The following is a 260,135-nucleotide window of genomic DNA, read 5'->3' as shown; positions in this document are numbered from 1 at the left end:
TGTTGGTTTTGGTATTGGCTCTTAATAAAAGAGTTTTTTTAAAAAAAAAACATTGTTTCTTGGAATTTGCAAATGGTTTCCCGTGGTGAAGGCTGATTTGATTTCATTGCCTCAATTTCCAATATTCCATGCAATTTTAGTGCACGTACGTACTTACGTGTCATTTGTGCTCCAGCTCCTTCTTCTTTTGATGCAATGAAATCAATTTATTCCATGAGAATAGCATAATAATACTATAATTTTAATATTAAATTGCTATTTATAATTAAAAAATATACAATATATAATTTTTAGATATTTAATAAGGCACTTAGCTCCCTGTTCTAACATTTTAGAAAACTAGAAACCCTAGAGCACGTGGAATTTTGTGGAGGTCGAGAATGGAAGCAATATCAAGACTGAGAAATTGAGATATGTGATTGGGAAAAAAAAAAGAAGAAGAATTGGGGGAGCAAGAGTGAAAAAGTGTAAGAAGGTGGGAGGTTGACAAATTCAGAGGATCCAGGAGAGGATCAAAGGAGGACCCACATCTCATAACCAATAGGATTGATTCTGTACATGTCATCTACTATGCCTAGACTACTACAAAGCATCATAAGGTTTGATTCTATTTTGTAATAATGAACTCCTTTTCCATTTGTTGACCAAAAAAACAAAAACAGATCTTTTTTTTTTTTTGTGCAAAATGTCAAAAGCATACCATGCCTTGGGAAGCTAGCGTTCATTTTATTATTTTTTAAATTTACAATAAATCAAATTAATAAAAAAAAATTTTGATAAGGAAATTGGTATTTTAATTTTTTTTAATAAGAAAACAAAGAATTGAAATTGAATTTTTTTTAGTTGTTTCATGAGAAGCATGTAATTAAATCACAAAGAAAATAAATAAATAAATATAGTCAATAATTTAGGATGTTATGTTCTCTCAATATAAATATAAGTTTATGGGTATATTTTCTTTGACTATCTTCGATTATTCATCAAATTATAATGTTTTGAAATTTAAAAAAATAAGATTTAAAGTGATTGTGTAAACTTAAATGGAGAATAAAACGTTTCTCCCTTTTTATCTCTTTTCCTTTTATCCGTTAATAACGTTTAATTATTTTTTTATTATCGTACTATTTATCTTTATTATTTAGATTCGTACATACGGATCCGTTAGAGCCCTTCTCTACGCTAAATATCTATTTAATTTTCACGGCGTGCATGCGTGCAGAGATACAAAGTGATCGGATCTACTCTCTTTTCTCTGGTCACATCACCAAACTAGACTTCTTTCGGAAGAGCTCGCATGTGAGGTCTGTCTGACCTGATTCTCTAACTGGACTGAGACACGCAATCTAGACTGATTCACTTTAAAAAGGGCTTGGTGGGATTTGGACTGGCCTGATTTCCCGAGGAGGCTAAGACGTGCAATTTGGATTGATTCACTTTAAGAAGGGTTTGGTGGGATTTGGGCTTACCGGCGGCCATTAAATTATAAGCTCGTCTAATTACCCAATTGATCCATTAATTATTCAATACAAAGCTGTTGAATTTTGAATTAAAAACAAAGATAATTATATATATATTTTGATATTTGGACGAGGGGTACCAGCCAAAACAGCTGATCCATGGCGAGACCAAACTGTACTTAAAACCATTATTTTGCATTCTTTTTTAGCAGCTTTACATTTTTCCATTTATCTCTTTAATTCCAAAATCATAGCTCATGCATATATCCACTATCCATCTTATCTATATGTCCTTATGAACACATTCACATCAACTTTAAAGCAGATACTGCTATCTAATCCCATTCCTATATGCCTCACCAAATTCAGTATAATTTCATTCTATTTAAAAAAATTCCACTGCTTTACCAAATGGATACTGCAGCTGGGTAGAGTTATTTCCATTGATATTCCGATACTAATTTATATTTGTACATAGAAATAATAATATTGATAAATAATATTAATATCTCTAATATTAATTTATTAAGTATTTTTTTAAAAAGACAAGTACAAGGTGGGGACAAAATGTCCTACATAGGATAAAAAGACAAAGATTTAGGGCATGATAGAAAGCAGTCAAAAAGCATGCAAAGAAGGCAGAGTCAGTAGCCAGAGATTATGAGGAGGAAGAGAGACGATAGTGGAAGCCCAGAGGGATCATATCAATGAAAATGGGAGATCTTCTTTAACTCTTTCTTCCGCTGCTTGATCTTCCACAATCCTACCCTTTCACATCAACTGCTTAATTCACCTTTTCATCACTTGTTGTTTATTTACACGTACAGATCCTTTAGTCTCTTCATGGATGATTTTCTTTGCCCTCTCTACATACGTTGTTTCATAGATCTCTGCAAAAGAAATAAAAAAAAAAAAAAAAAAAAACACTCTTTTCTACTTGTGTTCAAACACTTGATTCAATTATCATAAGTTAGTTTTGTTACCATAAATAAAAATTTTTAGGTAGGAGTAAGCAGAGATCTCAGTCAGGTCAGTAATCCATGTGCCAGGGAGGTAACACATAGCCAGGTGGAATGTGGGAGAGGGGGGCGCTGGCTGTCTACTGAGCAAAGTTCGCTGATGAAAATTTCATGGCCAAGGATCTTCTCAATGGCTAATGCAGGACCGTGCACGAACAAACACCATGCGAGAATGAGAGAAGACCCAGGTAGAAGGAGGGTTTGATAGAATTATGGTTCGAAATTTTTTTTCGATATTTCTTCGCAACGTCATCTTCCACACGAAGGAACGAGCGTGCCAGTTGTAACATAGGGTTGAAGAGAGAGGAATGGAGAGAGGGATATAGTTTGGAATTTGATAACTAGTAGGTCAAATATTTTTATATATATTTACTTATATATATATATATATATATAAAATTAAATATACAAATACCATGTTTATTAAACTCTTTATATATATAGTAATATATTATAATTAATTAAATTTGAAAAAAAAATAAAGGGCATATAATTCTGTTTCACATCACAATTATAATTAAATCACTTAAAATGGGTGAAAAGGCAATATTAAGTAATTTTTTTTTTAATTTTAAAGATATTTAATATATTTTTTAAAATTAAAAAATTAACTAATAATTTTTTTTATAACACAAAAATTAAAATACTAAATTTTTTAAAAGAAAATTACATGCATTAAAAGGGCCAAGCCCAAGCAAGAGTTATAAACGGTCCAGCCACTATTGTGAGCAGAATTGGGTTTACGGATTGAATCGGACATTTTATATTGGTACCATCTTTTTAAAAAAAAAATGATTTTGTCACCTAGTACATATATGCTTATCAATATCGTCAGCCGTTGTGCGTCTACGCCTCCTCGCTTCAAAATTCTTTCTCTATGAGCTTGATTTCAATTGTCAATTATTATCTGTTGCTTGTAAGGTTAATTGTAGATTATTGTTGACCCATTATTGTAAATTGTGATTTATTTGTTGAATATTAGAAGAGAAAATTGAATTTTTTATGTTGAGAGAGGAAGAATATAATTAAACTGTATTTGTGGTTTACCCACCTTTAGGCAAATAAATAAATGACAAAAGAATAGATATGCTACTAAAAAGAGGATTAAAAATTTTATGCACGGATTTCCTCGTGGTCCAGCTTTGCAAATTTAAAACCTTCCTTTGAAGTGGCGAAATCGCAAGCACTTGATATAGAATCTACGTAGAAGAATTCTTCCTTGCATTGTAAGCACGAAAAGCTGCCACCCCAACGACAGTGAAAGCAGCCCCAACTGTAAATTTAAAATAGAAATCAGTCAATGCAATTCACAAAAATTTAATTCAGTTAATTTCTTTTCTATAAATTTTTTATTTTATATAAAAGAATTTAATCCTTATTTAACATCAAATGTTTTCATTTTAAAAGAAATTGAAATCTTGCATGCTTTTTTCTTGCAAAATTAATCATACCAAATGAAGACTGGGAGAGAAAGGATGAACCTGACACAAACAGAAGAGAGTGATTGACAAGTTGGCGAAAGTATTTGCGTCTCCTACCAGCCTCAGTTTCAGGAATGCTCAAATGAGGGCGTTCTGCTGCACTTAGAATTCTACAGAACACATTATTTGTTTCCCCTAATTTTACGCTGACAGGAATAGGAGCCTCTATTCCCAACTCCTCACAAACCTAAAATGGAAATTGAAATTAAAAATAAGAAAGATGCGCAATGATGAACTTATGCAAAAAGGGTACATCATATATCTATGTCTATGCAAATCTTAGGTTTTTATTTTTATTTGCTTTGCAGGCGAATCATGATTAGGAAATTGAATAGGCAAATATGAGGTTGACAACAGCAGAAGTGTATACAGCTAGTGAATCTTGTAGTGCCATTGGATATGGATCCAAATCGTCCTTGGCTGCAATAAGAAGGCAAGGCACCCCGTAGCCACTTTCTTCACCTCGTCTAGCTACCTCCACAAGCACTTCACAAGATCTTTTCCATGAATATTCGTTTGAACTGAAAATAGAAATGTTACGTCAAGTCGTGATGTCTATATTTTCACCAAAGCACTCGAAAATAAGAAGTTAACCTAATGCCAAACAAATATTGACACCTTTCCAGGAAACCTGTAATTGAAAATTTGAGAGAAGAAGCATTGCAGTCTCAGCCATAGCGAGTGTCCTCATGGACAAAAGCAGAGATAATGGGATAGCGATTAAAGAATGTGGGAGAAAGATGATATTAACAAGCAGTATCATACTACATTTAGCTGTAAATGTAAATGTATTATACATGAATAAATGGCTACCTCCTAATAAATGACAGATTCATAAACAAATATGAGAGTCAAAATTACCTATCATAGACGAAAATAGCAACATCATATGCTGCCAGAGATTCTCTATGTGACAAAACTTTCATCGCTCCATCTTCTGGAATCTCTTGCAAAACAAGAGTCTTCTTGTTGCCCTAGACAAATAACGACATTAAGAAACACGACCATAGAGCTCAAATCTGCAATCAATGAGAAGATGAGAGATATTTGTCTCCTAAATATCAAATTACAGATATACAATAAAACATATTCTTGTGATTCATTTATGACAGAAAGCTGCTGAGAAATTAGAATAGTATATGTACAACAACCCATATTCACCACTTCTGCTTCTACTAACCCCGTGCTGGTCAACAACATTTGCTGCATAACACTGAGCCCTTGATGGATTATGAACTGCTGAGAATGGCCTGTGGTTGAAGTTAGCAGCACAAATTCAGTATTGCTTATAGGAAACAAATGTAAAAAAAGAAAAAAATGAAAAGCCAATGAAGATGGAAAGAAAACTAGCTACACCTACGATGACTCAGAAAATAGACAATAAATAAAACTACCAAAGAACATATCAACAGATTGAGCCATATCAGCCATGTAAAGATTCAAAACCTTTCTAAAAAAGAACTCAACAGAGCAGACTTTCCAGCATCTTTTGGGCCAAAAACTAAGCAATGAAAAACATTTCTTTCTGTTTGTTGCTTCTTGCGATCCACTGTTCTTCTTCGAGTAACTCGTAATGCTGAAGCAGGATTTCCACCATAACCAACATATATAAGATTAGCCAAGCTACCCTTTGGATTAAGCAACGTCATAAGGTCCCACTGCAGCCACATATTCAAAACTGACAAATAGTTCAAGAAGATTACAAAGTAATGGATTTAAAACTTAAACTCATAAAAGAAAACAATGCATGCTTTTTAAAAGGAATACCGAGTTGTGGCATATCTTAAACAAATTGACAAAAAACCATCTTCTGCAGTGTTATAACATAAGAGCAAACACAGATAAATGTCCTATCAAGATCCAAAATAAATTTGATATTTCACGAGCATCTTCCTTCAAGAATATGTTCTTTAACTCAATTAAAAATATTATTACCAAATAACATTCACCAATAATAAGAAATTCATAAGCCATTCAGTCTAATTTTCAAATATTGGTACAATATTCAAATTGTGAACATTGGTTGCAATTTTTATCCAATATCGAGATTCAGTTTGGGAGAAGTTTGTATAATCCTACATGGCAATACAATTGGGGTAGCAATTGAAAGAAAAGAGATATTTTAATAATCTCGATATAACTCAAAAAGCATTAAGAGACCCTTCTAGCCCCACCTTAGACACTCTAAGATCCTTTCTAAAACCTACTCCTTTTCGAGCCAAGATATGGATTAATAGACACATCCGAAATAGTGTCAAAAATGAAATATGTACTTATAATTTAACTAGAACGCATCTGATTTATAGGCTCTGTTATAAGTTATAGGAAGTAAATATATTAATATAGGAAGTAAATATTGATAGATGGGTCAGTCCCTTAATCTTAGGGATTATATAATCATAAGTTTGATTTCCTTCCTGTTTAGATACCGTCTCTCATGTATAAATAGATTATAATCTTTATTGTGAATAACAACAAATATTATCCTTCTACATCGTATCAGAGTCATTCTCATAAAGATTTAATTTTTTTCTCTCTCTCATCAAGTTTAAAATTTTTTTTTTTTGGAGACTTAGGACTCTGTTCATTTGGATTACCCATAAAGGGTAATATTTGGATCTCACCATCGCTGGAGTCGCCACACCATCTCCTTGTCAGATCTGAGGTTTGTTTGCCGTTCGGTCGTTGGGTAGAGGTTTTTTTTTGTACGGTTCATATTCGGTACTGTTCATTGATATTGTTCGCGGGTACTGTTTACGGGTACTGTTCTTCTGATCCTTTGTTACTTAAAGGGCCTCAGTGGCCTATTCTATGGTAATCATGGGCACTCAAATATTGAATGCTTTTCTGATACTGATTGGACATGCTCGAAGGTTGATAGGAGGTCAACTATTGAGTATTGTGTTCATGTGGGAGGTAACTTGGTCTCATGGAAAAGTAAGAAGCAAAATGTGGTCTCCCGTTCTAGTGCTGAATCTGAATATCGAGTCATGGCACAAGCCGTTTGTGAAGTCTTGTGGGTACATCAACTATTGGAAGAAGTTGGGTTCACAAATTCGGTGCCTGCTAAGTTGTAGTGTGATAATCAAGCAGCTATCCACATTGCCTCCAATCCAGTATTTCATGAGAGGACTAAACACATCGAGATTGATTGTTATTTTGTTCGTGAAAAGGTCCAACAAAAGATAATATCAACAGGACATATCCGAACTGGAGAACAATTAGGAGATATTTTCACTAAAACTCTAAATGGAACTCGAGTTGATTATATATGTAACAAGTTGGGCATGATTAACATTTATGCTCCAACTTGAGGGAGAGTGTTATAAGTTATAGGAAGTAAATATGTTAATATAGAAAATAAATATTGATAGATGGGTCAGTCCCTTAATCTTAGGGATTGTATAATCATAAGTTTAATTTTCCTTCCTGTTTAGATACCGTCTCATATGTATAAATATGTTGTAATATTTATTGTGAATAACAACAAATATTATCCTTTTACAGGCTCCAAAACAAAAATTTGAATGAACTTGACATTTTTTCTTTTATTCTTGATACGTGTGTCCCATGTAACAAATAGGCTTATTTCTTAAAAAAATGAATCCATGCGTAAAACTAATTAACTAAATGTTACTGTAAATTCACAAAAGAAAATCTCTAAATTTACCATGGAATCATTAAGAACAAGCTTATGTGTCATGTGGAAATCTGTATAAAATTTTTTTAAAAAAAAAGGCTGGTTGTATTGACATGTGGGATTATACACACTTTCCCTAAATTGAATTTGAAAATTGGATAAAATAGTAACCAAGTTTGAAAAATCTAGACTATTACAGAGATTTAAAAAATTGGATTAAGTTGCCACAATACACGAACATTTGGCTTTTTAACGTCAATAGGCCTAAAGAAAAACATTTTCACATTTCAAAGATTAAGGAAATGGCTAGTACAACATACTTGGAGGCCCTAAGACACCTAGGCAGAGAAAGAATTAAAAAAAAACACACCTCAGCCAGGAAACCCTTAAGAGTTAAATTCCTCTGTGTTGTTCTTTCTGCAGCATCCCTGTAAGGTGCCTCACACCAAGGACTGAATATAGGAAGGAATTGCACATATGAGAAACTATATATTGAGCAATCATAAGAAACCATTCCAAGATCATAGTACAGACGTTGAAAATAATAAATTGGATGTTTAAAACAAGAAGTCAATAGTTCCAGTAGAGAACAGAAAGGCATGTAAAGTCCCACTCCAAATAACTCCAAAAGCATGATTGTTAGCATATACAAGTTCAAGTCATCTTGATGAGTGATGACTTCTTCTAAAAAAGAGTTCCACAGCTTCAGCATAAAAAAGGTTGGGCAGAAGATAAAGTTGGGATAGTACTATGAAATTGCTAGGCCAGTACTAAGGGCAACAGACATTTGCATGTTCTAACAATTAAAGACACTGTATGACCACTTGCAGCAAATTCACTACCTATATGAAAAATAAGCAACTATATTCAACACTTTGTACCCAGCAGAGACCAGCATTGTTATTTTCCCCCCTGCAAGTGGCTGACTAAAACTTGCATGAAACGTTGATCCATTGTCAACTGTAAGCAAGTTACAAAGATGCACTAAATCAACTCAGCGGAAAAGAGAATATGTTTGACCGAAAAAAAATCAACAATTGCAATGCATTAAATCAATAAATAAAACCAAATAACTAAACTTACTTTTCTGGAGCAGTTGAAAATAGCTCGTCAAGATCAGCAGGTCGTAGTGCTCCATGCTAGTAAATGTCAAGATAAAATGTTAGGACTTCTAGATGCTGGGATAAAACAAACAAACAAACAACCTATCATGGAGCAAAATGATAATATAAGAATTTAGCATAGATTAGTACATACATTATTAATGTCAAACAATCGGAAGATACCACGAAGAAACTCCACAGCTTCAATTGTCATCTCTATACTCTACAAAATGAAAATATAAAAGAGGTGAGTACATAACACTCCAAAACAACTAAAAGAGAAATTATCAATGAAAGAAACATATTTTAAATTATCAAAGGTAAGTGTTTAACACCATGTATCATAAAATTCTTTTAGCAACCATGCACTTAACATGACATTTTAAATGACAAATATCCAGTGGTAGAACAAAAAACTTATCAAATTCAAATGCAAGTATTCTTTATTCAACCATTATGAGCTACAAATAGGTACCTTGATTGTCAACTACTCAGGATCTTGAAACCAATGAAAACATGTGCAAGTTAATGACTGTAAATATGGGAGGAATAGAAAGTAATGTACTGATGCTAAGTCTTAGACCATCCCTTTTTTACCCAGTACACACACACACATGCACACCCCCACACATGCAAAATATGTTTCAAAGGACAACTGTCCATGAAATTCAGAAACTTTCAAAACCAAGTAATGATTTTTGTATCTGCAGAAACAAGAAAATAGTAGAGCATAATTAAATTTCCAACTTGCCAACACCAAAAATAAAATCTATGGTAAGTTGAGTATAACTAAGTGATACCTGGTCAGGAGCATGCTTTGATGAAACAGGAAGAAGATCATCTCTGATTTTTAATTCATCATCATAGCCAAATTTTCTCAACACAGACCATGTTGTTTCAAGTCGCCCTTTTTCTATAAAAAGGGTGTGGAGAAAAAGGAACCCTTCAAGGGTAAGACCCAGGTCATTTACACCTTCTTTCTTCTTTTCCTGTACAACTCTTCGCACACCCACTATTTCAGCAGGCTGCAGTGGAGCATTAAAACACTTGACCTGTTTACAGTTACTTGAATGTGTCAGATTCCCCAAACAATCATTGAAAAAACAATGTGAAGAGTACAAAAGTAGAAAAAGAAATACCTGAAAGTCATTCAACTCTGTATCATTGAGTGCACCATCCATGTCACGGTCACAAAGAAGAAATATCCTTCTCAATGCCCTCTCACATCGAGGTCTTAAAGTTTGATTTTCTTGGTCAAATAATGGGGTTGCTGGATGAAGTACAGCTTTTTGAGCATAATAGAAAACGTCTGGGACCTACAAACAATTTAGTTCAATTCTAAAATTTTAAACTTAGTGCTTCTAAATACTCATGCAGAAGCTTTAAAAAGAAAGAAGAGTAAGCTTCACAGAAAATTCACATTCTCCAACTATTCTAGGTAGATGGCTCCTTAATCTCATAATTGTTATGAGCAGTGTCTATCTGTTATGTACTCTGCTCTCTCTGATGCTTTTACTCCAGCATTGGATCTCATCACATCTTGCCTGTCTTGAGGCGGCCATTCTGTTCCCTTCTAATATTTTTATTTCATTTTATTTTATAAAGCAGTACTTAAGAAAACAGTATAAAAACAGTTGTTCATAGCTAAAAATGATGCAGATACTGCTTAAATCCTAGAGTGTAACGTGAGCTAGCATAAGATACTTTGCACATAGACTAAATATGTAATTTTTGGGAGAAAAAAAAATTGAGGCAAACATACCAGTGTTAGGGTAACTGCAGAGCATTCTATACAAGTCTCAATTTCCCTATACCGTTTCATGATTGGCCCCATGAACAGCTCCAGGGCAACAGGCTGAGTCTCATCTCGCAAATCTACCTTGCAACCAACTACAACAATCGGTGCCTTGATCTTTATGGTCGAATAAATAGGAGAAAAAAGATTTTCAGTTATCAGTAAAGATAAAAGAGCAAATAACTTCACATGAATAAAGGAGATAATGCTAATAAAAGTACCTCTAATCGCCGGAGTTCCTCAAGCCAAAAACTACTCAGATGATTGAGTGTCAGAGGTTGATCACAAGCATAAGTTAACACCACCACATCTGCCCGCTTCAATTCTTCAAAGAGCTTGCCTCTATTCTCCAAACTGTAAGAAAAAAGAGAACATTGTTCATAAACAAAGCCTAGTTCAAAATTTAAAATTTAAGTGAACAACTACAATATTTTTGCCATATTAGAAAGCAGTCACTGAAAACAGATGAATGCACCGTTTTCAAACTTTTCCAGGAGATTTTAAGCCACATTCTGAATCAAACAGGATCCTAAAAGCGCAGATTCCCAGTACTGCAATACATTTATTTATTTACATAGAAAGAGAGATTATGTGCATACGCGGAAGAAGTGTCGATGATGGTGATGGGTACGCGATCGGGGAAGAAATCGGAGGGAAGGCGAGTAGGAGGAAGCACGCGAGGGACATTGTCAGGGAAAGACTCGGTGGCAGCGGCCGCAATCAAGCTAGATTTCCCGGTTACACGGTCCCCTGCAACTACGACTCTCACGCTGGTCCTGGTGTGAGAGGCAGGGCCTGGCATCGAAGCTTCGAAGAGAGAGGAATGGAAATTATTAAAAAAAAGAGTAAGGAAAAGCTGCAAAGGAAGTGAAAGTGAACGAATTAACGAAAAAAAATAAAAGAGTACGTTCGCATCTGTGAACGTGGCTCCAGCCGTTGGATTGAAATGTTTTGTGACACTTGGGTCAGGCGAGAAAGTTGGATTCAGTTCTTGTTTTTTTTTTAATAAACTGTCTTCAAATGTATTTATTTTAAATAGAATACTACATTTTTAGTAAATTAGTATTATTAATTTGTTATATTTTATGAACTAATTATTTAGTATCTCAAAAAATCTACTAAATATTCGATTTTTATAATATTAAAGAATAATAAAATGTTAACTAATTCTGACAAAAAATATTTTTCAGTAAAGTCATTTTTTTAAAGAAAAAGAAAAAAGAATTGATCCAATTTTCTCATCCACCCAAGTGTTATAAAACATTTTAATCAAACGGCTGGAGGCATATTGGAGGATTTTCATTGATTTAGTGGAAAATACAAGGTTGAAGGCATGAAGCAACAACCATACAAAAAACTCCATAAACAATCCTTAAAATAATTTGTCCATAAAACATAAATCCTAGAAAAATAGTGGTTCCCACAAAAAGCAAGGCAAACAACTCTTCGGCACTATTGGAGGCGACCAAACGAGAAATGGAATAGTAAGGGGTTTTGAACATTGGAGAGAGTATAAAAAGGTTCATTCTTCCACGATACCACAAAAACACGAAAAGAACTCTAGAGGAACTCATATCAAGGTAGTTAGCAAGTCCTCTCTCCATTTGCCCCAATCTTCTGGACAATTTAAATCCCTTACACTCAACCGCCATAATCCATTCACCTCCATTTCCAGAGCTCAGGAAGTTGGGAAGAGCACTCCTGCCAAAGCTAGAGAGAGTGTTGAGAATGAAAGAGGCAAGATTATCTATGTTGGCACATATGAAGGCACGTATGAAGAATGACCTATTTCTGTGTACAAGCCGTATGGATGGAATGCAATGGTGCTAGTATCTGTATTACTCCACGGTCGAGCATTGATGAAGGAATCTCAGTCTCCCTTGAAAGTATGTTACTTTGGCGACAATGTATTCAAGAATTCTTAAAGGCCCGAGGTGCATCATCTACGTCATTTGGAATTGGTTGGGAAGATGGTGCCAGCTATGGAGGTGACACTTGGAAAATACGATCAAACATTTTTAGTGTATAAAACATTGAATTAATTGCACCTCCAATCTTATCTATTATTGTTGGGTGTCGCGCTTCACTCGTTCATAAGCGACAGTTCTCCAGACCATCATTTTGTACATTATATTTATTAAAAATGAAATTAAAAAAATTAGAGTTGTAATTAATTTGATAATAAATACAGAAATAAAAGTTATCATTGCTCCAATGGATACCCCTTTTGAGACACCACCGACTTGCAATCCGTCTGTATCATTTCATGTATTGTGAATGTAAATGTAATGGTTGAGTAAAGGAAATATTGCCAGTTATTTGTTGGTGCTTGGATTTCCATATCGCAATTCAATGTTCATGTTCGACCATTTAATTTGTAGCAGAAAATGTTAATTTTATGTCATGTAGATCATCTGTTTTACGTAATGGCGGAATGGGTTGAGCTAACTTAAACTGTTGCAACACACTGTTAGGTTGATGTCACTCAACAACATAGAAATAAATTAATGGCATAACTAATCATCATATTTATTTTCTTTGTAGACAAAAATTTAGCAGACCACTCAACAACATGAAAATAAATTAATGGCATAACTAGTAGTCATATTTGTTTTCCTTGTAGACAAAAATTTAGCAGAGCATACACCACATTCAGAGAAGGGCTTCCATATAAACTGCATAGTTAAAATATTACCAGTACTTTAAAAATAAAAAATTGAATTGGCATGCTTTAAAAATAAAAATAAGGATGATAAAAGTAATTACCTCTTCGGCTTCCATTCAGTCAAGTTGGTACCAAAATTATACTAACACATGCGTTGTTACTTCGATAATTATTCTAGCATTACTATACGGTAAATTATGTACAATTAATGACATGATTTTTATTATAATAATAGTTGTATGTTGCCAAAGGCGTATCAAATTAAGGTAGAACACTAACCGACTGTATATCGTTATATCTGACATTGAATTTATTGGGACAATACTTGGTGATATTATTATTATTCTGTCTCAGATCCAAATCTGCAATATAAGCAGTGCGCCGCTCATTTACGAGACCCATGGGCTTTGCATAGCTTCTTATATAGCCAAACAAGGCATGCTGCACCCAACGGTATTGATTACATCTATTTAAATTTGCTAGGAATGACAAAACTATTAAATTGATCCTACGTGCATATCATAAAAATGTTCTTCCCCTTCTTTGCTTCAAATAATCCAAAATATTCGGTCCATAACTTTTACAGTCTCCTCCTAAAAATCAATATTGCAATCATTTATACTATTACGATTATATAGTAAACAATTCAACATTAAATTCAAATTTTTTGAAACTGTGTAAGTATCTCTTAATTTTCTATTTTCACTCTTATAATATTTTTTTTACAAAATAGGAAAACTATTTTGTAAGTACATTCAAGATGCAAGATACAAATTTTTATAAATACAAAAATAAGTATTTACTAAATCAGAGTAATTTTTTATTTCAGATTTTGTCCAAATAATACCTAAAATTTTAAAATAACAAAGAGAAACTATTTGTATATCCCAGATGTTATAACCACAACAAATAATTTGTTGTAGACAATAATTGAACCATATTGAAATAAATTATTTCAATAGTCTATTCTTAGTTTGTAGATTTTTTTTCACATTTTCTTCACTCTCTCTTTAGTAAACTTTCCTCTTAATACTTTTAAAACAATGTAAATAGGCGTCATCTGTTAATATATTTTAAAAAAATATTACTAACAATCAATATTTTTCTAATAAACACCGGCAAAAATCCCTTGAATGTGAGGAGATATTAGGATTAAAAAAAAGGGATATTTTCATTATTTCACCCTTACATGAGCGAGTTTTTGAATGGTGGGACTTGAATTTAGATGGTTATAAAATTTAAAAATTTAAATATTTAATTTTAAAAATAAAAAAATTAATGTATTAATTACGAAAAAAAAGTGTAATTTATCTAAAAAAACTGCATGAAATTAATTTTTGCTTTTAATGCTTCTAAGCACTAAACTTATAAAATTGATTTGACCAAATAAATTACTATATTATTCTCATTTGATTTTAAAATTTTATACTATATCTTATTTAATATCAATTTTAATAATTTTAAGAGTAAATTAAAATTTAGTTTCTGAATTATATCATAATTAATAGATCAATACCTGTATTTTTAAAATTAAACACTTAAACCCCTGTATTTTTATTTCATCCAAATACACAGTTTCTCCGTACATTTATTTGTTAGTTCAAAAGTAAATGACTGATCAAATTTAACAAAATATATTTTTCTTCCCATAATACTTTTACTATACCCTACTATATTTTCATTCCATCCAAATACACACAGTTTCTCCGTGCATTTATCCGTTAATTCAAAAGTAAATGGTTGATCAAATCTAATAAAATATATTTTTCTTCCCATAATACCTTTACTATACCCTACAACATATTTAAAGGAAACTTCTATATTTGAAAACACAATTCTCCCTTCGTCTTTCATATCTTCTCTAAATAATAATTACAAGCAGATAAATTTTTATTTTAAATGATTATGGAGCATTTTCTGATATTAAAAAGGTTCTAAAATTATTTTACAAAAATCTTCTTTCTCGCTTTCTCCCATAATATAAGCCTTTTTATCTTCTATTTTATTTGTTCTTGATTTTGAATTTTCAAAATGAAAAAGAAGTGGCCATCTTTTGTTTATATATTAGTTCCTTATTTACAAGGTTCTTTTTTTTTTTTTTTTCTCGCAATATGGTTTGTCAGGCTGTCTCGTTTTTACTGTTATCTATTTTTACGCTTCTTCCTCGCGCTTCATTGTGTCGTGCTTGCCTTATTAGTAGTTAGAAGAGCCCTTTTATGTTTTTTTTTCTTTATTTTGGAAGGATTGAATATATATTAGGAAATTTAAAAATTTTATTTTAAAAGTATTAATTTTTTAATAGTAGTTGTAGTTGTAAAAGTTAAAAAAAATTAAAAATAATAAAACTGTAAATTTTATTAGTAAAGACCGATATGTTTTAATATATAAAATATAAAAGATTAAAATACTTAAAATTAGTTGCATTTCATACTTATAAAACTGAGAAATGGCAGCAAACTGAAAAATTTTAAATTATTTTGAATAAAAATGTGCTTTTTAGTGTATAAAAAAAAGAGTTAATTGTTATATGATTAGTTTAATTTTATACTAAGAAAATAGAAAAATGATAAGAAATTTAAGAAGAATGTAAATTTTATTTTCAGAAATGGATGTGATTTAACCTATAAAAATAAAAAATTTAAATATTTAAAATTACATAAATTTTAGAGTAAATAAAATTAAAAATTATAGCAAATTTAAAAAAGAAAAAAGAGAATTTGGATATATGATGCAATAAAATACTGTAAAAAAAATAATTTTTAGAGGTTTATGAAAAAATAAATGGAAAGATTTCATATATGAAATAGTTGAAAATAAAAAAATTTAAGTGATCGATTTTAAAATATAAAAATTGATCCGTTAATTATAATATATCTTAGAAATTAAAGTATAATTTATTATAATTATAATTATAATTATAATTATAAATTAATTATTATTAAAATATTTATTACTTATATTTATAAATATTTTAATTAAATATATAATTATTTAAAATTTTAAATAATTTATAAACACTTGAAATTTATAAAACAATTTTCATAACATAAACCAAATTCGGTGAAAGACGCGATTATTGAATCTTATTTCGTGGATGTGTGGTGGGCCCTGAGATTTGGGAATTTTCCGTTTTCTTGTCGTCCCCGCGAATGTAAAAATTTGATAATCGGAGTGTTTATTTTGAGGTTTTTTCCTGTGGGGTAGTCCACGTTTATACCGCCAAGCCCAAAGTTTAACGCTCTTGTGCGGAGGAAATGTGGTTCCGGTCCATTCGATTTCAGGCAACCTTTGCGGCCGCCGCGCGCTACTTCTCGGTGACTGCGAATGCAGAGAAGGCTGTTGGGAGCGGATTCGCAACTACGAGAACAGGTGGCGGGACAGACACACTGGGAAGAAGACTATTTAGTCTGGTGTACGCCGAACGCAGTGCAGTAATTGCAATAGAGAAGTGGAAAGCAGAGGGCCAAAAGGTACAAAAGTATCAGCTTAATCGAATTGTTAGAGAGCTCCGAAAGCTCAAGCGGTATAAGCACGCACTCGAGGTCTGGTTGACCGTTCTCTTTCTTTTAAATTGTCTTGCTGTCACTTTTTTAATACTTGTAAGCCTGATTCCCCCTCAAAAACGTCAGCAATAATTTTTCACTGATTTAGATATGGGATTTGATTAGATCATGTTCATGACAAATAATAACTGGTGCATTTGCTGCAAGACTTTCAAATTTTAGGTACCTTTGCTGGCTTTTTGATCTATTCTGTGTATGAGTTTTAAGTGTTTTTGAACCTCGATCAGAGGACTTTAGTTTTAGTATGTTTTATTGAATTTATATTATTTATGCAGATTTGTGAATGGATGACACAACAGCAAGGTATCAAGCTCATGCCAGGTGACTATGCTGTGCATTTGGACTTGATTGCAAAGGTTCGAGGTCTAAGTAGTGCAGAGAAGTTTTTTGAGGATCTCCCAGATAAAATGAGAGGCTGGCAGACCTGTACTGCTCTTCTTCATACTTACGTCAACAATAAGTTGCTTGAAAAGGCTGAGGCTTTAATGGAGAAAATGTCTGAATGTGATTTCTTGAAGAATCACCTTCCTTACAACCGCATGCTATGTCTTTATGTGGCAAATGGGCAATTGGAGAAGGTTCCTGAAGTCATTAAGGAGTTGAAGAAAAAAACTTCACCAGATGTTGTTACTTACAATGTGTGGCTGAGTGCATGTGCCTCACAAAATGATGTTGAAACTGCAAAAGAAGTCTTTATGGAGATGAAGAAAGCAAAAGTTGATCCGGATTGGATGACTTTTAGCACATTAACTAACTTATATGTAAAAAACCAACTCCTTCAAGATGCAGCATCTACTTTGAAAGAGATGGAGAAGATGGCTTCACGGAAAAATAGACCTGCTTATTCTTCCCTCCTCAGTTTGCATGCAAACATGAGAGATAGGAATGGTGTATGCCGAATCTGGAATAAAATGAAATCATGCTTTTGTAAAATGAATGATGCTGAATACATTTGTATGATGTGTTCCCTTGTGAAACTTGAGGAGATTGAGGAAGCAGAGAATATTTACTCTGAGTGGGAGTCAGTTTCTGGACATGGTGATCCCCAGATCCCAAACATACTGCTTGCAGCTTATATTAATAGAAACCAGATGGAACAAGCTCAAAGCCTACACCATCGCATGGTACAGAAGGGTATTCGTCCTTGTTACACTACTTGGAAGCTTCTTACATGGGGCCATTTGAAATCAAAGCAGATGGAAAAAGTTTTAGATTGCTTTAAAAAAGTCATAGGCAGTGCTAAAAAATGGAGTCCTGACGAAAAGTTGATTTCAGAAATATTTAGGAATCTTGAGGAGAAAGGGAATGTTGAAGGAGCAGGGGAATTTTTTGTGTTGCTTCGAAACGCTGGCCATGAAAGTACAGAGGTATATAATTCCCTCCTACGAACTTATGCTAAAGCAGGTAAAATGCCTTTATTAGTTGCAGAGCATATGAAGAAAGATAATGTTGAGTTAAATGAAGAAACACACAGGCTTCTACAAATTACTAGCAACATGTGTATAAGTGAAGTCTCAAGTCCTGTGTTTTGATGAAACAGAAAAACTTTGTCAGATAACTGGAACATTTGGAAGCTTGTTTTTAATATTATATTTTCTAGTTTGATTGCTTCTGTTGGCAATGGATGACAATTTGAGAAATCAAATGACAAAAAGGAGTTATACTGCGGGTTGAGCACTTAAAGTTCAATTGCAGAAAGAAGAGAGACTCTTGTACGCATTAGGAGATTTATTGTTAAGAAGAAGAAGAAGGAGAAGAGTTAGCAGACTTGACATGCTGTTTTGAATTTGTACATCAGGAAGCCAGGAGATGACATTGAGCTAAAGTCTTCAAGCTGCATTGGTTGTCCGTTATAAATTTCCAGGATCCTAGCGCCCTATGAAGCCCTTCTATTTGTGGACCATCCTTATTAGGGGTAATTAGTTATCTGATCATCTTATTCTGAACCTTATCACTTAATCTGATTGAACAACTATTTTACATGGTGGATTCTTGTACTGTTGTTTCAATATTCAACCAGATTATACCCAATCAGATATACATATATATATATTTTTCTTGCCTAAATTCCATGCTATGCCTATATATGATATCTTTGAGGGAAAATAACATCATACATACAACTGAAACAATAGCACCAGAAATCTCCTCAACCTAGTCTATGGGAGCAGACTTATTTTCTCACCTTTTAATATCATAAACGGAAGAAAAGGGGAGTTCCATACGAAAGGCATATTGAAACTAGATATATGTTCAGTTTGTTATTCAAATTTAAATTTAAAAGAAAATTATTTTATTAGATAATCACAATCTCTTTTAAATTTAATTCTTAAGCAAACAGGAGCACAAAAATAAAATTAATAAAAATATATATTATAATAAAAACCTTTACTACCTAATAAATTTTTTATTATAATAAATTATAAATTATTCCACTAAAAATATAGTATGACTCCTTATTAATTTTACAATTCCATACATTAATGTTTATATGCTCTCAATGTTAAGATTACAAATACATTAAATTATTATTGAATATAAAGGTGATTTTAAAATAGATTGATGAGAGATTTTCAAGTGGTATAATTATATTTACATATTTATATAATGCCATTTATATATTTATATATTTTTTTTACATTTTTAGCTTTATTTCTATATATATTAATTATAAATTTAAATTTATTATTTTTATTATCATTATAAATATATAACCTTTTGATTTTTTATTAATTTTTAATATAATAAATATAATTTATTATTTTTATTATTACTATTAATATATGGTTATTTGATTTACTACTACTTTTTAATGATATAATATATTAGTGATATTGCAATAAAAGTTTTATTTTCTTTTGTTACTAGGAAAATTTTCTTGTACTTTTTTATTTTCTTAAAAATATATTTATGAAAATTACGTAAAACCATAAAAGTACAATAAAATTTTACAGTCGTAATTATTATCATACATAAATTATTAAATGCAAATTTCATATTCGATAAGATACTAATTCTTCTAAAATAATTATTACTATATAATTATTAAAATAATATATTATTATCCGTTGTTTTAATTTTTTTATTAAAATTAAATTAAATCGAAATAATTGAAAATTTTAAAATTAAAAATTAAACTGAATCGAAATAAATAAAAAATTAAATTAAAATTTTAAATTAATTTAATTTAGTAAATTTTTCTCTATTAATAACTATATCCTTTGCGTTGTATATAGGGTCAATGAAGACTAGAATGCTTAGCAAGTGGAAAGAAGAAAGAAGCAAGCTACCACTTAAAAGAAGAATGGTAAACTTATCCTTAACTTATTATATTGATATTTTCATGTTAGATTGATTTGTTTTAGAAAGAAATTAGTTATAGAAGAAAAGTGGTTGTGCAGAGTCACTCCAAAAGTTGAGCAGCAGCATTTGACACAAGTTACAGTGAAGATCTATAGAAGTTGTCGACCAATATCTCTACTTCTCTATTATTATAATCCTCAAAAATATTCTGCTTGACACATGTATTCATGTATCCTTGAATAATCTCTTGCGTTGGTTTCTGCCTTTGTTTGAGAAACTTGATTTCCTTTGGTTGGTGCGGGTGGTTAAGAAGAACAGGGCACAAGCTCTGCTTTGGGATATCTTATGCATGCATATCCGGATTAGGCAAGCTCTACTTCTCAGTCATCACCTGCAACAAGCTCAACTAATCAACAATATTGCTTCTTGGGTTTACTAAAAAAACTGCAATACCTTTATTTTGAAGAAGAGGGTTTGTTAATGTGCATGTGATTACGTAGAAAGAGGGGTTTACCCAACCCACACGGTGCATCTCTAATTTAATCTCTGAATGCTGTGTTTAATGACTAAAATGCCCTTTTTGTTTTTATCATATCTCCTTAGATCTCCTTTTTTTTTTTTTTTATAGTTTTTAAATTTCTTCACTAACCTTAAGAGAAGGTTGATTTACCCTGGTGAAAAGAATCTTGAAAAATTTCTTAATTTTGGGGCAAAAATGAAAAATTGACAAGGTTAGTGAAATAATAAGAGAGGTCAAATTGCTAAATTAGAAAAATGAAACTGATAAATACAGAATTGCCAATGTAATTTGGGTGGAAAACCACGTAGCTTTGTCAGTAGAATAAAGGAAGATGTTAGAGGTCATCTAATCTGACAGCCCAAAATCTATCATAATTTCTCTCTCTACAACTCCAGGTAACTATTTAGTTAAGTAGCAGGTTAGAAGTTGGAGCCAAGGCTAAGCTTCCCAATTCTCTGCTGCTGTGCCACTTCTAAACAACAAGGGAACTGAGGCAATCTCTCCATCTCTGCTAAATGGCTGGTTATGAAGATGAAGAGGTTGGGTTCGAAGAAGGAATGGCATGGCTTCCTTCTCAGATTAAACATGAAGCAATATGGGAAACCAAGGTATCTCTTGATGATCAGAAGCACTTTGATCATCATCGTGATCATCACATTTTCACCATCATTATCTCTGTTTTAGGGTCCATTCATTAATGGGCATTTGGCATTTGCTTTGAACTTTACATTCCTTCTTTCTTTTCTCCAGGAAGACCACCACCACCACCACCACCACTGTCATCAGTATCGTAATCTTGCTAAATTGCCTCTGCAGCCGCAACAGCTGGTACCTCTGCATTTCTTTCTTCCTCTTCTTTTTCCTTGTTTGTTCTTTTATTCTTAGAGCTTTCTTCTTCCTTTTTGGAGAAGCAAAATTTTTTTTAGATAAATTCATTAATTTTAGACCACTTTTGTCGATCTGGTCCTAATAGGAAAAGTAAACTTCTAGTTTTGAATAGAAATTGAAATTAGAACCGAATTAAAATATAATTTTTTTTAAAAAAACAAATCCCACTATTCGATTTAAAATGCTCGGTTTCAGGAACCGATCCCTGCCTGAAGCTGGGACTATGTCGGCTGGTAAAATTTGAACTTTACTCTCCCATGATATTGCTAATTTTCCAACCCATCGATGCCCGTTCAATTATTGAAACATGAAAAGCCTTTTTCTAACCATAAAACATGAAAAATCCTTAGTTTGCAAGAAACCTGAAACCATTATTTGCTATTTCCTATATGAATGTGTATTGTCAGTCCTTTTTATTGATAATGAATCCTACATGGGCTCACAGAGTTAAAATCGTTGTGGTTGATGCAGACTTTAAGTTAAAGTTGATCATTAGGATCTCGAAACAATTTGACATTTCACATTTTGCTGTTATGTTTCTTCCTCTAAGATGGGCATTAGCTGTGACATGGAAAAGTATTGCTAGGGAAACGACGGCGTACAATGCTATTGATGGAAGGAAAAATTACTCAAACAGTGCCAAGTCTAGTTTTGCTGATTATTTAATATCTCTCATAATTTCGTTGTATTTAAATTCGAGTTTTTACTTTTTAATTTTCTTATTTAAAAAATTAATATATCCATAAACTATTTAAATAAAAATTACGATATATATATAATCCAAAAGCATTACTTAAAAAAATATTAGATTCAGATATCTTTGTAGTTGACTTGAGGGGGTTAACGAAGGATTTTCTGCATGGTAGATAGTTTCTGTCAGATTACTATATACCTAACTAAAAGATTTTCTTTTCTGATCAAGAAACTTTGAACTTTATTTATTTATTTAGAAACCAGTTTTTGGTAGAAGGTGGAAGGGAAACATTTGCTAATCCTAATCTGTATGTTTCCACAGCGCTCAAAATCTAGCCCAAAGCCTCATGGTAGAACAAAATACCCCATTAATTGGGCATCAGGAGGACATGGAATGCAAGCTATTTTTCTAGATACGGGTGAAAATTCATGTGGGACTGGAGTTTTTCTTCCAAGAAGAGCAGGCACAAACTTGCAATCCAGCAAGAGGCCAGGTACCATCCATTTCTTAAATTCACAGATATATAATCATCTGTCTTTTATCAACTCAAAACAAACATGACTTTGCAGCTTGTGCTCCTGTTCTTCTACCTGCGCGAGTAGTTCAAGCTCTTAATCTCAATGCCCATGAAATTGGCCTGCAGATATCTCGCCGCCAAGGTTATTCTTCATAATTTTGCATCCCTGTCTTTTTTTTTTTAAACTTGTTGCTGCTTTATGCTCTTTGTTATAACAGTGATTATCATCTGCAGATGCAAAGAATAAATCAAAAGGTGGAGACTGTGTTTCAATGAAAAATAAAAATAGCAAGGATGCATCAACAGAATGTTGTGTGGTATCGCAGAATGAGAATTCTTCGCCGGAGATATTTCTTCCCAAAGAATGGACTTACTAGTACTCAAACAGCCTGCTGGCGGCTGCACCAAAAATCCATAAAAGTGAAGCTCATTCCAAGTTGTGCTTATTAAAAACCAAGATCAGTTGTACAGTGTAATTAAATAATGACGGCATAATTATTTCTTCATTGTGAATTTGTTTGTGTGATCTAATTATATCTTGTACACCAGATGCTCGTAACTTTATAAGGTTAATTCAAATTCTTTCCAGGGTCTAATTATAGGTTCAAGATGTGAACCTGGCTTCCATATGCTATGAAGAAATTTACTTATATATATATATAATTGACTTCCAAGTTTAAATGAACAACTCCAGTATCAAACAGAGCTAAAACCTATACCAATCAAAATAACCTATATATCAATACTTTGGACCCATATACATTATTTGTATCCCTCTAGGTTGCTAGAGAGAGAAGAAACTTTCGTTTTTTCTCCATTTCATCTGTGGTTCCAGGTTGCATCTTTTTGCTGTTTTAGTATGGTCGTCCTCTGCCCCTTCTGTATAGGGACGACCAACTGCTTCTCCCCTGCTCAGAGATGTGGGTTGTTTATCTCCACCTCTAGATTGACTTATGAATAAATAATTTGTTTTGTTGATGTTTTTATTGACTTAAAAACAACCATATACAACCCAAAACACAAGAAATATTTAAAACTAACCTAAACTTAAACATGCATTCAAACAACTCATCCAACATGCTCAAGATTTCCTTTAAACTAAAAACTCATCCCTTGCATACATAATCAAACCATATAAACAACTAATTATCATTTAAAAACTCAAATAACAGAAGAGATACAAGGATGACTTACCTTCTTGAGACAAACATACAGTTGCAGCAAGAATTTGAAAGGGGAAAAAGAGGTTTGAATGTTTTTGACTTTTAACTCTTAACCCATAACTTTAATCTTCAAAACTCAGAGGAAGAATTTGGAATCCTTTAAAAAAAGAAGAAGAAACAATTCAAAATCATCAAAGAGGGTGCGTGGACATACCTCTGCCCGGAAAATGGAGAAAGAGTCCTCTTCTTTTTGGGCTGGAGCCCTTTTATAGATGGTTGGAGGAGCCACCTTCCATTGCTGAACCTTAAAACTTTTCTAATTTTTTTTAAACACGTTTTTAAAATGTTTCAAATTCATTTTATAAAAAACCCATTTTACTCATTTTTAAAGATTTCGGTTTCGAGATTTCGAATTTCACTAGTGATTCCGTCGGAAAGTTGAAATTTCGACACTGGAGTTTAACCGAGTATTATATTATTTCCCTCTTAAGAGCATTCATCATCAAATGTTCAACCATATAAGCAAACATAGCATAGCATACATGAAACAGCCGGGCCCAAACTGGCCCAAATAACTTTTGGGCCCACTTTCCACTCGGTCAAATGGTTAACCCAAATTATTTAGTAGTTTCGTGCTAGTTATTATATACAATTCTAATTTCTCATCATCTGCCGATGTAGGACGGATTTGCGCCGCAAATCCACAAGCAAGCAGGTGACCGTTACACTCGGTCCCGCTAAATTTGCGACGTTCTCGTCGCAACTGAATGGATACAATTGCTGACTAGGACTAGACCCTTGGGTATTGTGGTTCGCTAGTACCTCGGGCGGCTCCACCTCGTCTCTCACGGGTAGCCCTTTCCTCGCAGGCCCACTAGCTTCGCACAATTTGTCTGACTCAGGGTGGCTCTGATACCAATTAAAACAGCCGGGGCCAAACTAGCCCAAATAACTTTTGGGCCCACTTTCCACTCGGCCCAAAATGATTAACCCAAGTTATTTAGTAGTTTCGTACTAGCTATTATACACAATTCCAATTTCTCATCATTTGCCGATGTGGGACGGATCTGCGCCGCAAATCCGCAAGCAAACAGGTGACTGTTACAATACACATCAAGAAAACACATAAAATCATTTTAACTTACTTCAAAAGAGATGAGAGTACTGCCTCAACATCGACTCTCTAGTCTCTTAGATACACTCTTTCATATTATGGTAATTCCATAAAACTTTTACCATCATGATTTCTTTGTTTCTCAGCTTTCTAATCTGCGTATCTATGATTTATACTGGCTGCTTAATATAGGTGAAATCTCCTAGGATCTCTACATTAGGCTCACTAAGGACCTTGCCCAAGTCTGACATGAGTTTTCGTAATATAGAAATATGAAAAACCAAATGGATTCTCTCCATGGAAGTAGGTAAATCTAATTTGTAAGATACATTCCCAATCTTTTGTAAGATTTTAAAGGTTCGATGTACCTTGGAGCTAATTTACCTTTTTTTTTCTCAAAATAAATCACCTCTTTCATAAGAGACACCTTAAGTAATACCATATCTCCCTCCTGAAAGATAACTTGTTTTCTACGGATGTCTGTATAGCTCTTCTGCCCTCACAACTGTTCTGATTCTTTCTCTTATGATGGGCACCACCCTATTAGCGATCTCTACCAATTTTGGCCTTGCTAAAATACTTTCTCCTACTTCTTCTCAACAAATAAGCGATCTGCACTTCCTCCCATATAAAGCTTCATAGGAAGTCATCTCAATACTAGTATGGTAACTGTTATTGTAGGCAAAGTCCACCAATGGAAGATGTTGCCTCCAAGAACCACCAAAGTCTAGCACACACATCCTTAGCACATCCTCTATGGTTTGGATGGTCCTTTCTGACTATCCATCAGTATGTGGATGAAAAGTAGTGCTAAAGTCTAACCTTATGCCTATAGAATTCTGCAGACTCTACTAAAACCTAGAGGTAAACTGGGGTCCCCTATCTGACACGATAGAAACTGGAGCCCCATGCAGCCTGATGATTTCTTCCATGTAGATATGTGTCAATTTGTCCATAGAGTAACCACTCCTGACAGGAATAAAGTGAGTAGATTTGATCAATCTATCCACTATTATCCATATAGAGTCGTGTCTATTAGACGTTACTAGTAACCCCACTATAAAATCTATTGCCACATTTTCTTATTTCCACTCTGAAATTGCTAGCGGCTTGAGCATTCCAGCTGGCTTCTAATGTTCTAACTTTACCCTCTAATACACTTCACATGCATCCATAAACTGAGCCACTTCTCTCTTCATAGAAGGCCACCAATGCACTTTCTTTAGATCCTGATACATCTTGGTGGCACCAAGGTGGACACTATACCTGGCATTATGAGCCTCTCTCATAATGTCTCCTTTCAAGTCTATGTCATCTGGTACACATAATCTATTTCTATAGTGGAAGATCCCTCTGTTGTCAAACCTGAAATCACCATTCTTACCTTGCGGAACTGCTTCAGTTATTTTCACCAACTCTAGATCCTCGTGCTGTTTCTGTGTAACTTGTTCTAGAAACACAAGTGTTACTTTCATTTGTGCCACCAAAGACTTGTACCAGACAACTCCAACTATAAGCTTTCATTAACAAGTCTATAAAACTCTTTCACCACTGGTCTCCTTTCTACTGAGATATGAGATAAACTGCCAAGGGATTTTCGGCTAAGAGCATCTGCCACTATATTTGCTTTACCCAAATGATACTGAATTTTGCAATCATAATCACTAAGCAGTTCTACTCATCTCCTCTACCTCAAGTTTAACTCTCTCTGACTCAAGATGTATTGCAAACTCTTATGATTTATAAAGATCTCACACTTCACCCCATATAGGTAGTGCCTCCCCATATAGGTAGTGCCTCCACATCTTGAGTGTAAAGATCACAACTGCCATCTCTATATCGTGTATAGGATAATTTAACTCATACTTCTTTAACTGTCTAAAAGCATAAGTGATTACCCTATCATTTTGCATCAACACACAATCTAATCCCACTCGGAATGCATAACAGAACACTGTAAAATTTTCATTACTCATAGGCAGAGCTAACACTGGTGCTGATGTCAACCTTCTCTTTAACTTTTAGAAACTTTCCTCACACTGATCTGACCAGATGAATTTCTAGTTCTTCTGGGTCAACCTAGTCATAGTAGTAGCTGTTTTGGAGAAATCCTGAATGAACCTCCTGTAGTAACTAGCTAAACCCAAAAAGCTTTTGATTTGTGTTACTGTAGTGAGTCTGGACCAGTTAGCTACTGCTTCTACTTTCTTAGGGTCTACCTCGATTCTATTTTCTGACACTACATGCCCTAAGAGAGAGATACTCCTCAACTAGAACTCACATTTAGAGAACTTGGCATACAACCTGTGTTCTCTTAAGGTCTACAACATTTTTCTCAGATGATGGACATGCTCCTCTATATTTCTGAAATACACTAAGATATCGTCAATTAAAACAATAAAAAAGTGATCCAAAAACTATCTGAAAATTTTATTGATAAGATCTATGAATGCTGCAGGGGCATTGATTAGCCCGAACGACATCACTAGGAACTCATAATACGCATATCTGGTCCTGAAAGTTGTTTTAGGCATATCTTCTTTTCTGATTCTCAGCTAATGATATCCGAATCTTAAATCTATCTTGAAGAAACAACTGGCTCCTACTAGCTGGTCAAACAAATCATCAATCCTGGATAAAAGGTATTTGTTCTTGGTAGTGACTTTGTTCAACTATTTGTAGTCAATACAAAGTCGTAGGGATCTATTCTTCTTTTTCACAAACAACATTGGAGTATTCCAAGGTGAGGTACTAGGTCGGATGAAACCATTATCTACCAACTCTTGTAACTATTTCTTTAATTCTTTCCACTCGGCAAGTGCCATCCTGTAGAGAGGAATAGAGATGGGTCTGGTTCCTGGCAACACTTCAATTCCGAACTCTATTTTCCTATCAAGTTGTAAACCTAATAGATCATCTGAAAAAATATCGAAAGGCTCTCTAATCATGGGCAATGAAGCTGGTTCCCTCACCTGACTGTCAAATTCTCTGACATGAGTAAGAAATCCCTGACAACCCTTCCTAAGCAACCTGTGAGTCTGCAGGACAAATATCAAACCTCTAGGCATACCTGACTTGTTCGCTCGAAAGACAACCTTTGATCCATCTTGTTCTCTAAATCTAACTATCTTATCTCTGTAGTCCAAGGTAGCACCATGAATAAAGAGCCAATCTATCCCTATAATGATGTCAAAATTAGTCAAATCTAAAACGACAAGGTCGACTAGAAGGCACATGTCCTCAATTATAATTGGACTAAACCGACAGACTGACTCTACCACAAACGGATCACACTTGGGCCATTGACTCAAAGAGGACACTCTAGCCTAGAAGTTATCAAACTCAAACTGTCTACGGCTCTTGGAGAAACAAAAGAATGAGAGGCACTAGAGTTCATAAGAGCATCACATCAGAACACCCAATAGTGAGTTTACCTGACACCACTGTGTTTGATGTGTTGGCTTCCTACTGTGTCATGATGAAGATCCATGCTGGAGTTGAAGGACCTTTTCCTTGAAAACCTATTGAAGAAGATGTCGTCATTTTTCCTCTGCCTCGCCCTTTTCCTTGAGAAGTGGCCAAAGCTACTGGCTGAGCCACACTACCAGAAGCTGTTTGCTGGGATTGTGTCATTCTAGCTGCATTGGGACACTCACATGCAATGTGTCCCTCTTATCCACATCTATAATAAGTTGTAGTCCTAAATCAATAAAGCCCTTTGTGCGGCTTTCTACATCTTACACATCTAGAGCTATCTGAACCAGAACTTGAACCACTGCCCATTCCTGGACCAGACTTCAACTTGATCCACTTTCTACTTCTTCTTGGTTTTTTTAGCAGACCTATTCCACTTTCTACTTCTTGTGGCGGTTGTACTCAGAGAAGAAAGATCAAACTTTTCTGTACTCTAGGTTTTGGAACCCAATGACTGTGCCACCTGCTGCTTCACTATTCCTTGAATGATGGCACTAACCTCCATCTTTTTAGCTGCATCCACTATAGTGTGAAAACTCTCTCTCTCTACTGCTAAGATCAGGAAAGAATACCTAGAGTGGAGTCTCATAGTATACCTCATACTCTTTTTCTAGTTAGTATCATAAGCCTGACCAACATACTGGAGCAACTCTAGAAACTTGTCCGTATATTTATCTACATTCATCTCTTCAGTCTGCCTTAACTGCTCAAACTCTATCACCTTCAACACCTTGAACTGTCTGGAAAAGCTTATCCTGCAAACTCATTTGTAAACTATTCCCAAGATAAGCTATCCAGGTTTGGTTCAACATAATTCTTTTTGCTTTTTTGTACTTCAGAGTAAACCTCGCCATCTGAATGGCTCTGCTATCGCTGACTCCTAACTCATCAGCTATTATTTTCACTGTTTTGATGTACTCAAATGGGCTATCACCCTCCTTATACTTAGGAGCATCCAACTTTAGGTAATCCTTCATCTTTACCTTGCTATCTGCTGATGGGTTAGGTTTGGGTGGTTAGATTTTAGAAATTACTGGCTCTACTGGAGGAGGAGGTGGTGGTGTAGCACTCCCTGGATTAGGGTTTATCATATTCTAGTAGTAGGGTGAAGGGAAAAATATAAGGTAGGGTGGGCATATTGGGTAGTAGGGAGGATAGGGCATATATGAGGGGTAGGGGTGGTAGCTAGAGTAGTCCGATAAACCTCCCATCAGACACCTAAGTCCCTGTGGGTAAGGCTGGTATTGAGGTGGATAAGCAGATTCCGAGGCTGGAGCGCCTCCTGTTTCTCCTTCAGACTCTCCCATACTCTCTCTTCTAAAGCTCATATTCAAACTTCCATCTCTCCTTTGATCATTGCCGATTGCTTCTCTGACATTTGCAGACATCCTACCCAGATCTGTTCTTCTTTTGCTTATATCAAAAGACCTTCTAGGGTGCAGCAGGCGAAAGGGCATCCATACCCTCATTTTCAGGTGTGGGACTCTGATCAATCCTGCGGATTGACGTGAGCCACACATCCTGTCTTTTGAAAAACAATATTAAACATATAAACATTAGTATCATATGGTTCATGTGGATATGCATGAACCCACAACATATATATCATATCATCAATGCACATGCATACAGTCATGGCATTATACATCATCATACATACATCAAGAAATGACTCAACATCCCATCTTAGTGGGCATGACTTTTCCTAATTATGCTTACCCTCTATAACATCTATAAGCCCAACACTCTAGGTCCGACCATATGAACCTTGGGCTCTAATACCACTTTGTAATGATCGAAAATCGGACCGCTACTGGCACTAGGGTTCAGATCGACTTAAGGTCGCCGAAGCCCATAGCAAGCCTACTATATATCCTGTTACACTTGATATAATCTCATATATGATCACACCAGCATATAAAACATTTCCATTTTACTAACCAAAACTCGACATGTGCATGCATCATAACTGAAAAATATAAAATTCATACTAGATCCCTCATCAAATGCTCCAGTATGATCAACATTACATGCCTCAAGCTTGGTTCAAACTTAGCTTATACTTTAAAAATTTTACATAAAAATATCATAAACTAGATATTATAGAAGGAAACGCGAGCAAAGCACAATTATAAACTACAATTTTATACATGTCCACAGCTATACTATTACAATTTTGATCCTACAAACCTGGGGTTACGGGAAACAGATAAGTTACAAGAGCCTAGTGAGCAGAAACATAAATCAAAGCAGTCTAATAAAATATGTGTTCGTATGAATGTATTACAACACAGACAATTCACATCAAGATAAATTTGTTACCAGCAACCCTCCATAATTTCAATAGTGTCCGGCCCACAACAGGTTCTCCTCAGGACTTCCTCTTGAACATAACATAACATATCCATAGTGTTAGGGATGTAGAATGGGCAACTCTGGTTTTTTCCTTATATAGTGTCAAGGGCAAAGAATAGGTAAGCTCTGACTTTTCCATATTCGTTAAACATATCATAACATAGTCGAGGGTTGTTGGATCATCCAACATCCATCCATAATAATAATTAACTGTGCAATGTATCATATTCGTGAATTCTAATGCAAAACAACCTAATCATATTATATGGCATTCGATATGCATTAGCATACTTAAAACATTTGATTTCTTTAAAATAATAGTTTAGTTTAGTTCTACTCACTTCTACTTAACGCAAGCCTAGCTCTGAAGTAGCTATCTCATTGTTGACCTCTACAGTCTCCTAAGTCCGTCCTACATAGATGGACTTAAATGAAACGCCAAATATAACTTTTACAACACTCAAAACTATCCCAAAAAACCCCTAAAAACATATAAGAAAACGTGCAGGAAAACGAGCTGAAAATGACTGGGTAGGGGACTTTCGGCGGTAAGTTTGGCAGTCTAAAGTCCCCCCTACAGATTCGAAGTTCAAATCTTCGAAAGCAGGTTAGGCGGCCAAAAGGTAGTCTTTACAGGTAGGTTCGGCGGCCGAATCTGGATTATTCTGTAATGCAGAATCTGATTATGCTTTGACTCACAGCCACCAAAACACGATAAAACTCACATGCAGAAACTTAAAAACAACTATACACAACCCAAAACACAAGAAACATAAACTAACCTAAACTTAAACATGCATTCAACAAAACATCCAATCAAGCAACTCATCCAACATGTTCAAGTTTCCTTTAAACTAAAAGCTCAACTCTTGCATACATCATCAAACCATAGAAATAACTAATGAATCCTTTAAAAGCTCAAATAACAGGAGAGAAACAAGAATGGCTTACCTCCTTGAGAGGAACCTATAATAACATACTCAAGATTTCCTTTAAACTAAAAACTTAACCCTTACATTATCAAACCATAAAAGTAACTAATGAATCCTTTAAAAGCTCAAATAACAGGAGAGAAGCAAGAATGCTTACCTCCTTGAAACGAACCTACAATTGCAGTAAGGATTTGAGAGAGGAGAGAGGAGAAAGAGGTTTAACTTTTAATCCAAAACTTTAATTTTCAAAACTCAAAGGAAGAATTTAGAATTCTTTAAAAAGAAAAAAGAAAAAACAATTTAAAATCATCAAAAACGTATGTGAACTTGCATCTGCACGAAAAATAGAGAAAGAGCCCTCTCCTTTTTGGATTGGAGCCCTTTTATAGGTGGCGGAGGAGTCACTTTCAACAATCGAATCTTAAAACTTTTTAAACCTTTTTTTTTAAACACGTTTTAAAAATATTTTAAACTCATCGTATAAAAATCTATTTTACTTCTTTTTAAAAATTTCAATTTCGAAATTCTAGATTTCAATAGAAATTCTATCAAAAAGTTGAAATTCCGACATCAGAATTTAGCCTGATATTGTAAATAATTAGTTTTTATAATATAGAGTGATTAAATTATAAATAAGATTGAAATATTTTAATTTAATTTTAAAATATTAAAAATAAATATAAAAAATAAAAACTCTAATAAAAAATTCAATCAAACAAACCGAACTGAATTATATCAATTTGATTTAAATTAATTTCTATCTAAAATCAATTAGATTTTTATAAAATTAAAATTAAAATTTTTTATCTATTTAGTTTGATTTAATTTTGAATCCAACGGTCTTAGATGAGATTCTCAAAATCCTTCCCAGCCTCCTCTCTATGAACTGCGAATCGACGCAATGATGGCTGGTGAGCACTTCTCAATATCCTCTTCCATGGCTGTGATGAAGGAAGGCTGGTCTTCCTTGTTATGTGATTTCTGTGGTCGTCAATTCTTCTAGGAAGCTATTTTCTTAGGTTGTGCTTCAAAGTTGTTTCCTTTTTCCTCCGACAATGTCTTGGCATTTTGTTGGTGGCTTTCGTCCCAGGCAGCATGGTACCAGAAGCTTCCCGGACAGCAAACTAGGATTTTAGTTGGATTGGGCTTGTTTATCTATGAGCTTGGACATGCATTATGAGCCTTGTATATTTTTTACTTGCTTTGTTTGAACCTGAAAGCCTATATTTTTAGTCTTGGATAATGTATTTAAGCCTTGGACCTCTTTTAATGTACTGATCCCTTGACCCAAAAAAAAAAAACATATTCTCGTCAAGCTAGAAAACTTCGACCAAAAAAAAGCTAGAAAACTATTCCAATTATATCAGAAAAGACAATGCAGTCACGCTCGAGTCATTTCTGAATCTCGCTTGGAAGAGTATAATGAAAAGGCTGTACGCTACCCTATAATGAATAGCTCAAATAATATATACCTGTATGCTACATTTTGTATGATCTCTAGTCATATATACTTAACACTCTTTTGCTATTGTGATATAAAAGAAGAACAGGACTTCAGCAATCAACACACCTCATTTAAATTCACATGTGCACATCAATCTGGGAACCCAAAATTGTAAATGAAATCTGTATAAATCATGCTTGCATAGTTGCTGCGCCTTCATCCACTCAACCAATTATGACACCCCTTAAACCTAAAATATGACCTTCTTTTAAGGCTTGAAAGCCATGTGCAACAAAAAGGAAGCTTTAGAATCTTCTCTTTGCATAATTCCTAACTGAATTATCAAAGGCATAGTTTACTTGGAAAGCAGCCGCTCTCACATAGTTCACAACCACAAGTTCGTATCCTGAAAGAATTGCATCAACCATCAATTTATCCAAACAATAACAATTTGAAAAAGTAATTTCTCTTTTTATGAACAGAAATTACCTGCACAGCCTCTTTATCAGATGTTATACCCCATACCGCCTCAGAGCTTTGCTTAAACTTGGCATTACATTATAAGCCTGATAAGATCTTCTTAGGTCGATAATGGAACCCACCTGGACCAAAAAATGTTTGGGCTCAGACTCGGTACCAATGAACATTCTAGATAATAATGAATAGTAGTAATACTTACAATAATAAGAACTGATGTAAACCCAATTGAAAATCCCTCGTTGATATGACGCAAGTAATGATCAAGCATGGTTGACGTAGTTGCCAAAATACTCAACAACAAGCCTCCTGCAAGATCCGACCCCACCAAAGGAAAAGAAGAAGATGAGATAAGCTTAAAGCTACACATTATGTTTGTACAAATACTTCCAGATGCAAATGTACCCCAGAAACGTGTTGATGCCTGAATCTTTGTGAGGTACTCGATGGTAGCTTTCCCAGGTTTTATGTTTGGTATCCTGGCACCCATCTTATTCAAGTAATCCGCAATCTCCTTTGGCAAGTTGGCCTGGATAGAAATTTGATTAAATGACATCTACAAATATATCATACATGCATAACTTATAAAATTGTTACAGCCGATACATCATAAACTGCAACTTATAAAACAGTCATCTCCATCATTACAAAGATTTTTCATCCTAATATTCACAGAAAATTAGTACCATACTTTTGACAGGTTTATTTTAGTCAATAAGCATTAAAGGTTGGTTTAGACGCATATGCCAATGACATTAAACTTCCAAGTGTTACAGATAGAACATAAGAAGGCAGTGACCAGGAAGATTCTATCAGAAAAGTGCTATATGTTTGCTAGGAAAAGCTTCAGCTCTATACTGATGCTGTGATGCATGACAAATGAACAAATGGCGGCTCTATGTAGGATAATGTTTGGTGTCTTAAGGAGACGTGATATAATGATGTTGCCTCATTGGTGCACCTTTTTTTTTTCGCACCCACAGGCTACTTTACCCAAAAGACAGTTGAGAGGGATCTCAAGTGTGGAAAGGGATATTTCTCAACAAGGTTTGCATCAGGGCACCAGCTAAACTAGGACCATTATAATCAATATACAGCGACATGATAAACTATGTATACACGAACCAAAATAACCCCTCCCCCTCCCCCCCCAATAACAATATAAAAAAACAAACCAGTTCATCTACCTTCACAAACTTTACAGTTCTATCATATAGCAGAACATATTCACAAAGGAACTTTACAGTTCTATCACACTGCATTACTGGAATGGAATCATCCAAACAACTTCAGTAAGATACTTACAATGTCAAATATATTGAAAAGGAAGACAAAAAGTCCATATATTGAATAGTAAACCCATGGCTCTGCACCAAGAGAAGTTTCAGGGTTCAATGTCTCCTTAACATGCACCCAGAAAGGTGAACCAAGAATGCTGCCATCAATACTTCGTGTTAGAAAGTTAAAGCAAACTTTTCACAAGACAGATCAGCAGCAGTAGTAATATTATTATGCAATAGTCAGCACAAAAACCAATGAATGAATTTGAAGATTTAATGAAATTACCCTGCCAGAATACTGGGAATTGCCAAGAGATAAGTTGTAGTAAGAATTGGCTGCATTCCTGATGGATTAATGTTAAAAGGGATATAAGGCTCCACTTCAGTAATTGGGGAATCATCCCTAGCCAAAAAAAAAACCACTAATGTGTCATTTTTTACCCATATGGTTATTTAATAAATGAACAATAAAAGCTCAAATATACAGCTGTCTAAATTCCATTGATGGCACTTTGTCAAATAACTAGTCATTGCAGCCATCCTTTAGCTATCACATAAGTTCAGAATAGATTAACCATATCCAGAATCAATCACTTCAAACAACATTGTGGAAAACATTAACTTGAAAAGCAACAAGGACAACATTATTACCTTGCAGCAGAAGCCAGTTTAAAACCATAATACTGCAGCTTTATTTTCCTGCAGCCTTCAGTCACAACAACTGCCCCCATAGTGACCACAGTAAAAACGCCCAACACTGCGAAAATATATGGCCACCAACTAACAGCACTTCCTGAAACATACAGAAAAACACAATGTAAATATTTCTACCTAATAATACTTATAATGACAAGATAAGGAAATTTATAGAGCAGCTAGAAAAGTATAGCTGCAGATAATTATGTGCTGGAAGAGAGTGCCAGCTATTCACATACCTGAGAGATGACACAACATCTTGTATAGTGTATCTGTGTAACCCGTCAAAATTCCCACGCATATAATTAATGATGAACCTTGACCTGAGATATAAATGAGCCATCAACGTCAAGAAAGTAGAAAATACACAAGTGGACAACAGAAAAGAAGTTTGTATTCCTTTTGGTACATCTAACATAACCAGTCATCATTAGTTTGTTTCAAATTTGTTTCCAATTTGTTTCTTCTTGTCATTTTAAGAGAGAAGTAAACATGGAAGATAACTGAAAATCAAAATCCTTAAGACCAATTGAATGATAAACAACCACCAAAAAAAAGACAAAATTAAAACACAATGCCCAAAATAGTACCAAATCCAGATTCTGATATTGTATCACAAATCCATGTTGTAGCCATTGCACCGCATACCAATAAAAAAGCAGTTACCATTACATGCTTGGCCCTGCAGGAGTAGTAAAAATTTTATAAACAAACAAACAAACTTGTAAGCATCATCTGGATAATGTTGTCAGTGGATCATTCACCAATTACTAACATCAATAAAGGAGGCCAGAGTATGCATATGTTGACCACAACACATAAAATCAATGCTAACGCGACTAGTAATACATGACAAGACACAATCGAGCAATCTTTGGGCAGAAGCAACAATTACAAGCACCAAATATCACATCTGGCAGTATGAATAATATTTAGTAGTGCGAATTTCATTTCAACTGTTCACAGAAACTAGAATTTCTATTCCCATACCTTTGCAGGGACATTGATGGTCAAACAAAAGGTAATTCTGCTCTCTATATTACCTGTGACTGGCTGCATAAATTGAATATGGAAGCGAATAACAAGCAACTATCAGAGCTTCTAATATTGCAAAGCCAAGAGACATCCACCATCTGAAATAGAAAGAAAAACATATTAGATATGTAACACACAACATTATTGGTTGATTGAAATAATTTCCGATGCGAGGTTAAGAAGTAAGGACTCGTCTCACTGCTTGAGATGAATAACTAGACACACATATAACTCTTAATCTTCTCATGTCCATCTAAGCCTTCTTTTCGTAGCTTTACCAGGGATGGAATCACATGACATAGTACCTGTGGATTAAGTTCGATGATATTAAACCAAAAATAGTAAAAACACTGCTCATAGTGCAGAAAAGAAATAACACATCATGGATTTAAGTATTTTTCTAATGCGTGAGAGAGGAGGAGGAGGAAAAGAAAAGACTCCCCTGTTAAACTCTACAAATAAAGTGGATAAACTCGAGAGGAAAAAAACATTGCTTATTTATTTATTTTAACTTGATGTAATAGACAATAGAAAGGGAAGCAAGAGTGGAATGTAAAGAGCAAATGGCAGAATGACAAACATCTTCAATACAAAAATCACACAGCAGTCAATCAAAATCATACAAGCGTGCTACAAAGCAAACTCGGATCATGAATTAGACACCACACATACCCAGAAAATTCTCTCAACTTGTTTATTATACAGCAAAAAGTTACGATTCATCTACAGAAGCTATTACATATTAGTTGCTAAGTTTTAAATAAAAAATGAGATGGTTATTTAATCATTAAATAGTAAAATGACGAATTTCATGCCATAAAATTACACTCAAATAGATACCTAGCTGCTTCATTCATATTTGCCCAATCAACAGAGTAGTATTCAACTTAGTAGCAAGCCAACATTTAGTGACTCCAGATTAACACAAACCTAAAACAGTCACAAAGTTCTAACATCAAGGCCAAAAGAAAAAACTGTAATCATGCCATTAACACAAGCATGTCCTACTTATATTTGATGCAATCACGAGCGTGTACTACTATATCTGATGGTTCGTACAATTTTGCTACTATGCTACTACCATAACCACAAGAATGTTTTGCATGTTACAGTGAGATGGCAATTAAAAAATGGGACCAAGTATACATAATGACATACAATCTTGCAACTAAAATATATGAAAATTGTAAACTAGCTAAACAAAGCAACAAACCTGCATAAGTATCGATGCTAATATCTGAGGGCTGATACCAAGCTGAAAAAATGACAGTTTAAGCTCTGCTGTGAAGTCACCAAGTTCATCTGCCAAAAGCAGAATGGATGACTAGTAAAATATAGACAACAGCATAGATAATTAAAAAGATTTGAGCAGAAAGAAAAAGAAATAGAAAATCCAGTGTGCTATTAGATGTGCTGTGTGTTTGTTGCTGGGATAAGTGTCTGTTTGCTTAGCATAACTCACCAACAGATCCTGAGATAAAGCTAAGGTAATCTTGGGGTATCAACCGTCTGTCAAAACCAGGCAGAGGAATATAATATCCAATACGACTGATTACAATTAGTACAGCTGTCACAAATAACCTCCGACGTATCTCACTCTTAAAAAATGATTCAGCAGCATTATTCAGGACAGAATTTATGCGTACAAAATTCAGAAATCTGTTCTGGAACATTTTAGGTTTGTACTGCAAAGTATTAAAGTTACTGGTATCATGAAAACTGAGAAGAGCAGCCCCATCACTAGCTTTTAGCGGCACAGCTTCTTGTGTAGAAATTGGCTCACTATTCAAATAATCACTCTGGAGTTGATCTGATGAATTAATAGTGAATTGCCTGATTTTCCTTGCCGGAAAAGGCCTCTTGTGCAACCAAAAACTGCTTTTGCGTGATTCTACTACAGCTTTCGTGAAAGAAAAACAGGTTTTTGCACATAGGGGATGACACAGTTGAACATTATTCTGTCTGCATTTACCTATACGACATTTACAAGGGTTGTAAATAATACCAAACATGCTAGTTTAGAATCAAATGTAAATATTGCTTTCAACACACCAAGAAGAATGGAACAAAAAATCAATCACATTTACAGTTTCTAGATGACATATAAGGATAGCTACTCAAGATAAACTTTTTCTAGGGTGGCATCTAGGCAGATGTTGGATGTTGCTTTTTACATGACGAATATGTGTATTCAGTCAAATTTAGCTCCCATTCCACAAAATTTTACTGACCAAACTTTTAAATAATAATAATAACAATAACAACAACAACAATAACAACAAAAATTTATGATCGCTTATCGTCTAAATCACTTGAAAATGATGCTTATCCATACTCATCAATAACTGCAGATTTTAACCAACAACCTCTTGGTCTAGATCAACTTTTAGTGATCATTATTGATACTACATAATAAATTTTGTTTGTTTTGGAACACCAAAAAGGGAAATATGGAGATCAATGCAGTGAAAAAAAAAAAGATAAATTAAAAATATCATATGACACATGAATTGAAATGAGAAGTTGAGTGAAGGAAAGAGGAAGGCATTTCATGCATGACTTCCCTATGAAATTAGTAGTAAATTCACCCGACTCAATGGTCAATTAATTTCACAACTAGGAATCTGAAATACGTCAAATGCGGATTAACCTAATCCAGAGATCATTTTCCTCTTCCTTGAAGTGGTTAGGAACTTCCAATTTGTGCCTATTTTACTTACCTAGCAGTAACCCTATGATTATGAACCAGAGCGTCCCACAGAAAATAAAAATTAAGTAAAAATCACAAAGCAATCACGAGCAAACTCAACTTCACAACAGCAAATCATAAAGCTACAATAAATAAGCTGCAATGATAGCGCGTTCAAAAGTGCAGCTGGACGAACTGGTAATAGAGAAACCCTAGTATCTATCCACAACGAAACTGTTAACATTTACCCTGATCGCTACATCTCGATTTCATATCCTCATTCGAGTTATTGTTCCTAAGGTATCAAAACGAAATAATAAAGCACCCAGATATTACTGAATTTCGTAACTTATCGTAAACTTGCTCACTATTTCCCTTTTTTCTCGGTAGCCAAACAGGGAATCTTACCACTAATTTTACAAGGTCTGGTTCCAAACGGCAGGGGAGTGAAGCGAAGAGTTGCTTCCATGAGCTGCAATTGCGGCGCTAGTCTACCACGTATCCTGTCCCAGTTTCACTCCAAATTATCTCATCCGAAAACATGAAGCGCGCAATTGCCAGTGTCGTCTCTTATTTATATAGAGGGTCCACAAAGCGGCTAATCTAAACCCGCAGTGCTGACGTGTTAAACGGTAATAAGCCCTAACCCCTACTCCTTAAAACCCATCCGCTTAGCTGGGAACTCCGCTCCTCCGCCTCGACCACCGCGTTCTCTTCCTCTGTAAATTAATTAATATCTCTATTTTGATACATATATCCGATATCGAAAAACGCCGAATCACCGCCATGAAGTTCCAAATCGAGGACGTGACCGTCTACTTCCCTTACGATAACATTTACCCGGAGCAGTACTCATATATGATCGAATTAAAACGTGCCCTGGACGCCAAGGGCCACTGCCTCCTGGAAATGCCAACAGGAACTGGAAAGACCATAGCGCTTCTATCTTTGATCACCAGCTACTCTCTCTCCAAGCCCCAGAGCCAAGTGAAGCTAATCTACTGCACGCGAACTGTGCACGAGATGGAGAAAACCCTTGCCGAGCTCAAACTGTTGCACAATTACCAAATCAAGCATTTGGGACCTGCCGCGAGAATTTTGGCTATTGGATTGTCCTCCAGGAAGAATCTCTGCGTGAATCCGACGGTTTTGGCCGCGGAGAATCGGGATTCAGTGGATGCCGCTTGTAGGAAGTTGACGGCGAGCTGGGTTAGGGCTATGGCCGCAGAGAATCCTAATGTACCGACTTGTGAGTTTTTTGAAAACTATGAAAGGGCGGCGTCCGCAGCAGTATTGCCACCGGGAGTTTACACGCTTCAGGTACTAAATTCGGGTCTCACGTGATTAATTGGACTTAGAATTATTTGATTGTTTTTGGACAATTATGTGTTTATGAAATTATTCGTTAGTGCGTTTGTAATTGCAGTGTGGCGGGTGCTTTTGGGAAGTGGATTTTAGATATTTTTGGTTGATTATTGCTAAATCTTCTTCTGCTTTTCACTGGATTGATGACATTTCCATTTGAATCCCACATTCCAAGTTATTCAAAGGTCAAAATAACCTTTCCTTAATAAACTTTGCTGTGTTTCTACGTCTTCAGGATCTGAGAGCATATGGGAAGGAGACAGGGTGGTGTCCATACTTCTTAGCACGGCATATGGTGCAATTTGCAAATGTGGTGGTTTATAGTTACCAATACCTGCTTGATCCCAAGGTAGCTGGAATTATATCTAAGGAAATGCAAAAGGAGTCTGTAGTGGTGTTCGATGAGGCACATAATATTGATAATGTGTGTATTGAAGCACTTAGTGTTAGTGTGAGAACCAAGACACTTGATGGAGCTTCCAGAAATCTGTCAAGGATAACTCAGGAGATTGAGAGGTACAACTACCTTAATATTGGATTATTGTTTCCAATACAACATCTGACTGAAAGCATGGCGTTTCCAGCCACTATATGGCTACATATTTACTAGTGTATATTATGTCTTCATATCATCTGAAATATTTGTGCATTTTATTAGTTTGCTTTACTGTTTGATGACTGACCCAAGTGCATTAACTTGATCTTATCTGAGAAATTGGATGATGAATGTATAACTTCGGAACTCACACCAGCCAATATTTTGTTTCTGATGGATCTTCATTTCCTCCCTTGAGATATGTGTATAAATATTTGGAATTCTTCTTGATTTTTTTTTCACTTGGAGGATTTCAAATTAATTAGTTGAACTGAACTTTGTTTTTATTTTTCTTCAATTTGTTTGACATGGTAGGAAGGTTCAAGGCCACCGATGCTGGTAGATTGCGTGCTGAATACAACCGGCTTGTTGAGGGTTTGGCACATCGAGGAAACCTAGGTGGTATGGAAGCTTTATACTGAGTCTTTACGGAATACCTGTCTCTTTTTCTTACAAAATCCTCTGTTTTCTTATGTCTTGCTCCCCCTTCCCCCTGTGTGCAGCCACAGATACCTGGCTTGCAAACCCTGCCTTACCTGATGACATTCTGAAGGAGGCAGTTCCTGGCAATATTCGTCGAGCGGAGCATTTTCTGCATGTCTTGCGAAGATTAGTTCAATACCTAAGAGGACGTTTGGATACGGAGAACGTTGAGAAGGAAAGTCCTATTAACTTTGTCGCCTCTTTAAATACCCATGCAGGAATTGACCAGAAAACATTGAAGTTCTGCTATGATCGCCTACACTCACTTATGCTGACACTGGAAATAACGGACACAGATGAGTTCTTACATATCCAAACAATATGCGACTTTGCAACGCTTGTGGGAACATATAGTCGTGGATTTTCCATCATAATTGAACCTTTTGATGAGAGAATGCCACATATTCCTGACCCTGTATTGCAGGTTAGTCATCTTCCTTTCCTGATGTTTGTAAGTTCCTTTTTCACCTTGAAGAACATTCTGCTGTTTTTCATTATTCTGTTTGGGGTGGGGGGTGTGTTTTCTTTTCCCCAAAATGTTAAAAAAAAAAAAAAAGGTAAAGAAAAATAGAAGAGGGAAAAAAAGGGAAATAAGAGAAATTCCTTGATACAAACACAGTGTATCAAGGGTAATTGAGCTGCTTGTCATCTAGTTTTATAAATTTGGCAGTTGAATGGTAGCATATGCACTCTTCTTCTCTGTTTATTTGAGAATATCTTTGACTAATGTCTTTTACTTATATCTAGTATTTATTGGTTTTCTTCATTCCAGCTTAGCTGCCATGACGCATCTCTTGCCATAAAGCCAGTATTTGATAGGTTCCAGTCAGTTGTGATTACTTCTGGAACTCTGAGCCCAATTGACCTCTACCCTCGTCTTCTTAACTTCCATCCTGTTGTCAGTCGAAGCTTTACAATGTCGTTGACAAGAGATTGCATATGCCCTATGGTTCTTACTCGTGGAAGGTAAAGTTGAAGTGGAATCTTTTGCTTTTTAGAATCCCCTAGTTGAATCTAGATATATATTACTGCAATTTTTTTTTTTATCATTTCTTAGTTTTTTGATCTAGCAAGCTGTTATCTTGTGTTCAACAGTGACCAACTTCCAGTAAGTACCAAATTTGATATGAGAAGTGATCCGGGTGTTGCAAGAAACTATGGGAAGCTGTTGGTGGAGATGGTATCTGTTGTTCCAGATGGAATTGTATGCTTTTTTGTCAGTTACTCTTACATGGATGGAATTATCAACAGCTGGAATGAAACTGGAGTTCTTAAGGTGAAAATACTGTTTGCTTTATGTTCTAACCGTTTGAACAACTAAATTTTTTCCCCCCCTCTTTTTCCTGTTCAATATGGCAAAGTTTAATCTGGGTTGAACGGATAATATACTTTTGTGAGCAGGACTCTTGTTTCTATGTCATTAGACTACTTATCTCAAGTTCTTGTCACCGTAGGATATAATGCAACATAAACTTGTCTTTATTGAGACGCAAGATGTGGTAGAAACTACGTTGGCTCTTGACAACTATCGCAGGGCTTGTGATTGTGGGAGAGGTGCAGTGTTTTTCTCTGTTGCCAGGTATGAGCATATATTAGAGCTAACTTTTTTTGTTAAAGGAGAAATTGTATTTCCTGATGAGAGAGGGAGAGTATGATGATGCAGCATATTCACTTGTATGCTCTGGTTTAACGACGAGGTATTATTGTTCTGTACATTGCAGGGGAAAGGTAGCTGAAGGAATAGACTTTGATCGACACTATGGTAGACTAGTGATCATGTTTGGTATTCCTTTCCAGTACACCTTAAGCAAGTAAGCGTCCCTTTGCTCCTTTTAAGCACAGATTGTTGGTCAACTATTCCTTTTTGAACCGTCCCAACTTGCCATTTCTGCTTACTTTCTATTTATGTTCCTTTATAGATATATATTATGTGACACCCTAGTAATTTTTCTTCCCGTTAGCATAATTTGTGTTCAAATTTTACTTAGACGAGTCTTTTGTAGGATATTAATTGCACGGTTGGAGTATCTGCGGGACACATTTCAAATAAAGGAGGGTGATTTCCTAACATTTGATGCCTTGGTATGATTCTTCTTCTATTTTTAGTAATGTATGGTACTTGGGTCAAAAATAAAATTTGAGTTTTACTGTAAGGCTTCAGGTTTTAGTTTTGCTTTTAAAGATTATGACCATATTTGTGGGATTCTGTTGAAATAGAGACAAGCTGCTCAATGTGTGGGACGAGTGATCAGGTCAAAGGCTGATTATGGAATGATGATATTTGCTGATAAAAGGTATGGATTTACAATGCATCAACTCATTGGTGTTCTCCGTTTCCACCTGCTGTTGCACTTAAAAATATTATTGTTGGACGCTACCTCTTTGTGAAGTGGGGGCTGGGGGGGGAAGTAAGCGAGAAGGGCGGGTGTTATCCAGGTTTCACATTGACATATAAGATGTCTTGGTATGATATTTGATCGGCAGAGGGCAATATTCTCAACTCTGTATAGTTTTCTGAATAATCCCTTCAGTACAGATAATCCATTAATATTTGGAATTTGTGCAGATATAGCCGTCATGACAAGCGGTCAAAATTGCCTGGTTGGATACTGTCGCATTTGCGTGATGCAAACTTGAATTTGAGCACCGACATGGCTTTGCATATTGCACGCGAGGTTTGTAGTTGCGTTTCGTTTTTGCTACTTATACTTTCTAGGGACCCACAGAAACAAAAGCAAAACTCATGGATGAAAAATGTATTACTTTTAAACATATTTTCCTCCTGGAATACAGTTTCTCCGAAAGATGGCTCAACCCTATGATAAAACGGGCAGCGGTGGTAGGAAAACCCTGTTGTCACAAGAAGACCTCGAGAAGATGGCTGAAAATGGAGTACAGGAGATGTTGTACTAAGGATGTATTCTGACACATTTTCATTTAGATGTTTGGTCCGCTTTTCATTCCATCTTCTTGGAGCACGAAGAGTTGGTTTTAGCAGTGGCTGTTGACGTTATGAGATGTTTTGTTGGACATCATAATATGTTTACTGTTGCTTAGGTACCCGTCCACTCCAGGAGCCATCAATTCCTAAAGCTTCTTAAAGTCTGAGCACTCGACCCTGCTCTGCAAGATGAGGATCTAATCAATAGAACTTGATTCACTCCGACCAAATTCCTAATGAAGTTCTTAGCCTTATGGTGCTCAGTGCTCACTGTTGCGGTGCATAGTTGGAAAATACTCGTATATCCATCCTTCTGATCAATTCAAATGTTCTTCTGCACACATGAATCTCAGTTATGCAGTCATCCGCAATACCCATTTTTGGTTGCTTGCTTTATTAATTATCTACCCAAATTAAGCAACATATAATTGTATTTCTAGGTGTTAGAAATCATACATTGTGTGTCACAAGTACTTGGAGATTACATCTGAGGGATGACCACCCGGTCTCAACTCTGTCAATAACATGTTTCTACAATTATACACAGCTAAGTAAGATAATCATCATCTGTACGAGGGAGAGAAAAGGGGGAAAAGTAGATATTTCCCTTTGCTAATCTACAACTATCAAATAAAGAAAAATCAGTCATTAGGGGTTGGGAATTATCTGATGGATTGCCCTCTTAACCTCCATAATGCTTACCTTCTTTGCAGCAACATTGTCTTTTACCGTGGCCCTCAGTTCAGCCACAAACACTCCATTATTCAAGGAAGACTGAACCGTCGTGGTTTCTATTCGAAGTTCCCGAAGCTTTTGCATTATATCAAGCAACAGCCCTTCTCTGTATCCACATTGCATCTCAAGCAACGCATCGCACTCTATTATCGACACCTCTACGTTGGTCTCTGTTTCCAACAAAGGTAGCGCTGGGGATGTCTCCACCGTCTTAGGCTTCGTGCACCCAGCGCTCCCCTCCACTGACCTTAAATTCCTCGTATCTAATGCTCTCCTTTGGTCCTTCAAACTAGATATTGTTTGCGGTAGGTGTGCGAATCTTGATTGTTGCTCAATCTCCATCTGTTGATTACGAGCTTCCAACTCTTGAATCTTTTCACGGAGCTGCTTGACATACTCAATGGTGTCCCCTAATATCGAGGCCTTATCCATTTTTGTGACGAACGGTACTAGCGACCTTAGTATTATAAATCTCTCGTTGAGCTTCTCCCGACGTCGGCGCTCGGCGAGGACGTGATTGGCACTGAGCTCATCCTGAGCGGCACCGTCTTTGCGAAAGCGATTAGCAGTGTTGCCGTCACGTAACCTGGGTGAATTTTCTTCGCGGTATTTGTAATGGAGGTAGGGTACGTTGAAGAGAATGTACTTGAGGAACCACTGGGAAGGGCCTTCGATGGGCAAGTGAAGGACGTGATCAGGGCATCGATTTGTGTATTTAGTGAAAGCTGATTGGTTGGAGTATGAGAGGTAAGCAACGGAGGATGGCTCGGCCCACTGAATAGGCTGCCTGTGAAGGATGCCGGAGACCGTTTGGGAATAGTGAGTGTCTTCTTGCACCATCGTTTCCAGTGGAGGTGGTCCTGCCAATAATAATAATAATTATTATATTCCATTATATTAATAATTAAACTAAAACTTGCATGTACTGGTAGATTTTGAAGGCCCAGGCAATATCAACCTAAAAATTAATTAACGAATGAACAGAAAAATTGGAAATTGAACCTGTCTGAGGAGGAAGAAAAAGTAAAAATGGCAGTTGTCGTATTAAGAAGAAAAAAAAAATTCCGAAGACCCAGATGGAAATTCCAGAGAATTGGATCATAAATTGTACAAGTTTGTCAAAGAACTAAACTTCGGGAGAAAATATAACATAAGAGTAATAAGTAAATAAAAAAGATATTAAAAAAAACTGTTTTTAATATATAAAAAATTACTGCTTTATGAGAAAAACTAATGTAGATATTGTTTTGTTGAAAAAACAAAAACTATTGTAAATATATTATCGCATAAAATCTCTGATTTTAGAGACGGTAAAAGAGCGGTCCTGTCACATGTCCATAGGGACCCACACTAGTAGAATCTAGTGAACAGAAGGACCTTTTTAACTAACTAATCTCCCATGAGATGTGCACGAAGTGTACGGCAGGCGGGCCCACTGACCGATATTCTGGTCATAGATGCATGGAAGTGCAGCTCAGAAGTTTCTTAAACAGAACCCTAACTACCCGTCCATTACCTGCTGCAGCTGATGGTTGAAGACTACTACTCAAAGGAGTCGACTCCGCTCTAAACGAGTCTTCTCGACTCTGATGAACCGCCGGAATATTCCCTGATCTGATCAACTGGAAATCTAACTCCAAATTATTAGACCCATCATCCGGCGAGCCAAGCCGAATATCCTCCGACATCTCCAATTGCATCAGTTCGCTTGGCTCTGCACCTGCTGTTATTACTGTTTCAGCGTTTTGTGCTCGAGTACGTACTGAGGGAGTTTCTCGACCTGTTTCTCCTTCTGAGTCAGACCTTTCTTCCTCTTTGCCATCGTCATCTTCCTCCTCCTCCTCCTCCTCCTCCTCCTCCTCCTCCTCACCGTCATCGTCTTGGTCGTCACTGGTGCGAGGATCTGTGATCCCATATATGAAAGGCATGGAAGACTGGAAGTGAGGTTGATCTAATAAGTAAGTCTCGGGGTTAGAAGTTGAGTGTTCGGAGAGAGCTGGTTTTGACGGTGGAGGAAGAGGAAGATGGTGGTCAGTAAAGAAGCTCTTCACTCGTTGGACAAATCCAATGTCCTCTTGAACCTACAGTTCATGGCATCAGAGTAAATCAACATCCGCTCAACGATTCCATACACGTGCAAAACAAAATCAAGAAAATGAACAACTTCTCTTTTTTAGCATTACCTTCTGAGTCGTTCCTAGCTCCAAAACACCGTCAAGAAGAGGGATGCATACTACAGTCTGCCACCATTACAGCAGCAAAATGATATATATACATGTCCAAGTTAGGCAAACAATGATATAGAATGAAGAAGAAAGAAATTAATAAATGGCCTAAGCCAAGTATATATATAAGCAGATATACCTGTATACATGCACTCTAGTGCGTTAATCATTTCGCCGACGTATATTGGTGTCCAGAAACAAGAGAAAATATAATCGAAAAGCTGTTAGCTGTATATATTAAATAACATATTAGAATATATTGGAGTGTAGATATATATACCTTGGCAAGAATAGCCCTTGAAAAAATTTTGCTGTCAATCTCGTTTGCACCGGTGAGCCATACATGCTGCTGCCGTGCATATGCCTTTCCCGGTAACCTACATATATCAGATATAAAATATTATTCTCCTTGATAGAAATTATTAATTAATCTAATATAACAATAAAAATAATCATAATAACGAATTAGTTAGCAATATTGTTACGTAGCATATATAAAATATTGCATTCTATTAGCCAATTCTCTGTCCAAATCACCAATACTTCTACACACTTAGTTAAATTAATCTATCAATTAGATCACGTGATTTAGTTTAACGATTAGCTACATACATGTACGAATGCTCTCTGCAACCAGTCTCCCTCCCTGCATGGATACTAATTATTTATTAAATAACACTAATCCCACCCATTGCTGCTCTTCAACCATGTGATCTCTTCAATTCTTTGTATCAAGAAAGGGAAAATTAATGGCCCTGAGTATTGTTAATGCCATTAATGGGAGACTGGGGAAGAGAAAGCATGAGAGTGTGGAATGGAATCATGGAGGAGAAAGACTCAGAAAGAGATGTCAATTATTGACATATAGCATCATCATCTGCTTTAGCTTTCTCTGTAATTTGAAAGGCACTGATCGAGTTTGTCTCTTATTCCCAACAAGTAGCATTCTTGGCAGGATGAAGAAAAAGAAAAGCTACAGAGACCACAGATGGTCTATATAACCAATCTGGAGAATATATTCCCTACGAGTGTAAAAGTGATTTTCATTGTCAAACAACAACTCTAAGCAAAGTGGACTTTGCTCAACTTCTTTACGTGAATATCAGATGCTCTTCATACGAACAAGCTGACAAGAAACCCTCACCTAACGTGTTGTAAAGGCAAAGAATCAATGACACAGAATTGTTTTTCTTCTCATAAAAAAACATTTAGATAAAACCATAATTTTCTTTTTCTAAAAAGAAAAAAACTTGACGAACGTTGTGGTGATTACTCCAGCGTGGGGTGGAGAAGATACTTCACTGTTAATATTTCTTTCCCCAAGCAAACTCTGAATTGATTTCCCACTGGAATAAATATTCGACTTTCCTTCAAAGCAAATCTTGGAGTTATTTATAACTGATTGTTTTCAGAGAGACTCGGTCTATAATTCTGTATGACAAAGTGTGTAAGACAAAAGAGAGATCAATCACCCATATGTCTTTCCATTCTACTTGTAGAATGAAAATAGAACTGAGCTTTCGCTAGAATGAGAAATTTATATCAAAGCAAAGGAAAGAGAATCATGGAAAAGAAAATTAAACAATCATGCAGAATAACTTACCCTACACCAGAGGGAAATGAGAAGGACAAAGACATCAAATAGAACCACTCGGACTCCGTTAAGTCCTCCGGAGACAAAGCTGCACAAGGTCTCTTTGTTGGCTGGTTGGTCTCTCCTGCAGACAATGACTCATAAAGATCTTTAAGGTGCTGGCTCCTTTGCAAAGAGGCCTCCTCGGCACTAACCTCCATTGGTTGCACTGTCTTTCGAGTCTTGATAGCTCCATTGTAATACCCATCTCCCCATACTAAGATCCTGAACCAAAGTCCACACTTATTCAGAGAGATTTCTCCAAGCAAATAGCAATACATGATAATATATGAAGATAAATTATAAATTTAAGAACAAGAAATCACCGTTGCTGTGGACATATTTTCCAAAAGAGACTGTAAGCCCACTGAACCGACTGCACCGCTGCCTGCAGCATACTCTGCAGGTGGCTACTAGGCGGGGCAGCCATATTATATTCTTGAAAAACTAAGCTACCTATAGCTACGTTGAAAAATCAAGGCTGCTAAAAAGGAATACAAAGAGAGATGAAATGTGGATGAATTTGATGAGAGACACCCAGAAAAAAGTTCCCCAATAAATGCTAATGATTTGTAATGCAGATGAAAATTTGAAGAGGGATGGAGAAGTAAGCCAGGGTTTAATTTGAGAAGAAGAGAATTTTAAAGGGAAAGAGGGATGGGGGGGGTTTGACTGGTTGGTCTACCTGACATTTTAATAGAGAGAAGAGTTGTTAGTTTAGTTGGCGTAGAAGAGTGAGTTTAGTTACAGAGGAAGTGCAAAGATTTAGGTGAGATTAAGCATTTAGAATAGTTTCTAAAAAAAGATTACAAGAGCGTCCACTCATCAATTGCCTTTCTTCTTTTTGCAGGACCCAATTGCTTATTTCTAAGCTTTTATATGGCATAATGAAGCAGCCTATCAACTTTTGTCATCATTATATGATTATTTTATAAAAAAAAATACCGCAATTATTGAATATTGGATGAAATGGTAAATTCGTCACACTTTCAAATGAGAATTTAAGTTTGAGTTTTAAAGACCACAGTATTGAGAGTGACAACTTTAAATCTTAAAAACGGTAAAGAATGTGGTCGGATATTTAGTCTAAAACATTAAAAAAAATAAAAAAATTCAATTTTTATTTAAAATTGATTCAATTTTTATGAATATTAAATTTTAAATTTAAATTTAACTGAGCGAATGACCAACACAGTTTTAATTTGAAAATTTATAGAGTTAAAACTTGTAATATTTGAAATTTAAAAACATGTAGGTAAAAAATTAATATTAATTTAATGTGGTAAAATATTTTTTTAATAAAAATTAACATAGAAAAGATTTTTATTTTAATCAAGAAATTTCGTTCAAAAAATAATAAATTGGATATTCTAAAGTTTTGGACTAAACTAACAAACTCAAGTTTAAAATTTTTTATTTTTAAGTTTAACTAAACTTATATGAACTTTTAGATTGATTTAGGTCAAAAAAAATTAAAAAAAAAGAAGTAAATCATGACTTCAAAAAAAAAAAAGAAAAAGTAAATCAAATATCTCTGACGTGAAATTTAATATTTAATTAATTTTCGTAATTGCCGTCCATTCGCCGCCAACAAGCTGTAATATAAAAATCAAAATTTTAAAGCTGTTATAAAAACACGTAACTCTTTTTATATTATCAATATTAACTCCAAAAGAGGAGGACTGTGGAGATAAAGACGAGTATTTTTATTTTATTTTATTTTATTTTATTTTATTTTATTTTATTTTTTATACGTATTAAAATAAATAATTTTTTAATTATATTTATTTTAAGAATATTAAATATTAAAAAATATTTTAAAATAAAATTAAAAGGTAAAATTAATATATTATTACAGTGTAATGAAAATGCAGGAATTCTGATTTGTTTAGCTGCTACTCAAACTGAAACCGAGGGTTTCACTTGGAATGGAAGATAGTATAGTCAGTTGAGGAAATTGCCATGCTTCTAACAAACCACTATCCGACACCGTTTCTTCTTCCATATTTGGATTTGTTTCTTCTTCTTGGAAATTTGGAATCTCCCAAAATATGCCCCCATTACTAAAAGGACTGAATTATTTTAGAGTGAAAACATGGGAAATACTTTATGAATTTTGACATAACGACTTGACAATTAATGTTTTATAATTTACCTTATTTCTTATTCAAAAGCAAAGGCTTAGAATTAAATTATTGAAAGTTAAATTAAATTTAAGTATGTAAGAGAACTGAGAATATAGGGGAAAAAATTGTCTAGCAAGCAAGAATGTTTTGAAATATAAGGATGTTTTAAGAAACAAGGAGACAAAAGCCGTCCTTGTTTCTAGAATAAAAGACCATGTCAATCTGGACCATTCTCCTTATCCTTGCTCTAATTCACAAGGTCAAATTTTCTCTTTGGGAAATTGCAATTTATACTATGTTAGGAAAGTTTTTTTAAGGAGGAAAGAAAATAAAGAGAGGAAAGTAATGAGAGAAAATAAAAAATTATTTTCCATCCTTTCTTTGGATGATAAGAAGGAAAATAAAGGTAGAAAGTTTTTTTTTTTAAAGAAATATTAAAATACCTATTTTGTTATTTATTTTGATAATTAAATAAATTATTATAAAAATAAAAAATATACTCTCTCTATTTTATAATTTTTTTTATTGTTGTTCCCACATTACTAAATTATTTTTAAAATTAGTAGATTTTATATAAATTATCTATCTCAGAAATAAAACTGACCTGTAATTTGAGATAGACAAAATATTTTTTCTTAAAAAAAAAAGCCAGCCTATTTTAAGCGGAGAGAGAAACAAAATAGACAATGTACTGGTAAACACATAGTGGAGTTGGTGGAGAAACCAAAGAGAACCCACCGGGCCTCCGCCATTAAAAGTCAAAGAAAGCTTCATTAAATCAAAGCAAAAAACCAAAGAGAGCAAGGGAGACAGAGAGATGGGTCTTTCTCCAAAATTGGCAACAACAATCATATTATCTTTCCTTGGCTTCTTTCTATGCTCCATTAATGTTTCAAGCCTTCCCAATACAGCAGTGCAGACAGTTCTCTGCAACTCTGGAGTTTACTCAAAGGGTGACCCATTTGGCGTAAGTCTAAGCTATGTTGTTGAAGAATTAGAGACTGCGACGCCAAGAAGCAAGAATTATGACTACTACAACATCTCTCCTTATCCAAATGCTTTTGCCTATGGCCATGCTGCATGCAGCCAAAATCTCACTTCTTCGGATTGTACAACTTGTCTAGATGCAGCTAAAACAACCATGTTTTCCACTTGTCAAAGCCGGATTGGGGCTCGTTCTGTGCTCCATGATTGTACAATTAGGTATGAGCAATATCCATTCACTGATTAAGCAGCATCCATCTGGGAAATTAACCTTATCTGCTTAAATGTCTCGTTCATATTGTATTAAGGCTTTATTCCTTCATTATAGCCTTCTTTTGTCTGATTTGGGACTCTCGTAGAGAGAGAGATCTGTCTGTCCATTAAGTAAAGATGAATAAATTATTAATAATAAGGCTAATCTGTGATGGCTCAGGAGACACACTGCAGAAATGTTTTCGTTGGACCTGAATCTGAAGCTTCTGCCAATATGAAAAGATCATTATGCATATAATCTTTTTTTGTTTTTTTTGGCTTGTATTTTAGTTGCATCCACTAATGAATCAGACCAGAACTCCTGCTTGCCCATTTAACAGTGGAGCAGTAGTGAGAACGCCTTGTGCTTCACTGCTTTAGTTTCAAATTCTGATAGGTTTTCTAACTGTGAGATGGCTATGTCAAATCAACAGAAGTCTTTACAAACATGAGGCAATGTTCTCCGGGGTTGTTCAAGTCCACAGCATGCAGAATATATCTTTTTAACCATAAATGATCCAACTCATTACAGATGAAGCCACTAAGCGCTTGGATCAAGTCCTTGCACAAAATAGGCAGCTAGCTTCATAGGCGCTCTGTTTGGAATGATACTAATGGCAGAACTGGGCTTTTACTGTTGGAAATGTGAGATTTTGAACAAGGTCTGGAGACCAAGTTTGTTCGGACATGGTTTCCAATTTTCTAATAGAAGAGGAAAATTGGAAACACAGAAAACAAGAACTACATCAAATCGTAGCCGCGCTCATTAACCAACATAACATATACAGCTAACCATTCAATTTCATGGCAATACTTATTGGGATATTCAATTTAACCCATTTTTAACTTTTTGTCCATATTAGTTTAGAAATTTCAATTCAACCTTAAATTTAGCCAAAACTCAAAATTTCTAAGTTACATTTCTTGATTCAGCACAAAATCAACAAACTTATTTTCCTTTATTTTGGTAAATTTCTTGATTTTTTTAGTTTAACACAAAACTCTAAAAGTTCATGGAACATTAGGCCTAACTTATGTGCTTGCCATCCTCGTAAACATCGCCTAGTGCACTCCCTGCTTCATGTGCTTCCGACAATTTGATCTTATCATCAGTTTGAGATGAGCTTTACGGTTCAAATTTTCTCAAATATGAGCCTAAAGGCCTGCTTTACTGTCAAAACAACGTTAAATTTCTCATCTCTTTCTCTATTATTGAGGATGCAAAATAAAAAACTAAAAAGAGAGAAGAAAAGAAGCATATTTACTTCTAAAAACTTCACTATTTGCACTACCACGAATGGGCAAAGTATCATAAAACCATATTTCTGTTTCTCCATTCCATTGAAATAAACCATGCAACAAGAATAAACATGCTTGTGTATACCTCTGCTTGACTATCAACTTTGCTTCATCAACCTGCCTATGCTAAAAATCTGCTACCAAGATTCCCTCACTGCTCTTACTGCCAATTAGGCTGAGCATGATCTGCTGTTCAAACACCATCACCAAAATAGTATACTTTGATTGTTTGCCAGAGGTGTTATGGCAAAATATGATTGATCAAATAGAAACCAACTTTAGAAAGTGATGATTTTTTGCTGGTTGGTGCAAGAAACCTGCTCCCTTTTGTCTACAAATTGCAGTCCTTTAATCATGTTGGAAAAATCAAAATATTATCTGTGCCGATCACAATGGAGCTTGAGAAGATTCTGTTGAACTTTGTGCATGAACAGAATCCCGCTTAAGAAGAAATGCATAAAGAAGTTCATTCCAGGAATCAGGGACACCAGGCAAGCACCAATGACTGCAGTCTTGACGGTTTAGAGAAGCTGGACCAATTCCTGGCTCTAGATAGTACAGAGATGCATGGCCATCCTTTCTCTGTGCTGTCATGTGTGTCACATTCAATAAATCCAAGTTCATCACATGTGATTCGTTAGAGTGCTCCAATAACACATCGAAAAATATTTTGACACGATAGTCTGATGAACTCAGCAATGAACCCAAGTCAGGGAGCTTTTCCATGTGACAGCTACCCCCAGTCTTCCAATCACCACCTCTGTTACATAACAGATTAGTTGCATGATGACAGTGGAACTACTTCTACAACATCTTGTGAGAAGTAAAGGATGAGTATATGTAAAGGGATTGCAGTACTTTGGACTGAATAAACTATCTTCAAGTAACCATGACTTGAAAAGTCTTAGTCAACATCTTACTAATTCTTCAATGTGAAATATGGAAGCAAGGAATGAACTCAGGTCCACCCCCATGATCAGAAATTGCACAATTAACTTATTCTTTTCAGAGAACTTGATTAAAACAGAACATTGTGATAATGCAAGCATGCAGAAAATATGGCAGTTGAAATATTTTGGCAGCCAACTAATTATGAAAAAATCTTGAATCTCAGAGGATATAATCGTCTTTGTCTATAAAAACCAAAAGAAAAACTGAACATCGTGAGAGGAAGATTTAAAACAAAAGAAAAAAAAATCAGATACCAATAGAGTGAAAGAATTAATTGATAGTGATTCAAACCTGAAATGAACAGGAGCATAGGTTCGAAAGAAGACTCGAGTCTTGCTCATATTTATTTTGCTATGCATCCAAGCAATCAAAGTTTCAAGTGATCTTCGATATGCAATTTCAACACTCATATCCATCTTTACCTCATCTCCCTCTTGAAAGTAGCAAGCACTAACAAGTACCAAAGATAAATGTCATTACTAATCATAAAAGTGCAAACTGATAATAATTTCCTTCAGCATTCAAACAGTATTACTTGTACAGAAGTGAGCTAAAACCTCTACATTTGATACTCATTGTTTCTAAATCTCAATATTGTGTTATCCTTAAGACTTCTACCAGGATCTTATAAAGATAATAAAGGGCATAGAAAAAATGGAGAAGTTAAGCAGACAGCAGGAAAACAGAGTTCAGCCTTTCCCCTTCTAAAGAATGATAACAAATCATCATCAGCCAACTTCCTGTTAGTTTCACCTACCATGGTAACTCAAATCTGACTTCACATTATCAAGGTTGCCAACTATTTCTGCAGTGACCTTCATTCAGCGGAGTTCAGAGAGAGAGGTAGATAGGTCAAGGTCCTATTCAATTCAATTCCAAATTTTTTGAGAAGCCAAGAATGCATAAAGGAAATGGCATGTGGAGAATGGTCAGGTATGGATGATGAAAATGTAGGAAATATTTGTGTAACTGTTCCCAGTGGCAACCATAAGAAGGTGGAAATATTATTGTGGGGAAGCGGTGCCAACTGGTTGGTAATACATCACAATAGTGAAAAAGAGATATACAGATTGTCTTTTCATTTTTTTTCTTCTAACATACATCAGAACTGGGACAAAATCCAATGTGTACTACAGCAAGGAGGAGGAACTAAGAGGATCCAACTACACTAACAAGGAAGGTGAAATAGATGAAGCTTCAGGGAACATGCAAAAAGGAGGCTGGGGTAGAAATCTCATACCATTGGAGGAAGATGTGGGCATAATGTTGCCTGGAGATTCTAACAGAAAAGGGAAGCTCTACAAGTCTTTAAATAGGAAGCAATAATGGAGGAAGAGAGTAAATTTATTGTAATACGCAGCGTTTTTGCTTGGGGAAGCGTAGTTATCTTGCTGGATAATTCAGCATTGTTTTTCTGTTTCTTCTATTTCCTTTAAGTAAACCAGAGGGCTTCATAGAGTTGTGTCACTGTTATTAAAAATTTCAATATAAATTCCTCCTTATATCTTGATTGAGATCCATTCCAATTCCTAACTCTGTCAAATTCTGCTGTCTAAGAGGTATAAACCTAGGAGAATTTAATACAGTTAATGTCATCAACTCAATGAATATTATGGATACTGTAAGGATATAGACAACATAAGCCCTAGGGCTTTGGCTTCAGTGATAAAAGGGTTAAATGGGATTTTGGGTAGATTCCTTAGTTCCCAACCTGAACAAGCAAAAAAATGAAGGCAATATTTTTTCATGCTTCTCTCCCTGCACACATCAAGAAATAAACACAACTTCGGCCACCTTATAAGGCCTAAATTTCTATCATGAGAAGGTGCATATGCCACCTAAACATCATATTCATCTCTTTTATCTTTTTTAGTGAAAACACACATTCATTAGATATATTGCACAATATTCTCACGAAATGTGAGGATGAGATAAAAAGAACCACAAAGAAAAGAGGGTAGTAGGTATGGTGTATTTACCTTCTTATAGTCTTCTCATAATTCCACCAATGACCAGAGTTGAAAATCAACACATCCGCATTTCTCCACTGCGGGGAAGTCCAATCCAATGTATCAACTCTTATAGTCATCTTCACCTTTTCTGGAGCACCAACTGGAGGCCGGCCCTGGTACATTAGAAATGGAGCTCTGTAATATTCGATGGTGCAATTAAAGTCCTTGAACATGAATGCTAGAAACCCTCTATGCTTTGTGATTGGCCTCCCATTCACCTCGTAGATTGAAGAATTGTCACGAACAGCAGTAGCAAGCATACAGAGGAGGGACTCCCATTGGTTTCTTCCAACAGAATCTCCAACAAATACAAGCCGCCGGTTCCTCAGCTTTTCCAACATCACCTTGGCATCAAATCTAATCTTGAGGAAGAATATCAAAATTAAATTGACAAAACCAAGCAGAAAGCTGTAGGAGGACTTGTCTAAATAAAAAATACAGTGACTAAGAGGTCATCAATTTCCCTTTGAGCAAACTTTTTCACTGATTGAAACTTTAAGATTAAGCCAAAAATCCCCGATGAAGCATATCTAACAGAAGAGGAACACCAATGATCAAGAACATAAAGCTTGAACAAGGACAACAACTAATCCACAATTATCATTAGCGAAAGCCAAAATAAACTCTCATGATAGGCAAAGAATCCGTGATTAGAAGCCATACAGGCAGAAAGATCGTTAATTAAAAATAAATAAATAAGTAGAAATTAACTAATCCTCCTTTTTGTAAATGGAAGAAATTAAGAAAAAGCTTCAGTTAACAGCCTGTTATCTGTACAAAACCAAATACATCAATTAGAAGTGATAATATAAAATTTTCATCTTCTTGAATTCAGAGTTCCTGAGCTGCAGAACCGAACTAAAAAGCGAAAGCATTACAATCAAATAGATGGATCAAATTCAAAGGAAAAGACGGTACCTCGGCAAGTCACAATGACTGGGTTGCCAACGCCACTTGGTGTAGAAACTATCAGGCCTTCCATTCTCCAAACACCTAAACCCACTATCTATAAAGGGGCAATGTTTACTCTGATACAATGGATAGCTATCGTCCCAAATCCAGTTCCCATAAAATATGTCACACCCATCACCGCGCTTATCAAGAAATCCCGGCCGTCCAGTATCAGCATTCAGTTGTGATGAGGAAGATGGAGTAAGCAGTCCCCGCCAAGAGGCCCCATGGTACCTCAGACCACGAGTGACAGACCGGTAATCTAAGTAGAAGAAGCAGCCAATGAGAAGGAGAGTAACTAGAAAGAAACCAAGAATGCCAATAGAGGGCTCAAGAGGATTCAAGCGTTTGAATTTCTTGAAAAAATCCGAGTGGGTCATTGTGTCTTGGTTGTCTTGTGAAGATGCGGTGTTGCTGCTCCTGTTATTCAAGGATATTATTGTGTTCCAAGATGGTAAAAAAGGGCATTCGTTCTTTAAAAATGGTGGGGTATCAAAGTGAGAAAGAAAGTAATGGCAGAAACCAGTTTTGCATTATATGGGGCAGTTTCGTTTTGTTTTGTTTGTCTTCACGAGGAAGAAAATGAAATAACAGCATTTAAAACATTTTTCACAGAAAGACAGACATGGAAGTTAGGCAGAACCTGGGGGGCGAAGAACATAAAGATGAAAACAACCCAGAGCTCTTTATTAAGCATTCAATGCGTTTAAGGCTGAGAAAATTAGAATTGAAGAGAGCACAGGCCAGTACTTGGTGGTAGGAGAGGTGATAATTGAGAAGCAGAGAAGTAATTTCAAGCAAAAGAAACACTCCCTGGCACTTGAACATGAGAAGAATGAAACAAGATTTGTGATTGTGGAGAGAAAAGGTTGAAGAGATCAAATGAAGCAGAAAATGGCATAGAGTTCTAGTTCAGTAAATAGTAAACACATCGAGCAGATGACAGACAGAGAAAGAAGGAAAAAGTGGAGGTAATGTGAATGTGATGCGAACGTGATCGCAGTTGAAGGAAGTGGCCCTAAGTTAAGCCCCGACAAAAGCACACACAGCTAAGTGGACAATTTTCACTGACGAAATTGCCCTTTTGTCGAATTCTTATAAGTAGGGTATGTTTGGATTGATGAAAAATAAAAGATAAAAAAATTTTGATGTAAAATATAATTATTTTTCTATTTTATTATGTTAAAAAAAAAGAAAGAAAATTTTAAAAATAAAAGAAAACAACATAAATAATAAATAAATCAAAATTTATTTACCCTATAACTTTGAGAGAAAGTGTAAAGAACATTAATAACATTAAATTTTAACCTTAAAGATTTTCATAAGCATTTCTTTTTTCTCACCTAAATCAACTGTCATGTTTAATTTATTTACTTTAAAACTTTTAACTCAAATGAGAAATTTAGCTAGCCAAACTCAAAATTCAATTAGTCCTAGTCTCCCTGAAACAATGAACCGAAACCAGGCTTATATCAAAGACGATGTGAAGAGGCAATTCACATTTTATCATATTCTATCATGCCACATCAAAAGATAATCACTCGGTTTTCATCAAGAGTTAAGGCTAACAGTTGCTTTCAAAAAAGCAAATAAGAAAATTCACCAGACGCTTGTGAAAAGCAATAAATCAAAAAATTTTCAAACGCCTTCTATCAGAAGCAACAGAGTGGACAAAGAAATAAAATTACAATCTATCAAGCCAGATAACAATATAAAATTGCAAAACATACCTTAAGTTTGTGCCTTTTTTTTTTCTATATATACCTAGGATGAGATAGGCCCAAGAGACTTTCGCAGTCGTGCTGCTTCCAGAACCGTCATTGGCCAATGCCTTTGCCCACCAAGAGGGCTCCAGGTAGCATGATTCACAGCTTGCTTTATTTTTTTGTTTACAACAATCCAACTAAGTCCAAGTCTTCCATCCTTTCTTGCTTTCTACATGGATAAAATTGGCTGCAGACCATCTGAAACTTAAAAGGAAAACTGCAACTTCACTGTCATCAGCCCTGGCTGCATATGTAAGAAGATCAATCCGAAATGGGCAGTTGTAAAACCAACCATTGAATCCGTTGGCATTAGGATTGCCCCACAGGACTTTTGAACAGATTGTTGTATCCTTGCACCTGATATCTACAATAGAGACAAAATCTGATGGTCTAATACTCTCAAATTCATTTATGTCAACATAGTATTCAGCCTCAGTCTAGACATCGCTCACCATCACATAACTAATTAAATTAAAAATTTACTAATTCAATTCTGAAACTTTAAATAATTTATAATTGTACACTACTGTCAATTATGTACTTTTTAAAATTATCATATATTTTGACCATATAAAAATAATTAAAAATATTATTGCTCATAAAAATACGATTATACATATATATTAATTAATTAAATATTAGTAAAATTGATTTGAGTTGAAAGTATTAATATTAAATATATTTCTGTTAAAGTTGACAGTAAATTCACTTAATTTTAGAGTATAATTACAAATTTTCCAAAGGTCCAGAAATTTACCCCGTAATTTTAAAGTTTCAAGGCAGAATTGAACACTTAAAATTCAGCTATTTTTGGATCATTTACCCTTAAATTAGCATTTACGATTAAGTTGAATCTGAGGTTCAAATCAAAGGACTCTCGATCAAAAACACGGTAATTTAATTGAAATTCGCTGCAATTACATCACACATGATCTCAAATATCAACTGAAAATAACATTCCGGGACAATTCTGGAGCATCTTAAAGATACCCGGGATGCAGACATTAGATCCATATGCTGCTAGACACAACATGCTGGGCAATGCTGATTCAAAGTCAGATGCTCTATTAATTATAATCATTGCAACATAATTGAGAACAAAAGACAACGAGCAATAATATGTCATGAACTCATCATTTTCCAACTTGCTGCTAACGCTAGATAGAAATTCAACCAAGGAGAAAAGCCTCAAATCCGCAAATTAGCCTCTAAGGCAAACAGAGCAACAAAATAGAAATAACACTCTCTTCATGTTTCTTTCTCTACCAACAAATTATCCTTACAACATAGGTGTTTACATAACTAGATGCCCAAAAATTAGAATAATTGCAACCCTACTAACGGCCCCGACCACGTCCACGACCGCGTCCACGGCCCCGACCACGTCCCAAAGGCCTCCCTGCATTTCAAGAAGCATTTAAGCCATTAGTATTCCACAATATACATGGCTTCGTGGTTTTTTCCCCCCAGTGAGTGGGTGGGTGGTGGAGAGGAATTTTGTAGAAAGACACATCAATATAGATCAAGTTGAAGCTCAAGAGCAGATAGCCATACCAGCAGTTGGTTTCTTAGGTTTGACCCGAGGTGTATCTTCAACCAACAAAGTTTCAAGATTCAAGCTGTCAGGAAGGATATAATATCGAATATTGTTACCCCTCACACTGAGATGATCTAAGTTTACTGGATTTTTCCCCTTCAGTGTTAGTTTCACAGTCTTCAGATGAGTATTCATACTGATATCCACACCTATAACCAGCAAATTAACGAGTTATATAATTAAATGTTCCCCTCCTATTTGAGCCTATATCCAGTCAGTATTTAATTGCAGGAAATGTTAAAGTTATCTGTTAAAAAAAAATCCTCAACTTCAAACACTCACGTCAAACAGGGAAGAAGGAAAAAGTATTCTGTCAAAAAACATAAATATTCCATCAAACAGGGTGAAAATTTGAAATAATTGTTAGGACGTTCTCAACTTGGCCAAAACATCCACTAGGCGAGCAAAATTGAATGACAAGGTAATAGACGTAAAATGAATACTTCTCAAAAGATTGTGGCCAATGTGTTAATCTTCAAGGGAAACTTGGTTATAATCACATTTCAGAGGAGAAATACATTCCCAAAAGAGCCTATTCTGGAATATGGAATAAAAACATTAGAAAAATATATTAAGTGAATTGATTAATTTTTCACTGACAAACAATAGAGGCAAAAGGCCAGCATCTCCATACCAGTAGACAGGAAACACTTATTAAGGATAATTTAATAATTAACATTGATCTCAACTGATAGATCTAATAATCAACTTTTACAAGAATATGTAATAAAAGTAATTTGAAACAAGAGAAAATTTCAAGGAAAAGGCAGCGGAATGTTCTAAACATATATACAAGTAATAGAATTAAGACTAACATCCATTATCCATTAGACAAAGTTCTGCACATCCACACAATGGAGGCGACGTCCCTAGTCTTGTAATTGTCTATTTCATGAACAATGTATTAGAACTGTAAACAACTCCACTGATAGTTTTTTTACATAGTTCATATGGATCAAAGTCTCAAACATGTTGTCCTAGCTAACCTTGATTCATTTTGACGTTAGTCTAGAAGAACCTAGAACAAACAATGGTAGCAAAAGAAGGCATATATATATATATATATATATATATATATCAAACCATCTGCAAAAGATGCATCAGAACATTACTCTGAAAATGTTGAAAAGACAGTACATCCATGCAAAACTTGCTAAATATATGAAAAGGGAGAAAATACATAGGAATATCTAAGAAATAAATCTATAACCAAAGACATAGTAACCTTATCTATTAGTTTCCATCTTCGTCAATGAAATGCTACATGCATTATCCATATAACAGTAACCAAAGAGTTTACACTGTCACAAGATAATGACTGATGAAATTCACAGCTCTGTGAAATCTAGGCAAATTATTCAACTTAAATTTGAGAAGGGTTATTTTACTATAAGTTCTTGTATTTTACCATTATTAAACTTTCATTCCTCTATTGTTCCTCAGTTGCTTCCATCAAACACTTGCATTCCTTCATCCATTTTTCTCAGTATATTCTAGCATATTTCACTAGTCAAAACAAATCAAATGAGATATTTTTTTCCTACTACACACATGACCCTCTCTCCCTTGTTTCCCTCACCCCCCTACTTCTCTCTCATTCTCCATTAGCTCATAAAAGAAATAATAATAATAAAAAAGACAACCACCTTGTTGCTTTTACTTCTCTACCCATCACTCACAAGCCCATCTAACATTCTCATCACCAGTGCTCTCAAACAACGTATCCTCAACAAGAGTCTCAACAAAGGTCCACAACATCATGCCCAGCTGCTTATCATAGTTGTTAAAGGCTCAAGATGTACCAAGGCGCCAAAAGGTCCTGGAGACTAGTGCAAGGCGCAAAAATAATAAATAAATAAAAATAAGAATAATTATTAAAATTAAAGAAATACAAGATACTTATTTAAGTTTATCTACTTTTATAATTATAGAATTTTCAACTTTGATGATATGATAAAATTTGCAATTACAAATTATATTTATTTACCTATTGATTTACCTTTAATATTTGTAAATAGTATAATAATTAATTTAATGGCAACAAGAAATTATAATATTGTACAATAGTACGTAATTTTCTTTGATACAAAAAGGAATTTTTGTTATAAAAGTAAATCAAAATACCTAAAATTTTTTATCACATTAAAAATATATTATACTTAACTTTTAACATTAAAGAAAAGCATGAAATAAAAACATGCATAGAAAAGGGAGACTAGAGAATCCAGAAGAAGAATCTAAAAGAAGAAAGAGATGAGGAGGAGGAGGACAAGGAGAATCCAAAAGAAAAAATAAAGAAAGGAGGAGTAGAAGAAGAAGACGAAGAAGAAGAATAAAAAGCAATTGGTTTGTAAGAGCACACAAAGGTAAGTACATGTTCTTTTTCATCCTCCTCCATTGTTCTTCATGTCTGCTCCTTCTCTTCTTCTTCTTCTTCTTCTTCCTTATTTACTGGGAGTGGTTGTATCTGTGTTTGGAGTGGGGAAAAAGACAGCCATCTCTGAACAGGGTGCCAGGATTGCCGAGGAGAGCCTACGCGCAAGACAGGCCTGAGTGCGCCTTGGCTCGCTTGGGTGCACCTTTGAATCATCAACCGCTTGGGAAGTGTCAAGGCGATGACCTCTGAGACTCGTGCGCCTGGAGCCCTTTAATAACACCATGCTGCTTATTAGAGGCCTCCTCTCCAGCACATACCACCAGCCTCATCAACATGTACACTAAATACAACCAAATGAACCAAGCCCTTCTAGTCTTTAAAAGCACTGCAGATTGCAATAGTAATTTCTTTTTTGCATAAAATGTAACCATTTATCGGTTTGTTCTTTGAATTCTATAAACAAATGAGAAGGCTAGATGTTTCCCAGGGTAATGCTACATTGACATGTCTGATTAAGAGCTTTGTGAAACTATAGAGGTTTACAAGGTGAATAAGACTCATGGATTGACATTTGAACTTGGATTGGAGTTGGAGGTGCTTGTGGGTATTGTTTTGGTCCGTTAACAGATGAGGCGCATGAGGTATTTGATAAAATGTGGCAAAAAGGGATGTCATGTTATGCAGAAGTCACAAGGCTTTTCTTCATCAATTCTTCCAATATCAACACTTGACTCATTGGAACAGGTTTGCTATTCTGCAGGTATTTGGATATTTATTTTCAACCTTGATTAAAGTAAAAGTTGCAAAAAATAAGCAGAGAGACAAGAATTTTTTTATAGAAGCAAAATTGAGGCACTTTTCAATCTATTCTTTAAAATAGAGGGATGGGGGTGTTAATGGCAAAAGAAACAGACTATATACTTACATAAGTAATGTATACTTTTGAAAATCACCCCTAACAACTTCAAGGAATCTTATATTCAGTTTCAATCATGTGACCCAAATACACGTAGTCAAGAAAATTAACATACAGCATCAAATCCATGTTCAATACTCAAATTGACTCTTTGCCTCTGGGCATAATAATTATATTTTCCAACCTACGAAGTAGAAAAGCTTCTAGTGGGTTCAACACAAATGAGCCATTCCATAGATTAACAAGCTTGTATTTCCCAAAGCACAGATAATTTTAGAAGAAGATTGAAGCATAGGGATGCCAAGCATGGATAATTAGTGGAAAAGGCATAGTAAAACACTTAGTGACTTACTCTAAACTATCACAACTATTTATTAGGGTTTAACAAAAAACCGAGGCCAAAAAGACAAAAAAAAAATCAAATGGTATGAGAGAGCAAGAAACCTGTAATGGTGCCGTGAACAACGGTTCCATTCTTGAGCTCAATTGACACGGTCTCGTTGTTCAACTTCATCAAAAACCTGAAAAATAGAAAACGAGCAAAAAGAGATCATATAATTAGACAATCGTTCACGCAAAAGCAAGCATGATAGATTTATAAACAAAAAAGCAAAAATGGAAGAACTGACCTGACAAGCTTCATTTTGGACGAGGAATGTGAAATCTAGGGTTTGAAGAAGCACAGTAAAGGCTAATCAAAGAAAGCGGGAGGGAGGGGACGGGACCTTTGAAGTGAAGTCTGCACGAGGTCACGCGTTAGGGCAGAGGCCTGTTCTAAAATTGCTTTCGAGTTTGTCTAAACGGCAACGTATATAGACATCGCCAATTCACTTGAGACCCCTCGTAGTCCTCTATGGAACGCAACCATAGAGGTCGTAGATGCGATGGATATTTTAAATTTTATTTGAGATGCCGGTTTTGTATTGATTATTTTATGCTTAACAATCCACTCGTTCACAAAAAATAATAATAATAATAATAATTGGAAAACAAATGTCTAACGTTATGCGTTTTTATGTTTTGTTCGAACGTTTTAATTTAAACTTGTCCCTGCAATTTTTAGTTATGTGCAATACTACAGTATTAATTTAAAATTAAGATTTGTAAATCTTGAATGTTATGTCTTAATTTAAAAATATCATATATACGTAACATCAATCTAGACATCTAATTGTATGTCACATATATAAGCTTTCAAATATATATTTCGTAATGGTGAGATTTGATAAGGTGTTCAAATAAGAACACTTAGACAGATACCTGATTTGTTGGGTTGATTATTTATCTGAAATTCAATAGAATTAAGAGAAGTAAAATAGATAAAAGAAGAGAATAGTGATTTCGAGTTTTTTTATAGAAAGATATGTCCTTTTCAAAATATGAGTGATTTATTTTTCTTAATTAGTTCGGTGTATAAATATTTTTAAATAAAATATAATGTCTATAATGTTATGTTTATTTTTTATTGGATAAGAATGTTTTTGTACAGGTGTGTCAAAACAGTATATTAATGATGAACTATAGAATAACAAATGTGAAATTGGCTAATTTGTACTCTCTACATGCGCACTTATGATTCATGTGTTGTATTAAAAAGACAACCAGTTCATAAAAAATTAGTATCTTTATCCTGACTTCATTAAGTGAGATCGTGTTAGTCTCATCCGATCTATATATATATAAATGAGTTTTTTTTTTATTATTATTAAGATCGGATATGTTGATATTCAAAATTTTATCAAGAAAGTCTATTTATATATTTTTTATGATTTTTTAAAAAATTAGTTTATCCGTTCTGGATTTTAATAAATTCAAGATATTGCTGATTTAATTATTAGTACTCAATATATTATATGTTCCGAATTTTAATAAACTCAATGATATTGTTGGTTTAATTTTTTATATTACTGTCCGGTTCATATACTTATCACAATTTTGAATCATATTTTTTCATACGATATCGGTATATTATATATAAATTTTAATTTTAGATATTCTTTTTCTTAGATATTATGTTTTAACTTGAAGCTGCAATTATATATATTAAAATTTTCAAATGCAAAAGCTCACGAACATTTTTTTTATTCAATTTGAAAAAAGAAATGTTACTTAAAAAAAAAGTAATATATAATTGTTGTCTGGCTAATTGGGATCAGAATCTTTGACCTTTCGTTTTAATGGTCATTGACCACTCATTCAAATCACAGCAATCAGTGTGCCAAAAAAAACTAATGTCCTAACTAAACTTAATTTATATTAAATTTTAAATCACTCAAAATCATTATTTTTTGCCAAAAAAAGAAGGGAAATCGCAATACTAAATCTCGATGGAATATTGATTGATTTAGTTTTTTTGTGAAATAAGGTGTGTTTGTTTTACTTAAATAATCTTTTATTAATTATGCAAATATAACAAAAGGGAATTACTGCGAATAATTATTATTCCCATATTTGCTTTGCAATCTATATATCAAGTCAAAAACCCTTATCGTTTAATTAAAATTAATTAAGGGAAAAGAATATTTCTGTCCTGTCAAAATCATGAACTAACAATATCTTATTTAATCATTATAACATACACGAGTACATATAGAAACAAATCTTTCCATCCTCAGTCATGCCTCCTTATTTTTTCAGGGAAATTAAAATTTAAAAAGAAAAGATACATTACGCATAAAATACTCAAGATTCATGAACTACAATCTAGGCAATGGAGGTGAAGTTGAAGTTGGCGCAAGTGGTCCGCCTGCCAAAGAGAAGAGAGCTAAACCCGAGCCTTGAAGTGGCCAAATCAAACTGCAAAAGATTATTCTCCAACTGATACCCACCAATAACAATTGAAGTTCTTGGATTTGATCCACCATTAACCAACCCAAGGCACAGCACATCATCGCTAACCTGGACTATTGAATTCGCACCATAAATATCCCAAATCACGTTCTCATTCTGCAGCACCAGAGAAATGGTCGGCACACCATAACCCAAACGTGTGCTTAACACGTTCTCTGTGCTAAAGCACACATCAAATGGTGCCACAGAACCCACCCTGGTGATATTCCATGCTGCAGCCTCACTGATAAATGTCTCGGTGACTGCCTTGAAAATTGAAGACTCTAATACAGTGTATGGGTTTACTGTGCTTATTTTTGTGCCACCGTTTCCCTTGCTGTCAATGGTGAGAAGGGTTGAGTTCAATGGAACAGTTTTGTCGACGATCTTAATAGACGTTACCCCAATGAAATATTCAGCTGAGGGCTCGCCTTGGCTGAAAGCTGCAGCGGTGCTTACTGGATTGATGAAGAGAGGAGTGAAGGTGAGTGATTGAGATGTGTACTGCAAATTTGGGAAGAAGTTATAGGGACCATCGCCAAAGAATATGACTCCATTGGATGCTAAGCAAATGGCAAATTTTCTATGGAAGCTAAAGGCAGCGGCAAATTGAGATGGAAATGCAGCTCTAGTCCTGCCAAGTCCAGCCATGCCCACGACGCCATTAGCAAGACCCTCCAGTAAAGAGGTGGGTGCACACGAGAATAAGAACCGTGGCACTGTCACTGCTCGACCAGGGTTCGACCCATTGGTGGAATTCACAGAAACAACATCTGTAGCGAGTTCACCACCCGTGGCAGTTCGTATCACAGGGTTGTCAGGAGAAACGCCACAAGTGTTGTTGTTGCACCCTGGCCGAGGTCCTGAGAAACAGTCACCGCAGCCATCAGCTCCACCCAGTGAGCATAGAGCGGAACCACAACGGGCAGGGCGATAGGTGGAAGAGACATAACCTTGGTCGCAGTCAACCCAGAGGAATCTGCCACCAAGGTGAACAACAAGGTTAATGGGAACTAGAGGGGTCCTCTGTTCGATTTGGGTAACATATTGGAGAGTTGCAGCATCTTTTGAGACTGGAACGACAAGGGCCTTGGGGCGGAAAGATTGTTGAGCAAAAGACGGGGAGAAGAAGAAGAAGAAGAAGAGGAGAGAAGAGAATAGATAGTACTGAGCAGTGGAAGCCATTGTTATAGAATTTAGAGATGAATGAACTAGCTGAATTCTCACATATTTATAGTTGCGAGTCTCATAGGCTAGTATAAAATAAACAACTACGCCAATTTTTTTTATTTATTATTTTTTAATAGAGAGATTAGCTACTGGGACAAGCCACCACGTAACAAGTCATGTCAAATGAGGCAGTTTCAAGCAAGGCAACTTGATTTTGGCTTTTGACCATATAATCATATCTTAATCCCTTAAAACAATGTGCAGAACGTCAAAGAGATCTGCTTCTCTATATATCTATATATATAGATAAGATTGCATTTTTACATCAATATTTTTTTTGTAGTAGTCAAACTTCGATTAATAATGAGAAAAATAAATTATCAACTAAACTAATGTTGTTTTAAGTGAAGGCTAAGATTACATGCATCATCTAACCTATATTCTGTTTTTTTTTATTTTGAATAGATTGAGAAATAAGAGTCGCTTCTTGATTTTACTATGATCATTTTCGAAAGTCTTATTCACCGACTACGTGAAGATAGATATGTTGTCATTATGTGAAGTAACTCTTTTGAGAGTTATTAAATTTTAGTTTAAATTATAAAAGTAAAATGAAATTGAATGAATATAAGCATAAATTTCGAAAACAAAATCCATTGAAACAAATGGTGAGAAAAGTGCAAGAGAATGAGTTTACATCCAATTAACATGAGTAGCATATTAAATTATAATGATGAGCATAATTAGCTATTATGTGAATTTCCCTCTCTTTATTATAATAATAATAAAAAGAGGCCAAGATAACCAGCCAATAGTTCTGACTATATTTTGCATGCTGCTAACCATAGTTATATTAGAATAATGACGAATTATAAATACCGCTAATGCAATTAATAGAAAAAAAAAAACAAAAAGAAAACACATAATGACAAGATTTTGTGGCCATGGACTTGTTTGGGTCCGGGGCCGAATGCCTCTAGAAAATGGCATACACGAAGGCGATAGCCTGGCATCAATATATAGTCAAACAAATTAATTATTTAATCCAATGGAAAAATTATTAATCAATAATTAGATATGGTTTGAAAGTCAAGCCAACGTATGTTCACTGGATAAGGTGAGAAGAAACGTCGTTAGCTGTGTCGGCAAGGTTTCTCTTTATTCACATCAAAACATCTCAACGTATCGATCCATAGCCATGGCCTAACAGCTGACAGGCCCACTCAAGAGTGAGATTTTTGTTTAAGCCCTGTACTGTTCATGGAAATACACTTTGCATTCCTTCAAAATCAGAAGGCCTGCTATGTAAATGGATCAGACCCAGTTCCATGGCCCTAATATTACCCGTTCCAGAAAAAAAGGCCGACTTGTACTTGCAGTTCGTTAACGTCATCGTCACGCCCGCAAAATGCAATATGTCGTCGAAATCATTCCCATCTCTTTCCCTCGTAGTCGTTGAACATACTGTACATTCAGAAGTGAAGAAACCCAATGTCACCCCAATTCTTCTTATGCTTCTTCTCTTTTTTCGGTATTCTTTCTCCAGTTCTTGCTCAAACAGCAATTCTAGCGCCCATCCACAAAGATCCTGATGCGCTTCTCTACACTGTCTCTGTTTACTTAAAAACTCCCCTCCAACCCACCAAATTACACCTCGACCTTGGCGCATCCTTCACTTGGGTCGACTGCTCCAAAGATTACAACTCCACCACTTACCAGCACATCCCCTGCGGTTCTTCTCTCTGCAATTCATTCCACACCTTCTCATGCGCCAACTGTTACGAACCACCGGGTCCCGCCTGCTCCAATAACAGCTGCTCTATTTACCCCGAGAATCCAGTCACTCGCCAGGCCACTCTCGCTACCGCACTCATTGACTCTCTCGCATTGCCGACTACAAACGGATCAGGTCCGGGTCAAATGGGTCTTATACCCGAATTTGTGTTCTCTTGTTCGAGAACTTTTCTTCTTAATGGACTCGCTAAGGAGGTTGTTGGACTAGCCGCACTCGGCAGGTCCAACCATTCACTCCCAGCGCAGATTAGCAACGCCTTTTCTTCTCCACGCTGTTTTGCACTGTGTCTGTCAGGCTCAATTTCAGCCCCTGGCGTGGCATTCTTTGGAACGAGCGGGCCCTACATATTTTCACCCGGAGTTGATCTCTCGAAATCGCTAGTATACACCGAGCTAATATTGAATCCGGTGGGGAGCACCGTAATATCCTACAACCAGCAACCGTCAGATGAGTATTACATAAACTTGACCAGCATTAAAGTCAACGGAAAACCAATTGAAATCAACATCTCGCAGCTGTCTATCGATGAGAACGGGTACGGAGGAACGAAGCTCAGCACCGACACTTCATATTCCACTTTAGAAAGCTCGATTTACAAGGCTTTTGTCGAGGCATTTGTAAATGAATCAGCTGGGTTGAACCTGACGGGAACAAGTAGAATCAAACCATTTGATGTATGCTATCAAGCGAGTGATATTGTGAACACGCTTGTGGGACCGGGTGTCCCGACCGTCGATCTGGTGATGGGGAACGAAGATGTATTTTGGAGGATATTTGGATCGAATTCAATGGTGAGGATTGAGAGGGACGGCGTGGATGCATGGTGCCTGGGATTTTTGGATGGTGGGGTCAATGCGAGGACGTCGATAGTGATAGGTGGGCATCAGATGGAGGATAATTTATTGCAGTTTGATTTGGAGGCGAAGAAATTAGGGTTCAGCTCCTCCGTACTGCTCAAACGGACCACCTGTGCTAGCTTCAACTTAGGTTCGAAATTTATATAGGTAACGGGCTGACTGGTACTTTCATACCGCCGGCATCTCACTTGATAAACAATTGCATCCTTTTGAAGTCGTAGTTTTATTGTTGAACTGCTTTTAAATATCATAAACAAAAATAGCATAGGAAAAGTTAGTTTTTGTTATTGTTAGCGATTTAGTAACTAATAACAAAGCATTTAAATGTTAATTAGGGGGGTGGCGAAGGACCTGAAGGATCATAATTATATGGCAAAATCTTGCCGACAAGAATGGGTGGCTTGTCATCGCAAGGCATTTCCACCCCAACCATCACCATTATTAATACATGTATCTGGCCCACTGCAGCTGAGCTTACAGCTTGCCACCGCCACCACCAGCATTGACAAGTACTGCGTCTGTCAGCCTTTTAGGCACCTGAATGTTATCCATAACAGTGGCGGAATTCCAAGATTTCTATCTTTTACTTTTTTATCTGTAAATAGTAAATTTTATTTTTTAATTAATTTTTCCTTTAAATATTCTATTGCCCCTCTAAAAATTTATAAAAAATTTCTATAACTATATTAAGTTTTAAAATTTCATTGATTGATCCTACAAATTTTTAATTACTTCTTAAATAATTCTAAATACATATACTAAAACTGAAATTAGGGCATCAAAATTAATCAGTTATTATTAAACGAACACAAAAGTTTATCTAAATGTAATTTTTAAATTTGAATAGGAAAAATTAGTATAAAGTTATATGATATATAGCTAATAGATTGAGTTTCATTTAATTTTAAAAAATAAATTGTCAATTAAAATTTAATTTATAAATATAACAATTTTAAAAATTATTTTATTTATATATGTATATACAGAACAAGTTATTTTATTTTTCTTACAAATTTTAGATTTATTAACTTAGATATGTATTTATTCTTGTCTGATATATTTATTTTATATTTTATTAGTTTTTTATTTTTTATGTCTTCTTTTCGTTATTATTATTATTTTTAAATTGTATATTATTATTTCATATATTTAAGTTTTATATCATTTTTTATTTTTATCTCTATGAATTTTATACAAGAATTAATATACTACTTTCATACAATATAATATATATTGATGACCGTCGGGTTTTTAATAGTATAAAGTGAGGATGACCGTCGAATTTTTTATACTATGAAGTGAGGTCGGGCTTTAGAGAAGAATACGGATCCAAAACTCATTAGGCCACATGTAAATAGATCGGTCCAACATTACGCGAATTAGCTCTATGATGTGAAGTAGACCGGACTGACCATCACCTCATGCCTATTCAAGGAAAGTCTAATATAGTGTCGTGAAAGTAAGCCCAATTACCTTGCAGCTCTACCAGCATACGCACCGGGAGAAATTAAATGGTCACTTAACATGAAGGGATGTTCTGACTCATCCGTACGAATCTGAATGATAAAAATAGATGGTACTGTAGTAAATTAGTATTTATGCATCACTAGAGTATAAAAGAAAAAGGGATAAAAAAGATATAAGGGAGAAACGTGATTAAAGTTAAACACACTTTATAAATTCTATTTTTCGAACATCCAAATATTATATATAATAATTATAATTATATAGTATTTATTTTATTATAAAATTTTTACAATTATTATTCAATAAAAATTTTATAGTTTACTTTTATGTTTTAACGTATAATTACTAAATATATTAAATTCGATTGAATAAATATTTTAAAATTGATTAAAAATTTGAATAAATTATATTTTTAATTTCATTTATTAACTAAACACATTTTGTTTGCTTGGGCAACCCAAAATACTTTTTAGTTCCGCCCCCAGTCCATAATGATCTTCACAGTGTGGTCATCCCTATCTTAGAATTCATCCTTGTGTTCCTAGATGGGGTTAGTTCCAACTGGTTTCAGTCTTGAATTCTTGGCCAATTCTTGCAGTTGCGCTTGTTGATCTCTTTGAGGATGATGAAATCCATTATACTGAGCATTGCTTTGGGTTGCTCAAAGGAGGATCTTTTCCCCACAAGATTTCTGCATTTTTCCCTGCCTTGGCAAACTCATGTTTAATAGACAATCACCTTCTTCATGCTCGATGTAGTTTAATCCAGATAATTTGACTAATGAAGAAAAATGCTTTTTGTTTCAGGAGGCTCTTAGAGATTACTTGAGAAATCAAGACGGGCAGAATGATTCTACATGCAAGAAAGTGATCTTTTCTTGAACAGAGAATATATATATATTCCTGATTCAGTATCACTTAAAGATAATTAAGCTTTTTTGCATGACAAATTTAATGCAGCTATCTGAATTCTGCATGCTCGAAAAACCTTTGATTCTTTTGATTGATGAAAACTTCAGAGAGTGCAAGAAGAATGACAAAATTTGAACCAAGGAATCCAAACTACAAACTCAAACCAGATTCCTGAAAGAAAACAAAATATAGCAAGAGAATATCAAATTCAGTTCTTGCCATTTATTTCACAGTCAAACAAGCACAAGCTGAAGGAAGTAACTCCAAATCTAAACTAGAATAGAGCCTTCCATAACATTAACAGCTTTCCCTCGCAGCAGCACTCTATCGTTCTGCACATCCAAATGAATGTTCAACTTTCCACTTCTACTTGATGCCTGGTCAAAACATAAACAATTCATTTATTTTCAAACACTATTTATTGTGAATGTATGTGTGTGTGAGAAAGAAGAAGTACTTGATATGCCATAAGGTCATGCTTCCCCAGATTTTTACTCCAATAGGGAACTAAAGAACAATGTGCACTCCCACAGACAGGATCCTGAAGAACACAAACATGTGAATATGAGGAACTTGTTTCAGTGCTTCATTGAATTATGAAAATCTTTCCATTTCAATGAAAGGCATTAAAGTAACAGAGACCCAAAAAAATGAAGGTACGTGTTACCTCATTGACTGTGAGTTTCGGGCAGAAGAATCGACTATAAATATCGAAACCAGACTCTGGTGGTGCAACTCCAGAAACAATCATCCCCCTCCCAGGACATTTCAGAACCTCATCAAAACGTGGCTGCAATTCTGCAACATCTTTACCAGATGCCAGCACAACCTACAAGAATATCACAGGCTTTTGCTCAACGGCTCACACCATAGAAGACTTCAAAACATATTGATATAGATATCAAGAAGGAAGTACAGAAGTAGAGTATAGGGGATAGTGTTACGAAGAGATCATCTGCAGTAGTAGTCTTCTTGATATCAATTATATTAGCGCCACTCAGAGCTCTAGAAACAAAGGCAACATCAGCAGAGTTGAATTCTGCTAGTGGGACTGTTGGGAAATTTAATTCAATGGCAAAGCTCTCTTCTGCTTCACCATTTTGAGTAGTAGTAAAGATATCAGGAATCTTCTTAGCTATTAAAATCCCCGAAAGCGTCTCAAACTCAATTATGCTGGATTTCACCAACCCTTTACTAAACAGAGCATGTGAAGCCGCCAATGTTACGTGACCACAAAGGTTGACCTGCAAAAGAGATCAGCATTGTTATTTTCATTTTTTGAAATGACTCTTAAAGAAAGGGAAGGGGAAAGTAGTGAACCTCAGACACAGGACCGAACCACCTGAGACGGAACCTGGGATTTGAAGAAACATCGTCGGCGTCGGTTAACAGAGTCAAGAATCCGGTAGCGGAGATATTGAACTCTGCGGCCACAGCTTGCATCCATTTCTCATCTCTCTCATCCTCTAATATGCATGCAACTCCTGGGTTTCCCTTGAAGGCCGAGTCTGTGAACGCGTCCACCTGCTCAAAACTCATAGCCGATTTATACAAACACAGAACAGTAGTAAATATGAATGTGTTCAAAGAGAGAAAGAGAGTACCACAAAGTATTTGACGGCCGTTTTTCCCATTTTCTAGTCGCCGAGGGAGAGAGATGAAGTTGGGCAGAGATGATTGTATTACTTTTTAGATATACAATGAATAACATGAGCAAGAGTGCACCAACGCAACGGGCCAAAAATGCAGAGTTAAGATTTCATTGATCGAAAAAGACAGGAAGGACCTGGAGTCTCAAATCTGTCCGCCAAATAATTAAGGCCAAAGCAGGAAAGCATAGACAAAAAATTTGTCGCCCTTATCTGAAAAAAAGAGGAATAGTTTCTATTTTCAGCAAAACTTAAAGCATGTGTAATATTAAATGCTCATTATTTACATCTGGAATATTATTAATAAATAATTAAAAAATTTATAATTATCTTCTAAGTTCACATTAACACTAAAAGCTAATGCTAATATGAAAATTAAATTAATCTTAAATTTTAGATAAAAGTTCAAATAAACCCTTTGTACTATTCTCCACAGGTCAAACAAGTTCAAATTGATATTTTTGTAGAAGACAAAATTAATCTTCCATCTGACGATATTTAAAAAATTGAATAAATTTTTTTATATTTATTTAGAGATTGATGAATATTATAGAGATTTATTTAAATTTTTTAAAATTTTAAAATTTTTTTAATGACAGATGATAAGTGAATATGATCAGGGGCGGAGGGAAGGTACGGTAAGGGGCACGTGCCGTACCCGCGATCGGAAAATATTTTAAAGAGGGATGAAAGTAACGCAACGTAACGGAGCAAAATTAATTTTTAAAATCACTGTTCAAGTGGGACTCACTTTTATTCCATTCATACATACTGCGGGCCAATTTAAATTAAGGGTAATTATTACTTCATCATCGATGAACTCCATACTGATGAAAAAGACGAAAAAAAAAACTATTGCAGTGCATCCACAAATCGGAAAAAGATAAAAAAAAAAAAAATGAAAGAAAGTGAAATATATATTTACATATCTTATTAAAAAATTTGTACAACTTCAAATTTTATTTGGAGTTTAACCAATTGAAAGTGTAATTAAAATAATATAAATTATAATCGCATTATTCATAATATTAATGTGTTATATAATTTTATTATGGAAAAATTATTTTTTAATTTTTAAAATATAAATAATTTAATACTTAAAGTTTAATTTCATCAAAATTAAAAGTTTTTTCATAAAAAATATGACAGAAAAAATGATAAAATTATCGTTTTTAGAACCCAATATTTTAGTGTCTGAAATTTAATTTTTACAAATTTATAGATTTTTTTTTCAAAAAATTGAAGAAAAAAGTATGTTTTTTTCCTAAATTATTATATAATTAACAGATTTATCTCTCTATTTTTTAAATTCAACACATTAGTTTCTAAAATTTAATTTTATTAAAATTTAAAGAGAAAATAAAAATTTCAATAAATTTAAAATTTAAATTTCAGCAAAAATAATAAAAATTAAAATATATAAAATTTAAATTATTAAAAATAAAAAGTTAAAATTTAATAGAAATTACTGATACCATTCGTCATCGTCGATTACTGCTCGCCATTTAAAAAATTTATTAAAATATCTCTCACATTTTAAAAAGTCTACTAATTAGTTTTTTTGTTAATTTTAGTCGTTAGGTATTATAAAAAAAATCTAAAATACCCTTGATATATAGAAACTAATTAGTAAACTTTTTAATAATTTGAGAAACCAACTAATAATTTTTTCTAAATTATAGGGACTAAATAATAAATTTCTTAGTGATAAAATTAATAGAGAAATTATCCAGTAGACTTCTTAAAATATCAAAGATGTTTTAATATATTTTTCAAAATTAAAGAATTAAATAGCGAGTTTTTTCATATTATAGGGATTAAATAATAATTTTTTCATTTTATTATTGATAAGAGTATTTTTAGAATTATATTTATTCCCTTTTCTTTAACAAGCGGAAATCATTGACTTAACAGAAATTTTTTACACATTAGATTTTGATAGAATTAAATTTTAAGAACAAAAGTATTGGTTCTAAAAATGAAGGTATAAATTCGTTAATTATACTATACTTTAGAGATTAAAAAGTAATTTTTTTTATTATTAATAATTAATAATTTAATAATAATTATTATGTATAATCTATAAATTTTAGAATTGAAAATTACATATAGGAAATTTAAAAAATCTTCTTTTTTGAATTCAAATTGATTTAAAAATAGGGAAAATTACTTTGTAGTCCCTGAGGTTTAACGTAATTAACACTTCTGTCCCTCTATTTTGGCAACCCAACACTTAAGTCCCTCACTTTCTCTTCCGTCCAAATTCGCAGTCCTTCCGTCTAAAATAGCCGTTTGGGACACGTGAATTGACAAAATTAACCCTTTTCTTCTTCTTCTTCTTCTTCTTCTTCTTCTTCTTCTTCTTCTTCCTACCCAGCAACTTTTTCTTCTTCTTCTTCTTCTTCTTCCTACTCAGCAACTTTTTCTTCTTCTTCTTCTTCTTTCTTCTTTTTCTTCTTCTTCTTCTTCTTCTTCTTCTTCTTCTTTCTACCCAGCAACTTTTTCTTCTTCTTCTTCTTCTTTCTTCTTCTTCTTCTTCTTCTTCTTCTTCCTACCCAGCAACTTTTTCTTCTTTCTTCTTCTTTCTTCTTCTTCTTCTTCTTCTTCTTCTTTCTTCTTCTTCTTCTTCTTCTTCTTCTTCTTTCTTCTTCTTCTTCTTCTTCTTCTTCTTTCTTCTTCTTCTTCTTCTTCTTCTTCTTTCTTCTTCTTCTTCTTCTTCTTCTTCTTCTTTCTTCTTCTTCTTCTTCTTCTTCTTCTTCTTCTTCCTACCCAGCAACTTCTTTTTCTTCTTCTTCCTACCCAGCAACTTCTTCTTCTTCTTCTTCTTCTTCTTCTTCTTCTTCTTCTTCTTCTTCTTCTTCTTTTTCTTCTTCTTCTTCTTCTTCTTCTGGAATTTCACATTGAAAGAAGGGTATTTTTGGAAAAAATCATCACATCTCACTTTTGACTCTTTGACCAAACGGTTTAAATGGACGGAAGGACTACGAGTTTGGACGGAAGAGAAAGTGAGGGACTTAAGTGTTGGGTTACCAAAATAGAGGGACAGAAGTGTTAATTACGTTAAACCTCAGGGACTAAAAAGTAATTTTCCCTTAAAAATATTATAAAAAAATCATGGTCTACTTATTGAAATTTACCGTCACCTCAATTCTTCTTTTTAATAGTTTAGATGTATAATTAAATATTTTTAAAGTTTAAAGTGTCACAAAATTTTTTAAAATTTAAGAGTGTAAATATATATTCTTTTTACATTATACAAAAGTACATTAAGGGCAAAATTACAAACTCACGTAGCTAATTCAATTAAAAATTTTTTTTTTCTCAAAGATAAAATGCATTGAAGTCCTTAGGAGGCAAACCAGAAGATAAATCATATTGTTCTTGCTAAGAGACAAATAAAAGAAAAATCTCTAATGGCCTTAGCGGCAATGGCCTGGGCTGCCTTATTACCCTGTCTTTTAACAAAGAAAAAGGAGACTCTAGAACAATTTGAAGCAACTACCTGAATGTCTTTAGTAATATTGGCCATGGATATAGGGACAATCTTCCCATTCAAAGCATTGATAATCATAATTGAATTTCCTTTTAGAATTACATTTTGGAAGCCGTTTCTCTTGGCTAACAGAATTGCATCCCTACAAGTCAAACTCTCAAGAATAAAGGGGTCTGAATTAAATGCAATCCCCTTCCATGACCAACCATAAACTAGACCTGAATGATTCCGGGCAATAGCAGCCACTGTGCCTCTGAGTTCTTTTGAAACAGAAGCAGCAGCAGCATCAAAGTTAATTTTAAAGCAGCCGTCAAGATGGGGAGCATAGGTGGATGCAAATGGCTAGTCTAATATCCTGTGTTGAGCTTCTATAGAGTTGGCTACAACATAATCTTCATGATGATTTGCTACTAACTTCATCACCTCAGAAAAATGCAGTGTTTGATTATGCTGCTACTATATCCTGAGTGATCTAGGAATTCAGTTGTCTACCTTACACAATAATTTTCCACTCGGTTATTATTCTTATTTGTTAACTTGTAGATCTTTTCTAGGTTTATCATAACTTTATTTTTAATTTTCTACTAACAAATTAAATTTATTTGCGAGTCAATAATTCATCACTGAATATTTCAATTAGAAAATTAAATTAAATTTATCCACTAAAAGGTAAAAATACACATGCATGCATTTATATGATACTGAATCAAGCCCACGCATAGTTTCCCACTTGTGCAGATTCCTTCAGTTTTGATACTCATGGCCTAGGATATTTAGCAAAGAAGCAAACACTAGCTGGTCATTGAATTTAAGGGTGCTAAATGCAAAATGCAGGAAAATGAACAACTTCTGGGGAAAGGCTGTTCAGAATTGAGAATTGAAAAGAGAATCTTCAATTCAATGGTTCAGAATATTTCAATTTAGTAATACATGCCTGGTGGAAATCTAAACTAAAAGAGAACCTTGCATCACTGTAACAGCTTTCCCTTGCAGCAGCACTCTTTGATTCTGCTCATCCAGATGAATGTTTAATATTCCACCTATGCCTGACCAAACTATGCAACATGAGTTTTATGTGCTAAAACTCCATTGCAAGTCCCTGAATGTGTTCGGAAATCTCCATTCTAAGAGAGAAAATGGGAAATGGCGGAGGCATGGAGGAGGGTTGGCGGCGAGGAAGTACCTGATAGGCCATAAAATCACACTCCCCCAGCTTCTTGCTCCAATAGGGAGGTAAAGCACAATGTGCACTCCCTGTAACAGGATCCTGAAGCATTCAAACATGTAACTTGAGAAAATGTTTGTTGATTCAATTTCATATATTAATTTCCTTATTGATTTGAGCGTTGTCACAAATCACAGTGCCTAGACCAACAATGATTCAGTAACGAACATCTGCACAAAGAGTTACTGACACACCTAACTATCCAGGTGCAAGGGTTATTGATTTAATTGCTCCCATTCCACCCGATTTGCAAGACTTGATGCTAATCAGAATTTGGCACTAGATAGCTAATTTCAAGCATTTCTTAGAATCACTTCTTTGAATTAGCAAAAAATCTAAAATTGCAGTGGAGGGCATGTAACAAATCAATTAGCATTTGAAGTAAGGAAACCATTACAATAACCAATACCAAAATGCCAGCACATTTACCTCATCGATCCTAAATTGGGACAGAAGTATCCACTGCAAAAGTCAAGTGCAGACTCTAATGGAGCAGCCCCAGAAACACGTATCCCTCCCCTTCCAGGACATTTCATTATCAAGGGATGACAAAATTAATGAAATTTTTCCTTACTTTGATTAATGAAATTTGGGATAGTGCAAGCGGTGACAAATTTGAACCAAGGAATTCAAAGACAAACGACAAACTCAAACCAGATTTCTAAAAGAAAACAATATATATTAAGAGAATATTCAATTCATTGTCATTTCTTTAATAGTCAAACAAGCACAGTGTAAAAGGAAGTAACTCCAAATCTAAACAAGAAGAGAGCCTTCCATAACATTAACAGCTTTCCCTCGCAGCAGCACTCTATCGTTCTGCACATCCAAATGAACGCTCAACTTTCCACTTCTACGTGATGCCTGTTCAAAACATAAACAATGGGAGAGAAGCATTATTTTCAAACACTAGTTATTATGTATGTGTGTGTGTGTGAAGGAGAGAGGGAGCGTGTGAGAAAGAAGTACTGCATATGCCATAAGGTCATGCTTCCCCAGCTTTTTACTCCAATATGGTGCTAAAGCACAATGTGCACTCCCACAAACAGGATCCTGAAGAATACAAACATGTAATATGAGGGAGAATATTTGCTCCTTGGTTGACTGGAATTCAGTGTTGAGTATTGTATCGTCTAAATCAACAGAACCAGAGTGAAGGGTTGCACATCCATTATTTGTGGGTTCTTAAGAAAACAATAAAAATTCATTGGAAACTAGTGCGCCTTGCAATCATAAAAGATTAGTTATCTTTGAAATGGAGAAGATGGTCCCATGTAATTACGAGTGAAGCAGCATATTAAAAACACCCAATAATTCCTTATGTTCTCATGTCTGCCAAATATCGCACCATACTTATCTTTGTTATGTGTTCTAAATATTCTTGAGAACTCGGTGACAAGACAAAGTCAGTGCTTTGTGTCAGGAACTTGTTTCGGTGCTTCATTGAATTAGGAAAAAAAATCTTTCCATGTTAATGAAAAGCATTGAAATAACTCAAACTGAAAAAATGAAGACACATACTACCTCATTGACTGTGTATTTCGGGCAGAAGAATCGACTGTAAATATCGAAACCAGACTCTGGCGGGGCAACTCCAGAAACAATAATCCCCCTCCCAGGAAATTTCAGAACCTCATCGAACCGTGGCTGCAATTCTGCAACATCTTTACCAGATCCCAGCACAACCTACAATAATATGACGGCCTTTTGCTCAACGGCTCACACCATAGAAGACTTCAAAACCTATGAAGTACAGAAGTAGAGGATAAGAGATAATATTACGAAGAGGTCGTCTGCAGTAGTAGTCCTCTTGATATCAATTATGGTAGCGCCATTCAGAGCTCTAGAAACCAAGGCAACATCAGCAGAGTTGAATTCTGCAATTGGGACAGTTGGTAAATTTAATTCAATGGCAAAGCTCTCTTCTGTTTCGTCATTTCGAGTAGCAGTAAAGATATCAGGAATCTTCTTAGCTGTTAGAATCCCTGAAAGCGTCTCAAAATCAATTACGCTGGAATTCACCAATCCATTACTAAACAGAGCATGTGAAGCTGCCAATGTTACATGACCACAAAGCTTGACCTGCAAAAAGATTGGAATTGGTATTTTTTCCTAATTTTAAATGACTCGAAAGAAAGGAAAGTTGAAAGGAGTGTACCTCAGCCACAGGAGTGAACCACCTGAGGCGGAACCTGGGATTCGAAGAAACATCATCGGAGTCGGTGACCAGAGTCAAGAATCCGGTAGTGGGGATGTTGAACTCGGCGGCAACTGCTTGCATCCATTTCTCATCTCTCTCGTCCTCTAGTATGCACACAACTCCGGGGTTTCCCTTGAAGGCCGAGTCAGCGAACGCGTCCGCCTACTCAAAAGTCAAAACTCATTGCCGATTTTACAAACACGGGAGCGAGTTGTAAATATGAATGCGTTCAGAGAGAGAGAGAGAGTACCACAAAGTATTTGACTAAAGTTTTTCCCATTTTCTAACCGCCGAGGGAGAGAGATGAATCCGGGCGCAGAAACGCCAGTCACCGGGATAAATTCATAAAACAGAACAGAAGAACAGCCATTATTTCATATGTAGAATTTTTTACTTGGTGTATTAATAAAATAGCGATTAATTATTATTTTTTTCAAATGGAACGGGGAGCAGTATAAGAGCTCCCAAATTTAATTTAATTAAATGAATTTAGAAAATAATATAATATATATTTTATATAGTATTTAAAAGTTTTTAATATTATACTTTAAATAAATAAACTTAAAATTAACTTTAGATATAAGTACATTTTTATATAAATTATTAAACAAAAAATAATATTATCTTCAACATGAATACGGATAATTTAAATTGAATTTGAATTATTAATTATTTTTTCCCTTATTAATTAAAATTTTGAGTAAAATAGTTTTTGCTCACCAACCGAAAGATATCTATTGACTCGGGTCAATAATTCAAAAAAATATAAATTGTCCAGAAAAGGGTACAGAGTTTGTGATAATGAATCAAGCCCACGCATGGTTTCGCACTTCTGCAGATCCCTTCAGTTTTGAAACTCATGGGCAGATACTAGCTGATCATTGCATTTAAGCCTACCAAATGCAAAATGCAGGGGAAGAATACAAGTTTTCAGAATTGAGATTGAAGAGGGAATCTCCAATTCAATTATTGCCATCAAAATCTAAACTAAAAGAGAGCCTTCCATCACTGTAACAGCTTTCCCTCGCAGCAGCACTCTTTGATTCTGCTCATCCAGATGAATGTTTAATATTCCACCTCTCTTTGATGCCTGATCAAAGTATGCAACATGATTTTTATTTACTAAAACTGCATTGCAATTCTCTTGCTAGTGTGTTCGGAGATCTCCATGAATCAAGAATGTGTGCATGTGTAAGCAAGAGAGAAAACTGTAAATGGCAGAGGCATGGAGGAGCCAAAGTACCTGATAGGCCATAAAATCACACTTCCCCAGCTTCTTGCTCCAATAGGGGGCTAAAGCACAATGTGCACTACCAGTAACAGGATCCTGAAACATTCAAACATGCAACTTTGAGAAAATGTTCGTTGATTCAGTTTCGTATATTAATTTCCTTATCGACTAGAGCCTTGTCATAAATCACACTGCATAGACCAACAATGATTCAGTCATAAACATCTGCACAAAGACTTACTGACACAGATAACTAGCCAGGTAGAAAGGAGCAGTCTTTATTTAATTTATCACATTCTACTCAGATTTGCAAGACATGATGCTAATCAGAATTTGACACTAGACAGCCAACTTCAAGAATTTCTTAGGATTGCTTCGCTGAATTAGCTAAAATTTTTATATTGCAGTGAATGGCATGTGAGATATCAATAAGCATTCGGGGCAAGGAAAACATTACAAGAACCTATACCAAATGCTAACATGTTTACCTCATAGATCCCAAATTTGGGACAGAAATATCGACTGTAAAAGTCAAATGCAGACTCTGATGGAGCAGCCCCAGAAACAAGTATCCCGTCCTTTCCAGGACATTTTAGCATCTCATCAAACTGTGGCTGTAATTCTGTGACAGCTTTTGCAGACGGCAGCACAACCTACAAGAATTTAAAGCTTCATTAAGTTACTTATAAAAAAGAACTCCACATACATCCTACAATAATTCTTTAAATTCAAAGGCTACCATGTCCAGAACTCTGTCCCCAGATCATGAAACATAAAAAAGAAAAATCATGGTTAACGCAGTACATGATAATAGGAAATGTGATGTAAGATATTTGAGAGGAAATGGAGGAGAGGATTACAAAGAGGTCATCTGCAGAACCCTTGATGTCAATTATTGAAGCACCATTCAGGGCTTTGGAAATTGGTGCAAGATCAATGGAGTTGAATTCAGTAATTGGGATAGCAGGGAAATTCAACTCGATGAGAAAGGCTTCGCCATCAGGAACCTTCTTAGCAGTTAAGATTCCAGATAGTGTGACAAACTCAATTATGTTAGAATTTACCAAACCATTAGAAAAGAGGGCGTGTGAAGCCGCGAGCGTTGCATGACCACAAAGCTTAACCTGCAAAAAAAATGAATTGCTCTTTGGAAATTTAGAAACAGAACCCATCAATTAGAGCCAACAGCAAAAACCCAAAATCAAACCAATAGATCTACTCTAAAGGATGAAGCGATTGCTATTCCAAAATAGTTTATGCAAAGAGGAAATCAATTAAGGTACCTCAGCAACAGGAGTAAACCACCTGAGACGAAACCTGGGATTTGAATTAGAAGCATCGGAGTCAATGATGATGGGAGTCAAATAGCAGGTCTCGGAGATGTTGAACTCGGTAGCCACAGCTTGCAACCAATTATCATCTTTTTCTTCCTCGAGTAAGCATACTGCTGCTGGGTTCCCCTTGAAGGCGGAATCAGTGAACGCATCTACCTGATCAAAACTCAAAACTGATTCATACCCACCTAAGATGGAGTTAAGGAAAAGTCCGAATAACTTGAGAAAGAGAGTACCAGAAAGTATTTAACGAGTTTTTTCGCCATGCTCTACGCTCCCAGAGAGAGAGACAGATCAGTAATGAACCAGAAAGAACGTAACTTTCTTTGGAGGAGGATCTGTAATAAAACGACAGAACAAAACTATAGCATCAGACAGTCAAACGGCGGCCGCTATGGCTTTTTTGTATGTATATTTCCTTAGTATTATTATTGTTAATAAGTTCATCTTAATATTTTCATAATTTTTTTTGGACAACAAAATATTCACTTCATTTATTTTATTATTAAAAATATAACGAAAAATTAAATTATCTTCTGTTTTTCTCCACCTCTCCTTCTTCGATTTTTTTTTTAAACTATTTTTTTTATTCTTTTAAAAAATAGGAGAATAAGAGATTATTTTATTGATAAAAAAATAATAAAAATATTTTAATAAATTTAAAAAATATAAAAATATTTTAATAAATTTTTAAAAATATAAAAATTCAATGATAATATCTATAAATTAAATAAAAAATTATATTTAAAGATAAAATTAAATTTTAAAAATTTTCTCTTTTATTTTATTAACACAGAAAAAATTTTTAATATATTTTTAAAAATATAAAATCTGATTTATTAATAATAATAATACAAATTAAATAGTAAATCTCTTAAAAAATTATTCATTAATCCCCTCCTTGTTTGTAGCTCTCTCCTCAATCTCTTTTCTTTGTGTTGGAAGTCTCTTCCTCTCCCTTATAGCCATACACTCATCACGCCGTCCATCAACACCATTAGCAAATCAGCAGAGAAAGAGGGGATTCTGGTATGAGCTAAAGATAACCACAATATTGCTTATGTTTAGTTTATTTTCGCATTGAGTTTTACCCAAGAAAAAAAAAATTAAACAAGAAGTCATTTTATGAGAAAAAAAAAAATCCTGCTTTTCACCTAGCATACCCCATTTCGTGCAAAATTAAGGATGAAAATTTTGTGTATTTTACGATTGTTAATTAGTTAGTTTCTAGTTTAGAATTAATATATTAATAATTTTTTATTTTCTATAATCAAACTTTTTAATTTTTATTAAATAAAATATTTATTAATTAATTTTAATTATAATTAAAATGGCTAAATATTATAAATATTTTACACCTCTGACTTTTAGTAAAAAAATCAATTGGTATCCTTATTTTTCTATTGTTAATTTTTTACTTTAACTTTTATAAAATATATTTATTATAAATTTGAAACTCACTGCATGTTGGACTTCTTAACTCCCACATTGTTTATTCCTCTTTTAATCGAAGCACAACTAAAGATGTCTTCTATGGTTACTTGCTTCATAAATATAAATCACATTGTTATTAAAAAAATAATAATAATAATTTTATAATTCATCATGATATCTTTGTAGAAAAATATTCTCTTTAAAATAATTAATTTCAAAAAAAAATAATTTAATAAATAAAAATTTTCATTTAAAAATTAGAATAATTTTATTAATATTATAAAATATTAATTACAGATGGCAACGAATAAATTATAATCATTTAATATTTATATTTAAAATTTATGATCGTAATTAAAATTAAATAATTTGAAAAATTGCAACAATAAATTTTCACAATTTTACAACTTACCTCACAATACTTTCATAAAATGATATTATTTTCTATAAAATAACTAATTATGAAAAATTGTCAAATTGGTAAAATAAAAAAATCCACGAAGATGAAAACACATACTATTTTATTATAATACTATAAAGCATTAGTTAAAATAATACTCAAACAGTATACAACATATTACACTTAAAAATTTATAATTTTAATTTAAATTATAAAATTTAATCGAAAAATTTAAGATATTAATACTATTTTAATGTTTTCTATTATTTATGTAATCTTTTAAAATAAAATTTTGCCCTGATTTTTTCCAATAAAAGTTGATTCGATTTTATTGAACTACAAGTTTAGAGGTCTGTCACATTTCATACTAATCCTCGGCAAGCAGCAGAGGCAATAGAAAATGCAACTTCAAATCCATCCATTACATAGAAGTGAATCAAATGAATTAACCCACTAAGACCTACAATCAACCTCTGGTTGATCGGAAACATATTTGTACATTCAGACGATCCAGCATCACAGAAGCCAGACGTCTATAAACTACATGTTATAAATGGTACAGAGGGATAAAATGCTACATTCACATTTCAGAGTCCAGCATGGATCACCGAGACTTTTATTTATATACCGAACATGGCGCTCCAGTTGCCAAATTAGATCACCAAACACCTTCCTTCGACATTTTCAGAAAATGAGACAACGTGATATTTGGAACATCAACCACACCCATTTTCTTCTTCTTTATCCTAGTTGTCTTCAATGAATCTGTGTCCTTGGTCTCGGACACTGTCACTGATACCAAGTTGTAGAACTGCTCAGGACAGAAATCTCAGTAAGTCTGCATAGTCTTTGATGTATATGGTAAAAACACCACACACACAAAAAAAAAAAAAAAAAATTCAAGTGACCTACATTCTCCCACATTGGTATATCATGCAATCATTAACTTTCTTTTTCTAAACTTGCATTGTTGTCTGCAGAACAGAAGCTGCCCTTTTTCATTTTGTCTATATTCAAGGTAAATATCAAATAACAAAATTCACCTCACAGACACCATGCAGCAACAATCTATGAAAGGGATCTTGAACTTGCAATGCTAGAACATCTTCATCTCCACTCTCCTGGATGAAGGCTCGTATGCATGCCTGAAAAAGTTACCATGCAACAAGAATAAACAATTGCTGATTCTACAACAGTAGAAAGAAACATGCACAGGAGTCCACCTGATTTTTCTATGCATATGCTGACATAAAAAAACAAACAAGAAATGCAAGTAAAAGCCATTAGAATGGTATTTGTCACTGTGACAAACAAGGAACTAATCAAAGATCTATGGGAAACAGATATAGAAGCTTTTAATTTTCAGAATAAAGTGAGAGTAACCTTAACAATTCCAAACACACACAAGGCAAATGTGTACCTCATAGCCTTCAATGAGATCTGTAAGAAAGCTACGGCGAAGCGCCTCTCTTGTTCGGCAATCTATTCTTCGCCATGCTTTTAAGACAGCTAACTTGTTAGCATCAACATGACCCCTCCTCTTTGTCGATGAGCTATTTAAGGAATCAATAATATGAGCCTACAAGGAATAGAAAACTAAACTTAGAACATATTGCCTCTACATTTCAATTATAAAATCATTGCTTTTGGCATGTAATCAGTATCTTCAGTATCATTTGCTATCAAAACAGAATCCACTAACTAAAACACATATTAAGACATAATTCACAAGTAACAATCTGAAATTATAGCAGAAAGTATTATGAAATCCTCATAATGTCTTTCAAGTTCCCATTAACTTAATTGCCACTCCAAAAAATAAGCAATGATAAACGAGAAAATATATGCTTCAAGAACAGAGCATTTCACAAAGATTAAGACTGATGAACAAAAATCAAAGAGACCTCTTTGTCCATGTCTATGTTCCTAAATTTCTCCCACTCTCCCACGTTAGTCATGCTAAAGGGTGACGGTGGTACATCATCACCTGTAAAAGGAACCCAAAAATCAGTGCTAATATGGCACATGATGAAAGTAATAATCTGAAGAGATCATTGCAAAGGAGTCACTGAGACAAATGTTGACGAAAAGTAAGTATATACTGCAGTCATTAAAGTACAATAAAACAACATATTGCCAGTTGTCTTGAGCATCATCAACATTCTTTTATTGTGGGGGTGGGGGTGGTTCCTTTGTCCTCATGATGCTTGGCCTATAAAAACGGGATAACGCTTGCTTTTTCACAGATGAGAACTAGGTTTCACCTAAGCAATAAGTGGAATCACTTTGAAGTTCAACTACAAGAAAAACAATTGACATTTCAACCTCAGTTTCAGGTGGCATAATCTGCTAGCTATCAATTCAACCACCAATTTAATTACCAAATAGCTCTTTAGATTGCTTTATGAGCCTTGCTCCAAGAACTATGTATCCTGAGCTGCTAACAAGCTGAAAGTTCCGCCATTTAGGCTTAGATATAATTACCCCAAGGTGGTGGAGCAAACAAGCCTCTAATTTCTTCCGCATTCAAGCGAGGAACAAGTTCCATCAACAATCGATCGTTTATCCATCTCCGAGATCTTCTGTTGCTGACCTGAAACAAATAGGAAATGACCCACAAATGAGATTAGTTCGTCGATATCATGAAAGAATGTATTTAGAATAACGATCCAAGTTCTCTCAAACACCATTAAAAAGGGGCAAAAAAAAGGAAGGAAAATTACTTTGCCAGTCAAGCTCTCAAGGAACTCGATCTTCTTCTCAATTGAGAGACCTCGGGACTTTGCAGTCTCAGCTGACATCAATCAAATGGAAAAAAAAAATTTAAAAAAAGGACCCATCTTTAAGAAGGTTTAAAGAGCCATAACTACCAGAAAAATCTGGATACGGCAATTAGAATGAAAAATAGCAAATTATTACAATATATAAGGAAATCCCTAATTTCTAATTCGATTCTTCATAGTAATCCTATTTCTCTTTCCCATAAAAATCGCAACTTCACACTCAGAGATAGATGGTGTACCTTTTGAAGAAGCAAGGAGATGAGATGAAAGAAAACCTTCTTCAACGAGCTGCAGGACCTCAGGAGTGGCCATGATTGAATGTGCAGTAGTCAGATCTGAATCCTTGCGATATCGATTTGGGAGTTTGAGGAGCAGAAAGCGAGACGAAAAGAGGATGTGGTAACCCTGTTTGAGGTAAAAGAAGACAAGAACGAACCGAAACAGAGGGAATATGCCGCGCCTGATGCAGTGAGGATGCGCCTGTATGAGATTTCCGCTTGGAAAGCTGGTTGCACGTTATGTACCACAATACCCTTCCTTTTTCTGTGGGCTTTTCGTTAATGTACAACTGCTCCAAGAAGGAATTTTATATCAGGCTTCCTTGGCGGCCACGTATGTTGGACCTTGTAGAAGATGCGTGGACGACGAGGGAAACTCCAACTCTCTTGAACGAGGAGGGGTAACTAATGTCAATTTAAATATAAGGATGGCATTAGCTGCATGTGTGCATGCTTGAAACTCTTCGTCTTCGATTAGTTTTTATTTGAGCTTCACTATTAATTATTTGTGTTATTTTACTCAAAAAATTTATTTATAATTTTAATTAATATAAATTTTTTTATTATCTTTTAATATTATAGTCATTATTGCAGCTATTTAATTTTTAAATTTTTCATTAAATTATTTTTTAAATTTATATATTAAAAGAATAATAGAATTATTGATGTAGTTATTAAATTTTATTTAAAAATTTTTTATTATTTGTTTAGTTTATGGCTAGCTTTCTGAAATTAGTTTCAATTTTATAAATTTTATTATATTTGTAATCGTATAATATATTGCTGTGCAAATTAAAAAAAAGAAATATAAGAATGAATAGATTTAAAAAAAAGTTATAATGAAAGAGTTTATATGTTCAGAAAGAGGTTTTATTTTTTGGACTAAATTCAGGAAGAGGTTAATTAGTGAAAGTTAAAAGGCTGCTCTTTGAAAAAAAAAATCTGAAGAGATGGAAACAAGAGTGAATATCATCTTTTACTACTTTTATCCAATTTGAATATAAAAAATTTTGAGTTTTGATAGACTTGAGAAGGTATGAATTATCCGATAGTTATTGGTATATGATGATAAATGTATTTCAGAACGCTTTGATCATGATGTATGAGTTTATTCCATATATAAGCCTTAAGTTTATTTTGATGAGTTGGACTAGGTGTGGATCTGTATATAGAGAATCTGCTTTCGAATCGTGATATTTAGGATTATGTTCAGATGACACTGAATATAATTAAATAGTTGATAGAAAATGACACGGTACTTTTATACGTACGATCAATATAAATGTGACAAGAGAAATGATGATTATATATCACTAGATAATAAAAAAAAATAAAAGAAAATAAAAGAGAATGAAACAAATCAAAATTATCAAAATATATTCAGAATTTATCTTTATTGAATTTTAGGCATCAATATAGTTACTCAAGTTTGGTATTTGTTAGTATTAACAGAAACAGTACGAGTAATGTTGAAAGATATTAAATTAGCTTATGCTTTTAAATTATTGGCCATTATGCGAAAAATAAATCTATAAATCTTATATAAAGCTATTTAGTATTCTACAAATTCTTCATCATGAAAAATTAGAACAGTAACAGTTGTATTGTATATTAACTCATATTTACAATAAATTTCTTCTAGATATAACCCACGCTATTATAAAATATTTGGACGGATATTGTAAATAAATTTTTTTTAAATATATTATTATGGCATGATTGATTTTTATATGATTTGTTTTTTCTGTAATTTTGATTATAATATTTTATTATATTTATAGTCTTATAATGTAAGTTTTTTGCTGATAAAAAAACATTATTTAATATTTGTCTTTTTCTTCTGTACTTTTATTTATATATAAATTCTTAACCTCTAACTCAGCACAGTAAAATAAAAATATAATTAAGGAAAATAAACAATAACAAAAAGTCAATTGATTTTAAAAAAATAAAAAAACAATTATAATTTTTAAAAAATAAAAAATAAAATTTTTACTAAACTTAAACGAGAAGAGCAAATTGAATTTATAAAAAATAAAATACTAAAAATACAATATAAAAAAGAAATAAATAATAATAATAAACGAAATTCACTTATTCTAAGGCTACGTTTCTCTGTTCGAGATCAACTTTATTATTAAATTTTCTTTGACTTAAAATTTATTATAATTTTAGAATAAAACTCTTATTTTTTATATATTTTTTTATAAAAAATAATTATTTATTTAAAATTACATTTAATATAATAAATTTATTCAATAATTTTAACTCAATTTTAAAATATCAATCAATTACAATTTAACGTTAACTTTTCATAAATTAATGTTATGATTCAAGATTTAAAGAAAAAACATGAGTGCGAAAAATTTAATTTCAATAAATATAGACTAATTATTATAATTTTTTTATATACAATATATAATATATTTATAATTTTAATATAAATATAATCATTAAAAATATATTAAATAAAAATAAAATTATTTGTATATTAAAATAACCGTTATTTCATATTAAAAAATACAGATTTGACTATCATTACAAGGAAAAAAATCCTAATATTTGACTGCGGAACGTTGAAAGTCCTGCATCTACTTTGATTTTCCTCCTCCACATAAAATTCACTTTAAGAGCATAAAATCATTTATTAAATATTTAAAAAATCATAATTTATACTATAAAATTCTGATTCTCAATCTATTTGAATATTATAATTTATATTTTAATATTATTTATTTTTTTTTATTTTTGAAAAGAAAAAATAGAACTCTTTAATTTATTATACGATCATGAAAAATATTCATACAGTCAGCATCCAAGAGAAGCTTAATACTAGATGAAGGCAAATCAATAAAACTCATACCAAAAACTCCACCATGCGCACTATTCGCAAGATAATCAGCTACCATATTAGCTTCCTTATATATTTGCACAACCTTAACCTCTCATTCCCGCCGGATAAGAGCTCTGCAATTAATAACTAAAGACTGCAGTCTATAAACACCACTGTCTTGATCTTGAAGAAGCTGAACAGCAATTTGAGAATCAGTTTGAATAACAATTTTCCGCCATCCCCTACTCCAAGCCACATTCAAAGCATGATATATGGCCCATAATTCTGCCTCAACCACACCACAAACTCCCAACACACAACGAAAACCAAGTAGCCATTTATCAAAACTGTATCGAAAAGAACCCGCACAGGTTGCAGTTCCTGAATTTTGACGCACACTACCATCTGTGTTGATTGTAATCCACCCTATAGCTGCTGGTGTCCAGGCCACTCTAATCACTCGACATTGACGTTGAATAGAAAAAGGAAAATAACCATTCCATACTGAACTTTAAAATTATTTCATTTATAAAATTTTATTTTGGTTCATAAAAAATTAGAGAAAAACTTGAATTATAAATTATAAATTTTTATTCTATTTAAAATTTTTTATTCTATAATTTAAAATATTTTATTTGATAAAAAAATATTTTCAAAAATACTCTATATATCAAATTTCATTTTGATCCTTAAAAATAATTTTTTAAAAAATTGACCATATTTACAACTTTTAGAATTTAAAATATAAACTTCAGCTAACACAATTAATTAATTGAAAATTCACTATACATAAATTAAAATTATATTTTTATCTCTTTCTTATAATATGCTTTTAATTTTGACATTTTTCAATTTTAAAAATAAAATAATTTTATTTATTTAAATTAAACACCTATAAATATAGGTAAATATTTCTAAAAATAATTAGTAGTAATTAGTTATTAATCATCAAAATAATAATGGAACATTTAAGTCCAACAAAATACATATAACTAGCATGATATATTCATTTCTGAATCTCCCCTCCTTCATTTTTCTATTAACAGTTTTAATTTATATATTTATTTTTTTATTTTTAATACAAACTAATATGCCCAATCCATCCAATAAAGATAAATTTTTTATTATTTATTTCTTAATTAATGACAATATTTTTTATACTATTTTATATATTAATTATTTTATTAAAAAAACTATTTTAATAATAACTAAGTAATGAATCAATATAAGTACAGAGTTATTAGGAAAGACAATATAAAATTTATTATCTCATGCACTCACATTTTAGCCAATTCAATTTATTATATTATATAGTTACAGTTCTAAATAATATAATTGCATTTGAGTAGATTTGAGAGATTTTAGTTATTTTACTTTTTTGAATTTCAATTTTCATTTCAAACAAAAAAAAATTATATCATTAAATACTATTTTATTTATTAATTTTTTATTGAAATGATTTATTTTAATAATAATTTAGTGATAAAAAATGTAAGTAGATAGTTATTAGAAAAGACTATATAAAATTTATTATATTTTGAGATACTATTTATTAATTAATTTTTTATTAAAAGAATTTATAATAATAATAATTTAGTGATAAATCAATATAAATAGAGATTTATTAGAAAATAAAATATAAAATATATTATTTTTACGATATTAACCGCATATTTTTAATTGATGTAAGATTAACATTCGGTCAGTTCGATTTAAAATTGAATCAAACTGAATAAATTAAAAATTAAGTATTTATGAAAATCAAATCAAATCGATTTTGATCAAAAATTAAATCGAACTGAATCGGTCTAATTCGATTCGATTCGGTTTGGATCAATTTGATAGGTTTGAATTTTTAATAAATTTTTTATTTTTCACACTGTATTTTTAATATTTTAAAATTTAATTGAAATATTTTAATTTTAATATAATTTAATTTTTTTATATTATTAAAAATAATATATTATTATTATTAATCAGTTTGATTAAATTTTTTTATTTTTTATAATTAAAATCAAATTAAATAAAAATAATTAAAATTTTTAAAATTAAAAATTAAATTAAATTAAAATAAATAAAAAATTAAATTAAATTTTCAAATTAATTCAATTACGTTCCGTTGATATTCCTCGTCCGTCACTGTAACTCTATTTTTAAGAGCAAATGCAGTAATATTATTACTTTTATCAATTTTACATAGACTAAATGTTATTTTACTCTGTATTGTTTTCCACAGCATTGTTACGAGGCCATAAGTTTATTGGGTCCACCTAAGTAAGCCCCCAGGCATTCAAATCAATGGCGTCTTAACGGATCCAGGAAAGACCAGACAATCTATATGAGAACAAGCCGTTGGGCCAAAGCCTTTTATAGGGTGCCGTGCTACTTCAATATGTCGTCGTTTTATTTATTTATTTTTTAATAAATCATCGTTTTATTTTAGACCCTGTTTATTTTCTTGCCAAATGCTCAATTTTATACCAGAATTTTATAGAATAAGTTTTATTTAGTTTATATTTAAATTACTTTTTTCTATTTAATTTTATTTTAAGCTAAAAATAAAATTTTTGAGCTAAACTTTTTAATTTATTGATTTGGATTAAAAAAAAATCAAGAAATTCAATTTATTGCTCGTTAGGATAAATTTCTTAATTTTTTGATTTACTCAGAAAAACAAGAAGCTAAAATTTTTTAAATTTATTATTATTTTTTAAATAATTTGATATTTGAACAAAAATTAATAAAAAATTAAATTAGATTTTTAACAATAAATATATAAATAAAATTAAATTTTTTTTAAATTTTTTTCTCTTGTCTTATACGTAGGAGAGTTGCACCGACTTAAAAAAAAGGGAAATTTCACCATTTTTTGTTTTTTAGTATGCTAGTACTTAAATTTTTATATTATCCATAAATTGATTGTTAATTTTAAATAAAATGAAAGGACAAGTTGCGATATTCTCAAATTAAAAAAAATTGGAAAGCTGCACTCACAAATTCAGTCTGGTGGTAAGTGCTTTCAAGTAAATCTGAGAGATCTCAAAATCAATTTCACTTCCCATTTCAACCACTCCCCATTTTAAAAGAAAAAAAAAAAAAGTTGGGAAGCTTAAAAGCAAAGTCTTATAATGACGTTGAATGTGGCGATAAGTTGTCGTGGGACTGCTCCCATTCCCCCTCACGATTCTCTCAAGTGGCCTACCAATCAGATTTATATCAATACCCTTTTCATGGTTATAATTTTAAAAAATTTATTAATTGATTTCTTAAATTTTTCATATTATAAATATTTTAATTTTTTTATAATATTTAAATAGTGAAATTAATTAAAAAACTAATTAATAAATTTTTTAAAATATTAAAAATATTTTAATATATTTTTTTATAATAGAAGAATTAATTAATAAATTTTTAAATTTTTTTAATTAATTTATCATTTTATAGAACATTAGTACATAAATGACTATCCTATATTGAATGCACCAGCTTAAAATAAGGAAAAAAATGTACAACCTTGCAAATCAAGCTTCCCCACCACAAAGCCAGACTAAAAAAGGCCTCTTAACTCGGAGATCATAGGACAAACAGATACCAAAATAAAAATGAAACCCAATAAAGTCCTGTAGTTCAATAGTTAAAGTACTTCTCTTTTTAATTTACAAACCAAATCTTAGTAGAATAATTTCTGTAATTTCGCAGAAAGAAAAGTAGAAAAAAAAATCAACAATGCTTTTGAAAATTTTCCAATTTATCCAACTCCGCTGTTGACTTCTCATGTTTCTAAATCCTCATCGATTATGTCCACTTTGTTACATTATTATTCAACAAGTAGGCAGAGCATTGCTGCACATTTTTCAAGCCATAAACAGAGCATAACATTAACTTAGTGGCTGCAACTTCTCTACCAGAAGGAATTGCCGGTCCATTTCCCAAATAGACTACACCTTACTTCCACTACTCCTCCCCTGACCTATCTTTCGGTTCAAGTTAATGATCAATTGCATCTAATATAACCATCATAATTAATTAAAAATGTATTCATGAAAATATAAATTTTCATGCAAATATTTAAAATTTATACTATATTAAAATTCTCAAAATGAGAAATAACTTGAGATTAAAAAAAAAAATTCTTTAAATCAGCAGTTATGGTAGGAAGGAGATAGTCTTTTAGTTCTGCCATTTGGCTCAAGACCTGAAATTTCTTCATGAGGAGGCCAAACTATTATTCCATTCATTGTTTTTCACTTTTCGTTGAACTTAGCTAACATCTCATCACTCCGTTGATTGTTTTCACTTTCATTGAACTTAGCTAACACCGACTCTTTACCTTTAATGCAAAACTAGCAAAGCTCATTGGTAATTTGATGCAAATTTTCCTAATATCACATAAAAGGTTTCAAAGAAATATGGATGAGTGGACCATTTCGGCATTTCCATATTCAAGGGTGATGCTTAGTGGACTAGGCAAACCACGTTCACAGCAATGGTGGCCTGGTAGGCCAAATGCTTTCCCTCAAAACTAATTTCTGGACATTTTAATTAAACCAATAAATTACTAAACTGAACCAATGAGTTAAGATAGGTAGTTCGACACTTTTCTATTGAATTAAGAGTTAAGATAGGTAGTTCGACACTTTTCTATTGAATTAAGATAAGTAATTCGATATTTTTCTATTTTAAGTGGAGTTGAAAATTTAATTCTCATAAATGAAATAAATACTCACAATAATAAGTCATCTTAGCAAGCGGATTCGATATATTTAGAATTTTTTGGCTATCTTAGCAAGCGGATTCGATATATTTAGAATTTTTTTGCTTGGGTTGGAGAGTTAAATACTTATAAAAGAAACAGATACTCACGAAAATACTTTACCCAAAATACTTTACCCGTTAGTAGGCGGACTTAGTGCGAACATGATTTGGCCAATAGTTAGTCGACAGGTTACTTGCAAAAGTCCAAAAGATATAGCATCACCAGTTAATGCCAACAAAACAATGGTTTCAGCCATCCCCGGCCCACTTGGTTGATGGGAAGGAATCAGATGTTTTTGGCAAGAGCGAAAGCTTCGTCTATGGTCGAGTCCAACCAGGCTTGACATTCCCTTGTCGCTATAACGAATCTTGACGAGACCCTGCAACTCCCTCAGACCACCTTTAAGGTTGAAGTACCCTGCCCTTGCACTTCGTTCAAAAGCATGGCATCTTCATTTGACTAATTAATCTTATAACATAAAACTCTGTCCGAATGTGCTCCTGTTTGTTAAGTCTCCTGCTGCTAATTAATGGCGACTGATGACATCATTTTCTCTTTGAAAATTATCAAACCAGAGAAGATATTGTGATCCCGATCCCACCATTATATATAAATACACGTACATGGGATATATAATGATATCTAGTTCAATGGCTTGCGTGGAAAGGAGATTAAGCTGGAAGAATGCAACAAATACCAATGAAATATCAAATCTTCATCATATTTAAGAGATTCTTTTTCTGCCCATAACCTTTCCACATCTCTTAATGGTCCATATATTTTTCTTTCTTTTTGGCTTTTGGGAATAAGAACGTCAACGGAAACCTGGCCTTGCCCTCAAAAACCCACTTGCCAAATCCCTATATATACCACTCTTACCATGGCTTCTTGCAACAACTATTGAGTAAGAAGATCAGTGTATGCTGACACCGGGAAGAAAATTAATGATACCAATCATTACAATCATCTAATCTCAACCTTTTTTTTTCAATTCTCACTGTTTTAAATTTCATTAATCAAGATCGATTCGATTTACCATTATCTTTAAGTGTTAAAAGCAGTTTGGATTTAATACTACTCGCTAAGAGAGAAAGGAGTCGGTGCCATCCTATTTCACTCGTAGGTATTACTCTTTGCATCTTTTATTTCACCTATTCTCATTGCATGGTATTGACATTAAAGATATAAGCATTTCCTTCCTTTTTTTTTCAAGTTGCGTCTTCCTTTATACCAATAAGGTGAGGTTCCCAAAAGGAATATTTATATATAAATTGTAATATGTGCGTCTTCTGTTGCTTGACTGTGCAAAATTATCCTTGTATTATCTTTCATTAATCAAATTAAATTAACCTTTTCTTCTGTTTTGACATCTTTCTATATATAGGGGGAGATTAAAATCATATTAACATAACCCTTTTTCATCTTTGATTAAACAGGTTCATCATGAAACTTTCCATGTCTATCTGCCACCAAACACATAGTCACGTGCTTGACATTCCCACCAATAGGCTCAAAATGGACATTGTAAGGTGGCAGAAAACAAAGGTGGTGATTTTAATGGGCGCAACTGGCACTGGCAAGTCCAGACTCTCCATAGACCTGGCAACCCAATTCCCAGCAGAAATCATCAACTCTGATAAAATGCAAATCTACAAGGGCCTTGAAATAACAACCAACAAAATCACTGAAGAAGAGAGATCCGGTATACCACACCACCTGCTTGGAGAAGTAAATCCTAATGCAGACTTCACAGCTAAAGATTTCTGCAACATGGCTTCACTTGCTGTTGAATCAATTTCGACTAGGGGCTTACTTCCAATCATCGTTGGAGGCTCCAATTCATACATTGAGGCCTTGGTGGATGATGCAGATTATAGATTCCGATCAAAATACGATTGCTGCTTCCTGTGGGTGGATGTCTCAATGCCTGTGCTGAACGATTTCCTTTGCAAGCGAGTCGATGAAATGGTTTTCAAAGGAATGGTTGATGAGGTGAGGAACATCTTCGATCCCTTGGCAGATTACTCCAGAGGGATCAGGAGATCGATCGGAGTCCCGGAGCTGGACAAGTACTTGAGAGCTGAAGCTTTTTCCGATGGAGAAAACTGCGAGAGACTATTTCTTGAAGCAATACGTGAGGTTAAAAATAACAACTGTAAGTTAGCTCATCGGCAACTGGAGAAAATCCGGCGGCTGAAAAATGTCAAGGGGTGGAACATTCATCGGATTGATGCCACTCAAGTTTTTCGTAAACGAGGAAGCATGGAAGCCGAGGAGATGTGGAAGAAGCTTGTGGCCAAACCCAGCAGCGCCATTGTTAGAGAGTTTCTTCACAGAGTCACAGCTGCCACTTCAGGAATAACCAAAGACTTTATTGCGCAATATGTTTTCTAAATTCAATATATGAAAATATTATACAATAAATTTGGAGAATAACCTGAAATGAAAGTAATAATTTCGGCTATTTAAATTAGAACACATTAATAAATGAATGGGTATTTATTTTTTTTAATTGACTCATTTATTATATTCTATTTTCACTTTGAATTAATAAATTGTAATTTCTAATAAATTAAAGTCAATTGATTTATAAAAAAAATTAACTTAAAATATTTTTTTTAAAAAACATCGAAATCATAATTGTATAAAAATTTAATTGAATTATTTTTTACAAATAAATTTTGCCAAAAAGACCCTAGATGTTTTTTTAAAATTACATTTATATATATAATTGGAGGTGTTGAATCCGAATTTTCCATATGACAGAATATATTTTGACAAAAGGAAGAATTTTTCTTTATGAATATGTATAGTAATCCACTGAAATTAAAGATTCAAAAATTAGGAAAAAGAAATTCCTTTGTAAAACCCTTTACAGAATAGATTCCTTTTACTTGGTTGTTTGGTCCAAATCCTCATTAGCCAATCTTTTGTTAGCTAATGATTCTCCAGTTAATTTTATGCAATAAAAAAAATAAACTTTAGGATGAAAAGAGACTTAATTCATTTTTTATATATATTATGATTGTGGTTTTGCAGAAAATCTAGTTCTAGGTTATACAAAACTTAAATTTAGCATCTGTTTGTTTTTTATAAAATATTTTTTTACATTTAAGAAATATACTTAAAAAAAAATTAAATTTTGAGCTATTACTTATTCCAGTTATATAGATTATTCGATCTTTGATTCAGTTATTTATAACTGTAAGTCTCTACTTGATGAGACGAATAGTGTTAGTGTTCGTTATATTTCTATTCTTTGATCTGCTAATGGCATACCACATGTATTAAGTAGAGCTGCCCATTATTTGACAGGACTGATAAAATGGATCTATTTCACTTCCTACTTATATTTTGTTTCTATTGAGACTTTACGATGCTTAATAAAATTTATCTATATTCCAGTTATATAGATTATTCGATTTTTGATTCAATTATTTATAACCGTAACTCTCTACTTGATGAGACGAATAGTATTAGTATTTGTTATATCTCTATTCCTTGATTTGCTAATGGCATACCACATGTATTAAGTAGAGCTGCCCATTATTTACAGGATTGATAAAATGGATCCGTTTCAATTCCTACTTATAATATTTTATTTCTATTGAGACTTTACAATGCTTAATTAAATTTCTCAATTTTTCTTTAAAAAATTAAATATATATATTTTTTATAAAAATTACTCCCTTTTAAAAGAAAAAAAAAATCATTTTCCAGGTGTATTGAATAATTTGTTTGGTATTAAATCTAAACATCATTTATTTTGAAGTTGAAAAAAAACTAAATTTGCCTTGCAAATTGATATATTAGGGGAATGCCTTATAAAGAAGACTTATCAAAAGGCAGCAGGAAATAAAAAGCGTCATGGTCTCACTCGTCCACTGCATGAAAAAGTAACTCTACAATACTCGCCAATAACGACAGTAAGCTGATGCGCAGGCTTCGAAAGAAATGCTGGCAACTGAATCAGCAAATCACAGACGCATTCATTTTCCACATTGTTCAGCCACCGACAACAGCTCTCTGTAGGTGTTTCATGGGTTAAGCTCCCATGTCTATTATGCCTATGCCCGTGCCCATGATGATGGTGGTGGAAAATGTCGGATATCGGCGACGGATCCAGCCCTCCACAAGCATAATTGGCCAGTGAAATTTGGGAGATGCACACACTGCGTGCTGGATGTGGGACGCCATCAACTTCAGCCGGCATAAGCAATAAGAAACCTGTCAAACATGTTAATACAAGAATCTTGATTCTCCCCATTTGATCTGATGCTAATGCTACTTCACTAGCTGCCGTGTTTGATTATATAGTTTCTAGCATTGTATTCATAATCCTTTTGCTTCTTGTTAGGTTTTTCATGCTTTAGGATGAGCAGACAAAGAGGGCGTGAGGCTGATCTTTTGATATATTTTGGAATTTTTGCAGGCTTCTGAATTGTTAATGGAAGAAGTAAGCAACATTCATTTTCTGTGATGAAAACTAGTGATTAGGTGACTAACTGTGCAACCACCTAATTAATTATGGGTGTTAATATGCTATCTATCAATCCAGCAGCCTTGCTCCTACTCATGGAAATCTTGTTCTTCTTCTTTATGCTGAAACTATATATATATTCAAGCATGGCCAACCGATTTCACTGTTGACATATGCTGCAGAATGCATGATGAAGTTTATTTTTCTCTCTTTTGTTACATATATGTATTTACTATAAGCTCCATTTTTGTCATAGCTGGACATGAACTTCGCCTTTCTTTGAGATTATTGCTGTTTAATTGAAATCCTTGTTCCAAGAAGTCTTATAGATTATTGCTGGTGCACTTTTAATGGTTCTCATCTTTTGGTCCACTTCTCACCGTGAGAAAAAGAGTTTATATTCTTGTTGTGATCTTCTGGCTTTTTCTAGTAATAAAGTTTATGTTTCCATCTTCATTCTTAAGCTTGTTTTTGCTCTAATATTCATGTTTACAATTTCTGTTTTGGTTGAAGAAAAGAAAATAGCTATATTTATAGCTGATGCAAGTGCAAAATTTTCCTTCAGAAAGGGAGAAGTTGCTGCTGGAAATAAGGAGAGAACTAAGAGGGAGAGAGATGGAAAAAAGAAGAAAAAGAGTTCATGTTCTGTTGTTGTAATAATCTGTCTTTAGTAATGAATTTAGATTTTCTTTGTTTTTGCTCTATTTTTATTTATAATTCTTGGTAAATATGTTTTTGAAAAAGTAAAATGAAACTATTTCATTATTCATAATCCAACATCAATATTGAAAAACTAGAGTAAATGGTTTTCGAACACAGATTTCATTGATCCTCAAATCTGCAAAGGAAAATTCTCCAGTGCTCCTAGAGATTGGACCAAGTGAAATTTGAGAGCCAAAGCCAATAATACTAAAATAAAAAGGAAACAAGCTCTATACTTACAATAATTCATGCTAATTTTCCCATCTCCTTCCAAAGTTTGTCGCATTGCGGTAGGAATGGCAACGAAAAGGGCAAGTTATCCCTGTGTTTTTATTCCTGCCTTAGCAAGAATAACAGATAGTTATTTAGGTAGCGCTTAGTCAAGTATTGTAAAAAATAGTTTTTCACAATTTATTTTTTTTAATCACTACATACTGACTTAACTAAAATATTAAACATTATTTTTAAAATTATTGATAAATCGAGCTAAATTTAATTATTATTTTTAAAAAAATTTATTATATATATTTGTTAATTCAATGAGAAATTACTTAAGAGAAAGTAGCATTTGATTTGATTTTTTTAAATATTTCAGTATATGATTTATTTATGTATTTTCTCTTTGCAATAATCTAATTTTATTGGTTTGAAATTTAATTAACCAATCAATTGAACACCCACTTTCTAATTTCCAATTTGTTGATTTCATCAATCGTTGTCACAGAGAGGAGAAAATGAGAACGTTGCTATTCCTAATGTTGTCAGCCACTGAAATTGTTGTTTCATAAAGTCGACTTCAATTTTAAGCATACAACTTCTGGTGAATTAATGTAAGAACCTGCTATGTTAATCAGCTTGGACAGTGTTGCATTTAATTTTTCAAGCACGTACACAACAGATTGAAATTTGAACCGAGTAATAAAGACAGATAACTCCATAAAAGAGGGCTTCGGCTTGAAGAATGGTCTATTTTTCATACAATAATCATGGAAAAGATAGCAGCTTCCAAGACAGTGGCTGCAGAGAAAAATGCCTTTCCTATTTTATTTTTTTCATATTAAAAGAAGTAGCAGCATGCCCATGCTCGGCTTGCATAAAATGATGAACAGATTACAGAACAAACATAAAACCTTATAAAACTGATGACCGCCCCATTTAAGACAAGCTGAGCACAAGCTATCCTATTACAGAATTTATGGAGTGTACCTTAACCATATAAATGGTAGACAAGAGAAATATCACAATTAACATTATGTTATGATCTTAGCAGTCGCCCTTCACATGCATAAGTTACATTGCATGTCTCATCAAGATAGACATTAAATGTATGTAAAGGTCTTGAGAGGAAGGGCGGCAACCGAACCAACAGGTCACAGACACACTCATCATCTAATTCATTTAGCCACCTGCAACATTTCTCTTTTACAGCCGATTCATGTCTATGCTTATGCTTGTGCCTGTGTGCATGTCTGTGTTCTTGACCATGTCCATGTCCTTGACCTTGACCTTGACCTTGACCATGCCCATGACTATAATTGTGCCCATGCTCAAGCTCGTGCCCGAGGTCATCCCCATGTCCCTGACCAGGCCATTCTTCATGCCCATGACCATGATTATCACTGGAACTATGATCGTGGCCATGATTATCACTGGGACTATGATCGTGGCCATGCCTATTCACTTCATCAAGGGAAGGAGCTAGCGGCAAGGGAGGGAAAGGAGGTATCAGTAGTGGCAATGGGATGTATGGCAGCATTGCACAGGCAGAGTTCACAAGCGCAAACTGGGAGACACAAAGTGGGTGTGTATATGGTTGTGCCTCCATCTTGGGCAGAAATACTAAAGTGGATGCAAAAAGCATTAATGCAAGAGTATTGACCATTTCCATTTGCACCTTTTGGGAATACGCATGAGAATAGTGGTAAAATGAATGGTTCAAGGAATCTCACACAGGTCCTTCATTCCTTTTATACGTGCCTCCTCATGAATTTCTTGTGTCTTCCGATTAGGTTTTCTTGCAAGGCAATAAAGAAACAATTAACCAAGAGGGTGACACTGCTTTGTTAGTTGACGTTGTGGAAGAGTACTGGCTCTGAATTGTTATTGTGATTCATTCCTCTTGTGTGACCAGGAGTTGGGTGACCTACTGATCCTAATGGAGACGATTAAGTTTCCTGTAAGTAAATTCGTCACTTTATTACAAATATAGTAAAATTGGCTACATCACTAAAATTTTGAAAATTTTCATGTACAACTATGATAACAGAAGTACTTACAATGAAAATGTAAATATGTCGATTAACTGCTAAGAATAGTGAAATAGTGATCTCTGCTCTGGACATGAAAATGTAAATATGTCAATTAACAACTAATTTTCCCTCAATTAGTAGAAAGGTGTGCAGCAATTAATAAAAAATTAAAAATCATAATCAAATAAGAAATAGCACCATCTTTATGCTCAATGGCTCATGCAGTATACAGCTTGCAGCTTCCATACATGTGCTGCTGTGACATGTTTTGACCAAGATGCCAGTGCACAGTAGCTCTACACGCAAACTACTTAGCTGTTCTCCAGAATTTTGAACAAAACAAGTGGTCCAAGTAAAATTTAAAAAATATTTCAGAGGGAGAAAAGTCGATAAACCTGAAAGATACAGACTTGACTATTGTGCTACGCTTTCTAACCATCAACAGTGAAGAACTAGAGAATGAAACATAAAGAACAACATAGAATTTCTTCCTAAATTTTCAAAAGAAACAAATAATTAGATAGATGAACATTGTAGTTTCTACCTCAAATCTAAAACTGAATCTAAACCTAGTAAAATAAACATGAAAAAGTTGCACCAAGTTAAAAAAATTTATAATAATAATAAAGGAATGTTCACAGATGCATAAGCTATTAAGGCAGTTTTAAGTCTCAACCACATTTTAGATAAATTTGATTACATCTACTATTCAACACTTCAGCTATCTATTTTACTGTATAAAGAATCAAACTTCAGAATCTAAAACATGAACATGAGGCCAGAGAAAATAAATCAAATTGATTGCATCTTATTATTTACAAAGCGACTCAAGAATTACAGTGACAAAGTCATATTCCTTCAACATCCGGAAACTTATTACCATCACAGAAGTATGTCCTGCAAGCAAAGAAATAGTTCTGTGCAGGTTCTAATATCAACAATAGTAAAGAGTTAATCTAGTAACAAAATGCTTTTAGAAGCAAAAGATTTAGAAATATTACATTGCATTAAATTGCACATAACCAAATAAAAAAAAATGAAGACAATGAACATATATTAATTTGTTATCATTGAGTAAACAGTGACATTCCACCCACACCCTACATCCAAATATCTTCTTTGAAAATAAATTCAAATGGTGACTGGAAAGCCAAATCTTATTGCTTCTGATTACCAAACATGAAATATAAATCTTGAAAAACATCATACAGAATATGCAGATCCTACAAAACCACCAATCTTAGACAGATTGGAATGTTCTTTTATCATTAAAGTATTAATTTCCCATGTCCCAGTAACCTGCAAATTTGCAGCTGTTACTAGACCGTTTGACTTCTCACTGCTCTCTTAGCCATCCGCATTCCATTTCCTCATCACATCATTCCCAGTTATTCCTGTAAATCTTTTCTGTCAGCTTGCTCATTGCTCTCTTGTCCATCCAGGTCCCATTCCTCCAGTTCCAACATTTCCATGTTCTTTACCATCACTTTCCTTTTTGACTTGAGCTGCTCTGCTCTATCTTCCCACCCCTTCTCCAACAACCCAACAAACCTATCCTTGATTTCAAGTAATGGATCCCTATCAATTAATTCACTATCCTTATAAGCTTCCCTTAGCATTGCAGTCTTTATCCCCCCTTTCAATGACATGTAAAATATTCCAGAATGCCTAGTGAATGCGCTTGAAAAATTATTCGAAAACCTATACTCTTCATTAAACTTCCCCAGTATTGGGACTGGAATCCTCTTAAAGAGTGAGAGTGACAGCAACTCATGGAAAACCCCAACAGTCCTCTTTTCCATTTCCGGTGAGGCTTGATCCAAGTGTGATGCGTCCACATATGGTGAAATGTAATCAAGTTCTAACCAATCCCTAACCCACTCCCGCATCTCCTTTCTGAGAAAAAACCCTGGTGGAAGCTTATAATTGAAATTAGGCCTAACTCGAATCCCTGTAAACCGAGACTCCTCTTCAGCCCTTTGCACAATAACTGATTTAGCCAAATCAGGGTTCCACTCAACCAACTCCAGAAAGGACTTCCCCTCTCCTGGAAACCCTACAAGCCTAAAATAATGTGGATACTTGGGCACCAAATTAACCAAAAAATCATTAGGGAAACCAAATTCTCTCTTCACATGAACCAATTTATCCACACTAAGTACCTTATCTTTGGCCATCATCAGCAATTTACACAGTTTAGAAACAATAAACCCCTCATTTTCCAATTGAATCCTCTTCTCTTCTTCAAGGAAATTCCTTAAACGATCACTTACCCGCAAAAACAGGACAGGTTCAGATTTAGGTTTGATTTTATCATAATAAGTATCGAAGAGGCCCGGGTTTTGATCGATAAAGGTTTTAACTCTGACATTGAGGCGTAACCTCTCGCGCCTTTTCTCGAGATATCGGAGCGGTATAACTTGACCGGGTTCGTTTAGAACCTCCTTGACGACTCTTGCGCAGACTTTGTATCGCTTATCTTTCTCTATAGCAAAGTCTAGTTTTTGGTCTTTGCGCCACACCACTTTGAGGCTCGAAATGGATTTGATTTGGATGTTGATTTTAGGGTTTACAAGAGAATTATGCAAATGTGAATAGATGGGGTGGGGTTTGAGAAGCATACCTGGAATTAAACAAGCAACCGAACCAGAGCCCCAGAAGCACGGTGACGGATGAACATCGTCCGAATGTGGGACTAGGGTTTTAGCCTTAACCTCGTAGCGATAAACAGAATGTTAGCAAACGGTAGCGTTTTGTTAAACCCTAATAACGATTTTTTTTTGTGGATATTAAAAGAGAAACTTATTATTTAAATAAAAATATATATTATTTAATTTTCATATTATATATAAATTTATTAATTAATATCTTAATTTTTAAAACTATATTAAAACCTACATAAAATATTTAAAAATTTATTAATTAATTTTTTATTAATTTTAATTATTAATTATTTGATTATTTAATTTATATAATATTAATTAATTAATTAATTTCTTTATTTTATAAAAATACCTATTAATTAATTCATTTGTAAACAAAAATTGATTAAAAATTAACAAATAGATTTTTTAAAATTATAATATTTTAATAATAAAATTAAATAATAATTTTTTTTAAAAAATAATAATATTTTTAAAAAAATATTCGATTTCAAATCAATTATACTATTTCCGTATTATAAATTTTTTTATCTTAAAATTATTTTTCACTATCTATTTTATATTATTATAATAATATATAAATCAATTATTATAATTTTATTTAAATTTATTTTATTTTTAAAAAATTCTCTTTTTAATCTTTATAAAATTTAATATTTTTAATATGAATATAATTAAAAAAATTATTTTTGTTAATATATATAAAAAATAAAATAAAATTATGGAACCTGAGTATACGTACTAATTATAAAAATACATTAATGGCTCTTAAAAAAAGTTTTTCATTTTTTTCATGTTAAAAAAGTTTTATTAATTTGTGACTTTTTTCATTTGATATCTTTTGGATTGGCCTTCTGTTATGGGTTTAGACACTTCCACAATCTTTATTCATTCGGTACTCTACATGTTCCATAAACTTCACTACTCATCAACCTTAATCTTCATGTCTTCACAACCATCCTTCACTTCCGCAACATTCTCTTAAATCCTGTTTTTAATCTATCACCAATCCGCAAGCTGTCAGCTCAAATTCCAACCCATCTCTCCTGAAGGACTCCAACACTTGAAGCCTCTGTTTTCTCTCAACACACTTCTGAGATTCCTCAATTCAGAGATTCATTATGTTTTCAAGTTGATTTTGTTCAATTCTTCTTCATCATCTTTATGTTTCCGAGATACTTCCTTAACTCTTCTTCCCCACATAGATAATTCAAGTTATTGGTCTCATTTCAGAGAGAGAAGTTCTTCTGCGATTTCCCAAAGGAGGCTTCATCTGATCTCCATCTTCTCAATTTCTTAGAACTAATTACTATGTAATTGTAGTGATAATTTATAAAATGATTTCAAAAACTTGTATATTTCCTTGAGTTTCAAGTTCATGATGATTCAAACTCAAAGAAACTTTAAAAAATTGCAAGAGCTCTGTTTGCAGATTTGAGAAGAACAGAGAAAAATCATCCATCAGATTAGTTTTCTATATTACATGTATTTCACACACAACAGGACATTCTCTACTCCTAAACCCTAATTTCTCTACCTTTGTATAAACAAATCAAGCGACTCTTTATTTATTTAACTATACAATTATCCACCCTTCAATTTCAGCATCTCCAGGCTTTCAAATCCCTGTAATGAAGCCAGTGACTTGATCAACTCTTCCTCGCCTGGCCTGGCCTGATGCTTGAGCTTGAGCTTGACCCATCAAGAAAAGGGCAGGGCTATGGCTACTCATGCCAACACAGAAGCATCACAGTACATCTCCAGATGATATAAAGCCTTGTTCTTTGCTCTCTAATTTGCTTTGAACACCTCTGCCATGACCGTACCTTCATGCTCCTCATTGAGATTGTGCTTGTGCTTGCTGCCATGTTGAAGCTTTTGGTTAGTAAAATTAAGTTGAATTGTGGCTTGAAAGGCTCCTAGAACTTGCAGGAGGTTTATATAGGAGAGGGATTTGAGTTGAAGATATGTGAGAAAAAATTATGTGGTGGGTGACAAAAGCTGGCCCCCAAGGTTGTGCCAATGGGTGAAGGATTATAAAGATGACAAGGCAGATATATTAGTTTGTCTCCTTGCCAAGGCAGCTTGATAAGGACAAGTCATCTTCTTCTTCCCATTGAGGGTCATCCTTTTGTGTGGCATTTGATTACTTTCATTCATGCATATGGAAATCAGTATAAATGTATGGAGAAATAAAAATACTAATTTTGTTCTGTTTGTGGATACAACTAAAATATATTCCTGCCAAACCAGTCCCAATTCATACCCACAAAATCATCTTGATTTTTCAGACAAAATCAGAGATTGGGAATGAGACAACAGTTTGGGGAGTGGGTATGCATGGTGTCCTAAAAGTAAATTTGATAATGGGAAAAATGAAAATCCATGACCTCTAATCCATTTTATTGTTGTCCCCAAAATTTCTTTCAAGAAATCTGAATTAAATGAAAAAAAAAAATTAATTCTTAGAATAGGAAATAATCATTATGTAATCTTATTATATATTTGACTTTATCATTAGTTGTTAAAGGGAAGTATGAAAATGCTAATTTAACATTAAAGATAAGCTTCTTTATTAAGCAATTAGCGTCCTTTCACACATGGAAAAAATTCTAATCCAAAGAAATGTTAAAATAAACTGTAATCAAACCCTTTAATCATTAGGCAATTCACAAATGATGGAATGTTGGAATTATTAAGTTAAAAAAATAATAAAAAAATATTTTTAATATAAAGTATTAGGTACTCTCAACAATCAAATGCTTAGTATAAGTAATACAGAAACAAAAGGGTCGGTTACACGTGCCATTTAGTGAGAGGTTTAGAAAGAAAAATACCATTTAATTATTAAATTTATATTAAATCAAAATCTAAAATATTGAATTACTCATTCATTCTCCAACCTATACCGATAAAAAAAAATTAAGGCAAATAAATTAACGAACTTTTTTTAATAGTTAATGAAATCCTTTTTAAATTCTTAAATTCAAGTTTACTCGAAGGTAATAGTATTTAAGAAAATTTTTTGATAAGGGTTAGAGTTTTATTTTAATAGATAATATTAAAATTTTAATTTTTGATTTACTCAATTTGTTTATATTATATGAAAATTAAAATTATATGAATAATTAAAATTATCGATACTAAAAATATATATATATATATAATTAAAAATTTTTTAAATACTAATATATATAAACATGAAAAGGGACCCAGAAATAAGCGAGAAAAAGGGTAGCCTTGGAAAGTAGAGTCCAAGATCACGTGCAGTAGCTAAGTTAAACCCATGCACATAGTCATAGTCAATCCGACATGCCGGCCACTCATCATTGCCGGCCGTGACAAACCAGATTTAAAGTCATTTATGATTAACATATTGTTCCTAAACTTTGTGGGAGCATAGAGAGCGACATGTCGTTTTCTAAAAACGACACATGGGAGCCACACCCCTGGTTGGAGTTTGAAATTTGAAGGTTGTGGGTATGGAGATAACTGAGACGTGCATTCATGGGTCATTCTCTAGCCAATGAGATCCCAAGAGTGAGCCCATGCCCACGTGAATGTTGAGCTAAAGTTTGACAACAGGAAGGTTCTGCGCCTTATCTGAATGGCGAGAAACAGGACTAAGAGAGAAATATTTAGTGTTCATAATGAAGGAAGAGATTCATGGATTCATGTGGTTGCTTGATGGATGCAAGTGGTACCCATCTCTCTTGATAATGTGCACTCCTAAGTCACGTGTGGAGAATAAATACTTTTTTTGTTGTAACAGTGTTCAAGAAGTTTATAAAATAACTCTTCTTTTGCCATTTTCACTAATTAAATTTTTTGGATGTCTTTAAATATTAAAAAATGGAGAAATTTTTCGTAAAATAAATAAAACCTAAATATTTAGGTAAGATCATTATATATATAACAGAAAAATTGTTGTAAATACTATGGTTATATGATAAAATATCTGTCATTTAAGTCTATAAAGATGTGTTCATCATGGGAAAACTCAGCCTCGTCTTACGAGAATACAACAATTACAGTCCTGCCTTTCAAGGGTATAAGGACCGGTTTCTTCTGCCTTGGGAGAGAGAGAAGGAACCGGTTTGTATCAGAAACAAATCCATGGTTCCAACTTCACAAGGACCCAAAAACAAATCAATGGTTCCAACTTCCAGGGCTCGAAATCATTTGGTATCACAAAGGGAGAGCCGAGTTCAGATTCCTCCCTTCACTGATCCAATCCGAAACGTGAACTTGAAAAGAAATTTAGAAAAACCATTTATAGATTACTTCAATTAGGACTAGTTGAAACCATCATTGAATTAAGAACTCTTTACTTTGACGGTCAGATAATGCTAATAAAATAACTAATTTATTTATTATTAAAGTACACATAAAATTAATAATTTATCTCATATATATATAAGATTAATAACATGATTATTAATAAAATAAATTTTATTTTTTATATTTATATTTTTATTATATAAAAATAAGAACCATTAACAGGATTACCAAACATCTAAATGGTAAACCAATCACCGTCTTAGTCTAGAAACAATAAAAACCGTTAAGGAACTAGGCGCTGCTTCATTTCCCGTCCCTTTTAGGCGACTAACCGAAGCAGGCCTGCAACGGTCTCTAATGCAACCAACCATAACTAATACCTCAGTACAGAAAAGATGGCGTTCACATTGCTGGAAAATCTCAACCAGACGAATACAAGTGCATTGAAAAAATCGATAGGAACAGCAAATAAGCAAAACTATCTATCTACAACAATCTCTTACAGTTATTCTCTAACGTGCAAAACTGAATATCATAAATAAGAGATACCAATTGATAATATACAGTAACTAAGTCGGGGAATAGCATACGCATAGCCATTTCTCACTTTGCTTCCAATGCTTTCTGGATATCAGCCTGCACTCAGAAAACAAAAGATGAAACAGAGAAGCTTAGGTGTAACATTGACAACTATACACAAATGGATTGATCTCATGTGCACACTGAGACATATAGAGCAGTATAGAGAAAGGAGAGACCTCAAGGGACAAAGGATTGGTGGTTGTGTTGTAGCGATTGATGACATGCCCTTCCTTATTGACTAAGAACTTGGTAAAATTCCATTTTATGCTAGACCCAAAAACTCCAGATCTACTCGCCTTGAGGAATCTGTAGACAGGAGCTGTAGTCGGCCCATTGACGCGAACCTAATTATTGGAGAGTTTAGCATATTCTTGAGTATGTTCACTCTGTGCAAAATAGCTACATCTAGTTGAAGATGAGCATGTTGGTGAACGTTATGGAGAGAACGATGAGACATCAATCATAAGTGGAGTTATTGACAAGCACTCAAACAAATGCAAACGTACAAGATCTTATCTTTAGAAAATGAATTTCTAATCACGTAAAAATATAAGAAAAGGTTTCCCCGTCTTATCTGCTATTGTGCATCCTGCACACTCAAGTAAATGTTCTTCAAGAAGATTGGCAAGCCAAATGACCAACAACAAACTTATAGAGTAACAAGATGCTCTTAATTACTTAAAATGCTTCATTTTTTCCAAAGATTATTACTTGAACAAAATCTAAAGTGAATATATTAATCCAGTCTAAATACTTCCTGAAACCTGAACTGTCTAAAATCAGTATCTTACATTTATTTTGAATTCAACTTTCAGCCACTCGATAGAAGTAACTTAAAAACATTGAAATTTCCTTATTTATCTCTTATCAAAACATGGCACACATATTCAGCAACTGCTTCAAACTTCAAACATCTTTCAATCCTTCACATTTCCATACATCTTAAACAAAGATTAGGCATGCACAAATCTGACTGATGCTCTATACTCGATTTATATTGCAACTTTAATGGTTTCCAAGCCCTACTCTATGTAATCAATGTGACAGTCTGGCGACCATGCGAAGGGCAGAGTTTCCCTGAAGAAAAGTAGGAAGACACCCATCACTCATCAGCACATGCTGAGGGCATCCAACCTAGATAAATGTAACTAGGAGCTCCAGATAACCAGGGACCACTCTATGTTATCAAATACAAGGTTATAAAAGTACTCCACTTACAGATATGATGATCCAATATTGCCATAGACTTAACATGCTACACATTTATCATAAATGCTTAGAAAAATTTTGGTGATGAAAATAAAATTGATTCCAACCATCTAATCAATAACAAGCGCTCAATTTCAACTTTATTAGCTAACTTCCACCAATTTACAGACACCTTTACAACTTTTACATCTAAAATATAGCATTCAACCAACTATGATTCCATGATAATAACATGCATGACACACAAAAGAGACAATCTGGTTCGGAGTTGGAGTTGGATCTTCCCAACCCAGAACTGAGGTCGCTAAAAAATGAATAAACCTAAACCAGTTTTGAACCAAAAATGAAGATAAATTCAACCTTTATTCCTTTTTTTTTCCTACAAAGGAAAAGAAGATTGGTTTTGACCAGACCAAATCAAATCAGAACAAAAATCAAACCAGGGCTGGAATTGGAACTGAGGGGGACACTGTGATCTGGCCCTAGTTTCCCTGAACCGTGAACCAAAATTGCTGGTTCCAGCCTAGACTGGACCAATGGCCACTCCTATAACATTGCCTTGTTAAGTTTCTTTGGTAAAGGCAAAACAATCTTTGGACATGAGGGAGTCACAATCACTACTACTCAAATTAAACTTACTCATATTCAATTATATTGCAAATCATTAATTAAATTAAGCTGTCATACTCAATTATATTGTGAACATTATCAAAAAAGTGAACTCCAATACCTTATGAAAAATTGGATATTCTGCCTTATATCTGGTACAAGCAAACTCTTGTGCATCCTTACTTGTCCCTGGCTCTTGTTTCAGAAATTGATTACATGGAAACGCCAGGACTTCAAAACCTGATATTTCAGCCATAGATCTAAGGAAACTGTAAATAGTTTACCTTTTTTTTTAAAAAAAAAAGGAAAAAAGAAAAAAGAAAGGCATTCAATTGTCATCCTTGAATAAGGTCAAAGTTCATTTCATCCACCAAGTTTGGGTCCTACAAGAGAGAATCTGGAGACCACCCAATCTTCAACATTTTGAATGGAGTGGCAGCATTACTCGAACCTGCACCCTTGTGGTTGCAAGCTCAAAAAGTTATCAATGCACTAAACAGTGGGCCCTTCAATGAAGACTAGTTGATTACCTAGAAGGAATATGAAGGAAATACAGATTCCTTATCTCAAAATACTTTTAAAAATGACGGTAAGCTGGGGGATTTATAGTTTTCCGGACAAAGGCTCCACTGATTCCAACTGGCACTAGGAATTCATCCAGCAGCCTGTTAATGCTCATGCACTCCTCAATTCAAACAGAGATCAGCTTAGATATGTTATTAGAAGCTATTTAAAATGTGCAACAAGACAAAAACAAATTCCAAGAGAGATCGTTTGATACACATATTTCAATAATTTCTCCTTTAACTTCCCAACAAAATATCAACAGCAATCAAAATTTAGAGTTTCTATCCTACTCAAAAGTACACAGAAAAAAGGGGGAAGAAAAGGGGAAAAGGAAGCGAGAAAACCTTGGTCCTTATACTTGTTATAAAGATCAGTCAACTGGGTGTAATTCGAATCTGTAAATCCACTGCTCGAAAGAAACAAAAGTTCAGAAGAGTGAAATTCCTAAGATATCATCTTTAAAAATTAGAGAAAACCCAGAAAATTAACGTTGGAAAAGAGAAAAACCATTTGGAGGCGACATTAACCACGAGAAGAACCTTGCCTTTGTAGATGCTAAGGTCGACATCCTGACCCCGTGCGTCCTGATCCCAGGCCCACAAAAATGAGACAGAGGCATGCAAAGGTTCTAAATTGAAAAGAAGAAGAAGAAGTTTCACCTTGACACAGAATTGATGGATTGATTTCTCTGGGACAGATGGAGAAGCTCCCATTCCCGATCGAACTAAGTGGAAATGGAATCACCTAAAGGCTCAAACATCTTCTCGCTCGCAATTTTTCAACGGATTTATTTCCACCTCAACTGCCAAAATCATTGCTGCTTCGTTGATGCAATTTCTGTGGATCCCAATTTGTCCGCTGGCTCATACTTGCAATTTTTAGGAGTCGATGAAAATAACCATGAAATTTCTTTTCTTTTTTTTTAAAGGAAAATTCATATTGAAACTGAGAAGCAAATTACAAAAATATCAGATCTTTTCTATATACAACTTATTAAAAGAAACAATTTACATGATTAGTAAATGATGTTATATATTTCAAAAGGTTATTTAATCCAACTAATAATAAATAATGATTTCATCTCAAAATAAAATAATAAATGATTTAAATAGATTTTTTTAAAATTGCCAACTTGTCATTGACACATGGAATTTAAATAGATTTTTTTTAAAAATAAAAAATTCCATCTCATCCAAAAGAACTAACCATGGTTATTTAAAATTCCCTTAAAGAAATCTGAATCCCTTTTCATTTGAAATCCCTAGGTTATTTGAATCCCTTCCTCTTCCCTTTTCAAACTTGGTGGTTATTTTGGTGGTGCGAGGCTTACTGGTCCGTGGAAATTGTGACAGCAGGTATATTTGGACGGCATGGCAGCAACAATGGCTGGTATTTTAAAATCGACGGAAGTTTAGACGGAGTTTAGGAACAAAAATGGCACGTCGTTTGTTGTGTTTTATTGGCAGAGGATGGTGAGCACATCGGCGAAGGCTATAGCTGATAAGAAGACGACGGAGAAGCTGGTGAAAGAAGTGGAATTCTGAAGACGAGTGATGATACAATAATTTTTTGTGTAAAATTTTATGGGTTATAGCAAATTTGCAATGAATTTATCAAATTTATTGCTGAAACGATGTGGGTGCCATGCCCATGATGTTGGAGACTGTGATTGTTGTCCCTAGAGGGATACTGCTGCACTTGAGGTCTCTGTGCAGGTTCCAACAAAGTGGTGGTTGGATTAAACCCTAGTTGAGAAAGTAGAGAACGAGCAGATGCATCTGATAACAATGGGAGAGCTTGTGCAACCAAAGGGGAGAGAAGGGGATTCAGATAACTTAGGGATTTCAAAAGAAAAGGGGACTCTCATTGAACATATTTAAGTTTTAATTATGGTTAGTTCTTTTAGATGAGTTGGAATTTTTTATTTTAAAAAATATATTTAAATTCTGTGTGTCATGACAAATAAACAATTTTAAAAATAGTAAAAATTAATTTTATAAAAGAGAAATATCATGTAAGAATGTAGAATATTGTCAATATTTTAAGCATATTTTTTTACTTTAGTGACACGTATTAATTCTATCCAATAAATAATTATCAAAATAATTATTATCTGATATTATAAAGATAACAACTTTTTATATAATATAATATAATATTTTAAAAGATGAGCAATTTTTAATAATTTATTTTAAATTATAAATTTTAATAAAATTTATTATTTAATTTTTATGTTATGTGGAAATTTAATTTTTAAAAATATATTAAAATATTTTTTAAATTTTAAAAATTTATTTATTTATTTTAACTATTAAATATTTTATCATGTAATTTCTGTAGTTTAAAAAATTAATTAATATCTCAATTTTACTAAAAATATAATAATTAATTTTTTGTATTGAATGTATTTTTAATTTTTTTTAACAATTTATGCAATAACTAATTAATAAAATTTTAAAACTTTAATTTGAATATATTTTTTAAAATAAAAAATTAATTAATAAAGTTTCTTATAAGACAAAAGTTAAATAATAATTTTCTCCTAAATTTGATAATAAATATCAAAACCTCTAAAATAGAAAAATAACTAATATAAATAAGGATAATTTACACAACGATATTGAAGTTTTACTAAATCCACAAATTAATTTCTCATTAAATTTTTTTTAACAATTTAATTCATGACTTTCATCTAAATTTTTTGTAATAATTTAATTCATTACTTTCATTTTCATTTTCGTATAATAAAATGTCCTTTCCGCAAAAAAAAAAATAAATTATAGAGATTTAAATGCATATTTGTAATTGTCGATACGAGCGATTTATTAAAAACTTAATATCTAAATTAAATTAATAGATTTAATCAATACAATCGATGATTTATTAAGAACTTAATACCTAAACGAAATCAATAGATTTATATAAATTTTATCTGTTCAGTCGATAAACCTCACTGTTTAATCGGTACAATCGATAAACCTTACAATAAATTTTTTACTCAAAAGGCTCAATAGAAAAGCTGCTTTGAGAATACTCAATAAAGTATCAAAATCAAATTTATTCGATGAAAAATCTGCTCAATAGAGTGCCGGTCGATGATATTTACAATGAATTTTCTGCTCAAACAATAGAAGGATCAATAAGGAGCTGTTTCGAAAATGCTCAATAGAGCATCAAATTTGAGTATGCTCAAAGAAGGATCTACCTAAGAACAACGATGGAAATTCAAAACAAAAAAGCTGAGAAGTTTTCGGTGTTTGGATTATTTAATTGTTTATTGAATAGTTTTAATAGTTTTTTTTATTAAAGGGCAATTCAATTATTTTGTTTCATATTAAAAATAATTTAACCACTTATTTAACTTAGAAAAAAAATTTATAATTTAACAGAATAACGAATTAATTATATTATTTCTAAATTAATTATATTATTTCTAAATATTGAATTAAGTTGTTACAATATAATTACTTTATGAATTTGATCAAATCACAAGAGGTCTCTGTAAGTTACCCTGTAAATAACTACCGTTAATCATTTCCAAGATTGAGAATAAGCTACCCAGTAATTTATGCATTTTCTCAACTATTTCTATTTGCAGCGAGAAAGCCACAACCTATCCCCGAAGCAGTTATAGGGTTCTTCGACCATGCAACGCATTATTCACAAGTATACTCAAAACCATTGAGGGCTTCACACGGGAGACCCCTCCAATTATACCCTTTTAATGGAAGTACAACATTGTATAATCCTCTCCGAACATAGCTTCCTATTCCTCCTTAAAAATCATCATTCCCAACAGAACCTGTAACTGGTATGTACCAGACCTGCATCTGTTGAAGCTCATCATCAGTTTGTCTTGTATGCATATGTATGTATGGTTGAAACATGCTCTGGCCTTCCACAGTTTTTAACCGGTGGCACTCATTGAGTCATACCAAGGTACACAGCAACTAACCACCCAAACTAAATTAAACTAAATTTCACTAAATGTGTCTAATGCAACCTACCTCATAAGCAATGCTGAAAGGGAAGTGAAATACAAACGTTTCAGCAATTCACAATTGTCATTTCATAGCATAACCAAAACACCAACAGAATATTTACCCCAGAAAACTACAATTGAAGTTCCTGAAATTAAAATTTTCTGTTCCAATGAGTTGTAATATATACAACCAATCTACAATGTGCAAATTCAGTAGCTAGACACTTGGCTTCTATCACACCAAATGATTTTCACAGATTCAAGTGAACATATTTGGTTTCTAGCTCTTGCTAACAGCCAGCACTATGAATCAGTTGATAAAAATGATAGTTGATTGTCTTACCCTGAATTCTGAATTTCTGATCCAGCTGGGCCAGGAAAATTCTTCCACTGCAGACCGGAGAAAAAGAAAGAAAAAAAAAAATTACAGCTGACGGAGCAACTATTTGAAGAGGCTAAAAAGCTGTTTCAAATGGCCCAGCAAAAATTTTGATAGAATTCCTATAAGGCTTTCCAACAAATAAATTATGCTAAGATACAAGAAAATAAAAATTGATACAAGAAAGTCTAGGATATGGTTACAGCTCTCCAAATCTCCATGATGACTGTCTAACAGCCCTCTGCATTCCGCAAAGAGTTGATAAAATACATATATACAACCAATGAAGCATGTCAAACTCGCACCGATCTTCTGAGCCAAATTCTCAAACAATCCCTTATATGTAGAACACTGCACAATGAGCATTGACCCAAACAGACTCGCTCTCCTTAACAAGCCGAGAAGCCAGGCAAAAAAATGGATTCTGACAAATACAAAGCAGAATACAAATCAACAAGGGAAATTTTTGAGAAACACAAACTCCTAAAAAAAAGAACAAATGCAATATATATAGGCTAAATGCATACTTGCATGCCTATACTAACACTTTTAGCTATCAGACACCTCAACTTTAATCGTGACCTATTAAACTCCTAAACTCTATAAAAATATTACTTTTAAACACAATTCGGGCAAATCCATGGTTTTAAAGTTGTGTTTAAAAGTAAATTTTTTTAAAAAAATAAGTTTAGGTGTTTCAAAGTAAATTTTTTAAAAGTTTAGGCGTTTATTAGGTCACAAGTAAAGTTGTCTGTGTCTAATAGACAAAAATACTAAAGTACAAGTACACAATTATGTTTTCAGCCTATATATATATATTAATCTCAGCTGAGCAGCGGAAATTTTACCAGTCTCAGCTGAGCAAGGATGTTGCTCATCTTGGTCGCCAAATACTTGAAGCTGAACAAAAGAAAGATATGAGATTTTCCCAGTTACTGAAGATCTAGTACATAAAGAACAGTTAAAAAGGGGGGGGGGGGGGGAAGAAGATTCCATTTTGCTCTCAAATTAACACAATGAGACAGAAAATAACACACCTCTATTTGACACTGGAATTGCCCTTTCAGGTGGAGGTCTAAAAGGCATGAAGTTCCTATGATGTGTCCCCCGGGGAGGAAATGACCATTCCTGATGAGGAATTCTATTCGGTTCTCTAGGGGGGCCACCATAAGGACCAGGTGGGTGAGATGCTCTACTTTTATCAGGATGCCGTGGACCTATGTGGGGAAAATGGTATTGACAATAAGATAAAAACACGAAATACCATACAATGAATTAACATGTGCATAAATCTCTATAAACTTTCAGATAAATTAAAATTACCAGGAAAAGGAGGTGCAGGGTATCTCCAGCCGTCATTCATTTCATATGGGACTGGTCTCATTCTGTCGTGGTTATTATAGAAGTTTCCACCATCTGCACTATGTGATGAGTGGAATCTGTGGTGGTAAGGAGGTGGGGTCTCTCTCCGAGACTTCACATGCTGGCCAGCCTGAACATAAGAGAAGTGATTTGAAGTTGGTGGGTGTGGAGGCCTTGGAGGATAAGCCTTGTGGTGGAAGTTTGGTCCATCTGTGTGCACTGGAGGTACAGAGTAACTGTTGAAAGAGTTCGAGTCAAACTGCTGCATCTGCATCTGATCCCTGCATTCAGGACCATGGTAATGCACCCCATTGGAGATTGATGGATTCATTCTTGGTGCTTCTGGCTGCTGATCCACAGATTCTCTAGCATCATCATGCATATTCTGCAAATTTAGTTCAATCAGAAGAATGTCTCTGAATATCTGATATATGCCATCCTAGGGCAATATGGTAAGAGAGTAATCAAGTATAAATGCTCACATGTGAATTTGCATAAAACTTTGAATCCACATATGGATCAGGCATTCCACATGACTGTGGGGCAGCAAGAGGTGGTGGTGGAGGTGGAGGCGGAGGGGGTGATGTTGGCAATGGTGGTGATGATGGTGGCACATCCTGAGGCAGAGGAGGGGCAAAAGGCAGTGGAAAATGCTGTTCTAATTGATTTTGCAAATGCCCTGAAGAATTGACCACAGCAGTACCACCGGTAGAACTAGTTTCAACTTCACAAGAGGGAGCCACATCCTCCATTTCAAGCTCCCCATCAACATCTTCCAAGATGTGTGTGTGCTTCTCTGCTGCTGGAGTGGTCTCAAGCTCTTCAGGGGTTTCATAATTATGTTCAGGAGTGACAGCCTCAAAACTCTCTCCATCAGAATCACTTCCTTCATCTTCATCCTTAAGCATGCGAGGCATACAAAATCCTGGAAGCTGAAAACTTGAATTGCTGATGCAACAAGAAATAACTTGGTCAAATATGTTATACAACTTCAATGATATTAAATGCCACAGAAATAAAAATAAAAAAAAATTCAAACCTTCCATATTCATCGACAAGCATACCCTCCATGTCCCTAACAGGATCATCTAAAGCCCTTTCTGTTCTAGCTGATCGACGAGAATAAGCACCAGCAGAAGATGAACCACCTAATGCATCAAGTTCCCGCATATGATGGCGAATAACAGACTCCGGAAGGATCTTTCTTTCCAGCCAAAGCCTTAAAACCTATAAAGAAACACAAATGCAACACATCAACCAAGATATAAAACAAATGACGCAAGAAAAAACCATGCAATAGAAAATCCAAAACTCGCCTTCAAACACTGCCTCCGATTTTCCAGTGCGAAACTTCCAGGAGGAGCAGCCGCTGAAAGTAAGCGTGTTAAAACTGATTGAATAGCTGAAGGGTATATGCCACCAACATCACCTGGAAATTCAAGCACAACATGAACAATACTTATCAGGTTTCTACATATCAAAATTAATGACACAAATAATCAATTTACCTTTCAAAGCTCGAGAGCATTGAGTGATAGAATCCACAAGGAAGAATAAATCCACCCTCCTATGTAAACTTGACTCATTTTCCAAGTTGTGGGTTAAAATCTCCACTACCTAAGTTTTAAAGACAGCATCAGTAAAGAATTTATGGTATGAGTATGCTTTCAATGCAAGTTATGCAACTAAATCATTGTTATAAGGATAAAGCAAATAAACTTCAAGCAGACTTGTCAAAACATTCTCACTCCCATGTGAATATACATAAAAAAAAGTGTAACCTCAATGTACATACTAAGAACAGGAATATTGCAAACTAACTCTCTAGGTAAGTTAGCAAAGCAAGACAAATAAGAATTCCACCAATGATCCATAAAATCTTTCTAGAAAAAAATTAATAAAGAAAGCAAGACTCTAACCTTATAAGATAAAGAGTATAGCCCTATTCTCTTCTTCCTAATCATTTTTTTTATAAAAAAATGGGATAATATACCTAAATATATACCAACTATTCTCTCATATTAGCATCACTATCTCACCTTAGTAGAAAGGCCAAACTTTGCACAGTCAATGGCTATGCGAGTTGCTCGACCAATGCTCTCTTTCGTCCTTGTTAATGAACCAAGCATTCTTTCGAAGGATGATAGAACAGCCTGTGCTTCTGCATAATTACTCCATTTGCCAACGGATTTTGTGTGTTGCAGCACTGCCACTGATTCCATTTTTTCTTCGTTAATCGATGTGCACACAGTTTTCTGGTGACAACGATTAGGGCTGGAGCATTGACTATTTTGAATAAAATTAGCACTTTCTGAAGTAGATACATGGCATGTTGAGGTTGTGGGTGGCGATGTTTGAGCAAGCAATTCTACTCCATCAGCTGGCATTGGACTTGAGTGCGACGCCCTTTCATTCAAATGATCATTAGAAATAGAAGCATAATTAGTTTTCTCTTGTTTTTTCTCATATTCGACTTTTGCCTCCTCACACCTAAGATAGAAACTGGAACAAATAAATATATTTGATTTTAAGGGATGAAAGAAAATCTCAGATAAACATATAATGTTAATTTTTCAATCCCACAATGGCTGCTGTTAGATATATTCAGATTTTTAAGGAGACTAAAGTAAATTATAAATTTAGATAACTGTATGCTCATGCCTTAACTCAAAAAGGAATACTCTAAAGGAATGAACATTATGAAACAATATGAGTTCTCCATAAAAACTATTAGCAATTTAGCATATACTTGCAACCATAGCAGGGAACAAAGCCAGAAAAAAATGGACACTTACACGCCATTGACTTGGTTGTCGCCATCAGCTAGAGATCTCAATGACTCGGTATTCTCACAGCCAGTATCCTCAGCACTGTATGGAAACACATTAGAACCGTTCTCAGAAGAACCTTTAGCAGTTTCATCAACCTGTGTGATGAGACTTGGACTCATTTGAGAATGCTCCAAAACATCTTTATTGTGATTTTCATCTCCAACATCCCTTGACTCGATGTTTTCAGAACCTATTTCATCCTTGAGAAGGAACAACTGATCAAATGAACCATGATTGGATTGCAGAGTGCCTTCTCTTCTGTCAAAATTTGGCATGGAGTCTTTTGCATTTTGTTGAATGGTGATAGAAATAGTGTCACCCTCAACACATGATCTGCCAAGGTCATGATCCAAGGCCTCTGTCAAGACACCTTCATAATGCTCTTGGCTATCAGAACTTTCAGTTGGTTGATTGCAGATGTCCGCTTTTAATGGTGCTTTTATAGCTTCCTCTAAGACTCTGTTTGAGCTGGAGCATAGTGCAGAGGCCCTACAGCCAGGAGACTCTATGCTTTGCTCTCTAGCACAATTACTCCGTTTTCTGTTAATAGACTTGCACAAGGAGTCATTTATTGATGTTTTCAGGGTTGATATATCAGCACATGCCTGACCTTCTTCAGCAGCATTTGCAGACATGGCTTCTAGAGCACGATGAAGACGTTTGGATGGAGGTAAAGCAGCTTCACCATCTGCTGAACAGCCAAGAGATTGATGCTCCTTAGCAATTGAAAGCAGAGGCCTGTTCCCTAGAGTTTGAGCACAGCCCTTCTGAGGTGATGCATGATCTAAAGCTTCCTTTACTGAAAATGAACCTTTATCAGCTGAACAATCATCTTGGAACTTACAAGGAGGGCCAATATGCTCCAACGTAGTGACTGCAACTTCCCCAGAGGTTCTTTCTTCAACTTGACATAAGCCATTGTGTGCCTCAGCAAAATTGACTGCAAATTCATCGGATGTCTTTTCTTCCCCATGAGAAAAAACACTGTGATCTTCCAGTGATGATAATTTGCCCATTCTAACTCTAGCTCGTTTCACTAGTGGCAAGTGCTCATCTCCATCATCTTTGTTATGCCTCTCACTCAAGTTTTCGCAAGCCCACTGTGAATTTTGGCTGCTACCAGGCACTCCAGCATCCAAATCTGCCTCTGTTTCCAACCTGGCAGGTCGCTCATTTGCTTCATTAGTCACCCGCTTTCTGTTTGGTTTCCGTTTCTTCTTGATAAAAACAGCCTTTATTTGAAAATCAAGCCCTTTGCTCAACTCAATATCTGCTTCCAAACCATCAACATCAGTTTCGGAGTGCTCAGGTTTACAAGCACTGTCTACAGTGCTGCCTTCATTCAGACTCAGAGAATCAGAATCAACTGTTACAATTTCAGAGCCATCATCTTCAACACTTCCATTTGAAACAAAAGCAGATGAATCCACATCATCCAATTCAGAGGCACATGGTGATTTTCTAAATCGCTTGTTCCTTCGCAGGGACCTGTTTAGGATTACTTCAGTTGATGCATCAACTGCACTCTGTTTACAATCATTCGATGGCATTATGAAGTTCTGGAATCTAGAGGATACCAACCTTATAGACCTTTCAACTGATGAATCCTTTTTCTGTGTGGCACGTTTTCTAGACCGTAAGCCTCCAGATCTTTTCCTTGAAGTGTAAGTAGTTATAACAGGTTTTGCTGTGGCCGCCAAATTATCATCAGGCTGCTGCAATGAGGCCTCTTCATCATGCAAAGAACCAACTTTTGCCACATCCGGAGCAACACTGCTTGCAAGGCTAGTGTCACGTCTCACTGTAACAGTTACTTCGGAAGTTTCAGTCTGATCCTTCAATTCAAAGTTTGCTGATGACTCCATTGAATTCCCACCATTTACAAGTGTAACTTCATTACCAGAATTGAGATCATCAAATTGGTCTGGTTTCTTAGACTTTTCATAACTGTCGATAATCTCCTGCACTGCACGAACAAAATCTGCACCCTTTCCTTGACGTTTAACCAAAAGAGATTGCTTCTTCTCTTCAGTAAATGCTTCAACATCAGCAGGGTTGCAGAAAGCTCTGCATGATAACATATCCATCAAAATAAAGCAAAACTTCAATAAACAGGAAATTTCTCAATACTCACATGATAATGATAGCATCAAATATTCCCGTAGCAAAGATACTCTAGTTGCATGCCTAATCATAGTCATAAAACATGCTACATCTATGCACAAGATTGACCAATGAAAATCAAATTAACAAATTAGCCATATAACCTGCAAAAATTTCTAGAAAGATAAATGAGCCCTGCCACCCCCACCCTCCACCCCAAAAAAAAAAGCAGAAAAAAACCACCCACCAAAAGAAAATAAATGAATAGAATAACTACTTTTCATGGCCATTTCACCATTGATCACTCCAATCTCAAGACCAGCATACAAATTACAAACTGCAATGTATCTTAATCTCACTAATGCAGGAAACCACACTAATTCCATAATCAACCCCCCCCCCCAAAAAAAAAAACCAAAAAACAAATAAATAAATAAAAGAGCAAAAATGTCTACTTCATGAACTGATCATAATTACCTTTACCTAATTAACTCCCCCCCCCCGTACCACAATATGAGACACACATCCCAGAACGAGGTAGGCCAGCTTTCCAAAATGCTTCATTAAACATCCATGTTCAGTGATATAGGGGTTCAGGTTATTGATTTTGCTTCTCTTTCCATGGGAGCAAAAAGCCTAAAGGTAAAGAATAAAAAGGAATAACATAAAAGAAACAGACAAGCAGCCATACCATAGAGAAGAAGATGAAACGTCCTGGTATATGGTAATGATTAACTATCAATTTTGAGCAGCTAGCAGTTAGTGGCCAACTATTTACAAAAAGTATTGTAACTAATTACAAAACCTTAGGTAATTTTGCAGTTGAAGCAGTGGTCAGGCTAAAAAATAAAAAAATAAAAAAATAAATAAGAACCTTTTTGTTTTATTATATATCACACAACAAATTGTATTTATTATGTATGAATGAATTTCTTCCTATAAATTAACTTTTAGCAATACATAAATATGCAAGTATAGATTTACTATCTAATATTCCTATATTTTAGTTAATTATTTCCATAATTTTAATAAGTTAATATGTATTCAGCCATATGAATATGAATACATATTAAAAACTGAAAAATACAAATAAATACTGTTTTACTGAAACTATTTTTCTTATTTTTAATTACAAGTCAATATGATTACAAAAAAAAGGGCTAATTTAGGTTTAAAATAATTCATTCTAGCCTTTCGTTTCTAAAGGCTGAGATTTTCAGTTTTAATGAAGAACTAGCATTCTGTTATAAATTCAAAAGCTGGCATTCGCAAATACAAAAGCCAGGTTTTAGATTTACCATATCAGAAACTTGTTTTCAAAGATTGATCCATCAACAGCTCATCACTAGAGAGCAAAAGCTAAACCAAATGGGCACATAGAATCCATGGTAGAGACAAGATGATGAATCCATCACACTACCAGACTTAATCTTTTTATGGTTAGATGGCATTAATGCTCACTTTGGAAGAATAAATATAATTTGGGGGGGGGGGGGGGGGAAGGGCAGAAAGCAATTACATTTAGTAAAAATTAAAAGAAATCAATTTCAAGTTGGCTAATTATTAGCTCTATATCCAATAGTCTAATAAAGATTTTAGGAGCCTTTTTACAGTAAATATTGTAAAAATATTCTTATCAAAACAAAATTGTAAAATATTTGCATTATAAAAGATGAAGAAAATAAATAAATAAAATTGAGTTATGAAACCAGATATAAAAATTTATGCAATAAATGACCCACAAACAGTACAAGTGTATTTCATGTACTGTTTACTTAAGTGGCATACCCATAGTTGTCAAATCAAGAATCAAGATCTTCATTTTGTAAACAAATAAATCACAAAGTTCAATAGAAATTTTCAAAATTAATTAAATTGATGTCTTAAAAGTTTATGTAGAAAAATGTCAGTGACATACTTTGATAAACATAGAATTATTGTTTAATTTAATTATTTAAATGTTTTTAATAGAACAATATACTCTTATATGGTAGATGTGTACTAAAACTCTCATTTAAATTTGATCAAATAATTAAAAAAATAGTGGATTAAAATAAAAGGTCAAAATATACTGGTACAAATGTGGTAATTTGCAAACTATAGTTGGATAAGTAAATTAACAAAAATATATATATATATATATATATAAAACGAAAGAAGAGGGAGAGGGAAAAGAATGGCTGGTGGAAGAAAAAATAGCCAACAGAAGATTTCATATGCACTTCTTATAATAAAAATAAAGTGAAAGGGGAGGATTTCATTTGCACTTATAATAAAAACAAAATGAAGCCTTAACTTTTGAAGCTACAGGTCTAACAATCATCTAGAAAATGAATAGACTAAATCAACCCTCTAGAAAACGAATAGACTAAACCAGTGGATTCATATTGATTTGCCAATCCACTATCAACTCTTCCTATTTGGACACAAATCAAATACATATATAATTCACCCTATAAATTTGAATCGCTTGGATGGGGATCAAATCGAATTATTCTCATAACAATGGACTTACAATGGTACAACATTTACAAAAATTTATTATAAAAAAAGAAAGCAAGCAAATCAACAAAAGACCATCTTAAAAGAATATAAAGATCTAAACACAACTAGAAGAAATGTTACCAACTAGTCAAACACAAAAACATAAAATATATTATTTTTCACACACAGTATCAAATTTATATCCCACACTCAATTAGATTAAATATTTCACTTTCAACGACTTCAAGATGATAACACTGATGCAATAATACCAAAAAAAGGATTAAAAAAAAATGAGTGCATTCATAGGTAGTAAAAGAAGCATCTAAAAAATGAACTGAGGATGAGTCAAGCGAGGGATGATTGAAATGTTGTTGCCACATCTAGAATTTTATATCCCACATTCAATTAGATCAAATATTTCACTTTCAAAACCTTCAAGTTGGTAACACTAATGCAATGATACCATAAAAAGGATAAAAAAAACGAAGTACAGTCATGACTAAGTAGAAGTAACATCTAAAAAGTAATTGAGGATGAATTAAGCAAGGGGCGATTCCAATGCTTGGCAACATCTAGCACATCTTGGCATGCATAGGGGCGCAATGGATTGAAATGTCATCATTCAATCACTCCTCTTAGTAACCACAATCTAAAACCATGATGGGGAATCCAAGATCAAAACTGAGCATTATTCAACAATCCACCATAAGCACTCCTTAACAACTATCTATATTGAAGAAAAATCCCTTTCATTTCTCATTCAATTTCCAACAACAAACATTTTAAACTTAGAGCAAACTCAAAGGGATTATCTCAGCAAAAATAACTGGAAATCAATGCATCAAACTATAAACATTGATAAAAAGCTTACATTTGCTGCGTGCCAAAGAAGTAGACAAGTACTTTCTTCCAATCAGCTGGATATCCCCACTTCTCCGGCTCACTTACCTGGCATCAGCAACCAAATAAATAAACTTGATGGTCGACATGCAGATGGAGAATAGAAACAGAATGCTCATTTTTGTTAGAATTAGTATACAAAGATTATGTGAGTGGCTACTTCCAGCAAATAAATGCATTCAGTTAACCAAAAAATTCAAATTTCCCACAAAATCTTAGGCTTCTCTTGGAACTTTAGTTTTGAAAAAGCACTACTTCAAGTATTCTAGTTAGATGGTATTAAAAACTATTTTTATTGAATTTGAGAACGTTTTAGTTTTAAACTTATTATTTTTAGCCTAAAACTCATTATAATGAACTGAGTCAAAGTGCTAGCGATGTGATAGTTGGCTCAATAAAAACTCTTCTCATCTTAGCTCATTTTCAAAAGAAACCAAGCTTGAGCGTATAGATATTGGGGCAAGTTTGAAACAAGTCAAGCAAGAGTTCAGCTGGAGCTTGAAAAATTTTTTATGCATCAAACTTGAGCTGTTCAAAATCAACTAGGTGCAATTACATATCCGAATAAAAGAGTACAGTTCCAACAAATGAGAAATAAAATAAAAATAAAGTAGTTCTTAATCTCAATGCAACACGGGCGTTTTTTTATGGCAGCAGAACTAATTAAGAGGATTTGAATATAAAGTCTCCAAGGAAGTTACTCTGCCAAAGGCGACTAAATTAAACTAGTAAACATCAATAAAGCTAGCAGAAAATCCGCAATTAACGTCCTAAAAGAACCTAAACATTCTGTTGAGATTCCACAAGACGAAGACAACTGGTAGTAGTATGCAACCTAAAAGCCTTACTAAATCAGAGATTCAAAAGAAAAACAAGAACCAAAGGTATAGACAAACGTACATGAACACTTGGAATACCATAAGCATACCCATATGTAAAGATAGAGCCAATATAAATAGATATATGTGTAGGGCATACCGTGGCTGGCCAAGCTGGAAATCCTTTCACTTTCGCGAGGACAAGATCACCCACCTTCCATTGGCGACGGGCAGCCGCAGCGGCAGCAGCTTTACCGGCGCCCCTTCTGCGATTCGGCCCCATCTGAGAAACACGGTGCTGGAATCAAATTCTGGCACACGATTCCAACAGAAGTGAAGACTCAAATCCACTGATGAGCCAAAATAGCCCACAAAATGGAGCAGTTCGGCACAGTCTAGGGTTTTGAAGACGCGATTTAGGTAAGCAATTAGCAGGCATTGAAACGCATAAACCACAAGGATAGAGCGAGTAGTAAGGCAGTAAAAACCCTAATTCCCCGAGAGAGACAAAGAAGAGAGAGAGTAGGAAGAGTCCAATTGGGAGTTCTGTTTGTGTTTTGTGGAAGACAGAGTGATATGAGGAGGCTGCTAAAGTGCGCAGATTGAGTGTAGGTTAAAACTTGGAAGACGGCTAACGTGAACAGGATGTGGAAGGGAAGGATGAGCTGGTGAGTGTTTTGCAATAACACGTGACCTAACGGCTGCAGCCAGACCCGTTTGTAATGGGCTTCAACCCGCCCACAGTCAAATGAGTACTGGCCCATGATCATAAAACCACAAAATGGGCCGAATCGCAAGGCTTTATTGGCCCATGTTGTGATTTGGACTAATTGAAATTGATTGGAGATGTAAGGGCTTTGATGAGAGATTTTATTTTCTAGCAACCCTAGTTTTCATCAAATAATTAATAATTTTAACAAAAGTTTGCTGCAATTTAACTCTCTTGAAAATTGAAATTGCCATGTTAAGTCTGTGAATGCTTATTTATTCTATCTGTATAGTTATTTTTTAATTTCAGTAGCAAAACATACTCTTTTTTTTCGTCTATTTTTTTTAAGAGGGATTTCGTTAATAATGTAATAGTTGAGGAGGTTTCTAATATTTGCATGTTTGGTGTAAGAGAGTCTGTTGTCCTTCCTAGAGGTTGGGCCTTTAGTTCAAAGTTGAATTTCTTTGGTTCAAACCGATTTCTTTGTGTTTTATGAGTTTCATGTTCAATTTTATCATGAATATTTTCTGTGGTGCCTTGATTCTCCAGATGCAGTGGTGCTCCTACTTAAAAGTGGTGGGGATTTCTATGATTTTATAGATATTTTAGTTTGATTTATTTAGATTTGATTTGGTTTGATCTGATTTAAAAGGGTAGAATTGAATTTTATTTTCTATGCTTTATAATGGATTTTCTAGTTATACCTTTAGCCCACTTGAATTTTTTTTTAAACGGTAAATATTGTAATATAAGACTGCTAAGTAAGCGCCAGAACTATCAAAAGTGTGAAAACATGAATTTTCTTTTACTCTCTTTTCTTAACTTTAATTATTAATATTTAATTTAAAATTTTTAAGAAATGACACAGAGTTCCATCAATGTATTAGCATTAATATCTAGGGCTAGCATAAGTACCCATTAACACATAACCAATTGAGGGGAGAGAATTTTCTCGGAATGAGCAGTGATAAATGAAAGGAGAAAAGAAAACTTTGCATTTTAAGGTTTGATTTTGCTGTTTTGTTTTTAGTTGTTCCCGCTTTTGCTTGCTTTTCTCCGATTTAGGTGGCGTTTATTCATTTTATTTGCCTTAAGATGAGGGGAGGAAGCTTTCTTTTTAGAGTCGTCATCCTTCCCAAATCTTTTTTACCCTTAATGTTTTTTAAGATTTTGACTTTAGTTTTCAATAAAAAATATATTCTATACATAATATCATCATTTCAGATCACACTCATGTATCTAGTGATCATCAGTCATTTGAGATCACACTGATATATCTGGTGGTTATTTCTCATATTGATCTTTTTTATTGGACTCTATAACAATTATTTTCTTAGTTTTACTTATGTTGATGAATAACACTCATTAACGACTTATTTCTTTTTATTTCTCTATTTTGTACATCTGTATAATAGTGTTTTATTTTTTTATTTTTTGTATTTATTATTTTTATTTTTTTGAGATTTTGTTTAATTATTTATTTTAATTATGGCGTGGGATATAAATGGTGTGTAACGGTTTTTTTGCTTGGGTTATCTAGTTTAGTTGATGGTCTAATTTATTATTTTAATTGAGTTTGTTTAGATGATTTGATTTTTTTAATCTTTTTAAATTTTAGACTGAATTAACTTATTTTTTTTGTAATTATCCATTGTTTGAAACAAACGTAATTTATTCGCATGATAAAAAAAATCATTAATATTTTTTTAGGAATATGAAAAAAAAATCATTATAACACTCCATTAATAATTATAAATTATTATCTTTTTTGAGGAATATAAAAAAAATATGAGAAAATATAAAGACAGATAAAAATGTGAGTGATAAATTTTATTTAATGAGTAAGATAATTAAAATAAAAGAAACTTTTAAAATAAGTTTATTTAAACCCTGTATTTTTGCTAAGAGTTACTTAAATCTAATTTAATTTTTTTTTATCAATTTAGCCTACATATTTTTATTTAAAAGCTAAATAAATCCTTACTTGATATAATATTTTTTAATAAAAAAATATTATTTATTTTATTTGAATTTATTATTTTAATTAACATGAAAATATTTGAAAAATATATAAAGATGGTAAATAATTTAAAAATTATAAAAATGAAATTTTATTAATAAAAATAATATTTTGATATCAAAAATAGTATTTTATTATTAAAAAATATTATTATTTTATAATTGAATTTATTTTATTTTTAAATAAAAAAATATATATTTAATTTATTAAAAAAATAATAAATTAAACTTATATAGCTTTTGAATAAAAGTATAAATATTTAATTAAATTTATATTCAAAAAATTTTATTTTTACAAATAAATTAAAGATAAAATAAATAAAAATTAATAAATATTCTTTTTAATTAATATAATAAAAATATAAATTATTTTAATGTAATTTTAATTATTTAAAATAAATTTAATAATAGAAATAAATAAAAATTAACATATATTTTTTTAATTAATAGAATAAAAGTATAAAAGTATTTGAATGTAATTTTAAAGTTATAAAAATATTTTAATTAATTAAAATAAATTATAACGCACGACAGTAATTAATATTACAAAAGCGACAAAAAGCCTCTGCTAGCCCGCAGAAAAATTATCTCATACATATACATCACAAAAGATGGTCTGCAATTATCCAAATCGCTCCACGTGTCCAGACACAATTGTAACAATTTTCTTCACCATTCACCACGTGTCTTCTTATAGAACATATATTGTGACACAAAGAGAAGATACTAGAGGGTGCCACGTTTGTAAGTTTCTTCTGAAAGAGGGACACGCGGCTTGAAATAAGAGGCCAAGAATATATTATTGGCCGTAGGATAATACCGGTCTAACTGATTGGCATCGTGTTCGGTACGCATTCGTGTGCTACACCATATACTAATCATTGACACTTGACATTTGACAACCAAAGTTGTTTCTCCCCTCTATCTGACAGTCCAGCTCCTACCCCACTCTGTCTTGTAACGCGTTTTCATTGTAAGACGAAACATTAATGCTTTTCCTTTTTTTTTTTTTTTAAAAAAAATCACCTTTCATTTCACTTTATCTTATTATTTTTCGCATTTTAATAGGATTAAATTTTATTTACATTAAAAAAAAATCATCAACCATACAAATACTTTTTTACGGATTAATTTCAAAAATTTATATATGATCTATAAGAGTTTAATTTGATAAAAGGAAAATTAGTAATCCCAGAGTACTGTAAATGCACTAGACACATGTCCCTTGTTTCCAGCATGAAAATATATTTTTTAAAATAAATTAATCTCCATATAATTTATTATTGAGAAATTAGTATTTATATTAATATGCATTTTTCTGATCCTAGACTCTACTAAGACCACGTGCTTGCACAAAGGAGGATGAATTCTGAAAAGGGAGAGAGCGAGAGAGCGAGAGAGCGAGAGAGAGATTGATATTTATGGTGTACCGGTCTATGCACACCTCACGAGGATGCCACATAAAACCGGAGATATTTTTGAGCCACGAAATAGATATTTCTCAATTTAATGGGGCAAGGCCATGTGTTCTAAGGGTGCTCTCAATTTCAATCTCTGACGTTATTCCTCGAATCTCTATCATAGGAATTCAGCAATTGCATGGCACCACGCGTACCATCTCGACAGCCTATGGCCACGTGTTTGTCACCACAAGCGTGTCTGATAAATCTTTTATGACACGCGTCCAGCACTTTAGCTACAGTAACCGGGAGGGATATAATGATATAAACAAACAACCGCGTCGAGAACATTTCATTCCGGGAGCTCAAGCTTTGTCCCAATGAACGCGAGCAAGAGATTGAGAACAAGCCCGCCGATTCAGGGATCCGATGCGGGTGAATCGGGGATACTTAACGAGCGGATACTACTGCTAGTCTTCGAGTCCATAAAATGGGACCTCCACACTCTCTGCGCCATGGCCTCGGTGAACCACAAGCTCCATGCCATAGCCAAACGGTTGCTATGGAGGGAGTTGTGTGTGTATCGCGCCCCGCGCATGTTAGCAGCATTGACAAATGGTGCGCCTAATGCTCCCTTCGGAGACAGTTGGTGGACGCTTGCGAAGCTCATGTTCTATTGTTGCGGCTGTGAGTCAACTGGAAACTTCAAAGTGAGGCGACCCTCCCCAGGTCATTTCGTCAAAACTTCTCGTTTTTCTAAAACATCGGGTCAGAGCTTTCTAAGCAAGAAATGTCGGGGCGATTTGTTGTACGTGAGCGATCCGTGCGAGCATCCGACGGGAGAAAATGAAGATGATTTGGGGATTTACAGAGGGGTTTTTCGGGGATTCATGAAATCAAGAACGAGAGCGTGTTTAATTAGACGGCAAGTAGAGCTAGAAAAGAGAGTGAGGTGCCCTTACTGTGGGTTCCGCGTGTGGAGTATGACTTCAGCTCAGCTGGTGCCTAAAAGCGCGGCTAGGCGGCTTGGATCACGCGAGGGTGGGTTAGAGTATTTTGTTTGTTTAAATGGGCACTTGTACGGGACTTGCTGGCTTGTGCCGTTGTCATCCGATGAAGACAATGGTGCTGGCGAAGGTGCAGATGACGAGGACGAAGACAATTGCAGCGATGACGATGAAGATGGGGATGGTGATGATTATGATAATCGAACGGTAGCTGAAGGCAGTTTGAGCTCTGTGGGCGAAGAGGTTGCAGAGCAATGGTCCACGAATTGATCTAAGGCATGGCTGAGGCCCATATCGGTTTTGTAATATAGGAGGGCCTGAGAGCATTAACGGTAATGATTAAGGTTGTGATTATGCTGACGTGGAACTTTTGATCTTTCTGTTGGGGATATTTATCTAATTTAATTGAGATGACAAGTTAGTGTGATAGGAATCGAATCTGTTTAGTTTGCTTGACTTTCTGACTTTTTATTCAGGGAGTGTCCCGTCCCTGTGAAATTCTTTTCCTTTAGGTAGACATGCAGATGCAACGTTGAGTTCTCTAATTTTGTTTTGAATTCTAATTTTATAATTAATCAGGAAATGCAATTACATGTATACAGTTTTACTATTACAATAAAATTATACTATACAATAATGCTGACCTCCCGAGCTAACTCTAGTCCTACAAATTTGGGTTTAAGAAAAATGGATAAACTATAAGAGTTTAGTGAATAGAAACATAAATAAAAACAGTTTAATAAAATTTATGATCGTATGAATACGTCACAATATAGACAATTCACATCAAGATGGACTTGTTATCAGTAACCTTCCATAATTTCAGTAGTGTCCAACCCACAGCGGATGCTTTTCAGAACTTCCTCTTAAATATAACATAACATATCCATAATATCAGGAGCGTAGAATGAGCAACTCTGGACTTTTCTTTACATAGTGCTATGGGTGTAGAATGGTAAAATCTTAGTCTTTCCATATCCATCATAACATATCATAGCATGTTCGATGGCTAGTGGGTCATCCAACATCTATTCACAACAACAAAACATCCATCCACAACAACAATTAACTATGTAATGCATTATATTCATGAATTCTAATATAAAATAACCTAATCATATATACATGATCTTCGTTACTCATGAGCATGCTTAAAACGTTCGATTTTTTAAAAATAATAATTCAATTTAATTCTACTCACCTCTAGCTGACGCACGCCTAGTTCTAAAACAGTTATCTCACTATAAGTCTTTACAGTTTCTCAAGTCTGATCCTACATAGATTGACTTAATGAGGGACCAAACATAATATTTACAGCACTTGACACTACTCCAAGAAACCCCTAAAAATATATAAGAGAGGATGTAGAAAACAAGCTGAAAAAAGTTGGACAAGAGTCTTTCGACGGCAGGTTTAGTGGCCTAAAGTCTCCTTACAAATCCGAAAGTTTGCGGAAGCAGGTTAGACGATCAAAAAGCAGCCTTCACAGGCAGGTTCGGCGGCCGAACTTGAGTTCTTCAGAAGGCAAAATCCGATTCTGCCTCAACCAATAGCCACCAAAACACCTCCAACTTACATGCAATAGTCCATAAATAACCATACAGACTCAACACATATAAGGGACACTTAAAGCTAACCTAATCTTTGTCATACATCAACAACACAGAAAGAATCATCCATTAACCAAAAATTAGAAACTTAAACCCCAAAACATATAAAAGGTCTTGCATGCAACATCAAGCTATAGAAAATAACTATTGTTTCTTTTAAGAACTCCAACAGAAGAAGAGAAGCAAGGATTAAACTTACTTTTGGCTGGAAACACTAATACAGCAACCAAAGGAGAAATTTGGAGGAAAAGAAGAAATGAGCTCTGAAAATCCCAAAAGCTAAAATTTCAATATCCAACTTGATTCTTTTAAAAACAATAGTAAAACTTTTGAGAAAACAATTTAGACACTACCAAAAATCCAGTTTATGGAGGCAAAATTATAGTGGTAGTTTTTTAATCTGCCATTATGCTAAATTGAAAGTTTCAATAAACATAATTTTTAAGGCATTTTGTTAATTCGCTGCTAACTAGAGGCGACAATTATGAGCACTTTTAAGGTAGCCTATGAAACCACCTCCATTATGCCAACTGAATCATTATAATAATTTAGAAAATTTTAGGGTAAATTTCATTTGGAGATAAGAAAACCTAATATCTTGAAGCCTCTTCTTACCTGATCTCTGAAAAAAACCTAATATCTTGAAACCTCTTCTTGCCTGATCTCATAGCTGTTCTCCCTTTATTTATGTTTCATATGTTGCCTCCATATTATAAAATTGCATCCTAGGTTTTGCATGGGGAAATGAATCAATCCTGGAATTTTCTTCTCTTATGGTTTCTCAATTCGCAAGAGGTAATCAATCATAAAATCACATTTGATTCTTTCATAATGATTTATTGTTTAGTTCAGGTTGGATTATGAATAATTATGTCTAGTTGTTATCTTTCAAATCTCTTTTGCTCTGTTCTAGTACTGATGGGTTTTATTTTTATGTTGGTTTTTTGCTATAGTATATTTTCTATTGCTGATGTTGATTTTTGCTTTGGATATTTATTTGTTTATCTAATCACAATACCCAATATAAGGACTACTAACGTCATGCGATTTAGTTAATAAACTTGTATCTTAATAAAACTTAGTTAATTAATGAATCTGCCATCTTAAAAGCTTTCTTACAAATTTATTTTTAAAGGGTTGTCCAAAAGTCTGAATTTTCTTTTTTAAGTTGGAATAAGATTCATGGGTTGGAGTTATGGGCTCACATGTGTTTTATTTTTATTAGTAGTAGTTGCACATATTATGCTTGATAGAATGTCTGAATATATATATATATATATATTTCTCTTAGTTTCATTAGCTTGTTTCTTGTTGCTGCTATGGCAGATTGGTTGGCACTTGCTCAGTGGATTGTTATTTATGAGTTTGTAATTGGATATGATGAATATTGTTATGTAATAAATTTATTTTTTAAGTTAATATCCAATGGATGGCAGGCGGGCGGGTTTTCGCGGGTATCCGATCCGTCCAAACCCTATTAGGACGGATTTGGGTATTTACAAAACGGATTTGGGCGGATTCGGATTTGAAAAATTTTACCCGCCTCGGATTCGGGTAGGGTTCGGGGTTAGGTGATCGGATACCCGTTACCCGAACCCGATTAGCTATACTTCAAAACTAACCCTAAATTCCCTTATCCCTAATTCATTTTCTTATTTTACTCGACCTTCTCTTTGCGCCTCTCTCCCCCCTTCCCTTCCCATAATTTCCAATCGACACCTCTCCCCCACTTCACTGACGACTGCCGGCAGCCCAGTCGGCACCGGCGACATCTCCTTCTCTCTCTCCAGTCGGCGATATCTCCCACTTCCCAGTCAACGCCTCCCTCCCCCACTTCCGGTCAGCGATATCTCCTTCTCTCTCTAGTGTGGCGACATCTCCCACTTCCCAGTCGGAGACAACTCTTCCCGGTTGGCATCGGCGACATCTCCTTCTCTCTCCACAGTCAGTGACATCTACTCGTTCCTCTCTCCCCCACTTCACTAACGACTGGAGACAACCCGTGCCTCTCCCCAATCGGCGTCAGTGACATCTTCTTTTACTGAAATCTCTTCGGGTATGTTAACTTCATTTTTTTATACTGCATAAACACATCAAAGATACATAAAAATAGTTTTTTAGAATTTATAGACTATTAATCTGATTATTTAGATATTGTTAAAAAATCTAACTATTTGCTATTTGGTTACGGTTGATTGTTAGAATTTATGGACTATTAATCTGATTTATAGACTAAAAGTTGCTATTAAAGATTTTTTAGAATTTATAGACTATTAACCTGATTATTTAGATATTGTTAAAAAATCTAACTATTTGCTATTTGGTTACTGTTGATTGTTAGAATTTATGTACTATTAATCTGATTTATGGACTAAAAGTTGCTATTAAAGATTTTTAGAATTTATAGACTATTAATCTGATTATTTAGATATTGTTAAAAAATCTAACTATTTACTATTTGGTTACTGTTGATTGTTAGAATTTATGGACTATTAATTTGATTTATGGACTAAAAGTTACTATTAAAGATTTTTAAAATTTATAGACTATTAATCTGATTATTTAGATATTGTTAAAAAATCTAACTATATGCTATTTGGTTACTGTTGATTGTTAGAATTTATGGACTATTAATCTGATTTATGGACTAAAAGTTGCTATTAAAAAATTTTAGAATTTATGTACTATTAATCTGATGATCTGATTATTTGCTATTTGATCACTGTTAATCTGATTGTTAACTAAGTGAACTTTAGTGGTTATTTTAGTTTGTGGTTATGTATTGATTTGAATATTATATGTTGATTAAGTTACTATATTTGTTCTTATGGTTATGTATTGTTTGCTAATACATGTTATTGTTATTCATATTTAGGATATTTAAAATGTCAACGTTTAATAGTTTCGAAGATGTAGCGAGTTGTAAAGCTACTACTGTTTCTCAACCTTCTTCAACCACTCAGCCCGCTAATAGTTTCACCCATTCTCAATTGGAGCCATCTACACCAATCTATCCCTCTCATTCATTGCCAGCCGCTTCAGAAATTGAAGGTAATTACAACAATAAACTCTTATTTTTATTTTTATTTTATTTTATTTTAATGTAAAACTAATAAATGTTAATAATTTTTTCTATATTACTATGTAGCTGGTTGTTCAAATGAGAGTAAATCTTGTTTATGGGATGCTGAGGATGATATGAATTAAATCATGCATTTCACAATTTTAATATGTAAGTTTGATTTTTATTTCTTTTTTATTTCATTATTTTTTATGATTATTTTGCAACTGTGGTATTCTAATTTTTCTGTATTTGTTTTTTTGAAGCTTTTCAAGCACAATTTGATATTAGAGATTGAAATGACCAATTAAATATATTTTATATTCAATCAATGTAATTTAATGAACTTTTGGAACATTTCATTTGTTCAAAATGTTATGTTGGATAGATAATTGATTAATGGTTGTGTTATGATGAATTTGTAATATATTTATTTACTTTTAGTATATTTAAATTTCCTAATTCAAGCTTGTTATTTGGGTTATAATATGTGAATTTTTAATTTTTTATCATTGAATTGAATTATAAAAATAGGGAGCTTGTTATTTGGGTTATAATATGTAAATTTTTAATTTTTTATCATTGAATTGAATTATAAAAATCGGGTTCGGTCGGGTTCGGGTAGTGTGCGGGTATTGCTAAACGGATTTGGAACGGGTACGGGTAGTAAAATTAAAACACTAAACGGGTTTGGGACGGGTTTGGAAATTTTATATATAATCGGGTTCGGATTTGGGTACTCCCAATTTCGCGGGTACCCTACCCGTTGCCATCCCTAATATTCATATCTTCAATTTACTTATTGTTTACATATATATTATATCATATCAAGTTACAAAATAAAGAATCAGAAATGAATTTTTAGACAACTAAAATGGCTACTAAACATCAATAAAAGAAAAAAATTATGAAAGTAAATAAAATTGCCAAACTATCATTTAATGCACAATTATGGAAAAATTAAAATTAAATATTTTAGCAATAGTTTAAATCACCTATAAATGCATTAATAATCACCCATAGTAATTAATTATAAGATAGTGAAGAAATAAAATCACCTCTATTTTAAGTGTAAAGGCGATTCAAATTGCCTTTATTTCATATGCAGAGGTTAAAATCGCCTTTATTAACCGCCCCTATACTATGGTATACCGCGGAAGTTATTATAAATGCCATTATATTATAGAAACGGTATATATGGAAGCGATTTTGGAGCGATTTGTAAAACCACCATTAGCCTGTGTAGGGCAGTTTAGCTTCAAAAGCAACGCCGAGAAAGACCTTTATTTTTATAGTGAGAAGAAGAATTTGAGAAAAAGAAAGGTAGAAAAACTCATTCTGCTCGAAGTGTAGAGAAAATTCTTTTTTTCGAGTTGAGCCTCTTTTATAGGTGGCTGAAAAAACCACCTTCGATGGCTGAATTTAAAGGTTCAGCGACTGAACCTTAAAACTTTCTTAAAACTCTTTAAAAATACCTCATATAAAATTTCAAATTCATTTTATAAAAACTTAGTTTATCTTTTTAAAAATTTTAATTTTGAAATTTTAAATTTTAACGAAAATTTTATGAAAAAGTTGAAATTTCGACGTTAAAATTTAGCTGAGTATTACATCGATTTTGTTTATAATGGGTTTCTTTGAAGTCTCTAAAACGCCTAGGGCTAATAGTGAGAGTTGATATCATATTATCACCCTCTGCCTAGCTATGATACCCATAAATTTGGGCAGATCTGAGTCTTCAGCATTTATAGCTTTTGCTGCTTCTCTTCCCTCTATTTATGTCCATGGCGTATTTAGATGCGTGATGGTATTTGTACTTTATGAGTCAGATTGATTTTATAGTGCCAGCAACAGGATGACGCCCTGCCGGCTCTCTCGCAATAGGAGAAGGATTCTAAGCTTGTATGTGATTAGTGGTTTTGTTGCATCAGTGTTGAACTTGTATGAATTTGCAATTAGAATGTTTCTTTTCTATTAATATTTCGTTAAAATTTCTTTTTTTTTTTCTATTAAAATTTAGAAAATAGTATAAAAGTCGTAACGTAGGAATACAATCCCTACAATATCACTTAGCAGACAAGGATTTAACCATGGAAGAGGAGAGTTCACAACATGCAAGTCCAAAAGGACAGATTTAGCAATCTAAGAAGCAATTAGCTTCTCCAAAAACATGAGTAAATTAGTAGCTCAAGGAGAGTTTGCATAATGCTCCAAATAGCACGAGCCACAGACAGACGATGATCGAGTGGAGTAGAAGCTTTCTGAAGAACTTCAATAACACTCTTGTTATGACACTCAAGAATTAGATAAGAGAGTACGAAGGCCATGATAGACTGCTCACTGTTTTGCTATTAATTTGGCTGTAAACCCCTTTATCCATTTGCTATCACCATTTCTTAGGTGGAGAAATTTATTTAAATTTCGAGACAGTAAATAAATAGATTTATTTACAAAAGAATCAATTTAAATAATAATATTTTTTTATAATTATTCTATTAGTATCGAGTTTCATTCCATTTAAGAGATCATTAGAGTTTGAAAAAAAGTTTCAATTTACCATGATACCTATAAAAATTATTTAAAAAAAAAAAATGAATTTCAAAACTGAACAAGAGAAATTTATATCACATATTTCCTATAATTGGAAAACAAGAATAAAAGAAAGCATCATAAGAGATGAGTTGCTTATTTTCAGACAAATAATGCAGAAATCTTACCCATCAACATTAAATCCAGTAAATTATTATTAATTAATTTGATTTATACTAGATACCTATTTTTAATTCCTGTGACCCATTAACTCAAGCACACGTGGAAATTCCCTTTTAAATTTATTCCATATATATAAAAAAGAAATTAATATGGTTTTATTACACATTAATAGACTATAACCCAATACCTGCTTTGGTAATTATACTGTCACAATAAGGTTAGGAATCACATTCGGTAGGTTTGCTATAACATAACAAATTATTAACTCACCAAATTAATACTCATAATACCTCATTACTTAAATTTTTTTTATTATTATTTTTTGTATAATGAGTTTATACAAAATATTTTATTATTGTATAAAACAATCAATTTATTTGATTTCCAATTGGGTTTAGTTTTCATATTGTTTATCAAATTATAAATCTTGAATTCCATAATTCAATTATTGAAACTTATTATTTTTAAAAATATTTTCAATTAAAAATTAAATTATTTTATTTTCAATAAGAAAATTAAAAAAATAATTTAATTTAATTATTTTAAAATTGTTAATTTATAATAGAAATACTAATATTTTATTCTCACTCACGTCTCTTGATTACAATTACAGTGCATTGTTTAATTCGCGTACAAAACGACGGTGTTTATGGCGCTTAGCGATTAACGACCCCAACGCTTGCTTAATTAGAAAATTAAGAACATAGAGGTCAAATATTAGTAAGAAAATATTCAAATATTTGTTCTCTTCTGCCTTGTATATACCGTTACAAGCCGCGTGACCGGCTCTGTTCTGTGCGTGTTGCCGCCATATACCCAAAGCTTAACTCTCTTTGCATTGCTTCTTCATTTGATCAATCAGGAATTTTAACAAACAGAAGAAGATCTCAAACCATTGAATTTCAGTTATCACTCTGTTCTGCAACTTCGGTTTCGTACAGAAAACGCTGCACCAGCTTCAGGTACTTCGGTTGTCTCTTATTCGTCCATTTCTCATTTGTTTTCTGAGATTTTGTTTTTTCTGTTTGGTTCTCGAGAAATTTTAATAAAAGGAACGAACTAAACTTCTTTTGTTCAATATCATTTTTTAGGCGGTCTTCATACATGTTCAGTCGGACTTCACGGAGAAGATACTTGATTTGGCTAATTTTTCTTGTAGGTACCTCTCTTCAATGGTTGAACCAATTTTATTTAGATGGTGAATTGACGGAAATTACCTTTAGATTTTCTGTTCTTAATCTCTAGTTAAAGTAGTCTCACTCTCATTTCAAGTCATGTATATGATATTGCATTACATGGACTAGTTTTGGTATCTATCCCAATAGGTTTTGCAATTTGGGTATGCGTTAATTCGGAAAAGTGAGGTACTGATTTAATAGATTAAATTTTTATATAATCCACAAAGTCCATGTGATTATTATTATTGGTTGTGATTTTGTTGATTTCTGCTAATTGATAAGCAAAACCATTATAAGTGACAATGAAAGGGAGAAGGCAAACCAGTTCAATGCTGGAGAAATTACTACCATATTTCTTCACATAACTAGCTCCAGCCTCCCAGAGTTGGAAATCTAGATGTTGCTCACGTCTTTCCGCTTCAACTGTAGGTCGTCTGAGTCTTCTGGGAGAGAATGGCCACCCTTCAAGATATTGTTTACTCAGCTGTTACTTATCTTCTAAGTGCAACTGCATTCCTCCTTGCATTTGCCATATTACGGCTTCAACCCATTAATGATAGGGTTTACTTCCCAAAATGGTACCTTAAAGGGATAAGAGCTAGCCCTACTCATTCTAGGGCAACTATATCTAAATTTATAAACATGGACTTCAAAACATACATCCGGTTTCTGAATTGGATGCCTGCAGCATTGAGAATGCCAGAACCTGAGCTTATTGATCACGCAGGGCTTGATTCTGTAGTCTATATTCGGATTTACCTAATGGGGTATGTTCCCTTTCTGACCTGTCTTTTAAGCCCCTGTTTATTGATTAAGATGTGTAGTTTCCATAGATATTTTTATGATTCTATTCAATACTACTTTTGAAACTGCTTAAGCAACACTTTTCTTTTTCTCAAATATTAACATGTTTTAGTCATAAGACTTCAAAAGAATAAAATATTTAAAACAAATTTCTTTTAAAGTGATACTTCGTCTGAAAATCATTTGTGGCCTAGACATCAATGCCAAATGGGGCCTATATGTATTCATTCAAACTCCTTTGGATCCTCTCATGTATACTTTGCTTGAAAAGATATTATATCCATTTGCTATCCTTTACTTATAAATATTATCTGTAGAAAAGAAAGCAAAAAGAGTTCAATCCAAACGACTTTATTTCCTCTTAAATCATTATGATTCCTTAGCATTTGTTTCCTTTTCAAAATGAAATGCTTCATATACGTTGAAGATTAGTTCTCAAAACAAAAAATTGTGAATTTTATTGGATATTATAGAGAGGAATATACTCACTTCTTAACCAAATATGTCCATTATATAATTTTGCTGTTTAATTTGGATGGATAATCTAATATGACGACCCCAATTTGTAGATTGAAAGTATTTGTCCCTATAACTCTACTTGCTTTTGCGGTTTTGGTGCCTGTCAATTGGACTGGGGGGGCATTGGAGCAAATTAAAGATCTTACATTCAGTGATATTGACAAGATGTCAATATCAAATATTCCACCTGGATCCAAAAGGTAAAGCATAATTTGTGTTCAATTTTCCTTTGTCTTGATTTACTTGTCCATGGTATTTGTTTGCTTGCCATTTTTCAAGGACAATGAGTTATTCCTTTTTTATCCATGGAATGAACAAGCCCCGAAGTATGAAGGATTGAAAAGTAGAATGTATTGATGTCAAACAAGAAAACGTTTACTTAACCTTTGTTAGTTTTTTAGGGATAAATATAATCTTTGAATATAAGTTATATGATGTCATAGTACCTCTGGACTTAATGGTTCATAATAAATTTTTATTTGATTTGTGAAAATACAACCCACAATGATTGCTTAAACTTGCTTATAAAACAAGGATGTAATTTTTACTAGATAAGACATGAAGATCAGTTTGTAAAGTTCTCTTTGAAGAAGATCAAGGACTCAACAACTAGAATATTAATTTGAAATAAAATAAGCCAAAAATGAATTTTGAAGTATTAATTTTACCAATGTAGTTGACTTTGGAAGATAATTTATTACGAGTCTCAATTTTCAGAGACATGCTCCATTATGCTGTCAACTTATGAATCTACCTTATTCCTTATCAAGGTTTTGGGCACATGTTGCAATGTCATATGTCTTCACCTTTTGGACATTCTATATTATGTATAAAGAGTACAAGACAGCAGCTAGTATGCGCTTGCAATTTTTAGCATCTGAAAGCCGTAGTCCTGACCAATTCACAGTGAGTTTATCAAATATTATTTAATGTAATGAAATGTTTGTTTCTCTACACTCATGTTTTTATTGTTTTATGTTTATAATATTATACGCCTTGGGCTTAAAAGATGCACATAATATGTGATCTAACCATGGGTTATCCAACTCAAGTTCATATTTATTTGGTCATTTGCTTCTTAATTTTGTTTTTGAAGAAAACTAACTATTTTTTTTATGAGATGAGTGATTTTTAGAACATGATTGAAAAAAAAACAGAGTTATCATCAAGTCTTAACAAAAATTTCCTTTTGAAGGACTAACTCTAATTATGCAAACTCAAATATTAGCCTCTAACTGTTGATGGATTTCAATCGGCATGTGAATTATAGGTATTAAAGGTTATAGAAAATAAATATTAATATATAGGTCAATTGCTTAATTTTAAGAATTGTATAATTATAGGTTTGATTTTCCTTTCTGTTTAAATACCACCTCCATGTATAATTATATTATAATTTTTATTATGAAATACAATAAAATATTATATTTTTAAAAGAACATGTTAATAATGATTTTAATGGTGAATTATTAGCTTTATTCATCATATATTTGTAAAAAGTTGTAGTCCATTCTTGTGCCATTAAATTATAATAATGGAGAATAATTGAAAATGACTTCAAGTTTTATTAAATGAGTAGAGAAACAGCACTTCTTCTTTTTTTTTTTTTTTTTTTTTTTTTTCTATCTTTAACAATAAAAGAGACATCCAAAATTGTATGAACTATCATAATATTGAATTAATAAGTCATACAGATAATGTTACGAGAAAAAGCGGTTGACCATAAGCTTAGGGTTACTGTTAAGTTATTAGAGAACCAATTTGCCTTTATACGCAGTAGAGCTGCAAGAAAGATTACCTTTTGACAAAATAAATATTTACACTCCTGAATAAATAATTGAATTAAAATGGTAATTTATTGAATTCATAAACTTAAAAAAAATTAAATATAAATTAACTATTTACTTAATGAGTTATAAAAAAAGCTAGAAGTAGTCTTATTTATTACCAACCGTATCTAAATTTTGCTAATTACACTCTAAAATTTCACAAAATGATAAAATTATTATTATTTAATTTTATTAATTACACTCCAAACTTTTGATAAAATTACTTTTATTTAATTTTATTAATTTTATAAAAAATTAGAGTATATCCACAAAATTTTGAGTGTATTAAGGTAACACGTGAGATCAATTTTTATCCTTTTCTAATTAATTATTAATAATATGTTTAATTTATTTTTAATTGTTATAATTTTTATAAATTTAAGATTTTTAATAGACCACAATTTATTTTAGTTCAGGCATGTAATGGATTAATCTCTACTAGTACATGATGTGACTATATATTTAACCATTATCTGTTTATTAAGAAGATAATAGAAACGTACAGGGGAAGAAAAAAGGATCTTCACGTGGTATTTATTTCATTAAGGACATGTATGAGAGAGTGGTCATAAGTGTTTACAACAATAGAATGAGAGACAAACAAGTTTCCAATAACAATGAATTTATATTAGGCACCGGCTTTGAGTTCATATTTATTCAATTTAATTATGGATGAGCTAATAATCGTATTCAAGATGATACCATATGATGCATGTTATTTGCCGTTGATGTTCTCTTACTGAATGAAATAGTAAAAGAGTTTACTAGAAGTTAAAATTGTGGGAATGGACTCTTGAGAGTAAGGATTTTAGACCAAGTAAAGGCAAGATACAGTATATGCGTTGCAAGTTTATCTCTTGTAGAAGTAATAGATATGTGATTTGGTTGGATGGAGTTTTGGTGCGAATATTTAGGTTCATTATTCAAAAAAACAGAGTAACAAGTATTATGTAACTCACAAGATCAAAACAAAATGGTTGAAGTAGAGGTATGCAATATTCAGTACCATGCAATCATAGGATCCCAACAAAGTGAAAGTGAAATTGTATAAGGCTATGTTTAGGCTAGCAATGTTATATGATAGTAAATATTGGTCAGTTAAGGTAAAACATATCCATAAGATGTGTAACAGAATAGCAGATGTTATGGATGTCCTAATAACATGTTAACGGATAAAATTTAGAATGGTCACTTATGTTAAGAGTGTATGTGGTAAACATTTCAGATAAGATGAGAGAGCCTATTAAGACTGTTTTGGTCATCTTTAACATGGAGTATTGTATCTTTCAATACAGAAATGTGATAAATTAGTGGTGGAAAAAGTAAAAAAGAAAAAGGAATACCTAAAATAACGTGAAGGGAATTAAAACAAAAAGATTTATAATTTGTATATATTAATGTGAAGTTGATTTTAGATAGAGCTGAATAACAAAAAAGAATCTATATAGTCATCCTAATTGATTTGGGTTTAATTTTTAGTTGTTATTTGTATTTAAGTTTCTAAAAGTGAACGAAACTCACTCTTCTTTTTTACAAGAAAAGAAAGAAACATATTTGTTCATATGTCTAGATGATTCTTTAATCGATAAGGCCATAAAATTAGGTAAGGCTCTCATTTTTCAGATCCTTGCACCAATATTGGTTCTTGGTGATACAGTTCCTAATGTTGCTTTAGATTCATTTATTATATTGTTCTCATGGGAAGCCATGACTTTTCAAATTAGAACCAAGGTGCTTATATGTTTTCAATAGATTATATCCAAAGTTGGTTCATTGTACTTGGCGAAACGAATTATATCATTATTGCCTATGGCGAATGCGTGCATGTGATGTTTGTGAGAGTAATTATTATGGTCAATAAGATTAGCACAATCATAAATCTCTTGTACTGGCACTAACATGAAAATTTTTTTCCCTGCAGGTTCTTGTGAGGAATGTTCCTCCGGATCCTGATGAATCGGTCACTGAGCATGTTGAGCATTTCTTTTGTGTAAATCATCCTGATCATTATCTTAATCATCAGGTGTATATTCAACAAGCAGAGCCTAATATAATAGTTTAGTTAGTAAAGAGTAGCACATAAATGCAAATATATTATAATTATGAATTGGTGAAACTTTGAAAGTTTCATTAAACTGGAATATAGTTTGTAAGCATCACATTCACTTCCAACTTCTTTGCAACTGAAGTTTTGTGATCTATCCACAATTACTAATCTTAGGTGGTATACAATGCAAATAAGCTTGCAAAATTGGTTGCAAAGAAGAAGAGTTTGGAGAATTGGTTGACTTACCATACGAATAAATATGAGAGAAATCCTTCGAGTAGACCTACTACAAAGGTATAGTTAGATTGAACTCTATTATAACCGTGTACTCTACATTTTTTCCATTACAGTGATGTTTCTTAAGAGAACATCTATTTCTTTTTAATTATCAGTCTACATCTATCTTTAGACAGGCTTCTGGGGTCTGTGGGGAACTAGAGTGGATGCAATTGACTATTATACTGCTGAGATTGGCAGGCTTAGTGAAGAAGTAAGATCTTTAAGTGCTATTTTGAAAATTCATCATCTTGATAATACCATTTGGTCTTGAAGATTTTTTAATGAATTATTGCATCTGCTACTGCTGCTGTTATTATAATTAGCCATGTTTTTACGCGTGCCCTTTTTGCTGTCATTGGACTGAAAATTATAAATAGAACTAAAAATAAGTTAAAGCAGAAGAGACTCTTTTATAATTTGAAATGTAAGTTTATAAGACTTTAAATACTGAATACATGATGTGTGTCAGTCCTAGAAACGGATATAACATGTTAAGGTATAGAACTTTTTTTTTATGTTCATGTATATTCGACGTATGATTCATGCTTCCAATATATCGTTGTTTTCTTTTCTTTTGTACTAATAACCTGTTGAGTATCAAAGAGATTAGAGTAGTGCTTAAAAGAAAAGAGAGTGTAGAATCTTGACATTGTTCTTAAAATTAAAATTATAATATAATTAGTGAATGCAATTTTACTGTTGTTTTTCAAAAGAGAATGTAAAGGGGACAAGAAACAATCAATTTATGTTTTGGTAATTATGACATTTCATACAGGAAGATAAAGAAAGAGAAAGGGTTATAAGTGATCCTAATGCTATAGTTCCAGCAGCATTTGTTTCATTCAAATCTCGATGGGGAGCAGCTGTATGTGCTCAAACTCAGCAAACAAGTAACCCAACAATTTGGTTGACTGAAAGAGCTCCTGAGCCCCGTGATGTATATTGGGATAATCTCGCAATACCATATGTTGAACTCACCATTCGAAGACTGATTATGGCTGTTGTTCTTTTTTTCCTAATTTTCTTTTTCATGATACCTATAACAATTGTTCAGTCTTTTGCCAGCATTGAGGGGATAGAGAAAGTTCTTCCATTCTTGAAACCTCTAATAGAAACGTAAGTTCTTCTCCTTTAATTAAGCTTTCTTATTGAACGTTTACATTTTTTTTTTTTAACTTGGATAATAGGAAAATATGTTTATGAAGTACTGATGTCTTCATAATGTTTTCATTGCATCTTGAGGTGTTTTTCTGTAGGAGAATTACTATTTAGATTTTATAGTTTAGTGAAACTAATTACTTACCCCTTTATTTTAAAAAATACATCTATTGGTCCTTGTTTTTTCAATCCGATAAATATTTAGTCCCTTCCATTAATTACAAGGATTAAGTAGTTATGATTTTGAAATTATAAAAATTGAATAATTTGTGATTTTAAAATTTCAGAGACTAAATAGTGGTAGTTTTAAAATTGAAGACCGAATAGTTGTGTTTTCAAATTGCAGAACTAATTGAGATAATGACGCTTAGTAATTTCATATATTAGTAACTGATTAAATAAATGAAGAGAATAAATAGATAATAGTTTTAAAATACACGGACGAAATAGTCCACGGTTTACAAGATAAATACTAACTAATGTGGTTTTTAAAATAAAATATCAAATAGTTACTTTCACTAAATCACATTTAAAAATTTTTCTCTTTTTATTTCATCCATATTCTGTTAAGGTAACTTACCTTATAGATGAAAACTTGCATAACCAACTAATATATTATTAATACTGATACAAAAAACCGATTGACAACATTCACTTGTTCAAAGCATTAATGCCACAATGATTTGTGTTGCCAAAGTGAAAAGCAAATGGATATTATATCAATTTTAATTTTGAATAGTCATAAGAATCCATTTAAGCATGTCATATTGCTTAGCATTTGACTTTCATTTTTAAATATCCTTGCCTCATAATGATCGATTGAAATATAGCTCTAATATAGCCATACAATACTTGTATTCATGCTCAGCCAAAACCGGGTTGATTTGTCTTTTTTTTTTTTTGTTTACTGTGCAATGAGTGGAATTATAATTTCCAATTATAATAATCAAACCTCTGCGGTTGGGAATTTTATTGCAGTGGATCTGTTAAGTCTTTAATCCAAGGGATTCTTCCAGGCATTGCTTTGAAGATATTTCTTATTGTACTTCCAACAATTCTCATGATTATGTCCAAAATAGAAGGATTCACATCGCTCTCATCTTTGGATAGGCGATCAGCTTCAAAATACCATTTGTTTCTACTTGTTAGTGTGTTTATTGGCAGCATTGCAACAGGAGTCGCGTTGGGTCAGCTTAAAACTCTTCTTAATCAATCTCCAACAGAGTATGTTCTGCAATGTAATTGGTCTTTCAGAAATATGGTTCTAGGCATAATTCAGCAATCTGTTAGATGCACCATGTTTTCAACTGCATATGATTAAAATCAGGATTGTGGAATTTTGAAATTCTCAGTCCTCGATTTGCAGAGAGGAATATTCCTCATGTTCTGTTTTTAACTCGCTTTAAATGTTCTTTCTGGGAGCATGTCTCGAATATTATGACATTCTAATAAAAGTTCTTATGCTGCTCTTTAGGATTCTAAAAACCTTTGGAGTGTCAATCCCACTAAAAGCCACCTTCTTCATTACTTATATAATGGTTGATGGCTGGGCGGCAATTGCTGCAGAGATCCTCAGATTGGTACCGTTAATCGTGTTCCATTTGAAGAACATATTTCTGGTTAAGACGGAGCAAGATAGGGATCAAGCAATGGATCCTGGTTGTGTGGACTTTGCAACTTCTGAACCTCGAATACAGTTTTATTTCTTGCTGGGGCTTGTTTATGCTGCTGAGGCACCCTTACTTCTTCCTTTCATCATCGTCTTCTTTGCCTTTTCCTATGTGGTATTTCGTCATCAGGTACAGGAGCTAATTGAAAATAGCTAGGGTATTCATTATTCTGACACAGTGAAATAGGAAAGCAAATTGACATTACAGTGAAATAGGAAAGCAAATTGACATTCTTCAACATCCTTTCATTATTTGATAGAGATATACTGTTCGTAGTTCAAATTCCATAATTGATAATACTAAATGCTAATCATACTCCTTTCATTCAAAAAAATCATCATCAAGTTCAAATGTTGTGATGTGATCATAATTATTTGCTTCTCATTGCTAGATTATTAATGTATATAACCAAAAATATGAGAGCGGAGCTGCATTCTGGCCAGATGTGCATCGACGTTTGATAATTGGATTGTTAATATCTCAACTTTTTTTGTTGGGATTGATAAGCACAAAGGATGCTGAGGAATTAACTCCGCTGCTTATCGCACTTCCTGTTCTGACAATTTGGTTCCACAAATTCTGCAATGGGCGTTTTGAATCTGCATTTGTAAAATTTCCACTACAGGTTTGTGAAAAATTATTATATCTGTTAAAAGTTTTATTCAATAGTATGTTGGAAGGTGCTTCTAAAAGGAAACTCAAAAACTAAAGATGGGGAAGATGTTTAAGATAATGTGATTGTTCTTTAGATTTTCATTATTAACGTTTATATTTTTCTAGATATTTATTAATTTGAACTATGTAGAGCTTAGTATCATGGAACCAACATTAATTAGGCATGGCTGTTTAGCAATCCTTAATGGGATACCAATAGCATTATTAGAACCTGATATTCTGTTGGGTGCCTTGGTAAAGTAAAGCTAATAGAATACTTGGGCCTTGAGGATTTGTTTGTGATTATTTGACTGTATGGTAACCACCTAACTGCATTTTGTGATCACAGGACGCAATGGTGAGGGATACACTTGAACGAGTTACAGACCCAAAACTAAACTTGAAACTATATCTTCAGGATGCATACCTTCACCCAGTTTTCAGGGGTGGTGAATTGGAGAGACCACAGATCATCAATGAAGAAGAAGGGAATCCACTCGTTGCAACAAGAAGGAATCCTGAAAAGAGTAGTAAACATAGTTATGATGTCGCTGGTTCATAGGACTCCATTATATTCATGTACTAGTCATTTGCCTTGTGCAGGTTTTCAAATGTTTAAAATTATTATTGCATAGAATCATAAAGTATTTCATTACTTTTTATGTGAATGTTCATTTACCTTTTATAATATATATATATATATATATTTTCTAAACATCTTTTATGTGCATGTTCATTCACCCTTTATTTATTATTTATTATTTATTATTAAAAATAAAAATAAAATACATTAAAATTTTTATTTTTATGTGATTAATATATTATCATTCGAGTAAATACTCTTCCCTACGTTTAAATCACTCCACTTAATAAATAACACTTCCAATCCCCTAAATAAAATATTCAAAAAAAATTTTACTTTTATATACTCTTTATAATAAAAAAATAAAAGAGACGCAATTTAAACGTAATTCAATTAAATACCATCTCCATTCATTATTCAATGATAAAAAAAATATCTATTTTACTAATTGATTTAAAAGTAACTTTTAAAAAAAATAAAAGAGATAATTTTAACGAATTTATTAAATATTATCCTACATAAAAAAAAATCTTTTTTATTGTGTGAGAATAATATTTCATATAATTATGTAATAACTACTTGATTAATTCTTAACTAATATTTTTTTATAATATTTATATATCATCTCATATAAATATAAGGACCTCTACTATCTCTATTCAGTATTTAAGTCATTCCACTAAAGTAAATAGCCTTTAAAATTATTTAGAGAAAAAATTCTAAAAGTAAATCTCATGTTTATAAATCTAATATTTGAGTCACCCTTCTCATTAAGGTGAATAACCCTTTAAATTTCTTAAAGAAAATATTTAAGAATAAATCTCACTGTCACATATTTAAATCATTCCCAATGAAACAAATAACTCTCTAAATTTTCTAAAGAAAATACAGTGAAAATAAATTCCACTCTTACATATCTATGTTTATCCCTACAAAAGCAAATACTCTTCTAAATTTGAAGAAAAAAAAAAAAAAAAAAACCCAAAGCTCCCCTAACTTAACTCCCGACACTTAAGACTCAAGGGAAATTTTGCTCTTGAGGGAGGGAGGGACTATGCCTGCTTGCTGTGTGTAGATGGCTCCAACCCTAGGCAAGGAAGCTCTTCCCTTCTTAACAGCCATAAATGAGCCATTAAATTGTTCATTCATCACTCAGTTGACATTTTGGCTTTTACATATATATATATATATAACCATGAAAACTTCATCATAAATTCTGTGGACCCTCCATGTTGGAGGGACCCATTTAAATAATTTTTCACTGCAAGCATTGGAGTTCATATACATTAGTATTTTTGTGGCAAGCATTGGAGTTCATGTACATTAGTATTTTGTTATTGTTGCTAATAATAATATTATTATTATTGATTGTTTCAATAAAGACATGCAAGATTAGTCCAATTCCATTAGAAATTGATGTTGCTTGTGAGGTGTTTGCCATGTTAAAGAAGTGGATAACATGCTAATCCTGCGGTTGTCTCCTTGTTGATTAATGCACATTTTTAATAAATGAACGCTTCATTTGCAAAAATCAATTCATATTGATTTGATTTTATATTAAGATGACGTTTACCCTATAAACTAAGGTGCACTTATGTTTTTACACTATAATAATAATAATAATATATAAATTAATTATTATAATTTTATTTAATTGTTTTTAAAAATAAAATTATTGATCGTATTAATAAAATTTATCAAATAAAAAAAAATATCATCCCAATCAGACTGACAATTATATCTAATATATTTTTTAGCCAAAATATGAACGGTTATCTTAGTATTACGATAAACTCATCTAACAGAAATATCAGTTCTAGAGTTTAATAAAAATTTATAATTATTCAAAATTAAACCCTACATAAAATAATTTGGCAAATTAAGATGCTCTTCAAGTGTCTATCGAAACTCCTGCATAAGATAATTTAACAAAACTATTTCTCCTTTTTTCTCATCTCTCGAGCATAAATCATTAAAGTCTCCCGAACAAAGTCATAGAAAAGAGTTTCTACGAGATAAAATTCGAATAAATTTTCAAAATTGACGCCGTCATTGCGATTTCGGAAATACATAATAACTAGTAAATCTCCATTGAACATTACCTTTCAAAACAATCGAATTAATAAAATTTAAAAAAAAGCCAATAACAGAAATATGACTATTCTACAATAATAAAAGCCATCCTCCTAATTCTTATCTATTGATTGAGAAACAATTATCAAAATATAAAAAATTATGAAAACATTGAACTAAGAGTTTTTATTTCTATAAAAAATAAAATGTTCGGCTTGTAACTAGTAACCAAATCCTTCAATATATTAACTATCCGAAAATTGCCGAGTTCTTATCGGTTCAAACACAGGATGATCGTTGTTTTCGGCTATTTTAATCTTTGACAGTATGAACTGTTTCGATAGTGAATTGATTTAGATCGTATTTCATAAAAAGAAAAAAAGAATTAGATTTAAGCAAAAGGAAAAGGCAGAAGTATCGAATCACATACCACAGCGAAAAATTTGGCAACATATTATAATTCTATTTAATTTTATTTTAATTCTAAAAAATCTCTCAAAATATTTTTTAATATTTAATTAATTAATTAATCAATTAATTTATTATTTAATAAAATTTAATATATTTAAAATAGATATAATTAAAAAATCATCTAAGGATTAAATAATATTTTTTCAATTTAAAATAAATCCATTTTTTAATTATTTAATTATCACGTTGTAATCAGAATCATTATCTTTCTGCATAGTAAACTCACAAAGATAATTCATTTTGAAATGAAAAAAAGAAAGAAAGAAAAAAACAAATGTCAAGAAAACTATAGCGTTTTAAATCAGCTACATTTACGCTGCGTTGTGCGGTCCTTGTGAGTGCTATAAAAACCACTCACTGTCAATTTCAACCCCGTTTCCTATTATCTTCGATCTCCCGGACACACACTCTCGCTCTCTCAGTGCTCCAGTTGATTGAAAAGCTATCAATGTAAGTTCAAATTCATCCTCTTGTATTTGTGGAGTTCGTTTTTTCAATAATTTGATTAGTGCTTATCAACTCCTCGCTTTCTGCTATGTTACTGCGGATCAACTTCGTCGAAACTTACATTTTGTTGATTAAATCCGATTCAATTTTTTCTGATATGATATGTTTGGATATATGATTTTGCAATTTTCCTCTGTGTTTATTTATTTATTTTTGGTAGGAATTCCTCTCTGTTTGTTAATGCATTAGTTAAATTGCCAGTCTCTGATCATTTGAACATGATTCTCTCGGCTTCTGTTATCGCCTATTGAAGTGAATAGCAGTTGAGGTTATGTTTTTATGGATCTAAGACCATTATTATTTTGCTCAACTTCGTTTGATGGAGTAATTCCTCTTAATTTCAAACAGGATGCTGCTTCTGTAGAACACCTCCTTCCTTGCAAGGAATTTTGTTGCTTGCTGGTTTTAATCATGGCAACACTTCTTCCTTCCTTTGCAATAAGTCGTTGCTGCTATAGCTGTGGAGCTGTGGAGTCATCAAAATTGACACTCACCACGCGTTACACATCTGGCAAAAAAATGGAGCTAGGGTTTGGGAGAACGGATGTAGAAAAAAGGCTCTTGGTTGGTGAAGTTGCACAAAATGTCAGAAGTACTCTGCATTGGAATCATAATTCAGGAGTATTTGCTGCTGCAAGGGTCCCAGTTCAGGAAACTGAACAAATATTATCTACAATCACTGAAGTTGATGAACTTCAAAAGGTATCAAGTTATCTGTTTAGGACACAAATTGGTGGTAATGTTAAAGTTTCTGTTAGAAAGAAAAATGCCAAATATGCAGTTTACATTGAGGTTTCATCCCTGGAACTGGGTAATAGTGACTACCGACTGGTGCTTGCTTGGGGAATATATCGATCTGATTCATCATGTTTCATGCCTCTAGATTCTCAACGTTTAGACCCAGTTGCCAGGACCATGGAAACTCCATTTGTACAAAATGCTTTTGCTATATTTTCACTTGAATTGGAGTTTGAAGCAAAACAAACTCCCTTCTCTCTCTCATTTCTACTGAAATCTATGTTTAATACCGATTCAAGTGGCTCAGAGATCAGGAACCATAAGAAGGCTAATTTTTCTGTGCCAATTGGTTTTAGTTCGGGTTATCCAGATCCACTGGGCCTTTCCTTTTCAACTGATGGCTCCATGAATTTTGCATTTTTTTCAAGAAATGCAGAAGGTGTGGTTCTGTGCTTGTATGATGACTCTACAACAGACAAACCTGCTTTAGAGCTTGATCTCGATCCATATGTTAATCGATCAGGCGATGTCTGGCACGCCTCACTGGAAGGGGCGTGCACATTTTCAAGCTATGGTTACCGGTGCATGGGAGGTATTCTTCAGGGAGAAACAGGTAAAGATTATGTAGAGCGTGTTCTTTTGGATCCCTATGCTAGAATCATTGTTAATTTCACAGCAGATCATGGATCTCATTCGTCACTGAAGTATCTTGGACGATTATGCAAGGAGCCTGCTTTTGAGTGGAGTGATGAAGTTTATCCAAATTTGGACATGGAGAAACTAGTTGTCTATCGATTGAATGTGAAGCGTTTCACTGAGCACAAGTCTAGTCAGCTCTATAGTGATATAGCGGGCACCTTTGCTGGTTTGACTGAGAAGTTGAACCATATAAAAAATCTTGGTGTAAATGCAGTCTTATTAGAGCCAATATTTCCATTTGATGAAGAAAAAGGGCCGTTTTTTCCACGGCACTTCTTTTCACCATCAAATATATATGGGCCTTCTGGTGGCTCTATTTCTGCTATTACCTCAATGAAGGAGATGGTGAAGCAATTTCATGCCAATGGGATTGAGGTTTTACTTGAAGTTGTTTTCACCCATACTGCTGAAGGCGGATCACTGCAAGGAATTGATGACTTCTCTTATTATTATGCAAATAGAGCTGTAGAGTTGGAATCTAGAAATGCTTTGAATTGTAATTATCCTATTGTTCAAAGGATGATTCTAGATAGTCTTCGGCACTGGGTGACCGAGTATCACATTGATGGTTTCTGTTTTATAAATGCTTCATTTCTGCAGAGAGGCTTTCATGGTGAAATTCTATCTCGCCCTCCCTTGGTTGAAGCAATTGCCTTTGATCCACTGCTCTCAAAGACCAAGATCATTGCTGACTGCTGGGATCCAGAAGACGTGATACCAAAGGACACCTGCTTCCCTCATTGGAAAAGATGGGCAGAGATGAATGCAAAATTTTGTTTTGATGTCAGAAATTTTTTGAGAGGTGAAAGTCTTCTTAGTGACCTTGCAACACGGCTTTGTGGGAGTGGAGACATCTTTTCAAGTGGACGAGGGCCAGCTTTTTCTTTCAATTATGTTGCCAGGAACTCCGGACTTCCTCTAGTGGACTTAGTCAGCTTCAGTAGCAGTGAGCTAGCCTCAGAATTAAGCTGGAATTGTGGAGAAGAAGGAGCAACAAACAAAACCCCTGTCCTTGAAAGGAGACTTAAACAAATTCGTAACTATCTCTTCATTCTTTATGTTTCTTTGGGTGTACCTGTTCTCAATATGGGAGATGAGTGTGGCCAATCTTCAAATGGTTCCACTTCATATGGTGATAGAAAACCTTTTGATTGGAATGCTTTGTCAATGGGTTTTGGTATTCAAATGACACGGTTCATCTCATTCATGAGTTCATTAAGAAGGAGGCGAAGTGATGTCCTCCAAAAGAGGAACTTCATGAAGGAAGAAAATATTGATTGGCATGGAAGTGGTCAGTCTCCACCAAGATGGGAAGATCGATCCTGCAAATTCCTGGCCATGACATTGAAGACCGAGAAAACAGAGAACAAGTTGAGCCCTGAATCTTCCAACATAAAGGGTGACCTATTCATGGCTTTCAATGCATATCCCCATTCAGAGAGCGTTATTCTACCACCAGTTCCTGAAGGAATGACATGGCATCGGCTGGTTGACACCTCTCTTCCATTTCCAGGGTTCTTTTCCGAAGATGGTGAACCAGTTTTTGAACAGATGGCAGGGTTAATTGCTTACGAAATGAAATCTCACAGCTGCACTCTGTTTGAAGCCACTAGCCTTGGTGGTTGATACCTTCCCCCTTGCTCATTTTCTTTAATTCCAAATTTGTAGTTATAGGATTGAGCCCCCTGTAGAATAATGCCATGGTAAGAAATTGAGGCATGACTTGCACCTAGTATATACATACAAGTTTTTCAATAAAATGATTACTTGCTAATTTTTTCAATTCCTATTTTATTTGTGTTTTTGAAAAATATTAACCAAGTACAATTGATCACAAACGAGATTACAAGTTGTAATTTTAAATTTTTAATAAGTATATTATAATAATTTAATTGATCAAATTAGTTTACAAATTGATGCTTTAAGCACCAAAATAGATTTGTTTTTTTGTTCTATAGGCTTATAAACTTGTTACATTACTATAAACAAATAGATTATTTAAATTTTAGAGTTTATAACTTGGTTTGAGCAGTTTATAAATTAGGCCAACATCCTTTTACCGTAATCAATTTCTTAATTTTGTGCAGCTCTATAAGATTCTAGTTTGAGTTAGTTTAGCTGCATGATAATTATCTAGACTTTCACTTCCAATTCAGAGTTAAGGGTAAGCCATATGTTCTGTTTCGAGCAAGATACTTAGGAGAGAACTTTCTTGTGGATCTCGTTAACGGTGGCCAAGCAATCTCTTGCATATCATACGACATAACATTCAATCTAAAATGCACCCAGCTAGTCGAGCGAACGCATGAACATTCATCTCCAAACCAACAGCTAAGCTAAATTACCTAGTCCATTCGCAGCTCTATTTTCATCTCTAAAACAATGCTGAAACTGTAGCTGCCATGGCTGATTCATTAACTGATATCAAGGGGTAAGTGATTCTATCACCTGAATGACACTTATCCGTGCGGCAACAAAATTTGTGGGCTGACATAGCATGCTGGGGTGAGTCGTCCAAGCTTGAGTGTGTTTAGTGTGCTAACAAAAGAATCCTAATTAGATCACTATATTGTAAGGGAGTGGATACTAGGCACGTTTTAGGTACAAGCGTCTAGTATTATGAATATAATTATTAATTATAAAAAATGCATGTATTTAGTGACGAGTGTAAAAAAATAAATGATCAAATTCATGAATCTAACATATAAAAAAAAATCCAAAAAAATGAGGGTCAATTGACCTCTTATTTGCAAAATACACCTATTTTGGGAAAAAAAAATAATTAAGTTTATGAAAAATCATGTGTTTAATTTATTCAGTTAGAGATGGCTCAAGTGTGTATTCAAGTGTGTGTTAAAGTTTAAAGATGTAAAAGTATATTGTGCTTTTTTTTTTTCTCATAAAAATAGAGAAATTAAGAACTTAAAATAACTTAGAGGAAATAGTATCAGCAATTTTTTAATATGAATATGAAATTAATTTCAAATATAGTAAAAAATTAAATAAAATTTATAATTTTATTTTTAAAAAAATCTAATGTTTACATTTATTCACCATTATATCTAAAATTTTAAATTTTAATTAATAAAGTAAAATCCTTCCGATTTATTATAATTATAACTAATAAAATTAAATTAAATTTAAAAAATTAATGATAAATTATAATAATCTCTAAAAATTTATATTAATAAATGTAATTCTTTTATTTAAATTTTATATTATAAATAAATATATTTTATATCTATCACTATAATCTTTAATATGTTATATTAAATAAATATTTATTATAAATCGATACCTATTATATGAAGTATACATATAAATATTATAAATTAAAGTAATTAAATGAATATTTATATTTAATGTTATAAATTACATGTATTATTTTTATATAAAAAAAACTACAGTTTATACTAATAATATTTAATAAAATGAAATATTATATATTTTAGTTTATAATTTTTTTATATTTTAAATATTTATAAATATATTATAGATATATAAAAATAAAAATGAAAAATAAATAATGTAAATATATATAATAAAAATTATTTTATTAGTCAAATAAAGCTTTAAAGATTATGTTATAATTTATTGTTAATTTTTAAAAATTATATATAATTATAATAAATTAGAAAATTTTAATTTTATTTTATAAAATTTAAAATTTAAATGTAAATTATCTAATAGATTTTCTAATTATATATATATATATAAATTTTATTATTTAATTTTTATATTACAATAAAACTCACTAGCTAATATTTCAATTTTAAAAAAATACATTAATATTAATAGCTGAATTTTGAAAAAGTACATTAATATTACTAGCTGAAATTTGAAAATTTTTAACTAATCCGTATATTTACTATATAATTCTTATAGTTTAAAAAAATTATTAATTAATTTTTTAATTTTATAAAAAAATTATTAATTAATGCTTTCATATTAAAATATTTTAGATATTTTTATAATATTTAATAATTAAAACTAATGAAAAAATAAACTAATAAAATTTTTAAAATATTTTAATGTATTTATTAAAATTAGATATCAATTAATAATTTTTTTTTAGAAATTAAATAATTAATAAATTTTTTTCATAGAAACTAAATAATCAGCTATATTCCATGTTATACCAAAATAAAAATTAATTCACCTTTTACCGTACGAATAAACCGGACATGATTGAGACGCAAGAGACATTGCCGTTCATTTCTCCCCATTCACCAAATATTAAGCACTCGGAGTCGGAGCAGCTAACCCCGTCGTCCTCACCATCACCAGTATCGTTTCATCCCCATAAGCAAAAGCCCATGAGAATCAAGCAAAATGAAATCGACTATATTGAACTGCAGCATCTACAGAATCCTACTTTCTTATACAAACTATTTCAATTTACATGAGCTAGATTCCATAAAACTACAATAGGAACAAACCAATATCTGAAAAGAGGGATCATAGCGCAGTTTCAATGATAAATTCAGCAGCTGCACCCATCGCACCAACTCCACCAAGTCCCAACAAGGACACAGCCAGCTCTTCTTCATTCCATCGCCTCAATCCCTTGCTAAGCCTCTTCAACAAATCAACATTAACCTCAAGCACCCATTTTGGGGTGCACGCTACCATCAAGCTCAAAAACCCTGATACATATGCTCGTGCAGTGCTACGATCACAACCGAAGGATATTTTCCCATCCAGTGCGCTTGCAAGAAATTCCAAGTGGCATCCAAGAACTTTTGGCCGTCGGTTTGATGCTGATGATTCTGAGTCCACACCCCATGCGAATGTCCCGCAGAGAACCACAAAGTATGCAAGTGCATAACCTCCAAGCATGGCAACTAGACCTCCAGATTTTCCACCGTCCTGATCTGAGCCGTGGGCTGATAGAAACCAAGAGGGTAAAGTTTCTTGGATTAAAGACTGAACCAAACTCAAACCACCTGATATCCAAACTATGGAAGCTCCAAGGGAAGCTGCAAGCTTGACACGCATCATTGCCGCAGCAAGAGAAATTTGTCCATATCTCATCCCATACTTCATCCTCTTTAATTTCTCCACGGTCTCGCTAGGTAGTCCACTATTTGCAATTTCTTTTACAGAATGCATTAGAATAGAAAGAATTTTTTCTGTCATGAACATTACATCTCTGATGGATCGATGCACTCGTAAGTAGAGAATTCCAGGGGCAACAGGAGAGATCCCACCAGAGAAGTGAGAGCCAAAGCCATGTCCTAGAAGAGCACCAACACCTCCATTACTAGAAATGTGAGGGGGGCTAAAACCTAGAGTAGATGTGAAGCAACTCTTCAGTAGTTGAACTACAGCATCACCATTATGGTGGAAGACAGTGCCGGAAGCAGAGAACACAAGGAAGTCGCTCCAACGTTTTACCTTCTGCACCCATAAAGCAGCTATGATGGGCATGCATGGCCAGGGGCAACCAGCAGCAAGGGCATTCAAGGCAGGGCCAACCAGGACAAGGAACCGTTCAGACACTTTATCAAGTCTATAAGTGATTGTCAGGCTTACTAGGGCAGCCAGTGGCAAAGGAAGTGTAGCTGGAGAGTTCCCCCCTGCAAGAAAAAAATGACTTAAAATCCTTGCACTACTTTCTTCATCTTCTTTATTTATTTACTTTTTTGGTCGCAAGGTGTTGTCTTTGGTGAACATGTCACTTTATAAATCATGCATAGCTCCATTGTCCAAATATGTTGAGATTTTAGGCAAATGTAGATTGTCATCTGCCTTTCCAATCCATCTCAGGAATTGGATTTCCAGATCTAACTCATGGATGGAAATCCCATCTGCAATCTAAAACTTTTTTATAATTATAGATCTAGAAAATGTATGTATTATTGGGGTTTGAAAGATTAAAGGAGCTTATAAGTTGTTCCATTCATTGAAAGAGAAACATCAACCAACCAAACCTCAAAGAAGAAAACAAAGAATCCATATGAACAAATTATTACCTACGGGGAGGCTAGGGACATCAACACCGGTGGCAGAAATTATTTTCTTTATCTGTTGCTCAACAGTGGCTAAATTGGCAGCAGGGCTAGGCCAATCAGTTCCATTCATGAAAACTGGCTTCCATAAGCCCCGTGTAACTTCAGCTGAAAGGAAGCTGACAATGGTGGCCAAAGATGCAGGCAGAAAATCAGCAAGATCTTTGAGTCCTGTAATAAAAGTGTAGCCCGAAAGAGATTAGAAATAAGTATATACCACAATTAACATTCAGCTTACATTATCAGCTAATATTCTCCTAGAACTCCACAGCATGCCCCTCTCCAATCCTCTTGCACTGATTCAATATTTCTCTCTCAAGTAATTAACTTACGCTCTACACGTGTCAAACTTGTCCCTACTCATTAAAAAATGAATTTGACGCAAGAATACTTTCTTTAGCCAACAGCAAACCTGTAGCCAGTTCACGGGGGGACAACTTTCCATGGGCACAAGCTGTCAGAGCTGCATCAAGTGCAAATGGAGTTGCTTCTAGGATATCCCATGCGGGTACTTGAAGTCTAACATAAGCTTCCTCAGCTCCAGGGCCAGATGAATTACTACTTCCAGAAGTTGTAGAAGGCATCGATTGAACACTTCTATTTATCCTTCTGAACATCATATTGAGGAGCGCGTCGACAAGCTGGTGAACAGGGGTTCCATGTATAAGACCAGAAAATGTGGAAGCAATACATTCCAGATGTTGCCGGTACCAGCGTTTTAGTTTTGGAAAAGAATCCATGAATATGGGATCTGATGGTATATTTAAATTTTTTGAGTACCTTCTACTTTTGATACGATCCCTAGGCGAATTTCCAAAAGATGCTAATTGGGAGTTCCTTACCAATAGAAGGTACTCGGGGCCTATTTGGGAGCCCACTGGTGTTTTATCTCCCATCACGTTTTGAAGAGGTGGATAATGAAATCTCCAGAGTCTCACCAAAAGTGAGAATGCATTCGAGAAGACTGCATGACAAGAGATTTCTTCCCCTGATGAAAGAATACTTGAGACCTTGGGAACACTTGAACCAAAGACCTCGCAGATGGGCATCAATGCACCTGCAAGAAGTGGAGCCTGGCAAGAAATGTAAAAAGTGATTAGGCTAGCAACGACATGAAGTACGAGAGATTTTCAATTCATTTTCAGAACCTGATATCCTATCTTCAATTCTGCAAACCTTTCACATCAATTTTCTTTCATGTGGATGAATGCAAGAAAAGACATGCTTCATGGGCTTAACTTTGGTGCACAACATTACTTTCACAAACATGGTAACCCTCTACACTCTATACTTGGAAAATATTTTTTTATTATTATGATTTGTCAGATTCACCTTTATAAATTTGCTCCGCTACTATTTTACCCTTTTCTGAAACACACTTGCATACCAGTCAGTAAAAGCAATGCACCATTAAAATTCAACTCACCAAACCATGCAAGGATAAAATCTGTACACAATCCACAGATGCTATTCCAGTGAGCAGTATATTCAAAATTGGAGCATAACCAATCAAGTGGCTCTCACTTCCAGAGTAATCCAAAGGGACTGGGGGTGACAACAACTTTATAATGAAAAGGACAGTATGTTCCTGCAAATAACAGACACCAGATCAATATACGACATGTCAACATTTCAGAGGGAGGGGGGGGGGATGGGGGAGAGAGAGAGAGAGAGGTCTAAAATGGAAAACCATTACCTGTATATTCCAACCACGGAATAGTGATGCTCCACAAAGAATAGTAGCAGCAGCTATCTTCTCATCATTGGAGCCACTGACTGCAATCTCATATACTTTCTCGATCTCTGATAAACTTCCATCAAATTGATGAGCGTAAATTCAATTGCCATACCACTGGGTAAATTTACAAAAAAGAGCATCTGATATACCTGGCTTCAGGAAAAATAATGTTGTAACTGAAGACCAGGGTGCAATTAGCAAATCAGGGAATAGTATCATTATTAGACATCTATCACCTTTGTTTGGTATATACATGCAACCTAAGCATGAATCTTCCTTGTACACATTATGTTACAGTAATGTTATGAAGAAGATGGATGACAGCTGATCCAAATTGTAGCAAGTATACAGATTGAGAGTTTGGACCATCAGGCATTGTGCATGAAGTACAAAAAGCCATAAACTTCACAAGAAATCAATACTACATTCCCAATGCAATCAATGTTGAGTAGAATATCTCACATCCTGAACCAGGCCCCACGCACTCAGGTCACAAGGTAGACGAAAAAAGACTCAAGTTTTTATCCATGGCGTAATAACAGAGTACAATCATTCTCCAAAAAGAACTAGAAACAACATTTTTCCAGACCCATTTACATGACACCACCTAAGGATATGACTGACCCATCCTCATGTTCCAGCCATCCACCTAAGACTCAAATTCTAAAATAGTTCCCTTTTTTTAACTAATTAATTATCCTTATTGAAGCAAATGGTTGATTATAATTCGTATCATACATTTGAAACTCAAAATGATATTTAACATAAATTTAACAAATTCTACTAGGCCATAACCAGATAAACATAAAACGAATAATTAAAATAGTAGTACAACTTGTGAACTTAGAATCATAATTTTACTACAAAGCAAAATAAGAAAATTGAAAAATCTTGTTATAGGTTATAGGAAGTAAATATGTTAATATAGGAAATAAATATTGATAAATGGATCAATTGCTTAATTTTAGGGATTGTATAATCATAGACTTGATTTTCCTTCCTGTTTAGATACTGTCTCTCATATATAAATAGATTATAATCTCTATTGTGAAATACAACAAATATTATCCTTCTACATGGTATCAAAGCCTCACCCGTAGAGATTTAAATTTTTTTGGACTTAGGGCTCTGTTCGTTCGGGTTACCCATAAAGGATAACGTTTGGAAACTTAGGGCTCTGTTCATCGAGTTACTTATAAAGGGTAACATTTGAAAACTTAGGGCTCTATTCATCGGGCACTATTCCTGTTCATCGGGTACTGTTCATGGGTTCTGTTCTTTTGATCCTTTGTTTATTTTAATTGTTTTGGGTTGGTTGTCCTTATGACTGAAATTGATTATATACGTAACAAGTTGGGTATGATTAACATTTATGCTCCAACTTGAAGAGGGAGTGTTATAAGTTATAGAAAGTAAATATGTTAATATAGGAAATAAATATTGATAGATGGATCAGCTGCTTAATCTTAGGGATTGTATAATTATAGACTTAATTTTTCTTCCTGTTTAAATATCGTCTCTCATGTATAAATAGGTTGTAATCTCTATTGTGAAATACAACAAATATTATCCTTCTACAAATCTTATAAAGAAGAATAGAACTAATCGAAAGTAAGCTATTTTACTTGGAATATTATGACAAAAATAATATCATTTCATAAACTGGACAAGATTTGAAGGTCTTCCTAATTGTGCTCAGTGTTAAGGGTATTACTAAGAACAACATTGGTGGAAAAAGCTGGGCTGCATGTAGGAGGTGAGATTCACTTGTTCTCCCATTGGTAATAAAAGTGGACTCAGTTTCTTACCAGAATAACAGAAACTAGCATAAAGGCAAGATAATTACAGTTATAATTAATTAAATATACAACAGGCAGCATACCTTGAAGCAGGAGTTGCCACCAAAGTGTTTATCATTGAGGGAGTTAGAGGTGAACCCTTCATCAATGATGACCAGCCAGGTATTTGGCCAAGAACACCACGAGGAATTTGGCTGGAGTGTGCAACCACAAACCCTGGCCAAAAATATGCTGATGTATCTAACAAATTTCTTGCAATACAAGCCTCAACAATCAGATGCCTCATGTTTCCAGCTGCAAACCAAAAAACATATAAGGATTAGAGAGCACAATTTGTAAACAACAAACAAATATAAAAGCACAGCAATAAAGAACGCCTTCAAACAGCCCTGAACATGAAATAATTGATAGGGTACATAATAAATGAATATGTGATAGGGAACCATTAGAAGTGAAGAGCAGCAAACCAAGTTTGAAAGGACTTTCTGTATGGGGAACTTTCTGAAAATAAGGCCCTAAAAAATGCTTTTCTGCACTAAAATATTTTAGTGGAAAATTCCAACAGGGAAAATATGCATAATTCAGTTCAAAAGGGGAAAAAGAAAAAGAAAGTCATTTTGTATTAACATCATCCAAAGTTTCTTATTTACTTCCAACCTTAAAACCTCCAACAGAGTGAAAATGCAATTCTGTAATCACTTACAACAGCTAATAGGCATGTCATTCATGCTTATGCTTTCATAATAGCCATTACTGCTGCTGACTCCTGAGATAAACAGTGTAGCTTTGGCAGCAGCTTGATTGGCTACTGAAGTAACAGATTGAGGTGGAGTCAACAAGCTATCATAATCACCCAGCAATTGCAATGCAGTAATCAGACCCTTGCGACGTTTTCCTGGACTTTGTTTCTCTTTCATTTGGTCAGTAGGGCTGTGTTCACTTTCATCAATCAGCTCACCTTCTTCTTCTTCAATAAGATTAGCCACTGCTACTGTTGTAATGGACAATAACATGCACAAGCAGGTATCAATTCGAGGTACAGGACCCTCACTGGGCTCCCTTTCCTAAAAGGCCACAAATGGAAAAAAACTTAAATCTGGTATATTGTGTATTTATTTAAAAAAAAGATGTGATAAAATTCCAAAAAAACATTTAAGTATTGTATACTGGGAGCTGATTGCATGCATTTTTCTGATTTAACCATATCATTTAATTGAGAACTGCTTCAATGTAATCCAGGAAAAAGACTATAATGCATTACATCACCTGCAACACATTTCTTCTTTACCTTCAGATAATTCATTATTAGAGACGGGTTATCTTTTCTCCATTTATTTTGGCTCATTGCTTCAGTTCCATTGCAAATAATACTTTATAAAGGCCTTATATAGATTGAGATATACTCTCTTAAAGCAATCAACTCAGAACAAAATGGGTAGAAATTCTTTGAAAAAAAAAAAATTTATATGGAAGCAGTATATTATTATAATTTTCCAATATTCTTCCCAAGGTGAAACTAAGCAATGATCCAAAGAGGATTAATTTCTTTAACACATTGGAACTAGTCCCCACCCTTTGAACAAGCCGTAAAGCTGCAATCCACAGACCTAGAAAAGTATCATGCCATGTGGTCCCATTAACCGCTTGCAGAGCTTTTACCAAACCTGAAACAGCACAAATAATATTGCTCAGAATATCTAAGCCCAATCTACTCCAGGCAAGGCAATATTTAAGCTTCAAAAAGAAAAATGAATGACTTGTACATGTAAGATTTTCTACAGCACTAACTGCTGCAACTTGTGATCCATCCATAGCATCTTCTAGAAAAAGATCAATTGGAAGCCAAAGCACAGACCAACTAGCCCCATGGCATTGACCAGTAGAAGATGTCAGAGATCCCGAAGATATGACAGCATGAAAGTTTTGCTGTGATATTTTTTTGCACTCCTGAGACAAAAGTGGTAGTGTATCAGATGTCAACTGCAGAAGTATCTCTGCAGTTAAATGTTCTGAATTCCTCAAGGCTGCTGAATGCGCTGCAATCAGCCGCACTCGCTGAACAAAGCCCCGCCAGTGTGAATGCCTATAGTATAGTAGAATCTACATCAGTGACATTTGAATGAAATATATTTCTCCAATTTCTATTACAGAACCACTCAGGGCTCAGTAAATCATGATATTAGAGCTGAAAGGCATTTCTTAGTTTAAAACAACAAGTGACTTGATGAATTGCTTGTTTTCTATATCATCCCAATCACAACAAAGCCAAAATGCAAAATCACAAGCAAAAAATTAATGTGAATACAAAAATAAATTCATACATGTTTTGTCGTGCCAAGTAGAGAATCCTTGAAGTTACTTTCTTTTGCAGAAACTCTCCAATTAGTTGAATAGCCATTGTAGTATTTGCTTTACGCAGCCCTTCATGAAGCTCATTTCTTTTCCCACCAAAGGTTTCATGACCATCTATTTCCACATCTTGCAGACTGGTTAGCCATTTAGACTTCTTTTCTGAGGTAAGCTCTAATAATCCTTCATCATCCAATGATGAATCAAGCAACTGCCACACCATTGAAAATACAAATTCAACCAGAAGCATCCCAGGTTCGCACACTTGAAGACCAAATATATGAGAAAGATGAAGAACCTCATCAACTGATCTCATAATCCTGTAATTGCATCACAACATACATTGGTATTTTTGGTGGTAAGAAGAGAAGTATATTACAGAACAAGCAAAAAACAATCAATAAATAACAAAATTAGAGTGCCATGCAGGATTTTTATCTTCAATATGCAACTAGATAGCAATGCAAATTTACAAAAAGACAAAACTATTTCTGTGTATGACAAGTCCTATAAAAGAAGTAATAAGGACAAAAAAAAGTCTCTGAGAATGTTATAAAAGATGCAATAATTATTAGCACAAAAAGTAGCATTTAAGAGCATCAAAAAGCCTACATTCAGTTTTTAGTTGATTTTCAGGCACACTCTTGCAGTTTGCTTCAAGCATTGGACCAATGCAGAGAAACTCAGAGAACAAGCGAACATCACAAACCATATAAGTCCGACCAATTGAACACTCTAATTGTTCTAATTTCTTCTGTTAAGACACTAAGTGTTAACAGCTAAATGGAACCACTTGATTCATCAGGTGTTATTAGAATGAAAATGTTGAATTCAACTGGCAATAATCAGAATGGTAAAGCCTACACATGCTTTTGCTAGATTATCTTTGAAATTATCAAGTTCAGATACCAGAATTAGAATAGATGAGGGCCACATTGTAAAGATTTAGCAGAAACAACTCATTGGCACCATAGAACTTATTAACCAAGAAGTTCAGCAAGAATCACTGTCTAGCTTAATAATACTATTATTGAACAAGTGCAATTCTGAAATGTGTCCGACCATTTTGACAGAAATGAAGAAGAAATAATAGAAGTTCATAGAGATTGAAAAAAAAAAAGCCAAAGGTAAAGAGTTCTCCTGCAATTGAAGTACGATAACTAAAACTTACTTTGGATAATTTGGTCCACTGATTTGAGATGCAAATGCAAAGGCATGCCTTTTAACGAGTTCCAGATAAAGCCTATATGCAGCTGGGTGAAGCTGCCGATTTGGAATCACCCTGTAGCATATAAATAATATTAACATCAACATAAAGAAAATAAAACCAGTTTAAGTGTTTTGAGAGATCAAAATAGAGAACCGTCAGTCCGTCACCCAGCAGAACATAAAATGAGCAAAAACAACACTAAAATGGTTCCGCCACATATCACTATTTTGCCAATAGAAAGAAAATGCCAAAACCTTTTTTCTGCCTGACCAATGCTACTAGCATTTATATTGCAAAAATACTCCCAAGAAAATTAAATTAATTAAATAAATGGTCTTTAGGATACAACTCACACAGCATGCCCAAATAAAATTGCTAAACCTCCCTTTCCCCTTCAGAGGGGAAAAAAGAGAGCAAGTGTCCAAAAAAATGACCTACCTAGTAAACTTCGAAAAGAAACAGAAATTAGATAGTGTGTGTACAGTGTTGAGCTAAGGGACCGACGTGCCTGGTAGAGAGAAGAGCGATGACAAGCATAGGAGGGGCAATATTGACGGTCAATGCCTTCTCGAGGAACTTCCACGTGATGGGCACGTTATTCTCGAAGCAGATGTGGGAGACCAACAGGTGGGCTAACTCGGTAGACGGCAAGACGACCCCGGCGGAGTTGAGGCTGGAACTAAGCTGAATCGCCCAGAGCAGAGGGTCGCTGTTTTTCTCCTGTGCCGACTTGGTGAGTTGGAGGACCGAGTCCCAGAGAGTCGGTTGATTCGGCTGCAGGGAAACCGCCATCTCTCTCCTTGTAAAATCTACTGAGGTTCTATATTTGGGAATGTTACGCAGAGGGATTCATGGAGAACAACAAAGAAAGAGAAGAAAGCGTTGAAGACAGAATAAAGAGAGAGCGAGAGAGAGAGAAAGCTTGCTCCTTTCTCCCTTTGTGTATCGGAGAACGGAGCTGGAGCCAAGTGTTTGAGAAATTTCCCCAATGGCTTAGCGTGTGGACTCGAAGAAGCAAAGTCAAGCTCATGAGGCGGGCACTTATTCCTGTGATGTAGTCTAGACTCTAGAATCATACTTTTACCTGCTCAAATATTAAGAATACAACCACTAATTCTAAATTTTTTTTTTTGTTTTGAATCAACTAATTCTAAATTAATTAAAATTAAGAATAGTTTATAACTTAAAATTTGGATTTTTTAAAAAGTATTTTAATTCATATTTTAAATTTCATCTTTTATTTTTTTTATTCATCAATCAAAGTGATTCTTTCCTTTCATTCAGTGCTTTTTCTTTTTTCATTTTAAATTCATCTAGTCAAACGCTCTCTTTAACGCATTTAATTTCAATTTTAATTATAAATAACAGAAATAAATTTAGATTTAAATCTAAAATATTAAATTATTATAAATATTAAATTTGAAATGTGATTGATTAATTTCGCATGTCCTTATTTGATATGATTTATTTTATAAAAATAAAAAAAATTAATAAATTTTTATAAAATTGCACAAAAATTTTATTTCTTTGAATTCTTTTCAAGTTAGAAAAAAAAATTAAAATTTTTTATTTGAAATAAAAAATAATTAAATAAATTAAATTGAATTCTTATCAAATTTTTAATTTCAAATGAATGAATGATAATTATTTTGCATGAAATCTTACATCTTCTAAATAGTTTTTGCAATTAAATAGCTTCTTACTAAAAGGCAAGGATGTCATCCAATTCTCAGATAATATATTACTGTAAATTACTCATTATTTCATGTCATTCAAAATGTCTAACGCCATTGGCTTTTTCCAAGTCTTTTGGTTTTTCAAAAGTCGAAAAGAAAAAAAAAACAGAGAGAGAGTGAGAGAGAGAAAGCAAATTGGTCCACCAACTTTACAAATCCTGCCCCTAAAGTCCAGTCCACCGCACAAGGTTTAATCCGGAAAAAGCCTTGTTGGCTAAGAACCTGGAAGAGAGAGAAGAAGACTGTTCCTCTTCTATGGAGAAACCGTTTGTTACCTTATTACCTTTTTTTTTTTTTTTGCAGAATAACTCTTCTTTGTATTAGTCTGACAAAATAAAATCAGCGGTGAAAGAAAACATTACATGACCATAAAATTTCATTAAAATAAGTTATAATATCAAAGATATATACTATTATATCTATGAAACTGTACAGAAACTCTTGGGACCAAGATTTTCTTCTCCACCCAGACACCCATACTGATCAATAATTAATTTTAAGAAACTATTTCAAATCTTAGACGTCATGTTTATAACCTGTGAGCAGCCAAAAATAGCCACCATAGCTTGGCAGACTCCTCAAAAACCAAAAGGCGAGAAAGAACTGCAGGATCCCATTTACAGCTGTTGAACCTACAAAATGTATATAATATACAATCACTATTGCGCTGAGAATGTAAAAATGAGATCTAATAAAGAAATCCAAAATATAAAGACAACAATATACATCATTAACATGGAAAGAACTGAGGCTCTGTGAGGGGCAGACTGGCCAGTCAATGATTGATTTATACAAACCTCTTCAAATGTCAATGAAGAAAGTTTATGGTCTGAACACGAGGATGTAATGTTCAGCAAGGGTGTAACAAGTGTTCTGAAATTTTAATAATGATTGGGGTATGTGACCTTATCCATAATGCATGTAGCAAAGCAGGAAAATAATGGCATTACCTCTCAATTTTTCTACTTGTTCAGAAGATCTATATTAAGCCGGGTTGCTGGCCTTTTAAGTCCAGGCACCAACATCTGTAGTTTGATCTTGAGATCTCATATAGCTTCTCTGGAGTCATCTTCTCAAGTTCCTTGGGTTTCCAGAAGTCAAAACCACCACATATACTTTGTATCCCTGAACCTTCAACATGATGATTTTGGGCACGCATTCTCTTGTAAAGTCTCATCACTGACACACAGTCTTCATAAGGATCATGTACCCCTGTCTGAATATTATATCTGTGAAGCAGAAATTTTGTTATGACAAGCGGATGGCTTTTTTTTCTGGTAGATTACATAGTCAAGGCCCGTGTAACAGTGAAAAAAGGTAAAAGTAAGCATGTTGTCTTGTAGTAAGTATGATGTTTTGTCACTTGTCAGAGTGGCCTTAAGTAAATGGAAGAATATGATGTTTGTCAAATTCAGCTAAAGTTACATCTGTTAGCTGCAAGCAGAAGAAATATGTGATTTTAGGTAATCTATCCTCTCATGTCAAAGAAGAACAGCATCAAAGAGGAAGAGACTTACCCAACACACCCACCACTTCCACAATAAAAAAAAAAAAGAAGACATAAAAGTCTTTTTTGCCAAATCTTAAACTCTACTTCAACCGACTTCCCCAAAATTCCTGTTTGGATATTGTTCCAGTCTTTTCCACTACAAGTTTAGAAAACTTGTTGGTCTCTTAAACAAATTCTGGGACCACAAACATTTAGTATTGTAATGTATATGAACATGTTACTTCATTCTTTTAAGCATCATCATAATGCAAAACATTCCACTGGAATGGATAATCCTAAAAGGCATAAAATCTGCATTGTAAAATCAGAGTGTATAACAAAGAGTTAAAGTATGTCATTTCAAGCATTTGACTTCCAAAAAAAGAAACAGCAATATAGATAGCGCAGAGGAATTCAAATAGGTAATAATAAAAGGAATCGGGAAAAAGAAGAAGAGCAAAAAATAAATGCATAAACATTGTAGAGTAATTCAACATCAGCATGAGCAATAAACCAGAAAGGATGAGTGACTTACCCTAGATAGGTTTGCACAAGGTACTTCAGTGAGTGGCTAACCAGATTAGTCTTCATCAAAGGACGGTATTTTGCTGTATCCCTAAATGATCAAAATTTAATACCATACAGAAAATAAGTAAATTTTAGCAGCCGAGCTTCCTAAATACACATTTCAAATAACCTCACTATATTAGACACAATAAAACCAATTAAAGTTTAACTGGTTGGGCCAAAACTGAAAAACCACACAAAGATCAAGACTCTTTTGGTCAACTGGCGGAAAGTGTAACACTGCTAAAGTATGTAAAACTGGGGAGAGCACACCAAAAAAAGAATTATATTGAATAGTACAAATTATTTGTTCCAGATATAAATATCTGAAGGAAGAAAATCTATCAATAGAACTTTACTAAACCTGTTTACTTTATTTCCTCTATTTATTTACTCAATAGAGCTCCTCAGTATTTACGTTAACAACAATCAATTTTTAGTTTGCAAGTACCAAGACAAACTCATTATGATTGCTCATATAAGACTTGCCAAAAAATAGTGAACTATTCTGATGATTCTAAAGATTGCCAGCCGCTGATGGGAAGGTGTTTAATGCCTCAAAGAACTGCCCTTATGATAATATAATCACATAAGCAATTAGGAATGTCCACATATTTCTGAAAGGATATTGGACAGTTATTACACTAGAAAACAGTCATTGCAAAATCATCAATTCCAGAATCCCAGTGATGCTTGATACACAAAGAAAAGATACTGTATCCAATTAATGTGAGGAAACATGACTTGGTTACATACCAGTAAAATGTCTATGATATTAACCAAGTCCCAGACAAGGTCACTGATGGTAATATCTTAGGATTCCTTCCCCCCAGAAATGGGCAAATTGATTTTTGCCAAATGGAGATATGTATAATATGTATCAAGTACCATAAGGATTCATCCAAAATAACTTCATCATCATGGAACATTAAATGAGCTAATCTTATATCATGTCAGTCTATCTAATATAAATGTACCTCAACAGATGATCAGGATAGAACATTCTCAAACAATCCAAATCATGGTCCAGTGAATGACCGACAAGAAGCCTTGCATTTCCACCACTCAACCTTAGTTTTCCAATAGATTCCCCATTGTACAAAATTTCTAATATTTTATTTTGCACTTCCTTAAGCGGCATGGCATCTCTTAGATGTTTTTCAGTTAACCCAGTTACTTCATATCTGAAACATTTGAATAGATGTGAATGACAATATACCTAATAATGCTTTCTGTATTTTGAAGAATTAAATGATAACATAGGATTTTAAAAGTACCTGTAGTTGGTTACAGGAATTTGAGGTTGAACGTACGAGTGGAAAATTATGTTTTCATCTTCATCAAGAAGGCACACCCTAGCACAAAGATCAAGTGATCCATCACTTCCACCACCAACCATTTCACAGTCAATAGCAACAGCTTCACCACCTTTGCAAGCATAAGATTCATCAATTGATCCTGAAACATAAATCTGTGATTCTGTGCAAGTTGGTATCTCAGTTGCCTACAATAAACAACAGAAAGTTCCAAATTTATGCACCTAAAAGCAAGTGATGATGATAACCTTCACTAATTGACCCCTTAAAAGAGAAAAATAAACTAGAAGCAATATAAAAAGATTGGTTTCTTAATTTCTTCAAGGAATCCTTCAAATCTTAACAATCCACTTACAAGGGAAGCAGGTGCAGAAAGGCAACACATTTCCCTGTGCTTGTTAAGAGAAGAAGGGCTATCAAAAACTTCCAAGCAAAGATCACAACCTCGGTCCGAGAAAATACCCAAACAATTTGTTTTTGCCAGCGGACCTAAACGATAAGAGTATAAGCCAAAATAATCAACTTATTAACAGATACAGCAGGATAAACATGGAATAGAACCACACCTGTAAGATGTTCTCTCAGAGATTCAAAAGATTTGCAGTGTTTCTGACAAACTGCACATCTGGGCTGATGAGCTGAGTGGTACGAGATCTTCATGTGTTCAACAAGATGTTCCTTTTTCTTATATTGCTTGTAGCATGCATAACATTTGTACCTGCAAACAAATACATTATTTTCAATTATCCTATTTAAATCAGACCAAGATATCTACTCATCACTCTAGAATCCAAAACAATAATGCCAATTTTATATACTGGAAACTGAAGTTGGTCAGTCATATAGTTTATTGATTAATATAACAAGTAATAACAAAATATGCAACTAAGCATTATCCCTCTGTTTTTTTTAAAAAATTATCCTCTGTTTGGAATAAAAAATTTTATAAGAATTCAATTCAATTGATTTCTTTTCTAACAATTATCTTATATGGAATGAAAGAATACAATTCTTTTTATCTTTAAAAAAAAATCATTTTAAGAGAAGTAGAAATCTTGCAAGAATTCATTTGATATCTTTTATTGTAAAATGAATCATGCTAAACGGAAGGTATATGTCTTTCTGCAAAGAAATTCGTCTGAAATTCCATATGGAAAATTCTGGAAATTTCCTGATGGATGGATATGTATTATTGACAATGCATAATGATATGTTCAGCAATTTTCTATCACATCGTGATATTACTCTAATACAGGCATGTCTGCAATTGATTTTACACTCTAAATGTAAGTTACTATTATGGTACTCGCCAAGGTTAGTCTACTTGGATTAGTAGAAACAACTACACTTGAGTAGAATATAGAGGAGGCCTAAAATGATCATTATTCCAGGGAATTGTATACAGTACACGCGCAAATACAGCGAAAACGAGAAGTAAAATTCATTCCTTTTCCACATTTTCCCTTCAAACCAAGCAGCAACACACAGAGAGACAGAGGGAAGAACCTTGTGGTTAGGGCTTTTGTTGGTGGGTAAGAATCGGAATCCATGTAGCTGAAATCCGCTAAAATCAGTGGGGTATTTTTTTTCTTGATCAATAGGAAAAGTTAAGCCGAAGGATTCACAGGGACTGAACACAGCCGGGACTTGGAAAGGAGACTGGAAGTTCTACTTGGAAGGAGACCTGAAGGAGACAGCAACACCCCTCCTTGGAAGGAGAGCGCAACACCCTTACTTGGAAGGAGACAGGAATTTCTAAAGTTTGGTTTGTGGCGAACTATATGATATCTTAGGAAATAATTCAAATAGATTATTATAATATATAATTTTAATTTTTTAAAATGAAAATTTCTAAGTTAAGAAATTCATAAAAAAATAATTGGATTTTTTTAAAATTTTTATTTCAAATATTTGTAAATGAATTAGAATGCATAATTTGACTCAAACAAAGTTATCCTAATATTAGTAAGGACAAAAAGAATTTTTTTTATTTTTATAATTATATTTTATCTGTTATGATTCATTAATTAAATTTTATATTTTTATATTTATTTTAATTATATTTTAATATTACATTTTTATTATAAATTAATAAAATTATCATATCGTTTAACAGTATCAGTAAAATTAATTTATAGTACAATTAGTTATGATTTATAGGTTTTGGGTTTAATTAATAAATTTTAAAATTTAGAGTGTGATTATAAATTTTTTAAAAAATTAAAATTTTTTATTATTTTTTAAACTTAAAATTTATAATATTAAAAAATAATTTACATTATTATTATAAATTTTTTAATTTTATTAATAATTTAATATATCAATTTATTTTAATTTAATTCATTCATACTAATTATTATTATAGTTTCAAAAAAATGTATGAACAATAATATATATTAATTATATTTCATAATTGAAAATATAAAATTAATTTAAAATATTTTATATAATTTATTTTTAAAAATATAAAATAATAAAATAGTTATAATTATTTTTAATATATTTTTTTAAAATAATAATTTTTTCACTTTTAATCATATTGTTAAATATATAATTTTCTAAATTAAAATAATAATTAATATCACTAGAAAAAAATTATTTAAAAAATAGGTTAATTTAGAATTAAATTAAAATAAAATTAATATATTAAATCATTGATAAAATTAAAAATATTTATAATAATATTAGGAGAAATGATAAAAAATTAATCTTTAAAAAATTTCTAATTGTATTCTAAATTTTAAAAATAATTAAATTTTAACTTTTTAAATTATAACCCATTATATTCTCAATTTTAAAAGTTCAAATGTGACAAAATAATATAGTAATTTTATTAATTTCTGATAAAAAATGTAACATCAAATATAAAAATATGAAATTATACTATTAATTTAATTCATGAACTATAAAAAATAAAATAAAAATTGAGATTTTTTTAGTCTTATTTCTAATCGGGATTTTTTTGTTAATTTAGAATTAAAAATAAAAAAATTATGAATTTAAAATAAAAATAAAATATTTATAAATTTGGGTTTAACCGGAACCATTATTTTCTTTTTTATTTTTTAAAATGGTTGTTTAATTATTAATATATTATAATAATATATTTATATTATATTAATTTAATAATATTATTTATATTATATTTTTATAATTTTAATATATTAATATTTAATATATTTTATTATTAATATTTAAATAAAAATTATTTATATTATATAATTTAAATATCATAAAATTAATATTATATTGCGATGAGAGGTATAGAAATAATTGGGTTGAAATTAGATATATAAAAATAATTTAATGATATTGTATATATTAGTTCAATAATAAAATTTTTATTATTTTAATAGATTAATATAATAATAGTGTAAATTACCAATAATTTTATATAAATTTAATTACATAATAATATTATTTTATAATTCTATAAATTATTAAAATTAAATTATAAATAATTATTATATTTTATAAAAATATTTTTAATATATAATAATACTATAAAAATTAATAATAAAGAGACTGCATATAAAAATATTTAAAATTATAATATTATTTTATATACTGAATTAATTATTTTATTTATTTATTTATTTCTTTCATAAATTATAAATAATTCAGTAATCCACATAAAATTTTTAAAATTATTATATTATTTTGCTATTAAACATTATATAAAAATATTGAATTATTTATAATTTATTAAATATAAATAAATTAATTAATTTAATCACATAATAAATTAATTAAATTTATTATTTTTATAAATTATAAACAATTGAATAATTACCTATAACATTTAATTACAATATAATTTTATTCTATAATTTTATATATTAATATATTTTATATATTAATATTTAATATATTTTATTATTAATATTTAAATTAAAAATATTACTAATTCTCTTATTATATATAATATTATAAAATTAATGTTATTTTGTGATTATATTCAGTATTATAAAATTAATATTATTTTATAATTATATAGGATGGTACAATAAGAATCTAATAGAAAATAATTTAATTTTTATAATTTTAAATATTTATTTTTATTTTTTTATTTTTTTATTAATTATTTAATTTAGTACTTTTGTACATGTATTTAATAAAAGGTAAATAAATTTATAATTAGTATTATTTAATTACAATATTATTATAATAATATATTAAAATTAATAAAATATATTATAAAAAATTTATTATAATAAAAATATATAATATAAATAAAATTATTAAATTAATATAATATAAAAATAATATATTAATTAATTAATATAATTATAATATTTTAATAATTAAAAAATTAAATCACACTTTCGCGTCAGATTATTTTTAAAAATAAAAAAAAATAATGACTTGTCATCCGTTTCATGTTGATTGAACTCTAAATTTATAAATATTTTATTATTAATCTTAAATTGACATTTTTTTTTATTATTTTCAACCCTAAATTAATAAAAGCCTTCACAAATTTTACAATTAACTAATTTCATAAAACGTTAACCTTACAATTTAAGAATTAGCATTCGATCTGTTTAGTTTAAAACAAATTTAACCGAATAAATTGAAAATTAAAATTTTAATATTTATGAAAATTGATCTAATTGATTTTAGTCAGAAATTAAATTGAATCAAATCGATCTGATTCGATTTAATTCAATTCAATTTGATCAGTTTAGATTTTTAATATTTTTTTATTTTTATATTTTATTTTTAATATTTTAAAATTTAATTGAAATGTTTTAATTTTAATATAATGTAATCTCTCAATATTATTGAAAATAATATAATATTATTACTAATCGGTTTGGTTTGATTTTTTTAATTTTTATTTCTAATCAAAATTAAACCGAACTGAAATAATCGAAAATTTTGAAATTAAAAATCGAATTAAACATAAATGAATAAAAAATTGAATTAAAATTTTAAATTAATTCAATTCGCTTAATTTTTTTTATTTGAACCGAATATTATTCACTCTAATTCAATCCATTCGATGATCTCATCATGAGTAAGCAATTTTTTTTTATGATTAATATTATATAAATGTATTTATAAAATTTGTAAAATGTATTAATGTATCTATAAAAATTAAAAATTTTATAAATGTATTTATAAACGTTAAAAGTTAAATAATTGTGTTTTTATAAAAATTGAATATTAAATATTAATGATGATATCAACTTACTTTTTTTATTTAAAGTTTGATGAAAAATTTTATATGTTTACCTTTACAAATACATATTAATATTTTATTTAAAGGTTAATAACATCGTATAACATTTAACTTTTATATTAAAAAAAATTATTTTATTTACATTTAAACCTAATTTTTATTAAAGAATACTAAACTCTTGCATTTTATAACCTTTAACTATTAAATTATTAAATTTTATAAAATTATTATTATTTAACATTTGAAAAGTCAAAACGCCTTCATAGAAAAAGTTAAAAGTTACACATTTATAAAAATTAAGTTATATATTAATAAAAGGGTAAACTGCAATTTAATCCCTCTAATTTAGTGAAATATAACCTTTCGTCTTTTTATTTTAAAAAACCTTCAATTTAATCCTTCACATTTAAAAAAACTGCAAAATAATTTCTACCGTCAAATTTTCAGTTAACCTTCTGTTTATTTTAATGGAAATGACTAAACTACTCTTTACACAGAAGGAGAAGGAGAAGGAGGAGAAGAAGGAGGAGGAGGAGAAGGAGAAGGAGGAGAAATGATCGGGAAAAGAAGGAAAAGGAGAAGAAGAAAAAGAAGAAGGAGGAGGAGGAAGATGAGGAGAAAAGGAAGAAGAGGATGCACAAAATTTTTAAATTCAGTAAATAATTTTGTATAGAAACATAAATTACAAAAATAGATTACTTTTTCCTTCTTATGTTATATTAAAATAAATATTTGTATTTTTCAGTTTGTAAAGTTTAATGATTTAATTTCTATATATTGATCTCATGAAGCTCAATCTATAATAGCAATCAAACTGAATTTTTTATTATTATTATTATTTAATATTATTTTAATTAAAAATAATATTTAAAAATTATAGAAATTATATCTTACTATTAAAAACTTGATATTTTAATATGATATGACTTAATATGAACTTATTTAACCCAAAAAAAAAAAAAGTAAAAATGGGCTTATTTGATCCTTGGTGAAAGATACAGGGCTAAATATGAACTTATTGCTTTTTTTTTTCCATCTCCATGCAAAAGTGCTACAACCATACATCAACTTTCCAGAGTGAGATCAATACTTGCCCCAAGATGCAACACAATCATTAAGCTTCTTTTGCCGCCAATACAATTTGGAACCATTTTACTTGGTGTGTAAACAATTTTCTTAAGCAATTACATTGTCATACACGAACCCAATAGCAATTTGCTCCACTCTATAGAAGTGAGCTTCAATTTTAATGAACTTGTCGCCAGGACAAACATCCAACATCTAGAATGTCAAAACAGCTTCTTTAGACTACATTACATCAGACCTTCATACCAATCAGTTCAACAGTTTCAATTGAATCTCACCCACCCCGAGCTTCTCTTCTTGTTGCATCATGGAGCAAATCTATGTCAACACCCTCCGGAGGCAATTGAACATATCTAACAACAGATCCTCTAATGAAACAGTTTCTGACTGAGAGCTGCAATTGAACATAATGGCAAAATTCATTCAGGAGAAGAAGAGGGATGAATAAAAGAAGTAGGAGGAGGGGGAGGGGAAGATACACTAGCAACTAGGGCTGTGACCCAACACAAAAAACTATTAACTATATGTTCCCATGTCTGCAAGTGGTTTTGGAGAACTAACTGCTAGGCCGATGAACAGCATGACTAAACCAAAATATAAACACAAAGCAGAAAAATGATGATAATAATAAACAAGTTGAGCACAATCATGAAAGATGGCAACACACAGAAGTGTGTAATAAGTCTGTGATTCAGACATATGATGTTAATTTAAAATGATGGACAGATTCAAGCATTTATCTGATAACATTTATGTACGAATACATGAACCCATCCTCACAGAGAGTGTTGGGACTCCCAGTCCCAGCAAAAAAGATATACAGGATAAAGGAAAAAAGGTATTGTTCAAGAAACTTGTTGGACGGGCATCGAAACCATTTTCTTTTAAGATTTGTTTTAAACATTCTAGATAATGCACCAGGAAACAAGCACAACAGTGGGTGTATAGTTATGCTCCCAGTGTCAAGACCACCAAAAGAAGTTCCAATAGAGACATAAATTGCCCATACAAAAATTACATTTGACACTCTATTCCGAAACTTCGACCACTGCTACTGTGATTCTTATAACTCATTGATTAAATTGAGGCCATATCATCATTCAAATTATATACCAAACTGATATTCATCTTCAGATCAGTTACTGGAAACTCCAACAATATCCCATCACCATGTTGCTAAAGAGAATCACAAAGGCCAAAGCACCAAATTCCCTATAATAGTTAAAAGTAATTTTAATCAGAGGAAGAAACTGAGAAAGATAAATTTGATATTAAAACATCTATCATCAAAACTCAACTTCATTAGTAAATCATTCAGAAATCACATGACGCGATAATATATATCCCAAACGCAAAAATAACAAACCTTAAAGCTGAACGCTAAACTTGGACATCATTTTCACTGCCGATATTAATGCCATAATAAGAATTACGATAAGAGGCTTTACAGGGCTTATACATAACAACATTACAACAACCTCCAACCCCAGAAAACCCTAAACCAGTAAACCCTAATTCCCCAAAATAAATCCACCATTGACCACCCATACCAAGAACATAGAGTAGCAATGATCGACATTAAAGTTTCAAACACATAATAGCTACAGAAAACGAACATGAAATATGAAGCTCGTGAAGGCGAAAAGAGTGAGAGGAGAAAAATACCATGTGGGGGTACTTGTCTTGATCGACAACCCGAGTGTTTTCGAGCTTAATATTGAGGTACTGATCGACAGAGTGAAGCGTTCCTCTGATTGCCAAATCGTTCTTGAGCTCCACTGTCACTTCCCTGCCCACCAAGTCCTTGAAATACGAAAAGAAAAGCTGCCATAATCCAAAACCCGCGAGAAAGTGTGAGGAACAAATGAAACAAAAAGTTAGAAAGATGATTTCATATTCATCCATGGCTATATAAGAGGAAAAGAAAGATCACCATGTTTCCCTGATTGAATCGAGAGAGAAAATGAAACTACAAGGATCCTTGCTTCGACTCTTCCTTCCTGAATCCTGCGGGGTCGCTGCAAATCCGTCTCCCGGCCCAGGGGAGAAGCGTTCAACTTTGAAATCCCCAATGTTGATCGAAATTACTAATATAACCCTAGAATAAGTCCAATTAAATTATACCTTTATGTAATGATCAATATTTTTACTAATTAAATATCTATATTTTCGTTAGAGCTAAATAAATTTTAATTTAATAAAATATTGTTTTGTTTAATAATAAAATTTTATTTTTATAATTTAAAAATTATTTATTAGTTTTATATACTTTTTAAAATTTTTATATCGATTAAAATACTGATTTTCTATATTTCAATTTAAAAAAAATTAATAATATTTTTATTATTAGAAATAATATTATATTAAATCACCCATTTATTTGACTCCTTAAAATATAAAAATTTAATTAATAAAAAAATAAATTGAGTGTTAGTAAAAATATAAGAAATTAATTGAATTTATTTTTCAAAATTTATTGAATATGTAGGAATATGCATTATCATTATATCATAATAATTCGGTTGTTTTAATAAAAATATATTTATATTTTTTTATAAGAGTGTAAGGAATTAGAGTTTTGAACATTAAATTTTTTAAAATTTAATTTAATAAATTTACTATCGAGCTGAACAGGTGAATGTTAATTAAATTGTATTTATTCTTTGTATTTGTAATAATTTATATTTTTATTTTTTATAAATAACAAATGGTTAAAATTTATTTTAATTAACAAATCCTGTTGAATGCATGCTCAGAAAACTTCTCTAAAATCCCTAATCTCGATGGTTGATTCTTCGCCCAACTCATTCTTCATAATAGTAACTTGTGATTGTGAGTTTCTGGAATTTTGCCAGATTCCGGTGTGAGCATAGCGTGGCAAACTGAGCAAGGTATTTGTTACGGTCACTTTTTTAGAATTTTATCATCTTTGAATTCACTCAAGCAATTTTCAAAGATTAAGGACAACCTGGAAAAAGGGGGAAAAGAAAAGGAAAATACCAGAATTTTTTTATATAGTAATAGTACTATTTAGTTAACATTAAATTAAAATTATGAGGAGCAAAGAGAAAAAAATAATTTCATTTTGCTTTTATTAACTTAGAAATTTCAATTAAGAAGAAACGAGGAGCTTAATGATTCTCAATTTGAAGTTGAATTTACTAGTAAGTCAAGTTGAAAACTAGTAATGACTTATAGTAGAGTTGTTCTTATAATAATAAGAAAAAAGAAGAAGAATACTAGAGAATTCCATTTCTTCAATTATAGCCAATTCCTTTCCAATCCCAGAAGACAACCGTTTTAGGTCTGAAGGCAACTATAATCCGAAAAGCCCACATATACATTATATATGCAAAGCAAATTGAACCTTTAAAGTCATAGAACATGCAATGTTTCAATAACTTCGGCTATCGATTCAATATATATAGAATACAAATGCAGAGAAACGACAAGGCACAAATCGGTCATCTAACAAAGAAGCAAAAAGTGACGAGTCACAAAAATTAAAGGGCAATAAAAGAAGAGGTGAGACTACAACAGGATACCTTCACATAGCAAAGCCCATCATAGACACCCTATGATCTAGTGGTTTTACAATTCATACAAAGTGGGAAATCATTTCTACTCCTAAGCTTGTTTCTCCAATTTCGTTTTTGCTACAAAGATGATGCACCGAAAAGAAGTTAGTAGTTTTCCACTATAGCCTTTGCTTCACCCGCCTCCCATTCAGGTCACTACCATCAAGGATAGCTTCATTGCCATGCCTACATAGTATTACTGAATGTTCACTTACTCTAGCCACGTATTCCAAGAGTTCTGTAAGGATGGAAGGGCAGCTTTCCTTCAAATATTCAAAGCCATCCGTTTGCATCACAGCTAAAAAACAAAAATGTGACGAGCATCAGCTATCTTGACAGAAATGCATACAGATATTTCAGGATTGCCTCCTAACCATTTAAGATGTTCCCCACCTGCATGTGAATTTCACATGATACAGGCAGGGCTCTACACTAATATAAGGAACATGAAGACCTCACTGAAAAGGACTTGCAACCAAAACAACTCCACCTCTCAAAGCACATGCAATATAGTCTAGCATTAACGAATTTAGTCAAGGCTATAAACATTGGTCTAATGAAGAGAAAATTTTTGTTCCAGTAATACCACATGGCATTCTCTCTCTCTCTCTCTATCCCATCCCCCCCCCCCAAAAAAAAAAAAAAAATCTCTATTTGCTTTCATTCCTAAACCATAAGGACAACAAAAATTTGAAGTTTCGATCAATAGTTTGAAATTGAGAGCATTAATAACCATTCAAGCAATACAAATTGCAGAGAATAATTCCTCCCATCTCTTGCACAGTACAAAAGTTTGGATTGCTTGTTTACTGTCAGAGGGAAGAGAAGAAGTGAGGTAAGTTCTAGAAGAGTAGAACAAACTAACACCAGCCATTGTAACAATTTTGAAGCCAGTACCAATGAGATTCTACTTGGACCATGTATTATATAAACAATCTGGTTTCTCAAAGTGCTTGCCCCACTAGAATCAAATATAGGTTCATTTACCTTTGACCATATGAGAAGCTTTAAGGGCTTTTGGTACTGAATTTAATTGCTTCCCTGATGCTCTTCCTGTATGGCAAGCAAGAAAGACATGGAATATAGCAGCTCTTGTAGTGCAATATTTGTTTGGAGGCTGGCTTAATTGAATTCGAGGAAGAGCAATATCAAGAAGGAAATGAGTGTACAGAAGAAGAGGAAGGAAGGGTGAGCATTTGCATTTCATCCCATTGATGAGGTACAGACCTGACCCAGTAAGAATGGCTGCTCTTGGTAATGGCTCGTGTGTAAGTGGGTCACAAAGGAGGGAGGGAGAGGGAAGGGCAATTATGACTTAAGGACGGAGGGACGCATCAGCAGAAGAAACCAAACTTGAGGATGTGTTTAAACTATTTTCAATAATAAAGAGATGCAAGTGTCAATAATGGCAAAACCTAGAGAGCAAATAGTTTAGTAACCCTTGTTATTATTAATATTATTACTGCTATTGCTATCATCAACATCATCACCATAAATTCATAATGCAATATCCAGCCAAGAAGGGAAAAATCATTTATTATAAGAGCTCAAATATTTAAAAAAATAAAATAAAAGGAAAAAGAACACAGAATCAGATGTTCACATAAAACCACTATTATTACTATTCAAAAATATCAAGCACTGATTCTAAAAGGGAAAAAAGTCAAACGAAATGCAAACTGAGATGTAGGATAATCAGGCATCAATTCATATTTGCAGTTTTATCTCTCATGCAAGTGCAACACTAATGAGTTAAGTATATTGAAGAAGATGCTCACCTCTCAGATTTTCTGGCATTGCTACGAATTTGAGACACACAGCCTTCAACTGGAAACAATGGTGCTGCTCTGCCAAGGCCAGTGTAGTTGCCACCGTGTTTATAGCCACATCCTCACAGAGATTGGCCTCACAAAGCAATCTAAGCCTGTCCAAACCATACCGATCAGCAGCTGCTAGCAGATGCTGAGACATCAAAGTTGAGGCCCACTTTGTGTTCAAACCAGTAAGCTCTTCCAGGTCAGGTAGTGAATCCCAATAAATAAAATGAAGCAAAGCCTGAAAGGTGAAAAGGAAACCAGAAAGCAATAAATCAGTGTGAGTATGGTTATCAAGTACAATTGCTAAGTTGCAATGAATTGGCCACTCGTTGACTACTTGGTAAAGCTAAATTTAAAAAAATGCAATGTTATATTTGTCCAATATCCATTTGAACACAGCACAAGGAATGACAAATATGTAAAGTAAATCCAGTTCCAAAGGAAATAAAAGAAGAAAACACATGAAGAATTTCAATGCAAGAGAACATTTTTAATTGAATATTTGAAGCAATAAAAGTTTGACTCAATTGTGCACAAATGGAATTCGAAACAAAATGATAGAGATACCCAAAACATAGAGAGACTGAAGAGGTTATTAAAGGCAAGTGAATTATGTTAAAATATACAACCTTAAAAACTGGAGCCTCCATGTCTTCAACTTTTATTAATTGGGTATTTTGATCTTTCATCGGACCAAAGAGTTGAGCCCTGAATACAGGCGATCGAGCAGCAAGTACCAATTTGTGAGCAGCAAAAACTTCTCCATCAACTTCAAATTTTACATCAGTTCCCTTTCCACTTTCCAATAGTTGTCCAAAATGCTGACCAATGTTAGAAGATGGTACTGCTATAGAGTAAGTCTTAGGACCCTCTGTGTGTGACTTGACAACACCTACACTACAGTGAACTTGAAGGCAATCCTCTTTGAGGTAGTCTGACGATTCCAGAACAGTTCTTTTGAAAAACCTTTTGTATCCCCTGCAACATAAGCAATTAATCCCATTAAAATTACATACGCACTAGTGATAATAAATATGTCAGTTTATTCAAAAACTAAAGTTTACTTGGATGCACTATAATATGCTGCCGCAACAAAACAGAATTGCTATACCAAGCGCAAATTTATCCAGGCTGCCAGCTGCATCCGCCTATGGAAACAACGTACACGACCATGAGGTTTCTTATAAGTCAACTAGTAGTCAAATTGCCATCATATCAACTACTTGAACCATTACAATCGGCCCACAAATATATCGCCCCAGACAATTTTAAACAAAGCATGCAAAGTTGTGAATTTTAAAGCCATTATAGCACCTATTTTGTGTACATAGGCTAAAAAATGGACCTGTACCTAATCAATCCTTGCCGTATTATCCATGTAAGATGACCATCAACTACTTAGTATAAAAAAAATAAAAAAAATAAAGAAAAAAACCAACGCACACTAACCCCCTAACACCCCCCCCCCCCAAAAAAAAAAAAAAAAGGAACACCCAAGAAATTAAAAAACACGGATACTAGATAAATGAAAAGATTGTAGCAACACAGACAATAGCGCTGTTTTGCCACTACGTCAACGTTTCATATATTTGTTTGCAAATATAAATTATAACGCATTAAAACAAAACTGGCTAATTAATCACGTTATTAACTAGAAAAGCCGTAACCTCAATTTTGCATACCAAAATTGACCCAGAAAACACTTAAGATCCCAAAGGCTCACAAACCGATCACCTATTTCACCGTCTCAACTATTCTAGTAAATAGAAGACATAAAAAGAAGCTCTCTCAACAATCCAGCACAAATATTGAATCCCATGAGCACTGTAAATCAATAGATCAGCTCAAAACAACTAACTTAAATTACAAAAAGTAGGAAAATAACACGATATCTCACCACATGCTGCCACGATATTTGAGCGTGTAAGGACCACTCTCAAGCGTCCTCCCAAAATGGCTATGAACCTTATGTCTCTCCTTCCCACTCTGATCCAAAAGCGTCAGCTCAAAGAGCGCCCTTACGTCGGTCCCTTCACTCGCCAACGCTATAAACAGAGAAACGTAAGTCGCATTATCCTCGACGCTCTTCCCATCTGGATAGAAATATATCGCCCAGGAGTAACCCCCTACATTAAACGTATCCGACGCAATATATTTCCCGATCCCCAAACCTTTCGCCAACGAGTAACCCGTGATCTTGAACTGGTGCGACCCATTCACGGTCTCCGTGATCGACGTGGAAGTGGTCGTCGAGTTAGACGCCGATGAAGATGATGAAGAAGAAGAAGAAGAGGGCTTGGTAATTTCTCTGAGAATCCTTCCCATGCCCCCCCCCCCTGATTGGACGAAATTCGCGTAATTGAGCAAACAACCAGAGAAGGAAAGGGGTCGAAAATCTAGGGGATCGGAGAGGAATTGAATTCAGTAATTTATTAAAAAAGAATTATTAAAATTTGTGTTCTAGGGTTTCGAGGAGCAAATGAGAGGAGACAATGATCGAGAGTGATGATGGAAAATGATGAGGTAAGGGTGATACAATGGTGGGGTTTAATTATATAGGATAATAGGAGGAGAGAATTATTGTTACTAGGCGGTGATGTATATGGTTGCAACAGACCAGCCAGAACAACGGCGGAGGTTGTTTCCGTAATTTGACTTATCTGTTTTGGTCAACATAGGCTGTTCCAGGTGGTCAAAGCAGCTTCTATTTTTATTTGGTAAATTAAAATTACTAGCTAGTCGCCAGATGTATACCAAAAAATATAAATTATTTGTCTATTTTAAATTCAAAATAATTACAATTTATAAAAATTTTGTTTTATTAATAAAACAATTTATTTATTCAAATTTAAATAATTATGATTAGCAAGAACAGTGCGTGACTTTTAGTTAGTCTTCTTGTGAAAGGTATTTACACGATTCATTTTAAAATTAAATTGAATTAAATATATTAAAATTTAAAATTTTAGTATTTATAAAATTTAAATTAAATTAATTTTAATTAAAAATTAAATTAAATTAAATAGACTTTAGATTTAATTTGATTCGATTTGATTGAATTTAATTTTTAATAAATTTTTTATTTTTTATACTTTAATTTTAATATTTTAAAATTTAATTAAAATATTTTAATTTTAATATAATTTAATTTCTTTATATTGAAAATAATATATTATTATCACCAGTCAATTCGGTTTAATTTTTTTAATTAAAATCAAACTAAATTGAAATAATTAAAAATTTTAAAATTAAAAATTAAATATAAATAAATAAAAAATTTAATTAAAATTTTAAATTAATTCAATTTAATTAATTTTCTTAATTTAATATTCATCCCCTCTACCAAACATAAATGAGAAAACCAAGCAAAAGAAAACTCAAAAATGGAATAAAAAAAGAAGAGAAAAGATATAATTTCAGGATATTAATATATCATCCGCTTATGCTTTCCTTATTCATCCGCTTATGCTTTCCCTTTCCCTACCCTTTCAATTTCAGGATATTAATATATCACTTATTCATTAATAAGATATATACACTGAAAAAATAAAGTATAATTGAAACAATAAAATTAAATTAAACAACTCAGAAAATTTATATTCATATTTAAAATATAATATGTGTTACGTTAAAATATTAAAGTATTTTTTATTAACATATCCCTTATTTTTTGTGTTCTCAATTTCTAAGAATAATTATTTTAAATTATTTGTATACTTTACTATAATGTATCTTTTTGCAAATACATTAAATATTTATGAATATAAAAACACACTTAAAAATAAGATGACTAAATAGAAATTTTTATGATGTATAATAATTATTCTGTAATTTATCTAAATTAAATAAAATATATACATAAATAATTATTCTGTAATTTATGGAATTAGTGTGTTTAATTCAGTCCATGCAATTTTTTGATGTAAATCATGAAGAAAATTAAAATTACTTTGAACCCTAGTTAAATTTAGGGTGGAGCGTAGCATTCACAGTTTAATTATGGTCAATTAAATCAACTTCAACTCAAAAGTAATACAATTGCTCGCTGTGAGCAAGCCATTCAATTTATTAAACTGAAATTTCCCCTTCAATCATTAATATCATACTCCCAATTTTGCTCCTCACTATCAAACCCCTCCCCCGTCTCCTTCGCTTCTCGCAATCAAGGAAGCACAGCATGTTCCTAAGCGCAATCCCATCTCACTAGTCAATCATTGACAACACTCATACCCTTTTTAAAATTAAATATTTCATAAAATTATAATTTAATTCAAATTTTCTATCAATGAAATTTTTTTTTTAAATTACAAAATTTTTGAAAATAAAATAATACATGATTTTTTTAAAAATTCATTAAATCCTTTTTTTTTTACAAAATAAATCCAATAAGAAAGATAAACATATAGATTCTCTCAGAAGATTCGGTTGCGAAATATGCAAGATCTGGTGGTTCCGGCAAATTGTTCGGTGCATAGAAAAGTTTTTGACGAGATTAGCCAGATTATATTTGTGGTCAAATAATCAGTTTAGCCCTGTATTTATTAATAACGTTTTAATCCAATTGTTTTCAAGTGTTTGTTTAAATAAGGAAATTTCAATTGAAGATTCGATTTTAATTTTTTTGAAATAGGAAACAATCAAAGCAGCCCGGTGGGAAATAAAATAAACCTCCTCGATCTTTTTACTAGATGGCAATAAATATTTCAAAGCAGCCCACTCAAAGGATCAGTCTTAGCAAGTGGTAACTTCCAATTGCATCACTTACAATTTATAATTATTATATTATTAATTTTTTATGTTATAATCCTATATCTTATAATTTTTTCACACATAATAAAGAAAAATAATTTTTGTTATTAACTTTTACGACCAAACACATCTTAAAAACATTAAATTTTATTAAATATTAAGAGATATTTTAAAAGATTTTTTAAAAATAAGATAATATTAAATAAGATTATGAAAAAGAAAAATGCATAATAATTTTAAAATAATTAAAAATGAAGACAAAAATTATAAAAAAATATATATGTAAAATTAATCAAAACATATAAAATAAACAGAAAAAATTAAATATTTAATCTAATAATATTAAATTCACTCTCATCACGTCAATGAGCATAAGGATTAGGGAACCCATCTCTCAGCAATTTCACAAATCCCACAAGTAAAAGAACTAAGGAAATTTTCTTCTAAATTAATGTCATCAATACACTCTTTTATCCACCATTTAATATCAGCTAATCATTCAGATCCTCACCTCTAAGACTCCCAACCATGAAATTTTGTCAATAAAACCCTTCAAATACAAATGATTAGTGACATTGCAATATAGTTCAGTAGAAGTACAGTTTGCGACTAAAAAGTTGTACAGTTTGAAAGGGATATTTTTATTTAAAGATAAACCCACATAAACCTGTAGGGGGCAAAAAAGATCAAGTATGTTGATCAACAGTATGCTGCTATGCATGAGGGATTGGAAGACATCCATCTTTCAACCTAACTCGTTTGCTATCACTTAACAATCAATCTCCATTCTCCAGTAACGCCTAGAATCAACATTGCTTCAAATGCAGACTACGTAAAAAATTAGAACATGGCATTTGCTTAGCCTTCTTACCTAGAGCTCTTTTAAGGAAAGAGGAGACAAAAAGCACAAAAGATCTGGCTCCAAAACAACTCAGCTAAGTACTTTTGAGACCACACCTGCTCCGACTGTTCTACCTCCCTCTCTCAAGGCAAATCTTTGTCCTGTTAAGCCAACAACAGACAAACATATTAGCGCAGCAGATCTACACGCTTCATCTCTTTATCTAACAGCAACTATAAAAATAATCATATTTTTTAAATTTTGACACAATAAAGGATACATGCATTGCGCCTAAGGAAGATAAAAATAATGATATAAAAAACAAATTTTCTTCATTCTCCCCCTACCAAACATAAATAAGATGTTATAAAGGATGTCTATCCAAAGTCACCTGCTTCAAGGGGAACAGGTAAGATCAACTCAAAAGTTGCAGTCACATTGTCCCCAGGCATAACCATCTTAACATTTTCAGGCAACTCTACTTTGCCAGTGATATCTGCAGTCCTCATGTAAAACTGTGGCCTATAGTTGGAAAAGAAAGCAGTATGACGTCCACCTTCATCCTTTGTGAGGACATATATCTCTGCCTCAAACTTACGGTATGTTTTCACAGTTCCAGGTTTGGCAATCACCTAAACCAATAAAAAGAATAAAATCTTTGCTTAATTTCTTTAATTATTATTATTATAATAAATTCAAAGGGGGGTACGGTGCTAGAGATAAAACCCTTAATCGCTTTCACCATGAGGTGAGCACTCTCATTATTATTATTATTTCTTTTCGAAGGGGGGGAAAGGGGCGTAGAGATAAAGCCCTTAATCCCTTGCACTATGAGGCAAGCACTCAATCATTAGGTTATTAGCCAACATGACAGGCATAAACTCAGTTTGTTAACATAAAGAAGTATCACAATAATCCTTTGTGTAAATTAACATTGATCAAAGTTATGTATGCCTCAAGAAAAAGAATTTTGCTTCCATTTTTTTTTTCAAATCACAGTTAAGCACCTTTCAGCTTTAAAAGAAAATCACAAGAATCATAATTTTTTTTCCCAGCTCACAGGAAGATCATTCAGGTCCCACTACCAGTAAGGTGCACTTTATAAATTTGATCAAATGAATCAATAACCTCCCAAACAGCAATCGTATCTCTAAATTGTTGTCACTTACCTGTCCTCTTTGCACATCTTCTCGCTTTAGACCACGTAGGAGAAGACCCACATTATCACCAGCCTAGAAAAACAAAGAAAATATAAACTCAGCAATAGTACAGTAACTACTGTCAAACAGCTTGAATAATCCAAGAGATCTTAAAACCATTGACCTACTTGTCCTTGATCCAAAATTTTCTTAAACATCTCAACACCTGTCACTGTTGTCTTAAGAGGAGCACCCTACAGAAGATAGTTCAAAGTTACTTATATCAATGATAATCTAAACTGAAAGCATCACAAACCCAAAAAATGGTTGATATATGTTATAGATTATAGGAAGTAAATATATTAATATAGGAAATAAATATTGATAGATGGATTAGTTGCTTAATCTTAGGGATTGTATAATCATAGACTTGATTTTCCTTCCTGTTTAGATACCGTCTTTTATATATAAATAGGTTGTAATATTTATTATGAAATACAACAAACAAAATATTATATCTCTACATGGTATAAGAGCCACCCTGGGTCAGACAAATTGCACAGAGCTAGTAGGCTTGCGAGGAAAGGGCTACCCGTGTGAGACGTGGTGGAGCCGCCTAAGGCACTAGCGAACCACAATACCGGAGGGTCTGGTCTTGGTTTAGCAATTGTATTCAATTCAGTTGCGATGAGGACGTCGCAAATTAATTTAGTAGGGGAGAGTGTGATGTCCACCTGCTAGCTTGTGGATTTCGTCCAACATTTGGATTATCAATAAAGGGTAACATCTGGAGGCATCTGGAGGCTTTTTTTGATATTGTTCATTTGGGTTACCCATAAAAAGGTAACATTTGGAGTCCTAGGGCTCTGTTCATTTGATTACTCATAAAGGGTAACATTTGGAGAGCTAGAGCTCTGTTCATTTGGGTTACTCATACAAGGTAAAATTTGGAGACTTAGGGCTCTATTCATTTGGTTACTCATAAAGGGTAACATTTGGAGACTTAGGACTCTGTTTATTTGGATTACTCATAAAGGGTAACATTTGGAGATTTAGGGCTCTGTTCATTTGGGTTATCCATAAAGGGTAACATTTGGAGACTTAGAGCTTTGTTCATCACGTATTGTTCACGGGTACTGTTCATCAGGCATTGTTCACGGGTACTGTTCATCGGGCATTGTTCACGGGTACTGTTCATCGGGCACTGTTCACGAGTACTGTTCATTGGATACGGTTTACGAGTACTGTTCATCGGGTACTGTTCACGGGTCACGAGTACTGTTCATCGAAGTACTGTTCACGGATTCGAAATTCTTCACAGTAAAGTGATTAGTCTTATTAATCATTTTGAATTTGTTAAAGAATTAATGGAATATTTGAAATTTTTATATTCTGGCAAAGGGAATATTTCTCGTATTTATGATGTGTAAGACGTTTTACCAAGCTGAGAAAATGTGGTCGCCCGTTCTAGTGCTGAACCTGAATGTCAAGTCATGATAAAAACCATTTGTGAAGTTTTGTGGGTACGTCAATTATTAAAAGAAGTTGGGTTCACAAATTCGGTGTCTGCTAAGTTGTATGGGACGAGTTGATTATATATGTAACAAGTTAGGCATGATTAACATTTATGCTCCAACTTGAGGGGGAGTGTCATAGATTATAGGAAGTAAATATATTAATATAGGAAATAAATATTGATAGATGGGTTAGTTGCTTAATCTTAGGGATTGTATAATCATAAACTTGATTTTCCTTCCTGTTTAGATACCGTCTTTTATATATAAATAGGTTGTAATATTTATTATGAAATACAACAAACAAAATATTATATTTCTACAATATAAATTGAATCATATAGTACATCATCTGCTCAAGGATGAGAAAGGACACAAAAGAAAAAGAAAATCGCGTTAAAAGTTACCTGCATTAACCCCAAAATTTCAACTTCTTCACCAACTTTGATGGTCCCTTGCTCAACACGTCCAGTTGCAACAGTTCCACGTCCCTTGAACAAAAAAAGGACAAAACAAACAACAACAACAACAATATCAGCCAAAGCTCAATAGACATTTAACCCAAAGAACCAACTTCTCCTTATGTACAACTAAAATGATTCTTTTTGGCAAGAGAATAATAGAATAGATCCAGATCCAGAATAGGGTTTGCAATCAATTAAATCACTCAAGAAAAATTGCATCCCAAGAAGTAGATTTTAAAATTCACAATCACAGCAAGAGTTTTGTAAATGAAAATGCAAGTAGAAAATATGTGCCACATTACCTGAATTGAGAAAACATCTTCTATTGGCATTAGGAAGGGCTTGTCAAGTTGCCTCACAGGATCAGGAATGTATTCATCCACAGCATCCATTAATTTTAATATGGCATTTTTCCCAATTTCTTCATTTGTTCCCTGTAAAGCAGACAATGCTGATCCTCGAATGATGGGGATTTCATCTCCAGGAAACTTGTAGAAACTAAGCAGTTCTGCCAAATTATTGAGTGCATGAATTATGAAAAACATATATGTTCCAGAAGAAAGAAATAGCAGTCAATTGAAACAGTAATCTCAAAAGATACCCACCACGGAGCTCCATTTCCACAAGCTCTAATAACTCAGGATCATCAACAGCATCAACTTTATTCAGGAAACACACAAGTGATGGCACACCAACCTGCCCAATTCATTGTAAAAAGAATCCCTTTAGGTTTACAAACTGATTAACAGGAATGAGCGAAAAGAATAAACTAATATGTTCACAAGCCTCTAACTGTATGATGCTCACCTGACGAGCAAGCAGAATATGCTCCTTTGTCTGTGGCATTGGCCCATCAGGAGCAGATACAACCAGAATTCCACCATCCATCTGGGCAGCTCCAGTAATCATGTTCTGAACATAAATTAAAATCAATAGATCACTGAATGAGCCCATGATTCTTTTCCAAAGAGAAACAAAAATCATTTGTTCAACTAACATGCTGCCAGGAAAAGAGACCAAGCGAAAATTACTGCTATTAAATTGACATATAAGTTCACTGTCACACCCGGGGGTTCTTCTGTGCGAAGGCGAAGCAAGAAGAAAAAAGACATTCATTTCTAAACTAGGAGGTTCTAAGAAACCAGTAGCATTTCAGGTGCACAACTTAATTCCAGTCTAGGCATATGCACATGCCTAGAAATATAATCCAAGCTGATGAGTGAAGATTAAAAAAAAGTACTTAAAAATGGTGAAGGTGCCCTACTCTTGCTATACATGACCATAACCTCCACCTTATTCCTCCTATAGTCTACACAATAGTGGAGATTGGGCCTTTGACATGATAGGATTCAACAAAAACAAAGCATACTTAGTCTCATGATAGTTAAACTCAGAACTTACTTTGACATAATCAGCATGTCCAGGGCAGTCAACATGGGCATAGTGGCGCTTGGCAGTTTCATACTCCACATGAGCCTGCAATAAATTCAAAACTAGATTTGCTTAATGGAGGAAAAGGGACAAGTAAGCAAAAAATCATCCATTCATGGCACAGTTAAATGATAATCACAAAACAAACTATGGGAATGATGTTCCAACCGTTGCAATTGTAATTCCTCTCTTTTTCTCCTCCGGGGCCTTGTCAATTTCATCGAAGGCCACAGCCTTGGCTTTACCTTCTTCTGCCAGAACCTAGAAATATAAATATTTAAGGTTCTAAATAAGTGCGAGTCCCTGTTGTAATAAACCCACTTCATTGATGTAATCCGGAACTTATATGTTCCACGAATACAAAGATGAAGTCAGGGTACATGAAATGACACTGTGATGTAAATAAAGAATGCATCAAAAGGCAAACCTTTGTTATTGCTGCGGTAAGAGTAGTCTTTCCATGATCAACATGTCCAATTGTTCCCACATTAACATGAGGTTTACTGCAAAGAAGGAAACCAAGAGGCTCATTGCAAAGAATCTACTTTAAGACACCACGCATATATCTTTCCCCACGATGTTAGAAAGGAAACATTGTCATCTTTCCCCTCATTATTCCCCCTTCATTTCTTTTAGTTGCTTTGAAGAATCATGGAAGCTAGTTTATCAAGGAAAATTAAAGCACATTTCACAGCGATATTACGCATTCTGAAAACCAACCCAGTCACGAACTGACAATCAACCTAACAACAACTAAAAGATAAGGAGAGATGAAATACAAATATAATCATGATATACAAATTGGACCTCTTTGCTCAAGTTCTATCACAACTACTATTAGTAGCAGAATCAATTTTGATAGTAAAAGATGTTGAATTATTTCAGATATTTCTCCCAGTCCAATTACAAATCTCCAACCATTAAGTTCATACATAACTTGTAAGCACCAATAAAAAAATAACAAGCTAAGTTTTGGGCTTACGTCCGAGTGAAGGTAGCCATGGATCTCCACCATGGACCAGCGGACACAGAGGTAGTGTCATTTCCAGCGAGCAAAGAGGAAACAGCGAAATGAGCAGAGGCCGATCCTCGACAGCACCAGTAGATTGGGGAAGATAATTGGAAAAGGCGTTTGGAGTTAGGGTTTCTCAGTGCCGCTGAAGCCATGGTGGAAAATAATGTTGAGAGAGAAATGAAGAATGTCCGGAGAGAGGCGGAGACGAAAGATTCAGAGGGGGTTTAAGAGAGAGAGAAAGGGAGGGGCTTTGGTTCGACCAAAGCATACCCGTTGAGTCTTTTATTTTTTCAGCTGGGCTTCATGCCCGCCCAGCTATTAATTTTGGGCTGATTTGAACCGCTTAATGCTTGTTTATTGATTCTGGTCTACTTTGAGCCAGGATTTGAAAAGGCTCGATGACTAGGGCATTGAGCTCCGAATCCAATCGTCATTTTTCTTGATGTCGAAAGTCCGGGAGGTATGAATAATTTGGGTCTAATGCTAAATTGAAATCATCATTTTAAATAGTTTTTAAATTTTTTTAATTAGCCTGTTAAGTTTTATCTAAACTTAAGCTTGAAAATTAAAAAGATCATTCATGTAAGAATTACTGTAGAGGAGTGTTCATCAATCTGCTTTATTTTGGGGGCAAAATGCATGATTTTCTAGCTTATGAATTTATTCTGAAATTATATCTAGGTAGGCCAACTAAATCAGTCCTGCCTCATAATCTCGGTTTATTTATCTGAAAATTATTCTGCATTTTGTTTCATTTTCAAAGGATGGCGTGAAGTTCACCATCTACCTATTTCCAACATAACTAGCAATTCAAATATGAAGCCTCAGCTCTTGCTGTTAAAAAAAGAAGTTTAAGAAAATATTCACCTGATTGAAGTCAATTCAGCACCATTCCAGGCGTGTCAGGTTGATCACTAACTTCGACTTTGTAATTCTGTCGAAAAATAGATGACACACTAGTTAAAATTATGACAAATTTTATATTTAAATTAATAATATTCGATTAATTGAGCGTACATTTGCGTGTAAGAAATTGCCTTGATTTTATGTATCTGTATGCTATCCTCGCTAAAACAAGTTGAATCCAAGAGACAAGTCATCCGTCACCTTTTATATACATTACTGCTTATTTCGACGTGCAAGGCAAAAGCATCCCTTACGATAACTTTGTCTTTGCTTTGCAGCCACTTCAGGGAAAATTTATTTTAGCTGCTCTTTCTCTGGTCCTGGCTCCTTAAGCTAGATATAGTTTTCTCCGGTTAACCATGGCTCATGAACTCTATACTCTGCTGATACTAGCTTTAATTGTCTCATATGCGCCGGTGGTTATTCCTTCGAGTTTTAGCTATCCTGCAGTTTTTAACTTCGGTGATTCAAATTCTGATACTGGTGGTCTGGTTGCCGGAGTGGCTTTTCCAGTAGGACCTCCTAATGGACAAACCTACTTCCAGGAACCGGCAGGGCGGTTTTGTGACGGCCGTTTGATTATCGATTTTCTGAGTAATGTTTCTCAACTTCTCATCATAATTTTTCATAATTTCCATCTATTGATTTGTTTTTGGCTTTGCAGTGGAAGCGATGGACCATCCATTTCTGAGTCCATATCTGGATTCTGTAGTTGACCCTAACTTCCAAACCGGGTGTAATTTTGCAACCGGAGGGTCTACTGTACTTCCAGCAAATCAATATTCTAGAAGTCTGTTTTCATTTGGAATTCAGGTGGCTCAGTTTATCAGATTCAAGGCTCGGGTTCTTGAATTACTAGCAAAAGGTATTAGTCAGCTGCTCCACTTAACAAGCACATCATCTCAAGCAAGGCCTTCAATTCATGATTTTAGATTGGAAATGGTGCCTTTTCATGTATGTTTGATGTGGGCATAAAATGATTTTCATGACTGATCACTTGCAATTTTGATTTAGATAAGAACCTTGAGAAGTACCTCCCTCTGGAACATTTCTTCAAACAAGCACTTTACGTGTTTGATGTGGGCCAGAATGATCTCGATGGTGCATTATACTCGAGATCAGAACGCCAGATGCGAGCTTATATTCCCGGAATCTTGTCAGAGTTTGAGACGGGTCTTCAGGTTGGCATTCCTTTAGCAAGTTCAAAAACATTGTTCAGCAAAAATTTAAACATTGCCCTGAAAATGCTATCCTATTTTGCTGGAAAACTCTGCAGAAATTATACAACGAGGGTGCCAGGAATTTCTGGATTCATGGGACAGGGCCACTTGGCTGCTTACCCAGAATTATCGCAACATTTGGGAGAAAAGCATCAAGTCTCGACCAGATTGGGTGTGTTAACGCACACAACAGAGTAGCAAATGCTTTCAACAATCAATTACACGATCTTTCTACAGAGTTTCGATCACAGTTTCCTGATGCTAATGTCACTTATGTGGACATCTTCTCAATTAAATGGAACCTCATTTCAAATTTTTCTCAATATGGTAAGTAAAATCCATGGTCCTTTACATATGCACAACCGCAAAATCTTATAGCTGGACAATGGCTTTGCAGGCTTCAAGCAGCCTTTAGCAGCGTGCTGTGGATATGGTGAGCCGCCATTAAACTTTGACAACCGGATTGCTTGCGGCGAAACCAAGAATTTGAATGGGAGCACAGTGACTGCAAGCCCTTGCAACAATACCGCTGAATACGTGAATTGGGATGGAAACCATTATACAGACGCAGCAAATCGATATGTTTCAGACCAAATCCTGTCAGGAAATTACTCTGACCCACCTCTGACAGTAAACGGGTCATTTAATTACAAACCAAAGTTCATTAACTACAAAATGTTATTGTGACTGGTTAGTGGTTTCACATAAATGCCAAATGGATGCCAAGATCGTACAAATTCCATTAGAAGCTAAAGAAATAATCTGAGATTTGTAGGGTTTACAACAGAAAGAGAAGATTTCCAATGTTGTTCGAATTTGTGTTAGATTTGGCTCTACGTGCTGTCAGCGATCCTTTTCGCTGTGTTTAAAGAATGAGAATTGTGAAATTCATCTTTTATTGAAAAAAGAGAAATTATTTTTACGTGAATAATGTTAAAATTAATACATATATCACTTTTATTTTAAAATTTATACATATTTTAGCTCCATCCAATTAGACTTCTCCCCATGTAATTTTTTACCAATTATCTTTGAAATTACCAAAATAACCTTAAATATATGCCACATTTGGAGTTTGATTGAGAAATTTAAAAATATTTTAAAAATACGTTAAATAAATTCAATTATTCACAATTTTTATAACTAAAATATATTAAATTAACTTCAACTTAATTTTTAAAATCTATTTACTACTGTATTTAAAATCTAGTTTTTTTTTCTTCTAAGTTATAATAGAAATGCCAAACCTACTCGTAAAATATCAACAAATTCAAATAACAAAATCTAAAAATGAAAATATGATAATTGTAAGTTTAACCTCATGAGAATAATCTCACCAACTGTTATATTGAATACTTACACCTAAATTCCATATTTTGTACAAGATATAACACTAGTCTATTTTATATAACAACCAAAATTAGAAACAAGCAATAACATTTTTCAGAAAGAAATTAGACTTAGACATTTCAATTTAAATTCTACTTTAGTTCTAAAGTAATTTGAGCGTGGTTTTAATTCTAATTTTATATTGGCTATATTTTATTTCAAATCCTAATTCTTTGCACTTAAATTCACTACATTCTTCTGCTTATTTTCATAAAGTTAAAGCAACTATATCTTATAAACATTAAGGAAAACTAAAATTATATAAATAAATTTCAACAATTAATTACTGATTAATAAAAATTAAATATGCAGCTGTGGACTTAATTCGATATTAACTGTATTAAAATTGAATGAGGAAATGAATTCTTACTTTCACGAACTCTCAACTTCTAACTAGAAAAAAGAGTACAATTTAATATTCTACACTTTCATATTTTTAGCAACAAGGTCTATGTTTTTTTATAAATGATAACACTTTAATTTTTTAGCATTGTTATGATAAATAGTTAAAACGTTTAGTTTCAAAGATGTGATATATAATAATGTTATTGCTATTCGATAATCTGGTATAATGACGCGTATTATTATCGAATATTATCATTTTATTTTTTAAAAGTATTAAAAAAAAAGGAATCAGTGCAATCAAGGTGTAATGCAACTTTTATTTTCTAAAATTTAACCTATCAAATCCGAGAATTCATTTCAACATGATTCGATTGGACGGATATCAACAAAACTCAATCTGCGATGCCATCCACATGGATAAGTGGGGTGGCGTGACCCACAGGCCACAGCAGCGTCCCTCCATGTTGGTCTCTAGCGATCGAGTTGGCGTGCGTGGGAATGGGATAAGTTACCCTACTTTGTGCGCGCGAGAGGAAGAAGAAAAAGAACAAAAGAAAGATTGAAAAGGAAGCCCAGTAAACCTCTGTCTCACTCCCTCTCTTCCTTTTCACTGTCCTTCACTTCTCGCACCAGATTCTCTCCTTCTCTATCCTTCTCTCTTTCAGATTCCGTCATCTTCGCCTAACTTCTTCTCCTTCTACAATGCCTTGTATCCTCTGTCGAAGGACTTCTATTTTTCCCTCCATGTTGCATTAGCTTCGCTAATCTTTGTTCCCTCATACTGAATTCACTCGTCTTGCTTCTCTTGGTGGTTTTCCGTCGTATTTCTCTATCGATTGGGTTTCGTTTTTCTTCTTTTGTTTATGATATGTTACAAACGATGATGATAATTCAAATTCAGACGGTTTGAGGCCGCTTAGGGTTTTTAATTTTCATTGAGCTGATTGCAGAAAATGCTTCCGTGGGGTGGAATTAGTTGCTGCTTGAGTGCTGCTGCGCTTTATTTGCTTGGCAGGAGCAGTGGCAGGTTTTTCTTCCTCTTCCTTCTCTGTAGAACGCACGTAGGCTCAGGTTTACAGTTACAGATGCGTTTATGGCGTTTACTTATTTGCGTCTGTGTTTCTTATGGTTGTGTAGGGACGCCGAGGTTCTTAAGTCGGTCACAAGAGTCAATCAACTGAAGGAATTAGGTGTGCCCCTACCTAATAAGAAATTATATTATGATTGTGCTTATAGATAATTGGCTCTAAAATCTTGGTTCGAGTGCAATAAATGTGACAGACACTTTGTTGTTTACATCACTAAAGCGTTGAGCCTTTCAGTTTAGTTGATGCTTATATTTGGAAGTTTATTTTCAGAGGCTTAAGCATCTTTAACAATTTTTCTCCCGTCGTGCAACATAACTTGATCAATGCTGTCATGTCAGCGGGGATAATGTGATCCTGATAAAATCATTGGCTGTTGTTTTTCCCCTTAAGTTGGAATGTGATTATGTAATTTGCTTGTCGTAAATTTGCATTTTCTGCTGAAAATGCCTTTTCTTTTTTCCTGGTCATGATGGGGGACTAAGTTCTTTGTTCGTGCAACCATATCCTGATGTCATATAGGTAATGTTATAGCTGAAGGAACTTTGGATCCTAGTGCCGTTTGTTGAATTGACTCTCAGAGTAGTGCTAGTTAGTTAATTGTGAGAATCTTTGCAGTGGACTTGGTAGCACTTGTTACCAACTTTGATGTTAGATAATTAGAATAAGTTCCATGCTTGACTCTTTACCCTTGCTTCAGCCAAATTGTAACTCTGTTACAATGTTAACCGGTACATTGATGGTGCATTATCAAAATTAGATGGACCTGGGATGATTATCTATCCTGAATAATGAATTCATCGCCTAAAAGCTTTGGGGAATGTTTCCATGTAACTTCAGTTAGAAGCATAGATGATGCACATTGTGATTCATGATTCATGATGTAAAAAATTTGAATCATCTGATAACTATTTTTGCCAATGATATATGCGACTGGAAGTTGCCTGAATGTTTTTCTCTTTTACCTTTCAGCAAAATTACTTGATATTGAAAGCAACATCTCACCGTCGGTTGTTTCTATCTCTGGAAGAGTTGGCTCTGAGACTCCAATCAATTGCGAGTATAGTGGCTTGAGAGGTGTTATAGTAGAGGAGACGGTAACATAATATTTTTTTATTTCAAAGAGCATAACTACATAGGTTATCATCTTTCTTCTGCCTATCAGTATGTGAATATTCATATTTGTATATTTTTCAGGCTGAGCAACACTTCCTCAAGCACAACGATGCTGGATCTTGGATTCAAGACTCAGCCTTAATGCTATCAATGAGTAAAGAGGTGCCATGGTACCTGGTGAGAGATACTCTCTCTCTCTCTCTCTCCCCTCTTTCTCTATCTCAGGTGTCATTGCATATTGGTAATGTTCTTTTCATATGTTTGATTAAGAAACCCATTCATTTGTGTTTTGTGGCTCATGTCAGGATGATGGAACTGATCGAGTATATGTTGTGGGGGCCCGGGGTGCCTCAGGTTTTGTGTTAACTGTTGGAAGTGAAGTTTTTGAAGAGTCAGGACGATCACTTGTACGTGGAACATTAGACTATCTCCAAGGCCTCAAGGTTCATCTTCTTCTGTGTTTTCCATCTATAGAACAGTGCTTTAACTCTTTTTCAAGCTTGTTTGATGTGATTATAATTTCAGATGCTTGGTGTGAAGCGTATTGAAAGGGTACTTCCAACTGGTACTTCATTAACGGTGGTTGGTGAGGTATGTCTTTTGTTTATTTATTTAAAGTGTCACTAGATATGACTTTATTTACAAATTTGGAGTTAATGACTGCATTGTAATGGGTGATGAGGTTGTTTCTAACATGTAGCTTTAGGATTATGATTTCTGCAGAAACAGCTCTTACATTTGCAATATAAGCCACTATCAGTAGGTACATATATAGAGCTGTTGTAAATGTGTCCTCGGAATTTCAAACTTTGCCGAACTTTCTAATACATCTGGCTTCATGATTGCTCTTATGCTATGTTTTAGAAAACATAGGAAGGAAAATGGGAGGAATGATTCAAAAAGGTTATTCTCTTTTCTTTTATTTGGATTGGAAAGAAAATGAAAGGAAGAAATTAAGGGGGAATTTGTTTTATGATGGTGAAATTATAATTTTATCCCCTCTGTAATAAAAGATGGTGTTATAAGACTAAACCAGTAAGGCATTGGACTTTACACCAATTTGTTCTAAATTTTGTGGACCCTATGCACAAACTTCCTCCCAGTTTTCTTTACCGACTTCCCTCTCTCCCAAACAAGGTGAAATAGATTATTTTCAAAAAAATTTCTCCTTTTTCTTCCTCCCATTTTCCTTATTTTCCCATAGTGGAAAGCATTCAATGGTTACCAAAGACTAAACTGAGCTGATCTGGTTTGTTTTTCGGTCATTTTGGTACTGTTTAGATTAAGTTTGTAGAGAAGTATTGTGACTAGTTTGAGTTCAGTTTATTAACCAGAAAAAAGAAGGAACCAATTGAAACTTGGGCCTCTTATATAGTCAACCTTTAAAGGCCTGTCCAATTCTTATAGCATGGCGCTGGGTATATTTTAAGAAATCTTCTTCCCTAATCACAAAGCCACTCACACTTTCTTTTCATCTTATCTATTTCTTGCCTATGCTTCCCATACCCATAGTCAATGGCTTGTCCATTGTCAAACCCAAACCCATGGTTCCATCTTCTGCTTATAGTCAAGTTCCTTTGTCCTTTGTCTATCAAGGCCATTTATTATATCCCTTTTACTTTTTCTTGCAGACGAAACTAAATCCCCTTTATCATCATCATTATAATCATTATCTTCTTCTTCTCCTTCTTAATAATGGTAGAATCAGCAAATGAGTCCTAGATAAATGGCATCACAAGTTGAGACAATTTCGCTGCTATCTTGTTCTTCATCTTCATGGGCTGCAATGAACCAGCTAATATATTCAGATTTTTTATTTCTGTTCTGCTTCAACTGATAATGGAAGAACAGCAAATGGGCCTTTGATTTATGTTTGGACTTTTTTTTTGAGATAGATTTGTGCTTGGATGTTGAAATAGATTTATGCATTGTGTTTGGTGTTATTTCAAGTTTTGTGATGTTGAGATTAAATGTGATATTATTAATATTAATCGACTTTGATATTGTAAGTCTTTTGTTTATAATTCTGGATTGATTGAATTTAATCTTTAATGTTGGATTGAATTTAAGCTTATCAATTGTTTTTTTGAGGAAACCTTCTTTGTAACTAGAGAATGGTTGGAACCAATTAGTTTTGAACTGAACTGAAATTCAATTTGGTTTAGTTGTTATTTCAGTTTTGTTTAGTCTAGTAAATTAGTAGTTTGAGTTTTGGTTTTTTGATTTAGAAGGAATAGGATCAATCAATTGCAGCCCCTACTTTCTCAAACATAGCCTTCAAAAGAGGGGGGGGAGGGAGAGAGATGGGAGGAAAGGGGTGGGGTTTGCTTTTCAGAATCACTGTGGAATTGCGTTTCAACAAATTTTTTCAAAATCATTTAATCATCACCAACTTCCATGTTGCTGAAACTCCAGTAGATTATTAGTGTTCTCTTTTCCATATGGTAGCTTTCAATCATAACTATCTTAGTGATCATTCCTAGACATGTCATACCATTCTATGATGAGTGTTCATCTCGTTATCCATCTCACTGTTAGGGGGTGTGTACTGTTCTTGAGGGTTCCAAACCGAAACCATATGAAAACATTGATATTATACCGAATTGAACTTATTTTACTGTTTTTGTTTGGTTGTGGTTTGTGACCAGGAATCGAATCGAAACTATTCTTGAACCATACTAGAATTGAAACGATAGCCAATTTTATACATATGTTTTTTATAATTTGTTAGGTATATTATATACTTTTGTATGTAATTATATATATATTTATATGCATTAATATTATGATATGCGTCATTGTATATATTATGTATATTATAATTATGGATAATTTACAAATTTGTATTCTCTTTTATTCACCTATCTTTTCTAAATATATTAAATCACCTTATTATTTTAATTACAAGTGTATCACTATATTTCTAATATATTTAATAATTTATTATATGTGTACCTTATAATTGAAGATTATATAATTAGTAAATGGTTTAAATGTGTATTATATGCATTATATGATATAATTTGTATTAGTAACTAATTTTAAAACTTAAATAGTAATACAATTATAGTTTTTCATAAAAAAAAGATATAAAATTGTTTTAAGAGTCGAGAATCGAACTGAAGTATACTGGAACTAAAGAACCGAAAACCATATCAAACCAAACTGAAACAACAAAGAATCAAACTGGAACTGAACCAAAATTTCATTTCAGTTCTTGTTTCTAGGTAGATCCCTAACCGGAACAGGAAACTTCTGCTCACTATGACGTTGTTTCCAGTTTTGGTTGCTTTCTGATGGCCATTAGGAGCCACCAATTTCAAGTGTATGAGAAACATCTCTTTCTTTTTGCAATTGTTACTGATGAAAGGTTAATACTCTTCTGGTAACTCTTGGTTGTGAATCTATGCTTGAAGAAGTTTCGGGATGAAAGTATTTTATTCTTGCCTTAAACAGCCTCTCTGCAAAATAGATGTAAGGCTGTGTACATCAACCGTCCTTCAAAGCCCACAAGTGTGTGATGCTTTGCGCACTGGGTCACCTTTTTCAGCCTGAAATATCAGTTTCATAAACTGAAAAGTCTGAAACTACAAATTTCTATTGGATTCCTGACTCATATTGCTAGTAACCTTGGTTGGGAAACATCTTAATTGTTCTGCTTGCTAGTTCGTTTCTTTCGGTTACAATGCTGATAATACCATGAAAGAAAAATCTGGAATTACTCTACTCTTGCATCTGGAATTACTCAATTCTTAACTAGGGAGACATCGAAACAACATCAATAAAGAGAAATTTTGAATTCTGGATTGCACTTAAAGTTAGTGCATTAATTGAGAAATCTTTACCCTTGCTTCCAGTTTAATGGTCTTCTTAAATTCTAAAAATTTAATTTATATTTAATCTGGTCTTTAATTTTAAGGTCTCTGTGTTGGATGCTGATTCATTTGAGTTTATCATATATGTTTGGAATTATCATGTTCATTTGTTTGATATTCTATATTGGTTTCTTCAATTTATAATCAGGCTGTCAAAGATGATATTGGAACTGTTCGGGTCCAGCGTCCCCACAAAGGGCCATTTTACGTTTCTCCTAGGACTATTGATGAACTCATTGGGAATTTGGGAAAGTGGGCAAGGTTCAATTGCTTGCACATATGCCTTCTTTCCTTTTTTGCATATTTTATGAAGATGAAATTGTTAAATTGGACATTTATGTACCAGGTGGTATAGATATGCCTCAGTCAGCTTGACAGTTTTTGGCGCTTTTCTGATTGCCAAGCATGCTATACAGTATATCATGGAAAGAAGGCGCCGTTGGGAATTGCAGAGCAGGTATGTTTCACTTTGTTTAATCATTGTCCGCAGGATATAACATAACCAGGTGAATGAATGCCTAATTTGTAAAACTTAATTTCAAATTTGATGTTTTACTTTTGGTAACAAGCATTTTACAGGATACCAGCATGTATTTGCAAACTGTTGAAGTTCTGCTTAAATTTACTCTAAATGATTGCTTACATTATACAAATGGCATAATGAATTCTTGGAATCATGTTAGTTCTTGAACTATTTTAATTCAAAACTTCAATGCATTTCTCTGACAGGCATGTTGAAGCAGTTGAACTGAATGGTTACCTAGAGTCCAGTCAATATATGATTCATAATGTCAATGGGGTCATTCTTGTACTTGTCTTAGATGTAGAAACTGTCCATTTTCATGAAAGGAGCTAAAAGGTGTTGTTATTACAGGGTTCTTGCTGCTGCTGCTGCTAAGAGACAAGGTCAAGATTCTGAAGGTAAATTCCTTATAATGGTAATTTTGGAGAGAAACTGGTTGTAACGTAATAATAAGATTGTGCAATTATTTTTAATAGGTTCAAATGGAAAAGCAGAGAATGGATCCGACAATTCTAAGAGGGAACGTCCAGTTCCAGATCTCTGTGTAATATGCCTTGAGCAGGAGTATAATGCCGTTTTTCTCCCGTAAGCTTAATAGCTTCTTGTATATCTATATTATGTGTGTATATTTACATATGCAACTCCCCCTATGACAAGCATGAAACGGTACATGTAGTTCAGGTATAACACGTGTTTCAGGGTAAAAGCCAAGACTCAAATTAACGATGGTTCCATTTAAAATAGACATAAAAACTCAACGTATGAACTCAAACATTAAAAATCAATTGGTGAATGGATGTCATATAGTACATCAACAAGTATATTTTATAAGCAAAGCTCTAAACTGCACCATTATTTCTGAAGTCGTAATATGCTCATCGTTATTACGTAATCTGCAGGTGCGGCCATATGTGCTGTTGTACAACATGCTCTTCACATCTGACAAACTGTCCTCTGTGCCGGAGACGGATAGAGCAGGTAGTGAAGACTTTCCGCCACTGAGGATATGTTTCCAAGATTTAGCAATTGTCCCAGGTATAGGCAATTTTAATGGGGAGCTGATTTTCCTGCACATAAGATTTTGTTGTAAAATCCTTTTAATTATGGTAATAACTTTATTGATATTTATGGACTACTCCCTGTCAGCTCCTGCTGTCATTGCCTAGAGTGCTGAGAAACATTCTCTTGTAAAGATTCTCATCTTAGTAGCTTATAGGCTTTGTGAAAATCTATTCGACGATAATCTTTTAAAACTTAAGATGATTTACAGGCAGGCATGCATGTATATGATGTTATTCTTTGGGTAAATTTGGGTTGAAGATGTAATGGAAGGTTTTATATGTTCTCATTACTGTTGCTACTTTCTATTGCAATGCTCTAACTAGTGTTCTTCACATTTCTCGGAGGTTTCGGACTGATCTGATAAAAGCTGTATTGAATCAAATTTATTTTAATATTTTAGTTTGATTCTAGTTTTTCACTAAAAATGAGAATACCAAATTGATTTTATGTATGGTTTTTCTATGATTTGTAGATATATACTTTCAAGACATTGTATATTTAATTAGTATAACTTTTCATTTATCTATTGCTTCTTAATAATCTTGCTAATAAATACAATAAATCATTTTATCATTCTTGGTTATAAGTATACTACTATTTTAATATTATGTTTAATAATTTATTTTATATATGTGTAAAGAATTAGCTAAAATATAGACGCTTTATAATTAAAAATTACATAATTAATAGTTTAAAGTATTATACAATATAATATTTATTAATAACTAACTCTCAAGGATGAGGTTTTTTTTTTTTTTTTGAAAAAAGCAAATAATTGTGTTAAAAGAATGCAAAATTGGATTGGTGTCATACTAAAATTTAAGAACCAAGAATTAGATGTGACCAAAAAGGCAAGAAATGAAATTAAAATAAAAAGTTTCAGTTTGATTTGGATATCAAGATAGAGCTGGAATTGGAATTGAATCCCAATCGTACATCGTCGGCATCCGTAGTTTAAAATCTTTTGAAATTGCTAACTCCGCCGCCACTAAATAATGTAGTGGACGAGTGTAACCATCAACAAAATTCAAAAGCACTCGTCCATTTTCTAAATTATAAATCGAGTTTTCTCCAAAGTTTATAAATAAGAAGGGAATTGCGCGCGGCTCATGAAAATTTAAATAATTAAATATTTGTAACTTTTAATATATAAAAATAAAATTAACATTTTAAAATTTATTATTAAATTACTTGATATTTATTTTCACTGTTTTTTTATATAGTGGATTAAACTTTTTATTTATCAATTTTTAATGAATATTTTATAATATAGATAATTAAAAATATAGCAATATAATAAAAATATTAATTAAAGATATAGAATAATTTAAATTGGTTAAATAATATGATCCTTTTGTGATTTTAAAGTTTCAATTATATATTTTAATATATTAAAGAATACAATATATTCAAATATTATCATTATTTTGTAATTTAATATTACTGAATCAATGAGGTAAGCAATAGGGGTGAGCATTCGGTCGGTTCGGTTCAAAACCGAACCGAATAAAAAAAACTGAAAACCTAAATTTTAGTATTTATGAAAACCGAACCGAATCGATTTTGGTCAGAAACCGAATCGAACCGAACCGGTCTGATTCGGTTCGGTTTGATCGGTTTTGATTTTTAATAATTTTTTATTTTTTACACTTTATTTTTAATATTTTAAAATTTAATTAAAATATTTTAATTTTAATATGATTTAATTTCTTTATATTATTGAAAAAATATATTATTATCACTAATCGGTTCGGTTCGGTTTTTTTGGTTTTTTTCTGATCAAAACCGAACCGAACCAAAATAACCGAAATTTCTGAAATTAAAAACCGAACCGAATCGAAATATATAAAAAACCGAACTAAATTTTCAAATCGATTCGGTTCGGTCGATTTTTTCGGTTTGAACCGAATACTGCGCACCCCTAATACCTAATAAGCATACATATTATCTTTGATTAAACGTGATAGCATTTAATTATTTATATTATCCAAATGTAAATTTAATTTATAAGTTAAAAATGAAGGTTTACAATTGTGAACAATGCTTCCAAGTATTAAAAGGAAAAACTTGCAACTAATTATATAGTCACCCCTTGTTTATGATAGTGATAGGGAAGCATCATGATTTTTTTTTTCTCTCTCTTTTTCTTACAATCTTTCATTCCTAAAATGAGATTTGTGGACATCATATTTGGGAGAAATTTTACAGTATTTTCAATGGCTTGTGATTTTATCTAAGATTTAGTATATGAAATGACGATTCTAAAAACAAGAAAAGCAAACCCTGAAGAAAAAAAAAAGCTACCAAAGAGTTTTCTCTTTTAAATAACTATATTTCATTTCATGATAAATTCTTATAAGCTTACTATTTGGTGATGTGGAATTACCTTTTATAATATAATTTTTCCATATTTGGACACTGGAATTGAATCTGATACTTTACTGATGCTGATAGAAAATAGTCCTTTTTTTCTTTTTTTGAACTGATAGAAAGTAGTCAAAATGTACTTATTTTCCACGCGTCGTTGTTGTACAACAACCGCTAAAATACTCTTTGCTTGAAATTTAAGCTTCGTAGACGAAACATGAAAGATAGAATAAGATCCTAAAAAAATCATTTCCTTTTGAAATTTTGTTAACGTAATTCCTTTTTCGCAAACTCTTATTATTTAGATCCTTTCAATTTGTTTCTTTCAACTTTTCAAGCAGAAGAGCCAAAGCTTATCCATGGATGTGTATGAGAAGATCAATAAGGCAGTTCTTGTCTGCTCAGTTATCCACTCATTTCGTAACAAACCAGGTTCTTTACAACATCCTAAATCAGGATGTCCCCACCCAGACACAGCCCATGAAAGGGAGGCAGGTGATGTGGTTCCTATTAGCTTTGATTATTCAAGCCAGCCTAAGCCGGCTACTCCTCTTGAATCTTCCAAGTTACAGCCTCATGCTTCGTCGGCAAATACTGGCAGTCCTGGCCGAGTGGCCAAGTCTAATTCCGAGGTGGGATCCCCTCAATTTACGAAACCAGAAGGTAATAAAATTCACATTGAAGAAAGTTTTACTACTTATATTGATCGTGTAAGGGCAAGAATGAGGACTATGTCGACTATTAGTTATCTTCCAAATGCTGACAATGTGCCACATGTCAATGACGGAAATAATGCCTCCGGAAGAGATGAGTTCTCGGAATTTATTGATCGTGCCGGGATTAAGATCAGAACTACATCAAGTATTGGTGGTGGAAACACTCCAGCATCGTAGATGAAGAGCAAGAAACTACGAACAGCAGGACATTTCACATTAATATTAAAGAGATTTTGGTGAATGGTTGTTGTGAGAGATGCACCTTGTTTACTTTATTTATTTTCTTGGTGCAAGAAGATCAAGAATATGGATGAAATAATTTTTTAATCAATGAGAAAATATTCATTGACCAGCTCTCATAGATTTTCTATACTGCTTCACGATTATTTTGCGAGTCTTCTGTGCTTTGCATTAGCAATACAGCAATGCTGAATTATAAGCAATTCCATTACAACCAAGCATCATAATTTGGGTCATGCTCTAACACTGGAAAAATTGGAAGGGGCAAGAAAAAGATCATGAGAAAATCAATGAACTACTTGAGCATAAATTTTTCCTAAAAAAAACATCATCTTTTCTAATATTGTATTTCTTCAAATGGGTAATTTTAATTGGCTACAACAGCAGAAGACAGAAAGGGGAAGGGTTCTGGTGGGGTAGACTGAAGGTTCTTGCCAGCAAAAGAAAAGGCCTTCCTGAATCCAATCGGAACAATCGTGATACACATGTTATCCCCCAAACTTGGAAGGCATAGGTTCCCAAAAATTTGTTAGTGGCCTTCTTTTACTTGGAGACTTTGAGTAGCTTGGAGTCTTGGAAACATGTATTAGTAGCTGAAGGCCAATTGAACAAAAAAAAACTCAACTGATATGAATGATTCCCTCAGGTTTTTTATAATCTTTACCTGAGTTTCAAGCTGAACTTGTTAGATTCTGGTGGAAAATAAGCAGCAAAAGCAGGGAATCTGATCCCTAAATGTGAAACCATTTCTCACTAAGTAATTATTAGGAATCTTAGCCAAAAGCAACGCAACTCGTTTTCCCGCAAGGATCATACTCTACTTCTATTGTTGTTTTCGTGTCCCACCACAATGTTCCCAATAGTATCCAAATCATTATAGCCGTCCTAAGTTGCATTAGCCTTGCATTGCAAACTCTTGAGTTCATAATCTCCTCAGCTTTTCTATTTGTTCACTGAATGGAAAAGAAAGAAACTAGCTACGCCATGGATGTGTGTGAAAAGCTTTACAAAGCAGTCACTGTCTTTCCTGCTTTCCAAAGAGTACGTCGCATATCACAAGTCGTACAACGTTCTAGGTCTGCAAGCCCTGCTTCAAGTTCTTCGCCACCTGCTTCCTCTGTGAAAATCATTGGTATCCAATCCAAACCACCTTCTCCAAAACCGCCAAAATCTTCTAAAAATGAGGAAGTAGATGCAGTGGTTCCTATAAACTTTGATTACTCAAGCCAGAATGAGAAGCCGAAGCCAGCTACTCCACTTGAACCCATTCAGAAGAAAACCCAAAAAGCAGAAGTTGCTTCCAAGATTGAAACATCAGCAAACACCATTGCTGGTGAAGTAAGTAAGTTAAATCCTAAAGTGAAATTGAAAAAAGAAAGTGGGAAATCAGGAGTGCATATTGAATATATCACAGACAGAAGTATGTATAAATCAGGCGAAGCAAAAAACAGAGACAAGTTGTCAGGCAACGGCCCAGCGAAGGATAAGTTTTCGGATTACATTGAACGTACGAAGAAGAAGCTCATTGGTGATGAAGAGGAAGAGGAGAGGCTGTGAACAAACATCCAGGGCCATTAGAAGTTTTAATTGGATGAATAATTATGGTTTCTGTTTCATTTTATTAAGGATTGTCGAATCTGCTTGTTATTGTAATTCATTGAGAAGATGGTTGCCTGTAATAACCATGTAGTTTAATATTTTAATCTGCTGATTGCATCAGAATGTCCAAAGGAGAACAGCTTGCACATTTGTCAGTCCAGGCTTGTCATCAAATCCAAAGCCCACTTCTGGAAGATCCATTTTTTTTTTCCTAAAAGGCCCTACAATGCAATTAACTTGCAATTTTAGCTAATTGTTATTGGTTATTGGAAAATTTTTGTATATAATATTTAATCTGTATATTTAATTAATAAAAAAATTAAAATTTTAAATTAATATGTGAATTTTATAATTTTCGAATGCTTACAAAAATTTCTCACTAAACATCACTATTTCCATCAATTGTTTTAGTAGAAAAAAAAAATGGCGAGAAATTCGAAATCACGTTGTTTTTGCATTGGCAGATAAGCAACAAGGGGGGAAAAAAATCAGAGAAAGGTCGATTCGAATTAGGCAACTTGTCGTTGCAATTAATCGGCTTTACCTTTTTTAAGATAATAAACCGAATCCGCCATGACAGCTCTCTCTCCTCTCAGCTGTATTCATGTGGCAATCTAGCATTGTTGATTTTTTCCATTTTTGGGTTAAATTTGGGCGTCCAACTGGTTGTTGTCGTGTTTTGTAATAATATAATTAGCTTGTCTAGTTGCTGAATTTGGAAAAAATATTAAATCAATGAAGCGAAGGATCACAGAAATTGTTCTAATTTTGGCAACCCAATTTACGTGCCAATCACAATTCTCAATTTCGTAATATATTCGCAGCCCTAATTTCATATAATTTATTTCTAATTTATAGTATCAACTTTCATTTATTATTTTCTTATAATTGCAAATCAATGGTAATAGAAATTAAATATATTTGTTATTAAGAACCTTTGAGGGTGGTGAAGGAGCAAAGATTTGTTGGCGCTACACATTTTTCTTATTAATATTACTATATATTATGGGTCGCAGACTATGATTGAGTTTACAATTAAGAATTGTTGAGAGTAGAGAATGGCAGATGACGAGCACAATGCGCATGTCAAATGTTTTTCTAATTTCTTTGCTCATTAATAACAAAATTATTTAATTTAAGTGTTAATTAATTAATCCAATATATATAGTTTACTATTCAGTTCGATTTAAAATTGAACTGAACAAAATAAATTAAAAATTAAAATTTTGATATTTATAAAAATTGAATCGAATTGATTTTGATTAAAAATTAAATCAAATTAAATTGAACTGATTCGATTCGATTTAATTAATTTAAATTTTTAATAAATTTTTTATTTTTTACGCTTTATTTTTAATATTTTAAAATTTAATTAGAATATTTTAATTTTAATATGATCTAATCTCTTTATATTATTAAAAATAATATACTATTATCACTAATTAATTCAATTTAATTTTTTTATTCTTTTATTAAAATTAATCTGAATTGAAATAATCAAAATTTTTAAAATTAAAAATTAAATTGAATCGAAATAAATAAAAAATCGAACTAAATTTTTAAATTAATTCAATTCAATCTATTTTTTCAATTTAAATCGAATAGTAAATTATTCACCCCTAATCCCACCGGTTATTTTCTTTAAAAAAAATGTAAAAACTATTTAAATACAATAGAGAGAGCTGAAATTTTCTGCTGTTTAATTGATATACGTGCTCCACACATTCGCGGTTAAAGTCAAGGCCTTCTCACAATAAGAAATAAAGAAGAATCAATTGGGCATCCCGTGCTGACGGTAATTAATTTTGGTTAGTAAATTTTGTAAAATATATGTGATGGTAAAATTAAAAAAGCAATTTAGAGTAGCGGTGGATATTGCAATTTGCATGCGCAGCTCTACACTGCTTCCGCAAGGCTTCCCTTTCCTTTAATATTAAATTTTCCCTTTTCTTTTTCTTTTTACATTGCATTTAATTTTGCAGCATGCGTAGGCTTCAATCTTACTAATGATGTAATTAAGATGAATGATTTGTCATAAAAATAACTTATATAGAGCAATTTAGGAGTGAGAATTGGATTAACCGAATTGAAATTTCAACTAAAATATATATATTTATAATATCGATCAATTAATTATATAAATAAAAATATAATAATAATATTTTTATTTAATAAATATAATTTATATTTAGTGAAATAATGATTATAAAATTAGTATAATTACAATAATAATAATTATAAATAATATTTTATTAATAAAATTATAATTAAATATATTAATTAATAAAAATTTAATTATTTTAATTAGTTCCGTTATCAAATTAAAGATAACTGAACCAATAATTTGAAAACTAAAGTTTTTATAAATGGTTAATTAATAACCAAACATATTTCTATTAAAATAATTAAATTTTATCAGTTGAATTCAATTATTTAATTATAAACAAATAATTTACTCCTAGTATAATTTTTATTCAAGTTAAGCTACAATTGCCCCAAGAACTATTTTTTTAAAAAAAATCTAATAGGCAGAAAGGGGATAGAAGTCTAACTCTGAACAGTCAAGAAATTTTCTTAATTATATAACTTTTCAATCCATCCAAAAGATATTAAGCAATTGAAAATGAACCATATAAAATAATGCTCGTATAGATTCCATCTATGTGAACTCAAAATATAATAATTGATGTAAATTGTGCTGCGATTGGTTAATTTATAAAAAAAAGAAAATAAAATAGTTAGCGCATATGATAATTACTCTAACACTTAAATTAATAAATTGAAAATAAAATGGATGTAATATAATGTTTTAAACTAAAAAATAATTGGTAAAATTAGTTATCACATCTCCTGAAAATTCAATCAGCATCACTTAATGGATATAGAATTCCACGATTATAGATATAATAGAAATTTGATGGATTGTATTCTCTAACGGTAATTTTGTATAAAGTATCGCCCTACAATTATAAAGACAAATCTTGACAAAGAGTTAGACATTTAAAAAGTTTAATTTTTTTTAATTTTTAGTGGAATCAAGTATTATCTAATCAGATTTTTATTATGTGATTTGATTTTTGAATGTAAGAATATAATTTATTTTAAATTATTATTGTCTTATTATTTTTTTAAGTAAAAAAAGCCAAATATTTATGAACTTGCACAAATTAGAGGAATCATTTTATAAGGTTAATGAGAAATGAAGAAAATAAAGATAGAGATAGTTGCATGAATTGTTTGAAAGCTGCGTGCCAACTCAATTGTGGCGTAGCTATCTAAGGAATCGATTTCTTCTCACTTTTCAAAATAGATGGTTATGACGAATCCACGTGGCAGGTTTCAACGTGAATCCTGCGAATTCTATCTATATTTCCTTTGGATGGTCCATAATAAATAAGCGACTTGTAATTCACAAAAAGAACAAAAACTGGGCAATAATACGCATCCCAAAGTGTGAGATAAATTTAAAAGCGTGACGCAATCTTTATGGCATTGCGAATTTGATCATATTCTTTTCAAAATCTACTTTACGTTGTCAGTGAAAAAAATCTCTCTCAAACTATTACATTCCAAGAATTTTAGTAAGGCCGAGTGTTTAGTTAATTTAATTTAAAATTAAAAAAATTAAAATTTTAGTATTTTTAAAAATGAAATCGAATTGATTTTAATTAGAAATTAAAATATTTTAATATTTTAAATTTTAATTGAAATATTTTAATCTAATATAATTTAATCTCTCTATATTATTAAAAATAATATACTATTATTACTAATCGGTTCGATTCGATTCGATTTTTTTTATTAAAATCAAACTGAAAATTTTAAAATTAAAATTCAAACCGAATCAAAATAAATAAAAAATCAAACTAAAATTTTAAATTAATTTGATTCAGCCAATTTTTTTAATTTAAATTAAATACTGCTCACCTCTAATTTTAGTCATATATATAACTCTTACATAATAAAATAACTCTTACATAATATCTGCCGCTCCCTTGGCGAATCGGCTGGTCACCAAGGCATCATCCTGCCTTATATACTTCTCAGCCCTCTTCATCAGCTTGGCCAGTGAGGTCGGAGGCTTCCTGCTTAATGAGCCGAAGAACTCGGCAGAGGTTGTCCCCTTCTGCATGGCCTCCACCGCCATTCGCTCATCGAGTTCGGGAATTTGCAGGGCCTCTGTATTGAAACGAGCGACATACTCTCTGAGCGATTCGTCTCTTCTCTGCCTGATTGTCTCCAGGTAGCTCGTCTTCCTATCTGCGAACACCCCGGCGATAAACTGGCTGATGAAGCGAGTGGCCAGATCTCCAAAACTGCTGATACTGCCAGCCTCAAGGTTATTAAACCACGTCCTTGCTGGCCCTGAGAGCGTCATTGGGAATGCCTTGCACATCAAGGCATCTGACAGAGTCTGCAGCTCCATGAAAGTCTTGTAGTTGAGGACATGCTCTCGGGGATTTCCAGCTCCATCATAAGCCGTCATCGATGGCATCATAAATTTCTTAGGAACAGTCTCCTGCTGCACCCACTTCGAGAAGGGTGAAGAAGTGGGCAGGAGGGTTTGGCTCTGATCCTTCTTTCCCAGCTCGGCCAAGAGCTGCTCTCTCAACTTTTGCAGCTTTTGGTCCACATTCTCATCTTCCTGCCTGGGTTTCTTCTCCAGGCGGTATTCATCCTCCTCTGCTTCACTTCTCGTCCACTTGGTTGTCCCGGCAAAATAGTTGTCAGCCTCATCATTCTCTATCATCTCTCTCACCCTCCTTCCGCGGACTCGGGCCTCCGGTTCCTCCTCTTCCCCGGCTCTTCTCCCCCTTTCCCCGGTACCTCGGCTGTTGGTTTGAAGGCGGTCAAGGGCAGGTTGGGGCTCATTGGTTTGGGGTTCTTCTACCACTGGGAGTGTACTCATCGGGGTGCTGAGGCCCCTTTGTTGCATTATCTGCCCCAACCAGTGGGCGGTGCTCTCTAGTTAGAGGGCCATGGTTTGAAGGTCCTGGTTAGATAAGGTAGCGGTGGGAGCATTCCCTGCCAAGTTTGGCGAGGGATTGAGAGGAATAGGTGTTTGGTTATTTGGTGTTGTAGGACTAGAAGAGGAGAACTGCTGCCCTTCTTGGGCAGAGCTCAGGTCATTTGGGGTATTAAGGTTGCTTTCATTGTGATTAGCCATCGTAGATCTCAGTGGGTTTTGTTAAGAGTGGAACTCCGGTGATGAAAAGATCTCCTTCGTTTCCCCAAAGACGGCGCCAATTGATGATCTGAGATCCAGAAAATAGGGTTTTACAATGGGTTCTGTAAAACTGGAAAAAGTCTAGACCTAGAGGAGAGTATTTCTCCTTTTATATATTTTCTTTTGTCTGCTAGTGACGTGTTAACAGAACGTATATCATTGGACCACCTGTCTCTGCTACGTTGATACGGACGTACAAGGGAATCAGATCTTTGTCCCATGCGTAACGACCCCTGATTTTCCCCGGGCGCGCGTATGGACCCACATGACAGACGAGTGGGTCTCCCTCCTGATTTTGGACTGGACCGGAAGATAAGTCATGGGCTGAGCCCAAGAAGGATCTGTTCATCAGGCCTAAGAGGTTAGGCCGGCCTGATTGAGGAAATTGATTGGAGTCCGATCTGGAGGGGGACGGGCTGGACCAGTCTCACGGGAGGCCTTGGACCCCCCAAATGATGGGCTCACGATATGGGCATGGCCCTAGTCCGGGGTGGAGAAATCCAGCGGTCACCAAAAAATAATTGTAACACTCGAGTTGCGATACTAACAGATAATTAATTCTATTTAAAATTAAAAAGTTTTTAAAAAATAATTATTTAGATTGAATTTATATAAATGTTATAATTATTCGTAATTTAATTGAACATTTGAGAAAATGAAAAGGAAAATCTCTTAGAGAGATGTAAAGGATAGAGCATAAACAATATTAAAAAATATAAAAAAACTAGGAGAATAAATTCGTATAAAAGTGAGGTAGGAGACATAGAAACATCATACATGTGCGGAAGGGTGATTGGGAAGTATAAAAGAGTAGTTTGAATTGGAATTGAATTTGTTCAGTTGTGTGGTCGTAGCTAGTATGTATGAAAATTTTTTATATATGCTGATTAATTGCAAAATTATTGATAAATATAGAATTTTTAAGTATGTTGATGTTGTTAATAATCCAAGTAACTCACTTTTAAATGGAGCTTTTGGGATTTGATTTTTCATGTGCGCATTTGACTTTTGCCTAAATTTGATAAAATCCTTCACTTTGGGTTCATGTGGCTGCCACGCTTTAACCCTTCTTTGCTAATTTAATCACGCTTTCTTTCTAATAAATTTAATTTAGCCTTCTCTCTATTTCTTTTTTGAGTTCTCTCTCATTATTATTACTTTTTTTTTCTGTAAATTTTAGCCCAGAAATGAGAATCTAATAAAGCAATGGTCTTAAAAGTTTAACCAAAAAGCGAAAGTTCCCCACTTACTTGGGATGCCTTTGTCATCCTTTTAACATCTAATTTTTCCTTCTTTATGCTAAACATAAAGGAAAATGACCCATCCATTTCGCTTAACTATTTTTAAACCAATTCTCTAGGGATTTGATGCTTCTTCATCTTCTCTTTTATTATCTTCTGAATATATATATTTTAAAAGAATCACAGCTACAAGCTTATAAAATGAGAATATTTAAAAACAAATAATAGAAAGAGCTGGAGCAGCGGCTTTTTTGCGAGGGAATAAGACAGTCAATCTCTTTTTAATATTGAATTAATTAATCCGAGAGAGAGTGAGGTGGCTTAGCCGGCTAAGCCACCTCACTCTATGGCTTAGCCGGCTAAGCGGTCGGCGATGGGGTTGTCTCTTATATCTTGTGGTGGTGGTGTTGAGGGTATCACTCGGCATGTGCGGAATGCGCTTCGGTGGCCACAATGCGCCACCACACCAACCAACCGCTATAGAGAGGTAGAGAAAGGGAGAACATTGAGCGCTTTCTTGTGGGAGCCCACACACCTTCCCTTTCCTGGCATACAAACCAACAATAGAGGCGCCTTCCATGGGTCCCTCCATAATATAAAAAGGTAAAACGAACTTCACTTTCGAAATGGTCCTGGGACCCACTCACACTCCCACACTCACTCTCTTCTTCTTCTTCTTTCCTCGTTTTCCATTTTTGCCCTCCTTTGACAAACCTAACAAAACATAACATCTAATCACGCATTTTAATTTGGAAAAGGTAGAATATGAAATATATTAATAATAAGCACAGTCCTCCTTAATTTATTTGTTTATAGTTTTTTTAATTTTAAAATTATATAATATTTCTCTTTTAATTTCTAAATAATATTAATTTTAATGGACAACTAAGTTTAGTAATTTATTTTTCATATTACCATAAATGTCTTTGTCCATCTTATTGTTAACCATTTTCCATATATAATATAACGTTACAAATTGAATAAAGAAATATTATATTAAAAGATATTGTTAATTAATTTTTAATTTATAAAAATAAATTGACTTTTATTTTATTTTTTTATTAGTATATGATACTATCATTTTTATTTTTTATTATAATAAATTAATAATTTATAATAATTAAATAAAAGGGCCTTACAAAGTAATAAATACAATTAAAAATAAGTTTCCATGGTAAGATATTTATTATTTTTTCTGTAAGATATTCATATTTACAAAACATAGCCTAAACTTATAGAGTTATCACAATTTTCCTCAAAATTATATAAATATCTTTTTTTTCTTTTCTTTCCAAACTGGTAAACATTTTATTTTTCGTTTAATATAATTCATTTTATCAAAAAAATAATTTAAATAAATTATAATAAAATCATATAAATTTTTTTAAATTAAAAAAGTAAATTCCTCGTTACAACTAATAAAATTATTAAAATATATTAATTTAATTAAATTAGTGCAAAATTATCAATTTGAAACAAAAAAATTTGAAATATTTTACTACCTAGAAGATTTTTTTCTTCTTTTCCAAATTGGTTTAAAGGTGGCATCAACCAACGGAATATGCTTAACAAGTGGCAACTTGGAGAGTCCCCACAAAATCAAAGCACCAATTCTCATAGAGACAAAGAAGAAAATTAGGAGAAGCATTCAATTGCCCAAATTCAGAGGGATATCAATTTGTCCCCTCCCGTTTTATTTTTCCCATTCCGTTACCTTTTTCATATATAAAATTTTTCATAGAGAAGCTATCGTCCTTCCAATTTCTAAAATACAAAGCACCAACATAAATTAAATTAAAATTAAAATTAAAAATTCTATTTAGACCATCATCAATGAGTCAAAATTAAATAAAAATAAAACAATTAAACTCATTAAAGAAATAGTTTGCAAATTTGACACTACTTTTCAAAATCACCAAAGAGGAAAAGGATCGAGAAGGCGAGGAAAGGGAGAGGACAATCACGATTTTTTTTAATTATTTATTTTTATATTTAATTAAATATTTAATTTCATCAAAAAAACAAATTGATGGATATTGTCATTACACTTAGATATTTATTGGATTTTGAAAAAATATTTTTAACTATATTATTAAATATTTAATAATAAAAAATATTACATGTAGCATTTCGAGACTTAGCCTGGTGGAAAGTGCATCCTCATAGATCTGAAAGGTCTAAGGTTCGACTCCCCAACCCCTATTTCAAAAAAAAAAAAAAATATCACATGTAATTTACTTTTACATGGAAAATATACATGTTAATTTTTTTAAATTGAATTTTGTGAGATTTATTAATATAATTAGTTAATTTGTTGAGATTCATTTATGTAATCAGTTATGTCAGATATATACTGACAAAAACTCATTGTTCATGCATTAGAAACTCCAAATAATTATTACTATTTTTGCCAAAGGTGTGACATTTTCTAAATTGTATTGTTCCGTTTTATAGTTTTTATTTATTTTTTTAATTATTTTAAAATTATTATTTATTTTTTTAAATAATAATATATAAATTGATTATTATAATATTATTTTATTTTTTAAAAATATTTTTTAATATTCAATAAAATTTAATATATTTAAAATTGATATAATTAAAAGATTAATAAAAATATATATTTTTTAATATATATAAAAAAATAAAATAAACAGAGAAAATATATAAAATGTCCTTACATAATAATTATTTATCTTTCAAATATCTATTAAAAATAATTTAACTGCTAATTTCTTAAATTTATTTATCTCAAATAAGATTATTCAAATATATGTTTTTTATTAATAAATGAATAATAATTTTAAAATAATAAAAATATAAAAATTATGAGACAAAAAACTTATTAATTACAATTTTAATTGAAACAAATAAATTGAGTGAATAATTTAGTCATTTTCAATATTGAAATTTCTACAAACTTCAGAAAATTATTACCATCTTGGTGATGTAATTATTTTGTCTTTTAAATTTATATCAAAAATAAATTATCAATAGCTCACCTTTTTATTTTAAATTAATAGTTAATTTTTTAAATATTTATCTAAAATAAAATTATTTAATTTTTATACGAAGTTGTAGAGACAGTTATATCGTCTATTTTTAGAACGTGAAATAGAGAAATGATAATGAGTCAAATATTTTTAAATAATTAATTTTAATAAATTTTAATATTTATAATTGCGTTTAAAATTAATTTGATCACTTGCAGTATTGAAAATTCTAAAAATTTTTTAGAACTATGGTCGTCTTTGAGAAAAGTATGATATAATTATTTTGTATTTCAAATTATAATAAAAATAAATTACTAACGACTCACCTTTTTATTTTAAATTAATGGCTACTTTTTAAATATTTATTTTAAATAAAATTATTTAATTATTTTTTTTTTAATTTTTATAAGGAAGGTCCAAAATGAGTTATGTATATAAGTTGTCTGCCTACTTTTGACACGTCAATTAAAGGGATGACCTTTGATATAAGTTAACTTTTCTTTTCCTTGGGCAATTTCTCTATTTGTATAAGTTTTTTTTTTATTATTAATTAAGTTTTTAATTGAAACAGTTAAATCGAGTAAATAATTTAGTAATAATTTATGTCGAATAAAATTATTTTTTATAAGTAATACCCAGCTTTTGGCACATGAATTAGGGGATGGCCTCTTGTAAAATAGTATATATTTATGTGTTTTCTCTTATTTTTTTAATTTTTTATCAAAAATAAATTATCAAACTGCTCACCCTTTTATTTTTAATTAATGGCTTAAATGTTTATCTCATATAAATTTATGCAACTAGATTTTAGTTTTTATAATAAAGGTCCAGGTAGAATTATATATATATATATATATATACATTAACAGCAATGGTGGCTGCCGCCTACTTTGTCATGTGAATCAGGACGATGGTCTTTAGTAGAAGCTAACTATTATTCTCACAAAGCAAATTATCTATTAGTATATATTTTATGTGTTTTTTATTATTATTATTAATTACAATTTTAATTAAAATAAATAAATGAAAATAATAATTTATTTAATGTTTAAATTTCTAGCTGTGATTATTTTATCATTCAAATTTCTATAAAAAAATAAACTTCTAACTCACCTTTCTATTTTTAATAATGGCTAGTTTCTTAAATATTTATTTCAAATAAAATTATTAAATTTTTATAAGGAAGGTCCAGAAAAGTATATATATATATATTAACAGAAACTGTCTGCCTGTCATGTGAATTACGACAATGACCTTTGGTACAAGCCAACTATTATTATGTGTTTAGAGGCTTTTTATTTCTTATTATTAATTATAATATGGATGGAGACAAATTGATCGAGTGAATAATTTGGTCATTTTTAATATTGAAATGTTTTAGAAAGTCTAGAAACATATTGCATTTTTATTGTGAAAAGTATGATATCTGTATATTGTAATCATTTTATCCTTCAAATTTATATAAAAAAATACTAACTTTTTATTTTAAATTAATAGTTAATTTCTTAAATGTTTGTCTTATTAATTATATGATTGAAAAATAAAAGTAATGCTGGTCCAACTTTTTGAAATTTCTTGGTGAATTAGTTCGCAATTAATTAAATTATTATAAAAATGAAATGACGAATGCTTTGCCCGTGCCTTAATTTGAATTTCTTATATTATGGCCACTTCCACGGTTCCACCTTCCCCTCAAACTCCACCATATATTGTCTCGATTCTCGAACCCCATAGTCTTAAGGACCTAACCATCTTCCCCGGCCAACCAACCTTCACTTCTGGTTTGCCACGTCACCACCTCTCCTAAACTGACATGTCATTCGCTGGCCCCCTCATCGTACGGGCGTGCCATAAGCCTTTCCAAATATATACCAGTTCATTCAACCAAAACCTCATGTGTGATACAAACCTCTGTTTTCATCTGCTTCTCTCTCTATTTCCTTCACTTTGTCCAGTCCTCACAACCCCATATTCTCAACCCTGACCGGCGGGCAACACCCCCTTCCGATATCTCGGAGGCTCAGAACACCCGACCGAGCTGAATTATACTGACAGACTATCAACAGCATTAGCCAACTTGCAAGTGATGCCGATGGCGGCCGGGATAGCAGCGCCGACGGATCGAGCACCTGCAGTGGGGCCCACTGTGGTTCCAGTACAAACGCCGCCGATGATGGTGGCTGACGCGTTCGCCAAGGACGCGATTCTCGCCTGGTTTCGAGGGGAATTCGCAGCTGCCAACGCTATAATCGATGCGCTCTGCAGTCACCTGGCGCAGCTCAGCGGAGGAACAGGATCTGATTACGAAGAGGTATTCGCGGCCATTCATCGGAGGAGGCTGAACTGGATCCCAGTGCTCCAGATGCAGAAATATCACTCAATCGCTGACGTGTCAGTGGAACTAAAGCGACTAGCGGAGAGGAAATTGAATGAAAAGAATGGTGAAAGTGAAAAGAAGAGTGAGGTGGTGTTGAAGGAGTTGTGTTTGGCTGAGGAAGAAAAAGTCATTGAAAAAGCGACGGAAAGCACGGAAAATGGTGTTGATGAAGGTGGCGATGGCTACGAGATTGTGGAGGAGGATGACTCGCCAGATAGCGATATTACTGATTCAGGTAAGTATAATCTTCATCTTCAAAATTATGACTTTCTCATAAAGGAACTTGCTTTTTGTCCTCTCGTATATAGTTGGAATGAGAATTTTAATTAGACGAGTGCCGAACAGGCTTTTTATGATTTTTTGTTTGTTCTTGGAATTTGCGAGGGACGACCATCACAGGGTAGAACATTTCCATTGTTTTGTCACCACTTTTTTTTAAATGAAAATCATTAAGATTAGCTTTCTTTCTTTTTCTCCTTTTTTTTTCATTTTCGATCATTTTCGGTTTTTTTTTTTAAGAAAGAAAATCTTTAGCAGTGTGTGAAATGCTTCGCTTCGCAGAGCTTTATGTCTCGAGGTTTGTATACATGTATATCTGTAAATTTATCGTATTCGTATTTTCTAAGATAAAATAACTAATTTTTTTCCTCCGTTTTCCCAGGAATGAAACAGAAATAGGTTTTTTGTCCATCAGATCCGAGATTCAAATCCTCGTTTGCAGTTTTCTCTGACTTTGATTTCAACGCACCGTTAGACACACTGAGAGACGCCGTTTTGATTGATCAATGAGTTTGTTTTTAAAAGGCATTTCCAGAATCCAGAATTTCAGAACTTTTTCTTTTTTTCTTTTCATGAATTTTTAAAACTTACTTTCTTATTTTTCTACAGCAATAAAAAAAATTAGTACTTTTTTTTAAGGAAAAAGAAAAGCGATTATACGATGCGCTTGATATTATATCGAGGTTTTAGGGGGTTTGAGTGTTTCGAGGTGGTGAAGGACTTGTCTGCATCCGGTGATACAGTTTGTTCGGAATACCCTACCCTTAAGTTCTGATGCAACTGCGTGGAGAGGTGTGCAATGATTTTATTACAGGCGGCGTGTGATATTAACCGTCAATCTGAAGTTTGACGTCATGGCTGCTATTTCAACACTCCACGTGGTATGAGTTGTTGCGATTTGACAAACTTTATGGTTCGCCAATCCCTAAGTTCCATTTATATAGGACTCGTTGTGGGACTGGGTGGTTTCTTTTGACTGGGCCGAATTGCCGGGTCAACTCAGTGGTTGTTGGGTGGACCTTCCTATGAGGGTGGACAAATTGGGGAACTGCGTTTGGGTAGGCCGGATAAGCCGATTCAAGATGCGAATCTTGTGTTGCGCTGAAAACTGAATTAACCTTTCCTTTTACGTAGGTTTGCTCATGTGGTGTAAATTTGACAGTGACAACTTCGTCGTAAATAGGACAAATATTTACCAACAGTCAAGAAACGAAGCAGAGCAGCTGCTGAGATGCGTGGCCCAATAGGCAAAAATAGTGTCGCGGTGGTGATGATGATATAATGATTAGACAATGGAATAACTATCAATAATATAATAAATAGAATATTAAATTATAAATGCAATTCACATGGGTGATGGTATTCATGTGCGAGAATTATTAGGTGCCTGCGTATTGTACTGCTGTTTATACTTCCAAGTTTGTTTATACTTGGTCTAATATGCTAATTACGAAACTTAGAATCGCTTTGAGTTCTAAATGTTTAATCAATTTAATCTTTATCTTAATTAGAGAACAGGTTTGTGTTATTATGTTGTAATGAAAGTCTTTATACATAAAAGAAGAAAAAGAAAAAGGTAAAGTAAAGCAACATCAATTCATCGAGTTCTACGCTTGCGTATTCAATGCTTTAAAGTTTTTCAAGGAAAATATGATCTTGAATGATGTATGATATTTTGTTGAGACATAGTTAGGTTTAAGGTACCAAAAAAAAAATAATTATGGGACATTATTTTTTTGTTTAATATATGATTTCTCTGTATTTAGCCAAGTTAAGTTTTTTGTTTTATAGTTCATAGAGGTCCTACACCACATTCTTCTTCTTTTTTTTTTTTTTTTTTTTTTTTTTGTCGTATTTTGATTGCACCATGTTTATCCAGTTAAAAGAAGCCATAGACAGGCTTGTAAACTGTTGTGTGGTAGAGTTTCCACCAAACTTCTTTTGCGTCATCATAGGTCTACACGCATTATCAACCCCCTGTTTGTAGTTTTCTAAAATTGGTTTTATTTTATTATTTTTTAATGTGCCAAGTTAATTGTGTGATTGGTAGTCTTAAGTTTGATATTGATAATAAAAGATCCTATATCGGGGCGTAAATGGGTTCATTTCATTTCTTATTTTGGGAATGCAGGATCTCAAGAAGTGCAGCCCACTAGTGATAGCATTGACATTTGTTCCAACCATGAAGATTGCAATGTGCGTCCTGATCAAATCAAGTTGACAAAAGGATTCACAGCCAAGGAACAAGTGAAAGGGCACATGGCGAGTTCTTTAATTCAAAATTTAAAATCCTTATTTCCTTAGAGAAGATGGAATACAGAGAGTACATATCCTTAATAGTATATGCTGTTAGAAAAGCAGCCAGCTGTTACTGATTGAGAGATATTACAACTGGCAGGTGAATGTTGTTAAAGGTCTAAAGTTATATGAGGACGTTTTCACTGATTCTGAGCTATCTAAGTTGACTGACTTCGTCAATGAACTCCGAGTTGCTGGTCAGAATGGAGAGCTTGCAGGTGAATTTTCTCTTTGTTCTATTTATATGATTGAGCTCAGTTGAGAATATCCGAATGAAATTTAACATGGTAATTCACATTAGCTTTGTTCTAATATGACCATGTTCAGCCATCCATTTTAATAACCTCATCAAACTAAGCTGCGTTAAGTTTTGCTCATGACATGTTGCGTTGCTGAAACCTCCAAGTCCATCCCAGCTCAATTTTAAACAGAGCACCTACAGACAGTCTAATTAACTAGCATGTCTGGGGTAATAGAGGGGTGAAGCTGCTTCTTCGGGGTTTCCTTTATGTTCTAAAGTTAGGAGATTGAATTTTTATACATTTTTCATTTCACTCATTTATTTTTAGTTGTTATTATATTTATCATAATTGTTGATATAAAGGGTTTGAAGGCACTATTGTAAACACAGTTGCAGCATTTTTCGCTGTATGCATATGTTACGACTAATTTACTGAATTTTTGTTGCCTCTTTTGTTCTTTCCTTCTCGATATAATGTTTGTCAAAATTCCAATTTGACTGTGATGAAAACCTGTCTTTGATAGACAACACTTTTTGTTCATGGAAACTAATTGGATCTTGTGAAATGTTGAACGTAGGCGAGACTTTTATTTTATTCAACAAGCAGATGAAGGGAAACAAGAGAGAGCTGATTCAGCTTGGCGTTCCGATCTTTGGGCACATAAAGGAGGAAGCTTCAAGCAACAATCAAACAAGTAAGCTTATCTTACCATGCCCTACATATGTTCTACTTAGATTTTGGGAGAAAAAAAAATATCAAGCATTTCACGATTGTTCAATTTTTTCAGGTAACATAGAACCAATTCCGGTGCTGCTTGAAGGTGTCATCAATCATCTGGTTCAGTGGCAACTAATACCAGAATATAAAAAACCAAATGGTTGCATCATTCATTTCTTTGATGAGGTATTTATGTTCTATAAATCTTTGTGTTTCTCTTTGTTGTTAACTAGATGGATCATGTATAGGAGAATACATCATACGGTTGGGTTTATGGTATGAACTTCTTCGATCTGCAAGTTTATTCATGAGAAAATAAGAGATGACGGTAACAGATGGGCATTCTTTTAAATGCAGGATGAGTATTCACAGCCTTTTCAGAAGCCACCCCATTTGGACCAACCAGTATCTACTCTTCTCCTGTCTGAATCAACAATGGCTTTTGGACGTACTCTTGTGAGTGACAATGATGGGAATTATAGGGGTCCACTCATGCTTTCATTGAAAGAAGGGTACACACTTGAAGTTTCTTTGAAATGTATTTACACATAGATTAATATGATAGCAACGTGGCTTTTGCCTGTAAGTGATGGTGGTGGATTGAATAGAAAACTATATAAATATGGGGAAGGCATAAATGATAAAGTTAGTAATATTAGCAATTTCAACTACAAAATTTCGAAGACCATATGTTATAGCAATAATATTCCCATTATCTTTTTGTGTTTATTTGTTTCTCATATCTGATGATAGCACTTCATTTCTGGATGTTAATGGACGGGATAAACTAGCAAGCGTTGGTAACCTGCATCAAAGCCGTTTGACTGGAATTCTGGAAGTTTCTCATTTAAGAAAGTGACTTAAGTGACTCTCTATTACTACTGGTAGGTACTGATTAGCGATGAAGAAACTGGATAAGTCTTGAAACCTGGTGGACTTTAACTGCCTTAAAGTAATGAAATGTTGTCTCGTTACTTGTCACCATGCCACCTGTGGTCCTCTTTCTCCCATAAGGCCTGTTTTTTACATCCACTCTGCTTATTGTGACAACAAAGCAGGGAAACAGAGGTGTTCAAGTGTATCATGCTGCATCCATAACTATAGATTGTCTACTTAAATAGAGCTTACTGAATTTTTCTTAAGAAGTTATCATTTGCCAGCATTCTATTTATGTAATTACTAGTGGACAAGTTGATTTATTTCTTGATTTTCTGTAATCTTGCAGGTCTCTTTTGGTAATGAGAGGAAACAGTGCTGATGTGGCAAGACATGTCATGTGCCCATCTCCAAGCAAAAGGGTCAGCATCACATTCTTCAAAGTGCGGCCAGATGCCAATCCAGGCCAGTCTTCACCAACTAATTCAGTGGCTGGTGCCATGACCCTGTGGCAACCGAACATTCCAAGTCCATATGCAATGCCAAATGGAGCTCTTGGAGGGTACGAGACAATGGATACCATGACCAAATGGGGAGTGCTTCGTACCCCAGTGGTGATGCTAGCTCCAGTGCGCCCTATGGTGTTGAGTCCAAAAAGGATCCCTCGCGGTGGGACTGGGGTTTTCTTACCCTGGACTGTAGGATCAAGAAAACCTGCAAAGCATCTTCCGCCCCGGGCTCAAAGAGGGCGGCTTCTCGCCTTAGCTTCCATTGAAACACATGCGACAGAATCTGCATCTGAAACTGGCGTCAGCGTTGAAGGAAAATAGGCAGGATAGCATGAGGCAGCCTTGATGCCTAAGCAGCATAAGTTAAGGATAGGTATCAATTGTGCAGTTCTTGCTCTAAAGGAGCTTGTCATTGCACAAACGAGGCCTGAATGTGTTGCCAAACAAGTTTGTTATTTCAATTCATTACTCCCTTTTCTCCTTGGTAGATCGAGTTCTAGCGTTGGTCAGTACACAATTCTGTGATGCCAATCATGTAGGGCTTTAGGGGTAGTTGAGCTTTTAAGTATGCAGAGTGTGAATTAGCTCCTGTAGAGGTCAGAATTTTGTATTAGAAAGTCATTCGGATTTAATCTTTTTTTTTCCCCTAAACAAATTATCTGTGCTCTTATTGCTTGTCTTCGATTCCCAATCTCTTTCTCAGCAGGATGTGTGAATCTGTATGATATATCCTCCAAGTGCCTTCTTAAACAAGATAGCGAATTCCCAGATAACCGTTGAACGTTCTACAGCAATTTGATCAGATTTCTGTTCTGAATTTTGATGTGTCAAGAGACACCTTCAGTAATTCCAGCAGTCGTCTTTCAAGCAAATTAACATTTAGCCAGTAGTAGTGTAGCAGGTCTTGTACTTGACTGGGCAAATCATCTTCGGATCTTTTTCCAACCGGAATTTATTCTATGATCTTTGGAGAACCTGACAGCAATGATCCAAGCACCTCTTCTTTATTCACTTAAAGCTTCAACTCCTCTCCCCTCTTGCATTCTGATAAAGTATAAAAAATAGGACCAAGATCGTGATAAAGTATAAAAAAAATAGGATCCAAAATTATGACACGTGTATACGTAAATCGAAAATATTTTATCGAGCACTAAGAAATCCGACCTATTGAATATAAAAAATCAGACCAGTAACACTTTTGAGTTTACTCAAGGCCAGAACACTCCTCCAGACCGACCTCTTCAAAAGTTCATACTACACCAAAGTTTTGAATACCGATATGGTCGACCTTAATAATTGGAAGGAACTCATTTCTAAATAGGTCGGATAAGACTGACGCGACCTGATAAAGTCAGGGCAAAGATGCCGATCTCTTATGAGTTGGTCGTCTCCTTGGTTCAGCATAAGGATCATAAGCGCATGTAGAGTACGAACTGGCTAGCTCCGCGTTTATTGTCCTATAACCCATTATTAATGTACTGCTTAACACACCTACACAAAAGCATCTCTGCTCTATCAGAAGGAGACATGGCACTAGAAGTATTAATTTTATTCAAAGGTATTTATGCACTAGATTAACCCTAAAAAAGGGAGCTCTCCTTCTTTGAAAAATGATCTATCTTCCTCTCTCTCGCGGTCACACAGGGAGAATCCAGAACTACCATTCTCTTCTCTTCTTTGTTTTACTTCCCTTAACTCCATGAAGTTTTCAGATCTGATTGGAGTGTCAGAGGGTCTCCACCGGAAACTTTTCCGGTAGTTCCCTGATCGTCTTTTTCATCTCACAGGTCCTATTCCTTAAAGTCAAGCTGGAATACCTGGCTAAGCTCCGGCGTCAGAATTCCAACATTCCGACGGAATCCCTTTGGAATCCGAAATCTCGAAACTGGAATCTCCTTAGAAGGGTAAAATAAGGTTTTCATAAAATGAATTTGAGAATTCTTCTTAGGGTTTTGTGATAAAAAAGAAAGAAAAAAAAGAGTTTTCAAGCAAGCCCCAGGTTCGGGCGCCGAACCTTCAAGTTCTGCCGCCGAAGGTGGTTTCTCCTGCCACCTATAAGAGGCCTTCAGCTCGAAAATGAGAGAGCTTTCTCTCCATTTTCGGGCAAAGATGAGTCCTTGCCCTCCCTTGTTTGCTTTTGTTATTTTTCCTTCAAATCTCTTAGTAATTTCATGAGCTTTCCCTTGTTTTTGAATATTTGAGTTCAAATCTAAAGTTTTAAACCTTGGAGACCTCCGGAGACCGTTTTACCTCATGTAACGACCCGGAAACCGATACTCCTTAGTAACGGCCCGAACCGCTACCGGCGCTAGGATTCAGATCGGCTTAAGGCCGCCGGGACCCGTAGCAAGCCTAACATACATCCTATCACCTGGTCAAATCCCATACATGATCAAAACTTTAATATAAAAACTGAAACATATGATGTATAGACCGAGCTTGACCTGTATGCGACATAACTGGAAACATAAAGAACCCCCCTACTAGAGCCCTCATCAAAACTCTAGCTGGGTCAACATAACATACATCAAGCTGGGATTACATCCAAAGAACTAGAACCTAACCTGTGCATGCATCAGACCACAAACATAAGACCTCCACTAGGGTCCTCATCAAACACTCTAGCGTGGTAAACAACACATGCCACAAGTTTAGTTCAAACACAATTCAACATTAAACCAATACATACATCATGTACTAAACAGAGACTAACCGAGTCTTAGGGCCAAGCACAATACTAATCCATAAACATAACTCTACTTTACGTTACCTTACATTATATTATCTTACAATACATTATATCAATTTACAATACATGTCCACACCAAAGCACTAATCTATTACATAAACATAACCTTAACTCTTGAGATTTTCCGATCGACCTCATACCTGCAACACTGGGGTTAGGGGAGAGGGGTGAGCTAAAAAGCCCAGTGAGTAGAAACAGAAAAACAGTTCATTAATTACATGCTTTTATGAAATGCGTCACAGTACAAACATTTCACATAACGGATGGACATGACCACCAAAACTCCCTCTGTCTGTAACATATCATGGTGCCCGGCCCTTCGGGCTCCTCAGGACTTCATTATGCCCGGCCCTCGGTGGGGCTCCTCAGGACTTCATTAACATAACATATCTAGGGCTATTGGGGTCGCCTTGGTCCATCCACATCAATAGTAAATAATGCAATACGTCATATTTGTGTAACTAGTGCAATCAACCTATTACATATAAATATGATGCATGAACATGCTTTAGGCATTTGCTTTCTTAAAGTAAAAGATTAAGTTTAGTTCTACTCACCTCTGGCAGACGCTACACTGACTCCGCAACAGCTAACACTGATGGCCTCCTCGGTCCCTCGGGTCCAATCCTACACAGGTGGACTCGAATGAGGTGCCAAATACACTCTAAACAACTCATAAACAACTACCCAAAAACCCCCTCAAACATCCTCAAAACATGCATAGAAAATAACCATGAAAGGGCTGGACAGGGCACTTTCGGCTGCCGAAGGTCCCTTCCAGAGCCGAAAGCCATGCAGGTTCGGCGGCAGGTTCGGCGGCCGAAGCCTCTCTCCAGATCCGAAAGTCAGGCACCTTCGGCGGCCGAACATCACCTTCGGCGGTCAAAAGTCTGCTCCAGATCCGAAACACAACTTTCGGGGGCAAGGTTAGGCGGCCAATCTATGCATCCATAGGTAGGTTCGGCGGCCGAAACTACCTTCGGTGGCCGAACCTGAGTTCATCAGAACTCAGTCTCTCGTGCATACCAACCTCCAAAACCTTACCAAACACCCCGAACAAGCACCCAACCTTTTAAAAACATGCATAATCCCTTAACCATGCACAAAGGAGCTTAAACAAGCTTAAACTCCAACAAAGAACATCATAAAGCATACATAAATAGCTTATGACCCACATAAGCCAAAACCATCAAAACTACTCAAAACCTCACTTACTCTCTCCCAATCATGCATACACTCTCCCACATGCATAAAGGAGCATAAACTAACATAAACTCCTCAACACAAACATCACATAACATACATTGGGTATAAAACCCACATCAACCCTAACATGCATATCTATCCATACTCAACCATTAAAACTCTATTAAACTTACTTAAAACTTCATTAAAACACAAGGAAAGTAAGGATCTACACTTACCTCTTGAAGATCGAGGGGTGGTGCGATCCCTAACTCGGAGGTGTGGAGGATCCAAGCTCCAAAAGCCTCCAAGCTCCCAAAACTCCTATTTAAGCTTCAAAACTTCAAAACAAGGGTAGAACTCATGAAAACTTGAGGGATGGGTAGAGAAAGCATGAAAACGACCAAAGGAGTACAAAAACTCACCTGCGCTCGAGAATGGGGAGAAAACTCGTCCATTTCCGATTTGAGGGCTCTTTATAGGTGGCCTGGTCAACGACCTTCGGTAGCCTAACGTGCCCCCTAAACTCATGCATGTTCGGCGGCCGAACATTGGTTCGTTCAAACAAAGCTTTCGGAGGCCAAAAGCGCTCCCGAAACCTTCCCATGTTCGGCGGCCGAACTTCACTTTCGGCGGCCGAACCTGGCAAATGCCTCCTTGATCTTTTCTTTTCAAAACTCAATTCTTTTCCATTTAAAACCATGAAATCAGTAAAAACATTTTAGAAACACATTTTACCCCTCTAGAAGACTCTGGCATCTTCAAAATTCCAGATTCCAACGGAGATTCCGCCGGAAGGTAAGGATTCCGATGCCGGAATCTAGCCAGGTATTACACCTCATCTCCAAGTTGGGGTTGTTGTTACCTTTAGATCTTCAAGAGGTAAGTCTAGATCTTTGTTTTTCCTATGTTTTAAATAAGTTTTAAGAAGGGGTTAAGGGTTGTTAATGCATGAAATGGTTAGATCTAAAGTTTTAGGGTTTGGGTTAGGTTGATGATGAATGTTTGCTCTTGTGTTGTTTTTGTTGTTGCTTGATGGGGATTAGGCTATTTTTTATGTCCCTTATGGATATTTTTGAGTTGTTGGGTATGAGGATCGGAGTGTTTGGTGGCTTTGTGCATAGGAAAGAATAAGGTTTTGCCTTGCTGGAGAACCCAGGTTCGGCCGCCGAACTTGCTTGTGGAGGCAGCCTTTGGCTGCCTAACCAGCCTCCGAAGGTTCCAACTTTCGGATCTGTGTGGGGTTTAGGCCGCCAAACCTGCCCCCGAAAGTTCCTGACTTTCGGATCTATAAGGGACCTTCGGCCGGCGAACCTGCCGCCGAAAGTCCCCTGCCTAGCCTTCTTCTGCTTGTTTTGTATGCATGCTTTGGTATGTTTTAGGGGGGGTTTTGGGGAGTTGTTTAGAGTCTTGTAATACTTATGTTTGGTCCCTCATTTGAGTCCATCTGTGTAGGGTTGGACCTGGGAGACCGTAGAGGCCTGTAGTGAAATAACTGCGTCAGTGTTAGGCGAGCATCAGCCAGAGATGAGTATAACTGAACTGATATATTATTTTAAAGAATTCAAACTTTTTAAGTATACTCATACATCACGAATGCCATATATATGTATTAGGTTGTTTGCATTAGAAATCACGAATATGACGCATTGCATAATTTACTATTGTTGTGGATGGATATTGGATGACCCACTAACCCTTGAGTATGATATGTTATGATGTATACGGAAGTCCAGGTCTTGATCCATTCTACATCCCTAGCAATATGTAAGAGAAAGTCCAAGTCGAGGCCCATTCTATGTCTCTGGCATTATGGATATGTTATGTTATGTTTAAGAAGAAGTCCTGAGGAGCTCCCATTGAGGGCCGAGCATTATTGGAATATGTATAGGGTTACTGATGACAAGTCCATCTTGATGTGTATTATTTGTGTTGTGACGCATTTCATTCGATCATATGTTTATTAAATTGTTTTTACGTTCTGCTCACTAGGCTCTTGTAGCTTATCCATTTCCCTTAACCCCAGGTTTGCAGGGTCAAAGATAGCTCGGGGAAGTCGACATAATTGCTAGTATAGTCTAATGTAATAGTATAGTTTAATGTAATAGTATAGTTGTGGACATGTATTGTTTAATGGATTAGAATTGTGCTTTGCCCTAATTTTTGACCTTATAATCCCTGTTTTTCATGATCCTTATGTAAAGATTTTATATATAAGTTTATGTTTGAACCAAACTTGAGGCATGTGATGTTTACCATACTAGAACATTTGATGAGAGTTCTAGTATGGGTTTATGTTTTCAGTTTAATACATGCACAGGTCAAGTCTTGGTTCATGAAATGTTTATGTTTTTGTTATATCTTGTGATCATGTATGGAATTTTATCAGGTGTAACAGGATGTCCAGTAGGCTTGCTACGGGTTCCGGCGACCTTAAGTCAATCTGAACCCTAGCGCCGGTAGCGGTCCAGTTTCCGGGTTGTTACACAAGTATAAAGGGATCTAATGAACCAATTATAGAATAATGATCAACCCAGCGAATCAGACCTCTGCCCAGGTGTTCTCATCTGGACGCCTCACTGAATCTCACCATTATCAAGTGGCGGCGTCTGTGGGAACATGAAGGAGACTATACCGTCGCTGAAATTTCCAAACAAAACCTATTGAGATCCACATGGAAAATTGAAAAAAGTTAATAGCCAAACAACAAGGGAAATAGAGAGAGAGAGAGAGAGAGGACATGAGAATCGCTAACAACATCTAAAAACCACACAGTGAAAGTCACAAAGAGGCAGACGCCGACGTGAGAAGGAAATGCGACATAAGGGCAATCCGCTAAGCATGGAAGAGAGGTGACATGCGCGAGTTAATCAAACTACACAGTTATTTCTTTAGTTCAAAGTATTTTTGTCACCATAACTAGCTTCAATATTAATTCTTCTGAATATATGCTTGAACATGATAGTATTTTAGAAACAGCTTAAAAAGCTCTCGTTGGTGATTAATATTAGTATGAATTTCTTAAGAAAGAGACTATTTGCTTAAGCATGCTGCTATGAGAAGTAAAAATTGCGAAATGATTTATGCATGAGAAACATTATTTATTAGATTTTTTAGAATTATATAAGAAAATATAGTTGGACAAAATTAATATTTATATTCAACTGTAATATGAAACTAAATATCTTGCTGTTTAAATTAACAACGAGCATTCTTATTACATATATTCTGCGTAAGTTTTTATTTTGCAGATAAATTTTAAAAATAAAAACAAGGCTAATAAACCTAGAAGTTCCGGCCACAAAATCACTTGGGAAGATAAAACTCTCAATAAGGTAGGTGATCGATCTCGAAAATAAGATTGTCAGCACCACAAAATCGGTTGAGAAGATGAAAACTCCAATGAGGTGGGTGACCGATCTCAGAATAAGCCTGTCGGCACCACAAAATCAGTTGGGAAGATGAAGCCCTTAATGAGGTAGGTTACTAATGTCAGAAATAAGACCGCCGGCATCACAAAACTGGTTAAGGAGATGAAGACTCCAATGAGGTGGGTGACCGGTCTCTCAATAAGACCGCCAGCACCACAAAACTGGTTGGAAAGATGAAGTCCTCAATGAGATAGGTGATCCGGTCTCAGAAATTAGGCCGTCGGCACCACAAAACAGGTTGAGGAGATGAAGACCCCAATGAGGTAGGTGACCGGTCTTGGAATAAGACCGCCGACATCACAAAACCGATTAGAAAGATGAAGCTCTCAATGAGATTGGTGACCAATCTCAAAAATAAGATTGCCGGCACTACAAAACCGGTTGAGCAGATAAAGACCCCAATGAGATGGGTGACCAGTCTCAAAATAAGACCGTCAGTACTATAAAACCGGTTAGGAAGATAAAGCCCTCAATGAGGTAGGTGACCGATCTCAAAAATAAGATCGCCGACACCACAAAACAGGTTGAGGAGATGAAGGCCTCAATGAGATTGGCGACCGATCTCAGAAATTAACCACCGCCACCACAAAACTGGTTGGAAAAATGAAGACTTTAATAAGATGGGTGACCGATCTCGAAAATAAGACTACTGGCATCACAAAACCGATTAAGGAGACAAAGATAATGTTGAAGGCCCACCCTAGCAAGGCTATAGGCCACAAGAATTGAAACAGAGGCACAATGACAACCTTAAGAAAAGACCTTGGCATCTACAATGTCCAAATAAAAATAAAGCTAAGGCATGGTGCCTACCTCACAAAAAAGCTCGGCTCACAAGCAAACAAGGCTAAAAGTCTAGGTTCGACCTTACAAAAGAGCTCGGATGAACAATCAGGGCTAAAGAGTCCGGCAAAGAGCCAAAATGCTCAGAAGACTCTTGAGGGCAAATGGCCTGGAAAGTGCTTGAGGGCAAATAGCCTAGAAGATGATAAAGTAAAAGCGCTTGGATAACGAGTCAGAGCTAAAGAGCCTAGAATGACAAAAAGTTAAACAGCTCGGACGAAGACTCAGGCTGAAAGCCCATAAGAGAACATAGAGCAAAAGTGTTCGGACTATGGTCCAGGGCTAGAAGAGCCCGAAACGTGACAAAAGCAAGAAGAGCTCGAACATAAAAATCAAGGATAGGAGCATGAAATATGCAAAAAAGCAGAAATGCTCACAAGCAAAAAAGCCCAAAAGTGTACTCAGGGTTAAGAACCTAAAAGATACAAAAGAGTGAAAGGCTCAAAGAAAGGAGTCAGGGTTAAGAGCCTGAAAGAGCAAAAGGGTTTAGATAAAGAATGCAAAGAGCAAAGAACTCTGAATGAAGAATCAAGACTTTGAGCCCCAAAATGCTTAAGGGTAGATAGTCTGGAGGAGCAAAAATGCTCAGAAGAAGCTTGAGAGCAAATAGCCTGGAAGCCAAGAAAGCACTTGAAGGCAAAAATATTCGGAAGTTACAAAGAGCCAAAGAGCTCAAAAGAAAGAATTAGTACTAAAAAGCCTAGAGTCGAGCGAAAAATCAAGGCTAAAGAGCTTTAAAAAACAGCTAAAATGCTCATAAAAATAGTCAGGGCTAAAGAGTTCGGAATGATATAGAAAATCAAAGAGGTCGGACGAATGTTCAGAGCTAGAGAGCCTAGTAAAGAGCCAAACCATTCGTAAAATCAATTAGCTGACATTTTAATTAAAAGACCCAGGACTTAAAGCCCAAAAGATGCTACAGAGTAAAATGCTCATAAGAAGATCCAAAAGGGCAGACCATTAAAGTTAGGTAGGAAAGGCAAGACTAGAAGGGCACAGCACCCAAGTCAGACCTTCCAAAAGAAAAAATTACCAAGGTCAGACTTTTCATAAAACAAAATCACCAAGATCAAATCTCTCGAAGGGATGATTATCAAGATATAAAATTTGCTCTCTCGATTCAGTTTATTTAAAGTTGACCAATTCCATTGATCGCACTTCCCTTCGAAATTCATAAGCGTCAACCAAACAAACAGGTGGCGTCGAATTAGCAGGATGAGTTCCCTTCTCCAACAGTCATAAATAACCGTTGGAGAAGCGAAAGGGATACTGATAATATATAAAAAACAGGACCCCAAGATCGTAGCATGTGTACACGTGAATCAAAAGTCTTTCCATCTGATTGGACCGGGTAGTAAGAAGCCCGACCTATTGAGTATAAAGAATCAGACCAACAATACTCCTAAGTTTACCCAAGCCCGGATCAACCGACCTCCTCAAAGACAGAAGGGAACGAACAGACCGACCTCTTTAAAAGCCCATACTACAAATGTCGATATGGCCGACCTTAGTAATCGGAAGGAGCTTATTTCTGTGTAGGCCGGATGAGCCTGACACAACCTGATGAAGGCAAGGTAAAGATGTCGACCTCCTATAAGTTGGTTGCCTCCTTAGTTCAGTACAAGGATCATAAGCGTGTATGTAGAGGGTATGAACCAGCCAGCTCCGCTATAACCCATCATTAATGTACTGCCAGATACACCTGCATAAAAGCATCCCCGCCCCATCAGAATGGGACATAGCATCAGGGGTATTAACTTTATTCAAAGGTATTTATGCACCGGATTAATCCTAGAAAAGGAAGCTCTTTTTCTCTGAAAAATTATCTCTCTCTCTCTCTCAGTCATACAGGGAGAACTCAAAACTATTATTTTCTTCTCTTCTCTGTTTTACTTTCCTTAATTTCATGAAATTTCAAAATCTGACTAGAACGCCGGAGGGTCTCCACTGAAAACTTTGTAACGACCCGAAAATCGGACCGCTACCGGCGCTAGGATCCAGATCGACTTAAGGTCGCCGGGACCCGTAGCAAGCCTAACATACATCCTGTACAGCTGGTATAATCCCAAACATGATCAAACATTTTCATAAAACATTTAAAACTTTACCTTTAACCAGTTTGACCTGTATATGCACTATGACTGAACTCATAGAACCCCTAGGGTCAGCATACTCTATGTCAAACTCGGTCCAACATATATATCAACATAAAATAAAATTCATGTACAAAGGGATTATCCAACTCGGGCCAAGCACAATACTATAACTCTGAACATATATCATAATGTCATATTACAACATAACTCTTTTACATCCTTACATAACTTTACATTACATCATGTCCACTACTATTCTATTACATAAACATGACCATGGACGTAACCTGCTGATCTCCTGACTATCTCTGACCCTGTAAACCTGGGGTTAAGGGAGAGGGGTGAGCTAAAAAGCCCAGTGAGCAGAAACCATAAAAGAAAACAGTTCATTTTAACATATGCTATCATTGAATGCGTCACATCACAAATAAAACACCTCAAGGATGAATCTGTCACCAATAGCCCCCTACATATCAATCTCGTACCATAACAAGTCAACAATGCTTTATGCCAGGGGCGATACGGCCACGCCTGGACTTCACACACTTTATGCCAGGGGCGATACGGCCACACCTGGACTTCTCATACTTTATGCCAGGGGCGATACGGCCACGCCTGGGCTTCTCATCTCATATCATATCGTACATGCCATATCATATCAATTCATATCATGTCATAACATACTGAGGGCTAGAGGATCATCCAGTATCCATCCACATCATTATCATCGTATTATGCAATGCATCATATTCGTGAATTCTAATGCAAACAACCTATTGCATAACATGGTATTCATGATGCATGAACATGCTTGAATATGCTGAAAACATTTGATTTAAAACATAAGGGTTAGTTCCACTCACCTCTGGCTAGCTCTGGACTAACTCTGAAGCAGCTAACACTGCTAAACACCTCGGTTCCTCGGGTCCGATCCTACACAGGTGGACTCCAGTGAGGTGCCAAACATACTCTAAACAACTCATAAACAACTCCCCAAAAACCCCCTAAAGCATCACTTAAACATGCATAGAAAACAGTCATGAAACGGCTGGACAGGGCACTTTCGGCGGCCGAAGGTCCCTTCCAGAGACGAAAGTCAGGCAGGTTCGGCGGCACCTTCGGCGGCCGAACTCTCTCTCCAGAGACGAAAGTCAGGCACTTTCGGCGGCCGAACATTACCTTCGGCGGCCGAAAGTCTGCTTTCAAGCCAAAACTCAACTTTCGGGGGCAAGGTTAGGCGGCCAATCCCTGCATCCTCAGGCAGGTTCGGCGGCCGAAACCACCTTCGGCGGCCGAACCTGAGTTCATCCAGAACTCAGCCTTTGTGCATTTCAAGCCTCCCAAACCTTCCATACACCGCAAAACAAGCATCCAACTCCTCAAACACATGCATACATCCTTAACCATGCACAAAGGAGCTCAAACAAGCTTAAACTCCCTAAAACAACATCTAAAGCATACATAGATAGTTTATGACCCACATAGGCCAAAACCATCAAAACAAACCAAACCTCACATACTCTCTCCCAATCATGCATACTCTCTCCCATATGCTCAAGGGGCTCGAAAACTAACTTAAACCCCAACACAAACATCACATGAACATACATTATCAAACATTGGGCATAAAACCCACATAAACCCTAACATGCATATCTACCCATACTAAACCATCAAAACCATCTTAAAACTTCATGAAACGTAAAGGAAAGCATAGATCCACACTTACCTCTTGAAGATCGAGGGTTGGTGCGACCCAAAGCTTGAGATGTGGAGAACCCAAACTCTTAAAGTCTCCAAGCTCTCCAAACCTTGATCCAAGCTTTAAAACTCTTCAAAACAACCATATAGCTTATAAAACGTGAAGGATTTGAAGAAAAAGCAAGAAAACGACTAGAGGAGGACATGAACACACCTGAGCTCGAGAATGGGGAGAAAACTCGCCCATTTTCGGTCTGAGGGGCTTTTATAGGTGGCCAGCCAAACCTCCTTCGGCGGCCTAACGTGCAAGCAAAACACCCCCATGTTCGGCGGCCGAACTTGAGGTTCGGCGGCCGAACCTGGTTTGTTCAAACATAGCTTTCGGAGGCCAAAAGCGCTCCCAAAACCAACTCATGTTCGGCGGCCGAACTTCACTTTCGGCGGCCGAACCTGGCAAAAACCTCCTTAGTCTTTTCTTTTCAAAACTCAAATATTTTTCATTTAAAACCATGAAATCAGTAAAAACCATTTTAGAAATCACATTTTACCCTTCTAGAAGACTCTGGCATCATCAAAATTCCATATTCCAACGGAGATTCCGCCGGAAGGTAGGGATTCCGATGCCGGAATCTAGCCGGGTATTACATTCTTCCCCCCTTTAAGAACATTCGTCCTCGAATGTTCAAACATCAAACATGCATCAAGCATACATCAGCAAGCAAGCAACAAGCAAGCAAAACCTAAAAACCTCTCTTCTAAAAGAGAGACACGGTCATTGCTGGAGTAAAAACTCTCGGTCTCCCCGGTGAACTTTTCATCTTAAGGTGATTCTAAGGGGCTTTCACCATCGGGATTTCCTTGTTTCCACACTTTCTGACTTGTGTGTCTGTGGTCCGTACTAGCTGCTCAACATAGGTGAGATCCTCTCTGATCTCCACCTCTGGTTCTTTCCAGAACCTCACTCGGACCCGACACGAACTCATATATCGTGGAAACATGGAAAAACGAATGGATCTCTTCCATTGAAGTGGGTAAATCTAACTCGTAGGATACATTCCCAAATCCCTTGCAGGATTTCAAAGAGTCCAATGTATCTGAGAGCTAATTTACCTTTCTGCCCATAACGAATCACCCTCTCTTTTGGAGACACCTCCAGCAAACCTCAACTTCCTCAAGAAGCTCAACACGCTTCCGCCGTGCACTCTGACAAAACTCTTCTTCTCTTCTGAAACTCTACATGCCTCTTGTAGACGACTTCATACTCTCCTGCCGACTCACAGCAGTTCTGATTCTTCTCATCTTTGACTACTGGCCTTCTTCTTACTATACTAAGGGATGGGATAAGCTGTCAAGTGGTTTTCGGTTGAGGGCATCTATCAAAAATATCTGCCTCAGCCGAATGATGCTAAACCTTGAAGTCGCGAATACCACGCAGTTTTTACCCATCTCCTATACCTCATGTTCTTCTCCCTTGACTCAAGATGTATTGCAAGCTCTTTCGATCTGTAAGGATCTGTCTTCATACCTTATACAGGTATCGCCTCCACATCTTGAGTGCAAGTATTACCATTGCCATCTCTGGATCGTGTGTAAGATGATTCAACTCATGCTTCTTCAACTACCTAGAAGCATAAGCAATCATTCTACCACTTTACATAACACACAACCTAGTCCCACACGGGACGCATCACAGGACACTGTGAAATCTCCATCACTGGCGGACAGAGCTACCACTGGTGCTGACATCAACATTTCCTTTGGCTTTTCAAAGCCCTCTTCAATCTGAGTAGACCACACAACCTCTGGTTCTTCTTGATCCATCTGGCCATAGGAGCGGCAACTCTAGAGAAGTTCTAGATGAACCTCCATTAGGTAACCTGCCCAACCCAAAAAGCTCTTGATCTTAGTCACTACAAGGGGCCTGGGCTAGTTAGCTACAACTTCAACTTTCTCAGGTCTACTTCACTTTTCTTTTCTCCGACACACATGACCCAAGAAGGATATGCTCCTCGACCAGAACTCACATTGGAGAACTAGGCATCCAAGCCATGTTCTCTCAGGATCTGCAATCCTGATTTCAGATGATGGGCATACTCTTCTGCATTTCTGGAACTCGCCGAGATACCGTCAATGAAGACAATAACGGAGTGATCCAGAAACCGATTAAAACTCTGCTTATGAGATCCATGAATGCCGTAGGGGCGTTCATTAACCCGAACGACACTCCTAGAAACTCATAGTGCCCATATCTGGCTCTAAACACTGTTCTCAGTACATCTTCTTCCTTGATCTTAACTGATGGTACCTAGACTTCAGATCTATCTTGGAAAGGCAACCCGCTCCTGCTAGCTGATTTCAACTAGATCGTCGATCCACGGTAACAACTACCTGATCTGGGTAGTGACTTTGTTCAATGACTAGTAGTCGACACAAAGTCCTAGGGATCCATCCTTCATCCTCATAACAATACTGGAACACCCCAAGGTGAAGTGCTCAGTCAGATGGGAACCCTTAACTACCAACTCTTACAACTGATCTTTATAACTCTTTAAACTTTGTTGATACCATCCTGTGGGGAGGGATAGAGATTGGTCCAATTCCATGCATTACTTCTATTTTGAACTCTATCTCCCTGACAGGTGATAGTCCTGGGAACTCGTCTGGGGAAACATCTAAAACTCTCTAACAATGGGCACTGAGGCGGGCTCCCTGACCTGACTGCTATACTCTCTCTGAAGAGCTAGAACCCCTGACAACTTTTCCTAAACAACCTACGAGCCTATAGGGTTGATACTGAACCTCTAGGTATCCCTATTCTGTCCCCTCTAAGGACTACCTCTGATCCATCCTTACTTCGGAACCTAACTACCTTGTCTCTGCAGACTAGGTAGTACCACTAGTAGAAGAACCAATTCAACCCTAGAATGACGTCAAACAGTCAAATCTAGAACCGCTAGGTCAGCTGGAAGGCATCTACTCACAACACATACTCTGACTATACCGGCAGACTGACTCTGCCACTGATGGATCACACTTGGGTGCACTGACCCCAAGGGGATACTCTAACCCATAAGCTATCAACCCAACCTCACAAGGGCTCACAAGCAAACAAAGAAAAGAGAAACATCAGGGTTCATAAAACAGACACATCAGAACATACCAGAGTGAGATTACCTGATCCCATCGGGTTCGATGTGTTAGCCTCCTGCTGGGTCATGGCGAAGATCCGTGCTGGAGCTGATGGACCTTCCCCACGGGAACCTGCTGAAGAAGGGGCTGTCCCCCTGTCTCCGCCTCTACCACTGCCCTGAAACATGACTGGAGCTGATGGCTGAGCCATACTGCCTGGAGTTGTCTGATGGGACGGTGTCATAAAAGCTGCCTTAGGGCACTCTCGAGCTATGTGCCCCTCCTGGCCGCATCTGTAACATGCTGTAGTCCCAAACCGACAGACTCCCTTATGCGGCCTACCGCACCTCGTACACTCTGCAACCTCTGTGCCTGAGCTCGAGCCACCTCCTAATCCCATACCAGACTTTATCCGATTCCAGAACTTGTTCTTCTTTGATCTTCTGAGACCTCTGTCTCCCTTCTTACTTTTTGTGACAGCCTCGCTCAGAGGGGAGAGATTAACATCGCTTGTCCCCGGGAGTTTGGAACCCGAAGACTATGCCACGTACTGTTTAACTGTCCCTTGGACAATGGCACTAGCTTCCATTCTCCGTGCCATATCCACTATAGCATGGAAGCTCTCCCTTTCTGCTGATTAAACCAACGAGGAATACCTGGAGTGAAGCTTCATAACATATCTTCTAGACTTCTTCAGGTCTGTGTCAAGACCTTGTCCTGCAAACGGCAACAGCTCCAGAAACCTGTCTGTAAACTCCTCTACGCTCATCTCTTCCGTCTGCCTTAGCTGCTCAAACTCAATCATCTTCAATTCTCTGGAACTATCTGGAAAAGCCCATCCTGCAAACTCATTGGCAAACTGCTCCCAGGATAAGCTCTCCAACCTTGGGTCCACATAGTTTTTGAACCACTCCCTTACCTTCTTGCATTTCAATGTGAACCCTGCCATCTGAATGGCTCTACTGTCACTTGCTCCTAACTCATCTGTTATCATCTTTACCGTTCTGAGATACTCAAAAGGGTCATCGCCTGCTTCAAACTTGGGGGCATCCAACTTGAGGTAATCTGTCATCTTTACTTTACCCCCAACTGATGAACCAGGTTTGAGTATCCGGACATCAGGGACTATTGGTTCTGCTGGTGGAGGAGGAGGTGCAGCATCCCCTGGGTTAGGGTTTGCTGGACCTGGGAAAAAGGGTGAGGATGGAAACATGGGGTACTGTGGGAAAAAGGGAGGATAGGGCATAAAGGTGGGATATGGATTTTGGCTAAAGAAATCCGATGTACCTCCCATCGGATACCCTGGCCCTTGCGGGTAGGGTGGATACTGCGGTGGAACAAAGCCCGAGGCCTGGGTGCCTCCTTGGGACTCTCCCATATCCTCTACTGACATACTCATGCTCAAACTACTATCTCTTCTCTGGTTATCCTCCTCTGTTTCCATCACATCCGCTGACATACCTTCATGAACTGATCTCCTCCGACCTGCATCAAAAGACCTTCTAGGGTCCCTTGATGTACTTTCCCTGATCGTCCTACAAGATCTTGCCCTCTGCAGAGCAGGGGAATGGGCATCCATGCCCCCATTCTCTGGCGGAGCTCCAGTCAATCTCGCGGATTGACGAGTTCCTCTCATCTTGACTTCTGAAAGCATAACATAGCACATAAACATTAGCATTATATGGTTCATGTGGAAACACATGAACCTGCACCACATACATAACATACATATCATAGCATTAATGCACATGCTCATCATCATGGCATTTCACATCATCATACAAGACAGGACTCCATATCCTATCCTAGTGGACATGATCTTCCTATTGTGCTTGCCCTACTATAACCTTTATGAGCCCTACACACTATAGGTCCGACCATGTGAACCTAGGGCTCTGATACCATTCTGTAACGACCCGAAAATCGGACCGCTACCGGCGCTAGGATCCAGATCGACTTAAGGTCGCCGGGACCCGTAGCAAGCCTAACATACATCCTGTACAGCTGGTATAATCCCAAACATGATCAAACATTTTCATAAAACATTTAAAACTTTACCTTTAACCAGTTTGACCTGTATATGCACTATGACTGAACTCATAGAACCCCAAGGGTCAGCATACTCTATGTTAAACTCGGTCCAACATATATATCAACATAAAATAAAATTCATGTACAAAGGGATTATCCAACTCGGGCCAAGCACAATACTATAACTCTGAACATATATCATAATGTCATATTACAACATAACTCTTTTACATCCTTACATAACTTTACATTACATCATGTCCACTACTATTCTATTACATAAACATGACCATGGACGTAACCTGCTGATCTCCTGACTATCTCTGACCCTGTAAACCTGGGGTTAGGGGAGAGGGGTGAGCTAAAAAGCCCAGTGAGCAGAAACCATAAAAGAAAACAGTTCATTTTAACATATGCTATCATTGAATGCGTCACATCACAAATAAAACACCTCAAGGATGAATCTGTCACCAATAGCCCCCTACATATCAATCTCGTACCATAACAAGTCAACAATGCTTTATGCCAGGGGCGATACGGCCACGCCTGGACTTCACACACTTTATGCCAGGGGCGATACGGCCACACCTGGACTTCTCATACTTTATGCCAGGGGCGATACGGCCACGCCTGAGCTTCTCATCTCATATCATATCGTACATGCCATATCATATCAATTCATATCATGTCATAACATACTGAGGGCTAGAGGATCATCCAGTATCCATCCACATCATTATCATCGTATTATGCAATGCATCATATTCGTGAATTCTAATGCAAACAACCTATTGCATAACATGGTATTCATGATGCATGAACATGCTTGAATATGCTGAAAACATTTGATTTAAAACATAAGGGTTAGTTCCACTCACCTCTGGCTAGCTCTGGACTAACTCTGAAGCAGCTAACACTGCTAAACACCTCGGTTCCTCGGGTCCGGTCCTACACAGGTGGACTCCAGTGAGGTGCCAAACATACTCTAAACAACTCATAAATAACTCCCCAAAAACTCCCTAAAGCATCACTTAAACATGCATAGAAAACACTCATGAAACGGCTGGACAGGGCACTTTCGGCGGCACTTTCGGCGGCCGAAGGTCCCTTCCAGAGACGAAAGTCAGGCAGGTTCGGCGGCACCTTCGGCGGCCGAACTCTCTCTCCAGAGACGAAAGTCAGACACTTTCGGCGGCCGAACATTACCTTCGGCGGCCGAAAGTCTGCTTTCAAGCCAAAACTCAACTTTCGGGGGCAAGGTTAGGCGGCCAATCCCTGCATCCTCAGGCAGGTTCGGCGGCCGAAACCACCTTCGGCGGCCGAACCTGAGTTCATCCAGAACTCAGCCTTTGTGCATTTCAAGCCTCCCAAACCTTCCATACACCCCAAAACAAGCATCCAACTCCTCAAACACATGCATACATCCTTAACCATGCACAAAGGAGCTCAAACAAGCTTAAACTCCCTAAAACAACATCTAAAGCATACATAGATAGTTTATGACCCATATAGGCCAAAACCATCAAAACAAACCAAACCTCACATACTCTCTCCCAATCATGCATACTCTCTCCCATATGCTCAAGGGGCTCGAAAACTAACTTAAACCCCAACACAAACATCACATGAACATACATTATCAAACATTGGGCATAAAACCCACATAAACCCTAACATGCATATCTACCCATACTAAACCATCAAAACCATCTTAAAACTTCATGAAACGTAAAGGAAAGCATAGATCCACACTTACCTCTTGAAGATCGAGGGTTGGTGCGACCCAAAGCTTGAGATGTGGAGAACCCAAACTCTTAAAGTCTCCAAGCTCTCCAAACCTTGATCCAAGCTTTAAAACTCTTCAAAACAACCATATAGCTTATAAAACGTGAAGGATTTGAAGAAAAAGCAAGAAAACGACTAGAGGAGGACATGAACACACCTGAGCTCGAGAATGGGGAGAAAACTCGCCCATTTTCGGTCTGAGGGGCTTTTATAGGTGGCCAGCCAAACCTCCTTCGGCGGCCTAACGTGCAAGCAAAACACCCCCATGTTCGGCGGCCGAACTTGAGGTTCGGCGGCCGAACCTGGTTTGTTCAAACATAGCTTTCGGAGGCCAAAAGCGCTCCCAAAACCAACTCATGTTCGGCGGCCGAACTTCACTTTCGGCGGCCGAACCTGGCAAAAACCTCCTTAGTCTTTTCTTTTCAAAACTCAAATCTTTTTCATTTAAAACCATGAAATCAGTAAAAACCATTTTAGAAATCACATTTTATCCCTCTAGAAGACTCTGGCATCATCAAAATTCCATATTCCAACGGAGATTCCGCCGGAAGGTAGGGATTCCGATGCCGAAATCTAGCCGGGTATTACAAACTTCCCCGGTGATTCTCTGACCGTTTTTTTTCATCTTACAGGTTAATTCTTTAAAATCAAATATAGAGGAATTTAACGAACCGATCACAGAATAATAATCAACCTAGCAAATCAGAACTAGTGCGTAATATCAATTACATATTGAGAATAATTTTTTTTATAAAAATTTATAAAACAATATAGTTAAATTATCTACCTATTACCTATTTAATTTATAACTTTTAGCTTTAAATTTAAAATTTTAAAATTTAAATAGTCCATAAAATCTATTAAATAATCTAATATTACTTGTAAATCACTTTTATTTCTAAAAAATTAAAATTTATTGCCTTTAAATTTATATAGTTTAACATATAATTTTAATCCTATAAATAAACCAGCAACTAAATGAGATAAACGAAAAAATTATTATTCTTAGAATAGTTTGGTGTGGGTTAACAAAATAAGATTAATGGTAAATTCTTTCATGGAATAATAATTAATTCTTAAAAAAATTTCTTTCATAATGTTTGGTTTAATATTGAGAATGAGTTTATATTATTAATCTATATTTCTCATATTTAATATAATAAAATGAGAAATAAAATAACTTTGAGAGATTAAAATTTAATTCATTTAGATTAACATAATTCATTTCGAATTGTAAGGGAGGTAATACAATGAATATAGTCATCAGTGCTGATATATCAATTTAGTATAAATTTTAACTACAAAATTAAGTATTACCCTCATGATATATAACTCTGTTTTAATCCATATCAAACTATTCTTAATAATAAAAATTATATATAAAATTAAATTAGGTAAGAAGTGAATAATTTTTAAAAAAAATTACTACTTGAAGTATTGAAAACTTGGAGATGAGAAATAAATTTTTTAGATTAAAAAATAATAGAAAACGGGAGAGAGACTAAATAGTATGATATAGGCAGCTAAACATATACATGCATTAAATAGTATAAATAGTAAAATTCACTGAAATTTTATTCGATCGATGGACTAGAGAATATAAAGTATAAAATATTTTAACACATAATTTTAAAATAAAGATTAACTAATAGATTTTTTAAATATATAAAAACCTAATCATAAGTTTTTTTTTTATCATTGTAAAATTATCTAAGTATCCCTAAAAAGTTTAAATATTTTCAAGAGCCATGGCCCCTTGGCCCTTACCTGGCACAGCAGTGGCCCTGGTGGTGAATTTTGATGTGATCATAGAAGTTTTGCTTCTTCTCTTTCTATAGTGCCAAATTTTCATCGTCTTTTTTTAGATTTTAGTATTGCATGTGCGTCTCTACTGAAAATCTGGCTTGGCTTGGTTTCTAAACGGCCTTTTTTCCTTGATAAGTGTTTGGTCTTTGCTTCATTTGTTTTTTCTTTTTTTTTTTTAATTTGAATGCAATTTGAGTGTCAAGCTTTTCGATCAATTTTGTGATAAGGTGGCCAGAGAAGACTAAATTTATTTGAGCGGTGCTACTTTTGCTTCTTTCGAATTTAATAGGGAGTTTGTAGGATTTGATTTAAATATAGGGTTTCTTAGATACATTGGTTGCTGATTTTATATCTTCAGGCCTTAGCAAAAACTTTTTAGGCCAATTAGTTTTAAAGAGCTTAAAATTTGCGTAATTTTGTGATTTAATTCTAATGTATTTTTTGTAAATATTTTATTTTAATTTAAAATTCTATTTGGAAGAATATCATTGTTTGGATGGCTTATCACATGGTATTTTTAAATATTAAAAATGAATCCCTTTTATATACATAAACAACTATAATTATTTCTTAACCATAACTCGTAGTTATTATAGTTAGATTAGTAAAATAACTGTGGTTAAAAGAAATAAATTAAATTAAAATTAAAATTAAAAACCCTAAAAAATCTCATCTAAATTCACTTTTGTTCCTCTATTCTTCCATCTAAATCACAACTATAGCTTCTGTTCTGACTTATGATTTTTCTAGCTTTTCTCCATATCCATCTCTCATTAAGCTAAATCATCCAAACTTTTTTCCTTTCCTTTAAAACCCACCATCCCCAAAAGTTCGAGATCGAAAAAATCTAGTCAAGATTCAAGTTAACGTCGGCTTTAAATTTAAGACACATATTCAAATAATAGAGTTTTGACTTCAACTTCTAATTTTGAGAATAAAATTTAAAAATTATTTGTAATTGAAATTACAATAAAAAATTTGGCTTTAAAATGGATATTAATTAACTTTCGATCCCTAAAATCTTTTCCAAGAAAATAATGTTAATTTCTTCGCTTAAAAAAAAAAAACTATTAGTATACTTGAGTTTAGATTAAATATTTTCGAGAAATTTTTGAAATTGAAAGAGTCTAAATAGTCTAATAATATGTATCCACTAATTGATTTTCAATATATTTATTATTATTAAACTTCTAAAAAAAACTCACTCTGAATAGTCTCAATGAGACTGATCCCTAGATTAATTAAAAATTCTTTTAGAGTTTATTTTAAATTTTAATTTAATTTAATTTTTTTAACTATAATTATTTTAATTTAAATTAATTAAGAATTCTTTTAGAGTTCATTTTTAACTATAATTATTTAATAATCTAATTATAGTAATTAAGAACTATGATTAAGAAATAATATGATTATGTGTACAAAGGAGACCCAGTTGGTAAGCCAACACCTCAGTAACAAACACTCAAATTGAATTTCGAGGTAGGATAAAATGTTTATAAAAGTTTTAATTTTAATTTAATTTATTAAAATTAAAACGTAAAAACACACAAACATTATATACATATATATATATATATATATATATATATATATATAACCCTCCTTCCTCCATTGAATAGACCTGGAAGAGGGTTTTGCGCATTATCGCTATAAGCTTGAGCACTATCTGGATTTATTAAAATATTTTTTCGCCATCTACCAAAGGAGGCTGCGTTCCCCTACCCATTCAACACCTTCACATTTATGGCATCAAGCATGTCTCAAAAAAAATCTGTATCCTGAGCTGAATCATTGGATTGCAACTCTTAGATCATAAATTCTCCCATCAGCTTTGTCGAAATTGATTCTCAACGCAATCAATCAATCAATATTTTGTTAATTGCAGAAGATGCAAGCTGCAAGCGCTCCAGTTATCTTGACAGCATATTGCAAGGCATAAATTTGATAACAATCAAGCACATGATTATCCAAATACTCAATATAGATTTTTTTCAACTCAAGTAACATAACTGCAGACGATATTGGAACTTTCAAGATACAAATTAACCCAAAAAGGAAAAAAAAATCCTCCTTGCTGTATTTAACACTTTAGATAAACAAATATGGAGGTAACCAGACAATGCAGCAAATCTGAAACTTAAAAGGAAAAAACAATTGTTTCAAGCTTTTACTGGTTCATCATCATCATCTTCGATATCCCAACTTAAATCCTCCTCTTCTTCTGCAGCACTCAACCGTTTCCTCAAATCAATCTTGTTTGGACTTGCACTGTGACACTCTTTCTTCTCATCAATGCAGCTCAGATCCTCAATCTCATCCCACCCAATAACTTCCTCCTCTGGCACTGATGGATGGCTGGATATAATAGAAACATCACTATCTTTAGAAGAATCTCCATTATCACCCTTCCCTTCTGATCCTCCTTTCTCATCAGATCTTGATACTGTCTCTACTTCACTCTTCCCCAAATCAACTTTCTCACTGGCTACATTGTCACCACCAATGGTTACTTGCACTTTCTCTGATTCCACAACAGAGACTTCTGTGTCCTTCACCTTCACAGTTTGTTCCGTGTCTCCACTGCCCTGCTTACTAATTTCATCACACTTCACAATTTGCTCAGACTCTTTATGACGCATCTCCTCATCTTTTGTAATGTTTAAAGAATCTTTGTTACCCAAATCATGATTTTCCTTCAAATTGACCTTCAAAGTGCCATTGGTCTCATCTTCCTTCTCCTCCTCTTCATCATCGTCAACATCCCAACTCAAGTCCTCCTCTTCTGACGAAATTGCTCTCTTCACAAGATTAGCCCTCACATCTTCAGCTTGCTTGAGCTTGTAAAGCTTAAAATAGTATCTACACCAAAATGTCTCCTCATCAACACTATTTGGCACAACCCTTTTGTATATACTCTCCACAGCAGCATTCTCCTCAAGCAAGCTCTCAAATTCCTCTCTCTTCTCAGCCAATGAAAACCCTAATTTCCATTTATTATAGTCATCCAAATCCTCTGGCTCCTCACAGTACGTGCTCGCATCGCCTTGAATCGCCCGTACCTGAGCATCAAAACGACTATATGGTTTTGAATTCAAGCTCTGCTGACCAGTAATACTCCTCTCGTTATTACTATCAGATGAATCGGATTCGAGATCGGCGGCGAGGATTGCCTGTTTGCCCTGGGAAATTATCTGCGCCGTATTTTTCAACACGGAACTTCCAAGTTCGTCAATGGCGTGCCCTACGGTCTCTAGAGATCCATGAGCCACCTCAATTTCCTTCTTCAGACCCGACCCAAACTCCTGCAGATCCCGGCGGTAGATTTCGATGACGGATTCGGATTTGAAAGTTAGGTTTTTAATGAGACCCCCGAAGCTCCATCCATCATCTCCACTGCTGCTGCCAGCATCGTTAGGGTTAGGATTTTGCTGTTTAGGGGGCGAATTGGGATCTGAGTCCGCTTGTGGTTGATTAAAGGAGGATTTGGATTCGTATTTCGGAGAATCTGGTTCGTCAGCAAATACGGATTTGAAGAAATTCATTAGGACTTGGGAATTTGAGAGTAATGGTGAAGGAAGTGGTCGAGATCCGGGGCAACCAAGAACTAAGCGCGCACAGAGAAGAGAAGGGTGGAGGTTAAGTTCGGGCTTAGACGCATACGGTGTCGGTTAATGTTTGGCTTGAACCGGAAGACAACGTTTTTAAAATTTTTTGGTAAATTAATATTTGATTGGTTTAGCATAATTAATGTATTAATTTTTATATTTTTAAAATTAAATATTTAAATTATTATAATTAATTTATTTAAATAAAAAATTATTTATTTATTTTTATTATTATAAATATTAAAATACTTTTATTATTTTTTAAAATAAATAAAATACATATTAATTTTTAAATTTTAATATAATTTATAAGTTAATTTTTATATTTTTTTCAAATTGAATAATGTTTAAATTTTATTTTTTATTTATTTTTTATAATTAAAAGTATAGAAATATTTTTACTGTCCTCTTTTTAAATTATCAATATTAAGAGTTAAAGTTTTTATCTATTTTCTCTTCCATATTAAAATTTAAAGATTCTTATTTTTTTAAATATTATTATATTTAATTAATTTCTAATACTTTTTATATTACAATTTGATAATTTTAAAACTTTAAAATACTTATAAATTTATAAATTTAAATTATAAAATAATTTATTTATGAAAGAGTGGTTTAACAAGTGCTCCACTGCATCTTGCAATAGTCTCCACGACAAATATCACTCGAGCAAAGAGAGATTTTTTTTTGTCCTTATTTTTACTTCCTTTCCAGAAAGTAAGTAAAAATTTTTGTCAAGGAAATGATAGATCCATAAATATCACAAATTGAAATTACCGATTTAAGAAAATTATTTATTTAGTATTTTATTTTTTGATTTTTTAGAAATTTTGAACTTTTTTACTTTCTTAAATTTTTTTCTCAGCCCCAAGTGATAATCAACCACGACACTTATTTTATCATTAATTTATAAAATTTCAATATTTTGTATATTTAAGTACATAAATATTATAATTTTAACAATAAATATTATTAATAATATTATTTAAAACTTATATTCCTGACATATATTTTTTTAAAATAACTAAATTTTATATTTTATATTAAAAAATTAAAATAAAATAAAAATTCCGTGGAAAAACTGGTTACGCCTTCACGAATTTACCCCTTGACCCTGAGTTTCCATATGGTCGGGGGCAAAAGAGTAATGAATAACTAACTCATTGGTAAAATTATTTAAGATTAACTTATATATTTTTACAAATTTTTAAATTAAATTTTGTTAATAAAATTTAAAAACTTATTTGAAATAAAATATATTAAATTAGAATCATACTAATCCGTGCAGAATGTGGATAAAATAATTAGCAAGGGTATAGGAAATATTACCTCCGAACTAAGTCTTCAAGTTTAAAAAAGTTGAAATTTTAAATTATAAAACTGCGATTCATTTGCTTCGTTTGATAAACTGCAAAGATATTGAATTTGATATAAATGTGAAGGATTAAAGCAGATTTTGTGATACGAAATAAATTTATATTATTTTTTGAATATTAATAAGTGTTATAAAGATTTTTTGATATTTATGAATAAATAATCTGAAATGGACTACAAAAGCTAATTGATTACGGAAGCTAATTATTCATACAAAACACAAAAGAATTATTGTTGTGATATGCAGAGGGCAACACAAATTGTGGGTGGATTTTTTGAATTACAAAATGTGGGTGATAGCATAAGAATATAAATATTTATAAATTTAATTCGATAATAAATATATTTAAATAAATACAAAAATTTTTAAATTGTACTCTTTTTATCTTCAATTTTTCGATCATTGATTGAGCAGTATTAGACAACTAACTTAAATTTACGCTCATCCTCCACCCGTTTCACCATGACACAGGATGATGGGTTCCGGTAATCCGATCCCTGTTACCAAGGTTGATTATGAGCTCGCAGAGTTGCGTAGTGGCCAACACTGATGAATAAGGTTGCAGTTTCAAGCAAGGTAGAATTCCATTTTCATGTGCTCATCCATGGTATCCAGTAAATTTGTAGATATATTTTTGTTATCTTCTTTATGATTCTCTTGCTCTCCCTGCTTTTGATTTTTCGACACTAAATTTTGGAGCTCAAAAGGGAAAAAGAATTCTTCTCCTTTTGTTTTGCCCCATTTCCCAAGGATAGAATCATTCATTCAACATATTAAATGCCCACTTCTAACCCACCTCCCCCACAAATCCCGTCTTTAATTTCCGTCATTTCCCCATTACTTTTCCTGCGTTGCGCAATGCAGGAAAAGGACAATCTTCATCGTTCTGGGATTTGCCAGAGGATCATCAACTTCATTACTGGGCTTGTTTTTCCTGGCTTGAAGCGGATCACTGACCATACAGCTTCTGTTCATGATCCTTTGGTGAATGGTGTGGGCTCTGTGGTTCAACACCAGCATCCCGAAAGCCTTTCAAAGCCCAGAGATGCTGAAATTGAGATACATTTCAAGCAATCTGATGAAGAAGATTTGGAGCGGTGGACTCCTGTGGACAAGCTTGATTCTTCAGTCCATAGCGAGGAAGATTACCAAGTCCAGTTCAACAAAGGCCATAACATTTCCAGCTCTTCATCTGCAATGCCCTCTGACAAGGTTTCAGGGAAGAGAAGCAAAGTCACCGAGTCTCCCCGGGAGAAAGAAGTCCAGCTCCCCATAGTTGATGTGCATGGTAGCTCCCCTCATCAAGGGACGAAGAAAGCTAATCAGCCAACCCAACAACAAAAGAAAGGAGAGAAAGCGCCCAATTTGACGAGCTTGGCTCAAGGAAGAAGCCCGCAGAATGATTCTAGCAGAAACAAGAATACAGAGAACAGAGCAAGTGAAGATTCGATAGTACCAATAGAGATCCAGAAGCCGAGAATGAGGCCACATCTTCTAGATGTAGCCCCTAACATTAACGAAAAAACGGATGCCTTCCTCAAGATCAAGAAGGAAAATATGAGAAGAAATCTTGGCTCAGAACCAGAAGAATCTTGACCTGTATCTCTTTGGTGGCAGGGTACCTCCACCTTATTGTTATTATTATTCAGAGGGACATGTAAAAGTAAAATTATCATTTGTAGATGAACTGACGCCATCTTTATAACGACAAAACTTAAGAATCTTCCCTCAAGCTCCTTCTAATGGAATTCATTACAGAGAACTTCAAATCACTGCCCATGCTGCTTGTAAGAACTACGTACTAGATCCCAAGATCTTCTCTGCCTCTTATATAATTACAAGCAAAGATTCAGTACAGAGGTTTCTACTTATTGATTAGATTTTTTTTCCCCTTAAACTTCCATAAGGTTCTCAAATTCTGAAAATGAATGGAAAGGAAAATTCTTGAAATAATTGTGTTACTGAATCTATGAAAATTTCCATTTTGCTTTTCCATTCTTTGTCGCATTACACTGTCTCATAACCAGAGGAACACTGCTAAAATAATTTTAAAAGAATTCTTTGGAGCTTTTTCTTTACCTATTATTCCCTGTCGTGCGATTTTCCATTTCCTCGAACGATCTCATTATTCTTCCAAAGAATGTTGTGATGAGCGATAAAGATATACGGAGCCCAAAGATGACCAACAGGACATGGCTTTCTCGAGTCAAGTCTTAAGCATGGCCCTTTCCTCCACATTTCTACATCCAACAACATAAACCCTTGTGTTAAAATAACATGGCCTTTTTCCTTCAAATGTCCTAGCCCAGACAGGATTGGACCAGAACGACTCAGTGAACTACTTGGTAAAATTTGCATGGCAATACTCTGGTGCACCCAAAACCTTTCCCTTTAAATCAACCTCCCATAATCTTGCAATATCATCAACAAGACAGATTGATTTAGATATCTTGCCACGAACACGTTTGCAGTCAAAGCGGTAGGTTCTGAACTTAAGGTAAGGGAAGCTGGACTTATGAGGTGTTTGATATTGAATTTGGGAGCTCAAAAAATACTTTTTTTTGAAAAAGCACCATATTGAGACCTGTAACTCGAGTAGCATATTGAGTCTCGTTATAGATGAAGTGCTTGTGTGATAGTTCCATGTTTTGGTAGCTGAGAAAGAGGCCGAAGGAATGCTTGTGTCAGAGTTCCATGTTTTGGTATCAGAGGAGGCTGAAGGGCGCAATAGTTTGTTGATAAAAAAGAAAAGATGATTTTTTTTTCTCCTAAAGAAAGTTTTACTGAAACCTCTTAGCAGGGAAGAGAAAAGTGTAAAAAAAATTATGTCTAAGAATTATAATTGTACGAGTCATTTAATAAGTATTTCTAATTAAAATATACGTTATTATTTTCCGTTTTCTATTGACATAAAGAAAGGACAGATTAAAAAAAAATAAAAGAAAAATATTCTTTTAATAGAAAGAAAGAAGAAGTGTGTCATAATTGCATTGATCACCTGAAGACTGTCTCCTTCCACAGCAGCTTAAAAACTTGGAGAAGAAGCAAGCAAGATTGCCTCTTTACAAGCTAAGG

The 260,135-nt window shown here is 33.9% G+C and overlaps 32 protein-coding genes and 1 long non-coding RNA gene across 57 annotated transcripts; 13 read left to right on the top strand and 20 right to left on the bottom strand.

Annotated features, from left to right (window-relative positions):
* Positions 1 to 3,454: 3,454 nt before the first annotated feature.
* Positions 3,455 to 11,379, bottom strand: LOC110614524 (mitochondrial Rho GTPase 2). Its single transcript, XM_021756078.2, has 14 exons — positions 11,095 to 11,379; positions 10,717 to 10,849; positions 10,463 to 10,612; positions 9,840 to 10,016; positions 9,501 to 9,752; positions 8,855 to 8,923; positions 8,681 to 8,736; positions 7,968 to 8,049; positions 5,404 to 5,615; positions 5,138 to 5,207; positions 4,819 to 4,931; positions 4,328 to 4,478; positions 3,958 to 4,144; positions 3,455 to 3,749 (listed from the first exon to the last, which is right to left on the bottom strand). Exons 1-14 carry the CDS (start codon positions 11,295 to 11,297, stop codon positions 3,676 to 3,678), a joined length of 1,929 nt encoding a protein of 642 aa, XP_021611770.1. The 5' UTR covers positions 11,298 to 11,379; the 3' UTR covers positions 3,455 to 3,675.
* Positions 11,380 to 16,253: 4,874 nt separating this feature from the next.
* Positions 16,254 to 18,761, top strand: LOC110614523 (pentatricopeptide repeat-containing protein At4g02820, mitochondrial). The gene is made up of 2 exons (XM_021756077.2): positions 16,254 to 16,702; positions 16,999 to 18,761. Exons 1-2 carry the CDS (start codon positions 16,415 to 16,417, stop codon positions 18,253 to 18,255), a joined length of 1,545 nt encoding a protein of 514 aa, XP_021611769.1. The 5' UTR covers positions 16,254 to 16,414; the 3' UTR covers positions 18,256 to 18,761.
* Positions 18,762 to 20,798: 2,037 nt separating this feature from the next.
* LOC110616223 lies at positions 20,799 to 23,218 on the top strand. Its single transcript, XM_021758571.2, has 5 exons — positions 20,799 to 21,154; positions 21,297 to 21,374; positions 22,450 to 22,621; positions 22,698 to 22,787; positions 22,880 to 23,218. The coding sequence occupies exons 1-5, from the start codon at positions 21,062 to 21,064 to the stop codon at positions 23,020 to 23,022; spliced, it is 576 nt and encodes a 191-aa protein (XP_021614263.1). The 5' UTR covers positions 20,799 to 21,061; the 3' UTR covers positions 23,023 to 23,218.
* Positions 23,219 to 33,103: 9,885 nt separating this feature from the next.
* On the bottom strand, positions 33,104 to 39,847 carry LOC110615887 (preprotein translocase subunit SCY2, chloroplastic). Its single transcript, XM_021758080.2, has 14 exons — positions 39,713 to 39,847; positions 38,078 to 38,587; positions 37,829 to 37,917; positions 36,841 to 36,920; positions 36,624 to 36,713; positions 36,171 to 36,262; positions 35,820 to 35,903; positions 35,536 to 35,677; positions 35,171 to 35,287; positions 34,910 to 35,039; positions 34,010 to 34,133; positions 33,807 to 33,913; positions 33,617 to 33,729; positions 33,104 to 33,533 (listed from the first exon to the last, which is right to left on the bottom strand). Exons 1-13 carry the CDS (start codon positions 39,771 to 39,773, stop codon positions 33,640 to 33,642), a joined length of 1,716 nt encoding a protein of 571 aa, XP_021613772.1. The 5' UTR covers positions 39,774 to 39,847; the 3' UTR covers positions 33,104 to 33,533; positions 33,617 to 33,639.
* A 243-nt stretch (positions 39,848 to 40,090) lies between these two features.
* LOC110615884 (general transcription and DNA repair factor IIH helicase subunit XPD) lies at positions 40,091 to 44,779 on the top strand. Of its 2 annotated transcripts, none has more exons than XM_021758076.2 (12): positions 40,091 to 40,624; positions 40,905 to 41,185; positions 41,584 to 41,663; positions 41,768 to 42,171; positions 42,520 to 42,713; positions 42,843 to 43,023; positions 43,202 to 43,326; positions 43,469 to 43,558; positions 43,751 to 43,829; positions 43,965 to 44,041; positions 44,314 to 44,422; positions 44,541 to 44,779. In XM_021758076.2, exons 1-12 carry the CDS (start codon positions 40,091 to 40,093, stop codon positions 44,658 to 44,660), a joined length of 2,274 nt encoding a protein of 757 aa, XP_021613768.1. In that variant the 3' UTR covers positions 44,661 to 44,779. The 2 variants fall into 2 exon arrangements, with proteins under 2 accessions (XP_021613768.1, XP_021613767.1); XM_021758075.2 differs by having other exon boundaries at positions 41,584 to 41,666.
* Positions 44,780 to 45,132: 353 nt separating this feature from the next.
* LOC110615885 (transcription factor BHLH42) lies at positions 45,133 to 49,929 on the bottom strand. Its single transcript, XM_021758077.2, has 7 exons — positions 49,608 to 49,929; positions 49,252 to 49,506; positions 47,929 to 48,025; positions 47,788 to 47,802; positions 47,607 to 47,663; positions 46,940 to 47,504; positions 45,133 to 46,283 (listed from the first exon to the last, which is right to left on the bottom strand). Exons 1-7 carry the CDS (start codon positions 49,709 to 49,711, stop codon positions 45,337 to 45,339), a joined length of 2,040 nt encoding a protein of 679 aa, XP_021613769.1. The 5' UTR covers positions 49,712 to 49,929; the 3' UTR covers positions 45,133 to 45,336.
* Positions 49,930 to 52,085: 2,156 nt separating this feature from the next.
* LOC110616242 (antifungal protein ginkbilobin-like protein) lies at positions 52,086 to 52,809 on the top strand. Its single transcript, XM_021758601.2, has one exon. The coding sequence runs from the start codon at positions 52,225 to 52,227 to the stop codon at positions 52,636 to 52,638; it is 414 nt and encodes a 137-aa protein (XP_021614293.1). The 5' UTR covers positions 52,086 to 52,224; the 3' UTR covers positions 52,639 to 52,809.
* A 693-nt stretch (positions 52,810 to 53,502) lies between these two features.
* LOC110616241 (protein trichome birefringence-like 11) lies at positions 53,503 to 58,895 on the bottom strand. Its single transcript, XM_021758600.2, has 4 exons — positions 57,824 to 58,895; positions 56,873 to 57,262; positions 55,185 to 55,343; positions 53,503 to 54,702 (listed from the first exon to the last, which is right to left on the bottom strand). Exons 1-4 carry the CDS (start codon positions 58,234 to 58,236, stop codon positions 54,330 to 54,332), a joined length of 1,335 nt encoding a protein of 444 aa, XP_021614292.1. The 5' UTR covers positions 58,237 to 58,895; the 3' UTR covers positions 53,503 to 54,329.
* Positions 58,896 to 60,732: 1,837 nt separating this feature from the next.
* On the bottom strand, positions 60,733 to 65,303 carry LOC110616334 (small nuclear ribonucleoprotein SmD1a). Its single transcript, XM_021758730.2, has 4 exons — positions 65,142 to 65,303; positions 64,957 to 65,033; positions 61,177 to 61,368; positions 60,733 to 61,021 (listed from the first exon to the last, which is right to left on the bottom strand). Exons 1-4 carry the CDS (start codon positions 65,153 to 65,155, stop codon positions 60,960 to 60,962), a joined length of 345 nt encoding a protein of 114 aa, XP_021614422.1. The 5' UTR covers positions 65,156 to 65,303; the 3' UTR covers positions 60,733 to 60,959.
* A 1,740-nt stretch (positions 65,304 to 67,043) lies between these two features.
* LOC110616121 (probable aspartic proteinase GIP2) lies at positions 67,044 to 68,539 on the bottom strand. The gene has a single exon (XM_021758446.2). It carries the CDS (start codon positions 68,524 to 68,526, stop codon positions 67,216 to 67,218), a length of 1,311 nt encoding a protein of 436 aa, XP_021614138.1. The 5' UTR covers positions 68,527 to 68,539; the 3' UTR covers positions 67,044 to 67,215.
* Positions 68,540 to 69,556: 1,017 nt separating this feature from the next.
* On the top strand, positions 69,557 to 71,807 carry LOC110616122 (probable aspartic proteinase GIP1). The gene is made up of 2 exons (XM_021758447.2): positions 69,557 to 71,310; positions 71,499 to 71,807. Exon 1 carries the CDS (start codon positions 70,003 to 70,005, stop codon positions 71,308 to 71,310), a length of 1,308 nt encoding a protein of 435 aa, XP_021614139.1. The 5' UTR covers positions 69,557 to 70,002; the 3' UTR covers positions 71,499 to 71,807.
* Positions 71,808 to 73,602: 1,795 nt separating this feature from the next.
* LOC110616146 (uncharacterized isomerase BH0283) lies at positions 73,603 to 75,299 on the bottom strand. The gene is made up of 6 exons (XM_021758482.2): positions 75,146 to 75,299; positions 74,862 to 75,065; positions 74,486 to 74,785; positions 74,209 to 74,370; positions 73,999 to 74,082; positions 73,603 to 73,918 (listed from the first exon to the last, which is right to left on the bottom strand). Exons 1-6 carry the CDS (start codon positions 75,173 to 75,175, stop codon positions 73,811 to 73,813), a joined length of 888 nt encoding a protein of 295 aa, XP_021614174.1. The 5' UTR covers positions 75,176 to 75,299; the 3' UTR covers positions 73,603 to 73,810.
* Positions 75,300 to 80,570: 5,271 nt separating this feature from the next.
* Positions 80,571 to 82,643, bottom strand: LOC110616145 (uncharacterized isomerase BH0283). Of its 2 annotated transcripts, XM_021758480.2 has the most exons (6): positions 82,359 to 82,640; positions 82,067 to 82,270; positions 81,691 to 81,990; positions 81,433 to 81,594; positions 80,878 to 80,961; positions 80,571 to 80,772 (listed from the first exon to the last, which is right to left on the bottom strand). In XM_021758480.2, exons 1-6 carry the CDS (start codon positions 82,386 to 82,388, stop codon positions 80,665 to 80,667), a joined length of 888 nt encoding a protein of 295 aa, XP_021614172.1. In that variant the 5' UTR covers positions 82,389 to 82,640; the 3' UTR covers positions 80,571 to 80,664. The 2 variants fall into 2 exon arrangements, with proteins under 2 accessions (XP_021614172.1, XP_021614173.1); XM_021758481.2 differs by lacking the exon at positions 80,878 to 80,961 and having other exon boundaries at positions 82,359 to 82,643.
* Positions 82,644 to 82,845: 202 nt separating this feature from the next.
* Positions 82,846 to 85,070, bottom strand: LOC110616147 (uncharacterized isomerase BH0283). Of its 2 annotated transcripts, none has more exons than XM_021758483.2 (6): positions 84,910 to 85,070; positions 84,623 to 84,829; positions 84,200 to 84,484; positions 83,828 to 83,992; positions 83,352 to 83,435; positions 82,846 to 83,198 (listed from the first exon to the last, which is right to left on the bottom strand). In XM_021758483.2, the coding sequence occupies exons 1-6, from the start codon at positions 84,937 to 84,939 to the stop codon at positions 83,091 to 83,093; spliced, it is 879 nt and encodes a 292-aa protein (XP_021614175.1). In that variant the 5' UTR covers positions 84,940 to 85,070; the 3' UTR covers positions 82,846 to 83,090. The 2 variants fall into 2 exon arrangements, with proteins under 2 accessions (XP_021614175.1, XP_021614176.1); XM_021758484.2 differs by having other exon boundaries at positions 84,200 to 84,463.
* A 1,777-nt stretch (positions 85,071 to 86,847) lies between these two features.
* LOC110616148 (R3H domain-containing protein 4) lies at positions 86,848 to 89,847 on the bottom strand. Of its 7 annotated transcripts, none has more exons than XM_021758485.2 (7): positions 89,530 to 89,839; positions 89,231 to 89,301; positions 88,992 to 89,100; positions 88,412 to 88,494; positions 87,928 to 88,086; positions 87,551 to 87,652; positions 86,848 to 87,318 (listed from the first exon to the last, which is right to left on the bottom strand). In XM_021758485.2, the coding sequence occupies exons 1-7, from the start codon at positions 89,600 to 89,602 to the stop codon at positions 87,166 to 87,168; spliced, it is 750 nt and encodes a 249-aa protein (XP_021614177.1). In that variant the 5' UTR covers positions 89,603 to 89,839; the 3' UTR covers positions 86,848 to 87,165. The 7 variants fall into 7 exon arrangements, 6 of the variants coding, with proteins under 6 accessions (XP_021614177.1, XP_043812575.1, XP_043812576.1 ...); XM_021758487.2 differs by having other exon boundaries at positions 87,175 to 87,354; positions 89,530 to 89,844; XM_021758488.2 differs by having other exon boundaries at positions 87,175 to 87,345; positions 89,530 to 89,843.
* An 8,216-nt stretch (positions 89,848 to 98,063) lies between these two features.
* Positions 98,064 to 99,647, top strand: LOC110616314 (adenylate isopentenyltransferase 3, chloroplastic). The gene is made up of 2 exons (XM_021758700.2): positions 98,064 to 98,280; positions 98,594 to 99,647. Exon 2 carries the CDS (start codon positions 98,601 to 98,603, stop codon positions 99,549 to 99,551), a length of 951 nt encoding a protein of 316 aa, XP_021614392.1. The 5' UTR covers positions 98,064 to 98,280; positions 98,594 to 98,600; the 3' UTR covers positions 99,552 to 99,647.
* Positions 99,648 to 101,022: 1,375 nt separating this feature from the next.
* Positions 101,023 to 102,625, bottom strand: LOC110614822. Its single transcript, XM_021756497.2, has 2 exons — positions 102,580 to 102,625; positions 101,023 to 101,384 (listed from the first exon to the last, which is right to left on the bottom strand). The coding sequence occupies exons 1-2, from the start codon at positions 102,623 to 102,625 to the stop codon at positions 101,023 to 101,025; spliced, it is 408 nt and encodes a 135-aa protein (XP_021612189.2).
* Positions 102,626 to 103,505: 880 nt separating this feature from the next.
* Positions 103,506 to 107,350, bottom strand: LOC122723744 (kininogen-1). 7 transcript variants are annotated; one of them, XR_006350867.1, is made up of 5 exons: positions 107,212 to 107,350; positions 104,984 to 105,079; positions 104,787 to 104,884; positions 104,616 to 104,673; positions 103,506 to 104,513 (listed from the first exon to the last, which is right to left on the bottom strand). XR_006350867.1 is itself a non-coding variant. In XM_043957123.1 (2 exons), the coding sequence occupies exon 2, from the start codon at positions 104,225 to 104,227 to the stop codon at positions 103,595 to 103,597; it is 633 nt and encodes a 210-aa protein (XP_043813058.1). In that variant the 5' UTR covers positions 104,228 to 104,513; positions 107,212 to 107,345; the 3' UTR covers positions 103,506 to 103,594. The 7 variants fall into 7 exon arrangements, 1 of the variants encoding a protein (XP_043813058.1); XR_006350869.1 differs by having other exon boundaries at positions 103,506 to 104,531; positions 104,787 to 105,079; XR_006350866.1 differs by having other exon boundaries at positions 104,787 to 105,079.
* Positions 105,362 to 107,219, bottom strand: LOC110614281 (protein WHAT'S THIS FACTOR 1 homolog, chloroplastic). Its single transcript, XM_021755783.2, has one exon. It carries the CDS (start codon positions 107,207 to 107,209, stop codon positions 105,977 to 105,979), a length of 1,233 nt encoding a protein of 410 aa, XP_021611475.1. The 5' UTR covers positions 107,210 to 107,219; the 3' UTR covers positions 105,362 to 105,976.
* Positions 107,351 to 111,917: 4,567 nt separating the features above from the next.
* On the bottom strand, positions 111,918 to 129,976 carry LOC110615328 (protein HUA2-LIKE 2). 7 transcript variants are annotated; one of them, XM_021757171.2, is made up of 16 exons: positions 129,522 to 129,976; positions 128,515 to 128,591; positions 123,018 to 125,120; positions 122,262 to 122,724; positions 121,731 to 121,839; positions 121,539 to 121,651; positions 121,262 to 121,449; positions 120,705 to 121,170; positions 120,184 to 120,607; positions 119,898 to 120,077; positions 115,159 to 115,223; positions 115,007 to 115,083; positions 114,844 to 114,905; positions 114,054 to 114,172; positions 112,291 to 112,458; positions 111,918 to 112,168 (listed from the first exon to the last, which is right to left on the bottom strand). In XM_021757171.2, the coding sequence occupies exons 1-16, from the start codon at positions 129,642 to 129,644 to the stop codon at positions 112,136 to 112,138; spliced, it is 4,770 nt and encodes a 1,589-aa protein (XP_021612863.1). In that variant the 5' UTR covers positions 129,645 to 129,976; the 3' UTR covers positions 111,918 to 112,135. The 7 variants fall into 7 exon arrangements, with proteins under 7 accessions (XP_021612863.1, XP_043812900.1, XP_021612859.1 ...); XM_043956965.1 differs by lacking the exons at positions 111,918 to 112,168; positions 112,291 to 112,458; positions 114,054 to 114,172; ... (1 more) ...; positions 115,007 to 115,083; positions 115,159 to 115,223 and adding an exon at positions 118,599 to 119,284 and having other exon boundaries at positions 123,018 to 124,541; positions 124,635 to 125,120; positions 129,522 to 129,973; XM_021757167.2 differs by lacking the exons at positions 111,918 to 112,168; positions 112,291 to 112,458; positions 114,054 to 114,172; ... (1 more) ...; positions 115,007 to 115,083; positions 115,159 to 115,223 and adding exons at positions 118,599 to 119,284; positions 119,709 to 119,760 and having other exon boundaries at positions 129,522 to 129,972.
* A 3,719-nt stretch (positions 129,977 to 133,695) lies between these two features.
* On the top strand, positions 133,696 to 135,053 carry LOC110614971 (EID1-like F-box protein 3). The gene has a single exon (XM_021756666.2). The coding sequence runs from the start codon at positions 133,870 to 133,872 to the stop codon at positions 134,764 to 134,766; it is 897 nt and encodes a 298-aa protein (XP_021612358.1). The 5' UTR covers positions 133,696 to 133,869; the 3' UTR covers positions 134,767 to 135,053.
* A 2,490-nt stretch (positions 135,054 to 137,543) lies between these two features.
* On the top strand, positions 137,544 to 139,351 carry LOC110614359. The gene is made up of 3 exons (XR_002487778.2): positions 137,544 to 138,162; positions 138,982 to 139,157; positions 139,255 to 139,351. It is a non-coding gene; the product is annotated as an uncharacterized LOC110614359 (long non-coding RNA).
* Positions 139,352 to 142,653: 3,302 nt separating this feature from the next.
* Positions 142,654 to 152,685, top strand: LOC110616152 (CSC1-like protein At4g02900). 2 transcript variants are annotated; one of them, XM_043956580.1, is made up of 13 exons: positions 142,654 to 142,841; positions 142,971 to 143,038; positions 143,487 to 143,824; positions 144,431 to 144,580; positions 145,151 to 145,286; positions 148,131 to 148,232; positions 148,431 to 148,550; positions 148,666 to 148,746; positions 149,311 to 149,651; positions 150,672 to 150,917; positions 151,168 to 151,492; positions 151,755 to 151,988; positions 152,367 to 152,685. In XM_043956580.1, exons 3-13 carry the CDS (start codon positions 143,511 to 143,513, stop codon positions 152,577 to 152,579), a joined length of 2,262 nt encoding a protein of 753 aa, XP_043812515.1. In that variant the 5' UTR covers positions 142,654 to 142,841; positions 142,971 to 143,038; positions 143,487 to 143,510; the 3' UTR covers positions 152,580 to 152,685. The 2 variants fall into 2 exon arrangements, with proteins under 2 accessions (XP_043812515.1, XP_021614184.1); XM_021758492.2 differs by having other exon boundaries at positions 142,655 to 142,841; positions 142,971 to 143,034.
* A 2,752-nt stretch (positions 152,686 to 155,437) lies between these two features.
* LOC110615721 (isoamylase 2, chloroplastic) lies at positions 155,438 to 158,871 on the top strand. Its single transcript, XM_021757768.2, has 2 exons — positions 155,438 to 155,594; positions 156,000 to 158,871. Exon 2 carries the CDS (start codon positions 156,063 to 156,065, stop codon positions 158,712 to 158,714), a length of 2,652 nt encoding a protein of 883 aa, XP_021613460.1. The 5' UTR covers positions 155,438 to 155,594; positions 156,000 to 156,062; the 3' UTR covers positions 158,715 to 158,871.
* A 2,540-nt stretch (positions 158,872 to 161,411) lies between these two features.
* Positions 161,412 to 171,267, bottom strand: LOC110615037 (mediator of RNA polymerase II transcription subunit 33B). The gene is made up of 12 exons (XM_021756745.2): positions 170,704 to 171,267; positions 170,157 to 170,267; positions 168,958 to 169,305; positions 168,400 to 168,719; positions 168,209 to 168,300; positions 167,340 to 167,700; positions 166,720 to 166,930; positions 164,796 to 164,910; positions 164,526 to 164,687; positions 163,512 to 164,172; positions 163,064 to 163,270; positions 161,412 to 162,667 (listed from the first exon to the last, which is right to left on the bottom strand). Exons 1-12 carry the CDS (start codon positions 170,985 to 170,987, stop codon positions 161,547 to 161,549), a joined length of 3,993 nt encoding a protein of 1,330 aa, XP_021612437.1. The 5' UTR covers positions 170,988 to 171,267; the 3' UTR covers positions 161,412 to 161,546.
* Positions 171,268 to 172,278: 1,011 nt separating this feature from the next.
* LOC110614820 (RNA exonuclease 4) lies at positions 172,279 to 177,001 on the bottom strand. 3 transcript variants are annotated; one of them, XM_021756492.2, is made up of 8 exons: positions 176,810 to 176,999; positions 175,870 to 176,021; positions 175,659 to 175,792; positions 175,265 to 175,491; positions 174,965 to 175,171; positions 173,956 to 174,036; positions 172,882 to 173,160; positions 172,279 to 172,563 (listed from the first exon to the last, which is right to left on the bottom strand). In XM_021756492.2, exons 1-7 carry the CDS (start codon positions 176,851 to 176,853, stop codon positions 172,911 to 172,913), a joined length of 1,095 nt encoding a protein of 364 aa, XP_021612184.1. In that variant the 5' UTR covers positions 176,854 to 176,999; the 3' UTR covers positions 172,279 to 172,563; positions 172,882 to 172,910. The 3 variants fall into 3 exon arrangements, with proteins under 3 accessions (XP_021612184.1, XP_021612186.1, XP_021612187.1); XM_021756494.2 differs by lacking the exon at positions 174,965 to 175,171 and having other exon boundaries at positions 176,810 to 177,000; XM_021756495.2 differs by lacking the exon at positions 172,279 to 172,563 and having other exon boundaries at positions 173,018 to 173,365; positions 176,810 to 177,001.
* Positions 177,002 to 181,578: 4,577 nt separating this feature from the next.
* Positions 181,579 to 183,661, bottom strand: LOC110615018 (sm-like protein LSM2). The gene is made up of 3 exons (XM_021756721.2): positions 183,508 to 183,661; positions 183,240 to 183,398; positions 181,579 to 181,968 (listed from the first exon to the last, which is right to left on the bottom strand). Exons 1-3 carry the CDS (start codon positions 183,508 to 183,510, stop codon positions 181,849 to 181,851), a joined length of 282 nt encoding a protein of 93 aa, XP_021612413.1. The 5' UTR covers positions 183,511 to 183,661; the 3' UTR covers positions 181,579 to 181,848.
* A 1,274-nt stretch (positions 183,662 to 184,935) lies between these two features.
* LOC110615017 (BTB/POZ and MATH domain-containing protein 2) lies at positions 184,936 to 189,502 on the bottom strand. Its single transcript, XM_021756719.2, has 4 exons — positions 188,867 to 189,502; positions 187,599 to 187,947; positions 186,931 to 187,207; positions 184,936 to 185,450 (listed from the first exon to the last, which is right to left on the bottom strand). The coding sequence occupies exons 1-4, from the start codon at positions 189,292 to 189,294 to the stop codon at positions 185,272 to 185,274; spliced, it is 1,233 nt and encodes a 410-aa protein (XP_021612411.1). The 5' UTR covers positions 189,295 to 189,502; the 3' UTR covers positions 184,936 to 185,271.
* A 2,771-nt stretch (positions 189,503 to 192,273) lies between these two features.
* LOC110616260 (elongation factor Tu, mitochondrial) lies at positions 192,274 to 198,423 on the bottom strand. Its single transcript, XM_021758626.2, has 12 exons — positions 198,090 to 198,423; positions 197,535 to 197,610; positions 197,276 to 197,368; positions 197,078 to 197,152; positions 196,484 to 196,588; positions 196,282 to 196,372; positions 195,979 to 196,184; positions 195,620 to 195,703; positions 193,887 to 193,952; positions 193,729 to 193,791; positions 192,951 to 193,191; positions 192,274 to 192,720 (listed from the first exon to the last, which is right to left on the bottom strand). Exons 1-12 carry the CDS (start codon positions 198,272 to 198,274, stop codon positions 192,650 to 192,652), a joined length of 1,356 nt encoding a protein of 451 aa, XP_021614318.1. The 5' UTR covers positions 198,275 to 198,423; the 3' UTR covers positions 192,274 to 192,649.
* An 847-nt stretch (positions 198,424 to 199,270) lies between these two features.
* Positions 199,271 to 201,181, top strand: LOC110616341 (GDSL esterase/lipase At1g54790). Its single transcript, XM_021758736.2, has 5 exons — positions 199,271 to 199,622; positions 199,693 to 199,893; positions 200,043 to 200,209; positions 200,305 to 200,575; positions 200,646 to 201,181. The coding sequence occupies exons 1-5, from the start codon at positions 199,388 to 199,390 to the stop codon at positions 200,933 to 200,935; spliced, it is 1,164 nt and encodes a 387-aa protein (XP_021614428.1). The 5' UTR covers positions 199,271 to 199,387; the 3' UTR covers positions 200,936 to 201,181.
* Positions 201,182 to 202,459: 1,278 nt separating this feature from the next.
* Positions 202,460 to 209,932, top strand: LOC110616022 (E3 ubiquitin-protein ligase SP1). Its single transcript, XM_021758321.2, has 11 exons — positions 202,460 to 203,009; positions 203,120 to 203,172; positions 204,040 to 204,164; positions 204,265 to 204,360; positions 204,489 to 204,626; positions 204,709 to 204,774; positions 208,207 to 208,319; positions 208,405 to 208,515; positions 208,933 to 208,979; positions 209,058 to 209,166; positions 209,481 to 209,932. The coding sequence occupies exons 1-11, from the start codon at positions 202,936 to 202,938 to the stop codon at positions 209,581 to 209,583; spliced, it is 1,035 nt and encodes a 344-aa protein (XP_021614013.1). The 5' UTR covers positions 202,460 to 202,935; the 3' UTR covers positions 209,584 to 209,932.
* A 15,835-nt stretch (positions 209,933 to 225,767) lies between these two features.
* LOC110615658 (RNA demethylase ALKBH10B) lies at positions 225,768 to 231,998 on the top strand. Its single transcript, XM_021757654.2, has 7 exons — positions 225,768 to 226,638; positions 228,814 to 228,944; positions 229,081 to 229,198; positions 229,800 to 229,916; positions 230,010 to 230,125; positions 230,297 to 230,451; positions 231,165 to 231,998. Exons 1-7 carry the CDS (start codon positions 226,113 to 226,115, stop codon positions 231,643 to 231,645), a joined length of 1,644 nt encoding a protein of 547 aa, XP_021613346.1. The 5' UTR covers positions 225,768 to 226,112; the 3' UTR covers positions 231,646 to 231,998.
* Positions 231,999 to 254,043: 22,045 nt separating this feature from the next.
* LOC110615961 (BSD domain-containing protein 1) lies at positions 254,044 to 255,758 on the bottom strand. The gene has a single exon (XM_021758234.2). It carries the CDS (start codon positions 255,620 to 255,622, stop codon positions 254,240 to 254,242), a length of 1,383 nt encoding a protein of 460 aa, XP_021613926.1. The 5' UTR covers positions 255,623 to 255,758; the 3' UTR covers positions 254,044 to 254,239.
* Positions 255,759 to 260,135: the final 4,377 nt, after the last annotated feature.

Source organism: Manihot esculenta, chromosome 5 (assembly GCF_001659605.2).
Source record: "Manihot esculenta cultivar AM560-2 chromosome 5, M.esculenta_v8, whole genome shotgun sequence".
Lineage (NCBI taxonomy): Eukaryota > Viridiplantae > Streptophyta > Magnoliopsida > Malpighiales > Euphorbiaceae > Manihot > Manihot esculenta.
This window is presented reverse-complemented; position numbering and strand designations above follow the sequence as displayed.

Excerpts from the sequence above, each read along its gene's own strand:
- LOC110614524 (XM_021756078.2), bottom strand. The coding sequence starts at position 11,297 with ATGCCAGGCCCTGCCTCTCACACCAGGACCAGCGTGAGAGTCGTAGTT. Across the intron at positions 10,850-11,094 it reads ATCATCGACACTTCTTCCGC|TTTGGAGAATAGAGGCAAGC; the intron begins GTATGCACATAA and ends TTTTTCTTACAG. Across the intron at positions 5,208-5,403 it reads TTGAGTTCTTTTTTAGAAAG|GCCATTCTCAGCAGTTCATA; the intron begins GTTTTGAATCTT and ends CTTCAACCACAG.
- LOC110614523 (XM_021756077.2), top strand. The coding sequence starts at position 16,415 with ATGTGGTTCCGGTCCATTCGATTTCAGGCAACCTTTGCGGCCGCCGCG. Across the intron at positions 16,703-16,998 it reads GGTATAAGCACGCACTCGAG|ATTTGTGAATGGATGACACA; the intron begins GTCTGGTTGACC and ends TTATTTATGCAG.
- LOC110616223 (XM_021758571.2), top strand. The coding sequence starts at position 21,062 with ATGGCTGGTTATGAAGATGAAGAGGTTGGGTTCGAAGAAGGAATGGCA. Across the intron at positions 21,375-22,449 it reads CTCTGCAGCCGCAACAGCTG|CGCTCAAAATCTAGCCCAAA; the intron begins GTACCTCTGCAT and ends ATGTTTCCACAG. Across the intron at positions 22,622-22,697 it reads GCAATCCAGCAAGAGGCCAG|CTTGTGCTCCTGTTCTTCTA; the intron begins GTACCATCCATT and ends ATGACTTTGCAG.
- LOC110615887 (XM_021758080.2), bottom strand. The coding sequence starts at position 39,773 with ATGGAAGCAACTCTTCGCTTCACTCCCCTGCCGTTTGGAACCAGACCT. Across the intron at positions 36,921-37,828 it reads TAGCATCGATACTTATGCAG|GTACTATGTCATGTGATTCC; the intron begins GTTTGTTGCTTT and ends CTTAATCCACAG. Across the intron at positions 35,040-35,170 it reads ATTCCCAGTATTCTGGCAGG|CATTCTTGGTTCACCTTTCT; the intron begins GTAATTTCATTA and ends TATTGATGGCAG.
- LOC110615884 (XM_021758075.2), top strand. The coding sequence starts at position 40,091 with ATGAAGTTCCAAATCGAGGACGTGACCGTCTACTTCCCTTACGATAAC. Across the intron at positions 42,714-42,842 it reads ATGGTTCTTACTCGTGGAAG|TGACCAACTTCCAGTAAGTA; the intron begins GTAAAGTTGAAG and ends TGTGTTCAACAG. Across the intron at positions 43,327-43,468 it reads GTGTTTTTCTCTGTTGCCAG|GGGAAAGGTAGCTGAAGGAA; the intron begins GTATGAGCATAT and ends TGTACATTGCAG.
- LOC110615885 (XM_021758077.2), bottom strand. The coding sequence starts at position 49,711 with ATGGCTGCCCCGCCTAGTAGCCACCTGCAGAGTATGCTGCAGGCAGCG. Across the intron at positions 49,507-49,607 it reads AAAATATGTCCACAGCAACG|GATCTTAGTATGGGGAGATG; the intron begins GTGATTTCTTGT and ends ACTTTGGTTCAG. Across the intron at positions 46,284-46,939 it reads TCAACCATCAGCTGCAGCAG|GACCACCTCCACTGGAAACG; the intron begins GTAATGGACGGG and ends TATTATTGGCAG.
- LOC110616242 (XM_021758601.2), top strand. The coding sequence starts at position 52,225 with ATGGGTCTTTCTCCAAAATTGGCAACAACAATCATATTATCTTTCCTT.
- LOC110616241 (XM_021758600.2), bottom strand. The coding sequence starts at position 58,236 with ATGACCCACTCGGATTTTTTCAAGAAATTCAAACGCTTGAATCCTCTT. Across the intron at positions 57,263-57,823 it reads AGTCATTGTGACTTGCCGAG|ATTTGATGCCAAGGTGATGT; the intron begins GTACCGTCTTTT and ends CCTCAAGATTAG. Across the intron at positions 54,703-55,184 it reads TATGCTCCTGTTCATTTCAG|AGGTGGTGATTGGAAGACTG; the intron begins GTTTGAATCACT and ends GTTATGTAACAG.
- LOC110616334 (XM_021758730.2), bottom strand. Across the intron at positions 61,369-64,956 it reads TGTTCACGGCACCATTACAG|GTGTGGATATCAGTATGAAT; the intron begins GTTTCTTGCTCT and ends TGCTGGTTATAG. Across the intron at positions 61,022-61,176 it reads ACCTAAGAAACCAACTGCTG|GGAGGCCTTTGGGACGTGGT; the intron begins GTATGGCTATCT and ends CTTGAAATGCAG.
- LOC110616121 (XM_021758446.2), bottom strand. The coding sequence starts at position 68,526 with ATGGCTTCCACTGCTCAGTACTATCTATTCTCTTCTCTCCTCTTCTTC.
- LOC110616122 (XM_021758447.2), top strand. The coding sequence starts at position 70,003 with ATGTCACCCCAATTCTTCTTATGCTTCTTCTCTTTTTTCGGTATTCTT.
- LOC110616146 (XM_021758482.2), bottom strand. The coding sequence starts at position 75,175 with ATGGGAAAAACGGCCGTCAAATACTTTGTG. Across the intron at positions 74,371-74,485 it reads CTACTGCAGATGATCTCTTC|GTTGTGCTGGCATCTGGTAA; the intron begins GTAACACTATCC and ends ATATTCTTGTAG. Across the intron at positions 73,919-73,998 it reads ATGACCTTATGGCATATCAA|GCATCAAGTAGAAGTGGAAA; the intron begins GTACTTCTTCTT and ends TGTTTTGACCAG.
- LOC110616145 (XM_021758480.2), bottom strand. The coding sequence starts at position 82,388 with ATGGGAAAAACTTTAGTCAAATACTTTGTG. Across the intron at positions 81,991-82,066 it reads GGTTCACTCCTGTGGCTGAG|GTCAAGCTTTGTGGTCATGT; the intron begins GTACACTCCTTT and ends ATCTTTTTGCAG. Across the intron at positions 80,773-80,877 it reads ATGACCTTATGGCATATGCA|GCATCACGTAGAAGTGGAAA; the intron begins GTACTTCTTTCT and ends TGTTTTGAACAG.
- LOC110616147 (XM_021758483.2), bottom strand. The coding sequence starts at position 84,939 with ATGGCGAAAAAACTCGTTAAATACTTTCTG. Across the intron at positions 84,485-84,622 it reads GGTTTACTCCTGTTGCTGAG|AGCAATTCATTTTTTTTGCA; the intron begins GTACCTTAATTG and ends AAATTTCCAAAG. Across the intron at positions 83,993-84,199 it reads GTTCTGCAGATGACCTCTTT|GTTGTGCTGCCGTCTGCAAA; the intron begins GTAATCCTCTCC and ends AAATTCTTGTAG.
- LOC110616148 (XM_021758485.2), bottom strand. The coding sequence starts at position 89,602 with ATGGCCACTCCTGAGGTCCTGCAGCTCGTTGAAGAAGGTTTTCTTTCA. Across the intron at positions 89,302-89,529 it reads TCTCCTTGCTTCTTCAAAAG|CTGAGACTGCAAAGTCCCGA; the intron begins GTACACCATCTA and ends GATTGATGTCAG. Across the intron at positions 88,087-88,411 it reads ACATAGACATGGACAAAGAG|GCTCATATTATTGATTCCTT; the intron begins GTCTCTTTGATT and ends TATTCCTTGTAG.
- LOC110616314 (XM_021758700.2), top strand. The coding sequence starts at position 98,601 with ATGAAACTTTCCATGTCTATCTGCCACCAAACACATAGTCACGTGCTT.
- LOC110614822 (XM_021756497.2), bottom strand. The coding sequence starts at position 102,625 with ATGCGACAAACTTTGGAAGGAGATGGGAAAATTAGCATGAATTATT. Across the intron at positions 101,385-102,579 it reads GAAAATTAGCATGAATTATT|GTTTCTTATTGCTTATGCCG; the intron begins GTAAGTATAGAG and ends CATGTTTGACAG.
- LOC122723744 (XM_043957123.1), bottom strand. The coding sequence starts at position 104,227 with ATGGAAATGGTCAATACTCTTGCATTAATGCTTTTTGCATCCACTTTA.
- LOC110614281 (XM_021755783.2), bottom strand. The coding sequence starts at position 107,209 with ATGCTTCTCAAACCCCACCCCATCTATTCACATTTGCATAATTCTCTT.
- LOC110615328 (XM_021757171.2), bottom strand. The coding sequence starts at position 129,644 with ATGGGGCCGAATCGCAGAAGGGGCGCCGGTAAAGCTGCTGCCGCTGCG. Across the intron at positions 115,224-119,897 it reads AATTCCAGTGTCAAATAGAG|TTCGATCGGGAATGGGAGCT; the intron begins GTGTGTTATTTT and ends ATTTCCACTTAG. Across the intron at positions 114,906-115,006 it reads GTTAATGTCGCCTCCAAATG|TGGATTTACAGATTCGAATT; the intron begins GTTTTTCTCTTT and ends TCTTTCGAGCAG.
- LOC110614971 (XM_021756666.2), top strand. The coding sequence starts at position 133,870 with ATGAACGCGAGCAAGAGATTGAGAACAAGCCCGCCGATTCAGGGATCC.
- LOC110616152 (XM_043956580.1), top strand. The coding sequence starts at position 143,511 with ATGGCCACCCTTCAAGATATTGTTTACTCAGCTGTTACTTATCTTCTA. Across the intron at positions 148,233-148,430 it reads ATCATTATCTTAATCATCAG|GTGGTATACAATGCAAATAA; the intron begins GTGTATATTCAA and ends TACTAATCTTAG. Across the intron at positions 149,652-150,671 it reads TTGAAACCTCTAATAGAAAC|TGGATCTGTTAAGTCTTTAA; the intron begins GTAAGTTCTTCT and ends ATTTTATTGCAG.
- LOC110615721 (XM_021757768.2), top strand. The coding sequence starts at position 156,063 with ATGGCAACACTTCTTCCTTCCTTTGCAATAAGTCGTTGCTGCTATAGC.
- LOC110615037 (XM_021756745.2), bottom strand. The coding sequence starts at position 170,987 with ATGGCGGTTTCCCTGCAGCCGAATCAACCGACTCTCTGGGACTCGGTC. Across the intron at positions 167,701-168,208 it reads CTTTACGGCTTGTTCAAAGG|GAAAGGGAGCCCAGTGAGGG; the intron begins GTGGGGACTAGT and ends GTGGCCTTTTAG. Across the intron at positions 162,668-163,063 it reads TGTCCCTAGCCTCCCCGTAG|GGGGGAACTCTCCAGCTACA; the intron begins GTAATAATTTGT and ends TTTTTCTTGCAG.
- LOC110614820 (XM_021756492.2), bottom strand. The coding sequence starts at position 176,853 with ATGGATTCCGATTCTTACCCACCAACAAAAGCCCTAACCACAAG. Across the intron at positions 176,022-176,809 it reads ACAAAAGCCCTAACCACAAG|GTACAAATGTTATGCATGCT; the intron begins GTTCTTCCCTCT and ends ATTTGTTTGCAG. Across the intron at positions 175,492-175,658 it reads TTTCTGCACCTGCTTCCCTT|GCAACTGAGATACCAACTTG; the intron begins GTAAGTGGATTG and ends TGTTTATTGTAG.
- LOC110615018 (XM_021756721.2), bottom strand. Across the intron at positions 181,969-183,239 it reads AAGACAAGTACCCCCACATG|CTCTCAGTCAGAAACTGTTT; the intron begins GTATTTTTCTCC and ends GTTCAATTGCAG.
- LOC110615017 (XM_021756719.2), bottom strand. The coding sequence starts at position 189,294 with ATGGGAAGGATTCTCAGAGAAATTACCAAGCCCTCTTCTTCTTCTTCT. Across the intron at positions 187,948-188,866 it reads AAATATCGTGGCAGCATGTG|GGGATACAAAAGGTTTTTCA; the intron begins GTGAGATATCGT and ends CTTATGTTGCAG. Across the intron at positions 187,208-187,598 it reads TGGAGGCTCCAGTTTTTAAG|GCTTTGCTTCATTTTATTTA; the intron begins GTTGTATATTTT and ends TTCACCTTTCAG.
- LOC110616260 (XM_021758626.2), bottom strand. The coding sequence starts at position 198,274 with ATGGCTTCAGCGGCACTGAGAAACCCTAACTCCAAACGCCTTTTCCAA. Across the intron at positions 197,611-198,089 it reads ATGGCTACCTTCACTCGGAC|TAAACCTCATGTTAATGTGG; the intron begins GTAAGCCCAAAA and ends CCTTCTTTGCAG. Across the intron at positions 193,192-193,728 it reads AAGATGTGCAAAGAGGACAG|GTGATTGCCAAACCTGGAAC; the intron begins GTAAGTGACAAC and ends TTATTGGTTTAG.
- LOC110616341 (XM_021758736.2), top strand. The coding sequence starts at position 199,388 with ATGGCTCATGAACTCTATACTCTGCTGATACTAGCTTTAATTGTCTCA. Across the intron at positions 199,894-200,042 it reads TCTTGAATTACTAGCAAAAG|ATAAGAACCTTGAGAAGTAC; the intron begins GTATTAGTCAGC and ends ATTTTGATTTAG. Across the intron at positions 200,576-200,645 it reads TTCAAATTTTTCTCAATATG|GCTTCAAGCAGCCTTTAGCA; the intron begins GTAAGTAAAATC and ends ATGGCTTTGCAG.
- LOC110616022 (XM_021758321.2), top strand. The coding sequence starts at position 202,936 with ATGCTTCCGTGGGGTGGAATTAGTTGCTGCTTGAGTGCTGCTGCGCTT. Across the intron at positions 204,361-204,488 it reads AAGAGGTGCCATGGTACCTG|GATGATGGAACTGATCGAGT; the intron begins GTGAGAGATACT and ends GGCTCATGTCAG. Across the intron at positions 204,775-208,206 it reads CATTAACGGTGGTTGGTGAG|GCTGTCAAAGATGATATTGG; the intron begins GTATGTCTTTTG and ends ATTTATAATCAG.
- LOC110615658 (XM_021757654.2), top strand. The coding sequence starts at position 226,113 with ATGCCGATGGCGGCCGGGATAGCAGCGCCGACGGATCGAGCACCTGCA. Across the intron at positions 229,917-230,009 it reads TTCAAGCAACAATCAAACAA|GTAACATAGAACCAATTCCG; the intron begins GTAAGCTTATCT and ends CAATTTTTTCAG. Across the intron at positions 230,126-230,296 it reads TCATTCATTTCTTTGATGAG|GATGAGTATTCACAGCCTTT; the intron begins GTATTTATGTTC and ends TTTTAAATGCAG.
- LOC110615961 (XM_021758234.2), bottom strand. The coding sequence starts at position 255,622 with ATGAATTTCTTCAAATCCGTATTTGCTGACGAACCAGATTCTCCGAAA.